At 61.3% G+C, this 270,829-nt stretch overlaps 9 protein-coding genes across 15 annotated transcripts; 4 read left to right on the top strand and 5 right to left on the bottom strand.

Moving 5' to 3' along the window:
• Nucleotides 1–22,637: 22,637 nt before the first annotated feature.
• ONECUT3 (one cut homeobox 3) lies at nucleotides 22,638–48,286 on the top strand. 2 transcript variants are annotated; one of them, XM_064174894.1, is made up of 3 exons: nucleotides 22,638–22,657; nucleotides 22,842–23,755; nucleotides 47,957–48,286. In XM_064174894.1, exons 2-3 carry the CDS (start codon nucleotides 22,855–22,857, stop codon nucleotides 48,247–48,249), a joined length of 1,194 nt encoding a protein of 397 aa, XP_064030964.1. In that variant the 5' UTR covers nucleotides 22,638–22,657; nucleotides 22,842–22,854; the 3' UTR covers nucleotides 48,250–48,286. The 2 variants fall into 2 exon arrangements, with proteins under 2 accessions (XP_064030964.1, XP_064030962.1); XM_064174892.1 differs by lacking the exon at nucleotides 22,638–22,657 and having other exon boundaries at nucleotides 22,726–23,755.
• Nucleotides 48,287–60,212: 11,926 nt separating this feature from the next.
• Nucleotides 60,213–81,100, bottom strand: ATP8B3 (ATPase phospholipid transporting 8B3). The gene is made up of 27 exons (XM_064175293.1): nucleotides 81,037–81,100; nucleotides 80,418–80,509; nucleotides 79,876–79,989; nucleotides 79,219–79,317; nucleotides 78,742–78,803; nucleotides 78,050–78,122; nucleotides 77,899–77,969; nucleotides 77,000–77,082; nucleotides 76,162–76,320; nucleotides 75,442–75,530; nucleotides 73,926–74,119; nucleotides 73,111–73,361; nucleotides 72,029–72,063; nucleotides 71,286–71,442; nucleotides 70,437–70,625; nucleotides 69,867–69,979; nucleotides 69,361–69,519; nucleotides 68,803–68,914; nucleotides 68,427–68,502; nucleotides 67,329–67,470; nucleotides 66,614–66,878; nucleotides 65,274–65,497; nucleotides 64,398–64,481; nucleotides 63,912–64,151; nucleotides 63,087–63,225; nucleotides 62,685–62,815; nucleotides 60,213–61,354 (listed from the first exon to the last, which is right to left on the bottom strand). Exons 1-27 carry the CDS (start codon nucleotides 81,089–81,091, stop codon nucleotides 60,815–60,817), a joined length of 3,948 nt encoding a protein of 1,315 aa, XP_064031363.1. The 5' UTR covers nucleotides 81,092–81,100; the 3' UTR covers nucleotides 60,213–60,814.
• A 4,951-nt stretch (nucleotides 81,101–86,051) lies between these two features.
• Nucleotides 86,052–124,532, bottom strand: REXO1 (RNA exonuclease 1 homolog). Its single transcript, XM_064175390.1, has 16 exons — nucleotides 124,321–124,532; nucleotides 114,068–115,857; nucleotides 113,312–113,413; nucleotides 109,579–109,780; nucleotides 108,276–108,436; nucleotides 107,276–107,413; nucleotides 104,765–104,888; nucleotides 101,936–102,049; nucleotides 99,455–99,592; nucleotides 97,180–97,293; nucleotides 95,886–95,959; nucleotides 94,142–94,252; nucleotides 93,379–93,494; nucleotides 92,271–92,409; nucleotides 89,757–89,877; nucleotides 86,052–88,499 (listed from the first exon to the last, which is right to left on the bottom strand). The coding sequence occupies exons 1-16, from the start codon at nucleotides 124,496–124,498 to the stop codon at nucleotides 88,411–88,413; spliced, it is 3,711 nt and encodes a 1,236-aa protein (XP_064031460.1). The 5' UTR covers nucleotides 124,499–124,532; the 3' UTR covers nucleotides 86,052–88,410.
• A 7,099-nt stretch (nucleotides 124,533–131,631) lies between these two features.
• On the bottom strand, nucleotides 131,632–138,240 carry ABHD17A (abhydrolase domain containing 17A, depalmitoylase). Its single transcript, XM_064174954.1, has 5 exons — nucleotides 138,126–138,240; nucleotides 135,525–135,993; nucleotides 134,600–134,794; nucleotides 133,739–133,918; nucleotides 131,632–132,540 (listed from the first exon to the last, which is right to left on the bottom strand). The coding sequence occupies exons 2-5, from the start codon at nucleotides 135,827–135,829 to the stop codon at nucleotides 132,315–132,317; spliced, it is 906 nt and encodes a 301-aa protein (XP_064031024.1). The 5' UTR covers nucleotides 135,830–135,993; nucleotides 138,126–138,240; the 3' UTR covers nucleotides 131,632–132,314.
• A 1,394-nt stretch (nucleotides 138,241–139,634) lies between these two features.
• On the bottom strand, nucleotides 139,635–153,318 carry LOC135192067 (AN1-type zinc finger protein 5-like). Its single transcript, XM_064174899.1, has 7 exons — nucleotides 153,227–153,318; nucleotides 152,350–152,648; nucleotides 150,662–150,831; nucleotides 147,955–148,048; nucleotides 147,201–147,319; nucleotides 143,971–144,081; nucleotides 139,635–141,915 (listed from the first exon to the last, which is right to left on the bottom strand). Exons 3-7 carry the CDS (start codon nucleotides 150,810–150,812, stop codon nucleotides 141,767–141,769), a joined length of 624 nt encoding a protein of 207 aa, XP_064030969.1. The 5' UTR covers nucleotides 150,813–150,831; nucleotides 152,350–152,648; nucleotides 153,227–153,318; the 3' UTR covers nucleotides 139,635–141,766.
• Nucleotides 153,319–168,918: 15,600 nt separating this feature from the next.
• Nucleotides 168,919–188,651, top strand: LOC135192069 (nuclear receptor ROR-beta-like). Its single transcript, XM_064174904.1, has 10 exons — nucleotides 168,919–169,076; nucleotides 177,712–177,797; nucleotides 177,902–178,043; nucleotides 179,444–179,857; nucleotides 180,422–180,543; nucleotides 180,855–180,987; nucleotides 182,287–182,394; nucleotides 183,333–183,443; nucleotides 184,093–184,205; nucleotides 184,962–188,651. Exons 1-10 carry the CDS (start codon nucleotides 169,070–169,072, stop codon nucleotides 185,121–185,123), a joined length of 1,398 nt encoding a protein of 465 aa, XP_064030974.1. The 5' UTR covers nucleotides 168,919–169,069; the 3' UTR covers nucleotides 185,124–188,651.
• A 1,406-nt stretch (nucleotides 188,652–190,057) lies between these two features.
• SCAMP4 (secretory carrier membrane protein 4) lies at nucleotides 190,058–203,334 on the top strand. Of its 5 annotated transcripts, XM_064174971.1 has the most exons (7): nucleotides 190,058–190,152; nucleotides 193,645–193,700; nucleotides 195,092–195,220; nucleotides 198,206–198,362; nucleotides 199,979–200,080; nucleotides 200,848–200,965; nucleotides 201,703–201,962. In XM_064174971.1, the coding sequence occupies exons 2-7, from the start codon at nucleotides 193,694–193,696 to the stop codon at nucleotides 201,877–201,879; spliced, it is 690 nt and encodes a 229-aa protein (XP_064031041.1). In that variant the 5' UTR covers nucleotides 190,058–190,152; nucleotides 193,645–193,693; the 3' UTR covers nucleotides 201,880–201,962. The 5 variants fall into 5 exon arrangements, with proteins under 5 accessions (XP_064031041.1, XP_064031037.1, XP_064031040.1 ...); XM_064174967.1 differs by lacking the exon at nucleotides 200,848–200,965 and having other exon boundaries at nucleotides 201,703–203,334; XM_064174968.1 differs by lacking the exons at nucleotides 190,058–190,152; nucleotides 200,848–200,965 and adding an exon at nucleotides 190,296–190,363 and having other exon boundaries at nucleotides 201,703–203,334.
• A 3,702-nt stretch (nucleotides 203,335–207,036) lies between these two features.
• On the top strand, nucleotides 207,037–243,325 carry CSNK1G2 (casein kinase 1 gamma 2). 2 transcript variants are annotated; one of them, XM_064175261.1, is made up of 13 exons: nucleotides 207,037–207,271; nucleotides 226,499–226,995; nucleotides 234,350–234,390; nucleotides 234,731–234,800; nucleotides 235,192–235,340; nucleotides 236,435–236,669; nucleotides 237,300–237,385; nucleotides 237,724–237,808; nucleotides 237,886–238,034; nucleotides 238,705–238,788; nucleotides 240,284–240,388; nucleotides 241,977–242,083; nucleotides 242,707–243,325. In XM_064175261.1, the coding sequence occupies exons 2-13, from the start codon at nucleotides 226,809–226,811 to the stop codon at nucleotides 242,759–242,761; spliced, it is 1,353 nt and encodes a 450-aa protein (XP_064031331.1). In that variant the 5' UTR covers nucleotides 207,037–207,271; nucleotides 226,499–226,808; the 3' UTR covers nucleotides 242,762–243,325. The 2 variants fall into 2 exon arrangements, with proteins under 2 accessions (XP_064031331.1, XP_064031332.1); XM_064175262.1 differs by lacking the exon at nucleotides 240,284–240,388 and having other exon boundaries at nucleotides 207,041–207,271.
• Nucleotides 243,326–246,155: 2,830 nt separating this feature from the next.
• Nucleotides 246,156–267,245, bottom strand: BTBD2 (BTB domain containing 2). Its single transcript, XM_064175259.1, is given in 10 exon segments — nucleotides 246,156–248,655; nucleotides 249,555–249,701; nucleotides 250,810–250,897; nucleotides 253,240–253,432; nucleotides 253,874–254,071; nucleotides 254,694–254,799; nucleotides 256,669–256,825; nucleotides 261,138–261,257; nucleotides 266,655–266,848; nucleotides 266,850–267,245. Coding segments are annotated over 10 exon segments (1,761 nt in total). The 3' UTR covers nucleotides 246,156–248,493.
• Nucleotides 267,246–270,829: the final 3,584 nt, after the last annotated feature.

The following is a 270,829-nucleotide window of genomic DNA, read 5'->3' as shown; positions in this document are numbered from 1 at the left end:
CTCCCTGCAGCCACCCGCGGCTGAGAGGATGTAGCCACCAGGGAGCTGCTCGGGAGCTGGAAGTGCAGACGAGATCCCAAGAGCAGATCCTGGGGTTGGGATCCCACCGAGCCGCGGACTGCTGAAGCCTCTTTGTGATAGGCTCTGCTCCCCCTCCCTGAGCCTCCCCGCTGCTGATTCCCATTGACATGCTATCGGGATCGATGCTGGCCTTACCAAACCCGCTTCGGCGGGGAGGAGGGACGGCTCTGCCCCACCTAAGAAGTAGTTTTCCCTCCTTAGGCTCCTGAAGGAGGTGCCTCCAGGCGGAGCACGCTTGGTACATCCAGCAGCGCTTTCCAGCCCGCCTTGATTAGTCAGGGCAGGAGAACAAAGCCGCTGCTGGTGCCCCGACGGAGTCCGCGCTGCGGATGCCGGGATGTGGGACCCCGCCGCTGGCTTCGCGGGGCTGTGGTCCAGCATCCTCCTCCTCACTGCGTCTTTAGGGACATCGTGCCAGTTCGGCATCTCATCCACCACCCAACGTAATGGTTCATCAGCTCCAAGCTGCTGCAGAATGGCGCTTAGCAGGGTGGCAGCCTGCTCCTGGGTGAAGCATGGACGTGGTGGAGAGGGAAACTCACCAGCAAATCTTTGCTGAGGTCCCCTCCTCAGCTCAATCCCCCAACCCTCACCATGGTCCTGGGCGTCTGGTGCCAGTTCCCTTGTCCCTTCCAGCAAATCACTGCCGAGTGATGCCCAGGGAGCTGCCAGCTGAGCCGAGCTGCTCGCCTGTGGGGGCAGCCAGACCACATGAGCAGTGAGGAAATAAATGGGTTTGATATAAACTGGGATTAATTGGATATTGATAAACGGACCAGGGCAGTGCTGAGGGGAAACGAGTCAGGGAAAAGCTTCCTGGGGAATCTCCAGGGGAAGTTTTTGCAAAGGCTAAAAAAAAAAAAAAGAAAGAAAGAAAGAAAAGAGAAAGGGAAAAAAAATAAAAGAAAAACAAATTAAAAGGGGGAAAAGGGAAGGGAGAAATGGAAAAATCAGAAAGGAAAAAAATAGTTAAAAAATAAAAGGGAAAAGTGGGGAAAAGAGGGAAAGAAAAACAAAAAAGGGAAAGGGAGAAAGGAAAAAAATAAGAAAATTGAAAAGGGGTAAAAGTAATTTAAAAATAAAACAAGAAAACAGGAGGGGAATAAAAATGGGGCAAAGGGTAAAAAAAAAAAGAGAGAATAGGGGAAAGGGGAGAAAGAAAAAAAAAGGACAAAATAAAGAAAAAGAGAAAAAAAGAAAAATAAAAAAGGCTCAAAACAATTAAAAAAGAAAAGGAAAAACAAAAGGAGTAAATTTTTTAAAAGGGAAAAAGACAGGAAAGGAGGAAAGGAAGAAATTAAAATGGGGGAAATTAAAGAATAGAAAAAAAAGAAAAATAAATAGGGGGAAACAAAAAAATAGAAAGGAAGTTTTGTTTAAATGAAAGGGGGGAAAGAAAGTTAAATAAAATAAAAAGAAAGAGACAAAGGAGAAAATAAACTACACAGGGTAAAAGGCTGCAGGAAAAGCAGGAAAAAAGAAAGAAAGTTTAAAAAAAAAAACGAAGGGGAGGGGGCCGGGGGGCAGGGAGGAAAGGCAAAAAAACGGAAGGCAACTTCCCCAGGAGGCTGAACAGTTCACGTCTTTTGCTGCTGGTTTCCCGAGCTGCCATTTCTGGCCGCGGCCGCTGGGGCTGCGCTGGGGGCTATCGACGTGCAGAGGGAGGGGGTCGATGGCAGGACACCCCCACCATGTCCCCCCCTTATCCCCCTGCCCCTCTGCAGCAGGCTGGGAGTGGAGGGGCTGTGATTTATTCGGTATCCATGCGGGCTGACTGCAGCCGGAGTAATGGGCACTTAGCCGCGTCACTGAGAAATCGCTATTGTGATGCAATTTGCTCCAATTAATTAAGCCCTTTTTTGTTACCATTATTCCTTGTTTTACATTTTGTTTTAAATTTCGAACGATTGGGAGCACTGCGGTGGGAAGCTGAGAGCCGCCGGTCAGAGCCGCTGCCGTGAAGGGCTGTAACATCCCCGGCCCCGCCTGCCCTGCTGTGGAGCCCTTGGGCTTGGGGAAGACCTTTCGGCTGGTCCAGTCCAGCCCCTCTCTAGCTCTGCCAACCTGGGGCTAAACCCTGGCCACCAGCACCACAGCTTTGTAGCTTTGGAACACCTCCAGGGATGGGGATTCAACCTCTGACAGTGTCTGAGAACCCTTCAGTGAAGAAGTTTCCTCTGGTGTTCAACCTAAACCTCCTCTGGGGCAGCTTGAGGCCATTTCCCCTTGTCCTGTCATTTGCTCCTTGGGAGCAGAGACCAACCCCAGCCTGGCTGCAGCCTCCTCTCAGGGAGCTGCAAAGAGCACTGAGGTCACCCTCAGCCTATTCTTCTCCACACTAGTTAGCCCAGGCTCCCTCAGCTACTCCTCCTCAGCCCTGTTCTCCAGACCCTTCCCCAGCTTCTTTGTCCTTCTCTGGACCTGCTCCAGCCCCTCAATGTCCTTCTTGTAATGGGAGCCCCAAAACTGAACCCAGTCCTCAGGGTGTCCCAGGCCTGCACAGCCCCTGGCCCTCCCCAGGTCTCAGCAGATGCCACTTGGTTCCATGCCACAGCTCCCCTGCCTGTGCCAGGTTTCATGCCTCGATGCATTCACCATTATGGTGGAGCAGCCCTTGAGGCTTCTCTAAACTTGGTTTGTGAAAGCAAAGCTGGGCTTTGACCAATAGGACAAGAGGAAGTAGTCTCAAGTTGCCCCAGGGGAGGTTTAGGTTGGGCATGAGGAACAATTTCTTCCTCAAAAGGGTTGCCATGCTCTGACCCAGGCTGCCCAGGGCAGTGCTGGAGTCCCCATCCCTGGAGGGGTTTCAGAGCTGTGGAGATGTGGTGCTGAGGGCCCTGGTTTAGTGGTGCCCTGGCAGTGCTGCAGTAAGGGTTGGACTGGATCATCTCAAAGGTCACATGAAACTTGATCAGGATCTCCCAAGATCCTAGTACCACACTGCCCTCAGCCTGGACCTGTGTTCAGGGTAGGACCCTCCTGCACTTAATGCCCCACAGAAAGAACTGAAGCTCAGCCATGCGGCACACACCTGAGGTGAACCTCAGCATTGTGGGGGCTGCAGGCATTCCAGTTCCCTCTCATCTCTGTCTCAGCAGCCCTGGGACTGTCCCAGTGCCAATTCCATGCATCATTCTTGGCCCCTCTCCACACATCCTCAACTACCATCAACACATAGAGCCAAAGGGTGCAGGAAGCCACCAGTAAACCATGGAATCACAGAATGGTTTGGGTTGGAAGAGACCTTAAAGAGGACTCCACCTGCCTACCAGTTCAGTTAGTGTTCTCTTCTCATGCTCTTGAGTCTGCATCTCAAAGTGCTCAGAGGTGCTCACAACTTCACCCTGATGGCTTCAGGGAAGCTTCTGTCAACATTTCATTCAATCAGAATTATTTGAGTTGGAAGGGACCTTAAAGCTCATCCAATTCCAAACCCCTGCCATGGGCAGGGACACCTCTCACCAGCACAGCTTGCTCAAGGCCTCATTCCACCTGGCCTTGAACACCTCCAGGCAGGAGGCAGCCACAGCCTCCCTGGGCAACCTGTGCCAGTCTCTCCCCACTCTCACTCTCAACAATTTCTTCCTTCCAAGCCGTTGTCCCTCAGCCTGGCACACCCAGCCCTTGTCGCTCCCCAGCTCTCCTGTAGCTCACTTCAGGTACTTGAAGAACACAAGAAGTCATTTGCTCTTGTCAGGAGTTTTCCTTCCAGCCCTCTGGGTATGCCATTTTATACCTGTGCTATCATCCCCACTGCCAACACAGAACTGGGCATGTGAGGGGCCTCTGCATCAGGCTGCTGCTATGTCTTTAAAGGAGAGGGGAGAAAAAATATTGGTGCCTTGGACCCCCTTGGGAATCAATTCATACTGCCAGATCGATCCAGGGTTTTTCTCCTTTCGCCTGATTCCGACAGCCTCCTGGGTAATGAAGATTAAGCTTCAAGCCCTTCTGATATTACTTTGAAATGCAGAAACCCTCCACAGAGGAGGCTGTGTCTTCTCCTGGAAAACAGCAAAATATCTTCGGGGGTGGGCCTGTGCTTGTGCCTAGATTCATAGATTCATAGAATGGGTTGGGTTGGAAGGGATCTTAAAGGTCATCCAGCTCCAATCCCCTGCCATGGGCAGGGACACCTCTCACCAGCCCAGGGTGCTCAAGACCTCATCCAACCTGCCCTTGAGCACCTCCAGGAGAGGGCATCCACAGCCTTCCTGGGCAGCTCGTGCCAGTGTCTCCCCACCTGTCTCATCTCCAAAGTGGTGGAGACAGAGCTGCCACTCTACTGAACACACCCACTCACTTGCAGAGGGGGTGTCCAGCTCCCTCCTGCTCGTTCTCCCCATGGATCAGGTTAGGGATTCAGGGAGTCACTTGATGTAAGTGGTGTTAAAGCACAGCAGGGAGCAGGGGGGGCGTGGGAGGCAACTGCCTTGATATCAGATCAATTAATTATCAGCCCTGCTATGACAAAGGCTGATGAAAGGTGGGCTGGGAGAACTCGCAGCACATGCAGAGTGCTCCCGCTCGCCCGGCTCTGACTGGCTGTGGGCAGACCCATGCTGGAGATCTCGTGCTCTGGAGCAGGTCCAGTTGGGGACCAGCAACTGGTGTCCTCTGGGAATCCGCAGCACCCAGCCTCTGGTTTCATAGTCATGGAATGGGTTGGGTTGGAAGGGACCTTCAAGATCAATCCAGTTCCAACTCCCTGCCGTGGGCAGGGGCACCTCTCACCAGCACAGCTTGCTCAAGGCTTCATCCAGCCTGGCCTTGAACATCTCCAGGGAGGTTGTGGATCGCAGAAGCACAACCTGTGCCAGTGTCTCCCCACCCTCGCCCTCAACAGTTTCTTCCTTCTCTCCACTCTCACTGTCCCCTCTCCTAGCTCAAATCCATTGTCCCTCATCTTATCATTCCCAGCCCTTGTCCTAAGGCCCTCCCCAGCTCTCCTGTGGCCTCTTCAGGCACTGGAAGGCTGCTCTGAGGTCTCCCTGAAGCCTTCTCCAAGTGCACAGCCCCAAGTCTCCCAGCCTGTCCCCATAGCAGAGGTTCTCCAGCCCTCTGATCTTTTTTATGTCCATCCTCTGGACCTGCTCCAGCAGCTCCAGGTTCTTCTTGTGCCGGTGGCCTCAGAACTGGGGGCAGTGCTGCAGATGGGTGTCACATCACACAGGAGCAGAGCAGAGAGGCAGAATCCCCTCTTTGTCGTGGTCACACCTCTGGTGCAGCCCATGGTGGGATCCTTGTGCTTCTCCTGGCCACTGCATGGCACCAACCACAGCACTTACCGGATTGGGTGATGGTGACAGTTGGAGACTTCACCATGCATGGAGCTGGAGGTAGACATTTAGGAAACTGAAGGGATAAAAACTAAAGCTGAGACACAAGGATCTAGGCCCAGAGAGTCCTGAGCCTGGGGATTCCTCACTGCAAGGAGGTGAAGGCTGGGGAAGGAAGAGGGGAAGGAGATGCTGGTGGAGGAGATGTGAGGGTGAACTCATGCCATTAATGGTTGGACTCAGTGATCTTAAAGATCTCTTCTTACCAAAAGGATTCTATGACCAGAGAAGAGTGAAGGAGCCACATGCAAGGGCTGGAGGGGGAACAGAAACAGGGAGAGGGGCAGGGACAGTGCAGCAGGCTTGGATATGGCCATGAGGTGTTTGTTTTCCAGGTTCTTGGCCTGCAATGTGGTGGTCACTGCAACTTCTGAGCAGAGGGCAGCTGGAAAACTCCAGGCACTGGAAGGTTTTGCACAAGCCTGTTTCCAGCTGAGTGTTTGGGACCCACCAAGTCAAATCTTCATCAGTTGAGCTTATTTGGGTTTTCCCTTGGTCTCAGCCGTGCTCTTCCCACAAAAGAAGGTCCTTCATACTTGGTTATGCCCCCCAATAATGCCACCCTGTGTCCTTTCCTTTGACATTATAGTTCTGAATCAGTCCAGACTCCTTACCTGACTCTGCTACCCCTACCTGCTCCTTGCCTGACTCTGTTCTCAGCCTTGGCATCTCCCTGCAGCAAGCAAAGTCCCTCTCACAGCCAGGACCATGTCTGCTCCCTTCCTCTTTGTGAGCATCCTGCAGCTCTGGATGTGTCCTTCAGGGCCTGCAGCATCAGACCCAGCTTTACTCCCTTCCCTGGTGTCTACAAAGGGAGCATTTTGCTGCTCCCAGCCTCTTCCTGAAGGCTGGGCTTCACTCCCCTGTGAGGAGGTTTGATCTCCCCTTTCCTCCTCTGGAGATCTAGTAGAGACTCATCACTAGAGTCTGAACTCCTGGATCTGCTCACCTCCACATCTGCCTTAAATGGGTATCTCTGGACACATTGACTCCCTCGGGAGCCTGCCCCTGCAAAAGCTGTCTCTGAAGGAGCTTGTCCCTGAGTCTTGGACATGCCCAGAGAAGCCCAGGGAAGCTGGAAGCCATCCTTGCTGTGCGTGACCAGGGATCATCGCTCTGCAAAGCCAACCTGGATTTCAGAGGCAGAGACTTACCCTCCCAGACCCTCCCAGGCTGCATATGTGTTATTCTGACTCTTTATTTTTCTATCAATAAACTTCATTGTCCTTTTCTTGCAAACCTTTCAGCAATTAAGAAAAAAAAGAAAGACAGAAAAGAAAAAGGAAAAAAGAAGATGAGGAAGAAGAAGAGGAAGAAGAAGACAAAGGGAGTTGATGTTTGACTGCTGGGCTATCACTTAAGTCCTTGTTCCTGTTTACTCAGGACTTATTAGAGCTCATTCAATGCCTATAGCATGGCTGGATCAATACCTGCTGGGAGCAAGAGAGATTCCGCTTGGCCACTGTAGCCCATGTTGCAGAATTGATCTGCTTGGCTGCTGCAATCTGAAAATCCATCTTTTTGCTCTCTCTGCCTCTCTCTCTGCCGCGGGTTGCTAAGCAACAGGGGCTCCTTTGGGCGCCCATTGGTCAGCGCTGCGGCCGGGCCCCGTGGTCCTCCCTGGTCACTTGGCCACTTTGGGCTGCAATTCCTCCTCCAAGGCTGGCTCCGGGCTGCGGGGAGGTGGGGAAAGGGCATGGAGGAGGGGAGGAGGGGGATGAGGACTGGGGGGGGGGGGGGGGGGGGTGGGTGGTGAGAGGAGGGCCGGGAGGAGAGGGAGATCAATACCACCTCACATTTAACCTTTCTTCAAAAAAACCCTTGCCAGCACTCTATTGACCCACTGCTTATCGCTGCTGCCCCGCCTCTGCCGCCCGGCTCCTCCCTGCCCTCTCGCTCTCCCCCTTCCTCTCTCCTCGGCCGGACGCACAAAGTTAGGGTGGGCTTTAGCTCAAGGTGTGCTTTTTTAGCCTGATTTCATTAAACTGGGGCAAAACCTTTGTGCGGATGCAGCGAGGTCGATGGAAACCCCATCTGCATCGATCTCGCTTCGCTTTGGCGGAGGAATCGAATTAGACAAACCAATACCAACCTGCTTTAAAATGATTTAAGAGTGTCTACACGAGACCAATTCGGGCTTGCAATTTGGTGTGTAGACAAGGTCCATCCCTCCTGTCCAAAGGGTCGGTCATTACGTGAGTCTCCTCTGCCACAAACCTCCCAGCTCTTGCTCCCCCATCACCATCCCCAATAGCAGCATCTTGGCAGCTTCCAACAGCTCATCCTAAAAAGTGGTAGCCAGGGTTTTGCTCCTCCCCCGTCAGATGAAGATCAGGGGTGGGGTGGTTACTCCCCAGGTGCTGTAGAGTATTTACTGTGCAGATATTGATCCCCATCCCACTGTAGATCCATGCATCTCCTGTGTGTCCTCTAATGATGTCTTTTACTCAGCTCCCTAGATGGAGTTGTACCTAGATCCCGAAGTCTTTGTTCAAGAGCCTTACAACCCTTGATTAGTGATTATCTTCATGTGGCCAAGGGACAGAGGGGTTAATACTTGACCACAAGTGCTCACAAGTGGACGCTCTCTCCCTTGTGAGATGCTGTGTGAAGTGGCCTCATTTCCACAAGTGCAGATCGACTCCCTCCAGAGCCAGGCGAAGCCACGTTTCTCCAGGGTCATTGAAGCCAACCACTTGTATTAGCTGCCACAAGAAGTAATTCACATGCAGAGATGATTCCCAGACAGCAAACCTGAGACCAAGGCTCGCCCAGTGAGGCTGGACCTCTGATCCCACCCCTCAGCCCTTGGCACAGCCTCGTTGACTCCAGTTAATCTCAGTGTCCCCCACACCAGTACAGCCATACTATTGCTGGCTCAGGTGTTCTCTGGGTTACCTCTTTGCTTCATTTTTGGGTTCAACACCTGACTCTGGGGCTCTCCATCAGAACAGCTCAGGGTCAGCCTGCAGTGGAGAAGCTCACTAATCTATTTCTGATGGCAAGGCAAGTCAATGAGCACCTGCATTGCGTCTGGGAAGGCTGCAGCTCACCAGCAGGGATCAGACAGCAGGCCAGATGGGTCTCAGATCTAGCCCTCTAGGTACTGTGTGTGATTTGATGGGCCCTCATTTGGCCTTGCACCCTTCAGCCAAGGGAAGAAGCATCAGTGGACATGTGCATCATCATCCTATTTTAAAGATATATAAAGATACATTAGTAACTTCCTGTAAGTTAAAAATCCCAGAGCTTTTGTCTCAGTGAGAAGAGCTGAGCACAACTCAACTCAGGGCAGATGCACCTCAGAGCTCACACTTGGTCTTCACACACAGCAGCCAGGTAGGGCTGATCTGCAGCTCTGAGCCCCATTCTGCCACGGACAGGTGGAGGAAGCCAAGTTCTTTGCCGTGAGGAGTTGTCCTGCCTCTGCTGCTAAATCTTTCTTCTCTGCAGTTCTCTTTCAAATTTTTCTTGTCCTGCATTGATTTTTAACATGCAGGAATCACAGAACCACAGCAGGGCACCCACAGCAGCTTGCCCAGCAGCACAGTGCCCAGGGGGGGTTGGAAGCTCTGCACAGAAGGAGACTCCACAGCCTCTCTGGGCAGCCTGCTCCAGGCCTCAGCACCCTCACACCACACAACTTTCTCCTCCTCAAGTGGAACCTCCTGGGTGCCAGTTTGTGCCCATTGCCCCTTGTGCTGGCACTGGGCACCACTGAGCAGAGTCTGGCCCCATTCTCTTGCCCCTCACAGCTCCTTTAGCTCTTGCTGAGCATTGCTCAGCTCCACTCTGGGGCTGCTCTTGTGCAGGCTCAGCCCCAGGGCTCTAAGCCTTTGGCCCCCAGCAGCTCTGTAGCCTCCACTGGACTTCCTCCAGCAGTTCCCTGTCCCTATGGAACTGTGGAGCCCAGAACTGCACAAAGAAGACAGGACACAAACCTTGGAGGAGAGGGGAAGCAGCTTAAGGGTCAGTAGCAGCAGTGTGGGGCTCCATGCCTGGGAGCATCCCAACCCCTTCCCCATTGAGCAGAGCTTGGGGTGCTCCAAAAGTTCTGAAACTCAGACAGATGTCACATATCAAAGCAAATCCTTTTCCAGAGGGTGCAGCTGATGCTTTAAGTCTCCTTTTCTCCCTTTTCAAACATCCCATCAGCCACATGGCGTGAGTGGGACTCAGCAGATTGTCCCACTTCAGCCCTTTCCAGAAGGACCATTTTCCCCTCCCAACCCCATGTGATTTTAGTTTCCAAATCATGATTAATTTACACTAAAAGGAAATTTGAAAAACAGCCCAAGCTCAAATCCTGCTGCAACTTCAAAGCTTGTCAAAGCCTCTGCTTTGATTGACACTGTCACTAATGGCTCTGATGGAATAGGAGGGAATGGCCTCAAGCTGCACCAGGGGAGGTTCAGCCTGGACATTACAAACATTTTTTTTCACTGAAAGGGTTGTCAAGGCCTGGCCCAGGCTGCTCAGGGCAGTGGTGGAGTCACCATCCCTGGAGGGGTTTAGATCTCACATGTGTGATGCTGAGGGCTGTCAGTGGTGGACTTGGCAGTGTTGGGTTAGTGGTTGGGCTCAAGTGATCTTAAAGGTCTCTTCCAACCAAAATGATTCTGTCATTTATTTTTTTCATTTTCTTCCTTTTTTTAATCTCCTACTGGAAGAAATGAAAACTCACACAAATTCTCCCAGGAGAAACTCATCTCCTCTCAGGCCCCCAGACTCTTCTCCTGGCTCCCAGGTGGCGCAGAGTGGATCCTTGCAGGCTCTAATGAATAGATTCACAGGTTCATAAAATGGGTTGTGTTGGAAGTGACCTTCAACACCATCCAGTGCCAACCCCTGCCATGGGCAGGGACACCTCCCACCAGCACAGCTTGCTCAAGCCTGGCCTTGGACACAGAAGCACAGAATGTGATCTGTGATACTATTCTGTGCTTCTGTGCTCCACACCTCCCTGGGCAACCTGTGCCAGGCGCTCCCCATCCTCACTCTCAGCAATTGCTTTTGTGGCGTTCTCTGGACCTCCTCAGCACTTCCTTGAGTCTGGGCAGTGCTGTCCCTCTTCCCACCAGGATTTTTTAGCCTTTTGGCTTGTGGCCACATTGGCAACAAGCAGAAGGTGGCTTCTGGATGATCACATTGCTCAGCAGCACATCAGCCCCCCACCAGTTGCCTGCCTTGGGTTCCACCAGGACTCCCTGCACCAAGAGGGCAGTTCAAGAAGACCATTAACTGATTTCTGCTTTCAGTTAGAGCCTGCAGCATTGATGTCCCTGCTCAATATTTGACAAGCTCTGCATTGGCCTTGCCACCACAGAAGCCTTCAGATTTGATCCTGGGCTGCAGCACCCTGGCATGAGAGGTGTTCTCCTGCTCTCCCAACTGTCCGAGTTCAGCAGCCTCCAAGGGTTCAAGAACTGCTGGATGTTGGGGAGATGGGCAGAGGGTCTGATCCCCAGATCATCACTCTGTGATCTTCCCAAGGACTGCAGCCACCCCTGTCCCAGTCTCCTTCAGTTTTCCAGGCACCACACTGGCATAGAGTTGGCATTTCACAACCAGCTGAAACTGTCTGGGAATTCTCACTGTGACCTGCCCTGGGTGCTTCTGCTGTGGCAGGGCGGTTGGACTGGATGACCTCCAGAGGTGCCTTCCAACCCCTAACATTCTGTGATACTGTGACCTGCAAAAAAACAAACCAAAACCAAAACAAACCAAAAACCCAGCAAATGAACACAACAAAACCAAAACCAAAACCAAACCAAACAAAAACCCAGCAAATGAACACAACAAAACCAAAACCAAACAAACCAAAACCCCAGCAAATGAGCACAACAAAACAAACAAACAAAATCCACAGAACAAAGCAAAACAAACAAACAAAAAAAACCCAAACCAACCAAACCAAAGCAACAACAACAAAAAAAAAAAAAAAAAAAAAAAAAAAAAGAAAGAAAAGTAGATTGGAGGTTGGGCTGGATATGGGCTTTAAATGTCCCTTACAATCCAACCCATCCTGCGATTCTGTGACCTGGCTGCCTGGCTTTGAGATGGAGACTGAAGGCAGCTGCAGCACTACCAGCGTCCATCTAGCTGAGTCTCTCCACAGTACAGGAGCTGAGTCCCTAAGGCCTTTTGGTCACTACTCCACCTCTCCCCACAACATCCCTCAGGCTGCCCCAAGGTTGCACACAGACAGCAACCTCCCAAGGAATTCACAGATTCCATCAAGTTAGAAGGGACCCTCAGAAATCATCCTGTCCAACCCCCAACAGGCAGCAGGCACAGCTCCAGCCAGAGCAGCTGCACAGGGACACAGCCAGGCTGAGCTTGGATGTCCCCAGGGATGGGAACTCAGCCACAGCCCAGGGCAGCCTGTGCCAGCCTCTGCCCACCCTCCCTGTGCAGAGCTTCCTCCTGCTGCCCAACCTAACTCTGCCCTGCTCCAGCTCCAAACCACTTCCCTCAGCCTGTCCCCACAGCCCCTCCTGAGCAGTCCCTCCCCAGCAGATATTGAGCTGCAGCTCAGAGCTCTCCCTGGAGCCTTCTCTTCTCCACAGCCCTAACTCTGCCAGCCTGTGCCCACGGCAGAGCTTCTCCAGCCCTCTGAGCATCTTTGTGGCCTCTCCAGCAGCTCCAGGTCCTTGCTGTGCTGAGGGCCCCACATCTAGCTCCAGCCCTGCAGGTGAGGTCTCTCCAGAGCAAAAGGTCAGGATCCCCTCTCTCCATCTCTGCCCATGCTGCTTTAGATGCAGCCCAGGCTGCCTTTGGCCTCCTGTGCTGCCAGTGCCCATCGCTGGCTCCTGTCCAGCTTCCCATCCCCTGACACCCCCACTGGGCACTGGAGGGGCTGAGCTGAACTGGAGCCAAGAGGATTTCCCTTCTCCACAGAGATCTCTTGGCTGGGAGATGAGCCCTGAGAGGCTGTTAAAAAGCTCAAGTCTGGAATTGCTGAGGATTAACTGCCTTTTTTTGCCTTTTTTTTTATTCTCTGCTTCTTTTCCATTGAACATCTGCAGCCAAGGAGAGGGAGGAAGAGGAGGGGAGGGGAGTGGGAGGAGGGGAGGTGGGAGGGGAGAGCCCATTGACAAAGTGAGGTTATTAATTTTTCAGAGAAGAAAATGTATTCTGCATTTTGAGGAGAAATATTGACACCTGCTCTAATGCTCCTTTATTTCTTGCACTCCCTTCTCCCTCACTGTGCTTTCTGTTCTGCAAGGCTGTGTTTCTGCAAGCCTCTGTCCCCTTGCAAGCCCCCAATCCCCTAAAAGCCTCTTCAAATCCACTTGGAAGCTGCAGTTACTTAAGAGAACATACAGCAGATCCACCCCCCACACACACCCCTCAAACCTCCCCACAACACTAAAACTGGTTGGATAATGAATATGAAACAAATGTTGAGAGCAAACCCCACAGCAAAAGACCTCTCCACACCCCAGAGACCTTAGAGCCAGCCTGGGCAAGTGAGGGATGCAAGGGAATGATAGTGTAAGGTGTCCTTGCCTGTGGCAGGGAGAGTGGACCTGGATGATCCTTGAGGTCCCTTCCAGGCCTGGCAATTCTACCTGTCTATGATTTGCTCCCTGGGTCGTGGCCAAGCCACTCGTGCAGGGCCCAGTGGAACACTGAGCTTCAGCCAGCGCCTGCTCAGGCAAACCTTTGGGTCCACATCTCCAGGCTATGCTGTGCTGGCTGCACTGCAGGGGCTGCAGGTAGACATGAGGAGATGCTTGAATCCCCATCCCTGGAGGGGTTTTAAAGCCTCAGAGATGTGGTGCTGAAGGACATGGTTTAGCAGCAGACTTGGTGGAAGTAGAAGAGGGTTGGAGTGGATGATCTTGAGGGTTTTTTCCCAACCCAAATGCTTCTAGGGCACATCAGGGCATGGTTTAACAGCTATGGTGGTGGTAGGTTGGTGCTTGGACCAGATGATTTTAGAGGTCTTTTCCAACCTAAATAATCCTACGATTCCACCAGCAGGTCTCTAGGCTGGTTGGAGCTGACACCTTGCTGTCCCTGCTCAGGTCCTCACAGATGTTGTAGCTGTTTTGTCTCTCTGATGCTTTTACAGCCTCTCTTTGCTCTCTCCTGTATCCTTTTGTGCGGCCTTCTTCATCTGCTTCTCTCCTCTCCCTCTTTCACTTCCAATCCCTGAGAGATTTTCACCTACCACCACCCTAAGCCTCCTTGAAATGCCACCTCAAGGACTCCAGTGCCCAGGGGAGCAGGAGCAACTATGAGATACCCTCCACAGCCAAGTGGCACTGGCTGTGTTTGTGCATGGGCTGGGGAGACTCAGTGGCCACAGCTCACATGTGTGCACTCAGCCCTTTGTGTGCTACGTAAATGAAGGGCAGGGAACAAAATCTTCATCCATTAACATCCTGACAGGTATTTCCCTGTTTTTAGGCCAGGCCTAGTCCAACGAAACACTTAAGCAGATGATTAATTTGAAGTCTAAGAGACTTAAGCACATGCTTAAGTGTTCTGCAGCTGCAGACCTAACAACAGAGGTTTCTAGAGAGCAATCCAGGCTGAGGACACGTTATGGTGGTGCTCAGATGTATGGATTAAGGGTGCCATAAACAGCTGAGATATTCTGTTTAAACAATCATTTGTTGACAAGACTATTCTAAGCCCATCGAATCCCTAAGTGATAGATGTATGTTGTCTCTCTGAGTCTCAGGCTGTATCAGCCATTGATTTTTTTCAGCCTGGATGCTAAGGTAACCTTTACCTGAGAGCTTAAGCACAAAGCAGTGGGTGCGCGCTCACCGGAGCCGCTGCCGCTTGTGCTGCCAGAGCCCGGCACAAAGCCACGGCTCGGCTCTGCAGCCACCCACACAGCACAAGGCTGCCCTGGACCACTCCAAGGAGGAGGTCTGGCACAGGCTGGGTGTGGGGGACAGCAGCAGAGGGATGCTTCCCCCTGTCTCAGGTGCATGAGTCTTTGTCAGGGTCGTGCTCTCACCCAAACCATGTCTCTGGGTGGCTTCTCATCCCCAGTCCTCCACACACCACCCAGGGAGCTGCAGTGTGGTCCTGCCGTCCACCCACACTCAGCACCTGCTTCAGGAGACCCACAGGTGCCCTGCGTGGGCTCCCCAGTGACCCCATCCCTCTTTGGCTTCCCCAATGTCCTCATCTCTGTGTGGATGTCTTGATGGGCTCACCCCCAAATGAATACCCTGACAGCCTTGTCCCTGTGGGGGACTCTCATCCCTTTGGTGGGCACCTTGATGGCCCTGTGCCTGTGTGGGAGACACAATGGACCCATGCCTGTGTGGGTGCCCCAGTGACCCCATCTCTGTGTGGGTGTCTTGATGTCTCTGGCCTGGTGTGGGTGCCCTGGTGGCCCCATCCCTCTGTGGATTCCCCAGTGACCTCATGTCTGTGTGGGGGTCTCTTAGGGGGTGCCTTGATGGTCCTGTCCCTGTGTGAGTGACATGATGTCCCTATCGCTGTGTGGGTACCATGATGGCTCCATCTCTGTGAGGGTTCCCCCACAGTCCCATCCTTTTTGACAATGTCTTGATGTCCCTGCCCCTGTGTCACTTCCTTGATGAGCCTGTTCCAGGTGTTGGTGCTCTGGGGGCCCTATCCCTGGGTGGGTGCAGTGTGGTGACACCCTGCTTTGAGATCTCTTTTAATCACATTTATACAGTGTAACCAGGGGAAGGAATCTATTGACAGTCTGTCTTCACATTTCTGTCAATTCTTCTGGAGACATCATTAAATCCGAGAGTGGATCTTAATTTAATGTGTTAGCTAACGGCTTATTTAATTAGTTTTCAATATTCCCCCCCCCCCCAAAAAAAAAAAATAGAGGGTGTTGGGGAAACAAGCTAAGTATTAAAGGGGGGGGTGGGGAGAGTGGGGGGAAGGAATAGAGCCCAGCAGGCTGCAAGATGCTGAACACATCCAGGTTTCCCGGATCTGCAGAGAAATCATCTCCTCGGTCCCCTCTCCTCTTCTCTCTCAGAAGAAAGAGCCCTGTTGCTTTTCCCCTTCTCCCCACTGTGTTCAATAATAAATGAAAATGGTAAAAAGCAATTCATACACAGGCTGAGCGTCTGGATTTATTATCAGCACAATTACACCGAGGAGAATTCCCGGAAAATTACTCTTCCAAGTCCTCCTCTGCCACCCCCTCCTAGTTTGGATAAATACAGCAGCAATTACTGCAGTGGAAGAGAGGAGGGCACAGGGAAAGGGGTGCAGCTACCTCGCACCCCAGCTGGGCTGCGTCTCGGGGCGGCATCTGCTGTGGGGGTGGCTTTGTGCCCGTTACAGAGGTGGAGTTTGGTAGGAGGGGGGTTTGGGGGTGGCAGGTGCCGGTGTTGCCCTCAGACAGGGCTGTGTGATGGGTATCGGCGGGCCCGGATGGGTCCTGAGGGGAGCACGCAACCTGCCCCTGCTGAGCCTGGGGCGGGTCTGGCCGGGCACCCGCGGGGCCCTGCCTCGTCCACATTTTCTCCCCGGTTACTGCCCTCGTTTGTTCCTGTTTTACCTCCTCCCTATCCCAACCTGTTTCCATCCTCATCTCCTCCCTGTCCCTTCCTTGTCCCCTTCCCTGACTTTTCCTCTGCCTTAGAAAGTATTTTCCCTCACCCTCATCTCTGCTTCTTCCCATCCCTGTCTCTCCCTGTCCCTGCTTTGTCCCTATCTGCCAAATTTCCCATTTTCCCTCACCCCACCCCTGCCTCGACCCCATCCCTGCCTATCTCTATGCCTGCTTCATCCCTATCCCTGCTTCATCCTCATCTCTGCTTCATTCCCATCCCTGCTTCATCCTCATCTCTGCTTCCTGTTCACGCCTGCTTTATCCCCATCTCTGCTTCATCCCGCGTCCCTGTCTCATCCTCATCCCTTCCTGTCACCTTCCTTGTCTTGTCTCAGTCTCTGCCTTATTTCCCATTTCCCTTCATCCCCATCCCTGCTTCGTGGCTCTAGTCCTACCCTAACCCCATCCCTACCTGTCCCCTGCGTGTCCCCATCCCTGTCGGTCCCTGCCCTTTTCCCCCCTGCCTCCCCGGGCTCCCGCCGCAGGTCGCGCCGGTTTCCCGCAGCCTCCGGGACCAGAAGGACCTGTTGCAAAGGCTGAACCGCAGAGACTAGGGGAGAGCTCTGGGCCCGGCAGCCCACACACCCACCCCGGGACCCTCTTCAGGTCCCTCCGCGGAACAGGCTCGTGCAAGGCGGGAGTAGGAGGAGGATGGTAACGTCCAGCTGCCTTCGGCGTTGAGGAGAAAAGTCTCCAAAAATGGGGGTTTTGTGGTCAAAGAAGAAACGCTTCCCGAAGGGGTGGAGGAAAATACCTGAGGGTAATGGAGAGAAACAGAGGAAAGAAAATAATCATAATTTATGTCGCTTCTGTATGAAATAAGCAGCGGTTCGTTCTCTACAATTCCGAACGTATGTCATGTATAAAATAATCCCGTTAAGTTCGGGGGCTGACGGTGCACGGGGGTGATGCAGAACCGGCTGCAGCCAGCGGAATCCCCTCGCTTCTCGTTTCCTCGATGCTTCAGAGAACCTCTGGCCGGCATCCCCGCCGGGAGTGTTTGGGTGCTCAGAGCCTGGAACTGAAGAGTCTCGAAATGTGGAAAAAGGGAAAAGTGGGAGAGAGGAGAAGCGGGAAGCGGGATGAAGGGTATTTCGAGGGTCTGGGGAACACCTTCCCAGCCGAGCCCCACAGAGCACGGACAAACTCGTTGCAGGTTTCACGGTTAAATCCACCATCAGCCCGGGGCCCGAGATGGAAAAGGCAGAGGCAGGATGGGAGAGAGAGAGGAAAATGGGGGTAAATGGATAGGGAGCTGCAGGGGTGGGAAAAGGAGGGCGGGGGTGTGGGGAGTGAATTACGAAACTCACAGCTCCGATCTGGGTGAATTTCTGCGTTTTTCGCCACTTTTGCCATGAAAGCCTCGGCGGGGCTGAGCCCTCCCCGAGTCGGTGCCAGGGTGTAAAGTTCAGGGCTGCTCCGCCGAGAACTTTTGAAAACAAATCGAGAATTAAAGAGGCTCCCAGTGGCCTCGTTTGGTTCCCCTGGAGCTGGGGACAGTGAGGGGGGGCGGGCGAGGCACCCGGTCACGAGTGGGTGCGGAGCCCTGGCGACACGCAGCCACGGCCCGGTCTGCACAGGAGCTCGGCGGGCACGCTTTGTTCGGTGAAAACCTGAAGAGGTTACATCGAAAAGAACAAAACCCCCTCCTCTAACTGCCCACCCAGGGTGAATTTGGATGAAAACCCCACTCCGGGCTCTCTCCGCCCCGCAGCTGCGGCCCGGCTGTTGCCGGGCGCTGAGTTTCGGGGTCGCTCAAAGTTTTGGGGTAAACGAGAAAAGTCTCCGTAAAGGCTGTGGAGGGGCCGATTCTCCCCCTACCGCCGCTCCGCACCCCCCTCACTTCATTTCGCCCTGTTGCTGCCGCTTTTACCCGCTCCCAGTCCGGCCCTGGCCCGACCCATCGAGCCCGGAGGAAGGCAGCAGAGCCGGCCCGGGGTGAGGGGCAGATTCTGGCCACGCTCCCGGTCTGTCCCTCTCCCTAAACCTCTGCCGGAGCCGGTTCTGCAGAGAGGTGGTAAATTTTAACGCGTGGGCGGACGGGATAAATAAAAAATATAAAAATATATGTATTATATCCCGGAAAAGAACAAGAAAAAGGAGCCGACAGGGGAGAGGAAGGGGGCTGACCGTGCAGCTGAAATTGTCTGGAAAAAAATAAACAGCCGCCGAGGACGGGGATCGAGGGGGGGTGCATGGGGGGGCAGGGGGGCGCGAGATTTGAAATAAAGGAAAAGCTAAGTGAGGAAAGAGACGGAGTTTGTTCCAGACTGGAATCCATCCCGAAGCGCTGAGGCGCTCTGGGAGCCGAGAGAAGACCGAGAAAAGGGGAAATCGTCCCTGAAAACAGGGGCTGCAAAATCCGCGGGGATGCGCGGAGCAGCGCGGAACCCCGGGGCCGGGGGCAGGCAAGGGGACTGGCGGGTCCCGGAGCTGAACCTTCTGCCTCCCGAAGCGTCTTTTCCCAAAATCTCGCTTTAACAACCCCCAAAACCGAGCGGGAACTTTTTTCCAGCCCCGGTGGGGCTGTTTGATTTGGTTTGGGTTTTTTTCTGCCTTGTTTTGTTTCGGAAGCGAAGCCGTTTGAACCCCCTTCCAGAACCGGTATCAAAGTCTCTTTTTTTAACAGCTATCGATTGCCAAAGTCTTATTTAAACCAACACATTTGAGTTTCTCACATTTTAAACCATCATCTGGGGCCCATTGTATGGAAAATCGATTGGCAGAAATTGCCACGCTCTTTGCCTCCCGCTTGATTGTTGGAAAATCGAGAGACATCCAGAGGCACAGGCTGGACTGAGGAAGATTTGGAAACCGGAATGAAAGGGGCTGAGAGGGATCTATAGGCACTAAATAATTCACCTGGCAGGCGATGGAGCTGCTGTTTGGAAGCCTTGAAGAACTTTAAAGGAACTTGGGAAGGGCAGGAGCCATGGCGGGATGAGCCACGTTGCCAGCTCCTTCCCTTCCCCTTCCCTGCCTGGCAAACAAAATGGTTTGTCCCCTGCCCTGTACCTGATCTCCGGCTGCAAGAAATAACTCGCCCCGCTCCTCCAGGTGTATTTCTGGTCGTGTGATGGTTTGGGATTTCGAGCTGGTCCTGAGCGGGGGAAAAAAAATCATTAAAAAAAAGAAAATACATTTGAGCGCAAACCAGCCGCGGTACGGCCCCGGAAGGCGGAGAGAGGACAGGGTGCAGGCAGAGAGCGGGGAAAGCGCAGGCAGAGTGCGGGCAGGGTGCAGGCAGGGAGCCGGCAAGGAGCAGGGAGGGGGCAGACAGGGGGTAGGGACCGGGCAGCAGCATATCCTGCTTCCCCCACACCTTCCCCCAGCCCCGGGGCTCCCAGATCGGACCCTACTCCTCCTCGTTCCCTGCCCCACCACCTCTTCCTTCCCGAGAGCGGGCCCACCACTCCGCTGTGGACAGCCCCGGGACCTCCGCTCCCCCAGGGTGGGAACTGGGGGAGTGATCGGGGCTGTGAGCGGGCAAAGGGTTTATTTTAGGGAGGGGTAGTCGATCTGCCCGGCCGCGAGTCTTTGCCTCCTGGTCCCGTGTGAGCGGAGCCTCCGGAGAGGCTACGGGAAGGGGGGGGGGCTGCACTTACCGCTGTCCCCCCCCGGGGTGCCGGCACTGCCTGGCTCCTCCCGGAGCGCTGCGGAGGAGCAAAGAGATGGGAATTAAAGAGGAAGAGGGAGCGAGGGAAGAAAAGAGGAAGCGAGGAAAGGGATCAATAGGATCCAGCTGGCGAATGGAGACTGGGTCTCTCCCCCGCGCTGCCCCCGGCCCAGCGCCAGCGCCTCTGGGCTCTCCAGGAGGCTTCCCCCAGTGTGGGGACGTCGCAGAGGCATAAAAAACAACCGCGGCAATGGCGCGGACCCGGGGCAGGGATCTGGGATCCGGGACCAGGCCCGTGGAGTTCCCACCGCCCCCTCCCCGCTCCCCCAGCCCCGCATCTCTCTCTGCCTTTCGCCTAATGATATGGCATCGATCGGGGAAGAGCTGGGGAGGGGTGGGGGGTCTACCACATTACTCAATTACGTGGCACTAATTACTAAAAAGTCTCTCTCTTTTTTGTTGTTGTTTGCTCGATGCAAAGCTCGTCGGAGGCCAGAGTCCAGCTCCTGCCCCGGGGGTTGGAGGGGCGCCCGGTGCTGCGGGTCCAGCGGTGCAGGGATGGTGAGGAGGGATCTTGAGCCCGGCCCGGGGATGCTGTACGGGCCGATGGGTGCACTGGGCAGCTGCAGGGACAGATCTATCGATGAGCGATCGATCGGCCGGTCGATGCTATCGCCATTATTACACTCAATGAAACCCTTCCAGACGCGGCTGTTTCATCCCTGGCTTGTTCCCCACCTCCTCCTCACTGCGCACCTCCACACACCACGCTTGGCATCCTCTGCTGCTGCCCGCATCCGTGCCCCACCCTGTCCACTCCTGTCTGGCTCCGGACCACCCCTGCCCGCTCACCCCTGCCCGACTCCAGTCCCTCCCCTGCCCATCTCTTTGGACCCCCTCTGCTCATTTCTGCCAGGCTTTGGACCCCTTCTGTCCATCCCTGCCCAAGTCTCGACACCCCCCTCTTCCTCCGGCCATCCCTGCCCAGTTCCGCGGCCATTCCCTTCCTGGAAGCCCCCCTAGCCCACCTGCCGATTGGGTACTGAAGGACTTCCCCACAAGGGAACGCATCGGAACTGAGCACTGGGGCCGGAGCACGACATTCCTCCCCCATGCCGGCTCCAGCGCGTGGGACTGCGTGATAAGGTCATACGGGCAGAGGAGTTGCGGTGGGTGCCCCACTTCGTTCATCCTCTGCTCCACGGCTGACCACGGCCCGGGAATTCTCAGGGCTTGAGTGAAATGAAAGCTGCACTTCATTGAGATGGGATGGGAGGAATAGGATAGAATGGTCGGAATGGGATGGAGCGGATAAGATAAATGGGATGGAGTGATGGATTGGACGGGATGATATAGACGAAATAGGATATAGATGGAATGGAATGGATGGGATGGGATAGATGAGATGGATAGGTGGATTGGGGTAGGTAAGATGGGATGGTTGGGACAGATGAGGTGAAATGGGATGGATGAGATAGAATGACATGGAGTAGAGGAGATGGGGTGGGATAGATGGGTAGGACGAAATGGGTTGAGCTTGGACAGGATGTTGGGTTTTGCTGATTTATTCCCTGACGAGCCCGGTGAGCCTGGCCCGTGGCTCCCGACCCTGCCGAGCAGGGACCTGCTGCCGCTGTCCCACTGCCCCCTGGGCGGCCGCGGAAGCTGTCGGAACACAGCGATGACCGGGACCGGAGCAGCCCGGAGGGTTGTGTTTGAGCGGTGCTTCTTCTGTGTTTGCTTCAGTGTGCCCGGTACAACTGAGGAAGGAGGCTCGCTTCGGCCCGGGGGCTGGGAACGGCCGGGAATGCTGGAGTCTCTCTGGCCTCCCCGCGATGGGGAAACGGAGACCGGAGGCGACTCGAAGCACTCCTGGGAACGGCGCCTAGTCCCTGCGCAGCCGATGGCCTAAACTCACATCGTGTCAGCAATTTCTCCCTTCTTCCTGTCCTTCTTTTCCCTTTCCCTTCCCCCTTCCTTTACCTTCTTTCCCTTTTTTCCTTTCCACTTTTGCATTTATATTTTCCGGTTTCTATTTACATTTCCCCTTTTCCATTTCTATATTCCTTTTCTCTTTCTCTTTTTCCTTGCAATCGTCCCTTCTTCCGCACCGTTGCCCAAGGCCCTGCAGCACAGCCACGCAAGTATCCTTGTCACCCCTGTCACCCCGCTCTGTGACAAGACACACACATACCCATCCGCCCCAGTGCTTTCCACTGCCCGAGCACGGGACAGAGTGCCTCTCACGGGGGCGGGTTTGTTTGAGTCCCTTCGCGAAGAACAGAGAGGGGAAATTCGAGGAGGGCAGGGCAACATGGGCGTGTTGAGGGGCACCGGAGACAGGCCCATCTAGGGGTGCGGTCAGCAGCCAGGTGTGTGTACGGCTGGGTTGGGGTCACCCAGATGCGCCTGGTGCAGGTGGGCAGGGTCGTGCATCAGCGGCAGATGCACACTGGGTGCTAGGTGCGAGAGCGACACGCTCAGTATCGGGAGAGTCGCCCGAGGGCGAGGGTCACCCTGGTGAGGGAGGGGTCACTCCAGTGCCGGGGGCAGGGTGTGCGGGGGTCACCTCGGCGTCAGTGTGTGGGGCAACCACGGCGGGTGCTGGGGATGTGGTCACAGCGCTCCCCCCGCACTGGGAGATCTTGGGGCGGGGGGGACACGGGACACGGCATGGCTCGGTTCGGGGGTGGGGGGAGAGGGGGCGGGGCGGTGCTGACGTCACGCCGCTGCCCAGAGCGAGGCTGCCGGGAGCCGGCGGCCGAACGCGCCGCACCGAGCCCCGAGCACACGAACCGCACCGAGCCCCACACCGAGCCCCACACCAAGCCCCGCACCGAACCCACTCAGCGCCCGGCCGCAGCACACCGAGGCGAGCTGGGGCTGGGGCAGGAGCGGCGAATGATGCTGGTGTGAGCTCCGGGAGCGGGAGATCGATCACCCGAACGCGGAGTCTGAATTAATCCGAAGCGGGGAAGGGGCAGGGGGAAAGGAGGGGGTTGGGGGGTGGGGGGAGAGAGGCGGCGGTGGAGGAGGAGGAGGCGGCGGCGGGGGGGGGGTGGGGGAGGAAGGCAGCCAGCGAACGGGCGAGACAGCGGCAGAGCCCGGCGGCCACCATGGAGCTGGCGATGGAGAACCTGGGCAGCCTTCACGGAGTCCCGCACTCGCAGCCCGCCGAGCTGCTGAGCCCAGCTCACAGCCGCCAAAGCTCCCACCGCAACCTGGTGCCGCACGGGCGGCCCGCCATGGTGTCGGGCATGGCCTCCATCCTGGAGGGGGGGGATTACCGCGCCGAGCACAGCCTGGCCGCCCCGCTGCACCCCGCCATGAGCATGTCCTGCGAGTCCCCCTCCGGCATGAGCCTCAGCAGTACCTACACTACGCTGACCCCCCTCCAGCACCTGCCGCCCATCTCCACCGTCTCGGAGAAGTTCCACCACCCGCACCACCACCACCACCACCACCACCCGCACCAGCGCTTGGCCGGCAACGTGAGCGGCAGCTTCACCCTCATGCGCGACGAGAGGAGCCTGGCCTCCATGGGCAACCTCTACAGCCACTACCCGAAGGACATGCCAGCGATGGGGCAGCCCCTCTCTCCTCTGCCCAACGGGCTGGGCACTCTGCACAACGCCCAGCAGCCGCTGGCTCCCTATGGTCCCGGCGGCCACTTGCCCAACGAGAAGATGCTGTCGCCCAACGGCTTCGACTCACACGCCGCGATGCTGTCCCGGGGCGAGGAGCACCTGGCACGGGGGTTGGCAGCACCCAGCTCGGCCATGATGACCCCGCTCAATGGGATGCACCCGCACGGCCACCCCCACGCCCAGCCCGGCGGGTCCCTCCTGGGCGAACGGGAGCGTCAGGCCTCGGCCACCGGTTCCCAGCCCGGTGGCTCCGGGCAGGTGGAGGAGATCAACACTAAGGAGGTGGCTCAGAGGATCACGGCCGAGCTGAAGCGCTACAGCATCCCCCAGGCCATCTTCGCCCAGAGGATCTTGTGCCGCTCCCAAGGGACCCTGTCGGACCTGCTGCGGAACCCCAAGCCCTGGAGTAAGCTCAAGTCCGGACGGGAGACTTTCCGCAGGATGTGGAAGTGGTTGCAGGAGCCGGAATTTCAGAGGATGTCTGCTCTCAGGCTGGCAGGTAGGACACGGCCCGGGCTGCCGCGGCCACCAGCCCCACACCTCCGGGTGGCTGGGGGAGTGGGGGGTGCCGAGACTCGTGGGTAGCTCTCACTGGGATGCCGTGACTGAGCCGGGTGTCACCGAGGCGGTTTGGAGCTCAAAGCTTCCTTCCTCCAACGAGAAAGGGAAGGAAATTTTACGAAGCCAGATTGTCTTTAAGATGAATTACATGTCAGGAGAATCCTTTTTAAGGCGAATTATTGTTAAGGCGATTTAAGGCTATTTAGACTTAAGGTGAATTATATTTAAGGTGAATTATACTTAAAGCGAATTATGTTTAAGGCGAATCATATTGAAAACGATTTATATTTAAGGTGAATTATAGCGAATTGGTTTTAAGTTGAATTGTATTGAAGGTGAATGATATTTAAGGCGAACCCCTCTCTCTGGGCCTGCTTCTGCTACCGGGTAATGCAGGATGCGAGGTACCGGTAGCCTCTCGTCTGACCGCCTCTCATCCCGGTCCCTCTCTCCAAACCGTCTCCATCTCCCTCCGGCAGTCCCCGCTCACGCTCCGTGGGTGCGGGCTGAGCCGCGGCCCGCTCATGGAGCTCCTTGGTAGTGAGTTTGGCCCCGCCGCCTTGTACCAGAGCCGCGCTCCCGGGGAATCCCCGGAACCGTCCTTCTCCGGGAGCCTTGCTGTGGAGGCGGGGGTCGGGTAGGCAGCTCTGGGGCTGCCCTTCCCTTCCTCCTAGGCACCGGCTGCCCTCGGGGGAAAAAAAGCGGCATCCCCATTTCCGCCGTGCTCCAGATTCCCGGTCCGGGTTGGGACTGACTGGTGCCCCGGGGGGTCTCATTCGGCCTCAGACCGGCACTTTGCAGAAGGTTTGCTGGAGAAATGAGGGACCAAGGGCTGGTAGAGGGGTCAGCCTGGCATTCCCCCTAGCACCCCCGTGACATCCGGAGCCGCTCCCGTCTCTCCTTCCCCTGGCTCCTTCGTGCCGGGGTTACGCGGGCCCAATCTGTAGGAGAAAAAAAATCACACTCGTGTATCATTAATACTATTATTAATTATTATTTTTAAAATAGAAATAGGAGCTGGCGGTGCGGCCAGGCAGAGGCCGAGGAGCGCGGCCGGGAGTCTGCTGTTATTTATGGAGGGGAGCCGCGTTCATATGTATTTAGTGTAATTCAGTTGCTCTTTAATTAGGGCAGGGTAGTGGCATCTTTTAGTTCCAGTCGATGCCCTATTGAAAAGCAGTTAATAGGATGCAAATTGTTCCCGGCTTTACAAGGTTCTGGTAAATAAAGATTTAAACACTGCCGCGACCGCCCGGTTAATACCCCCGTTGATGGAGCAGCGGGTGCCTGCTTCCCGACTCTCCAAAACCTGACGTCGGAATCGGGACGGGGATGATAAAAAACCCACGACTTAGGTTTTGGGAGGGAATTTCCGAGGGTTCCTACCCTAGATGGGGGCCTCTGCCCGCCGGTCCTGCCCGGTTCAGTGCCCGCTGCTACCGCTCTGCTCCTCCCCCCACCTCGGGGACATTTATTATCTCTTAAAATGAGGTTTGTTTTATTTTTCTTTAGTTTAAAAAATATTTATTTTTCATCATTTCCCTTAATTTTTATTTGTTGTAAACGCCTTTATTTTTCCTTTTATTTATTTTCATTTTCGTTCTGCAGCACCGCCTTTCCCTCGGCCCCGGGGGCTCCTCGGAGGCATTATTTACGGAAATTCACCCCCACTCCCAAATTTCCTGGGGACAAGGCTGAATTCTTTGCCCTTCGCAAAGATAGGGGGAAAAAACCAAACATCACAAATACACCAAATCAACCCACCCGCCGTGAATCCGCCCTCGCTGAGCCCCAGCTTCCCACGCATGACTGTAGCGGAGGTGGACAAGGCAACTTTCCCCATCCCGTCCTCTTTGTTCCGGGCTCTCGGCCCCGCTGCCGCCCGGCTGGCACACGCAGTTCGTTTCGTTTCTCCCGCCACGTCCTCCTCGCGGGCCTGGGCGTGGGGCAGGTTGAACCCCCCCCCCCCACCACCTCCCCGGTGAAGCCCCCGCTGCCCTGAGAAGTGGAGTTCTAATTGGGGGGGGGGGGGGGTGTGGGGGTGTGTGAATGTCCTGCCTGGCCTCCCCTATCGATGCAGCAGAATCCCCTTAGCCCCAATCCAGATCAGATCGAGCCTGTTCGTCCTTCCTGGCCGCCCCGGGCTGGGGGGAACTGGAGGGACCTGGAGGGCTGCGACCCATCTCCTGGGAAGCAGGGAAGGGATTCGTCTCCCGCCTGGGAGGTGAGCGGCCCTTTTCCTTCCCAGGGTGAGGGAAAACACGAGTGTTAGATGCGGGGCACGGCCGGGACGAGGGCTGGTCCTGACCCTAGTTCCGATCCGCATCCTGGTCCTGACTGATTTTCCTTCGAGTCCTGGTCCCGGTGCCGGCTGCAGGATCCCATCGGATGGATCAGCCCAAGTCAGTAAATCGTGGATCGATAAACACGCTGGGCCCCTATAAATGGCAATTGCCGCTTTTCTCCTCTTTCCACTCCAGTTCCCCCCCGTCCGCAGATGAACCATTAATTAATTATTCAACCGAGACCCCAGCAGGGCCGAGCCCTCGAGGGGGAGAAGGCTGCAGCCCCCTCCAGCCCGGGGCTCCCTCCGGCTCCGCAAAAATAAGGGAGTCCCGCGAGGGAACATCTGGGCAGCAGCTGGCTGGATCCGTCCCCTCGGGCCGCTCATCTCTGCGACTGCTGTCACGGCCGCAGCCCCCCTGGCTCCAAATGCGGCTCTACAAACTTCGTGACCCGCCTCGAGGCCTGACAAGGCTCATGGGTGTCGGGGAGCAGCCACAGTGGCATGTCTGGGGCGTCTTTTCACGGTGGAACGGGAATCCAAGCACCTCTCCGGCCACCCCTCTCCCTCGGTGTCCCTGGGGGTAGATCGGCTGCGTTCTCGTAACATCGTGTGGGAAGTGGGTGCTGACACCTCGCGTGTCCGCGGAGGGCAGTGGGTATTTGCCCAGCCTTGCCCATCCCTGGGTGCTCTTCCTCCATGAATGTTCCTGTGGGTGCTTTCCCACCCTATCAGAGCGGCCCCGACAGTGAGTCCTGCTCCCCATCGCGACGTTATCCCGACACTCAGGACTAGGAAATTCGCTCGTGATGATTTCTTAGCAGGACGACAGCATCTCTGTGTCCCCCTGGTGACACGACAGCTACTTGTGGTCCCTCACTCCACTCTGGGCTCGGCTGACTCATTTTCCCGTGTTTTGGTTTCCCCCCTCCCTAGACTCCTGCCCATGCTGAAACCTTCCCGCAGGTGTGGCGCGCTGGGGACAAGGCCGACCCAGGAAAGCCCCAGGAGCAGCTGAGGCCCGAGTGGGGTCCGCGGAAACCAGGCCGGGAAGGACCCGCGACTACGGCTGAGACCGCACTCCCCGATGCCTCCACTTTCTTCTTCTGCTTTTGCACTTTTTCTTCCCTTTCCTTCTCTCATATTTCGTGTTCTTTCTCCTTCAGCCTTCTCATCTCGTTTTTTCCTTGTCCTTTAAAAAAAATTGTGTGTTTATTTTCGTTTTACTTTTTCTGTTTAATTTATTTTCGGTTTTTTTTCCTTTCCTTTCCTTTCCTTTCCTTTCCTTTCCTTTCCTTTCCTTTCCTTTCCTTTCCTTTCCTTTCCTTTCCTTTCCTTTCCTTTCCTTTCCTTTCCTTTCCCTTTCCCTTTCCCTTTCCCTTTCCCTTTCCCTTTCCCTTTCCCTTTCCCTTTCCCTTTCCCTTTCCCTTTCCTTTTTCTTTCCCTTTTCTTTCCTCTTTTACCTTTTCTCCCAAGACGTTCTTCCCCGAGCAAATCACCACCTCACCTTCAACCGTTTAAAACTCCTCAAAACTCAATCCCAAACCCCCAAACCTCAAAACTGCCAACGCTGGGCCGAGGCAACCAAGGGAGGTTTTTGCGGCTGTAATAATTAACGTCGCTAATTAACAGCGAGACTAACGCGCATAAATCGCCACAACCAGGGACAAAACTGCTCTGCTTTAAAAATCAGGACAGATTTCCCCCCCCCCCCCCCCCCCCATGAATTCTGTTTCGATTTCAGCCTCTTTCAAACGACTTTGGCCCAGTGACGGCTCTTACCTGCCCGAACCGCGGGTACTGGAAGAATCCCGGTCCCGTGCACCGGCCGCGGCTTTTGCCTTGGGAAAGTGGCGGAAAGGCGCGGAAGGTTTTGCCGCTCTCGATCTGCGGCCGCGGGGCAGGTTGGTAGCATCGGGACAGAATTATTCGAATTCACTGCCACAAAAAGGGGCAAAAGCAGATTTCGGGGATATGGAAACCCAGAGCTGCCTGGACTCGGGAGAGACGCCCGAGGGGAAAAATCCACGGAGGGGGAAAGGAGGGACACTCGTCTTCATCGTGGAGAGAAATAGAGCGAAGGAAAGAAAAATGGCTTGAGTTTTTTTGGTGGTGGTGGGTTTCGTTTGTTTGGGTTTTCTTCCCCCTTGATTTCTTGGGATTTGGTTTGATTCGGTTTGCTTTTCCTTAGATTATTTTTTCACTTTATTATTTTTTCTTCCCCCTCCCCCCTTTTTTTTAATTTTTCATTTTTCTTTTATTTTTCTTTATTTTTCTTTTTTAAAAATTATTTTTCTTTTTCCTTCTTTTTCCTTTTCCTTTTCTTTTTCCCTCTTAATTTCAATATTTTTAATTTAATAATTTAATTTTTTCTTTTCTTCTTTATTTTCCTTCTTATTTTTTCTTTGTCTCCTTTTTTTCTTGCATAATTATTAATTCATTTCGTAGATATTTGTTTCCCCACAACTTTCCCCGCCTTCCGCCTGGAGCAGACGCCGCCTGTCTCTCTCCGCAACCCGCGGACCGCCCCGCGCCCTTATCGGCCCTGCTCCGCCCGCGGCTGTTGTTCTGTTTGCTCCTAATCTGTGCCTCGAAGGGGCCAATAAACCTCTCGCCGGTTAAATATTAAATCAAGGGTTTTCTGCCCTCCCCAGCAGGAAGCAAACGCCCCTCTCTGAGTCTCCGGGTACGACCCACCCGTGTCCGCGCGTCCTGCTCCCATCCTATCTTTGGGCTTGTTCTCCCCCGCCATGTGCAGGTCCTTTTCCCCCCATGTCCATAGGATTCTGCTCTCTCCGTGTCTGCAGGATCCTAATCCACGTCTACGGATCCTGCTCGCACCTTGCCCATGGGTCTTTCTCGTTCACTGTCCATGCATTCTGTGCCCCCGTGTCCATGGGTCCTGCTGCTTCACCTCTTGCTACTTCACGTCCTGCTCCTGCTCTTTCTGCAGGTCCTGCTCCCCCCGTGTCCACGAGTCCTGCTCCTCCTGCGTCCGTGGGACCTGTTTGCCCCTTGTCTATGGATTCTTCTCCTATAGTGTCCTCAGGGTTTACACCCACCACGTCCATGGAGTTCTGCTCCTCCACATCCCCCTTTGGAGCTCATCTTCTCCCTGACAGGCATAACCCAACCTAGCCCCAAAGCAGGGCCAAGGCCTGGGACCTTTCTTGTAATTTTTAGGTGCAGTTTTGGATGTCTTTCCTTCTTTTTATCTTTCTTTTTCTTTTCCTTTTTATTTTTCTTTTTCTCTTTTCTTTTTCTTTTTCCTTTTTCTTTTTCTTTTTCTTTTTCTTTTTCTTTTTCTTTTTCTTTTTCTTTTTCTTTTTCTTTTTCTTTTTCTTTTTCTTTTTCTTTTTCTTTTTCTTTTTCTTTTTCTTTTTCTTTTTCTTTTTCTTTTTCTTTTTCTTTTTCTTTTTCTTTTTCTTTTTCCTTTCCTTTTCCTTTTCCTTTTTCATTTAATTTTTCCTTTTAATTTTTCTTTTTCCTTTTTCTTGGCATTTATTTTTCCTTTTTTACCATTTTTCCTTTTCAAGCCCTTTTTCCTTTTTATTGATTTTTTTTTTGGGGGGGGGATGGGGTTACAATGTGGAGGTAATATTTTGTTCTTTCCCTCCATCGTGTCAATGGCCACTGAAACCAGGAGGGAGAGATAACAGAGAAGAGAAAACTCTCAGAGTGACCTTTGAATCAATTTGAAAAACCTCATTTAACTGATAAGTCTTGAAAGGCCCAGAACTAATTTGAAAATACATCTATTAAAATCTCATTGCTGCTGCCCAGGAGCTGCCGGGAAGGGTGTGCGTGGCAGCTTCCCAGGGTCGGGAGAGCTGGGAGAGCAGGTTTAAGCTCTGCTCAACAAAGAGAATGTGGAGCTGATGTGACTTAAACCAGAACGTTGAAAGCGAAGGGCTTCTGCTCCTGCGGCGGGTGGGGAAAGAGGAGATTTACAGCAGCTTTCCGGCCGTAACCGGGTGCAGAGTCTGGGAGTGCAGACAGAATATTGGATTTTTTCTTTCCTCCAGAAAACAAATCCAATATTTTCTCCTTCTGCTCGGATGTGGTTGCAGGGCTGGGGAGCCTGCGCCCCTGGGAGAGAGGGTGGCTGTGGGGGAGGCTCTGACTCTGCTCCCAATGCAGGGTTTTGTGCTCCTCCATGACTTCCTCAGGGATGAAAGACAGAATCAGGGACAAACCTGGTGTCTGCCACGGTGGAGGGCTGGTGACAGGAGGAGAAGGCAGAGGCAGGACCCAGGAACCTGCTTTCCTGCCCTCCATGGAATATCCCACCTCACTTGCTCCAGCTTCCCTGCAGCATCTCCCGCCTGTGGAGGAACCAAAAATGCCCCATGGAAGCCTCCCAGGTGCATGGCTCTCCTCACCTGAAGCCTTTGCATGGCTGGGTGGTGATGACTACACCACTAGAAAAAAAAGGACAAATGAAAATCACTGCACCAGTGCCTGGCTGGGCAAAGCTTGAGCTTGGCAGCTCCGTGGGGACCTGGAGACCTCCTGCTCCAGCCCTTGGGGTGCAGTGTGGGGCTTAGGTGCCCTAGGATGTGCTGTGTTCTGTGGGAATTGTCACCTCCCCAGCTGTGGACCTGCCAGCTCCCAGCACCTTCTTGGCTGCAGGGGAAGAGCTTCCCTTCCTTTGCAGCCTGATTCCTTCAGGACACTTGGCAAGGCTTGGACAGAGGGAACTCAGAAGCCAGGATATGGATGTTGGCATCAGGTAGCTTTGATTAGCCTTCACCACACATCTATGCACCCAGGCTCTGCCTCAGCTCTCTTCTCAGAGCTGGGATGCACAAATCCTGATGTTCAGCATTGAGCTGAGGCTTTAGTCAACTTAGAATTTGTCCCATCAACCTAGGATATGTTGGATCAGTGTGAGATCAATGTGTCCCAACTTGGGAGATGCCTCTCAGCCTGGAATGGATGAATTCTATCAACCTCAGATGCATCCCACCAGCCTAGGATATGTCCCATCAACCTGGGATGTGTCTACCCAATCCAGAATGTGTCACATCAATCTGGACTATGTGAGATCACCTTGGAGTTTAGCTTACCAACCTGGTGTATGTCCCACCAACCTGGGATCTGTCCCACCAACCTGGGATGGATGCATCCAACCCAGGACATGCACTTGGCCATTGCCCTCCTCCTGCACGGCACCAATAGCGGCACAGAGGGGCTGAGGTCAGCCCTGGGCTTTAAAATTTGCCCCAAAAGGGAAGTGGGAGGCAAAAATTGTCTCCTCCAGGCCCATCTGTGCTCAGCCAGAAGTGATGCTGGGCAGGTGGAACGGGAGCAAGGCAGGAGCGCGCCGGGGCTGGCAAGCAGCCGGCAGCAGCTTTTGGCAGCCTTCATCCCATTTATTGCTGGCTCCGCGCAGGTCAGCAGCCCTCGAGCTTGCTGATTAAGGGGAAACTCCAAATCTCCTCCGTGATTGATATGATGGCTTGGAATGAGGCTGGGACAACAGAGAGTGTCTCCAGAAAGGCTCAAAGCAAGGTGGGGTTGGACAAGCCAAACAGATGATGGATTGTGAAAACATTGGGGCTGGGTAAACCACCAGGAAGCAGCTCCCCCCCACCGCTGGAGGCTCTGGCTCTGGGAGGAGGGAGCAGGTCTGGGAGTTAAATTGATATTACAATGGAGAGCCATTTGCATGGATAAAAGAGAATCTCAGAGACTGACCTGAATGTCCTCCACTGAACATCTTTATGTTCCATTAGGGATCTGTGGGGATGCTCTGGGTGCTGGAAGGGTGGGGGGAGGAATAGGGGGTGGGGGTGTCTGCAGTGTGAGTGAAGTGATCCAGAAAGTATCTAAAGGGAGTTTGAAGGAGTTGAAGTCGTCCAGCAGCTGGTGAGGTTACAACATGGACAGGGCAATGCTTTGAAAGAAGAAAAGTGGGCTGGGAGGTGCCACGTGGTAAGAGGAGGTTAATCCACCTACACCCATGTGCAGCCACCTACACCCACGTGTGTACCTACCTACAGCCTATCTGCACTTATGAACATCCACCTACACCCACGTGTACCCCCCTGTACTCACATACATCCACCTACACTCATGTACACCCACCTACACTCATATACAGCCACCTACACCCTTGTGCACCCTACCTACAGTCATCTACACCTTCTTACACCCATCTACACCCACCTACACCTTCCCACACCCACCTACAACCATATGCACTCACCCACACAGGTGTACATCCACCTAAGCCCTCCTAAACACACCTGCATCCGCATACACCCACGCACACCTACTTACACCCACAGACACACCTTCACTCCCACCTACCTCCACGCACAGCCCTGTACATGAGCCTTCCTCACTTTCATCCACCTGCACCCACAATAGGTGGGGAGTGGGCTGAGGTGGTGGGCTGAGATGGGTAGGGCTGCAGTGGGAATGCTCCTGTTGTGTGTCCCCCTCCCATCCTGCTGTGGGTACTGATGTTTTGTCCCCTCCTTTGGGGTCACACTGATCCTTTCCTTCACCTTCTCATTCCTGGGGTTTTACCTCCCGGTTCTGCACCACAGGACCTGGTTGCACCAACCAAACTGTGCCCTGGAGGACTTGGTACCACCATTAGCTGGGTTTGGGGAGTTGCGGGGGTGTAATTTGCTGCCTGGCTTCCAAATCGGGGAGTGGCAGATGCCACCAGCACCGCCCTGCGTCGGACAATGTCCCCATTGGGAGAACTGGACCCGCCGCCCTGCCCCAGTGCTGTGCGTCTGTGCTCCTCCTTCTTCCTCTTTCTGTTCCCAAACCCAAGGTACAGGAATCACCCAGCAGGACTGACCCCTTCGGGGTGTGGGAAACCTCACTGCTCCTGGCAGGAGCCACCACGCAGCCAAAGGGACAAGAGCTGTGACTCAGCAGTGGGCTGACAGGTTCAGCATCCACAAATCCTCCCCGTGCCTCAGTTTCCCCGCAGATAAGAGTGTGTGTGTGGGGATGACAGTGCTTGTGCCACTCATCTGAAGGCACCAGCGCTGGGTTATTAAAGCTGAGGGGCTCGGTGACGCCACGTCAAGGGCCAAACCTTTGAGCTGGATGATGAGCTCCTGAGAGCGATGGCCTCTTGCAGAGTCAGGCAACCCTGGGCTGATAAAGAGCAGGTAATGAGCAAACTCTCTCCATTAGGGATAAAATTGCAAATGCATCAGGAGCTGCTGACGGGCGATAGCATCAGGGACTGACAGAGACATCAGCGGCTCGGCTCGGCGCAGCCGCTGGCAGAGGCAGCTCCCAGCACGGAGCACCGATACCGGGGAGTGCGGCGGCACACGGCGGCGACATCAGGGCCTGCCAGTAGCATCCCAGCCCTTCCCGTTTCACCGGGATCTGTCCCTAGTCTTTCTTCCCCTCCCCCCCCCCCCCCCCCCCCCCCCCGCCTTTCGAGGGTCCTTTGTTTGCCCCAGAGCCAGCCCCTATCTGGATGGTTTGCACCCCGGGACGAGAATGGCTCTATGCTGGCTTTGCTCAGTGGCTGAACTAACATCCAGCCCAGTCTGGCTCAAATGTGATGCTCAAAAATCTGATGAGGTTGATGCTGGAGTGGCTTCGGTTTCCATAGGCCCCACGACATTGAGGGGGGTCCTTTTCCCATGGCATCTGCCTCCCAACTCACCAGGAATGAGGAGGAGGAGGGTGGTATGATGGCACTGCACTGCCATGCTTCGGAGCCACCCAGGGGGACCCACCTCAGTGGGACCCACAGCTTTAACAAGTGGCCTCTGGAAACGGATTGATGGATCACAGCTGCCTTTGGTTCTCTTGGGGGACTGAATTTCAGGATTTTGATGACATTTCTCATGCAGAAGGCAGTGAGATTTGATACTACCTTGATATTCCCAATGGAGCTCCTCTATCTGGGGGACTCCTTTTGGATCCCCAAAACCCCTCACCCACCTGCCCCCTCACAGAGGAGCAGGACCAGGCTGGATTTAGGACACTGGATTTGCTTGGTGCTCGGACCTGTGGCTGTGCTGTGGCTGCTTTCAACTCGGGGACCAGGGGGTCAGAAATGGGGTGAATAGAGAGGAGGCAAAGTTGGAGTGAAGGGTGAGGGTGTCATCAGGGACTCTGTGTGCCAAGGGAAAAAAGGGATTGAAACACAAGTCATCCAGATCAGGGCATTTATTCAAAGTAAGGCTGATTTCAAACCAGATGGCTTGTCCTGGAGAGACCTGAAAGCATCTCCCCAAAACTGAAACAGCATTTTCCACCTCAGGTTGATGATTCCTAGCCCCAGACTGATGATTCCCAGCCCTAAATAGCAATTTCCAGCTCCAGATTAATGATTCTCTGCCTCAAATTTATCATTCCCAGCCCCAGTCTGGTGATTCTCAGACACTCTTGTCTTCAACACCTCCAGGATACACACACCACCACCCCCCAGCCCCGAATTATTTGCTCTGGATTTTGGCTGGGGTGGGGTGCAGTTGCCATATGGTGGATGCCAAGCTGGAGGAGGATGAGCCCCGCTTTCCACAGCAGAAGATGCAGGCAGAGCCTGGGGAGTGTGAGAGGCATTACAGCATTTTAGCTTCTCCTAGACAAGTGACGTGGGGGAGACATTTGGTGACTTCTGGGGCTCAGACGCCCCCTCAGGCTCATTTTCCTGGTGTGGATGGAGGGTTTATGCTGCCTTGGGATGATGGCTCCATCCCAGACAGCTCTTCTCACCCATCGCTTTGAAGGTGCTGGGGAGTGCTGGCGGTGGGAAGCGGTGAAGCCCACCCCGGGCAGTGTCACCATCACCCAGCAGAGAGCCCTCGGCTGCGTCCTGCCTGGCAGAACCGGGAGAAAGCAGGCAGGAAGGGAAAGCGGAAAACAAAGGAGCTGTGGCTACTGGGCTGGAGTGAGCTGAGATCGACTGGATCCCTGCGCTCCTTCCCTTTTCTTTCTTCTCCTTTTCTTGTTCTCTTTCTTTTCTTCTTTCCTTCCTTCTCCTTCTTGTTCCTTTCTATTTGTTTTCTTCTCCGCCTTTTAAATTTTTATTTATCTTTTCCTTCTTATTTACTCCCTTTTTTCTTTTCATCTTGCTCTTCTCCCTTTCCACTTCCATTTCCTCCTCTTCACCTTTTTCTTCTCTTTTCCCTTTTCCTATTTGTTCTCTTTTTTCTCTCTCTTTCACTTTTTTTCTCTTTCTTCTGTCTCTGTTTCCTTCCCTTCCACATTTTCTTCTTCTTTCACTTTTTTCTCCTTCTTTCCTTTTTTTCTTTCTTTCAGTCTTTCTGTCTTTTAAATTTTCCCCCTTTGTCTTCCCTTTTATCTTTTCAGTTTTCTTCTATTTCCCCCGTTTTCTTTCCTTTTTTCCCTTCCTTCCTTCCTTCCTTCCTTCCTTCCTTCCTTCCTTCCTTCCTTCCTTCCTTCCATTTCCCTTTCTTTATAATTTTCCTTTTCCTCTTCCTTTTTCTCTTTTATTGTTTGCCTTTTCTTCTCATTTCCCTATTTTCTTTCTCCTTTCCTTATTTTCTTTCCATTTTTCTTTTTCATTTTCTTTTTCCTCTTCATTTTCCCCTTTTCTCTACTCTTTACCTTCTCAGCCCGTTTCCACCCTTCCCCTTCGGCCCCTTTCCCACCCAGCAACAAAACCTTGCCGAGGGAACCCATTCCCTTTAACCATCCCCCGAAAACACCCCTCACCCCCTTCCGGCTCCAGGCATAATTACGTTCCCACCTTCTAGGAGAAGCTCCCAGGAACGGGAAGCTCCCACCCACTGAACCGCCCAGGGAACAACCCAGCTCTGTCGGGATTAATCCAGGCTCCTGCAGCCCCTTCCCCTTCGCTACTCCCCCCTCAGCTCCCCGCCGGTCACGTACCCACCAGAGTGATGTGCTAGCAATATCCAACACGCAGTTAAAGCCACTCGTGGGAGTTTCAATAGCATCGACCCGCCTGGATCAATGGGCTGCACCAGCCCCACAGTGGGGGAGGCGGGGGGGGAGGAGTAGTGGCAGGAAAAATACCCAGGGCTGTGAAATGGGGGTGGTGGGAGCAGGGAGCTGATTGCAAATCCATCCCATGCTTGCTGTGATTAATTGCTGCTTTACCAAGAGGAACAGCTCTGCGTGGGGGTCATCCTTAAAGGTAACGCTGGGGCGGGGCAGGGGAAGTTTCTCTGTTGTGGTCAAAAGGGGTGAGGCAAAAGCAGTACCACCAGCCCCCTCGCCCCCACTCCTACCCCCCTCCCCCCCACCCCCCCAGCAGGATGGGGCTGGAGAGAGGCAGGGAGCAGGACCTGGGGGCCTGCGATGGTGAGCACAGCCCAGACTGGTCATTCCCCTCCCAAATGTTATTCGGGACTTGGGAAGGTTCCTTCCCCAAATCTTATATGGGAGCTGTGAAGGACCCCTCCAGACACCGTTTGGGAGCTGGGAAGGATTCATTCAGTTGTTATTTGAGAGTTGGAACGGACCCTTGTAGATATTGTCTGGGAGCTGTGAAGGACCCTTCCAGACATCATTTGGGAGCTGGGAAGAATCCTTCCAGACGTCATTTAGGAACTGGGAAGGACTCTCCCAGATGTTATCTGGGAGCTGGGAAAGACCATCCCCAGTTGTTCTGGAGCATCCTTGTCTGCTTTGCAGTCATGAAGGATGAAGCATCCTAGCAAGCTGGGATCACTGGTGTCCCAGCAGTGGGATCTCATTATGGACTATCTCCTGGCCCAGCTGCCAGCCTGGGGATGGCCTGAAGCTCAGTCACCCAGCAGTGTCTATGTTTTCGATTGCTACTCACCTTAAAACCTCTCCTGTGCCCAGGCAACCCCTCCATCCCATGAGAGCATCCAACTCGATTTGTGTGTTCACTCCTGGTTCTCGGGGGTCTCTGTCCCTGTCCTGCCCCCCCTGGAGGTGCCCTGTTTGAATTAAAACATCATCCATCGTGGCAGCGGCAGCGCGTAATCCCTGGCAGATCAGCGCAATTACTGCGGGAAGCACCCTGGGAGCTGCGCTAATAAGGGCCGCGTCGGGGGAGCTGCCACTGCCTTAGTGCGGCCGCACGCAGCTGGGGGGCAGCGGGGCCCTGGGAAGGGGCTGCGGAGGTTGGGTGGGGTGGAAACGGGCAGGGGGTGATGGCCTGGGGGGTTGTTTGTGGGGCAGCAATGGGTCTGTGTATGGAGTAGTAAAGGGGCAGTGGTGGGATTTGGGGGGGCTGTGTGTGGGGCAATGGGGCCATGACGGGACTGTGTGTGGGATGGCAATGGGGCAGTGGTGAGGCAGTGACGGGACAGTGACGGGATCATGCCACTGTGTGGGGTGTGTGGTGGGGCTGCATGTCAGGTAGTGGTGAGGCAGTGTGTGGGGACGTGGTGAGGCAGCATGGGGCAACGTGGGGCAGCAGTGGGTCACTGATGGGGCCATGATGGGGCAGCGATGGGGTTGACGATAGAGTAGCAACGCGACAGCAGTGGGACAGCCTGTGTGGTAGTGGTTGGACGTTCTAAGAGGCAGATGTGAGGCAGTGGTGAAGTAGCGATGAGGCAGCGCGTGGGGCAGCGATGGGGCAGCATGTGGGGTAGCCGCGGGGCAGTGATGGGGCAGGCGAAGGGTTCCTCCTCCGCAGCCGGGCCGGGCGTGACTTTGCAGCTGCTCCCGGAGCTGCCTGGCCGCGTCCCCCGTTTCGGCACACCTTGGTCCGCTCCACTCGCGCAGTGAGGGGGGCTGGAAGAGGCTATGGCGCCGAGACAGGGGGGGCAGCGGCCGCAAAGCGCCGTTGGGTAGCAATAGCGGCGGGGCGAGCAGTAACATTGCCACCGTCCCGGGGGGAATGCGCCCGTGCGTCCGCAGGGGGGCGCCAGCGAGGTGGGGAGAGACCATGGTGTACGCGGGGCTGGGGGGAACAAAGCGGTCCCCAGTGGTGGCAGGGGGCGGCTCGGAACGGGTCAGCGGTGGCAGCTCCTGACCAGCGACATCAGCCACAGCAGCCTGGCCGGGATCACAGTGTCCAAGGAGGGTTGGAAGCTCTTCAGAGAAGGAAACTCCACAACCTCTCCGAGCAGCCTGCTCCAGCACACTCATACCAAACAAGCTTCTCCTGGCTTCCAGTTCATGCCCACTGCCCCTTGTGCTGTCACTGGGCATCACTGCTTGGCTCATCCTCTTGCCCTCTACCCTTTAGCTCTTGCTGAGCACTGAGCAGACCCCCTCTGCTTGTCTCCAAGCTCAACAGCCTCAGGCCTCTCAGCCTTTACTCCTTGGATCACCTTCCCACACCCCTGAGCAGCCTCCAGCTTGCTCAGGGCAGCAGAATGGGTACCAAACCCCCGAGCTGCTGTAGAGTCACAAAACTGTTTTGATCAGAAGAGACCTCTGAGATTATCCAGCCCAACCACTAACCCAGCACCCCTAGGTCACCACAAAACCACACTGCTCAGCACCACAGCCCCATGGCTTTGAAACCTCTGCAGGGGTGGTGGCTCCATCCTGGGCAACCTGGACCAGGGCTTAACAGCCCTTTGGGGAAAGAAATTGTCTCTCGTGTCCAGCCTAAACCTCTCCTGATGCATCTGTTTCATCCTGTTTCATCTTGCCCTGTAGTTTGTTTTGTTTCTTGGGAGAAGAGACAGACTCCTCCTAGCTCCAGCCTCCTTTCAGGAAGTTGTTATCCCTAGACCCTTCCTCAGTGAGCAGCCACCATCCTGGGCACATGCCACCAGTGTCCTGCCAGGTGTGAACCGACATGAACTGGGCTATGCTTGGAGCTAGCCTGTGGCACCCAGGCTGAATGCTGCCTTGGAGCACTGGGGCCTTGTCGTGGGGTCTGCCAAGGGGAGATAGATCCTTCTGCTCCTTTCCTAAGGAGCGAGGACATAGCTCCACAGCTGTGTGGGTCACAGCAATGTCATTTGCCTCAGATCCCTGAGGCAGATTCATTGATTCTCCCAGACCCTGTGCCATGATCTGAACCCCAGACTCTGTTTTCCCCCCAGTTCTGCAGCTGGGGCTCTTGTGCCTAAGCTGAGTGTGGACAAGTGTTGCTGACTCCAAGAAAACTTGTTCTGGGAGTCAGAGGGTTTCCAGCCATCCTCCCCGCCCCCGTCCCCATGCCATCCTCTCTCCCAGAAGGTGACAACCATCCCCTGCTGCTGCCATCCCTCGAGGCGCTGCTGGCTCCTGCCTGCCGTTGCCTGACTCCACCACTTCATTAGCACCAATTTGGTCTCATCACACTAAGTGGCCATGACTAGGGAGAAGAGTGAGGAGAATGGAGCAGCTGGGAGGACTCTGAGAACACCACTGCCCAGCCCTGCCTCACCCCAGGCAGGTGGGCAGGTCCTGGGCTGTGCTGGCAGTGTGGGCACTGAGCAGCTCCTCAGTGATCTCCACTGGGACAAGGAGCAGCAGCTAAACACGGCCCTAAAAATACCCCAAACTTAGAAAATGAGGAAATGGGAAAAACAGGGGAAACTTTGCCAGCAGGTGAGATGACAGAGCTGGGGGGTTAGAACTGGGCACCAGGTCTGCTTTTATGAAAAGCTCCGATGAGAAATCAAACCTCTGCAGAAAGGAAAAGCTTTGGACCACAGAGACACCTTTTAAAGTCGTTTGAAACTGTTTCTGTGTCCAGGAGGAGTCTGATGCAGCTGGCTCAGCCCAGGGCTGGCTCTGGTGGGGTTGACAGAAGCTGACCTGAAAAGAACCTGAATAAACCCAGAATAAGTGTGGAGGGATGAGCCAAGCTCACCTGCAGCCACCACAGCTGCTTTGTGTCCCTTCATGCACCACGGAAAAGCAGGCAGAGCTTGAGAAGAGGCAAAATGAGGTCGCACAGGGCTGCTGTTGTTTGGGTGGCTCTGAGAGTCTCCTCCAGCCTTTTTCAGCTGAACCCCCTTTCAGGAGGCACCATCACAGCCCCAGCAGAACTCTGAGGGCTTCTGATTTCACAGACTGCAACAGCTTGGAAGGTGCTCTCAAAATTCATCTTCTCCACCCCCCTGCAAGCAGTAGGAACAGCTCCAACCGCAGCAGGCTGCACAGGGATACAAGTCTGACTTTGAACGTCCCCAGGGGTGGGGACTCAACCACACCTGTGTCAGTCTCTGCCCAACCTCCCTGTGCACAACTCCCTCCTGATGCCCAGTCTAATTCTGCCCTGCTCCAGCTCCAAACCATTGCCCTCGACCTGTCCCTTCAGGCCCTTCTGAGCAGTCCTTCCCCAGGCCCTTGCAGATACTGAGCTGCAGCTCTGAGCTCTCCCTGGAGCCTTCTCTTCTCCAGGCTGCACAGCCCCAACTCTGCCAGCCTGTGCCCACAGCAGAGCTTCTCCAGCCCTCTGAGCATCTTCATCATCTTCATTTCATTCCAGTCTTTTCCTTCCACCTGCCAACACACTCCACAAGCTCCCGGGCCCAGGGAGGGAAGGGGTTGGGGTGGTCGGTGCGGGCGGCTGGTGACACCTCCCAGCCCTGCCTCGGGTCGATCCGGGGCCGCTCGCCGGAGCCGCTCCCCGAAGCCCTGCGTCGGGGAGGGGAGCGGCAGGGGGGGTGAGAGCTTTGTCTCGGCTCATCTCCTCATTTGCAGCCTTCAGAGGAGATTTAATTTGCTGGGCTCGGGGAAGCTGCTCACCCAGCGGCGTGCTGCCTGCATACCAATGGTCAGGGGCTCTCCCAGGGCCTGGGGACTCATCCTCTGGCAGCTCCCAGGGACACCGCAGGGATGCCTGTGCCTCCAAGTGGCCTTAGGACACAGGAGCTCTGGCTGGACCGCGGGTCTCTGACCCAGCAAGACCATGAGGCTGCTGATGGCTCACAGCTTCTCTTCACATCTCTCAGGCTTTGGGATGTGATTTTCCCAGCCTGTGGGTCTCCAGAGTGGGGCTGGTCTTATTGTAACAGAGAATCATAGAATCATGGAATGAGTTGGTTTGGAAGGGGCCTTAAAGGTCATCCAGTTCCAACCCCCTGACATGGGCAGGAGCACCTCCCACCAGCCCACTTGCTCAAGGCCTCATCCAGCCTGGCTTTGAACACCTCCAGGCAGGAGGCAGCCACAACCTTCCTGGGCAACCTGTGCTAGTGTCTCCCCACCCTTCCTGGCAAGAATTTCTTCCTCATCTGTAGTCTCAGTGTGCCCTCCTCAAGCTTCAGCCCATTCCCTCTCATCCTATCACTACGAGCCTTTGTAAATCATGGAATTGTTTGAGCTGCAAAAGCCCTCCATGACCATCCAGTCCAACCGGCAACTCAACCCCACCACGGCCACTAAACCGTGTCCACAGGTGCCATGGCCACACCCTTCTGGGTCACCTCCAGGGACAGTCTCTCTCTGGCCATCTATATCATGGTTCAAAGATGTTGGGTGCTGCAGGACCACGGTGGTCAAAGTCGCCCCAGGCGTGGGAGCCCAGAAGGTTGCTTCTGCCTGTGTGCTGCTAGGGGCTCCCAGGGCTGCAGGGCAGCTCTTGCAGGGATGCACAGCACAGAGCCATTGTGCTGCATCCCCTTTGCCTCTGTTCCTTCATTTTCAGAATCAAATGGGGGTTCTAGTCCCCTACCCCCAAAAAGAAGGAGGGAAAAAAGGAAGTTGAGGGTTGCTTTTTGAGCTCTCTTCCTTCCTGTGTTGCACACTGCTGCCTCTCCTGTCAGCACTGAGTCCTTCCCAGCTGGAGAAGACTCAAATTTCCACTGGGGAATCTTATTTTTGATTTATTATATCCTATGTTTCCTACATTCTGATCTGTTTGCAATGTGAAAAGTCAAACAAACCTCCCACAGGTGCCCCAGCCCTGAGCACCCTGCCTGGCCCTGCTGTGGTGGAGCGAAGTATTTCTGGTTTGCAGAGGAAGCCTCCTGATCCCTGGTCCAGACTCTGGCTCAGCTCTGGGGGAGCAGATGCCATGAGAGCTCTGAGACTCTGCTCTGCTGTGGGAGGTGCTGTGCTCTTCCCAGTCTGCTCAGAGCTATTGGCTAGAGGATGGAGGCAGAGTCTGGCCCAGTAACAGCCACAGCACTTCCTACACTCAGCTCTCCCTTCTCTGTGAAAGAGGTTGAGATCTGTCCGCCCCTTCAAGGAGAAACTGAGGGGCTAGACATGGAGAGCTTTGCTCAGGGCTTGTGTTAGAGTGAGAGGGAACAGGTTGAAGCTTGGGGAGAGATTGAGAGTGGAGATGAGGAAGAAATTCTTGCCATTGAGGGCGGGGAGAGACTGGAATAGGCTGCCCAGGGAGGCTATGGCTGCCCCCTGCCTGGAATTGTTCAAGGCCGGGTTGGGTAAGGCCTTGAGCAAAGTGGGCTAGTGGAGGTGTTGGGTTGGAACGGGACTACCTTTAAGCACTCTTCCAACCCAAACCGTTCTATGAGTGCCCACTCCTACACCAAGAAAACTCTGTCCTTGGCCAACTGCATCCAGATCCCCCCTCTGCATCCCTTCCTCCCACCTCCCTTACAGCCCCTAAATGCTCCTCGATCCCTCCACACCGCTGTGAGCCGCATTGACAGAGAGAAAAAGGAGCCAAGTGGGTGGTTTGGGGTTGTTTTTATCGCACTCACCTTCCCGAGGCCGGCTCCGAAAGCCGCCGGCTGCCTTTTGTGATTTCAACAAATCACCAGCACTTAAGCAAAGTGGGCAGAAAATTGCAGGTTGTGTTGCAAGCGACTGGAGAGGGAGAGGAGGCTGAGGCTGAGCAAAGAGAGGTCTGCGGCTCTGGCAGAGGGAGCTGGGGCTGGCGGGCAGCGGGAGCCTGCCAGAGCCATCGGGTATTAGTTAAACGCTTGGCGGAGTTCAAGCTGCGCGGAGTAATCGCAGCCCCAGAGCAGCAGCCGCTTGATTGTCTCGCTGATGGCCCCTTTAGAAGTGATTTGGGAGGTGTTTTGCTTTCAGCTGGTCAAGGTTGAGTCAAGGAAAATGCACTTCCTCGCTGGCACCCGGCTCTCGGGGGTAGAAGCCCTCCGCAGAAGTCCTCGGTGGAGTGGGTGAGGTGTCTCTGCTGGCAGAGGTCTTTCCTCCTGCTTTTCCTCTCCTCCAGAGACCTTCTCATCTAGTTCCTGCATTTTCCCCACAGCCAGGTCAGCTGCCTGAGGGATGGAGTGCACCAAGAAGAGTGAAGCCAGCAGGTCAAGGGAGGTTTTCTTCCCTCCTCTACTCTGTGCTGGCGAGACCACATCTGGAGTAACCGGTCCAGTTCTGGGCTCCCCAGTTCAAGAGAGACAGGGAACTACTGGAGAGAGTCCAGTGGAGGCTATGAGGACAATGAAGGAACCTCTGTGTGATGAGGAAAGGCTGAGACACCCGGGACTGGTTAGCCTGGAGTGGAGATCTTATTAGAAGGGGCCAGTCTCATTTCAGTGGTGCCCAGGGACAGGACAAGGGGCACTGAACACAAACTGGAACCCAGGAGGCTCCACCTCAACATGAGGAGAAACTCCTCTGGAGTGAGGGTGCTGGAACCCTTGAGCAGGCTGCCCAGAGAGGCTGTGGAGTTTCCTTCTCTAAGAGCTCCCAAACCCATCTGGATGTGTTCCTGGGTGACTTAGAATCATAGAATCAACCAGGTTGGAAGAGACCTCCAAGATCATCCAGTCCAACCTATCACCCAGCCCTAGCCAGTCAACTAGACCATGGCACTAAGTGCCTCATCCAGTCTTTTCTTGAAGACCTCCAGGGACGGTGCCTCCACCACTTCCCTGGGCAGCCCATTCCAATGGGAAATCAGTCTCTCTGTGAAGAACTTCCTCCTAACATCCAGCCTAGACCCAACCTGGCACAACTTGAGACTGTGTCCCCTTGTTCTATTGCTGGTTGCCTGGGAGAGGAGGCCACCCCCCACCTGGCTACAATGTCCCTTCAGGTAGTTGTAGACAGTAATAAGATCACCCCTGAGCCTCCTCTTCTCCAGGGAATGCCCTGGATGATCCTGTTCTGTCAAGGGGGTTGGACTTGATCATCTTTGGCAGTCCCTTCCTACCACTCTATGATTTCCTCCTTGTCACTACACACTGGCTGCTTTCATCCAAGCCTGGCTGAGCTGTGGAGGCTTTAGCCGCTGTGAAATGAGCTGAGGAGAGTGGAGAGAGATCTCCATTACGTGTGAGCTCAACCCCTTACTGGCCATCAGTGCATTGGTACTGCTCGGAGGGGACCTCAATCCTTCACTGTTGGTTCTGGTACTGCCAGGGTCTCCTGTGCACCAGGAGGAGCAAGGAGCAGGGCAGGGCAGAGAGTAAATCCTGTGCTGTGGGCGTTTTCTGGGGACATAATGTGGAGGCAAGGTGGAAGCCACATTCCCTACCCCACAGACTGCAGCTGGATCCAGAGACCCTGGAGGATGTGCCTGAAGGACAAGGATGTTCTCAGTGGTCTGCTCAGTGGCCCCCAGTGACAGCACACAAGGTAATGGCCTAAACCTGAACACAGAGGTCCCATCTAAACATGAGGAGCAACTTCTGTACTGTGATGGTAGCAGGGCCATGGAACAGACTACTCAGAGAGGTTGTGGAGTCTCCTTCTCTGGAGACTTTCAAGGGCAACCTGGATGTGTTCCTGTGTGAGCTACCCTGGGTGATCCTGCTGTGGCAGGGGGGTTGGACTGGATGATCTCCAGAGGTCCCTTTAGCCCCCAGCATTTAGTGATTCTGTGGTGAGTCCCTTTGGAGTTTGAGGTTTGTACAAGGATGTTGAAGCACAGAGAATCTCCCCATCCTGGGTGGGTTTGGAGTTGTGCCCCTAGCTGATCCCTGTCCCTGGTTCCTACCACTTGCAAGAACATGGGGATGTGGGGATGGCCACCTCCAGCCTGCTTGGGAAAGCAGGGCCTGGGGGATGTGGGCTAGGGAAGAGCTCCTGTGCTGGGGTTTGATGGCCACCACAAACAGAGCTGAGCAGCGTCACGATCGATCCCTGCGCCGAGGAGCTGTAATTAGATTGGGCTGGGCAGGGGGGGAGGGGGGGGGGAGGGGGAGGAGGGAAGGGGGGCTTGGGCTGTGTCAGCAGAAAAATAAATTAATAAATAAACAAATGAGCACAGGAAATGGGGAGGCCAAAAATAACAGGGGTGTGGAGCTGGTGTCACCTCTGCTTCAGCAGCCCTTGGCACTGGGTTAAGTACTGGGTCTAGTTCTGGTGCCCCTAGCACAAGGAGGACCTGGAACTGCTGGAGAGGGTCCAGAGGATGCCACAAAGATGATCAGAGGCTGGAGAAGCTCTGCTGTGGGCACAGGCTGGCAGAGTTGGGGCTGTGCAGCCTGCAGAAGAGAAGGCTCCAGGGAGAGCTCAGAGAAGCCTTCCAGTAGCTGAAGAGGCTCCAGGAGAGCTGGAGAGGGACTTTGGACAAGGGCTGGGAGTGGCCGAATGAGGGACAATGGCTGTGAGCTGGGAGAAGGGAGAGTGAAAGTGGAGAGGAGGAGGAAATTGTTGAGAGTGGGGAGGGGAAGAGACTGGCACAGGTTGCTCAGGGAGGCTGTGGCTGCCTCCTGACTGGAGGTGTCCAAGTCCAGGCTGGATGAGGCCTTGAGCAGCCTGTGCTGGTGGGAGGTGTCCCTGCCCGTGGCAGAGGCTGGCACTGGATGATTCTGAAGGTCCATTCTGACCCAACCCATTCTGTGATTCTAAAGGCTGCATCCCAGCTTGGCCAGCAAGACCCTGATGGTCAGAGTTGGTCTGGGAGCCTTGGGCTGAGCAGTTTGTAGTAATTACTCCTAAGAATGTCTGGGGAGGTGGGAACAAGAGGTTGGAATGCTGAGGGTGGCTGTTGAGTGCTGCTGGTGGGAATGGGGACCGGCAGGCAGAAGAGCAAGAGGCCAGCTGGGGTCCCAGTGGATGGCTGGGCTGGCAGCAGGGTCAGCATGGCACCGGCGTGCCCCACAGGGCGTGGATGGGGTGACACAGCCCTGCACGTGTGAGCACCTACACAGCCCTGCACACACCTGTGTGTACCTACACAGCCCTGCACGTGTGAGCACCTACACAGCCCTGCACACACCTGTGTGTACCTACACAGCCCTGCACGTATGAGCACCTACACAGCCCTGCACACACCTGTGTGTACCTACACAGCCCTTCACATGTGAGTGCCTGCACAGCCCTGCACACACCTGTGTGTCCCTACACAGCCCTGCACACACCTGTGTGTGTCTGTTGTGTGTCAGGTGGACAGAAGCAGGATCAGTTCCCCCTTGCAGAGCCAAAGTCGTGCTCATGGTGTGTGTGTGAGGTGCCCACCAGTGCCATCAGCATGCAGCTGGAGCCAAGCATGCTGGGGGGACACTGGAAGGGGACACAGCAGGCAGGGGGGGGTCTGGCAGAGCTGCTCCAAGTGTGTGCACAGGGTGTGGGAGTGACCTGTTGTGGTGGTTGGTTTCGGGGGGACGCTGGGGACTGGGTGGGGGCTGCTGGTTTGGGTTTTCTGTAGATTCATGTCTGGAACAGAAGTCAACTTCTCCATAAAGGCTTTGTCTGTTCTTTTTGCAAGCATCTGATGCTCCTAGGGTAGGTTTCCACTAAACCATTCTCTGCTGGCTCTTTGAGTAAGGTACCCAACCCCCGCCCCGGGACAGGGTCCCTCACGGCTCAGACTGTCCCTAAGGATGGTGGCTTTGCAGCCAAACCTGCCTAGGGTGGGAGAAGGGGAGGAGGGGAAGGATCTCCACACCCCCAGGGCTGCCTGATTTTGCCTGAGTGTGGTGGATCATGGCAAGCTTGAGGCCTCCTGCCCCCTGCTCCAGCAGGGTTAGGGTTATTTATCCAGTACCTTCAGCCTTGCCTCTCTGGTCACTGGGCTTCGTCATCCCTGCTTTGAGGTGGATGTGGAGCAGCAACCGCCACCAACTTCAGTTGCTCCCTAATGTTTCAGAGGAATATCACAGCAAAGGGCTCCTTTGCTCAGCCCTTCCACCAGCAGGGAGCTGCAGCTAAAATCCAGCTGTTTGTCAAAGGTTCCTGCTCACCTCCCTCCCTCTCTCTGTGTTTGCAGCCAAATCTGGAGGGGAGGATTTTGATCTGGTGCTGGCTCAGCCTGCCGCACCTGCCCAAGGATCCAGTAGCAAAGGCATGCAGGAGAGGTGGAATTTTCTGGAGCTTCAGGTAGCTCAGGGTGTTCTCCAGCCTCCAGAGGCAAGAAAATCCTTTCCCAGAGCAGGTGGAACCATGAATGGTCCTTCCAGGCTGTCTGCTGTGAGATGTGGAGTCACCGGCCCTGGGGCACTTCAAGGCAAGGTTGGACGTGGCACTTGGTGCCATGGTCTAGCCTTGAGCTCTGTGGTAAAGGGTTGGACTTGATGATCTGTGAGGTCTCTTCCAACCCTGATGATACTATGAAACCCATTCCCTTGTCCTGTCATACTATGTGGTGGCTGCAGTCTGACCTTTCTACAGCATCCCTGTCCCGGACTCCTCCCTGAGTTTTGAGGGATTCAGTGGCCAAGAGACACAGGTTCCTTGAGTCCTCCAGGGAGATCCACAGAGGGGACGAGGAGGTGAGGGCAACCAGACCAGAGCCAGTGAGAGAGGGAGGCTGATGGATGACCCCCAAAAGTAAAGGGTGGAGCAAGTCCCATGGTCAGTGGTCAGGCTGTGGGAGCAGAGCCAGCCCAGGAGTTTCCTCAGTCTCTAGTCCCAAGGTCAAGTGGAGATGCTGAGACTTGGATTTCTCCTGGGCACCTGAGGAGGTGATGAGCTTCCCATATTCCTGTTCTGAGAACCTGTTTTGCCCTCAGCTCAGGAAGCAGAAGGAGGAAGAGGAGGGAGGCAGCTTAGGCAGTGATGGGCTACAAGCCAGCAGCTTTGCTGGAGGGAAGGGCCTGGCTTTTGGGAGGCAGCCTGGCAACCTGCGAGCGGGGCCAGGGCAGTGAGCAGCGGCTGATGTCCCTCCCCTCTCTTCTGACCACGCAGCTTGCAAGCGCAAGGAACAGGAGCAGCAGAAGGACAGGAGCCTGCAGCCCAAGAAGCAGCGTCTGGTCTTCACGGACCTGCAGCGCCGCACCCTGATCGCCATCTTCAAGGAGAACAAGCGTCCCTCCAAGGAGATGCAGATGACCATCTCGCAGCAGCTGGGCCTGGAGCTCAACACCGTCAGCAACTTCTTCATGAACGCCCGCCGGCGGTGCATGAACCGCTGGCAGGAGGAGCCAGGCGCCAACCCCGGGGTCCCCTCCTCTTCTACGAGCACTTTCTCCAAAGCATGATGCCCTCCCCCCTACCCCGTCCCCCCCTGCCCCTTCCCAGACCTCCTCCTCCTGACAAAGCCAGCCCTGGACTCACACTTATGTCCCAGGATGGGTGCTTTTGGATGCTGTGGGTCCACCCTCAGCCAGGTGTTACATCTGGATGTGGACCTCGTGCCACATCCTTCTGCTGCGTCCTCCTGGCGCATGGAGCAGGGGAAGGATTTGCCACCAAGTCAGCTCTGGCCCTGGGAGGAAAGCCCTGCAGAGCAAGGCATGATTCTGGGTGGAGTGAAAGGGTGAGGTGCTGTCTGGAAGCATGCTTGGGCTTTGGGGACCATAGAACCTTGTCTTCACATGCCCACCAGGGTCTCTGGGGAAAGGGGCACCCCCTGACCCACCACCGACCTCGATCTCTGCCACAGTCACCCTTACAGCTCCCACGTTGGAGGGGTAAAGGTGAGTGAGACACAAGAGGTGGAGTCATGGGCTGGGCTGTGGCACAACCCCATGGAAGCAGGGCCAAATCTTCTAGGCTTCCAAAGGCAGGTGAGGAGGGAAAACACTCCCCTGGAGGGTGGCCAAGGCCCCTGCCAGGTCTCTGCCTGCTGAAATGTTTTGCCCGCAGCAAGGTGCAGTGAGGTTCCCGGGGCAGCCAGACCTCTGCCCTGACACTGGGGCACTCCTCTGCCCTGATGGCTTTGGAAGCCTGGTTGAGATCATTCCCTTAGCCCCATTCACCTCCATGGGTCCCTTCCTCCAACCCCTTTCACCTCAAACACCCCCAAGAGCACCGCCCCATGCAGTCCCCCAGCTCCACACACACACTCACCCCAACCCACAAGAGCACCTGTCCCTGGATCCCTCCCGGAGGAACTCCATGGCACAGGAACCTCCTCACTGTGGCCTCCACGCACCCGAGCATCCCCCAGCGCCGTGGCCAGACCAGGGACCACGGCTGCAGCGCGTTGCCTGGCGCCCAAACAGGTCAAAGAAGCACATTTTAGCTACAGAATTCGGGTATTAAAAACACAGGAATTGTTTTGGAGAAGGAGATGGGAGGAGAGACTTGGAGCGAAGGATCTGAGCCTTCCTAGCGACCGCCTCCAGCGCGGGAGCTCTGCTTCATGTCGCAGTTGAGGACCAGATGCAGGCAAAGCAGATTTGTTGGCTTTGTGTCTTGCCCCATCCAGCCCTCGGCACGCACTATTGCCCCCTGCCCCCTTCCCATATTCCCCCACATCTTTTTTTCACTTCTGTTACCAAAGAGATGACAAAACCAAAAAGAAAAACCAAACTCAGCAGGGGAAGGATTCCCTCTGGGACCCGAGGTCGGCGTACGGAGGGCAAGGCAGCATCCAAGGGGTCTGGCGGTGAAATCCAGCCCTGGGTGTAAGAAAGCAGGGGGAGGAAAAACCCAAGCCCCTCCCTGACGACATGGAAAGAGACAGAAAACCAACCCAAACACCACGGAACACCAACAGAAAAACCACAGCAACCCAAGGTCCACCCCCGGAGACGCCAGAATTTTGTTGGCTTTTTGTGTTTCGTTTGGTTTTTTTGTGCCAATTAACAACCTGCCTTAAATCGCGACTCTTGGAGCACTGGTACTAGCTTCAACTTGATTGTTTCCTCCCAGCTCTCCATGGTGACTTGTGCCATATAAAAAAACCAAAAGCAATCACCAGGCCAAACCCTTTCACAGCCAACCCTTGGCCCAGCCATCCCGTGAGGGTCGCTCCCACCCCGGGGCTGTCCTCAGGAGGAGCCGCTGAGGATTGGGAAGGGCTGGCAGAAGCTTGGGGATGGATGGGGAAGCAAATCTCCCCTCCCCCCCTCCCCTCCCCCCCTTTCCACACCCTCCCCTGCCATTTGGGGAAAGGAAAAGAAAAATCCTCCAAAATTCAACCATCAACCAAAAATAAGCAACCCAGAAGAGGGACACTGAATTTATGCGGGTAAAATAGTACCACCTGTGTTCTGGCGCTGCGGTCTCGTCGATTCACTTTACTGTGAGAGCAAGCTGCTGTGCAACAGGAAGGCACCTTGTTAAAAGAAGGAAAACATGCGATGTATGTGTTCACCAAGGGAAAAACAAACCAAAACAAAAAAGCACGTTAAAAAAAAAAAAAAAAAAAAAAAAAAAAAAAAAAAAGGAAAGGACAAAAGAAAACAGAAAAAGGAAAGGACAAAAGGAAAAAAAAAAAAAGGAAAGAGGAAAGGACAAAAGGGGGGGAAAAAAAAGGAAAGAGGAAAGGACAAAAAGAATGAAAGAGAAAGAAAAAACCCACCCAAGCCCAACCCCTGCACACACTCGGAGCCCTCCCTGCCCGGCTGGGGTTAGCGGACATCTGTAAGCAAAGAGCTGCTGGGGTAGGTGGGCGGGGAGGGGGCTGGGGGAGGTATCAGCCCGGACACGTTCGCACCGAACGACACCGATTTCCTTCAGGAGAGAGAGGGGGGCAGGAGCGGGAAGGGACCGGAGCTGCCTCTGATGCGTTTTGCCAACCACCGCCACCCACAAGCTAAGGGCAAAGCCAATCGTCCCCTGCGCTACCTCCTCCAACCCCTCTCTCCAGGACCCCTCCCCCGCAGCCCCCCAGCTTCCCGCAGCTGAGTTTTTAACCCTAACGTTGTTTCTTCTTGTCTTGTCGTGATGTGGTGACGATGGTGGTGGTGGTGGATTTTCTGAACCCCACCGAGTAGTATTCAAGGGCTGCAAAGCCAGGAAGGGGGCCTTGGTTTGGGAAGTGAAAACAAAAAAAAAAAACAAACCAAAACAACTAAAACACACAGGAAAAAAAAAATTAAAAAGAGGAAAAAAAGAAAAAAAAAAGACAAAGGGGGAAAAAAGAAAGAAAAAAAAAAGAAAATAAAAGGGAAAAATGAAAAAAAAAAAAGGAAAAAAGGAAAAAAAAGAAACAATAAAAGAAGGGGGGGGAAGAAAATAAAATAAAGGAACTAAACGAAGGAAAAAAGAGAAGAGCAAATGCCACAGGCCCTCAAGGATGCAAAGACATTTCTAGTGAGAACCCGAGACTCCAGGCTACCTCACTTGAGCTTTCAATGCTTGTGATTGGAAAATCACGTCTGATACCAAAGATTTTGTTGCCTTGTCTGGTCTGTGCTGGAATGCCACTTTCCCTGCTCCCGCCGTGGTTGGGCTGGCTGAGAGCTCCTCTCCACCCCAGCCTCTTGCCACGCCAAAACCTCCCCCCCCCGCCCCGTCCCCAGCCCCGTCGGGCCCCCAGAGAGTGAGGGAGAGGGCGAGGAGGTGCCCCCGGGATGGCAGCGTGGTAGATGAGTGCCTTTTTCTTGTACCAAAGGTGTGTGGCCATTTCTTTTGCTCCTCTGCTTTGACCCTGAAGACTCTCTCTATTACCTCAGCTCTCCAAAGGGATGGCTTCTGGCACCTCTTGCAGTCTTTGGGTGTTGGGATGGAGGAGAGGAACCCAACCCTTGTTGTAACTGAAGAGAAAGCATCCCTCCCGCCACCCGCAGTGGGAAAGGTGCTGGTCCCCCGGCGTGTTCCCCCTCTTACTTGCCCCTGCGTCCCCCCCAAGCCTGGCGTGGTCCCCAGGGTCCTTCATCCAGCCTCCCTTGCCCAGGAGCACTGACCTAGTGTGCAGGTCTCTTCTTCAAGGGTAAGGCTTTGCTCTATGTCCTTCTCCAGCCCAGTTCAGCACTGGCACCCTGCAGAAGTCCACAAGATTCAGGGTCACAGAATGAGTTGGGTTGGAAGGGACCTTCAAGATGATCCAGCCCCAATCTCCTGCCATGAGCAGGGACACCTCCTGCCAGCACAGCTTGCTTGAGGCCTCATCCAGCCTGGCCTTGGACACCTCCAGGGAGAGGGCATCCACAACCTCCCTGGGCAGCCTGTGCCAGTGCCTCACGGGAAGTGAGGAGACCTGGTCTGCACCATGGGCTCTTTGTCCTCCCCTGGCCCAGACTTGAGCTTTGGCTCCCCTGCTGTGGTAGCACAGAGAGGGCTCTTGTTTTTTCTGTTTGGAAAGGCAAAGACAGGAGCAGTAGAAAGCCTCACCCTGAGCTTTCTCCAAACTTCTCCTTTTGGGCTGGGTCGGAGCTGTGACACCTTTCAGCAGGAACCATGTCCAAGTCCCTAAAGGAGCATTTTCAGCTTGGTTTGCTCCACCACCCAGCTTTAGCAAAAGGCAGTGGGGGGGTGACCTGCTGGAGGAGAGGCTCTTGCGTAGCAGTCTTGGCCAGGGTGCAATGGTACCTGCTTGGTTCAGATTCCAGGTGAGGCAACTCCTTTTGAGTTGGACCAGATTTGCCCAGGGCCAGTGCGGGTGGCAGCAAGGCCAGACAAGACCTCTGCAGGGTCCATCCCACTGGACAACCTGATAGAGCAGGTCAGAACCTCCTTTGGGCAACCTGATAGAGCAGGTCAGAACCTCCCTTGGGCAATCTGATAGAGCAGGTCAGAACCTCCTTTGGGCAACCTGATAGAGCAGGTCAGAACCTCCCTTGGGCAATCTGATAGAGCAGGTCAGAACCTCCCTTGGGCAACCTGATAGAGCAGGCCAGAATCTCCCTTCCCTCATCACCTCCCCATCCTCAGCAGTCCCTCCACACTGATTGCCTTGGCCAGCTCTTGCCTGGACACCTTGACCACGCCAACCCATCCCTGACTCCAACCCCCAGCCCCTCAAACCTCCTGAGCTTGCGATACCAAAGATGTTCTCTATGCAGGAGAAAGCCCTTCCTGACCCACCCAGCACAGACCTTACAAGCCTTTGACAATGTTCTCTGAAATACCTCAGAAAAAATTAATGTATAGTTTATGTGATATAAAAAAAAGGAAAAAAAGATAAAAAGCATAGAAAAAAAAAAACACAAAAACCAACCAAAAAAAGTTCCTTAGCTAGTTTTTGGGATTTGTGACTTGAAGCTTTCTACTGTTAAATTATACTTTTGCAGGAGCAGGCATGTTCTTGTTTCTTTGGTGAGTCGTTCAAGTGGGAGACGTATTGAATGTGGAGGAGGTGCAAGTGGAGAGCTTCACCAGTTAGAAACACAACCACCCCCCGAGCCCCCTGAGAGCTAAGTCAGAGACAGAGGGAGAGGAAGGTTCCTCATGGTGATAATGAGCGGTGAAAATAATGCTGAAAGGGAGCCTTGGAGTTTGCAGACTGCACAGTTAGAAGCCCTTTTGGAAAGAGGAAAGAGGAGGAAATGGGAAACAGTGATGGCGAACAGGGAGGGAAATGGAGGGGGAAAGGGGGGAAGGAGAAAAGAAGGGAAGGAAGGAGAAAAAAGGAGGGGGAGAGGAGAAAAAAGGGGGGAAAGAGAGAAAAGGGGGGGGGATGGAGGAAAAAGGAGGGGAAATAGAAAAAAAAAAGAGGGAAAATAGAGGGGAAAGGGGTAAAATTGAAGACAAAAGGGGAAAATGGAGGGGAAAAGAAAAAATAATTAAAAGGGGGAAAATAGGAAAAAATGTGGGAATTGAAGACAAAAAGGGGAAAAGTGAAGACAAAAGGAGAAAAGTGAAGACAAAAGGGGAAAAATAAGAACAAGTGGGAAATGGAGAAAAAAAGGAGGAATGAAGAAAAAAGGGGAAAAGTGAAAACAGGGGGAAGGGGAAAACTGAAGAGAAAGGGAAAATGGAGACAAAAGGGAAAATGAAAAAGGGACAAAATGAAGAAAAGGGGAAAAGTGAGGGAAAAGGGGAAGCAGAGAAAAGGAGGAATGAAGAAGAAAAAAGAGGGAAATGAAGAAAAAGGGGAAATTAATGAAAAAAAAAAGGGAAATTAATGAAAAAAGGCCAAAAATGGAGGAAAAGGGGAAATGGAAAACAGGGGAAATGAAGAAAAAAAGGGAAAAATTAAGGAAGAAAAGGGAGGGAATGGAAGTGGAAAATGAAGAGAGGGGGGGAAATGAAGGAAAAAAAAGGGAAACGAAGAAAAAGGGGGAAAAGAAGGAAAAAAAGGGGGGAAAGAAGGAAAAAAAAGGGGGCAATGAAGAAAAAGGGGAGAAGAAGGAGAAAAGCCTCTTCTGCCCCCTGGCTTCCCTGCGTTCGGCTGTGTTGCTTTCTCTGAGTCATGTGGTGCAAAGTATTTATGATCTGTGTTCTGTGTTCAGATGTAATTTAAAGAAGAGAGAAGACAAAAACAAAAAAAATCAGAAAAAAAAAAGGAAAAAAGAGACAAAAAAAAAAGAAGAAAAAAAATTGATTTATGCATGAAAGGAACCCAAGGAGGAGGAGGAGAAGCGAATTATACTCTGTCTGGAAGTGATCTCACCCTTACTGAGGGGTTTGGTTCTTTGGCTTTTTCGTTTTTTTTCCGGGGGGGGGGGGGAGGGTTAAAAGGGGGAGTTGGGTGGGAGAGGGAGGGACAAACTGTTGCTTTCTTGGACCACCACTTTGGTTTTGGTTGATGAGGACTTCTCTGCATGGATTCATCTTCTTTTCCGCCTCGGGCAACCCCAGGAGAGTCGGAGTCCGTCCCTCACCCCCCACCCTGGGCTCTTCCTTTGCCTCTTTTCTTCCGTTTCCTTCCCCCCTCCAAAGCAGGCAGCAGCGACGCAGAGTCAGCAGGGCTGCTCTGAGCACTCCCAGAGGGTCTTTGTAGGACCCCCAGGAGGACAGGGGCTGCTCTGAAAATCCCTTGAAGGGTCTCTGGAGGACCCCAGACTGGCAAAGGGCGTCTCTGAAGGCCCCCAGGAGGTTAGGGATTGCTTGGAAAACCCTGAGACAGTCCTTGGAGGGCTCAAGGGCTGCTCTGAAGACTCCTGGAAGGGTCTTTGGAGGACCCCAGAGAGGTCAAGGGCTCCTCTGAGGAACCCCAGGAGGTTAGAGATTGCTTGGAAGACCCCAGAGTAGATCCTTGGGGGACCTCAGAAAGGCCCAGGGCTGCTCAGGGGACCCCTGGAATGCCAGGAGCTGCTGAGAGGACCCCAGGGTGCCAAGGCACACAGCACAGCTCTGTGCCTGGCAAACAGGGTAAGGAGCCCTGGAGTGCACCCACCCAACCCAGCTGCTGCTGCAGGGGCAGCTCCTGGCTGCACTTTGGGTCTGGGGCTTGGGGTTTCTGTTTCTTTATCCAGCTCTGTGGGTCAAATCCCAAGTGTAGGTGAGAGGAGACAATCAGCTGCCACCACCTGAGCCGTGGGGCTCCTCCTGTGCTCTGAGACAAGGGAAACAGCCCCCAGGCACCCCAAACCTCCCCCCTGCAGCTGAGACCTCTGCAGGTGATGCCTCCAGGTCTCTGTTCCCTTGGGGTGACCTCACAGATCTGCCTCTGTGCGAAGAGCTGCTGGAGATGCTGCCTCGACCCCTAGCTGGAGCCCAGGATGGACGGAAGTGACTCCTTTGGGAGGTTTTGCTCCCCAGGGATGTGGTTTGGGTCAGAGGCACCTCCCAGCACCCAGTGTCTGCCTCTACCAGGCTTTGCTGTGCCACCCAGCCTGGCTCTCACCCTGCATGGAGGCATCTGCTCTGGCTGAAGGGCTTCAAGAAGAGGAAGAGCCCAGGCCATAGAAGACAGCCTGGAGGACCTCAGCTCACCAACAGGTCTCAGGGGACTCTGGAAGATCTCTCTGCCTGTCCTGGACAGCCAGGAGCTGCCTGCAGATGTCCAAAGAGCTCCCCCTGTAAAGGGCTGCACTCCCTGCTCCTTCCTCCCGCTTCTCCTCCTCTTCTTGCACAAAGACAGGAGGAGAGCAGCAGTGAGGAGGCATCTCTGGAGGTCAGGAAGGGGATGGTAGCTTGGAGGAGGCAGTGGCAGCTGCAGCTGTTTCTTTCTGCTGCCTCACCATTACCAGAGGTCCTACCTGAGAATGCTGATTCCTCAGCCCTCTCCAGCTTCTTCACCACTCTGCCTTTTGCCTCCATCACAAGAGGTACCCCAAAGCTCAGCCCACTCCAGGAATGGCATCTCAGCTTCTTCAGGCCCCACCAAAGTGGTCCCCAAAAGCAAAGCAGGGAGTCGTAACCTGCATCTCCTGTCCCTGCAGCCTTTGCCCTCCACATGCCCGGCACTGAGCTGCTCAGTCCCAGGTGGTGGCAGACATGGGAGCCACTGGCCAAGGACTTGGGTTTTAGGGAGGAAGGATGCAGCAACACCATTCGCCTGCTAACCACCCCTCCTGTCCTCCAGGGAGTTCTGCTTTCCACCCAGGCCCCATTTCCCCCTGCAAGACCTTTTCCAGCATGAGAAACTTTGGTCCTTGGAGGCCAATTCCTCCTTTCCAACCACAAGAAGATCTCTCCAGGCTTTTGTATGCAATCAACAGACACAAGTCCTTGGACCTTGCAGAGTCCTGATGGGTTCAATGAACTGAGCAGCTTGGGAAAGCCTGGAGAAGCCAAAAGTCAGCTGCTGTCTCTGTCCTGTAGCCCAGCAGCAATCCCAGATCAGCCTCAAACAGGCTGAGCCCTGCCCCAGATTGGGTCTGGTCTCTTCTGCTGCCCACATCAACCAAAATGCCCTGAGGAGCAACTCTCCATGATACCAAAGATTTTTCTTCCTGCAGGTAAAGACAATCCAAGCTCTGTCCTCAAGACAATTCTCTCTACCAGGGTTGCCCCCAGAGGGCATTTTCTTGCAGTGGGAAGCAGGAGCAAAATCAGGGCCCCAGGGGCATCTGCAGGGGTAATGGAGAGGAGAGGTCCTGGGATCTCCCACAGAGCCCTGCTGGTTCAGCCTGGCCACTGTGTCCTACCTCAGCTGTGGAGGTTCTCAGGGGTCTGAGTCTCTCCATTACCCAGGCACTCCCCAGATGCTTTGGTTCTGCTTTGGGTGGAAGTTTTCCCCTGCTGGCTTTTGTGCTTTGGAAGCAGATTTCCAGATTGAATTGGGTTGGAAGGGACCCTCCAGGGTCATCTTGTCCAACCCATGACCAGCAGCAGGGCAGCACTGCCCCTGTCCCACCAGGTGAGCTGAGGATGCCCAGCTGAGCTGTAGCCATTGCCACCCCACTCTGGCACAGCCAGAGGTAAGCTTTTGGTGGGACAGTGGCACAGAGCTGGCCAAGAGCTGAAGTTTCTCCATGCTGGGAAATGGCTTTGCAAGGACATCACCACTGGGTCCCTTTTCTTGAGCATCCACGAGCTGCCTGCTGAAGATGATCTCCTCCTTACCTACCCCCACCCTGCTTTGTGCTGGGTGAAGATCTGTGAGGAGCAAAAGCTGAGAGCCTGCACAAGAGCAGCCCCAGAGGGCATCTGAGCAATGCTAAAGGGTAGGGGACAAGAGGTTGGGGCCAGACCCTGCTGAGTGGTGCCCAGGGGCTGGACAGGGGCAGGGGGCACAAACTGGCACCCAGGAGGCTCTACCTGAGCAGGAGAAGAAAGTTGTTTGTTGTGAGGGTGCTGAGGCCTGAAGAAGGCTGCCCAGAGAGGCCGTGGAGTCTCCTGGTGTGCAGAGCTGCCAGCCCCCCTGGGCACTGTGCTGTGGGCAAGCTGCTGTGGGTGCCCTGCTGGGACAGGGGGATGGGGTTAGGTTGACTGAGCTCCCGAGGTCCTTTCCAACCCCACTGTGGTGGGATTTGGGCTGCCACTGGGCTGGTTTAGCTGCTGCCACCACAACAGGCGACCACCCTCCCCCCCACTCTGTCCCCCCCCAGGCAGTGTCTCCATTTCCCTTGTCTCAGAGGACAGCTCAGCACCGAGGCTGAGCCTGTGATGGCCACTGCCAGGAACCCAATCCCTTGCGTCTCTTCCCTTGGGGGTTGGTTTTATTCACTGAAAGAAAGGAAATTAAACAGGGAGAGGACACAATCCTGAGAGCTGGAGGCTGCTTGCCGTCCTTGCTCTGCTCTGGATGGGTTTTAACTCTTCTGTTTCAAAAGGGAACTGAATCAGGATGGCTCTGACCAGGGAAACCTTCAGGGGGTTGTTGTGTGGTTTGGGTTTTCTTGTTGTTACTTTGGCTGTTTTGGGTTTTTTGTCCTACGTTTGGGGGTTTTCCTTTCGAAAGGAAACCAAATCAGGATGAGTCCCGACCAGGGAAGAACTCACAGCCCCACGCTGGCCGCCGCCGGCCGCCGCCACTCATTGTCCTGTATAGCAATAGGCGACCTCGCCCTGCAGCTCTGACTTTCCAAACGGCTTCTTCTTCTCTTCTGTTGCTTCTTTTGCCTCCTTCTAATCCAACTGAATGCTAATATTTTTTTTTTGTTTGTTTGTTTTGGTCCTCTTTAGTTGTTTGGGGTTTGTGGGTTTGGTTTTTTGTTGTTATTGTTGGGGTTGTTGGGGTTGTTTTTTTCTTTGCTGCTCATCAACTCCTCTCACGGGACAGGTTTTGGTCTGTTTGTTTGTTTGGTTTGGTTTTTACTCTCCAAATGCAATTGTTGAATCCTCTGTGTCTTGTTTAAACTATTTATAAAGGTTAAAAAAAAAAAAAGAGGAAAAAAAAGGAAAAAATGGAAAAATATATAAAAATAATAATAATAATAATAAAAGAGTCTTATGTGTCAGGCACTTTACCCAAACCGTGCTGTGTGCTCTGGAGCTTGGTTCCTTTGGATCTTTGCAATGACTCAAGCAGGGGAAGTTAAGCAGGAAAACCAACTCCAGCCTGTCAACAGGTTTTAAAATAAAGAGGGGAAAAAATCACTTATTCTCTATTTGTTCATCCTCTTCTGGTCATAACTGTGTTGTATTTCTGCAGCTTTCTGTTTCTTCAATAAATTATTTTCTAGTCATTCACCCCTGGGCTGTGTCTGTGTCCCACCCTGCTGCTCCTCGGAGCTTCCCTCCACTTGGCTGCTCAGGAGGAGGCTGCTTTGCAGGAGCAGCCTCGTTGGAACCATCCCAAGCAGGGACACAACCATAAGGGTTGGAAGGGGCCTCTGGAGAGCATCTGGGCCAAAGAGCTGAAGTGCTGTGCATGAGAGCATCAGGGAGCAGAGCTGGGAGCTTGCCCAGGCAGATGGGAAAGGCTGACCCCCCAGTTCCATCCCAGACTGGTTTGGGTGGGAAGGGACCTTTGGAGCTCCTCCAGAGCCCTGCAGCCAGCAGGGACAGTCCCAGCCAGAGCAGCTGCTCAGAGCCACCAACAGCCTGACCTGCAGTGCTGCCAGCCACGGGGCAGCTCCCCCCTCTATGGGCAGCCTGGCACAGGCTCTGCCCACCCTCAGGGGCAAACATTTCTCCCTTCCCTCCACTCAATCTCCCTCTTGCAGCCCAAACCATCCCCCCTTGGCCTGGCCCAGCAGGCCCTGCTCAAAAGTCTGTGCCCAGCTTTCAGCTCAGCCCTTCCAGCACTGCAAGGCCACAGAAGGGCTCCCTGCAGCCTTCTCTGCAGGCTGCCCAAGCCCAGCTCTCAGCCTGGGCTCACAGCAGTCCTGCCAGCACTGCTGTGCCCTGCTCTGGCCCTGCTGCAGCAGGTCCCTGTCTGTGCTAAGGGCTCCAGAGCTGCCCCAGCACTGCAGGGGTGTCTGAGCAGAGCACATCAGAGGGGCAGAATCCCCTCCCTGCTCCTGCTGCCCACACTGCTGGGGATCAGCCCAGGCAGGGCTGGCGGCACTTGGTGCCAGCTCACCTCCAGCTCTGCACCCCCAGCTCCCCCAGGTCCTTCACCCCAGGGCTGCTCTCAGGTTCCACCTGCTGGCTCTCAGGTGTGAGCTTTCCCAGAAGGAGCCTCAGATCCTTCTATTTCTTGGCACCCTCCAGCAGCCTCTTGGCCAGAGCCCAGAGGAAACGTTTGAGTTCTCACAGCCTCGGTGCAGATGAGGCCAAGGCACTTGTTAAACAAACCCATCAATTCCTGCTGCTGCAGGCAGCTCCAAGCCCCCAGGCTCGATTTAATTATTAATCTTCTACCTGAATTTCATGTCCTGCCTTGCATTCCACCATGGCACAAGAGCTGACAGGTGGCAGAGGAGTGGTGGCACCTACTGAGGGACCACAGGACCTGCCTGGGCAGGTTTCTGCCTTGCTTCTGCTGCAGAGGGTTACAGGAGAGGAGAGAAAAGCTGAAACTCCTTTTAATTAGAAAAAATAACAATGTCATAGGTGGGCTGGGGGGCAGGCAGCTGGCCCACAGCTCTGCAGGACACATGCTGCTCCCCACATTGTGCAGACCTGATCCATGTCACCCAAAGCTTCACCCAAAGCACTTCCCAGGGATTTGCAGGACACAAATCATGGCCACAAAGTTGTGCCCAAGGTGAGGACATCAGCCCCGGGGGAGGGGGACATGGCTGCTGTGGAGACAGGACATGGCACATGGTAGACACTACCTCCATGGCACCTCCCAAGTGCAGGTAGAGAGGAGCGAGGCGGAGAGGCTGCAGGGAGCCAGGAGCTGTTCTGGGACTGCACCTCTGGAGCCCAATCTGATGCCCCTCTGCATGGGGCTGGGTCTGCCCTGTGCTCCTTGCAGCTGTGGCAGAACAAGATGAGGGTTTTCATGCAGCCCCTGCACATGAGGGCTGGGGGCCTGCCCCCACCCCCCAGCCCCACCCTGCACCTCCGAGGTGGAACCAGGAGCCCAAGGCAGCAGAGCTGCTGTCTGTGGGTCCAGCCTGGAGCAGGATCAGCCCCGGGCAGGTGGAACTTCAGCTCCGAGAGGCTCAGCAGAGGGCAGGGCCGTGGTGAGGGGGAGGTCGGTGGTCTTCATGGCTTTGTAGGCTCCTGCAAAGGCTGTGTGGGTGGATGGAGCTGCCAGTGGGACACATCCCAGGGCTCAGCACCCGGAGCAGCAACCCCCAGGCTGGACCAGCCCCTCTGCAGCCCCCGAGCTGCACAGGCTCCTGAGGCACCCCACAGGGATTCAGAAGTGGCCACGGAAGGAGGAACCTGGTCCTGGTCGGGTCTGCACCATGGGGGCAGGTCCAGGGAGTCCCTGGGGAGCAGGTCCTCGACTGCAGCTGAACGCAGACCCCTGCCCCTCGCCCTCCGCGCCGGGAGGCTGATGCCAGCTGGGGCAGCTACACCGAGGGTGCGGGGAGGGGGGGGGACAGGCGGGGCAGTGCCCGGGGGCAGGAGCTGCGGGGCGGCCCCAGAGCGCAGGCTGTGCCCGCGGGTGATGAGCCCTGCGTAGCCCTCCTGGTGCGAGAAGGCATAGCTGGAGCGGCGCTGCGAGGAGCTGCGGGGACCGTGGGCACGCAGCTCCACCGAGGGCTCCGGTGCCCGCTTGGCCTTCAAGCAGATCTTCTGCGAAGAAGAGAGGACAACCGCGACTGTGGCCACCTCCTCGGCAAGACCTCGGCCCCAGGGGAAAGAGCAATCAACCCCCTGGATGCTGGAAAGTTGTCTGGTGGAAAAGGACCTGGGGGCGTTGGTTGACAACAGCCGAAGATGAGCCAGGGAGTGCCCAGGTGGGCAAGAAGGGCACCGGCAGCCTGGCTTGGATGAGCAATGGTGTGACAGGAGCAGGGCAGGGATTGTGGCCCCACACTGCTGAGGCCACAGCTTGAATCCTGGGCTAGGTTTTGGACCCCTCACTCCAAGGACATTGAGAGGCTGGAGCTGGCCCAGAGAAGGGCACCAGAGCTGGGGCAGGGTCTCAGAGCAGGGCTGGAGAGGGGCAGTGAGGGAGCTGGGGGGGAGCAGTGTGGGGCAGAGGAGGCTGAAGGAGACCTCATTGCTCTCTGCAGCTGCCTGAGGGGAGGCTGCAGCCGGGGCGGGGAGGGGGTTGGGCTCTGCTGCCTGGCATCAGGAGATAGCAGGAGAGGAAATGTCCTGAAATTGTGCCAGGGCAGGGCTAGGTTGGAGCTGAGGAACAGTTTCTTTGCTGCCACAGTGGTCAGGGCTTGGCAGAGGCTGCCCAGGGAGGTGGTGCAGTGCCCATGCCTGGAGGTGTTCCAGAGCACTTTGCCCATGGCACCTGGGGCTGTGGTTTGGTGCCTGTGGTGGGGTTGGGCTGCTGCTGGGGCTGGATGACCTTGGAGGACTTCTCCAGTCCTACCAGGTCTGTGATTCTCTGATTCTGTAGGTGGGGAGCAGAGGGACACTTCTCTGGGACACAGCTTGGCTCCTGAGCTGCCATGATGAGCTGCGTAATGTGGGACCCTGCTCCCAGAGCTCTGTGGCACAATCTCAACCCCTGCTCTTGGCTGGGACCTCTTTGTACCACCAGGATGCACAGTCCAGATGGGGATGAACTCTCCCAAGGCTGGGGGTACCCAGACCTGCACCAGACCTGAGGATGCCCTAAGAGGCAGGTCCAGGGAGTGCTGGAGGCCAGATCCTTACTGCAGCCTGAAGCAGACCCTCCCCACGAGCTGGAGTAGCTCTGTCACCCCAAAGCCTCCTCTTGAGTCGTGAACCAATTTAAGGAGAGGGCCCTGGAGCCAGCCCTGGGTGCCAGCATCGTGAGAGACCACCACCAGGTGGGTGATGCCCCCAAGAGAGGTGCCATGTCCCACCACTGCAGTCCAGGCAGTGGCTTCCCTGGGGAACCTTCCCATCACCAGCAGTACCCTGGGCAGCTCCAGACTCTGGTACCAGCAGGATGAAGCCCCCTCCCCACGCCAGCCCCCACCTGCTGGATGGTAGCTCTGCCTGCCGCGGAGCGGTAGTGCTGGATGGTGAGCGAGGGGATGGTGTTGACCACGAGGGACAGCAGCACCACCAGCAGCACGTAGGGGTCGGTCAGGGCGTTCCAGCTGGCATCTGGCAGTGCAAGACAGCAGGGGGGGGTGGTCACATAGGGGAGGTGGAGGAGACAGGGAGCAGCTGTTGAGGGACAGGCCCTGGCCTGTGATGGTGCTCAGGGGACTAAAGAGGAGGTGGAACCCTACTTGGAGCTCAAACTCAGGACAGTAGGGCCGAGAGTGGTGATGAAGAGATTCCCAAGGTGGGAAAGAGGTCATAGCACCAAGCCCAGGCTGGACTCCTCTGGCTGGGGAAGGGAAGGGCCATGGGGATCCCTGGGATGTCTCACCTGGGAAGGGGAAGACAGTAGGAGCAATCCTGAAGGCATCAACACTTTGAGTCAGGAAGGAGAAGAGGCAGAAGAAGAGCAGGCTGGCTGTGACCGCCAGGAAGGACAGCACAGTCCAGAACTTGGTGTCCAGGATGATCTGCAGGGGCAGGAGCAGAGCACACAGCGTCTCATGGAGGCTGCAGGGACCTTCCTTCCTTTCAGCCAAGGGGCTGCAAACTCCTCTCCTGCCCCAGGGAGCTGCTGGGATGGTGTCAGAGAACCCAGGGCTGCAGTCCCTAAACATCTGCCATGAGTCCAAGCTAGAATTAGAGAGTCAGAACCGCTGAGGTTGGAAGAGGCCTTTGAGATCATCAAGTCCAACCACTCACCTGGAGCTCACAGTCCCACTACTGCCACTGGACCGTGGCCCTCAGCACCACATCCATGTGGCTTTAAAACCCCTCCAGGCATGGGGACTCCACCACTGCCCTGGGCAGCCTGGGCCAGACCTTGGCAACCCTTCTGGGGAAGAAATTGTTCCTCGTGTCCAACCTGAACCTCTCCTGGCAAAACCTGGGGCCATTTCCTCTTGCCCTGTCACTTCTTCATGGGGAGCAGAGCCCAACCCCACCTCACTGCAGCCTCCTCTCAGGGAGCTGCAGAGAGCAGTGAGGTCTCCCTCAGCCTCCTCTGCTCCACACTGCTCACCCCCAGCTCCCTCAGCTGCTGCTCCCCAGTCCTGCTCTCCAGACCCTGCCCGACATTTGTTGCTCTTCTCTGGACCTGCTCCAGCTCCTTCACCTCCTTATAGTGAGGGCTGGAGGAGAGCAGATCCATGCTCACCTCCAGCAGGACGGACAGCAGCGCCGACGTGGCCACGGTGACCGCGAAGGACTCGTAGTCACCCACGGCTTTGCTGCCCACGTGGTCCTGGAAGGCCCAGAGGGCGATGTAGAAGCTGGCGAGGGAGGTGCTGGCCCCGTGCAGGAAGGTGGCACCAAACACACGGTAGTTGAAGAGCTCATCCTGCTGCCCGATCACGTAGAGCTCGGGGAACTCCAGACTCTGCTTGGCACTCACATCCTGCCGGGAGGGCACCGAGCGTCACTCTGCCCCCCCCGCCTGGCTGCAGGATTGGGCCACCCCCACCCGACACACCCTTCGGTCCCTCCACCTGCTTGTGATGAGCAACAGAAGAACCCCAGGAGAGGTGGTGAGCTCCAGATGCCCATTGAGATGCTTGGTACCGAGGTGCAGCCACTGCTGGGCTGGCTGGCACCTGCTGAGGACACAGCACAGGGGCTGGGTGCACCCTGGTGAAGCCTTTACCTGCTCCAGGAGCCCCATGGACAGCACCGGGCAGGCAGTGTAGAAGATGTTGTAGAGTGCCAGGAACCATCCCTCGTACAGAGGCTAGAGGGGAGGAGAAAGCAGCTGTGAGCTCAGTGGTGCTTTGGAATGACTCCTGCCAGAGTGCCATGGGGTTGGCAGAGGCTGCCCAGGGAGATGCTGGAGTGTCCATCCCTGGAGGTGCTCCAGAGCGGTGTGGCCGTGGCACCTGGGGCCATGGTTTGGTGCCCGTGGTGGGGCTGGGCTGCTGCTTGGGCTGGATGACCTTAGAGAGCTCCTCCAACCCAAACCCTTCTGTGAGTCATGACTCAGAGAAGTTGCTCAGGCACCAGGGGAGAGTCCCAGAGACTCCCATCCAAACTCTGGGGAAAGCCCTTTGGAACTGCCCCAGGCTCTGCATCAGCTCCACTTTATCTGCAGCAGGCAGTGGGCTGGGGGGACCTCACAGTGGTGGTCACATCACACTGGTGGCCCTTGGGGTGGAAGCTCTCATGCTGGAGGCAACTACTGCACATAGGATCAGAGCTCTCCCTTTCATCCACCCAAGCTGAGGCTCACAAGGGCATCCCACACGTGCTCAGGCTGTGGGGCACACGAGGACATCTCACATCTCACCATGGTGCTTATCCCAGTCCAGCCAGGTACAGAGCAGGAAACCAGTGGCTGCTCAGCCAGGCAGCCACAGAGATTGGACAACCCAGTGCCAAGGGAAAGGGGAAAGGAGATGAAGGTGGTGACGTGGGCAAGTATCCATCAAGCAGCACAGGACCTTCATGTGGCCCTGCACCAGGGGGTTGCAGCGTGGGTGTGCAGCCCTGCGTGGTGAGGCTGTGAGCTCCTCTCCCCACCCCTCACCTGAGCTGTGAATCCACTGTGGAAGGCAAACCAGACCTGCGCCATGAGCCCGGCGAAGGTCTTGTAGAAGAAGTGCCGCAGGAACTTGCAGACGCGGAGGTAGCTCCAGCGGCCGTGCACCAGCAGGAGGCGCTGCAGGAAGCAGAACTGCGCCAGGGCATAGTCGCTGCACTGTACGGCCTGGATGCCCTCCTGCCCGCTGATGCCCACCCCGATGTCAGCGGCTGCAGGGGACAAGGAGGGCATGGGGAGGCTTTGAGGGAGCTGGGGGCTTGATCATTGACAGCAGCTGAGATGAGCCAGGGAGTGCCCAGGTGGGCAAGAAGGGCACCATCAGCCTGGGTAGGGGTAGCAATGGTGTGGGCAGCAGGAGCAGGGCAGGGACTGTGCGCCTGGTCTGGGCACTGGAGAGACCACAGCTTGAATCCTGGGCTCGGTTTTGGACCCCTCACTCCAAGAAGGACATTGAGAGGCTGGAGCAGGTCCAGAGAAGGGCACCAGAGCTGGGGCAGGGTCTGGAGAACAGGGCTGGGGAGGAGCAGTGAGGGAGCTGGGGGGGGAGCAGTGTGGGGCAGAGGAGGCTGAAGGAGACCTCACTGCTCTCTGCTGCTGCCTGAGGGGAGGCTGCAGCCGGGGGGGTTGGGCTCTGCTCTTAAGGCACAAGTGATAGGATGAGAGGAGATGCCCTCAAGTTGGCCCAGGAGAGGTTTAGGTTGGGCATCAGAAGAAAATTCTCCCCTGAAGGGGTTCTCAAACACAGGACCAGGGAGGTGCTTGCATCCCTGGAGGTATTCAAGGCTGCAGAGCTGTAGTGCTGAGGGCCATGATTCAGCCCCAGCCTTGGCAGAGGTAGAGAATGGTTGGAGTGGAGGAGCTGAAAGATCATCTCCAGCCAAGACCATTCTGATTTCCTTCTGGATTGATCCCAGGCTGGTGGGCAGAGAGGTGAGTCCAGCAGCGATGGGCAAGAGGGAGAAGTCTCCTCTCTCATGAGCCATAGCTGTGGGAGTGGTGTGGCAGGCACGGCTGAGGGTGTGAAGAGCAGAGCCCCACGTCAGGGCTGCTGCAGAGGGGCAGGGATGTCTCTGCCAGCTGCCCACGCTAAGGCTTACAGTGCCAGCAGGGGTCACTGGGGTCGCTTCTGCTCTTGTCCGAGGCTGGTCCTGTGCCTCCTGCTCCCCTCCCAGAACAGCAACATGGGGAACTGCTTTGGGGGCTCCCCTCCCAGCCTCCTCACCTCAAAGGAGAGTGTGAGGTGGTGGAGATGGCAGATGGGGCACTACCACTGCCCACCACGGGGTGCACCAGCTGAAACCCACCCACCCTGCCCCGCGCCTCACTTTTGATCATGTTGACATCGTTGGCACCGTCCCCGATGGCCAGCGTGGTGGCATTCTTGTGCCTCTTCACCAGCTGCACCATGAGGGCTTTCTGCTTCGGGGTCACCCTGCAGCAGATCACTGCCTGGCAGCTGGTGGCCAAGTCCACAAAGGCCTTCTCCAGCAGAGTGCCCTGCTCCGGGGAGCCTGTGGCCCTGCGGGCACTCAGCCATCGCCGCAGCCTCCCCTGCTGCTTCAGCACCTCGCCCGTCTGCAGGATCTTGTCCTCAGGGGAGAGCAGAAGTGGTTGGGACCTCACCCACAGCCTCCACAGCAGGAGGTCCCCCATGGCCCTCTGCAACGATGCCCTCGTAGGTGCCACCAACAAGTGGCCCCAGCCCAGTTTTCTCCAAGATATCACACAGGCACTGTGGCCATGAGACCAGCTGGTGCCAACAGGACCAGAAGAGCAGCTGAGTGCCCCCCAGTCTGCATCACCCCAGCAGTGAGTGCCCCCCAGCAGGCTGGTTCAGCACATGTGGCTGAAGCCCCCCTGAGCCCAGGTGATCAGCACGAGGTTGTCTCTCTCTTCATCCTTCATTCCCACCCATTGTGGTCTTTTCCTACCCAACCCCTCCTGCTCTGTGTGCTGCTGCTCCCCAGGGCCTTGCTGCACCAGAGCAGAAACAACAACATGTGGGGCCCCAGAGCAGAGAACATGCAAAAGGCACCTTACCAGCAGGTCCCCACTGATGATGAGAGCTCTCTTCTTGTGGTGCGAAGCCCTGGGGCACTGACGGGAGAGGTGGGCACTGCACAGAGCTTCTCCACTGCTGCTGAGGTTGTTGTTGCTCACCCAGCAAGCCTGCAGGATCTCACTGTGCACAGAATCCCATCATGGAGGGGTTGGAAGTGACCTCTGGAGCTCAGCCAAGTCCAACCCCCCCTGCCCTAGCAGGGCACCCACAGCAGCTTGCCCAGCAGCACAGTGCCCAGGGGGTTGGGAGCTCTGCACAGGAGACTCCACAGCCTCTCTGTTCCAGGCCTCAGCACCCTCACACCACACAACCTTCTCCTCCTCCTCAGGTGGAACCTCCTGGGTGCCAGTTTGTGCCCAGTGCCCCTTGTCCTGGCACTGGGCACCTCTGAGCAGAGTCTGGCCCCAGCCTCTTGCCCCCCACAGCTCCTTTAGCACTGCTCAGCTCCCCCCTGGGGCTGCTCTTGTGCAGGCTCAGCCCCAGGGCTCAGCCTTTGCTATCCCAGAGCTGCTCCAGGCCCCTCAGCAGCTCTGCAGCCTCCTCTGGGCTCTCCCCAGCAGTTCTGTCTCTGGAACTGAGGAGCCCAGAACAGACCCAGGACTTCAGATGTGACCTCAGTAGGGTAGAGTAGAGAGGGGGGAGAAGGTCCCTCCATCTGGGAAGGGGTGGTTGGAGTTGGGGACTTTGGGCATGCTGCCTGACTTTGGCTGAGACTTAGAAGAGACTTTTTGCCATCTCAAAGCCAGGTCATGGCATGGGCCAGGGCAAAACATGGAGATGGCACCTAGTGGTGGGAACAGGCAGGGCAGAGGTGGGGCCCCAGGGGCTCACTGGTGTCAGAAATCAGCCTCTGCCCCTCTGGTTTCAGGGCTGGAGACACAGCTGCAGTGCTCCTGATGAAAGGCTGCTGAAGGGGCAGAGTGCAATGGGGAGGCCTGGGAAAGTGCCAGGGAAGAAGCATCTCTGGCAAAGCTGAGCTCTGCCCACCCTGAGCAGGGTCCTGTGTCATGAAGTGTCTTGGGAGAGGGACAGCAAATGTGCAGGCCCAGAGGGTGCTGGTGCTGAGGGCTCCTTACCTGACCTCCTTCTCCTGCAGCAGCTCCATGTCGTCGGTGAGCAGCCTGCAGGCGTAGCCAATGTTCACAGCAGTCTCTGCAACACGCAGGTGTGGGCAGCTGATGGCCACATGGTGCTGGCACCCCCATGCTGGGGCAGCTCCCAGCCCAGGGGCCTGGCAGCCTGCTCTGCTCCTCCTCTGTGCCAGCCTGCAGATGGCTTTCCTTTGCCTCAGCTGCCCCTGGGTGCTGTGGCCTGTGGGACCTGCCCTTACTTTACATTAAAGGGGACAGCAGAACCTGGCTGTTGCCTGCTCCCAGGGTCTCATCCCCCTTCTCTGGTTCTGGTTAGGAAAGCAGAAATGTGTTGGTGGGGTCTGGGGTTGCCTCCACTGACCTTGTTTGTCTCCTGTCAGTACCCACACTTTAATGTTGCCCAGTTTCAGCAGCTGGATGGTCTCAGGGACTCCATTCTGCAACTTGTCCTCAATGGCCGTGGCCCCAAGCAGCTGGAAGGAGGGTAAGTGGTGGCATGACAAGAGGCAGAGGTGGGAACTGCCCCTGAGGGCAAAGGAACTGCCCCTGAATTCAAGCCCAGGCCCTTGCCCATGTGTGGACAGAACCTGTCAGACCTCTAACCCAGTGTCTACTGATGTGACACCCCTGGAGGTGACCTCCATCTGCTCTTCTGCCCAGTGCACAGGGTTGGAAGAGAGCTCCAAGCTCATCCAGCCCAATCTGTCACCCAGTCCTGTCCAATCAACCAGACCCTGGCACTAAGTGCCCAGCCAGGCTTGGCTTCAACACCTCCAGGGATGATAACTCCACCACCCCCCCGGGCAGCCCATTCCAATGGCAAAAATTATTTCACCTACTCATCCCAGAGAGCTGAACCCCACACTTCTGCCCCCGTGGGACCAGCAGAGCCAGTTCTGCTGAGCTGCAGCCACCTCACCTGCAGGCTCTGCTCCATCTCCTCGTAGAGCCTGTCCAGCGCGCGGTCTTGCAGCCCGACCATGGCCTGGTGGTGCCTCCTGCGCCAGGAGCGGTACTCAGCCTCGCTCACCTCCCTGCTGGCCAGGCACAGGGTCCTCAGCGCCTCCCGGGCAAAGAGCTGCAGAGATGAGGCACCAGGCCAGCGAGTCAGGCCAGCCGGGCAGTGTCCCCACGGGCAGAGACAGAGACCTCCCGAGGGTGAGCGCCTGACTCCCTCCCCCATCCTACAGCAGCCCCAGGAGCAGCCTTGCAGTGCAGCTGGTCCACGCAGAACACCAGAGGTGATTTGGTGCCCTCTTAGCCCCTGTTCCATAAGCAGGGGAGGTTCCTAGAGCAGCAAGAAGAAAGCCCCAAAGTCCTCAAGCCAGCAGAAGAAGCACAGCAGGAGACTGCAGGAGCCTGAGGCCAAAGGCAGCAGCAGGGAGATGACCCTTTCCACCCGCCCCAGGCTGGCACCAGACTCACGTCCAGAGCCCTCTCGGTGAAGGCCTCAGTGGGACCCCTCCCCTGCAGCCTCTCCAGGATGACTGTGTCAGCACCCTTGGTGTAGAGCCGGATCGTGCCCTGGGGGTCTCGCACTGGGGGGGGAGGGGAGGGACAGCTTAGGAGCCCGGAGAGGTGCCCCCCCCTGCTCCTCCCTCTCACCATGCAGTGCCCTGCTGCAGGAGGCAGCGCGGGGCACACTGCAGCCTCTCTGCTGGCTGGCACAGGAGGCAGCTCACAGAGTCACAGAGCGTTAGGGGTCGGAAGGGACCTCGGAGATTATCTGGGCCAGGCCCCTGCCAGGGCAGGCTCAGCAGCAGGCAGCAGCACCCCTCAGGGGCTGGCAGCTCCTCGCTCCCCTGCTGACTCTCTTGGCTGCCCAAACCCTCCACCGAGCTACTGTTGGCGAGCAGGACTGCAGGACGACCAGGACAAGCCTTAGGTGTCCCTTAGGTGCCAGGTGTGGTCAGCTGCAGCCATGCTGGTGCCTTCCCTTGCAGGGCTGGGTCTGGCAGGGCCCCTGCGTGCTCCTGGAGCCACCACCTAGCTCACCCAGCACAGACATCCTCCTGCGGTCGCAGCTGAAGTCCAGCATGGCCAGGACCTCGTAGGTCCTCTTCACTCCCAGCTCACTGATGGTGATGGAGTCCTGTGTCCGTCCCAGGAACACATAGCCCAGGTCCTTGGCTGCCAGCACCAGGGCTTCTTCGTCTGGGGAAGCTGCCTGGTAAACCAGCTGGTCTGTGGGGGGGGCAGGAGGAGTTGGACAGCGACCCCCCAGGCAAGCACCACTTGGTCACCTGAAACCTCTCTTTCCTCCCCAGCACCACCACCCTGACCCGTGAGACCCTGAACTGCAAGCCTCCAGCCCAGGGAAGTTCACTCTTGCTGGTCTCATCCCTTCTGCTCGCTGCCCCAGGCAGGACAAGTGCCCAGCCAGGGGTGGATTTAGCCTCTGTGCTCTGAACCAAACCCAAACTCCCATAGGACACTGCCCCTGAGCACCTCTGGGGCTGGGGGATGCAAAAAGCCATCGTGGCCTCAGTGCCCTTGAGAGGCAGAGAAGCAGCCCCAGAGGGCATCTGAGCAATGCTCAGCAATACCCAAAGGGCCTCTGGGGGGGCAAGAGGCTGGGGCCAGACCCTGCTGAGTGGTGCCCAGGGACAGGCCAAGGGGCAATGGGCACAGACTGGCCCCCAGGAGGCTGTGGAGTCTCCTTCTGTGCAGAGCTCCCAACCCACCATGGCACTGTGCTGCTGGCAAGCTGCTGTGGGTGCCCTGCTGGGGCACGGGGGTTGGACCTCCAGAGGTCCCTTCCAACCCCACCGTGGTGGGATCTGGGGACTCTGTAACAGCAACTCAACCCCACTCCAAGCACATCAATCTCCGTGGCCAACTCACCTCCCTTCTCCTCCACCATGACAGTGTGGCACAGTGCCAGCACCCTCAGGAACTCTCTCAGCACAGGGTCGCTGTCCTGCCGGGCAGCTTCCAGCAGTGGCACATTGCAGGAGTGCAACTTCTTCTCCCCAAGCTGCCTCCAGGTCAACCCCAACCCCTGCAAGAGGCATGGGCAGGCTGCAGGAGCCCGAGTGCAGGGCTCTGCTGGGCTGCAGCTTGTGGTGGCACAGCTCTGGCTCTGCCTTTGCTACACCAAGGGCAGCACAGACTGGTTTGGCTTGGGGGGGGCCCTCCCAGGTCACCCAGTGCCCATGGCAGGGACACCTCCACCAGCACAGCTTGCTCAAGGTCCCAGCCAGCCTGGCCTTGAACACCTCCAGGCAGGAGGCAGCCACAACCTCCCTGTGCCAGTCACTCCCCACCCTCCCTCTCAACAATTTCCTCCTCCTCTCAACTCTCCACTCTCTCTCTCCCAGCTCACAGCCATTGTCCCTCGGCCTGGCTCTCCCAGCCCTTGTCCAGAGTCCCTCCCCAGCTCTCCTGGAGGCCCCAGAAGGAGATTCCTTTATAAACCCAGTGCCCCTCGTCGGGAACTGGCAAACTTGGCAGCCTCTCTGTGCCAGCCTGGGCCCCTGCTGCGCCCCAGGAGCTGGGCTCTGCTGCTGGAGCAGCCAACACAAGGCACAGCTTTGGCCCTGCTGAGCAGCAGTGCCCAGCCCAGGCTGCGGGGGGGAGTCACGCACCGGTGCCTGCTTGTCCTCCTGGGCTGTGCCAGCGCCTGCCAGGGGAGAAACAACCAACAGTGAGCTGGCAGAGGGCATCGGGGGGGAGGGCTGGCTGCAGAGGGACCTCGTGAAGTTCAACGAGGACAAGTGCAGAGTCCTGCTCCTGGGGAGCAGCAACCTCCTGCAGCAGGACAGGCGAGGGAGGACCTGCTGGGGAGCAGCGAGAGCCTCAGGGGCCAGCAGTGTGCCCCATGGGCAAGAGGGCCAAGGGGCTCCCGGGGGTGTGGAGCAGAGTGTGGCCAGCAGGCCACAGGAGGTTCCCCTGCTCCTCTGTCCTGCCTGCATCTGGAGTGCTGTGTCCAGAGTTCTGGAACCTCAGCATGGTGGGCATGGACCTCTGGAAGTCATCCTGCCCCAGCAGGGCACCCACAGCAGCTTGCCCAGCAGCACAGTGCCCAGGGGGGGTTGGGAGCTCTGCACAAAAGGAGACTCCACAGCCTCTCTGGGCAGCCTGCTCCAGGCCTCAGCACCCTCACATCACACAACCTTCTCCTCCTGCTCAGGTGGAGCCTCCTGGGTGTCAGTCTGTGCCCATTGTCCCTTGGCCTCTCCCTGGGCACCACTGAGCAGAGGAGAGGAAGGACTTGGAGATTCTTGAGTTCATAGGGGGAAAACAGAGGACATAAAAAAAGCAAAGATCAAATCACTGGAACAGAACAGCCTAAGGGAGCCCTTCTGTGGCCTCCAGTCCTTAAAGGGACAGAGCAGTAAGCTGGGCACAGACTTTTGAGCAGGACCTGCTGGGCCAGGCCAAGGGGGGATGGTTTGGGACTAAAAGAGGGAGATTGAGAGTGGAGAGAAGGGATAAATGTTTGCCCCTGAGGATGGGCAGAGCCTGGTCCAGGCTGCCCAGAGAGGTGGGAGCAGGTCAGGTTGTTTGGGGCCCTGAGCAGGCTGCTCTGGTTGCAGATGTCCCTGCTGATTGCAGAGGGGTTGGACAAGACGACCTTGATAGGTCCTTTCCAACCCAAATCAGGCTGCGAGTCTGAGTTCTCACCAGCCAGGAGGAGTGGCCAAGGTGGCCTAGAGTCAAAGTCTACCTCCCTCACAAGTCTCCACCAGCCTGTGCCCACCAGGAGCTCCGTAGATGGTGCCATTGATGCAGCATCTCCTGAAGGTCATCACGTTCTGGGTCAAGGTGCCAGTTTTGTCGGAGAAGATGTACTCCACCTGGCCCAGCTGGTCGCCCAGGCTGGCACTCCTGGCCTGTGCTGGGGCATCCTTCTCAGGGCAGTACATCTCCAGGTCCCAGCTGATGAAGAAGCTGTTCACCAGGGAGACAAACTCGAACCTGTGGCAGCAGGGAGGGGAGAGGATGGGGAAGAGGTCTGGGGGGGGCTTGGGAATCCGACAGAGAGGAAAGGGCAGAGGGAGCTGCCCACGGACACTGCTGCCTGGGAGCAGCCAGAGAGCTTTCCTCTCCAGGAGGCTCATACAAGCAGCTGCCCTGGGGCACCTGGCACCTTGGGCACCTGGCCCTTGTTGGCCAGTTCCTGGGTCTGGAGACTCACTGAAGGGCCAAGGACTCTGGAAACTTCTCCTGCCACCACTGTGAGGGTTGCCTGCTCACAAGGGCTCTGTTCTCCCTTTCCCCTCCCTGCTGCTGCTGCTCAGTGGGGAGAAAACCACCTCCAGCTGCTCCTCCTCAGCTCCTCCACCACCAGTGTGGGCTCTTTGCATCTTTCTCCTCAGAGAACATCTCTGACGTTGCTAAGCCACCCCCAGCACCCATCCTCACCCTCTCCCAGCTAAGGGCACACACAGGACTGGCCTGCCCGGGGTGCCTTTGGCTGCACACCAAGGTGCCAGCTGCTGGCCAGGGCATGCTGAGCGTGGATCCCTTCCGGGCCCTTACGTGATGTACATGGACATGGGTATGATGATGCTCAGGAGGATGGTGAAGCCCCAGAAGCTGAAGAAGGCCTGCTGGGCAGCAGTGGTGTGCCTGTAGAGAGCAGCCAGGTAGCTGTGCTTCTCCTGGAACGTCTTGGCCCAGAATCCAGCGGCGATGCCGAGGCACAGCGACGTGAGCAGCAGCACCAGGAACATCTGAGAGGGGAAGTCAGGGTGGGAATGTCCATCACACAGAGTCCCCAGGCACACAGAGTCCCCAGGCTCTTCCCCAGGGCCAGCCACTGCCCCTCCCAGGCTGCAAACCCATGCAAAGGTGTCCCTCAGCCCGAGGCTGGTTCTCAGAGCTCAGCCTGGGCGACGCTCGGGCACAGGTTGCAGCTTGACCCATCCATGGAGAGAGGTTGTGGAGTCTCCTTCTCTGGAGACCTTCAAGGCCTGTCTGGATGTGCTCCTCTGTGACCTGGATTGTGTGGTCCTGCTCTGACAGGGGAGCTGGGCTCAATGATGTCTCTGGGTCCCTTCCAGCTCCTGACAACCTCTAATCCTGTGATCCACAGCACACACACACAGCCTGCTCTACAGGGAGGTGTCCCTGCCCGCTTCAAGGTCCCTTCCAACCCAAACCACTCCATAATTCTATGAAACCCCAACCTTCCCACCCTGCTAACCACCACCTCCCTGGGCAAGGGAGGGCTGCAGCCTCCTGCTGAAGTTCCAGCAAACAGGAATCACAGAGCTGCAGAATCACAGTCACAGAGCCACAGAAACAGAATCACAGTCACAGAGTCATAGAACCAGAGTCACAGAGCCACGGTCACAGAGCCACAGAGCCACAGTCACAGAGTCACGGTCACAGAGCCACAGAGCCACAATCACAGAGTCACAGAGCCACAGAGCCACAGTCACAGAGCCATGGTCACAGAATGCCAGGGTTGGAAGAGACCTCCAAAGCTGATCCAGCCCACCACTGCCAGAGCAGGATCACCCAGAGCAGATCACACAGGAGCACATCTGGGCAGGGTTTGAATGTCTCCAGAGAGACTCCACAGCCCCCCTGGGCTAATGGCCAGTCTGAGAAGTGCTGACAGCCCCCAGCAGCAGCCAGACCCTCCCAGCTCCCCACTCTGCCCACGCTGCTTTGCCTCCCTGGGAGGAAAGACTTCTCCTTCACCCATCCTCCATCTACTCCATGCTGAGCCACAGCCTGCAGGCCCTTCAGCACAGGCCAGCGCCTGGGACCTGGCTATGGAGGAGCAAAGTGTGCCAGAAGGGCTTGGGGACCCTGCAGGCTGCGGCTCCCTGGTCCAAGAGGCTTTCTAGTTGAGGCCTGAGAGCTGCCAGCAGCCAGGGGTTGGGCAGGACAAGCACCAGACCCAGCTTCCTGAGGCCATCCCTTGCTCTGCCCATGGCTGCACCCAGGCTCTCTGAGCAGAAGAGTGCAAGCTGTAGTAAATCAGCACCACCCAAGCCAGAAGCCCTCTGTGAGGGCCCCGAGGGCAGCCCCAGCGGGCACTCACCAGGGCCACCAGCCGGTCCATCAGGCTGTCCAGCTTCGTGCGCTTCCGATGGATCTTTCCACAGTTCTGCATAATTTTGGAATCAAGACCTGGGTGAGAAACGTTTTAGAAGTGAGAAGTCAAGGCCACAGCCCCCAAAAGGATGTCTTGGAGCTGAGGTTGGTTTGCTCCCTAACAACACCTCCCCACACAGGAATTCTTCAGAGCACCACATCAGCTTGCTCGAGACGTTGTGGATGTCCCTGGAACCCTCCCAGCTTTGAGCAGCCTGACCTGGCTGCAGCTGTCCTTGCCTGCTGTGGAGAGGTTGGACTGGATGGTCTCCAAGGTCCCTTCCAACCCAACCCACGCCGTGGCCCCTTGCTCAGTGGCTAACCAAGCCACGGCTGAGCACTCAGCTGGACTGCCAGCGCCAGAGCTTAGCCCTCCCCTCTGCCCACGGCAAGCACTCAGCTGCACTAGGCCACTGAGTGGAGTGGACCCAGGACATGAGGCAAGTGCCATGCAAGCTGATTTGGTTTGGCAGAGGTTTGCTGGAGGTTTGGCACCACCACATCACTGCCCTGCCAGCGAGCCCAACACCAGCAAAGCTCAGGACATGCTCCTGGGGGGCTTGGTTAGACCTGCAGCTCCTCCCGCGTGGCATCGGCTGAGCGTGGCCCCTGCAGAGGCTCAGTGCTTGGGCAGCGCCAGGGCTGCAGCAGCGTGCCCAGGGCTCACCTGCGTAGATGACCAGGCCGTGGCAGAGGTCGGTGCGGCGCAGCCTGCAGCCCCGCGGCAGCAGCCTGCCGCTGTCCAGGGGGAAGCTCTCCCCGCGCCACTGCAGCCTGCCCGCGAAGCTCTGCATGCGGCTGTTGGGCTCCTCGCAGGACACCCTCCCTGCAGCAGAGGCCATGCATCACCTGCTGGCCCGTGGTGAGAGAGGAGACCTTCCTGCCCCCTCACCCCCATCTCCAGAGCGGCCTGGGGAGGCCCAGTGTTTGCCAGGGCACCTGCAGGGGCAGGTGGGGTAGGGATGGTCACCCCCTGGAGCTGGGAGGGTGCTCGGCCCAGGAGCATCACTGGGCTGTGAACTGGAGGAGCCTCCATCACCCTCAGAGCCTCCAAGAGCAGAATCTGCATCCAGTGGAGGACCAAAGGGGAAAGCATCCAGGGTCTAAGCTCAGGTTTGGGAGCCAGGCTCCACAGGGAGGTGGTGGAAGCCCCATCCCTGGAGGCCTTTATGGCCAGGCTGGATGTGGCTCTGATCTAGTGTGAGGTGTCCCTGCCCATGGCAGGAGGCTGGAACTGGTCCCTTCCAGCCCTGACAATTCAATTCTATGAGTCCTTTGGGAAAGCCAAGCCCCAGGGCAAGGGGCAGGTGCCCAGCTCTGATCCCCTGCCCATCACTGGGCCACTCTGCTGGGGAAGGGGCTCCTCATGAGGTCTTTGGCTCTGTGCAGACAGAAGGGAGTGCAGCCTCCTGTTGGGAGGATGGCACTTGGTGCCTGAGGGGGCAGAGACTGAAGCCATGCCAGCCTGAGGGGTGGGCACAGCCTTTCCTGCCCAGGAGACTCACCGTCAAAGGCAGCCATGCTCTCCTCACTCACCAGCTCCTGGTGGGTGACCAGAAGAGCTTGTCTGAACTTCAGGTTTGTTTCCCTGTGGGCAAGAACCAGGATGAGAAGGATCAAACCAGGCTGTGAGGTGCAGAGGTGCTTCTTCTGCCATCAGACCCAGGGGACAGAGACAAGCATCAGTTATCAGCTGATGAGGTGAGTGGTGGCAATCAACAGGCAGATAAGGACAGCAGCTGCCCAGCACCCAGCAGGGACAGAGCCTGGCCTGGAGCCCCTGCCACGAATCATGCTGCAGGTGGAGATGGGAGGGAGAGGCAGTGGCTGACCTCTGCCTGGCTGGGAGGGAGGCAGGAGATGGAGAGAGGCCCCAGGTCATGAGCTGCTCAGAGGAAGCCCCAGGAGTGGGTTTAGGCTTCCCATGTCAGAAGCTGGAGCTCCAGTCCCATTTCTGGGGGGGTCTGGAGCATTTTCTTCCAGAGGCTCCCCCACATCCCATGGTTTCTGCTGGCCTCTCAGCCTGAGCCTCTGCTGTGAGGCTTGCCCAGGACTGGAGGCTCCAGCTGCAGGCTGGGATATCTCTGCCCCTTTCCCCCTGCCCTCCCCCGCGTGGTGCCAGGGGAGGAGCAGGTTGGATATTAGGCAAAACGTCTCCAGGAGAGGCGCTGGAGCTGGCAGCCCAGGGAGGGGCAGCCACTGCCCCTGGAGGGGTTTAAAGGCCAAGCTGGAGTCGCCCCCGGAGGGTGTGAAAGGCGCAAGGCTGAGGTGCTGGGGGCCGTGGTCCAGTGGCAGTGGCTTGCAGCAGGGGTGGGAATGTGAGCTCCAGGCTCGGGCTTGGGCTCCACGACTGCGAGGCCCCCCCAGCCCCAGCAGCTGCTCGGCGGCTCCAGACCCTCCTCACCCATCGATCTCTGCTGTCTCCAGGTAACACAGGCTGCCGGGCTCCGAGCTGCTCAGCAGCAGCATGTCGGCCTTGGGGGGCAACGGGGAGAGGCACCTGGTGAGTCCCTGCTCCTGCCCCCGAACCAGCCCCCCACAGCGGCCCCACTCACGGGGATGAAGCTGTCCCTGCGCAGGCGAACGACGTCCCCCACGCAGAGGTCTCTCCACTGCTGCCAGCGGAAGCTGCAGGACAGCGACGGGGGCAGGGTTAGGGCAGTGGGCACGGCGGTGGCCTCCGTCCCGCGGGCAGGACTGTGTCTGTCACAGCTTCTCCACGAGTGGGCTCTCGAGGCTGTCGGCTCCTCTGCCCCCGTGGCGGCCTCCCCCCCGCCTGGGCGAAGGTGGCTGAGCAGCAAGGGGGCACGAGGCTCGTCCCTGGCACCTCTGTGCCCTGTGCCATGTCCGGTGGGACGTGCTGGTCCTTCTCTGGACCGGTGCTCAGCAGTGGCAGGACTGCATGGCTTGGACATGGGGGCCTGGAGGAGCATCTGTGGCCAGGCTGCCACAGCAAAGCAGGGCAGTGTGCACCTGCTGCGTGCCACCGGGACAGGACCAGCCCTGCGGGCGGACCTGCAGCAGCTCTGGGGAGGTGATGGGAGCCTGAGAGGTCAGAGCTAGTCCCACCAAAACGCCCCCAGTCCCACCAGAACCCCGCCAGTCCCACTAAAACACCCCCAGTCCCAACAAACCCCCCCCCCAGTCCCACCAAAGCCTTCTCTGTGCTCAAGGTGCTCAGCCCCTCAGACACCCAAGGTTCCAGGCAGCCTCGGCAAGCACAGGGGCAGCTGCCAGAGCTCCTCACCTCCTCCCGGAGAGGATTTCGCAGGGTCTGCTGTTGATGTTTCTGTCACTCCGGTGCCGACCCTGCCCAGGGGAGAGAACAAAAGCAGCTCAAGGACAGGGTTGTGCCACATCAGACCTCCTCCTTCCATGAAACCAGACACAGTTTGCTTCCCCAGCCCTTTCTGGAGCCCCCAGGAGCTGCCTGCTGATGAATCAAGAGGTTGAAGCCCACCAGGGGACCAAGCTGGGGGTGCTGGGGAAGGTACAAGTGACAGAGTTGAGGCCCAGACCCCAAGGGAAGCAACCATCCAGCCACATCCTTCCCGAGGGAAAGTACACGGGGCACGGTGGGGCTGGTGGTAGCTCAGGGGTGAGGAGTGCACAGCTCCCAAGCTCTCACTTCACCCTGCAGCAGAGGGGTCCCCTGCCCCCTCCCTTCCCCCCCTCCCCCCCCCCCGCCCAGCCCTCCCAGCCTCTGCCTCCGAGCCCTACTCACGATGTCGTCGATCAGGTCTCGCAGCCCCCGGATGAAGAGGAGGCAGCCGAGAGGCAGGAGCAGAGTGTACCAGGGCAGGGTGGAGAGCTCAGGGAAGGTCTGCAGGAGAAGTTTACACCTTGGACACAACTCTCACCCCAGCTGGGGCACTTGGGGTGAGTGAGTAACCTGAGGGGACCCTTTGATCCCACTTTCCCTTCCCGGTCAGCACCTGAGGAGGGCAAGAACACATCTGAGCAGCAGCTCTGAGCTGTAGGTGGGCGCTGAGTGTGGAGGGTCCTGCTGAGCTGGGGTCTGCCTGAGCTTGGCTAACAGCCAGACCCAGCTGGGCTGAAGCAGCCAAACGTAATGGAGGTTAAACCCCTCAGAGGCCACAGAGTCACAGCCTAGTTTGGGCTGGAAGGGACCTTAAAGCTCATCCAGTCCAACCCCCTGCAGCCAGCAGGGACAGCCCCAGCCAGAGCAGGCTGCTCAGAGCCCCAGACAGCCTGACCAGGGAGAGGACCTCCAGGACATTTCCCTCATTCACTGATGTGGCCACTCAAAAGCTCAAGACAGGCACTGAACACAGCAGCATCCTGGACACCACTGCACACCAGAGCCTCCTGCTGCAGAGAGCCTCTCCTGTGCCCACTCCTGCCCTGGTGCCCCTCTCACCTGAAGCAGGATGACAAAGACAAAGTAGACATTGGCCATGCGGTGGAACTGCTCATAGAGGTTGAGGGGCAGGAAGGTGAAGATGTTGTACTTGGCTGTCTTGATGGCATTGCCCTGCAGGAGAAAGGAGGTCACCAGCACAGCAGGTGGCATCAAGGATGAGTTTGCCAAGAGCCAGAAACCTCTTGGTGGTTTCAGGGTCTTCTCAACTCAAACTGCCTCTGGCTGCCCAAGCCTGAAGTGAAACAGGAGAGCTGTTAGAGCAAAGGGCCAAGAGCAGCCAACCCACTTGCTCCTGCTGGCACAGGGCATGGGGCACCCAGGTGGGCACTGTTTAGCTGGAGGAAAAGCCAAGCTGGCTCTGTTCAGCCAAAGCTTTCCCCAAAACCTTTCTTTTGGTTTGGTCACCCAACCAAGAGCTGTCCCCCCTGGGGCACCCAGCGGGGAGCAGCCCCTCAGATGGGCTTCTTCACCCTGCTGGGTCTCTGCCATGGCATCCCCAGCCACCAGCAGCTCAGGAAGCAGGGCCCAGGGGGACTCACTGAGTATTTCCTCTTGGACAGGCAGAAGGCAAATCTCTTCCTGAACTGCTTGTGGTAGCTGCGGTCATTGGCCCTCACCTCCCAGGAGAAGGCTGCAAAAGCAAGGGCGTGGCTACCAGCTGGCACCAGCCAAGCCCTGGCATCAGCTTCTGACCTCCAAGGACACAAGGACTATTGGTGGTGGCACTGAGCTCGTGGTGACCTGGTGAGGAGGCTTGTCCATAGTGTACCTGCACCTTGAGAGCTGCTGGAGGCACAGCTGGGACAGAGCTGGGTGCAGCAGGAGGTCAGAGGCCTCCAGGGAGGCAGGACTGCTGTGTGCCCTCCGGGGTCAGGTGCTGGTGCGCAGCCAGCCCAGCTGGAGCCTGAGTCCTCCAGGCAGCCTTTGCTGGTCTGCAGCCTGCTCCTTCCTCTCCTGACGGCATTTTGGCAGCTCCAGAGCAGTGCTGCCCAGCAAGGGGCACCCCAGCTGTGTTCCCCAGCTCATGGCTGATCCTCCCACACCATTTCACCCCAGATCTCCTTCTCCCCCATCCCCCAGCACAGTCCCAATCTCAGTTCTTTCATGAACTGCCTTTGAAAAGAGCAAACCCCCAAAACCCTCTCACTGCAAACTGACCTGGCAGCTGCTGCTTCCCACGCAGGCAGCCCGAGCCTGCCTCCTGCTCAGCCATGATGGGACCAGTGCCTGGACCTAGAAACCAGGACAGCCACAGAGACTTCAGTGCTGAGCAGTCACAGGACCCCAGAACCAGTATGGAGGGGCTGGAAGGGAGCTCTGGAGCTCAGCCAGCCCAGCCCCTGCCCCAGCAGGGCACCCCCAGCAGCTTGTCCAGCAGCACAGTGCCCAGAGAGGGTTGGGAGCTCTGCTCAGGAGACTCCACAGCCTCTCTGGGCAGCCTGCTCCAGGCCTCAGCACCCTCACACCACACAACCTTCTCCTGCTCAGGTGGCACCTCCTGGGTGCCAGTTTGTGCCCTCTGCCCCTTGTGCTGTCCCTGGGCACCTCTGAGCAGAGTCTGGCCTCAGCCTCTTGTCCCCCACAGCTCCTTTAGCTCTTGCTGAGCACTGCTCAGCTCCCCCCTGGGGCTTCTCTTGTGCAGGCTCAGCCCCAGGGCTCAGCCTTTGCTCCTGAGAACTGCTCCAGGCCCCTCAGCATCTTCCCAGCCTCCCCTGGACTCTCTCCAGCAGTTCTGTCTCTGGAACTGCTAGCCCAGAGCTGGACCCAGGACTCCCTGCCCCTGCTGCCCCAGGACAGGGCTGACTCTGGACTGGCAGTGCCCAGTGCCAGCTCATCTCCAGCTTTTCACTCCCCAGCACGCCCAAATCTTTCTCCCATGTCCTGCCCTCAATATCCACAATGTCCCAGCTGCAGCTGGCACCTTCCAGTCCATTGTACCCTCAGGCACTGCTGTTACCCGCCCTGTGTGCCACCCTTTGGCTCCAAACAGCCTGTTCCTGGGCCATGCCAAGCACAGCCATCAGCTATCTGCAGCTGGCAAACGTGAGACCCTCCGTGGAGCTGAGCACCAGGTGCAGGCAGCTGGGAAATGATCTGCCAGAGCCCAGGAACAGGGTGAAAGGGCAAAGAAGAGTGATCCAGAGCATGATTAGAGACCAAACCTCACCCTGGGCTGGCGGGAAGGGGATGGCCACAGGTGCCAGGGCTCCCTGCCAAGCACCAGCCATGCCAGCAGCCAGCCAAACCCTGTCCTGGCCCCAGCCCGGGGCTTCCCACGGCCACAAGGAGCCAGGAGGGCCAAAGGCAGAAGAGGTCCTCGCCCTGCGCAGCCCGCCCGGGCCAGCAGTGCTCTGTAACCCAGGCTGTGCCTGCAGCTCGGTGCCCAGGAGGAGCCAGCTGGGCTGGCAGGGCACAGCTGCTGCTCCCCGAGGGCTCCAGCTGTGGGGCAGACAGAGGTTATGCTGAGACCCAACCCGGGGCTTTCTCTCCGCCCCCCCCACCCCCCCCTCCGGCCCCCCCCAGTATTTCGAGGATAGTGGAGGTCTGTGTGGCTTTAAGCAGCAGCAGGCACCGTGCCAGGGGGTTTCAGGTTGTTGAAGCACAGAGACTGGTGCCAGCGCTGGTGGGGCCAGTGGGGGTGGTGTGGAAGGGTCGTTTCTGAGCCCTCTGGAGGATGCCAAGCCGTGGCCCGGGGCAGGAATCAGTGTGAGAGGGTTCCCTGGGAGCCCCCAGCGGGCACAGCCAGAGGGCTCTGGGCAGATTTCTGCTCCCTGCCAGACAAAGTTACAGGGGGTGGCACCAGGTGGGCTGTGTGCCCCCCATGCCCTTACCCCATCCAGCCTTGCCAACGCTGCTCTTCACCTGATCACAGCACCCCAGCGGGACCCCAGCCCGTGCCCCACCACCCTGGGGACCCCTCACCAGCCCCAGCCCCAGCTGCCATGGCTCTGGTATCACCCCCAGCTCAGCCGCACGGTGGCAGACACCAGGCAGGGTGGGTGCTGAGTGGCTTGGGTGGCTCACGCCTCCTCCTGCCCTCGTCACGCCGGAAACACCCCCGCGGCCGCGCGGGTGGATCCCAGCTCGTTAATCTCTCCCGGGGTTCCATCCCCAGCTCCGAGGGCATGCCCAAGCCCTGAGCTCCTCTCTGCTTGTCCTGTTTTTCCACCTGCTTTGCTGTGGCTCCCGGTGGGAGGTGGTTCCCCCACCCCAGAACACCTCCGCCCCGCACCCAGCATCCCCCGCCCCCGGCATCAGGGGGGCTGCTCCAGGATCCTCCCTTCTCCCCGGGGGCCACACGGAGAGGAGCAACTCCCAAAAGAGTCTCAAAGGGGCTCAAAGGGACAATAGACCGCCCCCTGCCCCCCATGCTGCCCGTTCAGATCCCAGCTGGCACTCATGGGTGTCTCAAAGTGAGGAGGATGAGGATGGTGCCTCAAAGCAAAGAGGAGGAGGAAGCTGGAGCCCCAAAGTGAGGAAGGGGAGGAGGAGGATGGGACCAGCAGCCCTTGGCTGGGGGACGCCACTGTGCCACCCCCCAGGGTTCCCTTACCTGTACCAGCCCTGCCCCGTGGCCACCGAGCTCCTGCCACCGCAGCACCGAGCACCTCTGCCACCCGTCCTGCCCCACCAGGGACCGTGGGGACAGCCCACACCACACCTCCACCCTTGACCTCCCCAGAGGGCCCTGCCCACCTCCAGCGCTGCCTGCCCGCCCGTCCCTGCCGTCTGCCGGGGCACACTAGCTGGGCACACCCCGGGGGCTCCCCCTCCGCGCTGGCAGCTCCGAACCTGCCCTGATTTACCGTCCCACACCACCCGGCGCTGCCTCTGCAGGAGCTGCTCCCGCGGGATCTGCTCACGCTGCCACGGCCAGGGCACCCCTACCCCCGTCCCGGCGGAGAAGCGGGGGGCCCCAGCCCGGATCTGAGGGCAATGGGTGGGCACCAGCACCTCCAGGGCAGCACTGGGGCTGAACTGGTGTCACTAGGGAGCATTTCGTCTGCTCCAGAGTCCCTGGGGTCTGGCAGCAGCTCGGTGGGGCTCAGGCAGTGCTTCGAAGGCCAAGGAAGGTGAGAACAGGGAGTGGGTGAAGAGGAGGAGGCTGAAGGCACGAAAGAACCATTCTGCCTCCTAGCAGCGCCAGGGTGACAGCTCCGGGACCGCAGATCCCACTGGGGACAGAGGCTACCTCGTTAGCGACAGCAGCTAATGAGATGCTGCCTCCCTGCCTCCCATCCCACCCAGCACTCATCCCGGTCTCCCCCTACCGTCCCATCTCACCGGCCCGCAGAGAGGCCCCACCACAGTGGTCCTTCATTAGCAGTCATTAGATTAATTGCTCCCTGCAATTAAGCACGGGAAGCCGGAGGCAATTAGCCAAGCGCCGGCCCAAGAGCCCAGGAAGCATTTCCTGCAGCAGCAGTGACAATTTCGAGGTCCACGCACGATGTGGCTGCACCGTGTCCCTGTGTCCCCACGGGGCCAGCACCCAATCCGTGGCGGTGGGTTTGGGAGCATCCCCACCCTGCGGCTGTCCTCTCCCGGGAGGGGAGAAGCTCCTCCAGCCCTTCCCGAGCGGCAGTGCCAAGGGAAGGAGCTGTGCGTGGTGATGCGGAGGTGGTGAGTGGCGGCACCTGGGAATCAGCCACGGACCGGCTACGGGGGGAGGAGACCTTCAGAGCTCATCCGCCCCAGCCCCAAACCTTCACGGCCCAGCCCCAGCCCTCTCCCGCCCCAGCTCAGCCCCCGCAGCCCCTCACCGCCTCCGGCAGCATTGGCTTGGATCCGGAGCAAGGAAAGGACTTTCCCCGTCCCACCCCAGTGTCCCCCTGCAGGGACATGCGGGGGGTGGCTGTGGGCACCTGGAAACCACGAGCATGGCACAGCAGGGCCGAGGTCACCCTGGCAACAGCCGCCAGCCGGGTGACATCTTCACCAATCAATTCCCCTCTGCAATTAGCTGAACCCCCCCGGTGCCATGGAACCAGCGCCAGAGGCCACCGCGGCCCAGTGCCAGGGCACAGGACGCTCCCGGGCACCGCAGCGACTGTCCCCATGCGTCCCCTGCTCCAGAGCAGAAGTCCCTGGTGGGAGCTGCCACCGGGCAGGGGTGCCCAGACGCCACGCCCGGGCTGCGGCGGCTGCAGGGAAGGGTTAAAGCTTCAGCCTGGCTCTCACCTTTGCTCCGCTGCCAGGTTCCACGCGGCCGAGCAGCACAAAGCTCCACTTGTTCAGATTTGGAGCTGTCCCGGGCACAAGAGGGGCTCCCAGCCCGGGAACTGCCCAGCTGCTGCACTCGCCCTCAGGCTGCCACCTCCCCAGGCTCCCATTATGTGCTCACCTTTGGCCCAGGCTTGGCACACCAGGAGGAGCGACGGCAGAGGATGGATGGGCACTGCTGCTTCCTGACGTGGCTCCTGCCCCCTCGTGCCCCCAGAGCTAGGTGATGCCCTCAGCACCCACCTCCAACACCCAAACCCTCAACCACCCAATCAGCTTCTGCTCTTGCTCCTCCTTGGCACCCTCCTTGACAGTGAGGGTGGGGAGACACTGGCACAGGCTGCCCAGGGAGGTTGTGGATGCCCCCTCCCTGGAGGTGTTCCAGAGCAGTGTGCCCATGGCACCTGGGGCCAAGGTTTGGTGCCCATGGGTGGGGTTGGGCTGCTGCTTGGACTGGAAGACCTTAGAGAGCTTCTCTGACCTTAATGAGTCTCTGGCCCTATGCCATGAGCACAGCTCCCCTCTGGGGCTGCTCTTGTGCAGGCTCAGCCCCAGGGCTCAGCCTCTGCTCTCCCAGAGCTGCTCCAGGCCCCTCAGCAGCTCTGCAGCCTCCTCTCCAGCAGTTCTGTCTCTGGAACTGAGGAGCCCAGAACTGGACTCAGGACTCCAGATGTGGACTTACCAGGACAGAGCAGAAGGACAGAACCTCCCTTGCCCTGCTGCCACACTTCGTGTCACAGCCAGAGTGGCACCGACCTGAGAACTAAGGCAGGGACAAGCTCTGGGGGCAGGCTGGGCTCTTGCAGAGCCACTGTGTGAGGACAGGGAGGAGGTCACAGCAGCTGCAGGCTGCGGGGATGCTGCAGGGACACCTGGGCCGGCTGTGCCCACCTGGGGAGATGCCCAGCCCCCCGGCCCTGGGCAGGGCAGTGCCAGCTGGGCAGCTCCCGTCTCATCAACACTCTTTTATTAAAAACAGTTACAAAAGTGACAGGTTACAACAGTTCTGTACAGCCCCAGCCCCCAGCCCCAGCCTCTGCTCTCCCTCTGTTCCCACACCCAGGGGGCACAGGAGATGGCAGCCCCCGGGTCCCGTGGTGTGGGTGGACGTGGTTGGCTTCCTCACCAACATCCCTCCAGCTGGGCAACCTCCTCCCCACAGCCCACTCCAAAAGCCTCATTTTAGGGGGTCTCAGCCCCAGGGAGAGGGAGGGGAGGTGAGCAAGGCCCCTGCCAGCAGGCCTCGTGCCCCAGCCTGGGTGATGGGATCGAGCCAAGCAAGCAGCTCCCTGAGCTGGACACCTGCCCCATGCTAGGAAGGTGCCAGCCTCGCAGGGCAGCTGCCCAGAGCGCCAGGAGCTGGGGAGGTGCATCCCGTGCTGGGGAGCCCTGGGGCAGGAGTGGCCTGGAAAGCTAAGGAGATCCATGAGCTGCTCCGGGTGTCCTCCATCACCGCAGCCAGGGGGGAGACAAACAGGGCAGGAGCAAGGGGAAGAGGCAGCGGCAGAGCAAAGCTCCCTCCGTGGCCGCAAGCACTCAACTCTCCCCCACCTGCCCCACAGCCTGGGCAGGGCCAGCACCGATGCCTGCAGGCAGTGGCAGAGGGCACAGGACACCAAGTTCTGAGGCTGCGTGGCCTGGGAGCCCCAGGGCAGGCCAGGAGGTGGCTGCAGAGCCTGGCAGAAGGCAGCCGGACCTGGTGTGCCCTGGGGAGTGCTGGGGCAGCAGACTGGGAGCCTGTGTCACTGCAGGCAGGGGAAGCACAGGAGGGCTCAGGCACTGTTACAGCCCCTGCTTCGCCTGGTGGCTTTGGGAGAGCCTGGCACAGGCCAGGCACTGGAAGCCACATCCTCACCTCCGGGGACAGCAACGGCACAGGGGAGTCTCCCAGAGCTTGCCCCAGCAGCCCCAGCCCAGGCAGAAGGGCCCAGGCAGGACACCCTGCCTGTGGCACAGGTACCCTGCTGGGTATGGTGGGGACATACCCAGGGGACATGCAGCACTTCCCCAGAGCAAGCTCAGCACTGCCAGCAGGGTACAAAGGAACGAGCTGGACCCAGCTCCCCTGCCAGCCCATGCCAGGGACATGGGGCCAGCAGCATGCCAGTGCTGCCAGTCCCAGCTGGGAGCAGCGAGGGCATCACTGCCCTGATGGTGCCACCTGGCTGTCAGCTAGCAGGGCCCATTTCAACCTGCTCTGTTGTTCCCCCAGCACCCACAGAGCCTGGGCACCTGGGCAGAGAGCCCAGCAGTGCTGCCCAGTCTGCCTGGGCTGCTGCCCCACTACCACCAGTGCCAGAGACAGCTTGTGGGCAGCTGCTTCAGCCCAGGGGACAGATGGGCAGGGAGAGGTCTGCTGCTCCCCAAGAGAGTCACTTGCACCTCCTTCTCCTGCCTGCAGCAAGTCCCTGCTCTGGGGCACAGCCTGCTGGGGAGTGCTGCAGACTGCTCAGGGCATCCTTGGGTGCAGCCTTAGTGGCACTCAGGTCCCTCCAAAGACCTTGATCCCGGGGCCCAGCTCCCTGGGGCTGTGCTGGCAGATGGGGGCAGGGCAGGGGCACTCAGTTCCCAGCATTGTCCTCCCCAGCAGGATCCTTGCCAGGGAGGCTGCCAGGTGCTGCATGGCCCTGGGACCCCAGCCTGGCCTCCCAGGGGCTGGGACAAGTCTGCAGCCCCCAGAGCAATGTGAGGCTGCAGCAAGTCACAGTCCCTGTCCCACCCTCACTCCTCTCCAGCTGCTCACAGCCTCCCTGCAGCCTCCCTCTCCTGCAGCCTCCTCACCGTGGGACCTCACTGGGATCCTCCTGCTGCTCTGATCCTCAGCCCTCACCGCCCCTTGCTTGCTCTGCACACAACAGCAGGGCTCAGCTGCCCAGTTCCTGCCCAGCCTTCCTCCAGCCCCCAACCTCCAGGCCTGGGGCTGCCCCAGTGCTGAAGCAGAGGCAGCAGCAGCTACATCGGGAAGCAAACAGGACAAAGACCAGCCTGGACCAGCAGCAGATCCCTCTGCAGGCATCCACCTCGGCCAACAGCTCCTCCGAGGGACCAAGAATTCCTTTCCGGTTGTACCACTCCAGGCCGCGGTGCCCTGCCCCCGGGGGGCTGCTGTACCTCAGAGGCCCCCGGGCGCAGCCAGCAGGGGCTGAGAGCCACCGCCCGGCCCGGGGGCTGCGGCAGCGAGCGGGAGCTGCTGGCGGAGCAGCTGCAGCCTCCTGCAGCGCCGCGGAGGGCTGGGGGAGCCTGCGGCTGCCTCGGAGCTTTATTGCACTGCTTCGAGAGGTGGAGAGGAACGGAGGGAGCAGGCCCAGGTCATCGTTTCACCTTCGAGTCCTCTTTGATCTTCCAGACCATCAGCTCCATGCAGGCTCTGGCGTCCTCGCTCGAGTCGTGGCCTCCGACTGGGGACAGGGAGCAGGATGTGACCACCTGGGCCCACAGCACAGAGCACCTGGGGCTGAGGGCTGCAGGCTGGAAGGCAGCCTGGAGAGCAGGACTTGGGGGGGCTGGAGGGGGCAGAGGGCCAAAGCTTCAAGGAACAAGGAAGTCCCTGGCCACAGAAGCTGTTGGCGATGCCCAGCTCCAGCTGAGGCTCTCAAATGCAGCTCCAGGAGGGATCCTGAGGCCTGCCTGCAGCCCCAGTGTCTGTCTGTGTGTCCAGCAGCACAGCCGAGGCTGGGTGAGAGGTGCTCAGCTGGCACCAGAGCTCTCCAGACCCTAAACCCTGCCTGCCTCCCAGCAGGGACACTGCAAGAGGGCACCCAGGAGGCTTCTGCCAGTGCCAGGTGCACCCAAAGCAAGAGAGCAGCCCTGGGAAGAGGGAGCTGGGGGTGAGCTGGCACCGAGCGCTGCCAGCCCTGCCCTGGGCTGACTCCCAGCAGCAGGGGCAGGGAGGGGATTCTGCCCCACTGCTGTGCTCTGCTCAGACCCTCCTGCAGTGCTGGGGCAGATCTGGAGCTAAGGGTGGGCAGAGCCTGTGCCAGGCTGCCCACAGAAGTGGGAGCTGCCCCGTGGCTGGCACCACTGCAGGTCAGGTTGCTTAGGGCTCTGAGCAGCTGCTCTGGCTGGGGCTGTCCCTGCTGGCTGCAGAGGCTTGGACTGGAGGAGCTCTAAGGTCCCTTCCCACTCAGCCAGGCTGTGACTCAGTGACCTTCCCAAGCCGAGCTCCTGCCCCACGCTGCTGGCCCAGCTGCTCCCTGTCCTCTGAGACATCAGTGAGCTCCAGGAGCCCCAGGGCTGGGCTGAAAGCTTTCTGCAGGCCTCCAGCCTGGCTCTGCTCCCTGGCTGAGAGCCAGGGCTGAGGCTCCAGCAGCTGCAGCCCCTCAGACTGGGCAGAGACCTCCCCAGGCCAGCAGCACCTTGGGGTATGTTCGAGGGAAGGGAGAGGAAGAAGTCAAGCCCCAGGCAGGAAGAGCAATCCGAGTGGCCAGACAGAGGCATGGCACAGCCTCAGCAGAGCTACCCCTGGCTGCTCCGGTGCCCACCCAGCCCAGCAGCCAGCGCTGCTGCCCCACAGGCTTCGCACCCGCGGCACAGCCCTCGCCTGCTGGCCCCTTCTCGACCACTGCCACGGGCTCAGGAGCAGGGGCGCGAGGGAGAAGCAGCCCAGGGCCAGGTGGCTGGGCGCTGGCAGGCCCTGGCAGTGCCCTGGCACTCACCGCTGTCCTGGATGATGCGCTTGAGGTAGTCAGCCATGAGCGTGCGCAGGGCCCGCTTGTAGGGCAGCCCCAGGCGGTGCGGGAAGACAATGGCAGTGTCCACCACGGTGCCATGGATCAGCTGCAGGAAGGGAGCAGGGCACAGCTGTCACTGCCCACCTCCCACAGCGGGGGTGCTCCCGAGGGTGCACCACGCCGAGGAGACCTCAGCTCAGGCTCTGGGGAATGCTGTGGCTGAGCTCCAGCCCAGCCAGGCCTGCAGGAGGCTCTGAGCTGGGGCTGACCTCCTCTGGCACAGCAGCATGCCACAGCCCTGCCCTCCAAGCTCAGCTGCCCAAGCAGCAGCTGTCCTCTGAGGGCAGGCTGGCAGAGGTGGGGCTGTCCAGCCTGAAGAGAAGGCTCCAGAGAGACCTCCGAGCTGCCTTCCAGGACCTGAAGGAGGCTACAGGAGAGCTGGGGAGGCTGGGAGGGGGTTCAGAAGGGGCTGTGGGGACAGGCTGAGGGCAGTGGCTTGGAGCTGGAGCAGGGCAGAGTTAGGTTAGGCACCAGGAGGAAGCTCTGCACAAGGAGGGTGGGCAGAGGCTGGCACAGGCTGCCCTGGGCTGTGGCTGAGTTCCCATCCCTGGCGACATCCAAGCTCAGCCTGGCTGTGTCCCTGTGCAGCTGCTCTGGCTGGAGCTGTGCCTGCTGCCTGCAGGGGCTTGGACAGGATGCCCTTGGAGGGTCCCTTCCAGCCCAGTGCCAGCTGTGAGACCCCTCACAAAGGACAAGCTGAGGACCCAGCTGAGCCCACACAGCTTGCAGCAACCTTCCAGCTGCTTCTCAAGACGTGGACAGAAGTGGGCAGGATGTGCCCAGCCCACGGCAAACTTTGGCTGCTCCTATAGAAAGGCCTCACCAGCAAGGTGCAAACCAACCTGAAACCTCCATCCTGGCAGCAGTGAGGCACCAGGAAGTCTGCAAGCAGCAAGGAGGAAACAGGACAGAGGCACCTTCTGCACCTGGCAGGGGAACGATGCAGCCCTGCCTGGCCCCAGGCCTGGGCACACAGGAGAGGCTTTGCTGCCCCTCTCAAAGAGTCACCATGCTGGAGACAAGGAAGACACTGTTGAGAGTGAGGGTGGGCAGAGGCTGGCACAGGCTGCCCAGGGAAGCTGTGGAGCACAGCAGCACAGAATGGGATTGAGCACTCCCTGGAAGTGTCCAGGGCCAGGCTGGACAAGGCCTTGGGCAGCCTGTGCTGGGGGAGATGTCTGTGCCCATGGCAGGAGGTTGGCACTGGATGGTCTTGAAAGTCCCTTCCAATCCAGCCCACTCTGTGAATCTATGAGTGGGGAGCTGAGCTCTCTGAGGTCATCCAGCCCAAGCAGCAGCCCAATCCCTCCATGGCCACCAAACCATGCCCCCAGCTGCCCCTGGAGGTGTTCAAGACAAGCCGGGATAGGGCACCTGGTGCAATGGTCTGGTTGACTGGACAGGGCTGGGTGAGCTTGGAGGTCTCTGCCAACCTGGCTGATTCTATGACTCTTGCAGTGAGGGGCCCAACAATGACCCCAGCACACCAAGTGTGGCTTTCCCAGTGCCCACCCTGGGTGCCAGCCTGTGCCTCCACCCTTAACACCTCAGAGCTCGGCTCTGAAGTGCCCCAGAACAGTGCTGCTCAACAGAGACAAGCTGGGAGCTGTGCCCAGCAGCCAGCTCCAGCGCCAGGTAACCTCTGCTGGAGAGCAGCCAGCTCTGGCCCCCTGCCAGGCACAGGCAGAGGCAGCTGTGGAGAGGCAGAAGATGCAGAGCAGCTACTCTGGCTTGAAATGCAGATGGCAGAGCTGTCACCACCTGGAGCTGGCCACGGCCATTAGCAAGACATCAACTTCCCTGCCAAGGCCACCAGGCAGGCTGCAGCCCTGTGCCAGGGCCTGTCACATTCTGCTGTGAGCGCCTGGGCTCCTTCTCCTGGCACTGCCTGCCTCCACAGCTCCTGGCAGCCATCTCCTGCTGACAGAGGGGGAAGTAATCTTTTGGTGATGATGATGAAGTCCACAGGAGGTGGGGGCCTGGATGCCACGAGAGGTAAGCTGATCTGCAGGCATCCAAAGCTGCCAGCATCACCCTGAGCTGGCAGCCACAGCCAGAGAGGCTGCAGGAGGCTCTGCCAGCTGAGCACTGACTGAGGACTCAGCTCCTGCCTGCCCTCCTGGGCAAGCCCCACCGAGATCTACCTGCTCAGTGGGCAAGGGGAGGGCAGCAGCTGGCCGAGAGGTGCAGGCAGGAAAGGAGACACTGAAAAGGTCAGACTGGGATGAGAGCAGCACCACAGAGCCCGGGGCAGAGGCAGCAGGCATGGACACTGCTGGGGGCACCAAACTGGCAGGGGTGGCTGAGAACCCACCAGGCTCTGCTGTCATTAAGAGAGCCCTGGACAGGCTGGAGAGAATCTCAGGAAGTTCAGACACAAATGAACTGTGGGGTGGGGAAGTACCAGGGAGGGGTGGGAAGAGCAGAGATGGAGCTTACCTTTAGTGCAAATAAGTCACTTTCCAAGCTGTGCCCTATCAAGATGGTGTCTGCACTGAACATGTTGAGGAGCACAGCCTGGACATCCCTCAGGGTGATGCTTGTGTTCTCCAGGTCCTCTTCTGTCACCCCTGAGAACCTGCACAGCAAGAGCAGACAGAAGGCTTCCTTCACTGCACAGCTCACAGGGGCACAGAAGGCACTGGGCTGGAAGGGACCCTCCCAGCTCACCTCGACCTGCAGGCAGCAGGCACAGCTCCAGCCAGAGCAACTGTCCAGGGACACAGCCAGGCTGAGCTTGGATGTCCCCAGGGATGGGAACTCAGCCACAGCCCAGGGCAGCTTATGCCAGCCTCTGCCCACCCTCCCTGTGCAGAGCTTTCTCCTGGTGCCCAACCTAACTCTGCCCTGCTCCAGCTCCAAACCACTGCCCTCAGCCTGTCCCCACAGCCCCTCCTGGGCAGTCCCTCCCCAGCAGATATTGACCTGCAGCTCTGAGCTCTCCCTGGAGCCTTCTCCTCCCCGGAGCCTTCTCTTCCCCAGACTGCACAGCCCCAATTCTGCCAGCCTGTGCCCACGGCAGAGCTTCCTGAGGCCTCTGAGCACCTCTGTGGCCTCCTCTGGATCTGGCCCCAGCCCTGCAGCTGAGCTCTCCCCGGGGCAGAGCAGAGGGGCAGGATCCTCTCTCTCCATCCCTGCCCACACTGCTTTGGCTCCAGCCCAGGCTGCCCTTGGCCTCCTGTGCTGCCAGTGCCCATGGCTGGCTCCTGCCCAGCTTCTCCCCCACCAGCACCCCCAGGTCCTTCTCTGCAGGGCTGCTCTCCATCTCCTCCCCCCCAGCCTGGCTTGGCACCAAGGGCTGCCCTGACCCAGCTGCAGGACCTTGCCCTGTGCCTTGCTGCCCCTCAGGAGTTCTCCTCAGCCACCTCAGCAGCTTGCCCAGGTCCCTCTGGCTGCTCCCCTCCTGTCCTTCAGTCTTATCAACCACACCACTCAGCCTGGTGTCCATTGCTGGAGGCACAACTCACCCCAGCCAGGGGCAAGGGGGGAGAGTGGAGCCCACACAAGTGCTGCAGCAGGTGCCCCAGAGGCCCAGGCAGGTCCTCACCTGGTGTTGTAGTCCACCACCTTGGTGTCTGGCTTGACAAAGGTGTCGTAGACCACCTTCAGCTCAGAGTTGATCACAGTCACTCTGGTCAGCTCCAGGCCTTGTTTGGTGTAGCACTGCAGGGAACAGAGCAGCCGTGGGGACAGGAGCAGAGCAACCCCCAGCCTTGCATCACCTCAGCTGCAGCTCCCCTAGCACAGAGAGCAGCAAACACTGCCCAGAGAGCTGCAGCTCTGCAGGGCTGCACACAGGCCCCAGGGGATGAATCACAGAATGGGTTGGTTGGAGATCATCACACCCAGTCCTTACCCTCTTTACCCCAGCAGGGCCAAGGGCACCACCAACACAGGGCCCTCAGCACCACAGCTACAGGGACCTGGACCCCTGCCAGGGATGTGGACTCCACCACTGCCCTGGGCAGCCTGGGCCAGGGTCTGACTCTCAAGAAGAAGGAATTGTTCCTTATATCCAATCTAAAACTCTCCTGGGCAACCTGAAGCCCTGTCCCAGGCAGCAGAGCCCAACCCCCTCTGGCTGCAGCCTCCCCTCAGGCAGCTACAGGGAGCCCTCAGCTCTGCCCTGAGCCTGCTCTGCTCCAGGAAAGGCTGCTGAGATCTAACTGCAATGCCCAGGCCCAGTGTGACTCAGAGTCCCCCGCAGAGGGGACAGAAGATGGCAAGGAAACAAGAGCTGCATCACCACCCTTGGCCTTCCCCAGACAGCCTGACCCAGGCTGTGCCTAGCTCCTGTGGTTGGCACTCACCATCTCACAGTCCAAGGCATAGATGCCAGGGTAGCCCTCAGTGGTGGGCAGCTTCTCAAAGGTCCTCACAAAGCCATCCAGGCTCTCCTTGCGCCCATCATGGACATGTTGCTGGAGGGGACAGGGGAGACTGCTGGTGAGAGGAGCCCAGGGAGCCCCACTGCAGCAGCACTGCTGTCTGAATGCCAGCATGGGGCTGGAAGGGAGCTCGGGGGCTCACTGCTGTCTGAATGCCAGCATGGGGCTGGAAGGGAGCTCGGGGGCTCACTGCTGTCTGAATGCCAGCATGGGGCTGGAAGGGAGCTCTGGGGCTCACTGCTGTCTGAATGGCAGCATGGAGGGCTGGAAGGGAGCTCTGGAGCTCAGCCAGCCCAGCCCCTGCCCAGCAGGGCACCCACAGCAGCTTGTCCAGCAGCACAGTGCCCAGGGGAAGTTGGGAGCTCTGCACAGGAGACTCCACAGCCTCTCTGGGCAGCCTGCTCCAGGCCTCAGCACCCTCACAGCAAACAAGTTTCTCCTCCTGCTCAGGTGGCACCTCCTGGGTGCCAGTTTGTGCCCTCTGCCCCTTGTGCTGTCCCTGGGCACCACTGAGCCCAGTCTGGCCCCAGCCTCTTGCTCCCACAGCTCCTTTAGCACTGCTCAGCTCCCCTCTGGGGCTGCTCTTGTGCAGGCTCAGCCCCAGGGCTCAGCCTCTGCTCTCCCAGAGCTGCTCCAGGGCCCTCAGCAGCTCTGCAGCCTCCTCTGGGCTCTCCTCTGCTGTTCTGTCTCTGGAACTGGGGAGCCCAGAACTGGACCCAGGACTCCACATTTGGCTTCACTCAGGTACAGCAGGAGGGCAGGAGAACCTCCCTTGCCCTGTTGGCCATACTCTTCCTCATGGCCCCCAGGAGGCCACTGACCACCCTGGCCACAAGGGCACTCTGCTGCCTCAAGGTAAATTTGGTGTCCATCAGCATTCCCAGATCCTTCTCCTTGGAGCTGCTCTCCAGCAGGTCAGGCCCCCACTGGTACCCCCAGACCTGCAACCCCATCTGAAGCCCTGCAGGAGCTGGCAGTAGAGCTCAGGAAGTGACTTCTGAGTGGTTCAAGCCAACCCCAGCCCAGGCTGCTGCTGCAAGAGGCACTGCCACTGCTCTCCACAGCTGCAGATCCCACCTGGAAGCAGCCAGCCTGGGAGCTCTCTGGAGGAGGAATTCCAGCTGGATGCTGGCACTGGGCTGCTTTCCAGTGGGGATGCAGCAACATCTAATTGAGGGCAAGGCTGCCACAGCCCCTTCTGCCCACTGCCATGGCTTTAGGTCAAAGGCAATGGCTACACCACACCCAGAGGTGACTCAAGACAGAGCTTTAAGGAGGTGACTCCTGCACTGCCACCAAGGGGCTGAGGCAGGCCCAGAGAAGGGCACCAGAGCTGGGGCAGGGTCTCAGAGCAGGGCTGGGGAGGACCAGGGAGGGAGCTGGGGGGGAGAATTGTGGGACAGAGGAGGCTGAGGGAGACCTCACTGCTGTCTGCAGCTGCCTGAGGGGAGGCTGCAGCCAGGGTGGGGTTGGGCACTTGACCCAAGGCACAAGACAAGAGGAAATGACCTCAAGCTGCAGCAGGGGAGGTTTAGGTTGGACATGAGAAGAAACTTCTTTGCTGGAAGGACGAGGCCCAGGCAGGTTCCAAATGTCTGCAGAGGAGACTGCAGCACCCCTGGGGTACTGCCAGTAGGGCAATGGCAGGTGCTGCTCAGCCACTTACTTTAGCCACCTGGCAGCCTGGGGAGCCCACAGCTCCTGAGCAGCAGCTGTAGTGAGTTTCCCATCCTCCTGGCACTGCAAGGCAAGAGAGCAGAGTCCTGGTATGTGGGGCTAAGGCTGCTCTCCCAGGCAGCAGTCCCTGGGTGAGCACAGCAGCAGCAATGTGTCAAAGCAGGGGCAGAAAGCAGATCTGCAGGAGGCAGCTAAGGGGTTTAAGTCTCTTATCCTCTGCCAGACAAACTCCAGAGCCACTTGGATGCTGATGGCAAAGCACAGCAGAGCCCAAACGAGGTCAGTGTCTCACTGCCAATGAACCCAACTGAGGCAGCAAACCTGCCCTGGGCAGTGACAGCCTCAGAGTCAGAGGGCTTGGGCTGGAAGGGACCTCAGAGACCATCCAGTGCCAACCCCTGCTGTGGGCACAGACACCTCCACCAGCACAGGCTGCTCAAGGCCTCCTCCAGCCTGGCCCTGGACACCTCCACAGAAGTTGTGGATCACAGGAGCACAGGATGGGATCACAGAACACACAGATCACATTCTGTGACCCACAACCTCGCTGGGCAGCCTGTGCCAGTCTCTCCCTACCCTACCTCTCAAAAACTTCCTCCTCCTCTCCACCCTCCCCCTCCCAGCTCACAGACATTGTCCCTCATCCTGCCACTCCCAGCCCTTGTCCAGAGTCCCTCCCCAGCTCTCCTGCAGCCCCTTCAGGCACTGCAAGGCTGCTCTGGGGTCTGCCTGGAGCCAGTGCCCACTGCAACTGGCTCGGTCTCCTAAAACTCCTTCCCAGAGGCACCAAAGCTTTGTTTTCCCTTTGTCATTTTAGAACGAAGAGATGAACAACCTCTGCTGCTGCCCCAGCGGCAGCACCGCTCCCGCAGCTCCCTGCTCAGCTCAGCAGCAGCACCAGGGCCACCCAGCGACAGAAGCAGGAACTGGCACAACCTGCCAGGGGCACAGCCCAGGAGCCGCAAACTGTCCTCAGACTGCACCTGGCTGGAAGGGACCCTCCCAGGTCACCTTATCCAAGCCCCTGCAGGCAGCAGGCACAGCTCCAGCCAGAGCAGCTGCACAGGGACACAGCCAGGCTGAGCTTGGATGTCCCCAGGGATGGGAACTCAGCCACAGCCCAGGGCAGCCCGCACCAGCCTCTGCCCACCCTCCCTGTGCAGAACTTCCTCCTGGTGCCCAACCCAGCTCCAAACCATCGCCCTGGGCCTGCCCCCACAGCCCCTCTGAGCAGCCCCCCCAGGCTGCTGCAGCCCCCAGCCCCCCGGGTGTCTCGGGGGTACCTCTCTGCTTGCGCAGCCTGCCCCAGTGGTGGACGCACTCCTCCCTGCGCAGGCAGCTGCCCGAGGCTGTCACCATGTACTCGGTGCCGCAGCGGCAGCAGATCCTGCAGGAGGCTGGAGAGGAGCAGGAGTCAGAGCACAGAAACCACTCCCACCCCGGACCCTGGCGGAGACCACAGAAAGGTTGGGGCCGGAAGGGACCCCAGAGCCCACCCGGTCTAAGGCCTTGCCAGAGCAGGAGCAGCCAGGGCAGGGCACACAGCAACACAGCCAGGGAGGTCCTGGAAGTCTGCAGAGAGGGAGGCTCCACAGCCTCTCTGGGCAGCCTGCTCCAGGCCCCCAGCAGCCTCACACCAAAGAAGTTTCTCCTCATGTGGGCTGCAGCTGGTGCCCATTGCTCCTTGCCCTGGCACAGCACTGAGAAGAGCCTGGTCCAGCCTGGGCCCTTCCTCTTGGCACCTACCCCTCAGACAGACACTGAGCAGGCTCCCTCTCAGCCTCTCTTCCCCAGACTGCCCAGCCCCAGGGCTCAGCCTCTCCTCACACAGCTGCTCCAGTCCCAGCTGCAGCCTCACAGCCTCCCCTGCACTCTCTCCAGTAGTTCCCTGCCCCTCTTGAACTGGGGAGTCCAGAACTGGACACAGTGGCAGTGCAGCCCCCCCAGCAACTGCCCCCCTCAACACTTCTCAGGCACACTCCACACTCCCCATCAGTTGCAGTGAGCAACCTGAGCCTCACCAGAGCTCACAGCAGCATCTGCTGCCTGGCTGCTCCCACCCCCAGCACAGGAGCAGTGCTCTCACAGAGCTGTTCCAAGGGACAGGATAAATCAGTCATGTGCTGGACACCAGAGCTAATGCAGCCTGCTCCCAGGGCATCTGTGCCTTCTCACTTCCCTCTGACAGCAGTTCCTGCCCAGGCACAGCTGTTCCCCAAGGATTCTCCAGCATCTAGAGATGGGAATGTTCACAGCCCAGCCTGAATCAGAGCATCACAGGCTGTCAGGGCTTGGAAGGGACCTCCAGAGACCATCAAGTCCAACCCCTGCCAGAGCAGGTTCACAATACAGTGCAGGCCACAGAGGAACACAACCAGACAGGGTTGGAAAGTCTCCAGAGAAAGGCTCCACAACCTCCCTGGGCAGCCTGTGCCAGGGCTCCAGCCTGGGCCACCAAAAGGGCAGGCACAGACCCTGCCCCTCCTGCCCTCTGTGCTGGGTAGTGCCACAGGGTGCTGCAACTCCAGATCTGAGGAGGGCTCCAGGGAGCAAACAGCTCTACAAGCACAACACTCAGCAGCCTGGGTGCAGCTCTCCTCCAGGTTGCTCCAGCAACCACAGGACAAATGTAGGCACAAGGTGTGAACAGGGCTGAGCACTTCACACCCTCCAGCAAGGCTGCAGATAGATGCTCAGAGGAGTGTGGCAAAGCTGCTCAAACCCGACCCCCTGGGCTGTGCTCTCTGCCCACTGCCTGCACTGCTCGGGCTGCAAGGAGCTGCTGGTGGGTGCAGAACTCAGGCCCCCATCCTCACTCAGCCTCACCCCATGGACCCTGACCTCGTGTCAAAGCCAACACTGCCGTGGGGTGTGCCCAGGAAACTCAGCAGACAGTAGGAGAGAGCTTCACCACCACAGAGCCCAACCCTGAACCCAGCACGGCCAGGGCACTGCCAACCCTGGGCACTGCCAACCCAGGGCCTGCAGCACAGCTCCAGGGCTTTGAACCCCTGCCGGGGATGTGGACTCCACCACTGCCCTGGGCAGCCTGGGCCAGGGTCTGGCAGCCCTCAAGGCGAAGGAATTGTTCCTCGTGTGCAGCCTAAGTCCCTCCCCATGCAACTTGAGGCCATTCCCTCTTGTGCTGCCTCTTGTTCCTCGGCAGCAGAGCCCAACCCACCCCCGGCTGCAGCCTCCCCTCAGGCAGCTGCAGACAGCAGTGAGGTCTCCCTCAGCCTCCTCTGCCCCACACTGCTCCCCCGCAGCTCCCTCCCTGCTCCTCCCAGCCCTTCTCTGAGACCCTGCCCCAGCTCTGGTGCCCTTCTCTGGGCCTGCCTCAGCCCCTCAATGTCCCTCTTGGAGTAAGCAAGCTCAGCAGAGCCCAAGCTCCACCTCACCCTCAGCAACGCCAGCAGAGCTCTGCAGCCTCCCTCCCTCCTCCACAGCCTGGGCTGCAGCACAGGGTCCCAGCCCCGACTCCGCCGCGGCAGCACAGAGGGCTCCAGGCTGGGCCCAGGAGCGTGGGCTGGGAGCAGAGCAGCTGCCTGCAGCACTTACAGTCAGTCGTCTTCTTCTCCTCGGCCGTGAAGAGCAGCGCCCGGCCGGGCCGGTCGGGGTGCGGCAGGGGGTAGCCGTTCTCCTTCAGCTGCTCCTCGCTCAGCAGGTAGCTCCTGAGCCGGCGGTACAGGGCAGCTCCTGCGCGCAGGGCAAGGCTGAGCCGGGCCCGGCCCCAGCACAGCCTCGCTGCTCTCTGCTGCGCTCCAGCAGAAAGGTTTTCCCGTGAGAACAACTAAGCCTTGCCAGGCACCTGCCAAGGGCCCTGCAGTGGGCAGCTCAAAGACTTAGCTGGTGCCAGCTGCTCTGTGACCCGCCCGGGTTGGAGCAGAAGAGCCTTGGGGGTCTCTTCCAACCTGGCATTCAGTGACCAGAAGCAGGAGAGCAGAACGAGGGCAGTGACTCTGCCCCTCTGCTGTTCTCCTGGGACCACAGCTGCAGCACTGCCTCCAGGCCTGGGGCCCCAGCATAAGGAGGACCTAGAACTGCTGGAGAGGGTCCAGAGGAGGCCACAGAGGTGCAGAGAGGGCTGCAGAAGCTCTGCTGTGGGCACAGGATGGCAGAATTGGGTCTGTGCAGCCTGCAGAAGAGAAGGCTGCAGGGAGAGCTCAGAGCAGCCTTCCAGTGCCTGAAGGGGCTGCAGGAGAGCTGGGGAGGGACTTAGGACAAGGGACAATGGCTTTGAGAGGGGAGAAGAGGAGGAAAGTGTTGAGAGTGAGGGTGGAGAGAGGCTGGCACAGGTTGCCCAGGGAGGCTGTGGATGCGCCCTCCCTGGAGCCTTCTCCTCTCCAGGCTGCACAGCCCCAACTCTGCCAGCCTGTGCCCACAGCAGAGCTTCTGCAGCCCTCTGAGCACCTTCATGGTCGCCTCTGGACCCTCTCCAGCAGCTCCAGGCCCTTCCTGTGCTTCAGGCCTCACAGCTGGCTGCAGTGCTGCATTTACTCTCCTGTGTCCCTGCTTTAAACCTTTTAACTGATGATTTGCAAGACAAACCCAAACAATATCCTCAAAGGCCACCCAGATTTCTTCCCGCTGCTGACTTCATGCTGCTGTTCCCCTCCACACCACCATCAGAGCCTCCTGCACTCTGCTCCACATCTCCTCCTGCTGCTGCACTGGGCCCTTCCAGCACTGCTCTGCACCCTTTGATGTTGCCCAGCTCAGCTCTCCAGCCCCTTTTAAGCTTTCCTCATGTCAATTCCTCCTGCTCCGTGGCCTCCCTGTCTCTTCTCTGATCTCCTCAACAATTTGCCTGCATCTCTTGGCAACCCAAATACCCAGAAGTGCTCTGAGGCAGGAGGAGTGCTCGTGGCAGAGGCCTTTGGCTGGGATCTGACCTCACTGTGACATTGGTAAATGGAGGCTGAGCTCTGCAGAGAGGCAGAGATTTGTCAGGCTGCTTCCCAGCCTGGCAGACGGGAAAGGATGCTGCAGGGCAAGAGAGGGACAGGGGAAGCCAGGAACATGGAGAGCCTCAAGGGCAGCAAAACCCCAAACAGGAGAGGCAGCTTGGAGGAGTCACTGATGTGAGATCAAAGCCACGGGAGCTGCACCAGGGAAGCTGCAGCTAAAGGCAAGGGACTGTAAAACCAGGGAGGCACAGAATAGCGAGGGAGGGAGGCAGCAGGGGAGAGAGGGGGGGAGGGAGGCAGCAGGGGAGAGAGGGGGGGAGGGAGGCAGCAGGGGAGAGAGGGGGGGAGGGAGGGAGGCAGCAGGGGAGAGAGGGGGGGAGGGAGGGAGGCAGCAGGGGAGAGAGGGAGGGAGGGAGGGAGGCAGCAGGGGAGAGAGGGAGGGAGGCAGCAGGGGAGAGAGGGAGGGAGGCAGCAGGGGAGAGAGGGAGGGAGGCAGCAGGGGAGAGAGGGAGGGAGGCAGCAGGGGAGAGAGGGAGGGAGGCAGCAGGGGAGAGAGGGAGGGAGGCAGCAGGGGAGAGAGGGAGGGAGGCAGCAGGGGAGAGAGGGAGGGAGGCAGCAGGGGAGAGAGGGAGGGAGGCAGCAGGGGAGAGAGGGAGGGAGGCAGCAGGGGAGAGAGGGAGGGAGGCAGCAGGGGAGAGAGGGAGGGAGGCAGCAGGGGAGAGAGGGAGGGAGGCAGCAGGGGAGAGAGGGAGGGAGGCAGCAGGGGAGAGAGGGAGGGAGGCAGCAGGGGAGAGAGGGAGGGAGGCAGCAGGGGAGAGAGGGAGGGAGGCAGCAGGGGAGAGAGGGAGGGAGGCAGCAGGGGAGAGAGGGAGGGAGGCAGCAGGGGAGAGAGGGAGGGAGGCAGCAGGGGAGAGAGGGAGGGAGGCAGCAGGGGAGAGAGGGAGGGAGGCAGCAGGGGAGAGAGGGAGGGAGGCAGCAGGGGAGAGAGGGAGGGAGGCAGCAGGGGAGAGAGGGATGACAACTCCCAGCTGTAGCCCAGATACAGCCCAGCAGGTTCGGCTGGCTCTGCCCAGGCCCAGCAGTGCCCTGCAGCTGCCAGGCTCGGGTCCAGCCTGGCAGGAGCAGCTCTCACCTGTCAGATCCTCTGCCCTCAAGCTCCCGGAGCGGTTCAGGGTGAAGCTGGTCTTAGCTGCCAGCCTCCCACCCAGCACAGCCTCGTGGGACACCACCTTCTTGTTACTTGTCTCTGCAGGGAGGAGAGGACAGAGATGAGGACCCAGCTGACACAGGACCTCCAGTCCTGCAGGCTGGGCACTGCTCACTGGCACAGGAACTGCCTTCACCCTCCTGAACTCCTGCTCTGCTCCAGCAGGTGGCAGGGAAGGTGGTGCAGGCCTGAGAGCTTCGTGTTGGCACTGCCAGCTCATTCTCATGGATTCATGGAACGGGCTGGGTTGGAAGTGACCTGAAAGCTCATCCAGCTCCAAACCCTGCCATGGGCTCCACCAGCACAGCTTGCTCAAGGCCTCATCCAACCTGGCCCTGAACACCTCCAGGCAGGGGGCGGCCACAGCCTCCCTGGGCAGCCTGTGCCAGTCTCTCCCCACCCTCACTCTCTCATCTCCACTCTCCATCTCCCCTCCTCAAGCACTTTATGGGCAGTGAGGACATCTGACAGTTGCTCTGGGAGCTCTATCTGCTGCCAGCCCTCCTGCTGCCCAGAAGCAAGAGGACTAAACAGTGAAGCAACTCAACCCAGCCAGGAGCTGCAGAGTGGCATCAGCCACCCCCAGCCAGCAGCTTTGTTGTCAGATGCCTGCAGAGCATCTTTAGGGGCTGGAAGGGAGCTCAAAAGATCATCAGTCCAACCCTCCTGGCAGAGCAGGAGCACCCAGGGCAGGGCACAGAGGAACACATCCAGGCAGGTTTTGAATGTCTCCAGAGCAGGAGGCTCCACAACCTCTCTGGGCAGCCTGCTCCAGGCTCCAGCACCCTCACAGGGAAAGTTTTCCCTTCTGTTCCTGTGGGACCTCCTCCAGCTGGCACCCAGTGCCCCTTGGCCTGCTGCAGCCCTGCACATCTTTAGCACAGCACTGAGGGCAGCCTCAGGCTCCTCTGCTCCAAGCCCCGAGCCCCTCAGCCTGGCTCACAGGACATGCTCACTGCCTGCAGCAGCTCTGTGCCTCTGGGCTGGGCTCTCTCAAGCACATCCCTGAGGCCATTCTTGAACTGAGGGGCCCAGAACTGGACACAACATTCCAGACGTGGCCTCAGCAGGGCAGAGCAGAGGGGAGGAAAATTTCTCTCCAAGTCCTTCACCTCCCTTCAGGGCCCCTGGCACATGCTCAGCACATCACTAATGGCAGCCAGGTGCTTTTTACTGATCATTAACTGGCAGCCCTCTCCTAGAGGCCAACCTCCCAAGTTCAGCTGCTCTGACTAATGGCTGTGAAGGTAATGAAGACAGAGGGGAGAAAAAGGGAAGAGACCAGAGGAAGAAAGGGAAAAAACCCACAAAAAGAAGAAGAATTCACCAGAACAGCACAAATTGATTGTTTAATGTACCCTCTGGAGAGCCAATAATGAAATGTCTTAACCCTCTTGGTTTGTCTCTTGAAGCTTAATGTGTGTGAGAGATTGCTGTGGTGATGGATGAGTCTATCACTTTGAAGGCATCATGTGGAAGTTACTCCATTAGCAGAACCTTTTCATTGCAAAGGACCTGGCCTCCAAAAAAAGAAATAATAAATCCATCTGGCATTATCTCCATTTAGGCTCAGAGAGCCAACAAAGCACTGCAAGGATTTGCCTCTTGAAGGCCCATTAAAGCTTGCCAGGCTATAAAAAGCTAACTGGAGTTGTTTGCCTTTCAGCAGAATGCTTCTGAGAGATGGGACTGAGCTGTGCAGACAATCACAGGAGGCTTAAGGGGTGGGAAGGGACCTCCAGAGCCCATCTGGTCCAAGCCCCTGCCAGAGCAGGGGCAGCCAGGGCAGGGTACACAGCAACACAGCCAGCAGGGAAGGAGGCTCCACAGCCTCTCTGGGCAGCCTGCTCCAGGCCCCCAGCAGCCTCACAGTACAGAAGTTTTCCTCGTGTGGAGGTGGAAGTTGCTGTGAGTGAGCTCAGGCCCAGTCGCTGGGTGCCACTGAGCCTGGCTGCATCCTCCTGCAGGTGCTTGCAGACACTGAGCAGGCTCCCTCTCAGCCTCTCTTCCCCAGACTGCCCAGCCCCAGGGCTCAGCCTCTCCTCACACAGCTGCTCCAGTCCCTGCTGCAGCCTCACAGCCTCCCCTGCACTCTCTCCAGTAGTTCCCTGCCCCTCTTGAACTGGGGAGCCCAGAACTGGACACAGGATTCCAGATGTGGCCTAGCTAGGGCTGAGCAGAGGCAGAGCAGAACCTCCCTTGCCCTGCTGGCCACACTCTTAACACACCCCAGGAGCCCTCTGGCCACAAGGCCACGGTGCTGCCCCATGGCTCCCTGACTGGCGCCAGCACTCCCAGCTCCTCCTCCCTGGAGCTGCTGCCCAGCAGGTCTCCCTCACCTGCCCCTGCCCTGCTGGAACCTCACCAGGTCCCCTGCCCCTGCCCAGGTAATGCTGATGGCAGCACAGCCTGAGGGCTCTCAGCCACTCCTCCCAGCCTGCTGCCACCCCCAGGCTGGCTCAGGCTCCTCTCTGGGCCTCGCCCAGGTCACTGATGAAGATGCTGGAGGAGCCTGGCCCCAGTGCTGGCCCCTGGGGACCAGCACAGGCTGCAGGCCTGCAGCTGGACATGGGTAAGTGCCTGCCCCCAGCACTCTGTGGAGCTGCTTCCCAGCCCCCCGCAGCAGTTTGCTCCTCCCCAGGGGCAGGACTCTGCTCCTGCCCCGGCTGAACTTTACCAGATTGCTCTTCTCACCAAGCTGCTCTGGGGGCTCCCGAGCCAAGCTCTGTGGCTCCGAGGCCCCCGGGTACCTACTGGCTGCGCTGGCAGGGGAGCTGGGCGCGAGCCCGCGCAGCTTCTTCAGGGTGTTCACCGCCACGTTCAGGTAGATGCTGCGGCTGGAGCTGCGCTCGTAGGCAGCCTTCTCCTCCGCCAGGGCCTGCAAGCAACAGCCTGTCACTGCTGAGCCTCCTGCTGCTGCACAGCACTGCCGTTTGGCCCCTCCTGCACAGCTCTGACAGCCGGCAAGGAAGCAGAGCTGGGGCAGAGCGTGGCACAGACCTGCTCTGCTGCTGGGGCCCACCCGGCTGAGCCAGCCAAGCAAACTCCCTCCCTGAAGGGAAGGGAAAATCACCTCCAGGGAAAAGCCTCCCTGATGGACCCAAGGATTGCCTCAGAGGGCACTTGTCCAACTGCCCCGGGGACAGCTCCAATCAGATCAGGCTGCAAGGGACACACACAGAGACTATCTTGAATGCCCCAAGGGATGGGACCCCAACCACACCTTCACAGTGAGGGTGGGGAGAGACTGGCACAGGTTGCCAGGGTGGATGAGCCCTTGAGCAGCCTGTATGGCTGGCAGATGTCCTTGCCCACAGCAGGGGTTGGCACTGCAGGATGTCAAAGTTCCCTTCCAACCCATTCTGCCAATCTATGCCAGCCTCTCCCCACCCACACTGTGCAGAACAACCTCCTGATCTCCAACCTCACTCTCCCCTGCTCCAGTTTGAAGGCACTGCCCACCAGCAGGGCAGTTCTGATCTGCCAGGGAGAGGCTTTCTCCCATTTCAGTGGTGGTGCAAATGGTCACTGCTTGGGTGCAAGAGGAGCATCCACCCTGGGAGCTGGGAAGCTGAAATCCCTCCAAAGGAGACCTGCTTTGGTTCCAAACCACACCACAAAGGACCCCTTATGGACCCAACTAACTGCAGCAGCAGCAGATCTGCACCAAACCACTGACTCACAGAACGGGTTGGGTTGGAAGGGGCCTGAAAGCTCATCCAGTGCCAAAACCCAGCCCCTGCCATGGGCACAGACACCTCCCACCAGCACAGGCTGCTCAAGGCCTCGTCCAGCCTGGCCTTGGACATCCCCAGGGAGGTTGTGGATCACAGAAGATCTCTGATCCCATTCTGTGCTCCACAGCCTCCCTGGGCAACCTGTGCCAATCTCTCCTCACTCTCAGCAACTTCCTCCTCCTCTCCACTCTCCCAGCTCAAAGCCATTGTCCCTGGGTCTGGCACTCCCAGCCCTTGCCCAGAGTCCCTCCCCAGCTCTCCTGAGCCCCTTCAGGCACCAGAAGGCTGCTCTGAGCTCTCCCTGCAGCCTTCTCTTCTGCACGCTGCACAGCCCCAACTCTGCCAGCCTGTGCCCACAGCAGAGCTTCTCCAGCCCTCCCAGTGGCCTCTGGACCCTCTCTAGGAATTTCAAGTCCTTCTTACAGGAGTCTCAGCTCTGCCTTCGGAACTCCTTCTCCACCATTCCCTGCTGCTGGAATGCTCCTCACAGCTCAGCAGCAGCAAGTTTGACTCAATCCACCTCTCACACACTGACCTCTGCTGAACAGTGTGGCCCCAGGAGGTGTTTGCTGCTCTACTAGAAGGAAAGGGTTTCTTGGCCAGCTTGAGCAGAGTTCCCCTAAACCCCACACCTGAGCTGTGTCCTGCACACTTCTGAAAGGCAGGGAAAGAGATCTCCCAGGAGAAGGTCTCTCTGGAGGGACCTTGCCTGTTGCCCAGCCTAGAACTCCTTAGTGTCTCCTCTTGAATGCCTCCTCCACAGAGCTGCTCTGCACAGGAGACTTCTCTGCCTTTGCTGCAGCTCCAGGTGCTCTCAGTCAGGGCAGAGGAGGTCAAACACTGCTGCAGTCTCCAGTCACAAGAACCAGAACATCAGAGAATGGTTTGGGCTGGAGAAGCTCTGAGATGCTCCAGCCCAAGCAGCAGCACAAGCCTACCATGGGCACCAAACCACAGCCCCAGGTGCCATGGGCACACTGCTCTGGAGCATCTCCAGACATGGGCACTGCACCACCTCCCTGAGCAGCCTCTGCCAAGCCCTGACCACTCTAGCACCAAATAATTTTTTCCCTAGCTCCAACCTAACCCTGTCCTGGCACAACTTCAGGACATTTCCTCTTGTCCTGTGCCCTGATGCCAGGCAGCTGAGCCCAACCTCCTCCCCCACACCGGCTGCAGCCTTCTCTCAGACAGCTGCAGAGCAATGAGGTCTCCCTCAGCCTCCTCTGCCCCACACTGCTCCCCCCCCCGGCTCCCTCCCTGCTCCTCCCCAGCCCTGCTCTGAGACCCTGCCCCAGCTCTGGTGCCCTTCTCTGGGCCTGCTCCAGCCTCTCAATGTCCTTCTTGAAGGGAGGGCTCCAAAGCTGTTTCCAGGATTCCAGGTTTGGCCCCAACAGTGCCCAGTCCAGAGGGACTATTCCTGCCCTGGTCTTCATGAGCACACCACTGATGATCCAGGCCAAGGCCACCTGGGCACAGGCTGGCTCTGTTCAGCTGGTCTGCAGCAGGAGCAAGCAGCAGCACAAACCTTGTCAAAGGCTTCCTGGGAGGAGGAGCAGAACTTGAGGCACTCATCGATGAAGAGGTTGAGATATCTCTGGCGAATGTTGGTGGGGACTTTAGCACCAAACTCTGTGGGGATAACAGGCCTCTGTAAGGTGGTGCTCTGGGGAGACAGAGAGGAAGAGGCTGTTCAGGCTTGCAGGAGCACACAGCTGGAGGTCTCTCACACTTCCTGCCCTCTTATTCCCACTGCCATGGCTTCAGTTCTGAGCATCTGCCCAGAGCCAAACACAGCAACAAAGCTCTGGGCTCTGAAAGCATCACTTGAAGCTTTTGGGCAACCTTCAGTATTGAAACTGCTTCAAAAACCAACCACAGGTCCTGGCACAGCCCAGCCCACAGCCCAGCAGCATTACTCACAGCACCACAGTGACACACAGAGCAGTGCAGGCCACGGAAGTGACAGCCAGAGTCACAATTAGGAATCACAGAGTCACAGAGTGGGTTGGGAGGGACCTTAAAGATCCTCCAGCTCCAACCCCTGCCAGGGGCACACCTGCACCAGCACAGCCTGCTCCAGGCCTCATCCAGCCTGGCCTTGAACACCTCCAGGCAGGAGGCAGCCACAGCCTCACTGGGCAACCTGTGCCAGTCTCTCCCCATCCTCACTCTCAACAAGTTCTTCCTCCTCTCAACTCTCCCTCTCCCCTCTCCCAGCTCACAGCCATTGTCCCTCGTCCTGGCACTGCCAGCCCTAGTCCCAAGTCTCTCCCCAGCTCTCCTGGAGCTCCGTCAGGCACTGGGCTCAGCAGCCCAGAGCAGCTCTGCTGCCTCCTCCAGCTCCAGCCCCCAAGTGTCTCATCTTCCATCCCACGCTACTGAGTCAAAGCACAGGAAGGAAGGTGCAAAGCAGCCCACGGCAGCTCCTCAGCACTGCCCTGCTCTGCAGAGCACTGAGCCCAGAGCTGCGCCTGCAGGCACTGCCCTGGCCGGGCAGAGCCAGAGAGGTTTCCAAGGTCTCTTACCTGCAGGGAGGGGACATGTGCCACCCTTTTTGGCACGACGGTGCTGGTGGTCTTTGAAGCCATCCCAGCTAAGGTGCAAGCCTTCAGAGGGAGGGAGGGGGACTCAGAGTCGTGGGCAGGCGGCAGGCTCTTGCCAGCAGCTGTCCTGCTGTTCGCGAGGCCTGCGGAGAAGCACAAACCAGCTCTGGGTAGAAGGTCACAAACTGCCCTGGGCTGAGAGGTCCTCCAAAGGTCATCTTGTCCACCCCCCTGCAGCCAGCAGGGACCCCCCAGCGGGATCCCACCCCTGGGCTCCAGCTGCCAGGATGACCTTACCCTGTCCACGCTGCAAGCTGTGATTTTCCTGTTCAAAGGGAAGCCTCCAAAGGGCTCCAAACTGGGTGACTTTGCCCCCTCCCAGGCAAGGGTGAAGGAACCTCCTGCCAGGAAACTGCCTCCTTGCTGGGGTCTGGGTGACTGAGTCAGCAGAGCTTAAAGAGGTAACCCCAGCAGCTACAGCACCCTGCCTGCCCACCACGTCAGCTCCGAGGCCTTCCAACTACAAAGGCTAATTAGTACCAACGGTAATTAGGACTTCCCTCCTGCTCCTGCCACCTCTGAAGGCTTAAATGGAAGAGTGGATGAGAAGTAAACATGCTCCAAGGCAGAAACAGGAAAAGACCAGGCTGGAGTGAACACCTGCCCTCCCTGGAGGCCTTTGAGGCCAGGCTGGAGGAGGCCCTGAGCAGCCTGTGCTGGTGGGAGGTGTTCCCTGCCCATGGATGGTCCTGAAGGTCCCTTGCAGCCCAAATCACTCTTCTATGGTCTGTGGGGGAGGCTGGGCTGGGTTTTGTCTGCTGCTGGTGAGAACAGAAGGGAACTTCTCAGGGCAAAGACCTTCCACTGTCACTGGCAGCAGACTCTGGACAGTGCTGTACAGCCTCACAGACTGCGGTGGCTTGGAAGGGACCCTCCAAGGTCCTCTTGTCCAGCAGCCTGCAGCCAAACTGCCCAGGGCAGCACCAGGCCTGACCCTGGATGTCCCCAGAGACAGAGCCTCAACCACATCCCTGGGCCACATCTCCCGATGGCTTCAAATCTGCTCTGCTCAGGGGAACTTCAAGCAGGAGGAGGACAGGACTCGGGAGGAGGACTCGGAGGAGGAGGACGAGGAGGAGGAGGAGGACGAGGAGGAGGAGGAGGACGAGGAGGAGGAGGAGGACGAGGAGGAGGAGGAGGACGAGGAGGAGGAGGAGGACGAGGAGGAGGAGGAGGACTCGGAGGAGGAGGAGGAGGAGAGGATCCCAGGCCCCCAGTGCCTCACTTTGCCTGGCTGCTGCAGAGAAGGCTGCATTTGGCACGTGGGCAATCCTCTTCTTTTCTCCTGGCAAGGAGAGGGAGGCCTTCTGCACGGCCTGTGCCAGCTGTGCCGCCTGCTGCTGTGCCAGCTGCATCCTCTGGTAGCAAACCTCCTGGGCGCTGGGCGGGCGGTAGGGACGGACCACAGGCTTGCTGGGGGCCTCTGCCTGCAGGGACAAGGAAGGTTCAGAGCCACATGCTCGGTGCCCACCCAAGAACCAGCCCCTCCCCAGCTCTCTTCCCCAAGCCCTGGCTGCTGGCACAGGGAGGCTGGGCAGGTGCTGTCAACCCAACCTCCAGAGCAGGCATTTGGAGTCCCTGCTGGAAAACATGACCCCAATGACTCAGCCCTTGCAGGGCCTCCCAGCACAGGCCTAAATTGGTAGGTGGTGGTAGGGGAACTGCTTCTTTAATGGCTCCAGGTTAGCCAAGGCCCTGCCTAACCCAGGCAGGGCTGTGTCAGTCCCCCAGGTCCTTTCAGCTGCTCCAGCCCAACCCTTCCCTAACTCCACCACGGTTGGGGCTAACCCCTGGCCCCCAGCACCACAGTTCTGAAACCCCTCCAGGGATGGGCATCCAACCCCCTCCCTGGGCAGTCTGTGCCAGGCTTTCAGAACCCTTTCATGAAGAAGCTTCTCCTGAGGCCCAACCTAAACCTCCCCTGGGGCAGCCTGAGGCCATTTCCTTTGTCTACTTCCCTGGGGGAAGAGCTCAGCCCCACCAGGCTCCAGTCTCCAGTCAGAAGGTCTCCCTCAGCCACCCCAGCCCCATCCTCTGCTCACACTCACAGCTCTGCCCCACAAAGCTGACCCAGCCCTGGGCACTGCAGGCAGCTGCAGTTCCCAGTGGCACAAAGAAGTGACCAACTAGCGCTGGGTGCCAGGCAGGCGCCAGGCTGGGCTGGGCTCGGCTCTCCCAGCGACGTGCTGTGCCAGGACAAGGAGCAGTGGACACCAACTGCAGCCCAGGAGGTTGCACCTCAACAGGAGGAGAAACTCCTTTGGTGTGAGGGTGCTGAGGCCTGGAGCAGGCTGCCCAGAGAGGCTCTGGAGTCTCCTCCTCTGCAGGCTCTCAAGACCCACCTGGATGTGCTCCTGGGTGCCCCTGCCCTGACACAGGGGTTGGACTGGGTGGTCTCTGGGGGTCCCTGCCCAGCCCTCCCATCCTGTGCTGCTGCTCCCACTCCCCTTTGCTGCCCCTCGCTCAGTTCCACAGCTCCTTGAGGAGCCAGCACCACCTCCCCTCACTGCCCGTTGTGCACAGCTCCCTGAGGAGCCAGCACCACCTCCCCTCACTGCCCCTTGTGCACAGCTCCCTGAGGAGCCAGCACCACCTCCCCTCACTGCCCCTTGTGCACAGCTCCCTGAGGAGCCAGCACCACCTCCCCTCACTGCCCCTTGTGCACAGCTCCCTGAGGAGCCAGCACCACCTCCCCTCACTGCCCCTTGTGCACAGCTCCCTGAGGAGCCAGCACCACCTCCCCTCACTGCCCCTTGTGCACAGCTCTCTCCCCAGTGCTCCACAGCCTCCTTCAGCTCTCTCTGGTTCCTGTAGCTACTGAAAGTCTCACCTAGGTCTATCTATGGGATCAGAGGATTCCAGGAGTGTCACAGAGGCTCTGTCCCTGCCTCCTTCAGAGGCACTTTGCTGCTCCAGCACAAACAGGTCACAGATCTCCTTCCTTTGATATCCAAAGTGAGGTTGCTTCTATCAGGCAGCAGCAGAGAAGCTGCAGCACAAACTTTTCCACCCTGCTTAAGAACCTTTGACATCCGAGAACGAGGTCTCCTCTGCCCCAACATCTGCCCAGCCAGGGCACCACTGGCACTGCCCAGCTTCCCAGACTGTGAGCTGGGGGCAGGCTGGCACCTCCTGCATTCCTGACAGCAGCTGCTGGATGGTAAAGTGAGGGCAGGCAGGCAGCTATTAGCTGTAATGACAGGCTGGAGGCAGGACAGGACTGAGCTTCTGCCTCACCTTCAATTCTTCTGCCCCAGAACTTCCCTCAGTAACTAATGTAGACCTCAGCTCCTTCACTCACAGATTCAGAGTGGGGTGGGCTGGAAGGGACTTCCAAGACCATCCTGTGCCAACCTCCTGGCATGGGCACAGACTCCTCCACCAGCACAGGCTGCTCAAGGCCTCCTCCAGCCTGGCCCTGGACACTTCCAGGGAGGCTGTGGAGCACAGAATGGGATCTCCAACCCCATTCTGTGCTTCTGTGATCCACAACCTCCCTGGGCAGCCTGTGCCAGTCTCTCCCTACTCTCGCTCTCAACAATTCCTTCCTCCTCTCCACTCTCCCTCTCCCAGCTCACAGCCACTGTCCCTCGGCCTGCCACTCCCAGCCCTTGTCCAGAGTCCCTCTCCAGCTCTCCTGCAGCCCCTTCAAGCACTGCAAGGCTGCTCTGAGCTCTCCCTGCAGCCTTCTCTTCTCCAGGCTGCACAGCCCCAAGTCTCCTATCCTGTGCACCCAGCAGAGCTTCTGCAGCCCTCTCAGCATCTCTGTGGCCTTCTCTGGACCCTCTCCAGCAGTTCCAGGTCCTCCTTGTGCTGGTGGCACCAGGCCTCGAGGCAGTGCTGCAGCTGTGGTCCCAGCGGGGCAGAGCAGAGGGCAGGCACTGGACACGGAGGGACCCAGCAGAGCAGGAGCCCCAACACTGCATGCAAAAGCAGCAGCTCAGGGCTTGCAGCAGCACCGAGCTGAGATGCTGAGGGAACAGCAGGTCCTGGCACGTGCTCAGGGCAGCTCAGCTCTGTTTGCCCACTCGAGGGGCTGCTGCAGCTTGGGGAAGCATTTGGGGATCAGCTGCCACATTAAGAAAATGCCCTGGAAGATTTGTCCATGTCTAAAAGGCACCTCCTGAGGATAAATATTTGAGCCAATGAATTTCCAGGCCATTTGACTCAGCCTCTTATCTCCTCACCTGGGAAGGAAGGGCTCTTATCACAGCACAGGGACTGGCTGCACAGAGGCAGTTAAATAGAACACAGAGGATTGACCTCAGGGCTCCAACTGCCAAAAGCAAAGAAACCTTTTCAAGGCAGGGAGGACAGGAAGAGCAAGGAACTCACCTGGACCAGCCAGCCTGAGCCAGTGCTGGGCCTGCACTGGGGAAAGCAGGCACTGAAACCCAGGGAGGAACAAAATCATCCCAGAATGGCTCAGGCTGGAAGGGAGCTCAGATCTCATCTCCTGCAGCCCTGCCATGGGCACAGACACCTGCATCAGCACAGGCTGCTCCAGGCCTCACCCAGCCTGGCCTTCAGCATCTCCAGGCAGGAGCAGCCACAGCCTCCCAGGGCAGCCTGTGCCAGGCTCTGCCCACCCCCACTGTGCAGAGCTTCCTCCTGCTGCCCAACCTAACTCTGCCCTGCTCCAGCTACAAACCACTGCCCTCAGCCTGTCCCCACAGCCCCTCCTGAGCAGTCCCTCCCCAGCAGACATTGAGGTGCTGCTCTGTGCTCTCCTTGGAGCCTTCTCCAGGCTGCACATCCCCAACTCTGCCAGCCTGTGCCCACAGCAGAGCTTCTGCAGCCCTCTGATATCTTCATGGCCTTCTCTGGACCCTCTCCAGCAGCTTCAGGCCCTCGTTGTGTTTGCAGCTGCAGCCCTGCAGGTGAAGTCTCCCCAGAGTGCCCAGGACAGAAGCTCCTCAGGTGAAGGTCTCCCTTCTGCTGCCCAAAGCTGCACTCACAGTGCCCTGTTTGACCAGATGAGAGATCCTCCTCTTCTGGCCGGGGAACAGGGTGGTCAGGCTGTCCTCTGCCTTCTCCTCACTGCCCTCCTCTCTCGAGAGCTGCCAAAGCAAAGAGAAAGGATTCAGAAGGGAACAGACTTGAAGACGCCTCAGGGACGAGCCCTGGAGAGGCTCCCCCTGGGCTCGCACCTGGCTGCTGGCGACTGAGCACTGCATGGGGGCAGCTGCTGAGCCCCCAACCAGCCCTGCCCTGAAGCCAGAGCCAGCTGCGAAGCCCAGGAGAGGCAGAGCTCCAGGTGCCACCTGAGCAGGCTCTGGGAGCTGTGCCCAAGGGAGCACAGGCAGAGACCCACTCTCAGGGCAGGGTTAGGCTGGAGCTGAGGAACAGTTTCTTTGCTGCCACAGTGGTCAGGGCTTGGCAGAGCCTGCCCAGGGAGGTGGTGCAGTGCCCACACCTGGAGGTGTCCCAAAGCAGTGTGCCCATGGCACCTGGGGCCATGGTTTGGTGCCCACAGTGGGGTTGGGCTGCTGCATGGGCTGGCTGATCTTGGAGAGCTTTTCCAGCCCAAACCATTCTCTGGTTCTATGACTCTCTGGAATCTTTACATGCCACAGCCCCTTGCAGCCCAGCAGGGACAGCTCAGCTGCAGACTTCGCGCAGGATGAGACCCTTCCACCACACACCAGCACTAGCCTAGCCCCGAAGCCTTGCCCACGAGGAGGCGAGAGAAGCAAGCCCCCAGGGCAGGTTACCTGCTTGCCCAGCCTGCCTTTGTCTTCAGTTTTCACATCTGTAGACTCGTTGAAAATCCTGAGACACTCCTCCATGGGGTCTGACTCCAAGTCCAGGTCCTTCTCCAGGACCGAGTAGTCAATGTCATCGGATGAGGAGGATGAGGGCGACTTGGACAGCTTAGAGCGCTTCACTTTCCTGGCCCCTCCACTGTCACTCTCAGAGTCTGACCCAGAGCCAGCCCCACCCGAGTCTGAGCTGACCTCAGGCAAGGTGGCTGCCACAGGTTGGCCTTTGTCATCCTCATCTCCACTCTCATCTCCAAACAGGTCAGCGTGGCTCAGGCTCCTTTGCTTCCGCCCCTTCTTGGGGTCCCCCTTGTCTGCAGCCTTGCCCTTCTCCCTCCTCTGCTCCCCTGCTGCAGCCTTGGTCCCTTTCTCTTTGCCTCTCTGCCCAGAGCTTTCCTTCCCATTCTTCACATCAGCTGTTCTCAGCTTGGAGTCCTTCTTGCTGCTCCCCAGCTTCTCTGCGCTGGAGCCTCTGCTGCCGCTCTCGCTCTTGCTCTTCCCTGAACTGCTGCCGGAGGTCTTGGACTTGTCTTTGTCCTTCTTAAGCCCTTCCCCTCTCTCTGCCCTCTGCCTGTCAGGCTTTTTGCTGGGCCCCTCGGCCTTCCCTTTGACACCTTTTTCTCTGCAGCTTTTCTCTTCGTTCCTGCCTTTTGTTTTTTCCTCTTTCCTCAGCACTTTGACCTTCTCTGCACTCTTACTTCTCTCCTTCCCCCCAGCCTCGCCGGCGCCAGGAGACTTACTGACATCTGAGGTCTTCTTTTTCGCTTTGTCTTTGGACTCTCTGCTTTTATTTTCACTCTCCTGCTCCTTCTTTCCAGAGGACAACTTCACTGCTTTCGCATTCTTGTCTGCCACACTCTTGGGCAGGCTCTTCTGTGCCCCCGGAAGGTCTGCACTGCCCTGCGCCGCTGCCGCTTCCTTGCCGTCCCCGCTCCTGCAGCTCTGCTCCCTGGTGGCGAAGCCCTCGCTGGACTCGCTCTCAGAGTCACCTTTGGATTGTGAACTGACAGAAGTCGATTTGTAGTCCACATCAGCTTCATCTTCAGAGGAGGAGAACCTGGCACACACCTCATCATCATCGTCGGGGAGCTCACAGAGCCTCTTCCGCGTCGGGGAGTAGGACTCCTCGTAGCTGGCAGCCCTGCCCCTCTTAGCCCCCTTTGGCTCCCTCCCGGTGCCTTTGCTCAAGAGCCTGGCTGAGTAGTTGGAGAGTGGATCATACTCCAGGTCTGTAGAAGGCTTGGAGTCATCGATCACGTACTTGGTGTTGGTGACAGTGCTGCTGTACCTCCTGCTCTGCACCACGGCCTTGGGGATGTACTCCAGGGCGCTGCCCTTGGAGCGGGAAGCCTCCAGGGTGTACTTGCTGGAGCAGCCAGCAGCAGCGAGGGGTGTGGGGTTGTAGTCTGAGCTGTTGGTGAAGCTGTAGCTGCCCAGGTTGTACTCCAAGGAGGGGAAGGAGTCGCCCTGCATGCCAGCTGCTGCCACGGCTGCGCCCGAGATGAGCGCAGAGGCCTGGGAGGCACCCAGCTCCTTCGTGGTTTCCAGCAGCTCCTCATACTTCTTCTGCTCCCTCTCGACCTCGTTTTTGACAGCCTCGATGGCTTTGTTGACCAGCTCCAGCTCCAGAATGCCAGGGGTGACATCAGTGACGTCAGGCAGGGCACTCTCCTCCTCCTCCTCCTCCTCCTCCTCCAGCGAGGGCCTCGGGAGCTCAGGGTTGTAGGGGTCATAGCCTCGCTCTGCCAAAGGGACACAAATAGTCAGTGCCTGCCAGCAGCTGAGCCCAGCCTGCCCTGGGAGCTCCATCAAAAAGGGCTCTGCAAGGCCTGCTCTCAGCCAAAGCCAACACTGAAGATGCTCCCAAAGCCAGGCCCTTGGCACCACAGAGCCAAGCTTCAGTACCAAAGCCACCAGTGATGCTCTCTGGCCGGCAGCAAGATCAGACTGCACCAGCCTGGGGTTGCAAGGACCAGAAGTCTACACCAAACTGCTCTGCCTGCAGAGAGCATGGAACGGGTTGGAAGGGACCTTAAAGGTCATCCAGTTCCAACCCCCTGCAAGGGCAGGGACACTTCCCAGCAGCCCATACTAGTACACACTGCTGAGAAGGGATCCCAAACCTTCCCACCTCCCTTGCCAACTTCTGGTGGAAAGGAAGGAGCTCACCAGGTGAGCAGCAGGGAGAGGCTGCCTGCAGGCAGAGAGCAGGCAGGAAAATGCCTTCACTCAGCTAGGAATGGTGGGGCCAAGTCAACCTCATGGAGCTCAGCAAGAGCAAGGGCAAGGTTCCTGAGCTGGCTCAGGGCAACCTCAAGCACAAATCCAAGCAAGTTAAGGAGTGGCTGAGAGCAGCCCTGAGGAGAAGGCCTTGCGGGTGTCAGTTGGGGACAGAGCCCCCAGGAGCCAGCACTGCTCCCTGGCAGACCAGAGGCAGCTGAGTGCTGAGCTCCAGCCAGAGCAGGAGAGCAGCAGCACAGGGAGGGGATTCTGCTGCTCTGCTCAGCCCTCGCCTGCAGCACTGCCTCCAGCCCCGGGAACCCAGCACAGGGACCTGGAGCTGCTGGGGAGGGTCCAGAGGGCACTGAGATGCTGAGAGAGCTGCAGAGGCTCTGCTGTGGGCACAGGCTGGCAGAGTTGGGGCTGTGCAGCCTGCATAAGGCTCCAGGGAGAGCTCAGAGCAGCCTGAAGGGGCTGCAGGAGAGCTGGGGAGGGACTTTTGGCAAGGGTTGGGAGTGGCAGCAGGAGGGACAATGGCTTTGAGCTGGGAGAGGGGAGAGGAAGGAATTGGTGAGAGGGAGGGTGGGGAGAGACTGGCACAGGCTGCCCAGGGAGGTTGTGGCTGCCTCCTGCCTGAAGGTGTTCAAGGCCAGGCTGGATGAGGCCTTGAGCAGGCTGTGCTGGTGCAGGTGTCCCTGCCCATGTCAGGGGCTGGCACTGGATGATTTTTAAGGACCTTTCCAACCCATTCTGTGATCTATGAATGTACAAAGAAAAGCTGAAATCCTGTTTGAAGAACAAAAGTGCTGCAATAAAGATCACAGTGTCACCAAGGTTGGAAGAGACCTCATAGATCATCAAGTCCAACCCCTGATGATTCTCTTTGCCTACTTTTGGGAAGCCAGAGCAGCAAAACACTTCCACATCTCCTGTCCAAGTGCTGGGGGAAGCCAAGGAGCTGCTCTCACACTTGATGAGCAGAGCAAGGCAGAGGGAAGAAAAAGAAACACCTGAAGCACTTTGGTGTCTTCTCTGCCCACCTCTGCCTCAAAAAGCAGCAACCCAGCTCCTCACCCACCCTGATTTTCCAGCCTTCCTCTGTCCCACTCCAGATAAGTTATCTCCTTCCTCCTTGAACCATCTGGGGTGAAGAATTCCCATTGAAGGCAAAAAAGAAAACCCAAAGAAGTCACCAAGCTAAGCCAGCAGTAGTTCAGCACAGCCACAGGTGGCCACTGAAAAGCACAGCCCAAGCTGAAGCCAAGCACCTTTCAAGCTCTACAGCATCTAAAACCACTCCAAGCTGTGACTTCTGAAAGGGTGGGGAAAAAAAGCCACCAACCCAAACTTAAACTGGTTCCAAAACCTGTCTGGCTTTGCTGAGTGCAAAGCTGGGCTGAATACTTGGCAGCTCCGTCACGGCTCAGGCACCTGCAGCTCCTCAGGCTCTCCCAGCAGCCAGCCAAGCCCCAGCACCTCCTGCCCCTCAGCACGGATCCCTCTCCTTACCGCACAGGCAAACTCAACTCCTGCTGCCACGAAAGCCTCCCGAGCAGAGCTCTGCCTGCTGCACTCGGGCAGCTCAGCCTGCCGTGAAGAGCTGACACGTGGGAGCCTCCTGCAGGAGCCTCTCTGCCGGCTGCACCCCGACCCTGCCCACCCCAGACACTGCAGCTTGCTCCTCAGCAGCCCAAACGCTTCAAAGCTTTACCTGAGCTCCCCGAGCTTAGCAAATGCTGCAGGTACTTGTTCATGCTGCACTGCAGGCTGCTAATGGCTGCTGGCTCCTAGGACAGCTCCGGCAGAGGGCTGGTGGCACAGCAGGGTTGACCAGCTGCTGACTCGGCACTTTCTGGGCTGCAGAGATAATTGGGGCAGGACTCACCCACCCACGGGCCCGCCTTCAGCCTCCTACACTCCCACACCGGCCTGAGTTGTACTCCAGAGCCTCAATCACAGCATGGTGAGGGTTGGAAGGGACCTTGCAGATGGTGGAGTCTGAGTCCCCTGCCAGAGCAGGGTCACCTACGGCAGCCACGCAGGAACACAGCCAGGTGAGCCCCTAGAGCCTCCACCTTCCTCTCCACCACTCTCTCTTCTCCTTCCCCACAGCTACTGACATCATCTTGGGGCACTTCTTGCCCCCTTCCTTTCGCTGCTGCCGACAGCTCAGGCAGATTTTCACCGTGCCGCAGCCGCAGCTGCCAAGGACTCAGAATGGGTTGGGGTGGAAGGGACCTGAAAGCTCAGCCAGTGCCAGCCCCTGCCATGGGCACAGACACCTCCACCAGCACAGCCTGCTCAAGGCCTCATCCAACCTGGCCTCGAACACCTCCAGGCAGGAGGCAGCCACAGCCTCCCTGGGCAGCCTGTGCCAGTCTCTACCCACTCTCACTGCCAAGAACTCTTCCCAAGGCTGATCCCCTCCACTCGCCCACAGCACATTCCCCATCCAGAGCCCAGTGCCGCTCCACTTCTCCAGCTCCAAGGCAAGGAGAGGAACAAGCTGGCAGTGCCTGGCTGTGCCAGAGGCTGCCCACAGCCTCACCACTGCTGCCTGAGCTGATTCTGCTCTGGCATCGCAAATCAGCCTCACCCAGCACAGGGCATGGGGGGATGGCCTGGGAAACCCTGGGCTGGGCAACTGTGCCACTGCGCCCAGCGCTGAGAAAGGGTTTGAGCAGGGGGAAAAACACCACCAGGAGTGCTTGAACCTCAGGTCAGACCTTCTACAGAGAAGAACATCACAGCCACAGCCTGGGCTGGCTGGGAAGGGACCTTAAAGCTCCTCCAGAGCCCTGCAGCCAGCAGGAACAGTCCCAGCCAGAGCAGCTGCTCAGAGCCACCAACAGCCTGACCTGCAGTGCTGCCAGCCACGGGGCAGCTCCCCCCTCTATGGGCAGCCTGGCACAGGCTCTGCCCACCCTCAGGGGCAAACGTTTCTCCCTTTCCTCCACTCAATCTCCCTCTTGCAGCCCAAACCATCCCCCCTTGGCCTGGCCCAGCAGGCCCTGCTCAAAAGTCTGTGCCCAGCTTTCAGCTCAGCCCTTCCAGCACTGCAAGGCCACAGAAGGGCTCCCTGCAGCCTTCTCCTCTGCAGGCTGCCCAAGCCCAGCTCTCAGCCTGGGCTCACAGCAGAGCCCTGCCAGCACTGCTGTGCCCTGCTCTGGCCCACTTCTACCAGGTCTTTGCCTTTCTTGTGTTGGGGGCTCCAGACCCCCTGCACTCAAGGGGTCTCAGCATAGGGGCAGGATCCCCTCCCTGCCCACACTGCTGGGGGTCAGCTCAGGCCACACTGGGATAAATCCTGTAGCAGCAGACAAAGGGCTCCTGTGGCAGGCAGAGGGGAGCCTGGGGAGCTGGCACACCCTGGCAGGTCACTGCCCCTGTAGCCCTCAAAATCCTCCCAGCTTGGCAGAGATTTGCTCCCCCCTCCTGCTTTCCACAGCCTGTAACTGGAGCGAGGAAGAGCTGCAGGCTCAGGGCCCAGGCTGCTCACAGCCTCTCTCCCTTCTCAGCTCTCTGCCACCTGCAGAGAACCCAGAACTGGGAACTCCCCTGGCAGCCCCCAGTGCAGTGCCTGCAGCTGCCCACACAGGAAACCAGCCCCAGCCCACAGCTCAGGCACACGACAGGAGTCCCCCTCACTGCTGGAAATGGCCGTGGCCAGACCCATCCTGACCTCACCCTCGGCTGAGTTTGCTCCTCCTCATTTCAAAACCCAGCTCAAACCCCAGGCACTTTGGCACCTGCTGTCCTAGGCAGGGAGGGGTGGGCAAGGGGCAGCAGTGGCATCCCCACGAGGCAGGGCAGCCAGCACCAGCCCAAGCTCCTCTCCCAGGGAAGAAATTCTGCAGCACTCCTCCACTCCTGCTCCCTTTCTTGCCCTGCACCAAAGGGGCCAGCTCTAGAGCCCCCAGCACAGGAAGGACTGGGAGCTGCTGTAGTGGGCTCCGACAAGGGCCACGCAGAGGCCGAGGGCTGGAGCTCCTCTGCTATGGGACAGGCTGGGGGAGCTCAGTCTGGAGAGGAGAAGGCTCCAGGGAGGCCTCAGAGCAGCCTTCCAGTGCCAGGGGCTAGAGGGGAGCTGGGGGGGATTGGTTCTAAAGACACAGGAGCAGGAGCAGTGGTTTGAAGAGAGCAGAGCAGAGGAGAGTGGCTGTGAGGAGCAAGTTCTGCAGCAGGAGGCTGCTGGGACACTGCCACAGGTGGCCCAGGGAGGTGGCTGAGGCCCACCCCTGGAGATACTCAAGGTGAGGCTGGAGGGCTGTGGGCAGCCTGCTCCAGAAGAGGATGTCCCTGGGCCTGCAGGGCTTGGGCTGGATGGGCTTTGGAGGTCCCTTCCAGCCCACTCCAACCCCAGGCTCAGGCCTCCAAACCTGGATGCAGCTTTCTGCTCGGGGCTGAAACCACATCCAGCTCTCGAGCACCTCCTGGCAGCTCCTCTCAGCCCCCAGGAGCTGCTTCCTTAAGATGGCCATGAAGGAGCTGCCCTGCTCTGCTCTGCTGTCTTTGAGCACACTCAGGGCCCAGACTCTAAAGCCAGACCTCTTCAAGAGCTGCTTTCAGGCCTCTGGCAGCTCTGCCCCTGCTCAGGCACAGCCTTTCAAGGCACTTCACTCACACTCAAAGCCTTTCATCCTGCTCTGCCGCGGGTGGGGCTCAACCACTCCGGGGGTGGGCAAAGCTCTTCAGCCAGGCCAGGAGCTGCAGTCTCCAGGCCCCCAGCCCTGCACGGGCTCAAGTCCAACCCTCAGCCCACCAAGGCTGCTGTGCAAAGACCACCTGGGTGCCTGCCAGCACCCAGCAGCCTCCCAGATGGCATCAGGCTGGAAGGGACCCTCCAGGGGCACCTTCTCAAGCCCCCACAGGCAGCAGGCACAGCTCCAGCCAGAGCAGCTGCACAGGGACACAGCCAGGCTGAGCTTGGATGTCCCCAGGGATGGGAACTCAGCCACAGCCCAGGGCAGCCTGTGCCAGTCTCTGCCCACCCTCCCTGTGCAGAGCTTCCTCCTGCTGCCCAACCTAACTCTGCCCTGCTCCAGCTCCAAACCACTGCCCTCAGCCTGTCCCCACAGCCCCTCCTGAGCAGATCCTGCCAGTTCTGAGGGAGGGCTACAGGACAGATCAGAAGGGGCTCTGAGGGCCGTGCAGTGCTGTGGTGGAGGTGATGGTTTCAAACTGAAAGAGGGAGAATTTGGGCTGACAGAGGAGAGATCTGGGCTGGAAATGAGGAAGAAATTATTTAGAGTGATGGTGCTGAGAACCTGGCCCAGGCTGCCCAGAGGTAGGAGATGCCCACCCCTGGCACCACTGCAGGCCAGGCTGTCTGGGGCCCTGAGCAGCCTGCTCTGGTTGGGGATGTCCCTGCTGGCTGCAGGGGCTTGGACTGGATGAGCTTTCCCTTCACCTCAACCCGTTCCATGACTTCACGCTAGGCTCCCATTCTCTCCCCACACAAGTCTGCACCTCCTGAGCTGCTTTCAGAGGGCAGAGAAAGGAGCAGCTGCCATGGCAGGCAGCAGCAGGCAGGGGCAAAGGGCCCTGCTGCAGAGCCCCTGCAGGCACAGAGGCTTCTCCTCCACTGTCTGCCAGTGCCGGGACCCATGAGGAACAATCACCGCGGGGCTGTTCCTCCTCCCTCGTCCTTCAGCTCCTCCCTGCTTTTGCAGCTCACCTCTGGGTGAGGTGATGGAAGCAGCCAAGCCTGCAGTGCCCCCCGGGAGGCTGCTCCGCACCGGCGCCAGGCAGGCTTCCTGCTGGTGGCTGGGAAGCCGCAGCCAGAGGATGGTTGCTGGGTTGCTGAACGACTGCCCCCATCTAGTGAGAGCCCTAAGGACACCTCCCAGCAGAGAGCAGCCTCGGGCAGCCAGGGGAGCAGGCGGCAGCAGCTCTGCAAGCTGAGCCCCGGGGGTGAAGCAAAGCTCCACTGCTCAAAGGCAGCACTGCAGAAGCCCTGCTGCAGTCGCTGCCAGGTGCCAGGGCAGTGCAGAAGCCGCAGATGCTTTCCAGGTGCAGCAGGAGCTGTTACTGAACCCAACCTCCACTTCCCCACTCCGACACCCAAACCCAGCCCGGGCTTTACTTAGCACAGCAGCAGCTGCCCAGCTGGCAGAGCCAAAGCCGCAAACCCAGCCCGGAAGGGACTCTGCAGGTACTTAAAGACAAAGGGAAAAGCACAGTGAAAGAGAACTCTAACAGCGAGAGGACCACCCCCAGGGAGGTCCAGGCAGCTCCAGTGCCTGGAGGGGCTGCAGGAGAGCTGGGGAGGGACTCTGGACAGGGGCCGGGAATGCCAGGCCGAGGACAATGGCTGTGAGCTGGGAGAGGGAGAGTGGAGAGGAGGAGGAAACTGTTGAGAAGGGAAGGTGGGGAGAGACTGGCACAGGCTGCCCAGGGAACTGTGGAGCACAGAATGGGATCTTTGATGATCTTCTGTGCTCCACAACCTCCCTGGAGGTGTTCAGGACCAGGCTGGAGGAGGCCTTGTGCAGCCTGTGCTGCTGGAGGTGTCTGTGCCCATGGCAGAGGTTGGCACTGGATAAGCTTTCAGGTCCCTTCCAACCCAGTCTGGGATTCTAGGCCCACTCCAAAACAAACCACATCTGTGGTCCCTTGACAAAAGGCTCCTGTGAACGGCCCAGAGTGAAACAAGCACAGGAAGAGGACAGCAAACTCTGCCTTATTCTTGGTGGCTTCTGCCTCAGCGTGGCAGAGACCATGGCAGGGCTGAGCGACAGCATGGGACACACAAGGACACCTCCCGCCTGCACAGGCTGCTCAAGGCCTCCCCAGCCTGGCGGCTGTGGAGCACAGAAGATCACCAAAGATCCTATTCTGTGCTCCACAGCCTCTCTGGGCAGCCTGTGCCAGGCTCTCCCCACAATTTCCTCCTCATCCAGCCTGGCCCTGGACACTTCCAGGGGCAGACCCCACACAACCTCTCCCTGCTCCTCACCACCCTCCTCCCACAGCCCAGCCTAAACCCAGCTGCCTCAGCTCGACGCCAGCAGTGCCCTGCAGCCACCCCACGCCCGCGCCCTGCACAGCCCCGAGGCTCTCAACTGCACCTGAGGGCAGCCGCAGAGCCCTGCCCCAGCAGCAGCCTTCAGAGGCAGGACCAAGAATCTTCTCCCCGACGAGAGAAGATCAGCAAATAACCTCGGCAAAGCGCCGGGAGCGGCTGGAGCAGAGCACAGCTCCGGCGCCGCTGGGGAAGCCTGGCCGCAACGCACACCCTGCCAGTGCCCCGTGGGAGAGCACCCAGCTCACTGCACCCCCCCGCCGCGGACACGCCACGGCACCCCCTGCCCCCAGCCGGGCACCCCCTGCCCCCAGCCGGGCACCCCCTGCCCCCAGCCGGGCACCCCCTGTCGGCTGGCGACTGGCAGAGGGCTGCAGGCTCGCCCTGCCAGCTCCCGGCCACGTGAGGGTGCCCGGGGGGACAAAGAACGGGACCGGAGGGAGCTGCCTCCGCGCCCGCGATGCCAGAGGCTGTCCGCAGGCACTTCGGGAGCCGCTCCCCGCCGCTGCGGGGCCGCACGGAGCGACACATCCTCCCCCACACACGTCGGGGCAGAAAGAGCCCTGCAGAGCCTCGCCGGGAGGCAGCGGGAGGCGACCACAGGGGCCCAGAGCCCAGGCAAGGCTGAGCACAAAGGGACACAGCAGCGAGGAGACCCCCCCGGGCCCGCCCGGACGGCGCCGACAGCCCCCGCGGGGGCCGCACCGGAGGCTCGAGGGGACACAGCGAGCCCTGGGGGCGGCTGCGAGCCAGAGGGGTCCGAGGCAGATTCGGGCCCCGGAGGGCGAGGAGGAGGAGGAGGAGGAGAAGGAGGAGATGGAGATGGAGACGGAAGGGCGCGGGGCTGTCCGTGCCGGGCGGGGGAGCGGAGCGGGGCGGGGGACGGCAGGGCCACAGCCCGGGCAGGGAGGGGCACGGGGAAGGGGGAAGGAGGTACCGCGACCGCCGGGCCGGGCCGTACCTGCGCCATGGCCGAGCGCGGCCCCCGCGCCGGGGCCGCCGGAGGCTCCGCACCGGGCCGCCGCCGCCGGGGGGTGGCGGAAGTGGCAGTAGGGCCGGCGGCAGGGCCCCCCGCCCGGCCCCCCGGCGCTGAGGAAGGGGCAGTCGATGCCGCGGAAGTAGCCGGTGGATCGCAGCATGCTGCGGGGCCGGGCCGGGGGCGCTGCGCGGCCGCCTCACACCGCCGGCCCCGCCGCCATCTTGGAGCGCCGGCACGGCCCCGAGGACCCCACGGACGCCGCTGCCAGCACAGGGCTGCCCGCGGCGCGCCTGAGCCCAGCCCGCGGCCGAGCCCCGAGCGGCGGGGGCGGGGCCGGCCCGGGGCGCTGCGGCCGGAGCGGGGCCCGGGAGCAGGCCCCGAGAGTGCGGCCGGAGCGGGGCCCGGGAGCAGGCCCCGAGAGTGCGGCCGGGCCAAGCACGGTGCGGCTGGAGGGGACCGGGAACCGGCGAACTGCAGCCCTGCCAGCCTGACCTCGGTGCCAGACGAGGGTACGGGACAGAGCATCTCAAGTGCGACCGCGCAGCGCCCGCGGGGTGCCCGAGGGCTCGGGCTGAGCCACTGCCTGCCACTGCCACCGAGTGCCACTGCCTGCCACTGCCACCGAGTGCCACTGCCACCAAGTGCCACTGCCTGCCACCGCCTGCCACTGTCACTGAGTGCCACTGCCGCCGACAGCCGCAGCTGGCAGCTCCTGGCTTGGGCAGATTCCCTCTGAAGTAGGTCAGGAACTGTCTGGAGTGCAGGGCCCAGAGCGTGGCGGTGAATGGAGCCACATCCAGCTGGCAGCTGGCACGGGTGGTGTGCCCCAGGGGTCAGTGCTGGGCACGGTCCTGCTCAGTGTCGTTGCTGATGCTCTGGAGGAGGGGATCAAGTCTGCAGATGGCACCAAGCTGGGGACAGCAGTGGAGCTGCTGCAGGGCAGGAGGGCCCTGGGCAGGGAGAGGCCAAGGGGATGAGACTGAGCAATCCCAGTGCCAGGTCTGCACTTTGGCCACAACAGCCCCAGGCAGTGCCACAGGCTGGGGCCAGAGCAGCTGAGAGCAGGCAGGCAGAGAGGGCCCTGGGGGTGCTGGCGGAGAGGAGCTGCAGAGGAGGCAGCAGTGCCCAGGTGGGCAGCAGAGCCAATGGCATCCTGGGCTGGCTCAGGAGCAGTGTGGGCAGCAGGACAAGGGAGGTTCTTGTGCCCCTGTGCTCAGCGCTGCTCAGGCCACCCCTGCAGTGCTGTGTCCAGTTCTGGGCTCCTCCGTTGCAGAGAGCTGCTGAGGTGCTGGAAGGTGCCCAGAGCAGGGCAGCAAGGCTGGGGAGGGGCCTGGAGCACAGCCCTGTGAGGAGAGGCTGAGGGAGCTGGGGGGGTGCAGCCTGCAGCAGAGCAGGCTCAGGGCCGAGCTGATTGCTGCCTGCAGCTGCCTGCAGGGAGGCTGTAGCCAGGTGGGGTTGGGCTCTGCTGTCCCCCCGGGGACTGAGCAAGGGGACACAGCCTCAAGCCTCCACCGCAGGGAGGTGGTGCAGTGCCTATGGCTGGGGGTGTTGAAGCCAAGCCTGGCTGGGCACTGAGTGCCATGAGCTGGGGATTGGACAGGGCTGGGGGCTTGGTTGGGGTGGAGGAGCTTGGAGCTCTCTGCCACCCTGGTTGATTCTATGACTCTGGAGCTCATCCACGCCCCCCCCCTCCCCGGTCCAGCAGGGTACCCACAGCAGCCCACCTGCCCCTGGGCAGCCCATTCCAGTGCCAATCACTCTGTGCAGAACCTCCCCTAACATCCAGCCTGGCCCTGCCCCGGCCCCTCCAGCAGAGCCATCAGGGAGCTGAGCACATCAGGAGGTGCCCTGCTGGCCACAGGGGGCTCAGGCAAGATGCCCTCTGAGGTCCTTTCCAGCCTGGTACCCTCTGAACCGTCGGCAGAGGAACTCGCTCTCCTCGTGCCCAGCTGGCACCCAGGGAGCAGCAGACCCCTGCCAAGGTGTGGGGGCAGACAGCTGTCAGCCCCAGGGAGCCTCAGGAAGTGGCCAAAAGCTTCTCCAAACGCCAGAGCCCACAGAAATGGGCACGGTCCTGCCACTGCCACTCGAGGTGCCCAGGCAGGGCTTGTGCTCAGCATCCCCACCCACACTCCTGCCCCGCAGAGGAGCCCAAGTGGCAGCAGATTCTGCCCCCGAGAGAACCCAAAGTCTGTTTGGTTGTTTTTATTGGGTTGTTAAGGGAGGATGAAGTGCTTTGGGCTGCAGAAGCTCTCCAAGGTCCTCCAGCCCCACCGTGGCACCAGACCATGGCCCAGGTGCCATGGGCACACTGCCCTGGAACACCTCCGGGGTGGGGAGCAGCCACAGACTGTGCCAGTGTCTCACCACCCTCACCCTGGCACCTCTCTGACCAGTCTGGTACCAAAGGAATTGTTCCTCAGCTCCAACCTGAACCTCCCCTAGCACATTCCCAGGCCCTTTCCTCTCCTGTGCCCTGACCCCAGGCAGCAGAGCTCAGCCCCCCCCCGGCTGCAGCCTCCCCTCAGGCAGCTGCAGACAGCAGTGAGGTCTCCCTCAGCCTCCTCTGCCCCACACTGCTCCCCCCCAGCTCCCTCCCTGCCCCTCCCCAGCCCTGCTCTGAGACCCTGCCCCAGCTCTGGTGCCCCTCTCTGGGCCTGCTCCAGCTCCTCAGTGCCCTCCTTGGAGGGAGGAGACAAAACTATCAAAGATTTGAGCTGCAGCCTGAGCAGTGCCAGTCCAGGGGCACAGTCCCTGCCCTGCTCCTGCTGCCCACACCAGTGCTGCTCCAGGCCAGGCTGCTGCTGCCCTTCTTGCCCACCTGGGCACCCCTGGCTCATCTCCAGCTGCTGTCACCCAGCACCCCCAGGCCCTTTTCTGCTGGGCACTTTCCAGGCACTGTGCCCCCAGCCTGGAGCCTCCCTGGGGTTGTTGTGTCCCCAGGGTAGTGCCCAGCCCCTGGCCTTGTTGAGCCCTCACCCCCAGCCTGTGCCCACAGCCCAGCAGGGGCTCAGTTGGTGCCCATCCCTCTGGGCTTTGCCTTAGCTCCCATATCTGGCACTGCCCCACATGGCCACAGCCCCCGTGGTGGACCCTGCCCAGCCCTGATGCAGTGTCCCACTGGCCCCCCAGCCCCCTCCCCCGTCAGGGGTGCTCCATGACCCCCCAGAACCCCATCCAGATCCTGGGGCAATGCCCAACCTGCTGCATGCCACCATCCAGCCCTGAAGGTGTTCTGGATGCCCAGGGGTGCTCCCAGCCCCCCGGCTGCTCCTGCCCCCCCTAGGGGATACTTTAGCCCCCATGGGTACTCTACTGCCCCCCAGGGGGATGTGCCAGCCCTGCAAGGCTGCCCTGGACCCCCAGGGGTGCTCCTGGCCCCCCAGTAGTGTGCTCCAGCGCTCCAGGGGGGGCTCTGCCCCCTGCCCCCAGGGCTTCCTCCAGCCCCAGAGCATCCTTCTGGTCCCCCAAGTCTGCCCCCAGCCCTCTAAGGATGCTCCCAGCCCCTGGGAGTGCTCCAGACCCCCCAGGAGTCGCGTCCTGGCTGCGTGGTGCTTCAGTGTCCCACGCTGTGGCCTGGCAGACGCTGGCAGACACTGGCAGGGGGTGCCAGGGGGTGGTGGCTGCCCGTGGGCCTCCCTTCAGCGTCCCAGCCTCCGGCCATGGCTCAGGCATAGGATGACAAAGGGAAGCTCACAGGGGGCCCGGGGGGGGGGGCTGCAGCCCCTCGCGTTCCTCCTGACGAGGCTCCTGCGGGGAGAGATCTGCGGTGAGCTGGCGGGGGGGGGGGGCAGGCTGTGAGCCCTGCCCCGGGGCTGGGCTGGGGGCGGCAGGGACCTGTGAGGGGCATGGAGGGGAACAGCCCTGCGGGTGCTGGGGAGGTATGAGTGGATATGTGGGGCTGTGGGTGGCACTGGAAGGGCAGTGTGTGTGGGCACCAGCACAGCTAGGTGGGTGCCAGCACACCTCTGGGTGCCAGCACATACATGTGGGTGCCAGCACACATGTGGCACAGCATGGAGCTGCCTGGGTCCATCCCACAGTTGCCCACACGCAGAGCCCAGGCCCAGACCCCTTTCCCAGGACCCAACCCAGTACCCTGGGGACCGCTGGGCACCCACTGGGCACTGACCACCCCTATGCCCCCCAGCACTGGGCAGTGGGTGCCACCCTGCACCCCACACTCCGTCCTCCCATTGACTCGATGCCACCCTTGCTGCCACTCAGCAGGGAGATGCCAGCTGGTGTCTGGGCACAGCCATGAGCATAGTCATGAGCACAGCCCCAGGGCAGCCTGGGTGCTGCTCAAGGAGTGGGGGCACTTGGCTGCCTCCCACACCCCCAGCCCCAGGTCGCTGCCTGGCACTCACCTGGCAGGGCAGAGCCAGGGGCTGCTGCCAGCGCTGCCTCTGCTGCTCCTCTCCTGGCCCCTTCCCTCCCCTGGCATCCCTGCGGCGGTGCCCTCCCCTGGCAGCCCGAGCGCAGCTGGGAGACTTCCCCTGCCCCTTTTATACCATCCCCGCTCATATGAGGAGCACGAGGACCCCCCCCCGGGCACCGCAAAGCTCCTTACGGCCCTGAGCTGCTGCGTCCCATGACCAGGGGCAGGTCCCATGACCGCGGCACAGCCCTGGCATCAAAGCCTCACTTGTGCCCGGGAGAGGCTGGAGCCCCCCTGGCAGGTCGCCCCTGGAGCACCACGGCCCCGAGCCCGGCCCTGGACCTGGGCACCACTGCCCAGAGCACTTGGCAGTGGGCATCAAGGCCTTTCCCCCGTGGGTTCCCCAGGCCATGGTCTTCATTTCCTCCCACACTAATCTCCTCCATGCAGTGGCTGCAGTGGTGGCAGTGGCAGCAGCAGTGGCTGCAGTGGCAACAGTGGTGGCAGTGGCAGTGGCAGCAGCAGTGGCTGCAGTGGTGGCAGTGGCAGCAGCAGTGGCTGCAGTGCGGCAGTGGTGGCAGTGGCAGCAGCAGCTGCAGCCTCCCCTCCTTGGCTCCTCTGTCCTGCAGAAGCTCCCAGGGGGTTCCTGCCCTGTCCCTGCTCTGCTGCAGCTGCAGGAAGGGCTCTGGGCACCACTGGACACAGCCTGGTGCCAGCCTCGAAGCACTGCTCAGCACTGCTCAGACCCCCTCAGGCTGCTCTCCTCCAGCCTACAGAGCCCAAACTCCCTCAGCCTGGCCCCAGCAGAGCTGTTCAGGCCCCTCAGCATCTCTGCAGCCCTTTGCTGTGCCCTCTGCAGCCTCTCCCTGCCCTTCCTGAGCTGGAGAGCCCAGGGCTGGGTGCAGGACTGCAGCTGTGGCCTCAGCAGGGCAGAGCAGAGAGGCAGCAGAACCTCCCCTGACCTGCAGGCCACACTCTCCTTGGTGCCCAAAGGATGCCATTGGCCTCCTGGCCACGAGGGCACCTTGCTGGGCTCTGGGCAGCCTCTGGTGCACCAGGACAGCTGAGCTGGGTCTGCACTCTGGGGCCAGAACTCTTCAGGCTTTTTGCTGGTTTGTTTGCAAGCTGAGCCCCAGCAAAGCGCAAACTGCAGCCAGCCCCAGCCCTGCAGCCCAGCCCCGGCCCCAGGAGCCCCCAGCAGTGCTGTGGAGATGCTCAGCAGCTCACAGGAAACCAGAAGTAAGAGGATAAGAACACCCTGGGTGGGAACAAACCCTCTCTGTGCTGGGATTAGGGCTCTGGGGCCTGCTCTGGCCACACTCACCCAGGCCAGGGCAGAGGGGAGCTTGGCTGGGCCACTGTGGTGGCTTTGGCTGCCAGCACTGCTGTGAACCTGAAGGCTCTGAAGTCGCCCAGCAGGAGCCTGGCAGCAGGGGGAGGCTCCAGGAGGAGCCACCAGCCCAGCTCCAGACACCAAACCCTCTGGGAAAGCACCACATGTGCCCAGGTGGGCAAGGATGCTCCAACGATCTTCTGGGGGCATGGAGCAGTGTGGCAGCAGGGCACAGGAGCTCCTGCCCTGATGTTCTGCCCTGGTGAGGCCACAGCTGAGTCCTGGGTCCAGTTCTGGGTCCCACAGTCCCATAAAGACAGAGAACTGCTGGGGAGAGCCCAGAGCAGGCTGCAGAGCTGCTGAGGGGCCTGGAGCAGCTCTGGGGAGCAGAGGCTGAGCCCTGGGGCTGAGCCTGCACAAGAGCAGCCCCAGAGGGGAGCTGAGCAGTGCTAAAGGAGCTGTGCGGGGCAAGAGGCTGGGGCCAGACTGGGCTCAGTGGTGCCCAGGGACAGCACAAGGGGCAGAGGGCACAAACTGGCACCCAAGAGGCTCCACCTGAGCAGGAGAAGGTTGTGTGGTGTGAGGGTGCTGAGGCCTGGAGCAGGCTGCCCAGAGAGGCTGTGGAGTCTCCTGAGCAGAGCTCTCAACCCCCCTGGGCACTGTGCTGCTGGGCAAGCTGCTGTGGGTGCCCTGCTGGGCAGGGGCTGGGCTGGCTGAGCTCCAGAGCTCCCTTCCAGCCCCTGCTGGATTCTGTGCAATCCTCTTCCAGCTCCCAGCACCAGGGCAAGGTCCCTCCTCCTCCTCCACTGCAGCACCCGCGGTGTGCCCAGGAGCTGTGTGAGGAGCAGAGGGTCCTGTGCCCCCTTCCTGTGCCCCCCGGCGGCTCCCAGCCCCAGACAATGGCTGCATTTGAGGGCTCCACGCGTGGGGCACCACAAGGTCCCTGAGCCCCTAAGGAGATTACAGCTCCTCACATGAGCCTGAGCCTCCCGCTGGGGAGGGGGCAGTGCTGCCTGGAGCCCCTGAGGGCACAGGAAGGGGCAGGTACTCAAAGCACAACCCCAGAGCTCTGCTGTGGGCACTACACTCCCGCGGCTGCAGGAGGGCACAGGGGGATGCCCCAGGCGCCCACCTCCACGGCCAGCACACTCCAGTGAGGACAGCTCCCGGCGCAGCCGGGGGCACAGGCAGGCATGGGGCAGGCCAAACAGCAGCTCTGCCGCCCCCCAGGGCCACTCTGCCCCTCTGGACACTGGCCCTGGTACCCTGGCAGGCCATGGGGCTGTCCTGTCCCCTGCAGCTCTCCTGACCCCCCCCAGATCCAAGGAGGCTGAGGCCACCTCCCACCTATGTCCCCCCGACCCCATGGGATGCCCTAACAAAGCAGGGCAGGGGCTGGTGGCAGAGGGGTCCCCACGGCCCATCTGGGAGAGACCTTTGCAGCCCTGTCCTCGGGGGGGGGGGGCCCACAGGATCCTTCCCTGCCCCCTGGCACCTTGGGGCTGTCTGGTCCCCAGAGGAGGGGGACAAGTGTTGGGGGGCAGGGTGGCAGAGCAGCCAAGGAAGGGGCACAGGCAGGTGAAACGTTAAACTCTGCTCTTTATTGGGTGCCTGGAGCCTTGCCCTGCCCCCCGAGATGCCAGCGGCTGCAGGAGACTCTCCAGGGAGGCCTGAGCTCGGCAGTGCTCCGAGCAGGGCCAGGCTGGGAGGGACGCAGGGCAGGGGGCACCTCCAGCACATATCCCCGAAGCCCCCTGGGGAAAATGACTCTGCCCCAGCCCCGGGGCAAACCCCAAGCACTCAGCAGCGCCCATCCTGGGAAAGCTCCGATGCGGGAAGGCCCCACGGGGAGCAGGAGCTGCCAAGTCCCTCCCGTGTCCCACCCTGCAGGGGGGCCGAGGAGGGGCCAGGCCCCCAGCCCCTCTCCAGCTCTCTTATTGCTGTAGTCAGAGCAGGGCAGCGGCCAGGAGGAGCCGAGCTGGCTGCTGCAGGAGGGGGCCGAGGACACGTCCGAGCCAAGGGTGTGCCACAGCAGGGTGGGCTCTCTCCGGGCACGGGGCAGGGAGGGAGCTGCCATCTCGTGCCAGCCCGGCCGGTGGTGCCAGCAGCGCCGGTGCTGACACTGGGAGGGAGGAGACTTGCGCCGTGCCCAAGAGGAAGGGCACTGCCCGCTCCAGGGCACGCCGCCCGCCGAGGCACCTCCGGCGTCAGGGATTGGGGAGGGGCCGCTGGGCGCATCTCCCTGCCCGCTGCCCGCCCGGGCTAGGGGCGCTGGCTGGGCAGCTCCTGCGAGATGAACCTGCGCAGGCGCTCGAGGTACTGACTGTAGAGTTCAATGTCATTGTGCCCGGCCCCGTCCACCCAGAGCGGCTCCACCGCCTTGGGGCAGCGCTCGAACAGCGCCAGCCCGTGCGAGAAGTCGATGACCTCGTCCTCGGTGCCGTGGATGATGAGCACGGGGGAGGTGATCTTGGAGATCTTCTCGATACTGCCAAAGAGATGAAGAGGAGTTGAGGAGCGGGACGGAGGGAGATGAAGAGGAGGGTGGGGAGGGATGGAGGCGCTGCCCTTCCCCCCCGGAACCCAACCCCAGGGGAGGGCGATCAGGAACTCTCTCTGCTGCCAGCAGAGCTTCTGCCGAGGACGTGCTGCAGGACCGAGCCCGCCCCCGCCAGCGCTGCCGGGACAGATGGGGACCGGACCGCGGTGCCAGCAGCACGGGCGGGGCCGGGGGCCCGCGGCAGGCTCCCAGCAGGGGAAGCTCTTCCCGGCACGGCTCCAAAGGCCACTCGAGGCCCTGGGGACACAGAGCATGGGGCTGGTGGCTTCCAGCCGCAGCTCCCGGCCTGGGGACTGTCCCCTGCGCCCTGCCGGCTGCGAGGGAGAGGAGAAGCTCAGCACTGCCTTGGCACCAGCCCTGCTGGCCGCACAGAGCGGCAAAAAGCCCACGAAGATACCCGGGGGGAAAGGCTGTCCCAGGGACCCCCCGGCCTTGTGACACCTGACAAGGGGCTGGTGGCACAGCCGCAAAGCACAGCAGACACTGGGGCAGGATGGGCAGGAGGGTTGTGGGGCACACATAAAGCATGGCTTCAGGAGGGGACAGACACCCAGAGGGGACCAAATGCCAGGCAAGAGGGCAGTGAGCCTGAGCCACAGTTCTCAGCACAAGCCCTCTGCACGGCCAGGGCTGGTGACCAGGGCAGAGCTGGTCTGGGCACTGCCACTGCAGAGCTGGGGCCAGTTTTGCATCCCTCACTCCAAGAAGGGCACTGAGGGGCTGGGGCCGGTCCAGAGAAGGGCAACAAAGGTTGGGCAGGGTCTGGAGAGCAGGGCTGGGGAGGGGCAGGGAGGGAGCTGGGGTGAGCAGTGTGGAGCAGAGGAGGCTGCAGCCAGGGGGGGTTGGACTCTGCTCCCTGGCATGAGAGGGAATGTCCTGACATTGTGCCAGGGCAGGGCTAGGCTGGGGATGAGGAAAAAATTCTTTGGCCTAAGAGTGGTCAGGGCTTGGCAGAGGCTGCCCAGGGAGGAGGGGAGTGCCCATCCCTGGAGGTGGTCCAGAGCATTGTGCCTGTGGCACCTGGGGCCGTGGTTTGGTGCCCATGGGGGGGTTGGGCTGATGATCTCAGAGAGCTTTTCCAGCCCAAGGAACTCCCTCGCCCTGTGCCCCCTCCCCGGGCACTCACTTGGGGAAGGCATCAAACCAGTAGGTCTTCTTGGTCTCGGGGAATGCCACCCTCATGCCCGAGGTGAGGGGGGAGTGCAGCACGATGGCAGCGCACTCATAGCGTGAGGCCAGGTCCACTGTGGGCACGGTGCCAATGCTCTGTCCGTACAGGATGATGTTCTCTGGGCTGATCCCGTACCTGGGGGCAAGCAGAGGGCAGCTCAGCACTCGGGCACCCGAGTCAGAGGGCACAGCAGCCTGAGGGATGGGGTGGAGGGAACTGGGGTCTCTGTGCCCTCTGCCTTCCCCAGGCAGCCACCCTGCACCCCCACTTCAGCCAGGGCTGGGCTGCCAGCTGAGCTCTGGGAGGTGCCAAGGCTCACTCTTGCCAGATGCACAGTTATGGGGGGCAATCTGTGGGCCCCAGATGACAGAGCCACATGAAGCAGCCCCAGTCTGTGGGGCACACTGGCAGCCACAGGGCTGAGCACAGCCAAGGCAGAGCCTGGCAACACCATGGTGGGAACCACAGCTTATGCCAGTGTGCCCAGGCTAGGTCATAGAGCCCCACAGCTTGTGCCAGCCCCCAGGCTAGGCCATTCCCCTGCAGGCCATGTGCCACCCCCATGGCAGGCCATGCTCCTACAGATGTGTGCCTACCCCCATGCCAGGCATAACCCTACACGTGTGCCGGTGCCCATGCCAGGCCACTCCCCTGCAGACGTGTGCCAGCCCCCATGCCAGGCATACCCCCACAGATGTGTGCCAGTCCCCGTGCCAGGCCCCAGGTGTCCCCTCCGCTGGCCCTGCAGCTGATTTCCTGCCTGCCCCTCCCCTGCCGTCGCCACCCAGGTGCCCTCGGGGCCGCGCCCAGGCTCACCGCGTCCGCAGGGCCTGCCAGGCGGCGTCGATGTCGCAGTAGAGGTTCTTCTCGGAGGGCTTCCCGGAGCTGACGCCGTACCCGGAGTAGTCGTAGGAGAAGATGTTGCAGTTGATGCGAGTGCCCAGCCCGATGTAGAAGCTGCTCATCTGCCCCAGGTCCACGGCGTTGCCGTGGGAGAAGAGCACCGTGTACCTGCGGGCAAGCACAGGGCACTGCCAGCCCAGCCGGGCCGAGCCTCGCTCTGGCCAGAACAGCCTCACCCATGGCTCCCTGCCCCCAGGGCCCTGCCGTGCAAGCAGGGATGGAGACCCCCATCGGGAAGCCTGAGGCTGCCTCCTGCTGCTCTCCAGGGCCTGCCCTGACTCCCGGCGATGGGTTCAAGGCCCTCGGGAAGCTGAGGGCAGACCCAGGCAGGTTCCAGACACAGCTCCCTGTGGACACCATCCCTGGAGATGCTCCCAGCATGGGGGTGGGCAGGGAGCTCTGGAGCTCGGCCAGCCCAAGCCCCCCGCCCCAGCAGGACACCCACAGCAGCCTGCGGGTCCATGCTTCTGACCTCCAGGCCTGCGCAGGCTGCATGTGGTCACCGCAGGGCTGGGGGCAGAGGGCGAGCAGCTGGCACAGGCCCTCCGGAGCTCAGCAAGAGCCTGGCAGTGACTCTCAATTCGAATCTGGAGCATTACCTCCTGCTGTGACATCAGGAGTGACCTGCGGGACAGCCTGGGGGCTGCCTACACCCCGCAGCCTCTGGCCTTGCCTCTGCTCCGCGTTTGACCTCGTTCCCAGCTGCAGCCACAAGCCAGACCTGTCCTGGCCGCTGGGGCAGGATCGCCCCGGCCTGAAGGGTGCCCGCAGAGCCCCGCGGGGGACCAGCCCCCTTGTGCGGGGCAGGCCAGGCCCGGGGGCGGCAGGAGCGGCTCACCTGGCGCCGGGCGCGCAGCGGACGTACATGCAGCCCACGCGGTTCCCGCGGCTGCTCCTGGTGACGAAGACCTCGATGCTGTCCAGCTCGCGCTGCGAGTACTGGAAGTCTGCTCGGTCCTTGAGCTGCAGCCTCCAGCGCCCCGCGGCGCCGCGCAGGGACCCGCTGCTGCCCGCGGGCTCGGGCTCGGGCAGCACGGCGTAGGTGGGCTCCGGCGGCAGGAAGGCGAGCTTGGCGGCGATGCGGCTGGGGCAGGGCGGGCAGCAGAAGAGGCAGCAGAGCTGGCTGAGCGACAGCCCGTTCATGGCGGCGGGCGGGGGGCGTCCGAGGCGGGCCGGGGGCGCCGAGGGCCTGTCCTCAGCTGGCCCTGGGCACGGCTGTCGCCAGCGGTCCGGCGCGGGCCGCGGTGCTGCTGCTGCTCGGCACGGGGGCGGCTGCCATGCGGCGGTCTGCAGGCAGCGGCGGCGGCCTGCGGGCAGGTCGGGCAGCGGTGACGGACGGAGTCCCCCCGGGCACCCCCCAGCCGAGACAGCAGACACATCTGACCCACCGCCGAGGGCAGACGGGCACCCCCGGGCACCGTGCCCACCTCACGGGCCCCGCACTCAGGCTGAAGCCCCCAACTCAACCTCCTTCGACGCTGCCCAGCCCGCACCGGGCACTGCGCTGGGGGTGAGGACGAGGATCTCGCACACACTCCCCCCACCACAGCGGGCACAGCTGGTGGCACGAAGGGCACAGTGCCTCCAGGAGCTGCCCGAACCCCGGCGCGGGGTGTGGGAGGCTCGGGGCGCAGAGGGAAGAGAACAAACACAAGAAATAAACTATTTTCGGCAAGTTTGGGCAGAGGCTGGGCCGAGGCTGGGCCGAGGATCGCCGGAGCCGCTCACGCCCCCGGGAGGGCTGCGAGAGGGGAGCGGAGGGCAGGGGGAGGGGAAGGCAGGCACATGGCGCCCGAAGCCTCCCGGATCACAGGAGCCAGGGGATGGGTCGGGGCGGAAAAGCTCTCCCGGGATCGAGCCCAGCCTCGGCCCAGCATCGCCACGGCCGCGTGGTTCGGGACCACCTCCAGGGGTGGGCATCCACCGCCCCGTGGGCAGCCTCTGCCAAGCCCTGACCGCTCTGGCAGCACAGCAATTCCTCACCTCCGACCCAAGCCTGCCCTGGCACAACTTCGGGGCCTTTCCTCTCCTCCTGGCGCCAGGCAGAAGAGACCAACCCAACCCCCACCCGTGCCCCGGGGCTGTGCCAGGGCCTGAGGCCGAGCTCGGCTGCCCCTCGGGCTGGTGGCCACCCGCAGCAGCGCCGGGGCCAGCGCCTCAGCCCGCACATGGCAGCCTCGTCCCTCCCTGGGTTGGGCACCCACGAGCCGGTGGCACCAGGCGCACCCACGGCGGACGAGGGTGTCCAGCAGCCGCCCGCCCGGGCACGCCGGGGTGTGGGTGCCCGCGGGCAGGGGCAGGCGGCTGCTGGCCGCGGACGCGCCGGGTGTCACGCTCGTGTCACGGCGAAGCCTGGCACCCCCGTGGGGGCTAGAGCCACACCACCCACTCTGACCCCACAGCCAGCCCGGGGCTGGGGTCCAACACCACACACAGGGACTGAGCCCTGGCCACGGAGTCTCGCCCACAGCCGCAACGAAAGGACCCACACCGCACCCACTCTGACCCGAGCGAGCACTGCAGCGTGGGCGCGGGCCCAGGCGGACCCCCCAGCATGAGCAGTGGGTGCGCCCCCACACCTCCCACGCACTGCTGGCTGCGGGAGAGGCTCACACACACTGACCAGGATGGGCCCCCCCACCCCCGACTGCTCTTGGGCACTTTTCCCCTCCCCCCACGCTGACCAGCCTGGGACCCCTTCCCCCCACGGTAGGCACGGAAGCCCCCACCCGACACACGCCGACCAGTGCGGGCACCCCACTGCCGTGGCTGCTGCCGGGGGGTCCACACGCACTGACTACCCAGGGCCCCCCCGACTGCTCTGGGCCTCCCTCTCCCCACGGGCTGCCGCTGGACATCCCCCGCTAAACGACCAATGGGTGCCCCCCACCGACACTCGGCAGCGCGGCCCCCGCAGCCCACACAGGGATTGCCGTGGGCCTCACACACCCACACTAACCGGCGTGGGGCTCACAGCCCCCCCGAAATGAACACCCCCCTAAGCGCGGTGAGCCCCCCGGACCGACACACTGACTGCTGCGGGACTCCCTCGCCGCTGACCCCTCTGTTCCCTCCTCTCCTCACCGACCAGCCCGCGTGGGCCGCCCACGACCACTGTGGGCTCCCCAAACAGGCACACCGAGCAGCGGCCCCCCCACGGCTGCTGTAGGCCTCCCACGCACACAGACCGCCGTGGGCCCCGCCGAGACCACTGTGGGCCGCGCAGCTCCCTCCTCCGCCGACCGGCGTGGGCCCTCCGCACTGACTCGTGTCCATTCCCCACACGCTGACCCGCGTGCCCCCCCACGGCCGCGGTGGGACCCCTTAGCCCCTACCGCTCTCCGCTGGGGGACCCCTACTGACCCACGACCGTCTGCCGCCTGCACCTCCCTGTGCTCCCGCCCCCCCCGGGCCGAGTCGGTCCCGGAACCCCCCGTACCGGGACATGCTCCGCGGGGCCCGGCCGGGCCCGCCCCGCCGCCGGGGCTGCCGCTGGGACGAGGCTGCCGTTGGGACGAGGCTCCGGTAGGAGGCTGCCGGTGGAGGCCTCCGCGGCGGCGGCGGCGCTGCAGAACGGCCGCGCTGGCCCCGCCCACTGCTGCGCGGAAGTGACGTCACCGCTCCGCCCCTTCTCGTCGCCATGGAAACGCCGCGGCCGGGCCCGGGCCGGGGGGGGAGCGGCGGCGCCGGGGCCATGGAGCCGCTCACCCTGCAGAGCTCTTTGTGGCCATCGAGTCCAGGCCTTCACCCGGCGCCGCCGGGGCCCCTCTGGCCCGTGGCCCTCAGCACCACACCCCCGGGGCCGGGGACTCCAGCGGTGCCCTGTGCAGCCCTTTCGGGAGCTGTGCCTCATGTCCGACCTGGCCCTGCCCTGGGCACCTCGAGGTCGTTTCCTCTTCCCTCACCCCCTAAAGAGAGCAACCCCCCCCGGCTGCAGCCTCCCCTCCCGCAGCTGCAGCGAGCAATGTGGACTCCCTCAGCCTCCTCTGCCCCACACTGCTCCCCCCCAGCTCCCCACCGGCTCTGCCCTCCAGACCCTGCCCCAGCTCTGGTGCCCGTCCCTGGATCTGCTCCAGCCTCACAATGTCCTTGGGGTGAGAGCCCCAAGGCGGAAGGCAGCACTGAGGAGAGCCTCACCAGCTGAGGCCGAGGTGGCAACCTCTGCCCTGCTGCTGGCACCACTCTGACCTGTGCCAGTCTGCTGCTGCTCTTCCTTTCCACTGGGCACGCTGCAGCCACTGCCCCCAGCCTGGAGCCTTCCTGGGCTGGCTGTGACCCAGGTGCAGGACCCAGGCCTTGGCCTTGTTGAGCCTCACTCAGCTGCCTTCGGCCACGGATGCAGCCTGGCCAGGTCCCTCTGCAGAGCCTCCCTGCCCTCCAGCAGACCAACAACCTCCTGGCTCGGTGCTTACCTGCACACTGGGGGAGTCTCGATCCCCCCATCCGCAGGCTTGGTAAGATCAAAGGATCTGCCCCAGCACGGAGCCCTGGCAGCAGCCCTGCTGCCCAGCTGCACCTCACTGCCTGCCCCCGCACCTTGGGCACAGCCTCTGCCTCTTCTGAGCCCAGACAGGGGGAGGTGTCTGGAGCCAGGGCCAAAGCCAGCGTGGGGCTGTGTGGGCCCCAGGGTGACCACGCTGGGGAGCCCCAGCAGTGTGTGCTGGGAGGGAAGTCCCCACACCCAGAGGGGATTTGGTCCTCCAGGGCCTGGGGGTACAGCCCCAGGACACAACCTGAGCACTGGGGTGGTAGAAGAGAAGCTGAGTCCCTGTGCCCCCAGCCATGCACTAGAGAATGGCAGGGGTGGGAAGGGACCTCTGGGGCTGAGTGCGAGCCCCATGCCAAGGCAGGGCCACCCAAAGAAGCTGGGGCAGAGCTGCACAGCTGCCCTGGAGCCCAGTGCTGGCTGCTGTGCCACATCCACGCCCACAACGGAGCAGCCACAGCCTCCAAGCAAACTAGACTGTATTCATATTTACACTTACCAGGAGGGAGGAGAGGAGAGGGAGGAGGTGGTGGAGGAGCAGGCAGCTGCCAGCTGGCTCTGAGTTCTCCCTCTGCACCCCGGGAAGCTGCTCCCTGTATCCCCAGGGCCTCTCACCGTGATCACAAAGCAAGGGCTGCTTGAACCTCCTCCTGGTGGCTCATCCTCGGCCCACGCCTCGCCGTGACACTTGGCCTTGCCACGCTGGTGGCCCAGCACTAGAAGGTGCTCTAGACCTGAGGCTGATGTTCTGCAGCAGCCAAAACCCAAGGGAGAGGCAAACATGAGCTGGCCTGGCCTCTGCTCTGCCCCAGGATGGGGCTGGCATCACTTCTCGGAGGCCAGAATCCTTCAGGCAGTGGCACTTGGCAGGAGCTGCTGCAGGGCCTGCACTGCTCTGGCATCCCATGGGCAGCCCCAAACCCCACAGTCCCTGAACTGCCCCTGGCAGGAGCTGCTGGCATCTCCCTCAGCTGCTCTGCTCTCACTGCCCCCATACGAGCTGATGCCAAGGGAAAGGCTTCCAGAGCATGGGATGGGCAGGAGTGGGGCAGAGGCTGCTGCTCCCCCCCGGGGACTCCTCCAGCTGCCTCTGCTGTTCAGAGCCCCACAGCCACCAGCTGGCTCCTGGTGTCCAGGTTGGAGCTCAGATCCTGAGCCCAGGTGGGTGCAGAGCTGGCTTCTGGTGCACCCCGGAGCTGCTGCCTGCCCTGCCCTGTCCTTGCTGGCAGACCCAGACTCCCCTATGCAGTGTCTGTGGAGTGCTGCTGAACCCTTCCACCCCAGAGCCTTCCAGGTGCCTTTTAGGGACACCTCAGTACTCTGTGCACGTTCACTGGACCCCCAACACTCTGCTTTGCTTTCCCTTGCTCCCTGTACCCCTCCCTGAGCTTTACAGCACTCCCAAGAACTCCATTTCAAGTCTTTCTGTGGCCCCATATGACCCCAGGTGCCTCTCCCTGCTCCCCAGAACCCTCCATGGGCTCCTTTGAGAGCCCTCACCTACACTCCTGGGCACCTCAGTGCCCTCCTCATGACTTTTCCCACACCCTGCAGCCCTTTTCATGCTTTTCACTGCACTCCAGATGCCTCTGTCCAGCTTTGGGAGCATCTCCCAGGGATCAGGCCCTACTTCTTGCCCCGGGGGACATGCAGAGAGGTGGAGAAAGGGGCAAAGTCCTCACCCAGTATCAGTGCAGCCTGTGGGGGAGGAAGGGTCCCCAGCGGGGTGCAGGGGCAGGGGAGGAGGCAGAGGTTTGATGAGCTTTGTGCAGAACTCCGGTGAGAAAGAGGTGAGTAAGGCAGAGGGCATGGAGGAGACAGAGGGGAGGGGAGAGGTGCAGGTGGGCACAGCCTCCCCGGGGCACAGGCCAGAGGTTCTCTGGGGGTGCTGAAGCATGGAGGGGCTGGTGGAAAGGTGTCCCTGGCTAGCCTGAGTCCCACGGGTCATGGTGAGGGGCACGAGGCAGTGAGTGGCACCTGCCCAAAGCCCTGCCCTGCAGCTGCCTGGCACCAAGAACTCCCCTGCACTGGTGCCCTGCTGCGCCACCACCTCGGTGCTTCCACAACAGCGGCGGGGGGGGGGGGGGGGCGGGCATCTGGGGTGCCAAAACTACAGAATCCCCTTCTGAGCATCCTGGGGGTGGGAGGCAGCCTTGCTGCCCAGGGGTGCCCAGCTCCTGGCTCTAGAGCTGCCACAGAGGCAGAGGGAGCGAGGTCTAGCGGCGGCTCAGGGCTCCAGCCGCGAGTCCCCGGCGCTGGCAGGACTGGCAGCTGCTGGCAGGAGGGAGGCTGCCAGGCGAGCCCTGCTGCCCATGCCATGCAAACCACCCGGGGACAACGAGTCCGAAGGGCTCGGCGCCGGGCAGCAGCGGGCGGCAGCGCCTTTGCCCCCGGCCGGCGGGCGGGGGTGGGCTGAGCTGCGGGCGCCGGGCGGGAGGGAAGGGGCAGAGGTGCGCGGAGTCCGCGGGTCCCGGTGCGCTGCGGAGCCTCCGTCACACCACCGGGGAGGAGGAGGCGGGAGGAAGAGGAGGAAGGCTGGGAGGAAGGGGAGGAGCACCAGGCCACCGGGCTGCAGTCCGAGCTGCTCAGCCCCCTCACAACTTCTGGATCTTTTCGGCCACAACGACAGGGTTCTCCTTGCGGATCTTCTCGGCAGCCTCTGCCTTGTAGTCGTAGGGGCAGGAGTGCATGTCGGAGTAGCGGTGGATGGCGCAGAACAGGTGCCCGCAGCGGCAGTCGAAGCCTGAGGGGAGGAAGAGCAGAGGCAGAGCTGCTTCAGCCTTGAGAGAGCAGCAGCAGCATCCCCCCGGCTCCTGCCTGCCGGCCCGGGAGAGCAGCCCCGAGAGCCACGGGGATGCCCTGTCCTGGGGAGGAGAAAGGGAGGCAGTGTAGGGGACAACCACAGCTGGCACAGCCCCTCCTGTGAGGGCACCAGCTCCAAAGAGCTGCTGGAGAGGGTCCAGAGGAGGCTGCAGAGCTGCTGAGGGGCCTGGAGCAGCTTTGGGAGAGCAGAGGCTGAGCCCTGGGGCTGAGCCTGCACAAGAGCTGGATTCTGTGCTCTGGGCAGCTCCAGCTGTCACGGTGGTGGGAATCAGTCCCAGAGCAGCTGCTCCCCAGGCCTCTGGGGCCAAGGCCATGCTGGGATGCACAGTGCCAGATTGCTAATCCCGGGCAGGCTCCCCAGGCAGCCTGAGCTGGCTGCAAGCTCTGCATGCCAGCCTGGCCCCCTGGGCACCTGGCAGCAGCATCTGCAGTGCCCAGCAGCAAGCCAGCATGCAGCAAAGCCTGCACCTCGCTCGGATTTGAGCTATTTAAGCCTTCAAAATTCATCATTCAGCCCCTCCCCGGGCAGGCAGGGCTGGGCAGCAGTGCTGCTGCTATCACAGCACAGTGGCAGAGGTAGGCAGGAGCAGGCAGGGGGTTTGCTGCAGCACAGATCAGCCCTGGCAGTGAATCAGGCTCCTTCCCTTCACCTCACCCCAGCTGCAGGCTGTAACGACCCAAACCACTTTGCCAGGAGGTGCCAGGTTGCTCCTGTTTGAGAATGCTCATCTGATCCTGAATGCCCTCAATTAGCAGCAGCTCTCTGCAGGTTAGCTCCGAGAGGAAGCTTCTTGTGGTAGGGGAGGAAAAACAGGAGGAAGGAAAAAAGGGGAGGAAGGAGGGAGAGAGGAGAGGGAAAGGCTCTGTCAGCTAAAGCGCCCTCCCTGCAGCCATGACAGCACACAGCACCCTGCCCGGGCTCAGCTACCCAAGCCACCTTTGCTCCAGGACAGCTCCTCACACCTCGGGCACAATGGGGTCCACACTGCCAGGCCACCCGGGTCAGACCCTGCCAAAGGCACTGGGGTCAGTGCAAGGAGAGCTGGGTCCAGTCCCTGCTGCTGGACACCTCCTGCACAGCTCTAGAAGTCACTTTTCCCCAGGAGCTACACCCACAGGCAGCCTGAGCAGGGGCAGAGCTGGACCCACAGGCAGCACTGCCTCTGCTTCTACAAGCAGCAGGAGCAACCCAAGAGGCTCCTCTCAGTTCCACAATCCTGCACCCAAGGGACAAGCAGGAGACTCCCCAGGACACCACCTCAGTCACAGACAGCACCGGGCTGGAAGGGACCCTCAAGGGCATTTTCTCAACCCCACAGCAGGGACAGCTCCAGCCAGAGCAGCTGCCCAGGGACACAGCCAGGCTGAGCTTGGATGTCACCAGGGATGGGAACTCAGCCACAGCCCAGGGCAGCCTGTGCCAGTCTCTGCCCACCCTCCCTGTGCAGAGCTTCCTCCTGCTGCCCAACCCAACTCTGCCCTGCTCCAGCTCCAAGCCACTGCCCTCAGCCTGTCCCCACAGCCCCTCCTGAGCAGTCCCTCCCCAGCAGATATTGAGCTGCAGCTCTGAGCTCTCCCTGGAGCCTTCTCCAGGCTGCACAGCCCCAACTCTGCCAGCCTGTGCCCACGGCAGAGCTCCTCCAGCCCCCTGAGCACCTTTGTGGCCTCCTCTGGACCCTCTCCAGCAGCTCCATGTCCTTGCTGTGCTGAGGGCCCCAGAGCTGGCCCCAGCCCTGCAAGTGAGGTCTCCTCAGAGCAGAGCCAAGGGGCAGGGTCTCCTCTCTCCACCTCTGCCCACGCTGCTTTGGATGCAGCCCAGGCTGTGATCTGCCTTCTGACAGATCCATTTCCAGCTCAGAGCTTCCCTTCCTCCTCCCCTGTGTCTTGCAATGTGAAGTATCTTTCCAGAGGGGCATCTCCAAGCACTGAGCCAGGCCAGCAGGGCAGGAGGCTGTGCCCCCGGGCAGGCCCTTACCAGTCAGCCCAATCTTCTTCCTGCAGCTGAAGCAGCGATTCTTCTTCTGCTTGGGCTTCTCTGCCGCTGCCTTCTCCTCAGCAGCGCTCTGGGGCACTTCCAGCAGGGTACCTGGAGCAGAGGGAAGGGATTTGCAACAAACCACCCACCACTTTGTCTGCAGGAGCTGCTCGGTGCCCTGCTGCCTGTGCCAGATGACTCCATCTGCACATTGCCCCGTGGCCAGTGTCCTGATCTGAGCGGGAGCAGAGCTGCTCCTGGTCAGGATTTGGCTTCCCAGCTCAGTCTCTGCCCGGGGAGGCTCCTGCTGAAGCTCAGGACAGGTTTGCACAGCCAGAGGCTGCTCTGGGCAGTGAGGACACGGAAGGAAAGAGCTCCTGACAAGGGCTGGGCTGCAGAAATGCTCTGGCTTGGACTTGGTCCTGGGCAGACCAAGGGCACTGCCACAGCTTGTGCTCACCTTCAGGAGCAGGAAGGCAGAGGTGGGCAGCGCAAGTGACCCTCAACTGCCCAACAACAGACTGCAGCCCATGGATGGCATCTTCAGGAGCAAGCCAAGGGATCCCCGAGGTCAAGCTTCTTCTTCAGTGGTTGGCATCAAGGAAGACTCTGCCCCTTCTGCCTCTGATCCTGGTCCATGTGTTCCTGAACCTAGTTACAGAATCTAGCTCCTGAATCCAGATCCTGCCTGCTGCTGAGCCCAGTCTGGGACTTCCTCAGCGCCTGCCCTCAGAGCCACCACTGCCAGCAGGGCTGGGCTCCATGCTGACCTTCCTGTCTTCTATGTATGCCATGGCCTAGGCCCAGCTGCTTCGGTCTCTGTCCTACCCATCAGTGTCTCTCTCTCCCTTTGTTCCCTTTGGGAAGCACAGGGGTTCAGAGAGCCTCTGGCACTCCTCCAGTGGCCAGCCCAGGCCTGGCCCTTGGCACAGCCCTACTTGAGACTTCAGATTCATGGAATGGGTTGGGTCAGAAGGGACCTTAGAGATCATCCAGTGCCAACCTCTGCCATGGGCACACCTCCCACCAGCACAGGGTGCTCAAGCCTCATCCAGCCTGGCCTCCAACACCTCCAGGGAAGGGCATCCACAGCCTCCCTGGGCAATCTGTGCCAGTCTCTCCACCCTCATTGTTGAGAATTTCTTCCTACTCTCCATCTTCCTCCCTCTGTCTCCATCTCCCTAATCTCAGTCTCCCCTCTTCCAGCTCAAAGCCACTGCCCTCACCCTGTCACCACCAGCCCTTCCCTGCCTTTCCTGAAGGCCTGCCCTTAAGGTCCTTGCCTTGTAGCACAAGATCTGCCTCAGCCAGCCTCAGCTTTTCTGCCTGTTCCAAACTGCTGAAGTCCAAGGCTCAGACTCCAAGGAGTCACTGGGGTTTGGCTATGGCACACAGAGTGTGAGGAAAGGTAACACCAAGCACAGCTGCCAGGTGCTTGCCAGCAGCCAGCCATGGTCTGGAGAGTGCCTGCACACCACTGAGCTCCGCGGCTGAGCCCTGAGTTAATCTGAGCAGGGCGGGGAAAAAACCCAAGAGGTTAACCCCTTGCAAGTCCTACTAATTGTTTGTGCTGCCTCTTATGTAAGTGCTCCTCAGATGTAGGTCTCAGGATGCTCTGCAGATACTCATCACTGCCTCTGAGCTGCCCAGAGGAAAACTGAGCCCTGACAGGCCATGGGTAAAGGTCACAGACGCTGAGCATATTTCCTGCAGCTACCTAAGCAGGTCACAGGAGCCAACAGGAGGGAGGAGCTGCAGCTGCTGGCAGACACTCACCTGCAGAGCTGCCAGCCAGGCTGAGCAGACAGAACTTTGTGCTTCTGACCCTGGACAGCCTTCTGAAAGCCCCACGAGGGGCAGGCTCCCCCACAGCCTCCCCGAGCCTCTCTGCCACCAGACTGGCTCTCATCAGCCTGCTCTAAGTTGCCTTTTGGGCCTGCAGGCCAGGGACTACCACACCACAGTACCACAGAGTGCTTTGGTTGGAGGGCAGCTGGAAGGTGATGATCCTCAGACTCCCCTGCCACGGGCACCTCCCACCAGCACAGGCCCTGAACACGTCCAGGCATCCATGACCTCCCTGGGCAACCTGTGCCAGTCTCTCCCTAGCCTCACTGGCAAGAATTTCTTCCTCTTCTCCAGTTTCTCTCAATCCAAGGTGCTGAGCTGTGTGGTGAGGAAGCCTGGGGGTTAGCAGCCAACATCTCAGAGCTTTTTAGCTGTCAGCTGAGGTCGAGGAAGGTGAGCCCAGGGCACTTGGTTACAGCTCTACTGCAACACCTTGGAACTCAGTAACACCCCAGGGGGTAGGGATGCCCTCAACACTTGGGTACCCTTTATGGGCTACTCACTCCAGGGGCATTGGAATGGGTCCAGAGAAAGGTGACAAAGCTGGGACAGGGTCTGGAGAACAGGGCTGGGGAGGAGCAGCTGAGGGAGCTGGGAGTGAGTAGTGTGGAGGAGGCTGAGGGAGACCTCACTGCTCTCTGCAGCTCCCTGAGAGGAGGCTGCAGCCAGCTGGGGGCTGGGCTCTGCTCCCTAGGAACAAATGACTAGACAAGAGAAAATGGTCTCAAGTTTCCCCAGGGGAGGCTTAGATTGGACATGAAGAACAACTGCTTCACCTCAAGGCTTGCCCAGGCCTGGCCCAGGCTGCCCAGGGCTGCCCAGCCCTGCAGGGGTTTCAGATCTGTGGTGCTGAGGGCCAGGGTTTGGTGGTGCCCCTGGCACTGCTGGACCCAGGGTTGGAGTGGATGATCTGAAAGGTCCCCTCCAACCCAAAAACCTTGATTCTAGGTTTCAAGGCAGCACTCTGCACCCAGGGTGACAGCAGAGGGGCAGATGTGACTCCCCCCACACTGGATGACAACACCCAGGCCAGCAGCCACCCCAGGGCAGCATCTCAGACAGGCCCACCCTGGCTCTGTCTCCCTTCCTCCCTCGAGAGCCAGCAGGGAGCTGCAGGCAGCAGCAGGCTGTGGGATGCTCTGGGCTCCCTGCCACTCCCTGGGAGAGGCGTCACAGGAGCTGGTGCTGCTGCCAGGCAGGGCTGGCAGCTCCTCAGCCCACAGGCCAGCTCCATGGGCCTGCCCTGGGGCTTTTCTCTCCTCCCTGCTGCAGAAGCAGATGAGCTGTTTCTCCTCAGCTGCCTTTGCTGGGGGCGCCCCTCCCGTGCTCGAAGGCAGCCACCAGCACTCAGCCTTCCGCAGAGGCCACGCCCATCAGTCTACCTGATGAGGAAGATGCTGATGAGACTTCCTCTGCCTTGATGAGTTCCTCTGCCTCACTGCTGGCTTCTTCCCGGGATATGCTCATGGCAGTCATCTGATGGGTCACAGGAGTCTGGGCACTGGGGGCACAAACAAACACATCAAGCAGAGGGCAAATGCAAAGGTTGGTGCTGATAAACAGCTGCCTGGGAGAGACCTTCAGCCCAGACTGTTAATTTCATGACACTCAAGAGGCAGTTCAGGAGTACAGTAGGCCAAATCCCCTTGAGAATTGGGATCAAAGTTCTTTGTAGACAGGAATAGAATCAATCTGTGATGATCTCAGCTTCCTTTTCCACCCAGCCCTATCTCGAAGGCAACACAACAGCCCAGGGAACAGTTATGAGTCAGGACTGTGAGTGATGGCAGAGCTCAGTGCAGGACAAGCTTCCTGCCTGTCATATGGCACCAAGGTCCCCGAGCCTGCTGCCAGAGCTTCCAGACTGGGAGGTGCTTTCACTTCAGACCCAGTGGAAACCAAAGTCTAACACAGCCAGGGACAGAGAAGGGGCAGTGGCTCGCGCAGGACCCAGATGCCACTAAGCTTACTACAGCTGTTAGCTGCACATCTCCAGGGACACCTCCATCTCCCAGGCCAGTCAGGGCCACACAGAACAGCTCTGCAGATGCCCTCAGCCTGAGCAGAGACGAGAGCCTCCCCCTGTGCCCCAGGGCTGGCTGCAGATGCAGAGCCCAGCCCAGGCTGTGCCCCTACCTGGCTTTTGCATCCTCAGGCGTGGAGTCCCCCTCCGCACATTGCCCCGCAACGGGGTCTGAAGCCATGGGGCTGCTGCTGGGCCCAGTGGGTGCTGCAAGACAAGGGCACAGGCTGGTGAGCCCCTGTGAATGCCAGCAAGACCCTCAGGTGCCTGGCAGCCAAAGATTAAGCAGGATGAGAACTTCCAGCAGGATTTGGAGTCCTGATGGCTAGCAGGAGGGCCCAATCCTGCTGGGATCACTCTCACAGCTCCCAGTCACACACTCTCCTCTGCTTTTGTCTACAGAGGGCAACACAGCTGAGCTGGATGCACCTCACCAGGACTCAGAGCAACTTATCTCATGTCAGAGCAGGAGTGGGTGCTCGTAGGAGGACCACAGCACTCTGGGAGGAGCTGCAAGCCTCGTTTGTGGAGCCCTGCTCAGCAACTCGGGGTCGGAGAGCTCCCTTTGGAGAGACAAGGACCTACCTGCAGCAGCTGCATGCTGAACCTGGCACCCACACAGCCCCAGGCTCTGCAGCACCTGGGGGTACTGGGGGTGCAGAGCTGGAGGTGAGCTGGCACTGAGGGGGATCCTGCCCCTCTGATGTGCTCTGCTCAGACACCCCTGCAGTGCTGGGGCAGCTCTGGAGCCCTCAGCACAGACAGGGACCTGCTGCAGCAGGGCCAGAGCAGGGCACAGCAGTGCTGGAAGGGCTCTGCTGTGAGCCCAGGCTGAGAGCTGGGCTTGGGCAGCCTGCAGAGGAGAAGGCTGCAGGGAGCCCTTCTGTGGCCTTGCAGTGCTGGAAGGGCTGAGCTGAAAGCTGGGCACAGACTTTTGAGCAGGGCCTGCTGGGCCAGGCCAAGGGGGGATGGTTTGGGCTGCGAGAGGGAGACTGAGTGGAGGGAAGGGAGAAATGTTTGCCCCTGAGGGTGGGCAGAGCCTGTGCCAGGCTGCCCAGGGAGGTGGGAGCTGCCCCGTGGCTGGCACCACTGCAGGTCAGGCTGTTGGTGGCTCTGAGCAGCTGCTCTGGCTGGGGCTGTCCCTGCTGGCTGCAGAGGCTTGGACTGGATGAGCTCCAAAGGTCCCTTCCCACCTCAATCACTCTTTTGAGTCCATGATTCTTGGGTTCCTTCTCTCCCTCAGCACTGCAAAGCAAACTCTGCCCCAGCAGCAACATTCTCCTGTAGCAATGAAGTGCTGCAGCCACCAAAACACCTCCAAAACAACCTCTCCAAAGCAGGAGAAGCAGTGCCCCACCTGGAAAGAGCTTACTTGGCCTCAGCAGAACTGTGCTGGCTTGTGTCAGGGAGGTCTAAGTCAGGGTCCTCATGAAGACCCTCTGCAGGAGGAGCCAAGTTCCCTCCTGACTTCTATTTTTGGGTGGGGAATTCAAGGAAAGGCACTCGGGGGCAGCACTGGGGAAGGTCTCCACAGGGTAGTGCCCACCAGCAAAGTCTGCACAGGAGGCACCTCCACAACCCCTCAGCAGCAGCAAATGCTGTGAGTGATGGAGGAGCTCCCTGAGCAGCCAGCTGTGGTGTGGCAGCTACCCTCAGCTGCAGGAAATAACCTTTCATGTCACTGCTCCTGACTGCAGTGCTGCTGATAGGAAATGAGACCAACCCAGAAGACCAAATGCTTCCTAAATTAGTAACATTCCAGTTCAGGCATCTCTCTCTTGTGGCTCCCAGCAGTCAGCAGCTCACTGAGGGAGCAGGTCATAGGGAAAAATCTGTCAGGGGGCTCCAGGAGCACTGGGGAGGGACTTTGGACAAGGCCTGGGAGAGCCAGGATGAGGGACAATGGCTTTGAGCTGGGAGAGTGGAGAGGAGGAAGCTGTTGAGAGGGTGTGTAGAGACTGGCACAGGCTCACAGGCTGCCCAGGGAGGCTGTGGATGTCCCCTGCCTGGAGCTGTTCAAGGCCTTGAGCAAGCTGTGCCGGTGGGAGGTGTCCTTGCCCATGGCAGGGGTTGGCACTGGATGAGCTTTAAGGTCTCCTCCAAGCCAACCCATTCTCCGACTCTGAACTCTGTCTACTGGAAGCTGCTGGCTGGGACAGGGCTGCAGACAGCTGGGACTGGGAAGAACACAGCTGAGCCCCTCAGAGGGAAATGAAGCACTCAAAGGCTCAGGGCTTTGGTTTTGAGGCTGGGGTCTGCATGGAGCAGGCAGGAGTTTGGTGTCTGCAAGGAATGGGGAAGAGTTTTCTAGGAGAGAGTAAAGCTGTGGGTGGCCAATACCAGCACCCTGGTACCAGCACCCCAGCACTAGGGACTGCCACAGCTGTCTGCTGAGGAAGGGCTGAGAGGCCTGGAGCTTTCCAGGCTGCTGGAGCTGTTCAGGCTGGGGAAGATTTGGAGATGTTATTGATGCTTCCAAATATCTGCAGGGTGGGTGTCAAGAAGGAGCCAGGTTCCTTCCAGGGATGTCCTGTAGTAGGGCAAGGGACATCAGACACAAGCTGGAACCCAGAAGTTCCACCTAGACATGAGGAAAAGCTTCTTCAGTGAGAAGGTGCCGGAGGGCTGGAGCAGGCTTCCCAGAGAGGCTGTGGAGCCTCCTTCTCTGGACGTGTTCCTGAGTGATCTGCCCTGGGGGACCTTGCTCGGGCAGGCTCGATCCTCAGAGATCCCCTCTAACATCCCAGGACTCTCCCAGGTGCTGAGCAGAGCCTGCACGGCGCAGCAGAGGGAGGGAGAGGTGCCAGACGAGTGCCCTACCCGAGGGGCTGATGCGGTCGCTGCTCTGCTGGCGCTGCAGGAACTCCTTGTAGCAGACCGAGCACATGCCGCTGGTGCGGGCGCTGCCGTAGAAGCCGCAGCCTGTGCTGCACAGCAGCGGCGCCTGCGTCGGGTTGGTCTCCTGAGCCATCCTCCCGCCGGGCACCGACCTGCGGGCAGGGAAAAGGAGGCAGCTGTCAGGGCTCGGAGCGAGCTCAGGGGACGCAGCAGCTGAGGAAGGAGCACAAAGGATCCCAAGGGAGTCCTGTTCCTGCCTGTGCACAGGGTCCAGGGGCCACTGAGTGCTCAAAGGGCTGGAGAAGCTCTGCTGTGGGCACAGGCTGGCAGAGTTGGGGCTGTGCAGCCTGCAAAAGAGAAGGCTCCACGAGGGAGACCTCAGAGCAGCCTTCCAGTGCCTGAAGGGCCTGCAGGAGAGCTGGGGAGGGACTCTGGACAAGGGCCGGGAGCGGCAGGCCGAGGGACAATGGCTGTGAGCTGGGAGAGGGGAGAGGGAGAGTGGAGAGGAGGAGGAAATTGTTGAGAGGGAGAGTGAAGAGAGGCTGGCTCAGGGAGGCTGCGGATCACAGAACCTTCTGTGCCTCCCTGGAGGTGTTCAGGACCAGGCTGGAGGAGGCCTTGAGCAGCCTGTGCTGGTGGGAGGTGCCCCGGCCCATGGCAGTGGCTGGCACTGGATGAGACATTCAAGGTCCCTTCCAATCCAACCCATCCTGTGATTCTGTGAATATCCAGGGCTGGAAAGCAGCTGCAGGATCTGCTTCCTGGGGCCTCCAGGCACCCATAGCTCAGCTGCCAGAGACTGCCCAGAGCCAGGCTGCAAACCAAGAGCAACCAGCCCCTGGTGCTCCCTCCTCGCCCCACGAGGCTCCCCAACCTCCCAGGGACAAACAAGCACACAAGACCCAAACAATTCGCTCGGCAGTGGTAACAAGAAGTGCCATTGTGGAGCAGCTAATGACTCCTGCTCAGGCAGAACAAAGAATGCTCTCAAGCAGCAGTGCCCAGCCTTATCAGTCCCGTTCTGCACCGGGTTTGTTCTCCTTTCCAACCCGTTTGACTTTTTTAGTTCTCAGGAAGATGATGTAAGTGGTGCAAAAAGAACCTTCTGAGTCAGTCCTGACACACTCCTGCCTTTCCAGACACACACACACTGCTCGGCACAGCCTGCGAATGAGGCTGGGGCTTCTCTCCAGCAGCAAGATGTGGTCCTGCTTCCCGAGGGCAGCAGCAGCCACCACGGACCCTGCCTTTTCACATGGATCCCAAGATCGCACTTGGCTGCCTCCAACCCCAGGGACTGGTCCCTGCCACCCACGCGTGGGGTAGTATTTCCACAGCTGACCTGCACCGCACCCTTCCAGCCCAACCCCCAGGCACCAACTCGAGCACCAGCAAGCACACAGATGTGTGCCCACAGCGTAGCTCGGCTGGAGGACAGGGGCAGGGGACGCCGGCGGCAGCCTGGCTCCCGCAGTCCCCAGCAGCGATCCCCTGCGTGGGGGGCACAAAGCACAACCTACACCACACAGCCAACCCTGCTGCTTTCTCCCAGGCTTCGGTGGCAGGGCGGCTGGAACGAGATGATCTTAAAGGTCCCTTCCAACCCAAACCACTCTGTGATTCCACGAGCCCCACTAAGGGCACAAAGAACAGCAGCATGAAATAATTACCCTCCCAGGAGCACTCCCGTGGGATGGAAGTGGATCAGCTCTGGTTTGTTTCTCCTTGTCCTCAGCTGGGCGATTCGAATCTCCTCGCCACACTCGTGGCTCCCCTTGCCGAGCTCAGACCAACGTTCCCATCACAGACCGGAGTCCTTCCCAGCACAAGCAGACCTCTCCTTCGGCACCAGCAGCCAGGGAGCCTCCTCCGCACCGGAGCCGGCAGGCTGGAGCCCCGCAGAGGAACCGGCTGGCAGCCACTCCACACGCGGGTGGGTTTCAGGAGTCACTTCGGGTTTTGAGCGTCCCTGGAGAGAGATGATGACGACTGCTGTGACCTCGGGCAAGTCCAGCTCCCCCATGCCAGCAGCCCAACGACGACCTGCCCTGGGCAGCTCATGGCTTCCCAAGCCAGCTGAAATGAAGACCCGCCCGGGACACCGACCCGCCCGGGACACCGACCCGCCCGGGACACCGACCCGCCCGGGACACCGACCGGCCGCGGGCACCGACCGGCCCGGGACACCGACCCGCCCGGGACACCGACCCGCCCGGGACACCGACCCGCCCGGGACACCGACCCCCGCTGCCCCCGAGCCCTGGGCCTGGCCGAGCGGCGCCCCAGGCTGAGCGGCCAGGGAAAGCCCCAGGCCACCACCCGCCCCCGCCGCCCCATCCCGTCCCAGCCGCTGTCCGGGCTAAGGCCGCCGCTGCCCCGGAGTCTTCCCGGACACCCCCCAAGTCCGTCGCAGCCGCGCCCCGCGCCCCGTTCCCGGCCGCGGCAGAAATCGAGGCCGAGGCTGTGCGGCCTGCGCGGCGGAGGCCAGGCCGGGCCAGGCTGCGCCGGGACGGAGCAGGCCGCTGGGCCGCGCCGGGCCCCACTCACCGGCGGCAGAGGCGGGCGGCCGCCGGGCCGGGCCGGGCCGGGCCGGGCCAGGGCGGCCGCCGGGCAGCTCAGGCAGGCGGCAGGCGGAGCAGGCTGCCGGGAAACATGGCGGCGCTGCCGGCGGGACCGCGGCCCCGAGCGCCCTCCCCCGGGGAGGGCCCGGCCCGGGCGGGACCGGGGGGACGGGAGCGGGACCGCGGCCGGGGCCGCACCGGGCTCTCGGGGGGCGCCGGGGGCGCAGCTGTGGACAGGCTACAGCGAAGAGGCTGCGACCTCCGCCCCAGCTCTAGGGGCAGGGTCTGTGGCCCCTGCCAGCTGCGGGGGCCGGGATCGAGGTTTGGCTCATCTGTAGCTGCTGTGCGTGCAAGGGCTGGGACACAGCAGACTGCCCCGAGAGAGGATCCAGGGCACCCTGCTGCGGGCGCTGGAGCCAGTCGAGCCAGGTGCGGGAAGGGGCTGAGCCATGGCTCAGGGTTGCCACGACTCAGCTCGTCGCGGGGCTGAGCCACCTCTGCGTGCCCCTGCCCAGGGTCTAGGTCTGGGCTCTGTGCCCTGGGGCACAGAAGAGGCTCACAGACTGGTTCATGCTGGAAGGGACCTTTACAGCTCATCCAGCCCAGCCCCTGCGCTCAGCAGGGACATCCCCAGGTGGAGCAGATGGCTCAGAGCCCAGGCAGCCTGGCCTGCCGTGGTGCCAGGCGTGGGGCAGCTCCCACCTCTCTGGGCAACCTGGGCCAGGGTCTCACCACCCTCAGGGGCAAGAATGTCTTCCTTCTCTCTGGTCCAGGACTGGGGTCTGTGCCCGGGGTCCTTGCTTCCCACTGCCCTCAGAGGGTACCCAGGGCAAATCACCCAAGGAGAAAGTGCCCCTTGCCCAGCCACGGGCTTGGGGAACGCCGCAGCCCGCGCCAAGCTCTGCTGGGGTGCCAACCATGCTCCTGCTCTTGGTGTCTGCGAAGGACTCTGTGTGTGGCCCCAGGCCCTGGGCAGGTGCTGGCTGCAGGCTTTTCCCCATGTTTCTAAGGCCAGGCTGGATATGGCTCGGGGCAGCCTGCTCCAGTGCGAGGTGCTCCTGCCCGCGGCAGGGAGCTGGAGCTGGGAGAGCCTTGGGCTCCCTCCCAGCCCCGGCAGTGCTGTGATTCTGTGGCACGGACGAGGCCGCGCTCCCGGGGCAGCTCTCAGGGTCACGTCGAGCAGCCGGTGGTGCAGTTGGGTTCCTCTCCGGTGCCCGGTGCGGGAGAAGAGCTCCCCCGGGGGGCTGGGCGGTGGCGTCCGAGCGCCGCCGGCTCCCTTGGGCCAGCACCGACGCGATCCGCACTGGCCGGCTCTGGCCACCAGGTGGCAGCAGGACCCCACACAAAGGTGCCCTGCGCCCAGCAGCCGCTGCCCCTGTCCCGGGCACCCTCCCGGGCACACAGCGCTCGCCGCCAGCCCGGGCTCAGCAGAGCAGGGTGGGTTCCGCTAGGCACTGGAGCCGCCCTGGGCTAACGAGGGTCAGCGAACTAATGAGAGCCACTTAGCTAATGAGGGACCCTTGGCTAGCGCAGGCGTGGGGCTCCGGGGCAGAGACCCAGCCCAGGGTGCGCCTGACCCCCACACAGCTGCTTCCCAGCAGGTCCCCTCTCACCTCTGCTGGCGCAGGAGGTTGTTCCTCCTGTGTTGCAGGGCCCTGCACTTGCCCTGGCTGGACACTGAGCTTCCCTCTGCCCAGCTCTGCATCCTGTCCAGGGCCCTCGTAATGACAGCAGAGCCGGAGGGAGGTGGCAGCCACTCCTCCCCCTTTGGTGCCAGCAGGCTCAGCAGGCTCCGTTCCTGCACCCAGGGCCGTGATGAAGATGCTGACCAGGCCTGACCCCACTCATGACCCTTGGGGAAGGCTGCAAGCTGGAGGCCTCCAACTAGACTGCACCACGGCTCGCCCCCCCGACCACTGTCCTCCAGCGAGCCCTCAGCCGCCGCAGCCCACCCAGCGCCGCTGGGGTCACCCACTGCTGTCACTGCCGGGGCAGCCGAGACAGGAGCTGCCTCCCTCTCTGCCTGCTGCCTCTCAGCCTCCTCCCCAGCGTCTCCTCCACCTGGGTTATCTAACAGCCGTGGCAGAGCCTCTAAATGTCACTCCCTAACGGGAGCAGGGCGCGGGGGGGTCGCTGGGGCAGCACCGGGAGCGAAGCAGCATCGATCGCGAGCCAATTATCAGCGTTACCAAAGCAGTGCAATTAAAGGCTGAGGCCACAGCTCCAGCCTGCTGCCAGACACGGGGCTCGGCCCGGCACAGCCCCCCGGCCCCCTGCACGCATGCCTCGCGTCCATCCTTCCCTCTCTCTCCTCACAACCATCCCTCCTCCTCCCTCCTCACAACCATCCCTCCTCCTCCCTCCTCACGTCCATCCTTCCCTCTCCCTCCTCACATCCATCCTTCCTTCTCTCTCCTCATGTCCATCAACAACATCAAACGACCTGACCTGCAGTGGTGCCAGCCACGGGGCAGCTCCCCCCTCTCTGGGCAGCTTGGCACAGGCTCTGCCCACCCTCAGGGGCAAACATTTCTCCCTTCCCTCCACTCAGTCTCCCTCTTGCAGCCCAAACCATCTCCCCTTGTACTGGCCCAGCAGGCCCTGCTCAAAAGTCTGTGCCCAGCTTTCAGCTCAGCCCTTCCAGCACTGCAAGGCCACAGAAGGGCTCCCTGCAGCCTTCTCTGCAGGCTGCCCAAGCCCAGCTCTCAGCCTGGGCTCACAGCAGAGCCCTTCCAGCACTGCTGTGCCCTGCTCTGGCCCTGCTGCAGCAGGTCCCTGTCTGTGCTGAGAGCTCCAGAGCTGTCTCAGCACTGCAGGGGTGTCTGAGCAGAGGGTCAGAATCCCCTCCCTGCCCCTGCTGCCCACACTGCTGGGGATCAGCCCAGGGCAGGGCTGGCAGTGCTCAGTGCTGGCTCATTTCCAGCTTTTCACCCCCAGTGCCCCCACATCCTTCTCCCCAGGGCTGCCCTCCAGCCTCCATCCCCAGCCTGAACTGATACCAAGGGTTGCCCCAGCCCAGCAACAGGCCCTTGCACTTGGCCTTGCTGTGAACCTGATGAGGTTCTCCTGGTCTCACTTCTCTGTCTTGTCCAGGTTCCTCTGGATGGATCCCATCCCTCAGGTGTGCCAACTGCACCACTCAGCTTGGTGCCATCTGCAAACCTACAAACGCTGCTCCTGACCCCAGCGATGAGGACCTTCAACAGCTGCGGTGCCAGCACCACCCCCTGAGGGACACCACTGCCCACTGATCTCCACCTGGGCACTCAGCCACTGCCCACTGCCCTCTAAGAGTTCCTCGTCCAGTCCTCAACTCCCACTCTCCAATTCAGAGAGAAGGATGCTGAGGGGGGAACCATCTCAGCCCCCCGCCGGGCACCCTCTGCAGCTCTTCCCTGGCCCACCCTTGGCAGGTAACACATTGACCTAGTGCTGCTTCAGCCCCTGGCCACAGCCCCCCACGCCCCTGCCTGCATGACACACATCTGGGCAGGAAGAGAAGTGCCAGCCTGGGGGCATAAAGCCCTTTTAACAGGCTCAGTGGGTTAGAAACCCCCTGGCAATTACCACTTTCTCCTTGCCCGCTGCACACAAAGGCCTCTCCAGGGTGCCAGGCGTGTTCCTGACAACCCCACGGCGCCCGTGGGAGCCGGGAGGAAAGGAGGGACACAGGAGCCCTTTCAGCTGCTGCTATTTGGTTGCAAACTGCTTAATTTCCTGGACAAAATGATATTTTGTTGTTGTTGTTGTTGTGATGGAAGGAAGGCACTTTTTTGGCATGGTACAATCCCAGGGCTATTCATCCGTCGCCACAGCAACCAGCTCCATCAATGGCCACCAAGATTGAGGATGATTAGAGACAACATGTAAAAGGTGGAAGATGCTGAGCACCTCGCAAACCTCATCTGCCCAAATGACTTGAATTATCCTCATTATTTCTCCCCCAGCCAATTCTCTCCCCCGGGGCCGCAGGAGACATCACTGTTATGTAAACAGGGGAGAGCTGAGTCCTGAGAGCAGCAGGAGGAGAAGGGAACAGTCCTTGCTGGTGGGGACTGACCTGCAAAGCTCGTGGCACAGAGGATGAAACCTTCTGAGATGCTCAAAGAGCTCCAAATGTCTTCCTGCGGCAGGGCTGTGGAGGAGTGAGGCCATGCTGCTGCTCATGGGCTGGCAGGATGGGGTGGGCCAGAAGGGACCTTCAAGATCATCCAGTGCCAACGCCTGCCATGGGTACAGACACCTCCACCAGCACAGGCTGCTCAAGGCCTCGTCCAACCTCATCTATAACACCTCCAGGCAGGAGGCATCCACAACCTCCCTGGGTAACCTGTGCCAGTCTCTCCTCACTCTCCCTCCAGACAATTTCTTCCTCCTCTCCACTCTCCCTCTCCCCTCTCCCAGCTCACAGCCATTGTCCCTCAGCCTGGCACTCCCAGCCCTTGTCACAAGTTCTTCCCCAGCTCTCCTGCAGGCCTTTCAGATACTGGAATGCTGCTCCGAGGTCTCCCTGGAGCCTTCTCTTCAGGCTGAGCAGCCCCAACTCTGCCAGCCTGTCCTGCTGGGGCAGCAGGAGGCATGGCTGAGCTCTGGGGTGGGGTGGCCACAACCTCTGCTTGCCCCAGGACCTTGCACCCTCCCTTAGCTCTGCCCTGAGCTGTGCTGCTCTGCCCATGGTTCTCCTGCCCCTTTCCCCTGCCCTGGCTGAGACCCACCCTGAAGTATTGTGTCCAGTTATGGGCTCCCCAGAACTCCCCAGAGGGATGAGGAACCACTGGAGAGCACCTGGTGGAGGCTGCCAGGGTGCTGAAGGGGCTGGAGCAGCTGTGAGATGGGGAGAGGCTGAGAGCCTTGGGACTGGGCAGTCTGGAGGGGAGAAGGCTGAGAGGGACCTGAACAATGTCCACAGGTGCTACAGGGGGGGCAGGAAGAAGGTGCCAGGCTCTGCTCAGAGGTGCCCAGCAACAGGACAAGGGGCACTGGATACAAACCAGAACCCAGGAAGTGCCACCTCAACATGAGGAGAAACTTTGGTGAGAGTGACAGAGCCCTGGAGCAGACTGCCCAGAGAGGTTGTGGAGTCTCCTCTGGAGACCTTCAAGATCCACCTGGATGTGTTCCTGTGAGCCCTGCCCTGGGTGGCTGCTTGGGCAGGGAGGTTGGACCCAGTGGTCTCCAGAGGTCTCTTCCAGCCTCTACCACTCTAAGATTCTATGATCCTTTGGACATTGCAGGCAGCCTCGACCCAGTTTGCCCTTGGACCACTTTAGGAACCAAGCCCCTCACCACCACCACCTGTTTTGGGTGTAAACCTGAGGGGAGCAGGTCACTGGGGCCTGGTGAGGAGGTTCCAGTGGAGGCAGTGTCCGTGGGACTGTGCTGAGGGCTGGCAGCTGTGAAACTTTAATGCCCACCTGCAATATTGATGCTGCTGTGCTCAGCAGGGCAGCAGCTGTGCACCACAGGCTGAATATTTCATGGGTGGCTCCGTGCAGGGATTTCGGGGGTGGGAGGGGTGAGGGTGTCCTCCACTGCTGCTGCATCCCAAGTCTGAGCCATCTGGAGTGCAAGGGGGTGATGACAGCCCCGAGTGCAGCCAGAGCTCCAACAGAACAGTCCAGAGGTGCCCAAGGGGGAGAAGTGGCTGTGTCCTCTGGGCACCTCTGCTCCAGGGCAACTGCAGGCCCTGTGTGCGGGGCTGGAGGGCTCCATCCTGACTCCCCAGACTGCTGACAGTGGATGTCCCCCAGCCCAGGCCCCCCAGCACCGGGACACGAGGGACAGCTCTACTCCAGCATAGGACAGTGGCTGTCCCTGGGGCGGGGGCTGGTCCCAGGGGGTGAACCTCACACTGCGTTCTGACCTCACACCCCTGTGCTGCCGGAGCCAGCAGACAGCGCAGAGCCACCACCACCATCCCCCACCCAGCCTCACATCGCTGCCCTTGTGCAGCCTCCTGCCTGGGTCTCGCCCAGCTGCCATCGGTCCCCACCGCGTCCCGGGTCCTCCTGCTCGGATAGCATCCCCTAGCCACGATGCTCACCCCAAACCCCCACCTGCCCCAAGCTCTCCAGGCTCATTTGGGTCCTGTCTTCTCACCAGCAGCCCCAGCACCCCGTAGTCAAAACAGAGACAGGCCTCTTGCAGGGGGCACGGCTCTGATCAGGCTTGATTGAAGCCGATAATTAGCAGCGGGAGATGAGATCAATGAGGGGACCTGCTGCAGCTGGGGCCGGGCATGGCAGAGCTGGGGCTAGGGATGGCTGAGCCGGGGCCGGGGATGGCAGAGCTGGGGTTAGGGATGGCTGAGCTGGGGTTAGGGATGGCTGAGCTGGGCCCCTCCTAGCCAACCTCCTGCCAACGTCTTGCCCCTCTGGCATCCCCCAGCATGGCAACTCCGGGTCTCTGCTCTCCTCATGCATCCTCAGAGGATGGGAGATGCACACCCAAATGAGTTCCCACAGGGAGCTGGGGGTGACGAGGGAGAATAACTCCCCCACCCCACAGCCTCCCAGGCCATGCTGCTGCTGAAGCTGGGGCTGACTCTCCAGGTCTGGGAGCTGCAGGGTGGGAGAAGGAGTTAATTCCTACACCGAAAAGCTCTTTGCCAGCATCGCGTCTCTAATGGAAGAGTCATGTCGGATTAGCGGGCGGCGGGGCGAGGCGCGCAGAGAGCGCCCAGCCTGCCGGCGCCCGGCCCCGGGGAGAGCCGGAGCAGCCATGCGGAATGGCAGATCTGGGCCACTGTGCCAGCACCGGCTGGGGTGGGCTTCTCCGAGCCGCCCTCTTTACCAAGCGGCTTCCCGCTGCCGCTTTGTGCCCATCCGCACCGCCTCGCTGCGCCTCCGAGCCGGGAGGAAAGGGGGTTCGAGTGGCAGAGGCACCCCGAGGCATCGCTGGCTGGCAGCTGCGGCGAGCGGGCGCTGCAATCCAATCGCCCGAGGGCGACAGCGATGCCCGGGCGCTGGAAAGTGGGTCAGGCACATTGGACACCATGTGTCCGCCTCCCCTTTCACACTCCTTATCGCAGCCCTGACGGTAAATAAACAGTCCCTTGTCGCCCCAGCAACCCAGGGCCGTGCCGGGAGCGGAGTCCAAGGTGAGCCATGGAGCTGCCCATCGGAGCCAGCTCAGCTAGCCAGGAGCCTAGAGGATGAGCCACAACCTCCAGCCCATCGGCAGAGCCTGGGGGAGTTGAGGCTACCCAGCAGTTGGGAAGCATCATCCCAGCTGCCAACCTGGATGCGGTGGAGGAAGTCTACTTCTTGGTGTGGTGGTGCCTCTGCGAAGGGCACTGAGGTCCTCAGAGCTGCTTGGTGCTTCTGGCACAGCCCAAGATGGGATTCTTGACAGTGAGGGTGGGGAGACACTGGCACAGTGCGACAGGAGAGCTGGGGAGGGGCTTTGGACAAGGGCTGGGAGTGCCAGAACAAGGGACAGGATTTGAGCTGGAAGAGGGGAGATGGAGACTGGAGATGAGGAAGAAATTCTAGAGAGTAAGTGTGGGGAGAGACTGGCACAGGTTGCCCAGGGGAGGCTGTGGATGTCCTGTCCTTGGGGGTGTTCAAGGCAAGGCTGGATGTGGCCTCGAGCAACCTGGGCTGGTGGAAGGGGTCGGAACTGGATGATCTCGAAGGTCCCTTCCAACCCAGCCCGTTCTGTGAACCTGTGGAGTGGGAATGTTTGCCCCAGAAGCACACCCAGGTGCTCAGGACACCTCTGCGGTGAGCGTGTCCCTGAGCCAGGCTCCCTTGGGTCCTCAGTAGCAGGACCTATGGCTGAAAGCCTCAGCACATCCCTGACCCAGTGACCCAAAAAACCGAGGCATCCCAAGGGATCCATCACCTGGCCAAGCATCCCCCTGGGCAGGTAACCCCAGCAGCATTCCCTGGAGAGGGCTGGGCTGCCCTGCCCCCCCTCCAGGCCGCTTAAATCGAGCAGAGCTCTTTGTTTTCTGCTTTCATATTATTTAATTCTCCTCTCCTCACTTGCACTGCAGGGGCAGTGGCTAAGCCTGGGGCTTTGCTAAGCTGGGATCGTATTAAAAGACCAGAGAGGAAGAGAGTTTCTGGAGCTAAGCTGCTTGTGGTAACAGAGATGGATTTAAGGAAACTGCTCCCAGAGCGATATTATTGCCCCGAAGCAGCTGGGGTGAGGGGAAAGGACCTGGGCTGGTGCCCTTTGGCACTGGGATCGGAGTGGAAAGGGTGGAGGGGGCTTGACTGAGGCCACCTGGCAAAGGCCCATGGGGTTGCAACCGGGGCTGGGACATGCAACCACAGCTGGGACCTGCAGCTGGGGCTGGAACCCACAGCTGGAGCTGGGACATGGACTTGCAGCCAGGGCTGGGAACCCACAACTGGTGCTGGGGCCACAGCTGGGGCTAAGGACCCACAGCCAGGGCTAGGACCCAGAGCTGGATCTGGGGACCCACAGCCAGGACTAGGACTCAAAGCTGGGGCCGGGACATAGACCTGCAGCTGGAGCTGGGAGCCACAGGCAGGGCTGGGACTCGGAGCAGGGGCTGGCACCGTCCCGCTGGGTGCCGGGCAGGCGGAGCGGGCAGCTCACCTGGCCTTTGGCTGTATTAAAAGCTAAGTCCTCCGGCATGGCTTTTTCCAGAGCAGGAGCCAAAAAGGTGCTTACGGGGCCGCGGCGGGAGCTTGCCAAGCCCTAATTAGAGGCGCTCAGCGGTGAGCGCGTTAATGCGCAACCTTTCGCCTCTGGAGACCGGGATTTAAACCGCGGCGAGATCGCCAGCGCTGGGCTGGGGCTGCTGGGGTGAGAGAGGGGGAAAGCTTCCTTTCCCTCCCCTCTCCGTGGCAGACAGGGAGCTGCCAACGCTCCCCGGCCCGTCGGTGTGCCCTGTCCCCAAGGGGACTGCTCAGTGAGACGCAGGTGCCCTGGGCCGGGGGAGAAGCTGGAGCAGATCCCTGGGCACTTTCCTCTCCCCTGCTCTTTCACCCTCTCTCCGCATTAACGCGTTAACTTCGGCCAGGAGCTTTTCCCACTGACCTACTGATCTTTCCTATTTCAGTCCCTGGAATTAAGGGATTGTTGGGATTAATTCGTGCTAAAGCCTCCAGATCAGCTCTGGAGCCCAGGTATGGGCACCGCGGGCAGCCGGGGCCGCTGGCCACGGGAGGAGGAAGCCAAGCGGTGGCCAAGGGCCCGTGCGGCTGGGTGGGTGCAGCACTTCAGGTGCTCTCAGCTCCTTCTCCCCTCTCTGGGGTTTTGGACTCACCGCGGTCAGGGCTGAGAACCCACGCAGGAAACGGGTGGGTAGGGTGATAAGCATGCCCAGGAGCCCCCCCAGGGACGGATGGGTGCTTTGAGGACCAGCCCCATGCCGCCACGGGGATGTCATCGAGGGTCTGGAACTGGCCGGGGCTGAGAAAGGTACAAATGTGGCTGCAACAGCTCCTAAAGCCTTTCCTCTGGCTGCAGCTGCTTCCCGTGGAGGAACTCCCAGTGAGCAGTCAGGATGGCACCCCCGAGCCAGCACCATCCTCCTGCCACCTTCCTCATGCCATCACTTCTGGGATTCCACAGCTGCCCTCCATCAAGATCCCAGCACCCACATGGCTGCTCTCTGTGTGGCTCAGCCTCTGCAGACTTGCACCCCAGGTCCTGGAGCCCTCACTGCCAACATCCAGGGGGGGATCTGTCCCCACCTCGGCTGAGCCAGGGGCTGCTTTGTTTTCAGCATTTCCACAACATTCCAGTTTGAGGGCAAAAATATCCCCAAATATTCTCAAGTGCCCCCCAAAGATCCCAAATGATCTCCATTTCACCTCAGTTTGGAAAATGCCCTTCCACCTGGAGGGACACCCCTGGGGCATCCCCATGCCATGCCCTGGGGTGCCTGTGCCCCTCCTAACATGCCTCAGGTCCCCCCTCGCTCACTGCCAGGGGCAGGAGAAGCAGAATCAGACCAAACTCAGCACTTTTGTGGATGGGAAGTTCAAAAAGACAGAGGCAAAAAGAAAAAGGGGGTGGGGGGTGTGGGCGGGGGTGCAGGAAGAGCCCAGAACAGCCCAGAACGGCCCAGAACAGCTTTGAAGGTGCCTGGAGATTAACTCAAGGCCACGGTGGAGGCTTGGAGACTTTTACAGTGAAACCTCATTAAGGAGGGAGCTGGGGGGGGGGGGCAGGGAAATCTTCTAAGCAAGAGGAAAAATGTTTGATTCAGCAGAAAGAAGGGGGGGGAGCCCCCTCGCGTCCCCCCACTCCGCTTTTATCTGTCTCGGGGGGATCAGGGTGGAATTCGAAATCTGCCCCAGTCCTCCTTCCTGTTTATCTCTTAATTACGACGCTGGAGAGTCGGCAGCGCCGAGCCGTGCCCGGGCCCGCACTGAGCACAGGCAGGGGTGCCCAAGCTGGGGGGCTAATGCTGGAGGGGAGCCATCCGGGGAGCCCATCTTGAGCCCCCATGCAGCAGGGCTGAACCCCCGGCAGGGCAGCAGGGAGGGAACAGAAGGTAGTGTAGAGGCCAGGACCCTACTTCAGGCGTCATTTCTGCAGCGAGGTGTGCCAGGGCTCTGCAGCCCAGCCCTGGGAGATGCCACCTTTGCCCCCTCCTCGGGGACTCTGGAGGGACTTGGCAGCGCGATGGGCTCAGGGGAGGGTGGGGCGGCTGGGGTGGAGGCTGAGCTCCCCCGGAGAGAACCCCCCGGGGCGGCACTGCGGCTGCCCGCGGTTGCCCAGCACCTCGGCCCACTGACCTACTTTGAGCATCGCTGCGGCACCGGCGGGCGGGGACGGGAGCGGGGATGGGAGCAGGGCTGTGCAGATAGGAATGGGGATGGGGATGGGGATGGGGATGGGGATGGGGATGGGAGCAGGGCTGTGCAGATAGGAATGGGGATGGGGATGGGGATGGGAGCAGGGCTGTGCAGATGGGAATGGGGATGGGGATGGGAGCAGAGCTGTGCAGATGGGGATGGGAGTGGGGATGGGAGCAGAGCTGTGCAGATGGGAATGGGGATGGGGATGGGGATGGGAGCAGAGCTGTGCAGATGGGAATGGGGATGGGGATGGGGATGGGAGCAGAGCTGTGCAAATGGGAATGGGGATGGGAAGAGGGATGGGAACAGAGCTGTGCAGATGGGAATGGGGATGGGGATGGGAATGGGAGCAGAGCTGTGCAAATGGGAATGGGAATGGGGATGGGGATGGGAGCAGAGCTGTACAAATGGGAATGGGGATGGGGATGGGGATGGGAGCAGAGCTGTGCAAATGGGAATGGGGATCGGGATGGGGATGGGAGCAGAGCTGTGCAAATGGGAACAGGGATGGGGATGGGAATGGGTGTGGGAAGGAGGATAAGGACAGGATGGAGATGGGACCAGGGACACAGGTGAGGATGGAACTGGGAAGAAGGATGGGGACAGTCAAGTCGTGCTGCAGCATTGCAGTGAAGCAAGGCTCCATCCTACTGCATGGGGACCAAAACCCACAGGTCCATGCCCCCTCTACACCCCTAACAAAGGCCCAGAGGCCATTAATTGCCACCCCAGGGCACAGGGTGACAGAAATGCCCTGCCTCTGCCCACAGCAGTTCTGCAGCCATAGCTCCAGTCAGCCCTGTTGTGCTGCAGGGTCCTGGGTGCCCCCGGGGCCGGGCAGTGGCTGTGGCACTGAGCGCCCCCGGGGCTGGGCACAGCCATTGCATAAGATCCAGACAGGTCTTCTGTGAGCAGGTCAGGCCAGCGCAGGGCTCCGCTTACACCGGCCCCGCTGCCGCCCCCCCGCCCACCCCCCGGACTCCACCGGGAACAGACACAGCCCTGCACAGGCTGCATGGACCCACGGGCACCCTTCCTGCTCCCTCAGTTTCCCCTTCTCAGTGGTTTGCTTTGCACCTGCCACCCACCTGCATCTCCGCCCCACAGCCTACCACAGCCCCACCACAGCCCCAACGCAGCCACAACAGCCACAACAGCCACAACACAGCCACAACACAGCCCCACAACCCCACCGCGGCCCTGCCACAGCCCCACAGCACAGCGGTGCCAGCCTTTGCACAACGATGCCGTGGGGCAGTGACTCAGGCAGTGCCAGCAGGGCCACGTGCCCAGTGCCATGCCAGATCCAGCCAGCTGCCAGGGGCTGGCGTAGGCACCAAAGCCATGTCTTGTCCCCCGTGTCTGAGGGCACAGTCCCTGTCCAACAGACCCCCCAGGCTGCACCACTGGAGAGCTCCATCAGTGCTGCCATGGAGAGGGCCAAGCAGTGCCCCTGTCCCCGGGTAGGATTCTCCATGGTGTGACCCACAGCCACGGGGGCCACTTTATGGCTCGGTGTCTTCCTGCAGCCCCCCTCTTCCTGCTGCCCACACCCACCCCTCCTGCACTAGGGAGCAGGACCTTCACCCAGCCCTGAGACTAGAGGCTGTCACAGGGCACACCCCCACACTGGCACACAAGGATGAGGTTTGTGGGCACAGATGCCATGGCCCCTGTCAGCAGGCTGCCCCTGTGCCCTGCTCCCTGCTGGGCAGGTCACCCATTCCCGACGAGAATGTGAGTCACTGTGAGGTAAAGCCACCTGGCAGTGCCCATGGCAGAGTCACTGCAGAGCCAATGGCTGCCAGCTGGCTGTGCTGGGGCTCCCTGAGCACAGGCAGGCTGATGGGGCAGGCTGGCACAGCCCTGATGGGGGCTCAATGAGCATGGGCCAGGCTGGCACAGCCCCAAATGGGGCTTAGTGATCTGCATGGCTGGGCGAGGGACAACGCTGGGCTGGCAGAGAGGTTCCAGGCTGGGTGGGGCAGGAGCAAGAGCAAACAGTGATTAAGGTGTGGTGGTGCCATCCCGAATTCCTGCTCACCTCCAGGCAAGCCAGAGACTGACAGGGCCTATTCTGGCAGCAGAGCCCAGCTGGAGTGTGCCCACAGTGTGCCCACAGGCTGGCAGGGCCCCATCCTTTGTCCTGGCCCTGACCACAAAGAGGCCATGCCAGGGAGGAGAGGAAGGAGAAGGATTGAATAGCAGAGGGTGGCAAAGCTTTTGCTGCTTAGCCATTTCCTCATGCCCAGATCTGCTGGTGCCTCCTGTACTGGGCTGGATCCAGGCCTGCTGGACACGTTCCTGGCATCACCCAGGCAGGTGCAGCTCTCAGCAGTGAGCCTGGGTAGCCAGGCACTGGGTGGCAGCTCTGCCCGCCCTGGGGTCAGGGTCTCTGCACTGAGGTGCTAGAGCTGGGGGGGCATCAGGCTCCACATCACAGCATGTGGAGGGGCAGATGGCTTTTGGGATAGGTTTGGTGACCTCCAGTGCTGCCACATCCATAACAGCCCTGGGCAAAGGGAGAGGATGCCCCTCCAAATGCCCCCTTTTTCAAACGTTATGCCAGGGGCTCAGCCATTGCCACCAGCAAGCCAGCAGCACCTGGGACCAGGACCCCAGTTTACACCTCTCAAAGTCTACAGGACGAAGCTCTGGTCACGATGACAGAGTCCTGCTCTGGTGTCACCTCTGCACCTCCGCCTCAGCGACCCCAGAGCCGTGGAGCTGAGTCCCTCAGCACCGTGCCTGGGCTGGGAGGTTGGGTGCCACGCGGAAAGGGTTAAGGCGCTGGTGGCAGGGAGCGGGTGCGTGGGTCCCGCGTTGCTCACGGCAGGCGTGGTGCCACTTATGTAACCTCCGAGTTTTGGGCTGCGCCGCGGCGCTAGGGCAGTATCGTGGCTCTCACCCCGGCACGGTTCGGCCGTGACTGTCCCAACAGCGGGCACCGGGGCCAGGCAGGCGACCGCCTTTTGGGAGGGGCAACTTCCCCGGGGCCGGACCCTGCGTGCCCCGAGGAGTCACCGCGTTGTTCCCGGTCTCAGTTTCCCCACCTGTGAAATGGGGCTAATGAGGGTGACCTCCTTCGGGCAGTGCCCGTCAGTGACCTCCGGGGACGGGCATCGGCCTCACGCCGCCGGCCTGGGGGCTGCACCCAACGGGCTCCGGTGGAAGAGATGTGTCGCAGGGTGGGATTGCAGGGGCTGCTCCCGGGCTGTGCCGTGCAGAAGCCTTCGCTGGAAGTGCAGCCTGCAAAGAGCGAGGCGAGACGTCGGACCGCGTCCCGTCTGCGTGCTCACCCATGCGGAGCGCGGCGCGGAGGAGGGAGGCCAGGAGGAAGGAGCGAATCCGACCGGCGAGAGCAGCGAACCCGATCCCAATCGCCATCAGCAAAATCATGTCAGACAGCAGCACTGGAGCGCGGCGAGGCGCCCCCCGTCCCCCGCCCCTCTTCCCGCGTCCCCCTCCCCGAGCACAGTCGCTCCCGCGGCAGAGCGGAGTGAGGCGGAAACAGCGCACGGGTGGCAGCACAGGAGGTGCCACCGCGGCTCGGCCCCGCCGGCCGTCTGCCGCTGCAGGAGGGGGCAAAGCCCCTTTGCCCCCAGCCCGGCTCAGCCCCAGGCTCCGGGAGGGAAGCAGGTTGGATTCGCCCTCTGCAGCTGTGCTTGAATGCGTTAATGTCAGGGTTTGGTGCCCCTGAGGAGCCCAGGTTTGAGGGGGAAGGGCAGCGAGGAGGCAGCAATGCCATGTGTGTGATGGTGGTGGTGGCTGCATCTGTGCCCGCAGTGGTGCCACCTCCATTCCTGTGGCTGAGTTGGTGTCCATGCCCATACCATGCCCAAGACCAAGACTAATGCCTCACTTATGCCCATCGCGGATGCCACATTCATGCCTGTGGTGGATGCCATGCCCATGTCCTCTGTGGATATCATGCTCACGTCCACGGTCACGCACGCGGTAGATGCCCTCTCTGCATAGAACAGGTCCCCAGGCCAGCGCCATCATCTCCAGGACCCCTGGAAGCACCCCTGGGCACTGCTGAGCACCCTCCACATTCCTCACATCCTAGCCTGGCACAAACCAACCACCTCCACCTGTCATGTGGCACTCTGGTGACCTGCTGCAAGAGTCACACCACAAACTCCAGCTGTGGGCCTTTGCCCAGTGCCAACACCTTTGGCATGGCACCACGAGGGCTTGCAGTGTGGTGCAGAGCCAGGACTCCTCTGTGTTACCCAGGACCCGACTCCGGGCCCCAAAGCCCTCCATGTGCATGGCAGCGTGAAGGACAGTGTGGGAATGGCTCCCTGCCGCCTCCGCCTGCCCACCGCTGCCCACCGCTTCCATCGGGGACTTCCCCGTCCGCAGGTCCCCGGCGAGGATTTCCTCTCGCCCTCTGCACCATAGTGTGGGGACACAGTGGGGCTGCCCGGGGGTCGCCATGCTCGGCACATGTGCCGAGGGTCTGCACGTTCACCAGGACTCCCCATGTCCTGTCCTGCCGAGGGTGCGGGGCCAGGGTCCCTGTGCCACCCCGAGGGAGAGGACAGCAGAGCCGCAGCGAGAGCGGGGAGAAGCAATTCGGGGCGGTGATTCAGCGGGACACGCAGCGGGCCCCGTGCCTGGGCGAGCCGGGACAAGATGGGCATCGGCACAGCCCTCCCCTGGGCGGGCAGCACCGAGGGGTGCAGCACTGGGCACCCCTGGCGGGGGCTGGCTCGACAGCCCCCAGTAGCCGAGGGGCAGCCCCAGCGCGGCAGCGCCGGGCAGCGGCAGGGCGGGAGCGGTGTAGCCTGGCTGGAAGAGGAGGAGGAGGAAGGGCAGGAGGTGGGGCTGGAAGTGAAACCGATTTGGGGGGAGGCGGGGCGGGCTCGTCATGTGAACGGCCGCATGCTCGGGCAGAAGTGGGTCAGCGGCGCCGCGGAGGGGCAGGTGCCAGAGCCGCCCGGTGCCGCCCGGTGCCGCCACTGTCCGCCCCGCTGCAGGGACGCCCGCGCCGCCCCATGCGCCCCACGGCACGCTCCTGACTGCCGCCGGCCACCATGCGGGGTGAGTGCGGGGGACACTGGGGGGAACTGGGGAGGGGAGAGGTGGCCGCGAAAGTTGTCCCCTGCGGGGGGGTAGGGGGGACCCGGCATCGGTTCGACTGGCGGGTCGGAGGGGAAGCCGCAGCTGCCCGGCCGATGACGCGGGCGGACCCGCATCGACCTGGCGGGAGAGGTACCGGAGGGATCCCGGATCGGGCTCGCGGGTGACGCGGGTGGGACCCGAATCGGCCCAGACGGAGTGGGACCGGGAGGGACCCTCATCAGCCTGGCCGGGCACACGGGGCAGGACCCTCCTGGGGGACACCCGCGTCAGCCCCGCTGGTGGCTGGGGTGGGACACCCGCGTCAGCCCCGCTGGTGGCTGGGGTGGGACACCCGCGTCAGCCCCGCCGGGGTCTCTCGGGCTCCTCCAGCTCCCCCTTCAATAAAATTCTTGTTTATTTTGCTTCGCTTTCCGGCGCCGGCTCAGACCTGCGCTTAAGCTTTCCTCGCACTAAACCCCTTAATCTCCTCCTCAATATGTTGCTCCCACCAGGGCTGGATTTATTGTGGGCTTTTTCCCTCCCTTCTCCCCCACCTCAGGGTGGCTTTGGGGCCAGTTTGGGGCCGAGGAGTGGTTCCTGTGGGTAAGGGACCAGCTGTGATTTTGGCTTGCCCAAGGAAGGGGCTGAGTTGTGCCAGCACCCACCTGGGTTTTATCTGTTATTAAAGACAATTCCTGCTCCTCACCCTCTGCTTTACAAGGCCGGTGGTTGAGAGGAGGAGGATGGAAGGACGAAGGCTCTGATGGGACAAGCCACCAGGGTTCAGTGACGCAGCGGTGGCTGGACCCATCTCTCCCTGACGGAGCTACTGGTAGCATGGCTGGGACCCGACACCCTCGGGTGGGCTTTTCCTCCCCCTTTAAGGCAGTTTTCCACCATCGCCTGCCATGCCCAAGCCCTTCGCCCTCACCCGGAGTTGCTTGTGCACGTCTCGAGGTGTGGTTTTGGGGCGTGTGTGTTTGGGTGCGTTCTGGGGGGTGATATTTGGGTGTCTTTGGGTTGTACTTCTGGGGACATTCATCTCCAAGCTCCCCAAATCATTTCTCCTCCCTTGGCACGACTGCGGCTGCTGCGGGTGCTGTGACTCTGCTGCCCGCCACACTCTTGTGTAATGGTGGAGCTGGGGGGCCGAGCCTCCCGCGTCCCCTTCCCGCCCTGTGACATCCCGGGATGTCACCTTTATTAGTGCGGAGGGAAGCATTAACGCCTGCCTAATTAACAGCACCGCCTGGCTCTTGCGCAGCCCCGGCACAGCCAGCGCGCGGCTTAATTAGTGTTGGGTGAACTTTTCCTTTATTTTTAAGTGTGTTTGTCTTTTTTTCTCTCTCTCTCCCCCAATTACTCTACATTGGCCTTAATTAAGGGCCAGCCTCCCCCCGCTTCATACCGCATCACTTTCCCCCCCTCGAGTGTTTTCCCCTGCCCAGCTCAGCATCCCTGTCCCCCCCCAAAGCCCCAGCTGCTGCATGGTGACGCCGAATCGATCCTCTCTCTGTTGTCTTCTCCCGGACTGCCCCCGCTCTGCCCCATTCCCCAGGCCCCGCAGCCGCAGCTCCTGCCCCGCGCCCAGGCCGTGGCCGGCCGAGAGGCTTCGCCCGTACAGTCCTATAGGGTTCCAGCCCTCCCGCTCGCTTGTTTTGCAAGCGGCGTGGCGAGGAGCGTGCGGTGGCTCGGCAGCCTCCCGCCTTGTCCTAGTGACCTAGATCTGTCATTGGGAAAATCAGAGAGGGAGGAGGAGCTTCCCTGCCCGTTTAGGCAGCGTGAGCACGCTGGCGCAGGCGAGGGCAGGCAGCACCCTTTGGCCCTGCCGGGTACCGCCGCGTAGGGATGGGGATGGATGTGCCCTTCGGCTCCTGGAGATAAGGCCGGGGCAGAAAGTTGGCTCTTCGCCTCCTGAAAATAAGGTTGAGGGAGAAAGGTGGCACTGGAGCTCCTGAAAATGAGGTTGGGGGGAAAAAGCTCTTCCCTTCACCTCTCAAAAATAAGGTTGGAGGACAAAGGTGGTCCTTTGCCTTGCAAAGATAAGGCTGGGGAGGAAAGGTGGCTTCTCATCTCCTGAAAACGAAATTAGGGCAGAAAGGTGGTCCCTTGCCTCCTGAAAATGAAATTAGAGGAGAAAAGTTGCCCTGTGCCTCCTGAAAATAAGTTGGGGTGAAAGGTGGCCCTTCAGCTCCTGAAAATAAAGTTGGGGAGAAAAGGCTCTTCCCTTCACCACCCAAAAACAAGGATGGAGGAGAAAGGTGGTCCTTTGCCTCCTGAAAACAAAGCTGGGGGAGAAAGGCGGCTCCTCATTTCCTGCAAATGAAATTAGGGGAGAGAAATGGTCCTTGGCCTCCTGAAAATAAGGATAGGAGACAAAAGGTGCTCCTGGGCCTCCTGAAAATAAGGTTGAGGGAGAAAGGTGGTTCCTTGCCTTGCAAAAATAAGCTTGAGGGAGAAAGGTGTCTCTTCGTTTCCTGAAGATTAAATTAGGGGTGAAAGGTGTCCCTTTGCCTCTAGAGAATAAATCTGGAGGAGAAGGGTGGTCCTCTGGCTCCCAGAAATAAGATTAAAGGAGAAGGGTTGGCTCTGAAAAAATAAGGTCGGGGAGAAAGGTGTCCCCCAGCAGCGTGGAGTGCCGAGGGACGCAGCCGGGATGTGGGATGATGAACCCCGAGGCGTTCAGCACCTGGAGGGGCAGGGGTGGTGATGGGGAGAAGCTGTCCGTGTCCCTGTGGCTGGCAGTGGGTTAACCCCCCGGGCTGGCCAGAGCCGTGCTGGCAGCGCGGTCCTGCCCGTCCTGCCCGCCCCTCCTCCCTGTCACGTTTAACTTTGAACTCGGCAGCAGCTATTTAAAGAGCTGCTAATGGCTAAATCTTGCCGGGTTTATTGGATGTGGCGAGCGGAGCCGCTCTCGATGCCTTTATTTAGCCCCACGGGGATAATTCCCTCCCTCCCCCCGACTCAGCCATGGGGCTGGTGAGGTTCCCCCCCGAAGCCCCTTTTGAGGCTAGCGGCAGGTCCCCCTCCCCAGCGCCGCACCTTTGCCACCCTTCTGCAAAAGCCAAAGTGCAAAGGGCTGTGTCCCGTGTCGCCGTGGCTGGCCTTGGAGCCGTGCCCCGTGGCACGGGAGCTGGTGAACCAGAGCAGCCAGGGCAGAGCTGGGGTGCCCATGCAGAGCTTCACTGCGCACCCAGCGCTGCCTGGGGGTGAATGGTTGTGACTTCCGAGCCGGGCACAGGCACACAGCGGCATAGACAAGGAAAAGAGGGCACCTTGCTGGGGGCTGGGGCGTCGGCAAAGCCAGCGGCCACGGATCAAGGTGTCCAGGGGTCATCTCAGGACAGGAGGAGCACCTGAGCCCTGCTCTGGCCCAAAGGTTCCAGGAAATTTTTGCCAATCAATTAAGAAACCTGTCCCCACCTCCAGCATCAGCGCCTGGCACCGGGCCCGGGTTGCGTAATCGAAGTGTTCCTTATTGCCCGCTCGGCCCCGCTGCTGCTGCTGCCCCTGCGGCCAGGAGCTGCGGCTGCGAGCGCCGCACTGGGGCCGTGCTCCGAACACCCCCTGCAGCCCCTGGGGGGCTTGGCTGGAGGCGAGGACTGCTGGGGTGCCGAGGGACCCCAAGTGCAGCAGCGCAGGAACCTGTGGCAAAGCAAACCGCACGGCAGCTCGTTCCCTTTATTTGTTCATTTATTCCCCCTCCACCACTCCCACTCCTCATCCACCTTCCCAAAATACAGCGGGGGGGGGGTCCTGTGGGAAGTGCAGTGGCTCCAGCGCTGGACCCAGGACTGGAGGTTGCTGCTGCGGGTGATGAGCAGAGCTGGGGGTTGGAGCAGGGATAGCAGTGGGGTGACAATGCAGGTCCCTGCGCGTTCCCGTCGGTCCCTGTGTGTTCCTGCACAGCCTGGACCCATCCTGCTCCCCTTGCTTCTGGGTGCTGAGCTGAAGGGGTGCTGGCCAAGCACCAGAGCATGCCGGTGCCTTGGCTGGGGGCAAGGAGGTGACAGGGGGCTGCAGGGCTGCTGCTCGTTAGTTGCGGGAGGTGCCCATCCTGCGGCATCGATCATGGCAGCAGGATGGGCACAGACCTACTTTCCCAGCAGGTTTGCTGGGTAATGAGCCAGGGCACTGGGGAAGCCTCTTGCCCCTCAGCCGAGGGGTATTTGGGGCAAGGGCAGTCATGGGGCCACGGAGCCACATCCAGAATACCCAAAGCTGGGCTGCTTGTCCCCTCCGTGGGGTGGGTTTGCTTTTATGGCCTCATATTGGGGGATGGAGGGGAGGAGGAGGATGGGGCCGCCCATGGTTCCCGTGCCACACAGGGAGAGTCCACACCCCGGTGGCCAGATCCTGCCTTGTTTTGGGGTGCAGGAGGGCTGCCCGCCCTTGGGGTGGAGGCGATGGAGAGGAGGGTGTGCCAGGGTGGGAGGAAGGTTGAGTCCTGTTCCCGGGAGCTCTGCCGAAACCACCGGAGCTGCCTGCCCGGTTCGGGGCAAGCGGTGCTAGGCTGCAGAAGGGACACGGGGCTGGGGCCAGGGGGTGACAGCAGACCCGGGGACCGTGCAAGAAGGACCCTGTGTCCCCCACGGAGAGCTGCACCTCGGGGTGTTCCCGGCTAGAGGGATCACCCCAAAATGGCCCAGAAGACCCTGGGCGGCAGTGCCAGGTCGGGGTGCAGCCGCGGGCAGGGTTAACGGCCACGGTGTTACACAAGCGCCGGGGCCACGGGCAGAAAGTGTGTCAGTGGGACAGGATGGCACAGGATGGCTTCAGCCACGGGGCCACCACGCGCAGCCACCGACCGGGGGCCAACCACGGCCGAGCCCCGTGGCCGGACGGTGCCACGGTGCCACTTACGTAAGGAGCGACCGGTGGCAGCGGGCGGGAGTTGGGCAAGAGGTGTTTACAGTGGGAGGAGAGCAAATACCTCGGCAGGGACATTTTAATTGCTGGCTGCAGATCAGTATTTATTCTTTTTAACCCTTTAGTATTATTATCCCCCCAACCCCCCCCCCCCCCCGCCCCTTATCGCAGCCTGACTGCCCCCAGCGGCTTGCTCTGCCGCCTGGTTCCCCCACCCTGCCCTCTGGGTCGGGGGGAAGAGTTTGCCTGCCCAGACTCGAGGACTTTAAAAGAGGCAGAGATGTGGTGCTGGGGATCGTGGCTCAGCACCAGGCTTGGCAGAGTCACAGAGTCAGACCGCATCGGGTTGGAAGGGACCCTCGAGGATCGTTTTGTCCAGCCCCCTGCAGTGGGTAGGGATAATGGTTGGGATGAGCATCAGGTGACGGTTGGTCTGGGCGGTCCTAAAAGGCTTTTCCACCCCAATCCATTCCGTGGCTCTGCGGCAGAGCCTCCTCTCTGCTCCCAGGATCGCGGTGGGAGGAGCAGGAGCCGAGCGTTTGGGTGGGGAAACTGAGGCACAAGGGTTTGGCATCTCTGTAATGTTCTCACACACGCACAGAGGACGTGGTGAGGTCTGGGAGCTGTGAGGTGATGCTGCTGCCACCCCACACGGTGCCTCCCACTCCTGCTGGGTTGCCCTTGGATGTCTGAGCACCCTGGAGATTCTAGGGGGGCACAGGAGCATGGCACGAGGGAGCTGGCACGGTGATTCAGCCGGGACTGACAACCAGAGCAGCAATTAGGTGCTGTCCTGGGCTGTAATTGCCACCGTGCCAGGGTCAGGGCCATATCTCCACGTCAGCTATTTGGGGCGAACGTCCTGGCAGTGGGTCAGGTGCTGGCGGTGGGCACGGCCTGGTCATTAGCAGGATGCTAATTAGAGCCCCGGGAGGCTGCAGGGGCAGGGTTGGGACTTCTCCTGCCCAGCATTCAGGGGCGAGAGGACATCACCCACAGCAGAGAGCCAGGGAATGGGTTGGGTCGGAAGGGACCTTCAAGCTCATCCAGTGCCAACCCCTGCCGTGGGCACAGACACTTCCCTCCAGCACAGCTTGCCCAAGGCCTCATCCAGCCTGGCCTTGAAGACCTCCAAGCAGGAGGCAGCCACAACCTCCCTGGGCAGCCTGTGCCAGCCTCTCCTCACCCTTATGTCTTGCCAATCTCCAGCCTCAATCTCCCCTCCTCAAGGTTCAATCCATTCCCTCCCATCCTGCTCAAGCCCTTGTGCAGAGTCCCTGCCCTGCCCACAGGGTCCCAAGGGGCTGCCCTCTGCCAGGGTCTGGGGCTGTGGGTACAGAATTTGGCCATCGCCATCACACGGAGCCACCGCCAGGAGCTGTCAAAGGGCTCTCAGGGTCCCATGGGCACCCTGAGGCTGTGCCGTGCCCGTGCCGTGCCCGTGCCGTGCCCGCGCTGTGCCCGCGCTGTGCCCGCGCTGTGCCCGCTGTCCTGCTGGGCGCGGCGCGGGCGGTTGCAGGGTGCCCAAGTATCGGCCGCGGGCATGAGGGTGCGGCGTGCCAGCTGCGCATCACCCGCCGGCGGCGGCTGCAATTAGCGTTGCATAACGAGCCGACGCTGCTTCCTGCTGGGGGTGGCACCACCTCCCCATGCCCCCCGTCATACCACCGTCTCCATCCCATCGCTGTCAGGGACAGGGTGCCAGGGTAGGGAGAGGTTCCCGTGGTTTGCAGGCTGCACTCCTCTCCGTTGGCATGAGACCTGGGGGGGTCCTGGTTGCTGGTGCCAGCAGACAGGGTGGGGGTGCTGGCATCTCACGCTGCTGGTGCTTCTGTCCCCTGCTGGGGGGGTGACCTCAGGGCTGCGATGCCAGTACGCAGTCAGAGGGGCTGGAACTGGAGGAGGGGATGGGACTGCCCATCCCTGCCCACCTCAAACCCTTGGCTCTGCTGTCCTAGGCCCAAAAGCACAGCAGAGGTGAGGGCAGAGGCTCTGAGGAGGAGCAGAGGGGTGGGATGTGGCCCACTCATGCCAGGGGGACACAACAACAACACCCTGGGGTTGTTCCCTGCCAGGTGAACCTCAACATGGCAGGAGTGGAGCAGTGAGGCAGTGGATGGAGAAGAATCCATCCCTCTGCGTGCACCCGCGGCTGTGCCCTTCCCTCTATGGCTGGGAGCAGCCCTGGGCACTGATGGCATCCCTGGGGACCAGTAGCATCCCTGAGAGGAGGTCTGGTGGCATCTCTGGGGGTCTGCTATCATCCCCAAGGGTCTCATGGCATCCCTGGAGGACCAATAGCAATCCGGGGAGGGGGCTGATGGCATCCTGGAGGACCAATGGTAGCCCCAGGGGACTCCCTGAGCGAGCCCAGTGCTACCTTTGGGGAGCCAAGGGCATCCCCAGGGGACTGGTGTCAGAGCAGGGGGTTCAGGGGCATCCCTGGGGGATCAAAAGCATCTCTGGGGGACCAATGGCAGCCTAGGGGGGACTGCTGGCATCCCCAGGGGACTGATGCCAGCCCATCTGCCCAACTGCCCAGCCAGGCTCATGCTGGCCCAGCCCAGCCTCCCCCAAAGCAGCAGGGGACCCCAGGGCTCTGTGGGGCGTCAGGGTGTAGTTGGTGCTGGCCAAGCACTGGAGCTGTCACCTACTGAGGTGCAGCCTCCGGAGTGCCCCCGAGCAGAGCCGAGCAGGGCAGAGGCAGAAGGGAATTACCCAGGCAGGGATTTGCTCGGCCCGGGTCTGAAATAGCCATAATCTGCCTGGGGGTATTTTGGCCTGGCAGCCGCTGCCCAGCACCCTCGAGAGCCAGCCCGGGGGCTGGGGGGGGCTGGAGCAAGGGATTAGAGGGCGCAGAGATGCCAGGAGGCACGTACGAGTCCCGGGGGTGCCCCCCGCCCCCCCGCGCCGGCGTGAGCAGGGCGGGCAGAGCCAGCCCAGAACTGGGGCAGCTGGAAAATGAGGAGGACGAAGCCTATTAGCAGCTCAGTGCCGGCGGAGAGAAGGGAGGGAAGAGGATTTGTGGGGGGAAGGGGCCAGGACCTTGAGCCAGCCATGGCTATATCGGTCCTGGGCTTCTAGGGGGCTCCTTGGGGGGTGTGTGTGTGAGGGGAGTTGGGGCCCTCCAGAGCCTCTGCTTAAGCCACACTCCAGCACTGGAGCATCTGTGGCCGTGGGGATGGGGCAGTCCCAGTGCCGAGGGTGTCCCTTGCTGCGGATCGGTCTCAGACTGGGTCGGGTTGGAAGGGACCTTCAAGAGCATCCAGTGCCAAGCCCCTGCCGTGGGCACAGGCACCTCCCACCAGCGCCAGGGCGCTCAGGGCCTCATCCCGCCTGGCCCTGAGCACCTCCAGGGAGGTACCTCCCTGGGCAGCCTGTGCCAGCCTCCTGGGTCACACAGCACCTGCCACATCCAGGGAATGCTTTGAGGCCAGGCCCTGGGCCAGGCTGGGGCACGAAGCTGCTGTGGCCTTGTAGCTCTAAGGACTTTTGTACCCATCTCTTGGTCCTGGAGAGGATGGTGGGGGAGTGGATGGGGGCAGCCTGTGCCCTGCATTGGCATTTTTGGGGTACCTCTGAAGACAAACATTCTTGAGGGGTCTGCAGGAAGGGCTGAGCTGCTGGTGGTGGTTGCTGCTCTTGTGCCTCAGTTTCCCCGGCTGGGCTTGCTGCCATCTCCTGGCTCGGTTCGGTGCCCACTGCCACTTAACCAGGAGGCTTCTCCTCCTTCTCCCCCCCCCAGCCCAAATCCAGGTGATCCCCTGCAAGATCTGCGGAGATAAGTCCTCGGGGATCCACTACGGTGTCATCACCTGCGAAGGCTGCAAGGTGAGCCCAGGGGCACGCAGAGATGGGTGCCAGCGGGCAAGCGGGTGGCCTTGGGGCTGTCGTCCCGACGGGGCACTGTGGCAACACCTCCCCATCCCGCGCAGGGCTTTTTCCGGCGGAGCCAGCAGAACAATGCCAGCTACTCCTGCTCGCGGCAGAGGAACTGCCTGATCGACCGCACCAACCGCAACCGCTGCCAGCACTGCCGCCTGCAGAAGTGCCTGGCGCTGGGCATGTCCCGCGATGGTGAGTGCTGCCCAGGGGCCCCTCTGCTCCCCCCTGCACTGTCACGGATGAAGCTGCTTACCCCGGAGAATCGCAGCACTGCCAGGGCTGGGAGGGACCCCAAGGCTCATCCAGCTCCAGCCCCTGCCACGGGCAGGGACACCTTGGAGCAGAGCAGCTGCTCGCAGCCGCAGCCAGCCTGGCCTCAGGGACCTCCAGGCATGGAGCTCCCAGCACCTCCTGGGCAGCCTGTGCCAGTCTCTCCCCACCCTCACGCTGAGGAACTTCTTCCTCACAGCCAGTCTGAATCTCCCCACTTCCAGTTCTGCTCCCTCCCTCCAGGCCTGTCACTACCCAACCCCCTAAAAAGTCCCTCCCAGGCTTTCCTGCAGCCCCTCCAGACCCTGCAAGGCCTCAATAAGGTCTCCTCAGAGCCTTCTCCTCTCCAGCCCCAACTCTCAGCCTGTGCCCATGGCAGCAGAGCCATCTCAGGTGAAGGAGGGGGCTGGGGAGCAAGAAGAGCAACCAGGTGGGTTTAGAGGAGCAGCAAAGCTGCTGAAGGGCCTTGGCCAGGTCTGGTGAGGAGCAGCTGAAGGAGCTGGGGTTGATTAGTGTGGAGGAGAGCAGAGCCTACGAGGCCCTTTCATTCACATGGGGCTGGGCCCCACCCAAAGACACCTTCCTGGTCTCTGTTGTGGGTGCCCTGCAGCACTGCTCTCTCCTGCCCGAGTTCAGGTTTGGGCCTCTCACTCCAAGAAGGACATTGAGAGGCTGGAGCAGGTCCAGGGAAGGGCAACCAAACTGGGGAAGAGTCTGGAGAGCAGGGCTGGGGAGGAGCAGTGAGGGAGCTGGGGGTGAGCAGTGTGGAGTAGAGGAGGCTGAGGGAGACCTCATTGCTCTCTGCAGCTCTCTGAGAGGAGGCTGCAGCCAGCTGGGGTTGGTCTTTCCTCACATGTAGCAAAGCACAGAAGGAAAATGCCTCAGGTTGTGCCAGGGGAGGTTCAGGCTGGATATTAGGAAAAGTTTCTTCCCATCAAGGGTTCTCAGGCTCTGGCAGAGGCTGCCCGGGGGGTGGTGGAGTGCCCATCCCGGAGGGGTCTGAAGGACACGTGGATGTGGTGCTAAGGGCTGTGCTTTAGTGGCAGTGGCTTAGCAGCAGTGGGGGGAACCTGAGGCTCGATGACCTCCAGGGTCTCTCCCACCCTGCCCACATCCATGTTCCGTGCATGAAATCAGTCTGTGCACTCGAGCCACGCTTGGGCTGGGGGCTGCACCTGGTGGGGCTCCTGCCGCACTCGCTGCTTGGACTCCCCCATGCTGCGAGCCGCCCAGGAGCCAGGGAGGGCGGGCAGGGGGCAGCTGCCGCTCTGCTGGGCACAGCCGCCCTGACGCGGGCGCTCCGCTGTGTCCGCCCCGCGCAGCGGTGAAGTTCGGGCGCATGTCCAAGAAGCAGCGGGACAGCCTCTACGCCGAGGTGCAGAAGCATCAGCAGAGCCAGGAGCAGGGCGGCGGCACCAAGGACGAGCCCGAGCCCCTCAGCCGCGTCTACACCACCAGCGTCAGCAGCGGGCTCTCGGACCTGGACGACATCTCCACGCTGTCGGATGGGCTCCTCTTCGACTTCCCCCTCACTCCTGATGGCAGCAGCGCCTACTACAACCTCGACCTGCTCGCCTCGGCACAGCCCTCGCCCGACCAGTCCAGCCTGGACGTAGCCGATGCCAGCCTCATCAAGCAGGAGTCTGTCTACGAGCTGATGCTGGAGCCGGGGCTGTTCGCGCACGGCGGGCTGGAGGGCGCCCAGCTCGCTGCGGACATCTCTGTCCTGGAGATCGGTGAGCATCACTGCGCTCCTGCCACCGTGCCAGGGTGTGCAGCCCTGGGCATGCTGCTCGGTGCAGCCTTGCAGGGCACCTGATGCCCACACCGCACCGGGACCGACCCAGGCTCGGCTCTTGGAGCAGTCCCAAGGCTGTTCCCTCCTCCAGGATGAGCGCTAATGGAGCTTGGTGCACCTCAGGTCATGCAGAGCACCCCTCTCTGCCCTGGGGACAACCTGGCACCCCATCTGCCCTCGGCTCCCTCTGACGCTGCCTGTGAGCCCCTCGGGTTGTGCGGAAAGTTCCCTCCTCTGCCTCAGGGGCAGCTCCTGGTGCCAGTCTGTCCTTACATGCCTGTGGCACTGCCTGTGAGCCCCCCAGTCATGCAGAGCCACCCCTCCTCCTGCCTCGGGGACAGCCCCTGGCGCCATCAGGTCCCTGCAGCAGCACACATGAGCCCCTCTGCTCTTCCAGCCCCAGCAGCCTCCAGGACACACGGGAGGGGACAGTGCCAGGGTATGGGGGGGGGGGGGGGGTGTGCTGCCGAGCTCCCTGGGGCTCACTGCCTTCTCCTCGCAGATCGGGTGGCCCAGAATGTGGTGAAGTCACACCTGGAGACGTGCCAGTACACGACAGAGGAGCTCAAGCGCCTGGCATGGAGCCTCTACTCCCCCGAGGAGGTCCGTGCCTTGCAGAGCAAGGTGAGTGCCACTGCCCTGGTCCCACCCGCTCCCTGCCACTGCAGCCTTCAGCAAATGCCACTGCCACCCCTGGTGCTGTGCCTGGGTCCTTTGGTGCTTTGGCACCTGCAAAAGCCCAGCATGGGGAGGGAGATTGGTGGCAGAGGTGTCCTAGCGCCACTAACCGCTGCGGGTGGCACAGCACCTGGATCCCTTCCCTGCCCTCTGCACTGTGGTGGGAGGAGACAATGGAGCCAGGGTGGCAGGGTGGCAGCAAACCTCAGCGATGGGGAGGCAGCGAGCCCTGAGGGACGTCCCCTCTGTGCTGGCAGAGCTGCGAGGCCATGTGGCAGCAGTGCTCGCTGCAGATCTCCAATGCCATCCAGTACGTGGTGGAGTTTGCCAAGCGCATCGACGGCTTCATGGAGCTGTGCCAGAACGATCAGATCATCCTCCTGAAAGCTGGTGAGAGCATGGGCACCCCTGCCCCCTCCCTGCCCCCGCTGCACCCCTGCATCCCTGCCCGTCCCTGCTGCACCCTTTCCACGCTCGTTGCATCCCTGACATCTCCATCACAACCCTGCTGCCCCCATTGCATCCCTGCCACCCTCATTGCATTCTCACCTTCAACTGTCCTATCCCTGCTGTCTCTAACCCATCCCTGCCCTCCCTGTCCTATCCCTGCCATCTCTAACCCATCCCTGCCCTCCCTGTCCTATCCCTGCCATCTCTAACCCATCCCTGCCCTCCCTGTCTCATTCCTGCAGTCCCTATCCCATCCCTGCCCACGTCACATCCTCGCTGTCCCCTTCGTGTCCCCAGGCCCTCTCTGAGCAGCAGCCCTGGTGCCAAAGCTGTATCTCAGCCTTCCTCTTGGCTGTGCTTTCCTTCTGGGTGCTCCCCTCCCTGCCCGCCCTGGCTGCCCCCGGGCACGGTGGGCACTGGGCTGGAAGGAGCTGAAGGTGACGTTGTGTGGTGATGGCACAGAGAGGGACATGGGGAAGTGGCCACCATGGGCAGAGGCTTTTCTCCATGGCCACTCTTAACCAAATGTCACCCAGAAACGGGGATGGAAATGAGCACAGCAGGAGGTACCCCTGGAAAGGGGTGCCAAGGCCAAAGGGGAGCAGGAGGGGAGAAGAGGAAAGGATTGGTCTCTTCTCCCAGCAAGAGACTGGGAGGAGGAGGACAATGGCAGTGCACACCTATGTCCCCCACCTGCCCACCACGCTGTGCCAGGTGAGGGAGCCCCAGACCGCCAAAAACTCGTGGGAAAAGCCTTCTGGTCTCCGAACTTCCAGGGCTGGGGAGCTGAGCCTGAGCCAGCGCTGGGGACCTGTGGCAGTGCCCCGGCAGGGTGCCGTGCCCCAGCAGGGTGCCGTGCCCCGCAGCCAGAGCTGGCCGTGCCCACCACGCCGGAGTTTAACTCATTCTTTCCTTTCTTCCTTCCACTCTCTTCTCGCTCCTTTGTGTCCCTCCTCTCCTCTCCTCCCCTGGTGCTCCACCGTGACCTCCATCCCTCCCTGCCTGGATGATATTTCCCACTGGTGAAATATTTGTGGGCACAATTGGAACCCTTCCCCCAAAACAACCTAACCCAACCTGGGCGTATTGGCATCGCCATTCTGCTCTGGGAATGACCAATCTGGACTTCAAACTTGCCCCGGGGGCTTTCCTCTCTCTCATGTTTGGTCCCGGGATGATGGAACAACCTCCCCCCCCGCCCTGCCCTGCCCTCGTCTGCGCTCTCTCTGCCTACGTCAGGTTGCCTGGAGGTGCTGCTGCTCCGCATGATCCGAGCCTTCAACCCCCTGAACAACACCATCCTCTTCGAGGGCAAGTTTGGTGGCATGCAGATGTTCAAGTCGCTGGGTAAGAGCTCTGCTGGGGCTCTCCTGGGGCTCTGTTCTGCTTCTGACGCCAGTAGGGCTGGGGTCTGCAGCACCTGAGTGGTAGGACTGGTGTGGCCACAGGGATCAGGGATTGTGCCCCTGGACTGGGCACTGCTGAGGTCACAGCTTGAGTACTGGCATCGTTTTTGGCCCCTTCTCTCCAAGAAGGATATTGAGAGGCTGGAGAAGGTCCAGAGAAGGGCACCAGAGCTGGGACAGGGTCTGGAGAACAGGGCTGGGGAAGAGCAGTGAGGGAGCTGTGGGGGAGCAGTGTGGGGCAGAAGAGGCTGAGGGACATCTCATTGCTGTCTGCAGCTGCCTGAGAGGAGGCTGCAGCCGGCTGGGGTCTGGGCTCTGCTCCCTAGAGACAAATAGCAGGACAAGAGGCAATGGCCTCAGGCTGCCCCAGGGGAGGCTCAGGTTGGCCATGAGGAACAATTTCTGCCTTGAGGCTTGCCCAGGCCTGGCCCAGGCTGACCAGGGCAGTGGTGCAGTGCCCATGCCTGGAGGGGTTTCAGAGCCCTGGAACTGTGGTGCTGAGGACCATGGCTTGGTGGTGCCCCCTGGCACTGCTGGGCTCAGGGCTGGAATGGATGATCTGAAAGGTCTCTTCCATCCCCAGTGATTGCACAGGTCAATATTTCTGCCCCAGCAGCTGGGGTAAATCCCCAGTAGACAGGAGAGAGTGAGTCCCTCTGTGTCTGCTGCTGCTCCCCAGGTGCATCGTGCTCGGGATCTGCTTTTCAACCCAGCCCAAAGCCCACTGACGCCAGACATCCTCTGCTGGGGTCTCCCTCTTCACCTGCCTCATTTCCCAGAAGCTTTCCAAGCTCTGGGTGCCATGGGGTCACCCAGTGGGTGGAGTTGTGGGGGTGCCAGTGGGCAGAGTGAAGCTTTGACGTCTCCTGCCCTCTCCAGGCTGTGATGACCTCATCGGTGCCGTCTTCGAGCTGGGGAGGACCCTGTGCCGCCTGCAGCTGTCGGACGAGGAGCTCGCCCTCTTCACTGCTGCCGTGCTGCTCTCCCCGGGTATGGGCGCTCAGAGGCGGCACTGCAGCGGGCATCAGCTGGGGAGGTGGGGGAGGATCTCCTGCCAAAGCTGAGGAGAGCTCTGAGCGAGCAGTGGTGTGGCCAGCAGGGCCAGGGAAGCACTGGGGAGGCTGCACCTCAATTTCTGGGTTCAGTTTTGAACTTCAAGAAGGGCACTGAGGAGCTGGAGCAGGTCCAGAGAGGGGCACCAGAGCTGGGGCAGGGTCTCAGAGCAGAGCTGGGGAGGAGCAGGGAGGGGCAGAGGAGGCTGAGGGAGACCTCATAGCTCTCTGCAGCTGCCTGAGAGGAGGCTGCAGCCGGAGGGGGGTGGGCTCTGCTCCTAGGATCAGGGGATAGGAGAGGAAACGCCCTAAAATTGTGCCAGGGCAGGGCAAGGTTGGAGCTGAGGAACAATTCCTTTGCTGCTAGAGTGGTCAGGACTTGGCAGAGGCTGCCCAGGGAGGTCGTGGAGTGCTCATGCCTGGAGGTGTTGGAGAAAGGTGTGCCCATGGCACCTGGGGCCGTGGTTTGGTGCCCATGGTGGGGTTGGGCTGCTGCTTGGGTGGAAGGTCTCAGAGGGCTTCTCCAGCCCAAACAGTGCCATGCTTTGGTGTGCCCAAGCCGGCACTGACGCAGCCATCCCCCGCAGACCGCCCGTGGCTGACAGAGGCCAGGAAGGTGCAGAAGCTGCAGGACAAGGTCTACGTGGCCCTGCAGCACGAGATCCGCAAGAAGCACTCCGCCGAGGACAGGCTCTCGAAGGTAGCAGAGCTGCCCCTGTGCCCCGCGGGCGGCGAGCCGGGCGCGGCCGTGCCAGGGCTCCTGAGCCACCACTGCGGGTGTCGTGGGGCAAGCCCTGGGATGCCTCGCAGGAGGGGCAGAGCTTCTCTTTCCAGGGGCACAGTGTCCCTGTCGTAGTTCAAGAGGCAGCTCTGTGCTGCTGAGCCTGGCACTGCTTTGGGCAGTGGCTGCCTGGGGCAAAAGGAGGCATTTCAGGGACACTTTGGCCAGGACGTTGCTGGGCCCTGGGAGGCTCCTTGTGCCCTGCCAGGTGCTCGGTGTCCTGCAGGCAGAGGTGGGTTTGAGGCAAGATCACATTGCTGCCAGGCTGCCCAAAGGTGGGGGATGCCCACTGGTAACCCTGACGCTGAGCAGAGTAAGCGGTCCCCAGAGCTACTCACTTGTGCCCAGGGCATGGTGGCATGATCAGAAAGGTGGGACCAGACTCATGTCAGTGGCCCCCAGCGACAGGACAGTGGGCGCCAGAGTGGCACAGGAATCTCCATCTAAACTTGAGGAGCAGCCTCTGTGCTGAGGGTGCCAGAGCCCTGGAGCTGCGCAGGGAGGCTGCAGAGTCTCCTCCTCCGCAGGCTCTCCTGGACGTGCTCCTGTGAGACCTGCCCTGGCTGGGGGTGGGGCTGGATGATCTCCAGAGGTGCCCTCCAGCCCCTCGCAGTCTGCGGCTCTGTGGGGGACACTCCTGGAGCCAGAGCTCAGCAGCTCCTCCTCTCCCCGCAGATGGTTTCCAAGCTGCCCCTGATGAAGACCATTTGCAACCTGCACCTGGACAAGCTGGAGTTTTTCCGCCTGCTGCACCCAGAGACGGCCATGAACTTCCCCCCCCTCTACAAGGAGGTCTTCAACTCAGAGCTGCAGTACAGCGACCCCCGGGAGAGCTAAGGCTGGGAGCCTCTGGCCCCCTTCCAGTCCCCCCAACCTTTGGAGCAGAACTAAACTTCAGAGGTTTGGGGCAGCTTCCTGAAATCAAATAATCAAACTCAAGAGAACCTGGAGGGGCTCTGGGGGAAGCTCCCAGCCCCAGACGTCCTCGCTGCGGACTGCAATAGCTCTTGAATGTAAAGCACCTTGAAGGAAGGAAAAAGCAAAGAGACTTTTGCCACACCAGTGAAATGAATGTGAAATCTCCACCCGGGAGAGGAGAAGCTCCTGGCAGGGCTCCGGGACCGACTCCTCCTGGCAGGGCACGGAGCTGGGCAGCGCACAGGGCCCTCCCCACCCTCCTGCCTGCACTCGCCAGATCTGACTGTTAATTGGGTTTAATTGTTATTCTTTTCTGTTGGTTTGTTGGGGGGTTGTGTTTTAAACCCAAGCACAAGGCATGGGATGAAGAAGGGGAGAGGCAGACGGCTGGACAGGGGTGACCCAGGCGGCTGGGGGCTCCTGTCTGGAGCTGAGGAGAGGGTGAAGGCAGAGCCTTTGCTCTATTCCCTCTCCCACAGCTGCAGCAAGCCCACGGGGCACAGAGTGACCTCAGGAGCTTGGCTGAGAAAGACTCAGCTGTAGCCAGGCTGGGAGGCAGGGCAGGATTTTCCCAGGGAGGAGGCTGACTTGAGGGGAAGGATCCAGCATGGCAGGGGAAAAGCTCTGCAGGGTCTCTGTGCTGCTTCTTCGGCCAACTGCAGCTGGGCAGCTGCTGCCTTTGGGAGCCCTTTCAGCAGCTCCACCCTCCCCTGCCACCTCTCTGCATCCTGAGCTCTCTCCCAAGAGGGTCTTTGTCTTTGCAACTGTGGCCAAATCGCAGCTCCTGGCTTCTCCACCTTCCACCTCCACGCAGCCACACCGGTCCCATACCCTTCCTGCACTGGGACCACTGGGAGCAGGATGAGTTGGACCCAAGCTTTTACCTCCTAGAGGCTCTTGATACCTGTTCCTCTGGAGGTTGTTCTCCAGTTAGCAGCATCTGAGAACTTTCTAGGGAGAGAAGCTGCCCACTGAGGTCCAGGGGAACCAAATGTCCCCATCCTGCAGTTATGGTCTGAGCAGGTTGGGCAGGGATGGGTCCGTGTGGGATGCTGCAGTGCCTGCAGCCAGCAGGGCTGCTCAGGGGACTCTCCAGCCAGGCTCTGCGGATGTCTTTTCCGTCCCCGTTCCTGCTCCTCCTGCAGCGAATGCCAAAAGCTCCAAGGGAAGAACCTGCTCCGGGGCAGCCTCACTTTCTGCTGACAAAGGGCTAAAATCCCAAGCCCCTTCCTGCTTCGTTGGTGGTTTCCTGCGTGTCCAGCCCCATCCTCGAGCTTCAGCTTGAAGTCCTTCAAGTCCACGACTGCATCCCCTCAGCTAACCAAGCAGCTCCATAGCAGTGGTTGGGGATATTCATGCTTTAGGTTAAAAGACCTGAGAGGGAAGACCACGGAGCAGCCTCAGCCGGGGGAGACTCACCAGGAAGCCAACAGGATTCCTGCTTCAGCATCAAACAGGGAAGAACTTGGGCCTGGGCTGCTCTCTGCCGTGGTTTTGCTGACAGCCACCCGAGCTGCTGCTTGGAGCATGCTGGAGCTCATCAGTTGGTTTCTCTACACCATGATGTCAGAGCCCAGGTGTGTGCTGAAGGCTGCCACGAGTGCCGACGCGGCACGCACCGGGGCGGGGATGTGCCATGCTCGTGCCCTGCCCTCGGGTCCTAAAGCAGGCGAGAAGTGAGCTGTCAGCGCTGCCTTTTCCATCCGGAGGGTTGTGCCTTTGTTTGGAGAACCATTTCTGCCAGCCCCGCTCGTTCCTGGCTCTTCTCAGCAGGGAGAAGCACCGGAGAGGACGAAGCTGCTTCGGGAGGGGCTCTCGGCCTCTGTCTCTGCCGGACAGCAGCACCTCCTGTCCCGGCCGTGGGAGGTTTGATGTGCTGGGGGGAGGGAAAAAAAAGCACAAACCCTTCTCGATGCCCTCAGCAGTCACCGGCCAACGCCGGACAAGAGCACCCTTCTCATTTCAGCTGGCCAAGCAAGCAAGCAAGCACCTTAGATGGGGGCCGGAGCGAGCCCTCGCCGCCAGCTGCTCCTCCAGCCCGCGGGATAGGCTTGGGGCTCGCAGCAATAAAAGCCCCCGTGGGGAGGTGGGGAAGGCTGGAAGCGTGGAACAGCTGTGGCCCAGCTGCCGAACCGCGGGGACCTGCACTTTTCAGTTCTCTAGAGAGGAGTCCTCGGGCTGAGGGAGGCAGCGGCTGCCGGCCCGGGCAGTGCACAGTGGAAGAGAGCGAGGCCAGGGGGCCCTGCAGCAGCGATGCTGCCTGCAGCCTTGCCGGCCTGCTCACCCCAAGACTTAGCCAGTGGCACCCATGCCAAGGTCCCTCCTGCCCCCTCAGTGCCACCAAGCGATGGCAGCTCAGCAGAGCCAGGCACCGAGCTCGCAGGGCAAGGGCGCTTGGGAAAGCCGAGGTAGAAACGCCTGGAAAAGGGAAATTTGGGCTCTCGCCGGTGCCGCTGCCACGGGCGGCTGGAGGGACGGGGCAGGGGAGCCCCAAGCACCCCCACCTCGCCTTGATGCTGGGGCCTCGGCACCTTGGCACCAGCCGTGAGCCATCGAGCCGCTCGCGTTGCCCAGCGAGGCAGGCGGCGGCTCCAGTGCATGGGGCAAGGGCAGCCCCAGGGCGGGCTTGCTCTTCTCCAGGGGAAGGTTGATGTTGTGTCTGTCTGTCTGTCTGTCTGTCTGTCTGTCTGCTGCGTGTACATTGCCCCCTCCAGAGCCCTCACGCTGCGAATGCAAACGGCTAAGCCAGAGCTCTAATAGATACTCTCGTGAATGTCGGTGCGGAGGAGACCAAACACGGAGAGCTCAGCCGGGCTGATGTTGTTTTTTATCTCTCTGAAGGAAAGGAAGAAACGGAAAATGTTTGGGGTTTGGTTTCTTCTCCCCTCCGTTTCCAATCCCCTCCCTCTCCCTCCACTCCTCCTCTTCCTCCTCCCCACGCACACCTCCCCAGCTCCCCCCCCCCCCCCCCCCCCCCCCGGCCTGTAGATGCGGACAGGCTCTCTGGAGATGTTTTCCTTCGTAGAGGTAGGAAGCTGCTGTCCGTCCTCATGGAATGTTCTGTCTCGTGAAGATTGTAATTTCTATTTTTTTAAAGAAAAGGACTAAATAAAATTTCCTCTCTGGGAGCAGTCGGTGGGGAGGGAGGGCTGGGGAGGGAGAAAGGTTTTATTTAAGGAGACACAGACACAAAGAGAATAAACCCAAAAAAGGCACTGTCTGACTCTCATGCCATGGAATAAAAAGTGATAGAATGTCTGGGCGAGGAAGGCTGCAGCCAGTTTGTCCTGCAGGGCCACACAATTTACAGAGCTGCTTCCAGTTCTGGGCGTGGAACTGCTGCAGAGGGCCCAGAGGGGGCCACAAAGGTGGTCAGAGGCCATGGGCAGAGTTTGGGCTGCGCAGCCTGCAGAAGCGAAGGCTCCAGGCAGAGCTTAGAACATCCTTCTGGTACCTGAAAGGGCTGCAGGGGAGCTGGGGAGGGACTTGTGACAACGGCTGGGAATGCCAGGCCGAGGGACAATGGCTTTGAGCTGGGACAGGGCAGAGGGCGAGTGGAGAGGAGGAAGGAAGTGTTGAGAGGGAGGGCGGGGAGAGGCTGGCACAGGCTGCCCAGGGCGGTGCGGAGCACAGCAGCACAGGATGGGAGCCTTGATCCTTGCTCTGCGCTGGCCCAGAGCGCCCCCTGCGGGCCGCGGCGCGAACAGTCCCCGCGCACGGCCGCGGCCGGCTCCAGGCCCTCGCTCCCCGAACCCTTCTCTGCTTCCTTGCCCTTCCCCAGAGCCGCTGCGGCCTCAGTGTCCTCCGTGGAGCGGCCCCACAGCAGCACAGCGAAGGGCAGTCTGCGGGCACCACGATCTCCACCGTGGTCACCTCTGAGGGGACATCCTCGGGAGGCAGCATCAGCCCAAGCAGGGCTGCGTCTGCCAGCCCCTCGGGCGTCCCCGCAGCGAGGCCACGGGCACCAGCGTGAGGAGCTGGAGCGAAAGAAGGCAGGGTGGGGACGTGCCCTGGTGGGCTGGAGCCCTGCTTCCCAGGAGGGACCCAGGGTCGGCTGCTGATGGAGGCAGAGAACATCTTGGTTTGCTTTGGCTTTGCATCTTTTAAACTGCTTCTGCCTCTATTAACAGCACTTCTGTCCTGTCTCCCCTCTGCCCTGTCCACCTAACAAGGACAGTGGTAGAAGGCTTTGGTGGGCATCGGGCACACTGCCAGGGCCAGGCATAAAGGAGAAGGAGAACGAGCCTGGAGGGAGGCTGAGGGGAGAGCTTCTTGCTCTCTGAAATGAGGTTGGCGCCAGGTGGAGGGCAGAGAATGGTGGAGGTTCAAAGGGACCTCTGGAGCTCAGCCAGTCCGAACCTGCAGGGTGCCCACCTGCAGGGTGCCCACCTGCGAGCCAAGCACTTCCTAGGCACAGCAGCCCCTCGGCTGCCCTGGCTGCGGGCGCACACTGCTGGCTGGCAGCTGCCCCTTGAGTCCGCTCCGTGGGTGCCTGCGGTTCAGGTTGGACACGAGGAACAATTTCTCCGCCTTGAGGGCTGCCAAGGCCTAGCCCAGGCTGCCCGGGGTGGTGGAGTCCCCCTGCCTGCAGCGGTTTCGGAGCCCCGGCGCTGAGGGTGTCGGCTCGGCGCGGCCCCGGCGCGGCGGTGCTGAGCGCCACTGGCTGGGCTCGGTCCCCTGGAAGCTCTTTCCCCGCCCGAAGTCTTCCTCCCCCGCGGCTCCCGCCCCCAGACCCTTCTGACCCTCCCGGCCGCCGTAGCCGCTCCCCCCCCGGCCCCGCCCCGGGCGCTCACGTGCCCGGCGCGGGCGGGGCCGCGGTGCATGCCGGGAGTTGTGGTCCCTGGCGGCAGTGGCGCCGCGGACGCCGCTCCCGCGCGGACTGCGCTTCCCGTCGTGCACCGCGGCCGGCCGGGAGCGGGACCGGCTGCAGCGCTCCGCGGTGCGCACGGTGAGTGCGGGGCCACCGGGCCGGGGGCAGCCCCGGCGGAGGGATGAGCGGCAGCAGGAGGCGCGGGGGGGACTCGGGGCCTGGCTGTCCCGGGTGGGAGGGTGCGGGTCGGGCGGACACGGCGTGCCCGGGGCTGGCGGTGTGGCGGCGGGAGTACCGGGACGGCACGGGAGGCGTAACGGGGATAGCTCCGGGGGCAACGGCGAGCGAGGTAATGGGGCGGCGGGGAAGGGCCTCGGGAAGCGGCTGTCTGGGGGGCGGGGACAGCGCCGGGAGGTGTCCTGCGTGCGGAGAATCGCGGCCAGCCCCGCGGGGAGCAGCTATTGGGGGCACCGTGTGCGGGCGGGGGGGCGTGTGCGCCGCCGGGGGGCTCCGTGGCGACTGCGTGGGGCCGTTCCCGGCTCTCGCCCGCTCCCCGGGGGCCGCTTGCTGGCGCAGCGCTGGGGCCGGGGGCTGGGGCAGGGCTCTTGCTGGGGCAGTGCTGTCCGTGGGGCTCCGGAGCCAGGGTGAAGCCTTTCGATGTGCGTACTTTGGCTGCCAGCACTTCCACCCGTGGCGGGCACAGCCCGTGGGCACCGTTAGCGTTTCCGTGAGCGGTGCCTGTCTCGGGAGACTCTTCCCTGGACCTGCAGGAGGGGAGCAGGGAGCCGCGATGGAGGGCAGCAGAGCTGGGGCAGGGCCTGGAGAACAGAGCCGGGGGGGAGCAGCGAGGGGCAGAGGAGGCTGAGGGAGACCTCACTGCTGCCTGCTGCAGCCGCGGGGGGTTGGGCTCTGCTCCCTGGGGCCCGGGGATAGGAGAGGAAATGTCCTGGAGCTGTGCCAGGAGGTGCTCCGGAGCACTGTGCCCATGGCACCTGGGGCCGGGGTTTGGTGCCATGGGGGGGCTGTGCTGCTGCTTGGGCTGGGTGACCTCAGAGCCTCTCCAGCCCAAACCATTCTGTTTCGGTGATCTGCTTTGAGGTGATGCTGCCACTGCCTGCAGCTCAGGCTCTGTGAGGCCAGCCTGAGCAGGTGCCAAGCAGTGGGCCAGGCTTGTGCCCTACCATGTGTGTCCCTCTGCTCGCTGCCTTCCTCTTGAGCCTTCTGTGGCTCTGCCCCGGAGCAGCCAAACCTCCCTTCTGGAAGCAGCCTTTCCAAAGCCCATATTTGCCTGCTGCAGGTTCTGCAGTGCCTGAGTGAAGGCTTCTGCCCATCTGCCGAGGCAGTGCCTGTGGCTTTGTGCCAGCCTGGGAGACCTCTGCCCAGCTGCAGGAGGGGCAGGGGGGGCACCAACTGCTCTGTGCAGCCAGGAGTCTGCAGGAGGCTGTGGGAGCTGTGTGCTGGGCAGACGTGGGAGGAGGCCAGGCTGTGCCAGTGCTGCCACAGACAGCTCCTCTGTTCTCCCTGGCACTGCTGGGTGGCTGCTGGGGGGATGTTGTCACTGCCCGAGCTCGTTTGAGCCCTGCAGGCGTTGTGCTGGGGAGGGGCAGTGCCCTGCTGCAGGAGGGCTGGCAGCAGGGAGAGGAAATGCCACCAAATACTGCATGTGTCAGCTAGACAAAGTCGAGGCTCATGAAGCTGAGCCAAGCGTTTTGGTGCCTGGCTGAGTGCCCTCTGCTGCCCTGGGCTCTGGGAAGGCCCTGAGAAGAGTCTGGGGTCCGAAGGAGGCTCAGACACAGCTTTCTCCCCTCTTAAACCCAGCTCCTGGCACACAGCCTCGGGAGCCTTGCCCAGCCTGCTGCTTTCACAGCCACATCTCCAAGCCCCTGCAGGGAGCCCTTCTAGAGCCATTTGCTCCTCCACCATGTCTGGAGTTTGCTGCTGGCAGCATGAAGTGGCTCCCAGAGCCTGGTCCTTGGTGTCAGCCCTCACCAGTTTGAGCATGTCCTGGCTCAATGTGGCTCTGGGCAGCCTGATCCAGTGTGAGGTGTCCCTGCCCTTGGCAGGGAGCTGGCACTGGGTGGTCTCGAAGGTCTCTTCCAGCCCTCATAGTTCTGTGGCTCTATAATCCTGAGACCTCAGAGCTGCTGCCAGTGCCTGGAGGGAGTTTGCAGAGAAGCTGCATGGAGGGGCCTGAGCCAGGCCAAGGGCAATGGTCTGGGGCTGAGGCAGAGCAGGCTGAGACTGGAGCTGAGGCAGAAGCTGTGCAGGGTGAGGGTGGTGAGAGCCTGGCACAGGCTGCCCAGGGAGGCTGTGGCTGCCTCCTGCCCGGGGATGCTGAAGGCCAGGCTGGGTGAGGCCAGGAGCAGCCTGTGCTGGTGCAGGTGTCTGTGCCCATGGCAGGGGCTGGCACTCTTCTGTTCTTCTGTGAGAAGGGCACTGCTTGGAGCTGTGGGGCTGAAGTGATGCAGATGAGGAGGCTGTGCCCACTCCTGATCACTGAGTCGCTGCCTCAGGTGGGGGCCTGGCAAATTCCTCTGCCCTCGCCCTTGCTGGGTGCAGGTCCTGCCCCTCAGCAGTGCTGCAGATGGAGCCCCTGGGGACAGGTCTGCGTCGGAGCTCTTTGCCTCTCCACAGTCCTGCTGGAATGAAAGTATCAAAGCAGCACAGGAAGGGAAGCTCCAGGAGCTGCTCAGGCTGTGAGCTCTGCTGGCACCATCTGTACATGGCTCAGGTGGAGCTGCTGTCCTGGCAGCCTGGGCAGGAGTCGTTGAATCAGGGAACTGTTTGGGCTGGAGAAGCTCCCAGAGCAGTGCCCACAGTGAGTGGTGGCAGCAGAAGGGAGGTTCAGGGAGGGCTGTGTGGAGCTGGGAAGGCACTGCAGGGCTTGGGGCTGTGTCCCAGCGGTTCCTTTCCCAGCTGACAGCCACTGCTGGTGCTTCACAGAGCCCCAGGAGCCAGCGAAGCCTCTCAGCTCCCCAGGGAAGCATTCAGCCTGCTGAGCCCAGGCTGATTTTCCTCACCATGGTTGTGCTTTGCAGGGTCCCACCCAGAGCTGCCTCTGTCTGCAGAGCCGAGGGGCAGCAGCTCCCTGCAGCCTCTGCCAGCTGCCCCAAGAGCAGTTCTGTTTGCCGCTGAGTGCCCCCACAGGCGGTGGTGGTTGGGTTGTGCTGAAGGAGATGCCTCAGGGTGGAGCTCGCTGTGAGCAAGGAGAAGTCCTGTCCCTGTCTGGGAGGTGCCAGCGAGCCCTGGGCAGCTGGAGAGGAGCAGTGTGCAGGGGAGCCCCAGGCCTGCACCGTGCCAGACCCTGCCCTGCAGGAGCTCTGCCTGGGAGGTTCTTTGGGCGCTGGTTAGTGGCACAGAACCGCAGCGTCACAGCCTGGCTTGAGTTGGAAGTGACCTTTAAAGCTCCTCCAGTCCAACCTGCAGCCAGCAGGGACAGCCCCAGCCAGAGCAGGCTGCTCAGCCCAGACAGCCTGACCTGCAGTGCTGCCAGCCATGGGGCAGCTGCCCCCTCCCTGGGCAGCCTGGCACAGGCTCTGCCCACCCTCGGGGCAAGCATTTCTCCCTTCCCTCCACTCAGTCTCCTTTTAGTTTCAAACTTGTCCTGTGCTCATTTCCTTTCTCCAACAGGTCTGCTGCTGTCTTGCTGAGCCTTCTCCAGGGAGCCCTGACAAGAGAAATGGCAGGTAAGGGCACCTGCAGAGCTGGCAGAGCAGGGAGAGTGCTTTCAGATGCTGTTTGCCACTGCTGTGGTGGCTGCCAGGTGTGCAGCTTGTGTCCCGAGGGCCCCTGACCCCTGCACTCTTCAGCTACTTCTTTTTCCTTGCCCAAGTCCCATTGCCCCTTACCTGTGCCCACTGCAGATCAGATCTCTCAGCTGAGGCTGCTGCTGCAGTGATCAAGGCTCAGGTGAGAGTGGCCTGAAGGTTCTATGGGGATGGAAGTAGACAAACAGGTGCAGCAGAGGCTAAAAAGGCTCCCACAGAGGTTCTGCTGTCCTGGTTACATTAATGCATCTCCATCTTCATGGTCTCTCAGAATGCTTTGGGTTGAAGGGACCTCTGGGCAGCCTGGCACAGGCTCTGCCCACCCTCAGGGGCAAACATTTCTCCCTTTCCTCCACTCAATCTCCCTCTTGCAGCCCAAACCATCCCCCCTTGGCCTGGCCCAGCAGGCCCTGCTCAAAAGTCTGTGCCCAGCTTTCAGCTCAGCCCTTCCAGCACTGCAAGGCCACAGAAGGGCTCCCTGCAGCCTTCTCCTCTGCAGGCTGCCCAAGCCCAGCTCTCAGCCTGGGCTCACAGCAGAGCCCTGCCAGCACTGCTGTGCCCTGCTCTAGCCCTGCTGCAGCAGGTCCCTGTCTGTGCTGAGGGCTCCAGAGCTGTCCCAGCACTGCAGGGGTGTCTGAGCAGAGGGTCAGAATCCCCTCCCAGCCCCTGCTGCCCACACTGCTGAGGATCAGCCCAGGGCAGGGCTGGCAGCGCTTGGTGGCCTTGGGCAGCCTTTGCTGCTCTGCTGTGGCTGAGCACAAAGTGCTGAGCTTGGGTTTGTAGTCCTGGGGTTTAACCTGAAGGAGTTGTTTGATCTGGAGCAGAGCAGGCTGAGGGAGACCTCACTGCTCTCTGCAGCTCCCTGAGAGGAGGCTGCAGCCATGGGGTTTGGGCTGTGCTCCCTGGGACAGGACAAGAGGCAGTGGCCTCAGGTTGCACCAGGGGAGGATTAGGATCAAAAAATGTCAGGGGCTGGAAGGGACCCAAAGAACTCCTCGAGTCCAGTCCAGCTCAGGGCACACAGGAACACATCCAGGCAGGCCTGGAAAGGCTCCAGAGGAGACTCCACAGCCTCCCTGGGCAGCCTGTGCCAGCCTCTCCCCACCCTCCCTCTCAACAATTCCTTCCTCCTCTCCACTCTCCCTCTCCCAGCTCACAGCCATTGTCCCTGGGCCTGGCACCCCAGCCCTTGTCCAGAGTCCCTCCCCAGCTCTCCTGCAGCCCCTTCAGGTACCAGAAGGCTGCTCTGAGGTCTGCCTGGAGCCTTCTGCAGGCTGCACTCAGCTGATCCTCTGTGTTCTGTGTTGTAGAAAAGGTGAACAACTTCCCCCCCCTGCCCAAGTTCATCCCTCTGAAGCCCTGCTTCTACCAGAACTTTGCTGATGAGATCCCCGTGGACCACCAGGCCCTGGTGAAGAGAATCTACCACGTCTGGATCTGTGAGTGCAGGCAGGACCTTCTCCTGCACAATGGGGGGGGCACTTGGGGAGATCTCTCTGCCTTTACCCTTGTGGAGTCTCCTCCTCTGGAGGGCTTCCAGCCCCCCCTGGCCACTGTGATCCTGGGCAGACTGCTGTGGGTGCCCCTTTTCAGCAGGGGGGTTGGATGGATGAGCTCCAGAGGTCCCTTCCAGCCCCCACCCAGGCTGGGTTTCTGTGCCTGCAATTAGTTGATGAGAGACAAATATTCTTAGAATGCTGTAAACCAACTTTGGGAGCCAGTTTGAAGCTGTCCTGCCTCAAATCATCACCACAGAGCTGCTGGTGGGGACAGGAGACAGAAGCAGTGGTGGAAGAAGCCATCAGTAGTTGTGAGGAGGAGAAAGGCAAAGCACATCTGTCAGCTTTGCAGTGTCAGGGGAGGTTGGACTCCAGCCCACCTCAACCACCCTGGAGAGGACCTTGGGCAGGAAGAGAGGTTCATGGAATGGGTTGGGTTGGAAGGGATCTTAAAGAGCATCCAGCTCCAGCCCCCTGCCCTGGGCAGGGACACCTCCCACCAGCACAGGCTGCTCAGGGCCTCATCCAGCCTGGCCTGCAGCACCTCCAGGGAGGCTGTGGAGCACAGAAGCAGGATCACTGATCCCATTCTGTGCTCCTGTGATCCACAGCCTCCCTGGGCAGCCTGTGCCAGGCTCTCACCACCCTCACCCTGCACAGCTTCTGCCTCAGCTCCACTCTCAGCCTGCTCTGCCTCAGCTCCAAACCATTGCCCTTGGCCTGGCTCAGGCTCCCTCAGCACAAGTCCCTCTGCAGCCTTCCTGCAGCTCCCTCCAGGCCCTGGCAGCAGCTCTCAGGTGCCCCTGGAGCCTTCCTCCCTGCAGGCTGCACCCCCCCAGCTCCCTCAGCCTGTGCCCACAGCAGAGCTGCTCCAGCCCTGCCATCACCTTGGTGGCCTCCTCTGGCCTCCCTCCAGCTGCTCTGTGTCCTCCTGCTGCTGGGGACAGCAGAGCTGTTCTGTGGGAGCAGAGCTCTGGCTCTGGACTGCTGTGCTCTGCCTTAGCCCCTCAGAGGCAGCCATGGCAGTTGCCCATTGGGCTGCAGGCTGCAGGGCAGGTAATGCCCTGGAAGGTGCCAAACCTTTGGGGTTTGCCTTGCTTATCTTCTCCCCCAACATGTTCCTCATCCCTTTTCTGCCCTCTCCCCAGTGAGGGCAAGCTGCTGCCAGCCCTGGCATGGATGTGTGTGCAGAGCATGGCCTGGTCTGTGGCTTCATTGTCCCCCCCTGATTGAGAGCTGCTGAAATGAGCTCTGTGATTTTCTTGCCTGAAGAAACTGCCTGGCAGCTGCTTCAGTGCTGGGGGCTCTGAAGCCACCTTTGTCTCTGCCTCTTGCCCAGAACAAAGCCTCCCTCAATGCCAGTTAATGGCTGGCTGGGAAGGTGCCAACCACTTGGCCCACTGGTGCCAGAGCATGGAATCATGGAATTGTCAGGGCTGGAAAGGACCTTAAGGCTCAGCCACTTCCAACTCCCCTGCTGTGGGCAGGGACACCTCACACTGGATCAGGTTGCTCAGAGCCGCATCCAGCCTGGCAGGGGGCAGGGAGCTGCATGCTCAGCATTGCCAAGCTCCTGCTGGCCTGCAGGGCTGTGAGGAGGAGGAGGAGCTGGGCCCCAGAGGTGAAGCAGGCCATGAGATTAAAGGAGCTGTCTGAGCTGGAGAGGAAGGCAGGCACTGGGGAAGACCTCAGGCTGCTCCTCACCCATGTTTGACCCCACCAGAGATTCTCAGGATGGGCTGGGTTGGAAGAGACCTTAAAGGTCATCCAGTACCAACCCCTGCCACGGGCAGGGACACCTCACATCAGAGCAGGTTGCCCAGAGCCACATCCAGCCTGGCCTCAGACCTCCAGGGATGGAGCTTCCAGCACCCCCCTGGGCAACCTGTGCCAGTCTCTCCCCAGCCTCCTGCTGAAGGACTGTGTGCTGCCCAGACCCTGTCTTTGCCCAGAGCAGTTTCACTGCAGCACTTTGCTCTTGCTGTGAGATCAGCAGGATCCTGCCCAGGCTGGGCTCTCCCAGTCCTGTTGTGCCACCACATCCTCCTGCACCACCACAGGCTTTAGCTGCTCAGCAGCCATCGAGTGTGGCAAGGCAGACCTGGCTGTGCCAAGAGCAGGAGAGGCCAGGCCAGGCTGGTGTGGGGCATCAGAGGGGCACAGCAGGGCTGTGCAGTGGTGCTGCAGGGAGTGCCTGGGTTATGGAGGGAGGTGAGGAGCCCCTGGTATGGGGACTGAGCTCAGACTGCAGAGCTGGGAGCTGTGCAGCTCTGCCCGGTGGTGGCAAAGGAAGGAGCAGCAGCACTTCCCTTGCCTCTCCTTAGCACAGCTCTGCTGTGCCCCAAGGGCTGTTGTCAGCTGCTCCTTTTCATCCAAGTGGCAGGAGCAGGGATCTGAAGAGGCCTTCGAGCTGTCCCTGTGGCCCTGTGTGCTCAGCCTGATTGGGGTTTGCTCATCCCCTCCTCACGGTAGCACTTACAAGCCCTGGAGCTCACTTCCAGCTTCCTCGGAGGCCCAGGGAAGCAGAGGCAGAGCTGCGAAGCCTGTGCTGATCTGGGGGGTGCTGAGGCAGCTCCTGAGCACAGAGCCCAGAGTGCTGCTGAGGCTGCTGCGGGGCAGGCTCCAGCCCTTCCCCTCGGGGGCTGCTGCACCTTGCTGCTGGCCCGGAGCAGTGCTGGCCTGAGGCTCCTGCTGGGCACACCCTGGCTGCCCAGCCCCGTGCCTCGGCACTCCCAGCAGTTTCCTCACCCCTCTGTCCCTGCACTCCCGCTGGAGATGGAGGCACCAGCTCGGGGGCTGGCAGGAGGCTGCCCCTGCCCGGGAGCAGCTCCATGCTTGGCACTTCCCACTGCAGTGGGAGCTGCCCCCAGCCCACCCCGCGTGGGTGCTGCAGGACCTCACAGGCTCTCCTCTGCCCTCTTGCAGTCTACTGCATCACGCTGGTGGTGAACATCCTTGCCTGCCTGGCCTGGTGGATCGGAGGGGGCTCTGGAGCCAACTTCGGCTTGGCCATCCTCTGGCTCGTCCTCTTCTGCCCCTGCAGCTACCTCTGCTGGTTCCGCCCCGCGTACAAAGCCTTCCGGTGAGCAGCAGCCAGGGGGCCGCTGGGGGGGCGGCTTGGGACTGCCCCTCTGGGGCACATGCAGAGCCCTGGGGGTCTGCTTTGCTGCCGAGGTGAAGCAGGATGTGGCTGCTTCTGAGCACAGGGCTGAGGGTCCTCGGAGCACCCCAGAATGGGCTGGGTTGGGAGGGGCTTGCAGGAGCATCCAGTGCCAACCTCTGCCACGAGCAGGGACAGCTGCATCAGCTCAGGCTGCTCAAGGCCTCATCCAGCCTGGTCCTGGACACCTCCAGGAAGGTGGTGGATCATAGATCACAGATCCCATTCTGTGCCTCTGTGCTCCACAGCCTCTCTGGGCAGCCTGTGCCAGCCTCTTCCCACCCTCCCTCTCAGCAATTTCCTCCTCTCCCAGCTCACAGCCATTGTCCCTCGGCCTGGCACTCCCAGCCCTTGTCCAAAGTCCCTCCCCAGCTCCCTTGGAACCCCTTCAGGTACCAGAAGGCTGCTCTGAGCTCTCCCTGGAGCCTCCTCAGCTGCTCGGTGCCGGAGGTGAGCAGCAGTGAGTTGTTTGCCCTTTCCCCTTCTCCTTAACTCTCTCAGGCTGGCAGCAGCCTCCCAGCAGTGTGGCACTCAGAGGCTGCTTTGCTGCAGCCTCACTGAGGCTGATTTCAATGAGGACCATTAAGTTGTTAGTTTTTGAGAGCTCTCCTCTCTGCCTCTGGGTGCTCCAGAGCTCAGCTGCTTTGCTGTAGAGATAAAAGCAGCTCCCTGCAGCCACTGCTTTGAAGCTCCACAAATATTTAAAGGCATCCTTGGTTCTCCCTTGAGTTAATAATCTCCTGCACTGGCTGCTGCTGACTCTGAGCACCAGGCTGGGTGCAGGCAGTGGTGCACGAAGCTTGTCAGAGCTGTGAGGGTCCTCAGCAGCTTGCAGCTGGAGGCAGGGCCCAGCACCACGCTGCAGGACACCAGCAGACCCCACACAGCACTCGGGGTCAGGATGTTGAAGTTGAAGCTTTTCCTGCTTCCCCATTGCCAAAATTCTCTGGAGTTTGATAATCAGAATTACTTTGGTTGGGAAAGATCTCTGAGATCCTGAGGGGGACATGGAGCTGCTTGAGGAGGCCACAGAGGTGGTCAGAGGCCATGGGGACAGGCAGGGAGAGTTGGGGCTGTGCAGCCTGGAGAAGGCTGCAGGGAGAGCTCAAAGCTGCCTTCCAGTGCCTGAAGGGGCTGCAGGAGCTGGGGAGGGACTCTGGACAAGGGCTGGGAGTGCCAGGCCCAGGGACAATGGCTGTGAGCTGGGAGAGGGAGAGTAGAGAGGAGGAGGAATTTATTGAGCGTGAGGGTGGGGAGAGGCTGGCACAGTCTGCCCAGGGAGGCTGTGCAGCACACAAGCATCATAGATCCCATTCTGTGCTTCTGTGCTCCACAACCTCCCTGGAGGTGTTCAGGAGCAGGCTGGATGAGGCCTTGGGCAGCCTGTGCTTGTGGGAGGTGTGCCCATGGCAGGGCTTGGCACTGGGTGACCTTTAAGGTCTCTTCCAACCCATCCTGTGCATCCGTGGTGGGGTCAAGCGTGGGTGTGGAGCAGCCTGGGGTGTTGGTCTCCCCCTAATGCCTCTCTCCCTCTCCAGCTCAGACAGCTCCTTCAATTTCATGGCCTTCTTCTTCATCTTTGGAGCCCAGTTCCTGCTCACAGCCCTGCAGGCCATAGGCTTCTCCAACTGGGGAGCTTGGTAAGCAGGATGCCAGCAGCCTGCCAGCTGAGCATGCAGCTCCCTGCCCCGTGCCAGGCTGCCTCTGGGAGCTGATGGGAGCCTGTGCTGGGTGGAGTGGAGGCAGCTTTGTGTTGGTGTAATTACAGAGGGCACTGTTTGGTTGTTGCCAGAGCTCCTCTGCTGGCAGAGGTCTCTGCTGCTCCTCTTTAGCACCTTCCCACCAGCTCCGTTGCTTTTGGCCATTTCCCAACCACTCCCAAGGTCAATGGAATTGTTTGGGCTGGAGAAGCTCTCCGAGGTCAGCCAGCCCAAGAGCAACCCATCCCCACCATGGGCACCAACCCATGGCCCCAGGTGCCATGGCTGCATGGTTCTGAACACCTCCAGGGATGGGCACTGCACCACCTCCCTGGGCAGCCTCTGCCAAGCCCTGGCCACTCTGGCAGCAAAGGAATTGTTCCTCAGCTCCAACCTCATGCAACTTGAGGCCATTTCCTCCTGTCCTGTCCCAGGGAGCAGAGCCCAAACCCCCCCCCCCAAGCTGCAACCTCCTCTTGGGGAGCTGCAGAGAGCAATGAGGGCTCCCTCACTGCTCCCCCCCAGCTCCCTCACTGCTCCCCCCCAGCTCCCTCACTGCTCCCCCCCAGCTCCCTCACTGCTCCCCCCCAGCTCTGTTCCCCAGCCCCTGCCCCAGCTCTGGTGCCCCTCTCTAGCCCTGCTGCAGCCCCCCAGTGCTCTCCACTCTCCTCTAAGGAGAGTTGTGCTGATCTCATCCCTCCCTGCAGTGGGTGGTTGGCAGCCATCGCTTTCTTCAGCTCCAGCGTGGCAGCTGCTGTGTTCATGCTGTTCCCTGCCATCATGTTCACCCTGGCAGCCGTGGCCATGCTGCTCTGCATCCTAAGGGTAGGTTGCTTCAGTTGTCTTCTCTGCCTGGGCTGTGCCTGCACTCCATGCACTGTGTGGCAGGCAGCTCAGCACCCCTCTGAGCCCCCACTGCTTTTAAAGGTGTCACCAGCTGCAGGGTCTTAGGAGTGTCCAGAGGGCAGCCCCAGGTAACACAGGAGCTGGACCTTGTCACCATGTGGTGATGTTCCTTGACACAGAGCCATAGAAACATGGAATGGGTTGGCTTGGAAGGGACCTTCAAGGTCATCCAGTGCTAACCCCTGCCATGCCCAGGGACACCTCCCACCAGCACAGGCTGCTCAAGGCCTCAGCCAGCCTGGTCCAGAGCACCTCCAAGGAGGTTGTGGAGCACAGATTGGGATTGAAGATTCTGTGCCTCTGTGCTCCACTGCCTCTCTGGGCAGCCTGTGCCAGCCTTTCCCCACCCTCACACTGCAGATCTCCTTCCTCAGCTCCACTCTCAGCCTGCTCTGCCTCAGCTCCAAACCATTCCCTCTTGGCCTGGCTCAGACCCCCTCAGCAGACGACTTTCTGCAGCCTTCCTGTGGCTCCATCCAGCTATTGGGAGGCAGCTCCGAGGTCGCCCTGCTCTCTCGCTGCGGCTCCCTCTGCTGCAGTACTGTCAGAGCTGCTGCCGCCCCTCGAAGTGCAGCTCCTTAGAGAGGAACCAGCACAGCCCCCAGGGCCTGCAGCTGGTGCCCGGCACCGACTTTCCTTTCTCTCCCATCCCTTAGGTACACAAAATCTACCGAGGGGCTGGTGGAAGCTTTCAGAAAGCTCAGGACGAGTGGAACAGTGGCACGTGGAGGAACCCCCCCAGCAGGGAGGCTCAGTACAGCAATTTTTCCGGGAACAGCCTGCCAGAGTACCCCACAGTGCCCAATTACCCCCCGGGAAGCCAATGGCCTTAAGCAGCAGCGGCTGCGAACTGCCTGGATCCTCCTCTCTCCCCTATCATCGCTCCTCCAGAAGATCATTCGCATTCCCCCACCCAGTCCCAGCTCCCTGCCCTGGGGCTGTGCTCTGCCTTGTGTCTCCTCCCCGCAGAAGTGCTGCCCCCAAGGGCTGTGCTCTGCTGGCCCCGGAGCTCCGCACGGCTGCCCCCAGGGGCTTTGCTCTGCTTTGTGCTACCAGCGTTTGCCTCGCTGCAGCCTGAGGAACCAACCCTTCCCTGCCCCCTTCCTCCAGGGCATCGCACCTGAAGAAGGCTTTCTCATCCCCGTGGAGGTGCCCAGCGCCAGGACTTCTCCTGCCTGCCTGCTGGGCTTTGGGCTGCTGCCCAGCCAGCCTTGGGAGCCCCTGGGCACTGCTGTGCTGGGTGAAGGATCTGGCCCCGGTGCCTCGGAGGGAAATGCAGCACTGCACTTACCTGGTACTAGCAAAGGGATCTGTGAACTCTGCGGCCTCAGCCTCCCCTGCCCTCTGCTGGAGAACCCCTGGGTGCTTGCTGTGGGTGAGTGGCATTCAGCTGTCAAGTCCTCAGTGTCCTCCCGTGCCTGGCCAGGACTCTGCCTCTTGCTTCCCCTTGCTGCCAAAAGTCGTGGCTGGATCTGTGTGCTTCAGAGGTGCAGATTCATCTCATCTGGGCCATGGCTGCTCGCTAAAAGCCTGCTGCAGAGCCCACTGGAACCTGCTGGCTGGCACTGGGCTTGGGGCCTGGCTGGTGCCCATCCCAGCACAGGTAGGCAGCACAAGGGCTCTGCCACCTACACTCCACTGGTGTGCACCCAGGTTTTGTGCTGAGCCAAGAAGAGCCCCGGGGGACACACCCTGCCCTCTGGGGACACTTTCCTGGGCTATCAGGTCAAGGCTGAGCTCTCAGAGTGCTTTGGGGACATTTCCCTCCCAGTGACGGTTTCAGTTCTGCCTTCTCCCGGTGCTGGCATCCCAAGGTGGAGGGGCCTGGTGGACCAAGGAGCTCTTGTTGGTGCTGTGCAGACCTGGGCCCAGCACGTCTGAGCAGGCAGAGGCAGCCCTGCCTTGCTCCAGGAGGCAGCTCAGGAGGTTTGTTTTCCCCAGGAGCTGGCATCCAGCTTCCCTCCCTCTGTCCCGCAGCCACGCAGGCAGCACAGGTTCTGCTGCTGCCCCGGGAGCCTGCTGGGGAGCTCTGCAAGTCTGACAGAGCTGTGGAGAGTGCCAGAGGGTTCTGGGGACAGTGCTCAAAGCCTTCAGCTCTGAGAGCTTAGGTCTCTGTGCTCCACTGCAGCGCCCTGGGGGGTGTTGGGCACCGGCGCCTGGGTGGGGTCCCAGAGGGGTCCGGTGGAGGTGGAGTCACTCCAGATGCAGACTGAGAAACTGGAAAACAAAGGTAGCTCCTGGAAGAGCCCGGGGGGGTTGTCCTGGCCGGGTGGGACTGATTTCAATGATCTTCTGTGTCTGCCTGTGCCTTACCTGAGCAAACCCTGGCTGGGACGGAGAACCCTCTGCCCCCAGCCCCTGCAGAACATTCCCTTGCTCTGACTCCTGCTGTGCCAGACTGGAAGACACCACCCGAAGGTCAGCTGTGGGGGGGCTCAGAGGGCAGAGCCTCCCTGGCCTCAGCTCACAGAGAGGCTGCAGCAGGGCCCTGGCTGGCTCCAGGGGCTTGAGCTGCTCCTGGCAGCAGAGGTTTAGCAGCCACTGTGCAGTGTGCTTGGAGCCCCCAGCTTTTAGGTGCCTTTGTGCTGTGTGAGTGTCACTTGGAGTCCCCTGCGTCGCTGGCCAGCAGTGACAGGAGCTGCCTGGGACCAGGGCTGCGCCGTGGGGGCTGTCTGGGGAAGCTGCAGGGCTCCCCCCAGCCCTGCCCCTCCCCAGCCTCAGCCTCCTGCCAGAACCTTCCCAAAGCAGCTGGCTTGGTGCTTTTTTGGTGTGTCAGGCTGGAGGCGTCCGGGGAACCAAGAGGAGAAGCACTGATGGGGACTCAGTGTCCTGCTTCGCCCTGGGTGCTTTTCCCCCTGGGTGCTTTTCCCCCTGGATAATCCTGAGGCTGCTTTGGAGCCTTCACCTCCAGTCCTGTTGGAGATGCTTGAAGCAAGGCAGTGCTTAGGAGCTTGCCCAGCCGAAGGCCTGGGGGCAGGCACCAGAGTGATGCCTGTGAGCATCCCTGCAGAGCTCCCTGACCCCTCCAGGTGAGCGCAGCCAGGACTGTCCTGCGGCTCGCGTCTGGGGCTCCTCTCCGTGGGGTTTCAATGTTTACATTTCAGCCTCTGTTTAACAGCATTAACCCAGGCCTGGCCCCTGCCTTGCTTGGCCCTCCCTGGCCTGGAGCTCTGCCGCCTTTTGGTGTCGCTCCGAGGTTGTTTTTCCCCTGTGCTTTGTTTGGGGGTTGGTTTTTCTTCTGATCACAAGACAATAAAAAGTTCATCCCGTGCTGGATGAGGACTGCCCTCTGCAGAGCAGTCTCTGTGCCATGGTAACCACAGCTCCGGTTCCCCCCCCCAGGCTCCACCACGCTTGTTTTGTGTTAAGAACAGCAGGGTGAGGGCTGCTGAAGGTCCCCACCCATGCTGGGAGCGCTGCTGTGCTTTGGCAGAGCTGCAGGAGCAGAAAGGTGCTGCCATTATCAGAGTCATGGGGGGGGTGTGGAAGGGAGCTCTGGAGAGCATCTAGTGCCAACGTCTGCCAGGGCAGGGGCACCCAGACAAGGGCACCCAGGAACAGCTCCAGGTGGGCTTGGAATGATCCAGAGCTGGAGGCTCCAGCACCTCTCTGGGCAGCCTGCTCCAGGGCTCCAGCACCCTTCAGTTACAGAACTTCCTCCTCATGTGGATGGAGCTGCTGATGGGCAAGTTTGTGCCCACTGCCCCTTGTCCTGGCACTGGGCACCACTGAACACAGCCTGGTGCCCGCCTGCTGGCACCCACCCTTGAAGCGCTGCTCAGACCCCCCTCAGGCTGCTCTTCTCCGGGGTTGGCTCTTGAAGTGCTTTTGTTGCTCCTTGGTTTCCCAGGCCCTGCCCGTGAAGGTGAAGGTTTCATCCTCCCGCCCCGAGCAGCTCCTGCTGTTGTCACTGAGAGTGGTTCGCTTGTGCTGTCTGCTGCTAATGACCCCTAATTAACTCCTGCCCGCGGGAGGGGGGCAGGGTTCACAGCCAGCTCCTTTCCAGCAGACGTTCCCTGGCTGTCCCCAGCGCTGAGCTGGCTCTGGAGCTCTGCAGCCCAGCCCTGGCAGCAGCTCCTCAGTTGCCCTCTGGCGGGGTCCCAGCGGTGTGCTCTGCCCTCTGCAGCTCCAGAGGCTCTGTGCAGTTCTTGGGCTAAGCACCTCAACACCCTGAGAGTCCTCCAGGTGCTTGGCATTGCCTCTTGCAGTGGTGTGGAGTGCTGGGATGGTGGGAGGGGAGGGTGGCTGTGCCAGTGGGTGCTGCAGGGGCGATTTCACCCTCTGCAGCAGCAGGATGAGGCTCACAGCCCCTTGCTGCCCTCCTGAGCAGGAGCAGCACCAGCAGCGTGTCACAGCTTGGGGCTTCAGCATGGAATTGGCTGGGCTGGAAAAGCCCTCCCAAGATCATCAAGCAGCAGCCCAACCCCCCATGGGCACCAAACCACAGCCCCAGGTGCCATGGGCACACTGCTCTGGAACACCTCCAGGCATGGGCACTGCACCACCTCCCTGGGCAGCTCCTCTTGGCCCACACTGCTGCTCCAGGCCAGGCTGCTGCTGCCCTTCTTGGCCACCTGGGCACGAGTGAAGCTCATTCTCAGCCCCCAGCAAACACCTACAGGGAGGGAAGGACTCCAGACAAATGCTGGGGTAGGATTTCTCTGGAGCTGGGAGAGAAACGATTCCAGCAGCTGGGAATGCTCCAGGGGCAGCTGGAGTGGTGCTGGTGGCTGAAGATCTCCCCCAAGCCCACACAAATGCATTTGCCTGTTGCCTGGAAGCAACTCGGGTGGGATCTGCCCAGGCTGTGGAGGAGCAGTGGATCCCGCAGGGCTGCCCCGGCCCTCAGAGGGCAAACGGCGACAGGAGGGCCAGGATACCTCCTCCCCTCTGTGTGCTCCTTCACGGGGAGGGACTTTGTGGCTTCCTGACCGGAGCCGCCTGGCTCCCGTCCCGGCAGGGGCAGCCGCCCGGTGAGCCGAGCATGGCAGCAGCTCTGGCAGCTCCTCCTGCCCAGTGCCAGCGACTGCGCCCGGGGCTGCTGCCCCCGAAAGGCTTCAGCCCTGCACACGCTCAGCTTTCCTCTGCTCCCCCGGGACGGGACGGGGTGCGGCGGGGGCGGCTGCGAGGCTCTTCTCGCCAGCGCCGGGGCCGTGCCCCCCCCGGCCCGGCTGCCCTCAGCGCTGTCCGCGGCCTGCGGCGGGGCCGTGCGCCCGGCGGGGCTCAGCGGCGCACCGGGGCCTGTCCCTGTGACCGAGCTCCGTGACACGCTGGGGCCTGAGCTGTCCGTTCAGCAGGGTCTGGCCTCGCACCGGAGCCTGCTCCCCGCGGCAAGGCGGAGCACGAGGCGCTCTACCGGCCCCGGTTGCTACGGCGGTGCCGTACTCCTCCCCGGGATCCGGCCGCTACGGAGGTGCCGTGCCCTACACCGGAGCCTGTCCCACACACGGAGGTGTCCGCGCAGCGGAGCTGGGCCCTATCCCGAGCCCCTCCCTCCCGCCGGCAGCGGCGAGCGGAACGGAGACCCCTCCGGCCGCCGCCAAGCGCGGCGCTGCCGTAAAGCGCGGTACTGCCGCACAAAGCGCCGTCCTGTCGCGATGCTCACGCCGCCTTACGCCAGCGCCTCCTGCACCGCCCCCTGCCGGCCGCGCCTGCACCGCCCCCTGCCGGCCGCGCCTGCGCCGCCCCCTGCCGGCCGCGCCTGCGCCGCCCCCTGCCGGCCGCGCCTGCACCGCCCCCTGCCGGCCGCGCCTGCACCGCCCCCTGCCGGCCGCGCCTGCACCGCCCCCTGCCGGCCGCGCCTGCGCCGCCCCCTGCCGGCCGCGCCTGCATCGCCCCCTGCCGGCCGCGCCTGCACCGCCCCCTGCCGGCCGCGCCTGCGCCGCCCCCTGCCGGCCGCGCCTGCGCCGCTCCTGCACCGCCCCCTGCCGGCCGCGCCTGCGCCGCTCCTGCACCGCCCCCTGCCGGCCGCGCCTGCGCCGCTCCGCCGGGCCCCGCTCCGCAGCCGGGATTCAGGAGCGCGGCTGCGCCGGCGGCGTGGCGGGGGCGCATGGGTGCGTGCGGAGCTTACGCCGGTGGCGTAGCGCTGGGGCTGGCTGGCCGCGGCCCGCGGAGTGCTGAGGGGAGGCGAGAGGCGGCGTGAGGAGAAGCCGGGCCGGGGGCGCCGCCATGGGGAGGAGGCCGCGGGGCAGCGGCAGCGCGGCCCAGCGCTGAGGGCCCGTGGAGGTAACAGGGGCCGTAGAGCCTGCGGCTCGCCCCAGCCGGGACCGGGCAGTGGCGGGGCCGGGGAGGCCGGGGCCGGGCGGCGCCTCGGGCGGGGGCGGCGGGAGCCAGGGCCGGGGGGGGGCTGCGTGGGCCGAGCAGGGCCCGCGGGGAAGAAGGGGCCGTGGAGGCCACGGGGCGAGGTAGGTGCTAGTGAGAGGCCTGGGCTCGGCCTGGTGGTTTGAAGAGGACCGAGGGGTGGTGAGGCCGAGGGCAGGGGCTCGGACTGGGCCGGGGGGGGCTCGGACTGGATGTGGGGGTCCGTGGGGCTGTTGCGGCCTGGTCGTGCCGGGAGACCGAGGGCCCAGGGCCGCTGTGCTTCGTTTCCTCCCGGCGATGCCTCCTTTGTGGCTCCGGGAGGAAAAGGTCCGGGTCCAGCCGAGATCGCGGCCCCCTGCCCCCCCAGCCCCCTCTGAGGTCGGGTCGGGGGCAGGGATGGGCTCGGTCCTCTCCCGGCAGTGTCCCCCTGGCCTGCCCCAGCCTCGGCCTGCCCGCGGGGCCGGAGCCTCGCAGGATGTGGCTCCTTTGTTGGGTTTCCTCCCTCCGGAGCGTTTGGGAAGTGTTTATTCGGGGAAAGGGTCCGGATGACCTGGCATTAAAGCAGCTTTTCGTCTTGCTTCAGCGAAGTGGGTGAGGATGAATGTGAGGAGCAGGAAAATGCCTTCCCCCCCTGCCCGCAGCAGCCAGGAGCTGACTCCCGAGGCAGCCAGGAGCAGCTTGCAGGGGGGAGGCAGCAGCTCGTTGGAGCTCTGCCGCCAAGGGCCTGTGGCTCCTGGGTGGTGCCTGGCAGGGGGGACCGAGCGGGGCTCTGGCAGCCCTGGGGGGGCTGTGGGAGTGATCGGGAAGGTCACTTCATCCCAGGGCTGGGCAGAGCAGGGCCCTGCTGTGTATCTAAGTTAAAAACGAAGTTTGGTAAAGCTCCTGCAAGTTGCCCTGAGCGCAGTGGGCTCTGACTGAGCTGGAGGTGGGCAGGAGCCGGCTCCGGCCGTGGGCAGGATGACTGCAGGGATGCAGGCGGTTCGCACCAGCGCGTTTGGGAGCTGCCTCGATAACGAAAGCATTTGCTTCCTCTGTGCACAACAAGTGGTTGGCTCTCTGGAGATGGCTCCTGAGCAGGCTGGGAGCTTACCTGCCAGCCCAGTGCCCCCCAGCCTGCCCCACCTGCCCACAGCCAGCGTGGGGGCTCCGAACCTGGCCCTTATGTAACCGAGTGGAGCCAGCGTTTGGCGTTTGCCAGTGCGGCTGAGGAGGAATGGCTGTAAAGTAGGGCAGGAGGCCTCCGTGGGGATGCTGTGGAGAGGCTTTGCCTGTGGCAGGGCAGGCCTGGCTGCTGCCAGGAGCTCACCAGAGCTGCACGGGGCTGGGTCTGGTTCAGTGGTGTTTGGTGAGGAGCTCAGCGCCGCTGGGGGCGGGGGGCAGGCGCTGTGGTGCGGACGGGGATGGTCCAGCCCCACCCTGCTGCCTCTGCTGCCTCAGGTCTGGGTCTACTGCTCTGGCTTGGGGTTGGAGCTAAATGATTCATGGGTTCACAGAATGGTTTGGGTTGGAAGGGACCTAAATGATCATCCAGTTCCACCACCCCTGCCATGGGCAGGGACACCTTCTGCTAGCCCAGGCTGCTCAGGGCTCCATCCCACCTGTCCTTGGAACACCCCCAGGAAGGGGGCATCCACAGCCTCCCTGAGCAACCCACTCCAGCGTCTCCCCCCTCCCCCCGTATATCTTTAAGGCCTTTTCCAACCCATTCGATGGTTCTATCCACGCTTAGGGAACCCCCAGCTACCCCCAGAGGGGATTGTCTCCTGAGTGCAGACAACTGCAATCCTGTGTCAGTCTACCTTGGGATTTGATCTCCCCCTCCTTAGCTTACAAATCTGGAAGGCCTCCTCAAGCAGTTGTGCAGTTTCCTTGCAGGAGCAGCTGCTGTGCTTGGTGCCTGCTGCGGAGCGGCCGCGGTGCGGGCAGCGGTGGTGGTTTGCAGGGCAGCCTGTGCCTGCCCAGCAGCGTCCCTGGGCTCGCTGAATGGAGCTCTGTGTTCCTGCCCTCGCAGCGTGGTCTGTGTTTGGTTTGCTTGTTGCAGCACTCCTCAGAAGAGCGAGTGGAGAGCAGGAAGCTGGCACTTGCCGTCCAGCAGGTTTCTGGACGCTGCCCTGCGAGCGCTGCTCCCTGCCGCTGCCGGGAGCGGCTCTGCCTGGCCTCTTGCTTTGTATTCTGCTTCCAAGCTCCTGTGCAGCCTGAGCCTTGTCAGAACTGTTCATGGGGAGTGACTCAGCGGATCAATGAGGCTGACAGGAGGGTTGTGCTCATGGACAATTGGGATTTTCCCCTTCCAGCCCCACTGGGCTGTAAGAGACAATGTCTGAGATCAACTGCCAGTAAACATCTTCACTGGGCTCGGGCCTGGCTCTGCTCTGGAGCCTTTTCACACACACCCTGCCCTCCCCTGTGCTTTTCCCAGCTCAGAGGAGCTCTGATGAGCTGTGCTGGAACAGCAGCACCTTGCTTTGGCTGCTCCATCCAGGTGTGTGCCTGGCTGCTGGGCTGGGGTTGGTACAGAAGGAGCCAGGCTGGGCAGGGAGCTGTTTATCTCTGCTCCTCAGAGAAAGGAATTGCAGCACCACAGGAACTGAAGGCTTGTCTGAGGTGCTGAGAAAGCCTCGGGTGAGAAGCAGCCCCTGCAGTGCTCTGAGTCCTTTTGGGGGTGTGCAGGAGCAGAACAGACCAGGGCTGTGGAGATGCTCTCTTCTGTCTCAGCAGTCAAAAGAGAGTTTGGCACTACCGTGCAGGGGCTTGCGTTGGTTTATGCTGCTGCTGTGGTTTCCATCTGCCCCAGCAGTCAAACCCTCTGCCCTTGTAGTGCTGCTGGGAGGGGAGAGGCTCAGATGCCCACTCATGAGCTTCCTTCATCTGCTTACGTTGCTTGGCTCGAGGCTCGTGGGGACAGCTCTGCCCACAGCCCTGCCATTGGGCTGTGACTGGGCAGACTCAGCTGGTCCTGGGCACAGCGAGGAGCTGCAGAACAGCTTCCATCCTCCGGCCCGGCTGTGGTGTGCTTGGGAGACCTCTCTGGTGAGCTGGGAGGGGATGGAGGGCAAGCAGGTGTCAGCAGCTCCGTGGTGCTGCTGGGACCAGGTGATCATCCCTTTAGCAAAGTTGGGAGCTTGCAAAGAGGTTTGGATTTGCATTGCAGTGGATGTTTATGCTGGCTGCTGCTGTCTCTGGTAGCTCCGTGGCTGTGGAGAAGAGCAGAGGTCCGTTATGAGGGGAGTGCAAAGGTGACTCTGCTGGAGCAGCTGAGCACAGTGTTTCAGGGCTCTCCACTGGCTCCCAGTTTCATGCCCCTGCCCTCCACCTCTTGGAGAGTTGTCCCAAATCCCTGCACAGGCTGTTGGATAAGCTCCCCTTTGCATGTTCTATCCATGCACTATTCCTAGTAACTGGCTTTAAAAAGCTTCCTGCCCAGCTGAGGTGTTCCAGGGGACCTCCTGCCCTGTCCTTACCATGCTGTCAGCTGCTGGTGCCTGTCTGGCAGCTGAGGTGCAGGACAGGTCTGCTCTCTGAAGGCTTGTCTGAACCAGGGGTGCTCAGAGCTGGGATCTCCACTGCTCTGGGCACCCCCAGAGATAGTGCAGCCTGCCCTGGGTGCTGTGCAGCAAGTGTGAAACCACAGAGTCAGTCAGTCTGTCTGCCTGCCTTCCGCTGGCTGCCATGGGAAGGCTGCAGCAGCTTTGCCGTGCTGGATAAGTGCTGAGTTGATCCTGCACTGGGCTGTCTAGGAGAGGATTCCTCAGGTAAGCTGGAACCTGTGGGTGAAACTTTGCAGGGTGTTTGAAGTGCTGCATGGAGCAGGAGGTCCATGGGTTGTTACAGGGCTCGCAGGAGAGTTTGCTCCTGGAGTAGAGGAATTCACTTAGCTCTGGAAAGGCTTTCAGTTGGCTTCTTTGGCTCCAAAAGATGAGGGGCAGAAGTTTGCTGTGTGTACAGGAATGTGTCCCAGTGCCCATGAAGTCTGTTCTGCTGGAAGCCTGATGACAGTTGCATGTCCAAGCAGTGCCCTGCTGACATCTGCCCACTGCAGTCATACCCACATCACTTCACATGATGCAGCTGAACGTTCTCACTTGTAGGAAGCAAAGATCTGGATGGCTTGAGGCTACATGGCAGTGGAACCAGATGTGGGCTCACTGCTGCAGACAGAGTCCTGCCCTGTGAGGAGCAGAGGAGGTGGGTTGCAGGCCTGGGAAGGTTTCCCCACACTAGAGGCTGAGGCATTGAGCTGCTGGAGTGGGTAGAGAGGAGGCTGTGAAGATGATCAGAGGCTGAAGGAGAATCTCCCCTGTGGGGACAGGATGGAAGAGTTGGGGCTGTTCAGCCTGGAGAAGAGAAGGCTCCAGGGAGACCTCAGAGGCTGCAGGAGAGCTGGAGAGGGACTTTTGACAAGGGCTGCAGGGAATGAATTGACAGAACAAGAGGGAAAGGATTGAACCTTGAGGGGAGATTGAGACTGGAGACGAGGAAGAAATTGTTGGGAGGGAGGCGGGGGAAAGGCTGGCACAGGTTGCCCAGGGAGGTGTGGAGCACAGGAGCACAGAATCTTTGATCCCATTCCTGCTTCTGTGCTCCACAACCTCCCTGGAGGCCAGGCTGGATGAGGCCCTGAGCAGCCTGTGCTGGTGGGAGGTGTCCTGCCCATGGCAGGAGGTTGGCACTGGATGATCTTGAAGGTCTCTTCCACCCCAACCCGTTCTGTGGCTCTCAGCTTCCTCTCCAGTGTCAGGCAGCAGAATTCAGCCCCACTGCTGCCTGGTGGGGCCCTGGGGAGGAGAGCTGGGAAGTGCTGCTTTGTCTGGGGCAGAGGTAGAGTGAACATGGGAGCAGGTGTGAGCCATTGGCACCGCTGCTGCCAGCTCACAGTAAGGCCTTCCTGGGGCTCCCAGGGTGTGTTTGAGCCACTGAGTGTGGAGGAAAGGAGCAGTCCTTTTGGTGCCCTTCATTTTTCCATGTCCAGGCAGTGTCCTGTGGCCCTTTGTTGTCTCCCCTTACGTAAGGGCTGCTAATGAGGGAGCCTGGCTTCTGCTTCCCACACGGTGAGCTGGACAGTTGGCAGGTGGAGCACCAGCTCTGCCAGCCGAGAGGGACCTGCCTGAGTTGGGAAACAGGGGCTGGGCTTGGATTTGGTGAGCCTTGCCTCTGGGGGAGCTTTGCAGCCCCAGGGGTCTGCAGTGGAGCAGAGCTGCGTTGGAGTACTCCAGGGCCACAACTGCATCCCTGGGATTCAATCCCCAGTCTGGAAAGTTTGGCACAGGGGTGTGAAGACAGGCTCTGGAAGGTCAGTGTCTGATGTAAACCAGAGTGGAGGTGCAGTGGGTTTGTTCTGGGCAGCTCCTCACAGGCTCCTGTCACTGCTTGGTGTTTTCAGGTACAACCTCTGGGTGCTTTTTGCCTTCTAGAGAGCACTGAGGGACAAAGGACAAAGCCAGAACCCCTTTTGCTTCCCTTTCTCTAGCACGAGCTGTTGGCAGTGATGAGGTTTATGGTCTGCCTGATTCCCCCAGTGAGGTGCAGGGAGAGGATGGTGCTTTCCAGCACCTTCTGTGCCTTGTGTGTGGGCGAGGGCAGGCCAAGGCCCTCCTGGAATCCCCCCAGCCCTGCCGATTCCTCTGATCCTAGGGATGCAGGATTCAGCTGGAGCCTGGCTTTTGTGTTCCCAGGCACTGGGAATGCTAAGGACACGGCTCAGAGTGTGCTGAAGTGGAGGTATGGTCCGTGTGGTGGAAGGCAGTGCTGGTGGCTGGGAGGTCAGCCTGCTGCGGGCCGAGGCACTGGAGGTGCTGCTGCTCACAGGTACAGACCCATCTCTGCCTCAAGCCTCGGCAGTGCCTGCACAAACCTGCTGGAGCTTGCTGCTGTGAGCCTGGGAAGGAGCAGGAAGTGCTGGCAGGGTTGAAGCTTTCCCATTTCCTCCAGGGTAACTTGCAGCTGTTCTGTGAAACCCAGGCTGGTTTCAGTGGATCCCCAGCAGGGGATCCCTGGGAGGAACTGTCTGTCCCCAGGAGAAGAGCAGCCTGAGGGGGGTCTGAGCAGTGCTTCAGGGGTGGGTGCCAGCAGGTGGGCACCAGGCTGTGTTCAGTGTGAGCACATTGAGCCAGTGAGCACAAACTTGCAACCCAGTGAGCACAAACTTGCCCATCAGCAGCTCCATCTGAGCATGAGGAGGAAGTTCTGTAACTGAAGGGTGCTGGAGCCCTGGAGCAGGCTGCCCAGAGAGGTGCTGGAGCCTCCAGCTCTGGATCATTCGAAGCCCACTTGGAGCTGTTCCTGGGTGCTCTCCACCTGTGTGTGCTGCAGTAACCCTTCTCTGGGTAAATCTGTTGTGGCATTTTGCCACGGAGAGCTGCTGGGCAGAGTCCCCGTGGAGCAGACTCTGGCTTTGGTTGGTGGTGGAGCAGTCCCAGGCCTGCCTCGGGCTGGAGAGGTGAGAGCTGCACAGGGATGCAGCAGCCTCAGCTGCTGGGGGGCTGGGCTGAGCTGCCCTGAGATGAAGTCAGGTTGGCTCTGCTGGGGCTCTCCTGCTCAGGGCTGGCCGCAGGGGCACAAGAGGAGCTCTGCACAGCCTTGCTTCAGCTCTGCCGACCTCAGGTGGTTCATTTGTGTCCTCCTCACCCATTTGCTGTGCTGACATCACTCTGACTTCTTGGGCTCCTGCACGCCGAGAGCTGGCATGTCCCTTGGGAAGCTGAGCTGCCTGCAGAGCAGCAGCAGCCTGCAGCATCTTCTGCATGGGCAGCTGGGTGTGCCAGCAGGGCTGGCTGGAGAGGTGGGCACCTGGAGAACGAGGCTGCTGCAGCCAGAGTGAGGAGGACAATGATGCAGACGTCCTCGCTGCAGTTCGGGCAGCACCACTGCTTCCCCGGAGGCCTTCTTCACTGTCTTTGAGTGTGGACGAAAGCCCAGACCTGGAAATGAGGCTGAGAACGTCCCTGTGCCCGGCACGGAGCATGCTCTGCAGTGGGCTTGGCTCGGGTGTGATAGAGCAGGGGCTGGCTCCCGCTGCGGCCTGTGGTCCTGGCAGGGGATGTGCAGAGCCTGAGGTCTGTCTTCTCCTGGGAGGGGAGTGTAACACTCTGTGCTTTGCTCCCATTCGCGTTTGGAGCCAGGAATCAAAGTCCAGAGCAGAGCTCCTCCAGCCAGAGTCATTTAAAGGCACTTGCTGCTGTCCCAGGGCCAATGTTTAACCCGTGCCTGCCGTGAGCAGGGTCTGTGGTGGACTGCAGCGTGGGCCTGAAGGAGTCGGGGAGGAGCGCCCAGCGCTGGGGGATGCCATGCTCAGGGGGCTGCAGAACCTCCCCGGCGGGGACAGGCTGAGAGCTGGAGCTGTGCAGCCTGCAGGAGGCCCGGGGAGACCTCAGAGCAGCCTCCCAGAAACTGTTGCCAGTGAAGGCTGGGGAGAGCCTGGCACAGGCTGCCCAGGGAGGTTGTGCAGCACAGCATCTTCGATCCCATTCTGTGCTTCTGTGCTCCGCAGCCTCCCTGGAGGTGTTCGAGGCCGGGTTGGATGAGGCCTTGAGCAGCCTGTGCTGGTGGGAGCTGGCCCTGCCCATGGCAGGGGGTTGGAATTGGACGATCTTGAAGGTCCCTTCCCCCCAGCCTCCCGGAGGTTTGGCTGCGGAGCTGTGTCCGCGCCGGCAGCCCAGCGGGAGCCTGCCCGCGGTGGTGCTGGCGGGGCCGGAGGCTGCTGGGGCTGAGCCGCAGCGCAGGAGCAGGAGCTGCTGGAGGAAATGCTGGCGTGCCGGGGCCGAGCAGGGTGTGTCTGCTCGCACAGCCCGCTCCTGCTCCCGCTGCCAGCACGGATTTAAAGACGCAGGTTCGGAGCAGCTTTCCAGCGGGGGCTGGTGCGGGCAGCAGCCTGCGTAAACTTCCCTCCAAAGCAGCTTACGGGAAGAGGAATGCTGCTGCCGCTGCTTGCCCCGCGGGCTGTGGTGGCCAGAGTGCATTAGCCGCGAAATCCTCTGCAGTGCATCCTGCTAATGGCAGGATTTCCCCTCCCCTGGACCTGCTCCATGAGGTGCTTGTGGTTTCTCCTGTCCTCCCCCTCCTTGCTGTGTGGCCCTGCTCGCAGCGGGGCACAGACCTCCTCGCACAGCCTCTGGTAAGCCCACAAAGGGGTCTGCTGCTGCCCAGCTTCCCGGGCAGAGAGCGGAGTGTGGAGCCGGTGCTGGAGGTGTGCCTTGCAATCTGGGTCGAGTTGTGCTGGCGTCTCCCCAGGCCGCACGGGCTGGAGGTGGTGCGGGAGGTGCTGGTGGAGCCTGTGCAGGGTTCCCTGCTGCAGCCTGTGCAGGGTTCCCTGCTGCAGCCTGTGCAGGGTTCCCTGCTGCAGCCTGTGCAGGGTTCCCTGCTGCAGCCTGTGCAGGGTTCCCTGCTGCAGCCTGTGCAGGGTTCCCTGCTGCAGCCTGTGCAGGGTTCCCTGCTGCAGCCTGTGCAGGGTTCCCTGCTGCAGCCTGTGCAGGGTTCCCTGCTGCAGCCTGTGCAGGGTTCCCTGCTGCAGCCTGTGCAGGGTTCCCTGCTGCAGCCTGTGCAGGGTTCCCTGCTGCAGCCTGTGCAGGGTTCCCTGCTGCTTGGGCCGGGCAGGCAGCCTCTCTGCAGACAGGACATGGAGGTTGTTCTGGGGCTGGGTGTGAGTTCTGAGCTTCCTGCTAACCTTCTGCCCTGGCTTCTTGAGCTCTTGGTTGGATGCTTTTGGCCATGCTCATACAGAAAGATGTTTTCTCCTGAAGCACAATCAAAGGCTCACAGCTCCACCAGCCCACGAGAAGGGCTCTGCCTGGGCTCCTGTGTGCAGAGTTCAGGCCAGCTCTGAAAGGCTGAGAACTTCCTGCTTGCAGTGTGGCAAAGGCCTTGCAGCCACCCTCAAACCTAGCCTGGAGCCAAGGCCAACCTGAGCATGCTCTGGCTTTGAGGGACGGGTGCTGGGGAACCGAGGGCTTGTGTGGGAGCCCCATCCAGCAGGGTGCTGTGGTGCTGGAGCTTGGAGGAAGGGGTCCAGGGCTGTGTAGTAAGATGGCAGAGTGAGGAACCTCATGAAGTTCATCAAGGGCAAATGTAAAATCAGCTGGGGAGGAACAACCAACAGCAGTACAGGTGAGAGGTGACCTGCTGGAAGCAGCTCTGCAGACAAGTTGTGCCTGAGCCATCAAGGTGTCCCTGTGGGCAAGAAGGCCAAAGGGCTCCTTGGGGGGCACACAGAAAAGTGTGGCCAGCAGGGCAAGGGAGGTTCTCCTGCCCTACTGAGGCCACATGTGGAGTCCTGGGGCCAGTTCTGGGTTCCCCAGTTTGAGAGACAAGGAACTACTGGAGAGAGTCCAGAGGAGGCTGCAGAGCTGCTGGGGGGCCTGGAGCAGCTCTGGGAGAGCAGAGGCTGAGCCCTGGGGCTGAGCCTGTACAAGAGCAGCCCCAAAGGGGACCTGAGCAGTGCCCAGCAACAGCTAAAGGAGCTGTGGGGTCAAGAGGCTGGGGCCAGACTCTGCTCAGTGCCAGCACAAGGGGCACTGGGCACAAACAGGCATCTGAGCAGGAGAAGGTTGTGTGGTGTGAGGGTGCTGAGGCCTGGAGCAGGCTGCCCAGGGAGGCTGTGGAGTCTCCTGAGCAGAACTCCCAACCCCCCTGGGCACTGTGCTGCTGGGCAAGCTGCTGTGGGTGCCCTGCTGGGGCAGGGGCTGGGCTGGCTGAGCTCCAGAGCTCCCTTCCAGCCCCCCCATGCTGTGGGGGTTGTGAACTTCTGTGACTTAGTTCCCATTTGGATGTTCTGCAGCACCTGGCACCATTTGTGGTGGTGGTAACCGAGCTGTGTCCATTCAACCCCAGGCCTCTGGCAGTGTCTCCTGTGCAGCCCAGAGCCCCTCTGTGCTCGTGTCCCCAGTGTGAAAGGCCCTAGAGGAGTCTTGTTTCAGAGCAGCCCCTGTGAGCCCCCCGTGGGGCTGGCCGTGGGCGTGCAGCTGCGGGAAGCCCTGGTCGGGTTCGCTAAGGGGCATTGATGGGGCCAGGCCCAGAGGTTGTCTGCACAGCGAATGAGGCAGCCCTGGGGGCTGGGTCCTGTCTGCAGGGCCCGGGGAGCTGCTGGCAACCAGAGAGAGGCAACACCGAGTCAGAAGAGAGGAACTGTGTGGGGCTGGATGGGCTGGGTGCTGGGCAGGGCTGAGTGGGTGCTGGGCAGGGTTGAACTGGGGGTGCTGGGCAGGGCTGAGTGGATGCTGGGCAGGGTTGAACTGGGGGTGCTGGGCAGGGTTGAACTGGGGGTGCTGGGCAGGGCTGAGTGGGTGCTGGGCAGGGTTGAACTGGGGGTGCTGGGCAGGGCTGAGTGGATGCTGGGCAGGGTTGAACTGGGGGTGCTGGGCAGGGCTGAGTGGGTGCTGGGCAGGGTTGAACTGGGGGTGCTGGGCAGGGCTGAGTGGGTGCTGGGCAGGGTTGAACTGGGGGTGCTGGGCAGGGCTGAGTGGATGCTGGGCAGGGTTTCCCTGTGAACCCCCCAGCAGCTTTTCCTCCCCTCCCTTCCCAGTTCTCCAGGTCTGGCAGTCACTGGAGTGTGGGGCGTGGAGCAGCCTGGGGAGGCAGCAGAGCAGGAGATGCTGTTTGCCTGAGCGTGGGACAGCTTAGCTTGGCTTGGCAGAGCTGCAGCTCTGCAGCCCAGAGGTGCAAACAGCTCTTGGCACCCGTGGGAGTGCCACCCTGACCCCCGCCGGGGTGAAGGGCCCGCTCCAGAGCAGGGCTGGCACTGCCCCTGCTCCATGCCGTCCCAGGGGAGCTGGGGAGGCTGCAATTAGCTGTGGTTTGGTAATTGAGAGGGAGCTGGATCCAGGCACACCTCCTGCCTTGCCTTGCAACAGGCAGCCCTGGATCTGGCACTGCAGCTGCTGCCTAACCTGGATCTGTCAGGAGGATGTGGGTTAAGGGGGGGGAAGCAACTTCACTATAAAAAGTGCTTCTGCACCCAGATCCTGCCGGCAGGGAGGGCCTGGGAGGGATGCAGCTCCTGACAGGAGGCCCAGCAGGTCTCTGCAGTGTGGCAGTCCCCAGATGGGCTGAGGCGTGGGGGGTCCCTGCTGGCACCTGCAGCCCCCAGGCCTGGGCAGCCAGGCTTGGTGTGTGCCCAGGAGCTGCCAGTCGGAGGCTCTGGGGGCTGCTCCCCCTCTCACCCTGCTGGCCCCCGAGTGGCTCCGTGGCCATCCTTGCAGCTGCGGGCCCCGGAGTGCTCAGCCTGCTCCCACGGCGTGAGGAGGGCTCCCGAAGGCTGGAGCTGGAGCTGCAGCAGGCTCTGGCTTCTGCCCCTCCAGTGCTGGCTGCTTTCCACCTGCTGCTGCCCCCTCAGCCCTGCTCCCTGGGGCTGGGGCAAGGGGCAAGGTTGAGGGCTGGGGCAAGTCAGCAGCTGCCCATGAGAAGCGTTGGTGAGGCTGGCAGGGGGAGCACTGCTTTGGCCAAGCCACCCAGCTGGGCTTTGGTCTCTCCTGGCTGCTTGCCTTGTAGCACTGAGTCCTGGGGGCTGCCCCAGGCTGTCTGGGGGGCAGAATCTCCTGACCTCTCCAGCTGCAGAGTGCTGAGCTGTCACATGCCCGGGGTGCTCCCAGCACCTCCTTGCCCCTCACCGAGATTTCAGGGGGTACAGCACAGCTCACTCCACTTCCTCAGCATCTGGGACTGGGAGCTCCTCCCTGCCCCCACCACTGCCCGGTGAGAGCTCTGGCGTGCAGGGCAGGGGAGGAGTCCCAGGTCCCAGCAGCTCACCCGCAGCCTGGCGGTGTGGGAGGGCAGCTCTGTGCTCCACCAGGGTTTGTCTCCACCAGCTGTCCACGGAGCAGAACTCGTGGGGACAGAACCTGGCCAAGAGCTGCTCTTGACCTCCCCATCCGTGGGACTTGATCAGCCACAGAATCCCAGCACGGAGAGGGGTTGGGAGGGACCACTCCAAGTGCCTGCTAAAGCAGGACACCCACAGCAGCTTGCCCAGGATCCCAAAGGCCAGGGGGGGTGGGAAGCTCTCCAGAGGAGCCTCCACAGCCTCTCTGGGCAGCCTGCTCCGGTGCAGGGACCAGGAGATGGACACCCACCAGTGCCCATCTGTATCCCCTGGCAGTAGGTCAATGGCTTTTTGGAGGTGGTAGCTGCTCAGGGTGGCAGTGGTGGGGAGGAGGAGGGAGGTGCTGGCTGCAGGCATCTGCTCCACCCACCTGGAAACGTGAACCAGGAGACAAATCCGAAGCCAATCTGGCGGCAGAGCTGCGCGGGCGGCGCTGCCCGGGCCGGGTTACTGCCCTGGCCTGGAGGAGGTCCCCGTGGTCAGGGCCACTTTCTGCGCAGGTGACCCCGGAGGGCACAGCAGCTGCTGGGAGCTGTGCTCTGCTCCCTCCTCTGCTTTCTGCACTGCAGAGAGCAGCTCTGTGCCTCGGCTCCTGCCAGGATTCTTCTCTGGTGAGGAGCTGTTGGAACGGGGCAGAGATGATCAGAACCTCCCCTGTGGGCACAGGCTGGGAGAGCTGGGACTGGAGCCTGGAGGAGAGAAGGCTCCAGGGAGAGCTCACAGCAGCCTTCTGGTACCTGAAGGCTCCAGGAAAGCTGGGGAGGGACTTTGGACAAGGGCTGGGAGTGGCAGGCCGAGGGACAATGACTTGGAGAGGCGAGTGGAAACTGTTGAGAATGAGGAGGTGGAGAGGCTGGCACAGGCTGCCCAGGGAGGCTGTGGCTGCCTCCTGCCTGCAGTGTTCAAAGCCAGCCTGGATGAGGCCTTGGGCAACCTGTGCTGGTGGAGCTGTCCCTGCCCCTGGCAGGAGGTTGGCACTGGATGATCATTAAAGTTCCTTTGAACCCAAACTGTTCTATGGATCAGTGAACTCAGGCTTGGGCTCCTTGGCTCTTTGTCTCAAGGAGCCTGCTCCCTGTGCAGATGAGGTGCAGGCAGTGCTGCTGCTCCTTCTGTGCCTGCTCAGGGCTGCAGGGAGGGAACATGCCAGGGCTGAGAGCTGAGCTAAGCTTGGAGCAGGAGCTCACTGGGAGTGAGTGGGAATGTGCTGGGATGCTGAGCCAGCTCTGACCAGGTTCAAGCCGTTTGTGTTGTGGGGAGAGCCAAGGGCAGCACTCAACACCTTCTGCTCCTGAGGTTACCTGGGAGCCCATCCAAAGGCTGAGGAGGGGCAGAAGTGCTGAGTGTCACTCGTGTCCCAGTGCCTGGGCAGCCCTTGCTGGGAGGGAATCTCCTCCAGGTGATGAAGGGCTCTGAGTCTGTCACCCAGCTTGGGCGAGGAAGGGATCCAGGTGCATTCAGGAACTTGATCTTGGTACAGGAAAAGGGTTGGGGAGGGTTCTCTGCCCTTAGGAGAGCAGATGTGGAGCTCCCCAGGCAGGCTGCAGCTGACCAGAAGGAAGCACATGTGGGGCGCAAGGCTGTGGGACCTCTGAGGACCTCCTCCACAGGGCTGCATTCTGCTGCTGCTCCTGAGGGGCTCCCTCCAGTTGACAGCTCTCCCTCTTGAGCCACTGCTCAGCTGCTTGCATCTTCCCATGTCCTCTGCTCCCCTGCTGCTGCCTGGCCCCGGGGACACAGCTGTGGCTCGTTCTGTTAGCAGCGTCTGGAGGAGCTCTCCCGTGTGCGTGGGAGGCCTGGTGGGACCCTCTGACTCAGGCACCCCACACTTCTGCTCTGGGTTTCTCTGGAGCCTCGTCCTGCTGTGATGAGCAATGGATCATCCTGTGGGCAGCAGCCCCCTTGAGTGATGCTTCTGACACCAGTGTGGTGACAGAAGAGGGTGGGTGAGGGGCAGGGGCTGGCAGCAGCTCACCCAGTGTGGGCAGGCAGCTCTGCTTTACCAGGGATTGTCTCCCCCAGCTGTCCACAGAGCAGCCCAGAGCCCCCTGCTCCAGAGCCTGGCCTAGAGCTGCTCCCCATCCATGGGAACTGATGAGCCACAGAACCTCGGAGTTCAGCACTGGGGGTTGGAAGGGGCATCTGGAGGTCACCCAGTCCAACCCCCTGCCTTTGTGAGCAGCAAGTGGTGCCCAGCAGCCATGGTGCCCAGCTGGGAAACCAACCCATCACTGCAGTGGGACAGGGACAGTTGCTTGCTCAGACATCAGCTCTCCTGCCCTGCTGAGGTGTTCCCAGCACCCACAGGTGCTGCAGGCAGATGGGCTGAGGGTCAGCTCTTGCTGGGCATGGTGTGGCCCCGTGGCTGCTGCAGCCTCTGCCCTCTGCTTTGGCCCTTGCCAGGCACCTCTGACGCTGCTGCTGGCTCTGGTAGCTGCTGTTCCTCCACGTTCTCTGCCAAAGTCCTCTTGCAGCAGCCTGTCCCTAAACCTCTGGCTGGCTTCTGCAGCCTCTGCCCCCTGGCCTGGCAGGAGGCAGGGGCAGCTCTCACCGCTGTGGCTGCTGCTGCAGAGCAGAGCCTTGCTCTGCCCTGCCCGCCTGTGAGGCCAGCTCCTGGCAGCTCTTTCACATCCATTGCTCTGCCTGCTGCTGGGTGCATGCTGAGCTCCCTCCTGCAGAGGAGGGTGAGCAGCACTTTCTCTTGGGTTGATGATTTTGCTTTTGAGGGCTTTGGGAGTATGTGGGGACAGGGCTGGGGAGGCAGAGATGGTCTTAGCCTTGCTGCAGGCTGCAGCAGCGCGGGAGGAGGTGGTGTAGCCTCAGAGGGAAGCAGTCCTTCCAAGCTGCCAAGTGAAAATGATCTGTTTACCCAGGAGCCTTTTTTACTCTCTGCCTGGTGACTGGGAGGGAGGCTGTGAGCTCTGTGGACAGAGGGAAGGAGGTGGAAGGGGACCTCTCCTGGCATCTGAATGTGTTGTCCTGCGTGGCTCTTGGAGCGTGGCCCAGCAGTGCCATCAGCATGCCCAGGCTGCTGGTCTGGGTTGCAGTGTCAGCAGGTTCCTGTGCTGGTGGCCAGGTGCAGGCTCATCCCTGGCACAAAGGCTTTGCAGGTGCCTTGGCTTCACCACTGCCACCTGCACCTTGCTGAAGTTGAGCCTCCGCTCAGAGCCTCTCTGGTGCTGGGGGAAGGCTGGCAGGGGCCTGGTGGTGCAGCTCCCATTCCATCTGCAGGCATTGCCCAGCTCTGGGCTGGGGTGGAGCTGCAGGTCCAGCATTGGTGGAGCATGTCTGGATCTGTCCCTGCTTGGCCTCCCTCAGCATATGGTGTGCCAGGGCAGTGCAAGGCTGGCAGGGCTGGCAGGATGTGTTTTACCCAAGGCTGAAGGAGAATGGGTTGGAGGATCTGTGCACAGTGGTGGTGGAAAGATGGAGCAGGCTGTCCAGGGTGAGTCCAGAGTCCCAGCCTGGTGGCTTTGGAAGGGGCCTCTGGAGCTCAGCCAGCCCAAGCCCCCAGCAGGGCACCCACAGCAGCTTGCCCAGCAGCACAGTGCCCAGGGGGGTTGGGAGCATTCCACAGCAGGAGACTCCACAGCTCCCATTTTAGCCTCTCCATCTTCACTGTTATTATTTTGCCTGGAGAAGTATTTTTAGCTTTCTCCTTGGTCCCTGTGCTGCTGCTGGAGGTTCCAGCCTGGCATTCCCGGGCCCTCTGCAGCACAGGGCACATCTTCCAGCCAGGTGTAGCTGCTCTGTGCAGAGAAAATGTTTGGAGCTGAGCTGTTGGAGAGCAGCTCTGGGGAAAAGGATCTGGGAGTGCTGTGTCTGAGAGGCTGCCCAGAGCCCAGCAAGGTGCCCTCGTGGCCAGGAGGCCAATGGCATCCTTTGGGCACCAAGGAGAGTGTGGCCTGCAGGTCAGGGGAGGTTCTGCTGCCTCTCTGCTCTGCCCTGCTGAGGCCACAGCTGCAGTCCTGCACCCAGCCCTGGGCTCTCCAGCTCAGGAAGGGCAGGGAGAGGCTGCAGAGGGCACAGCAAAGGGCTGCAGAGATGCTGAGGGGCCTGAACAGCTCTGCTGGGGCCAGGCTGAGGGAGTTTGGGCTCTGTAGGCTGGAGGAGAGCAGCCTGAGGGGGTCTGAGCAGTGCTGAGCAGTGCTTCGAGGGTGGCACTCCCAGCCCTTGCCCAGAGTCCCTCCCCAGCTCTCCTGAGCCCCTTCAGGCACCAGAAGGCTGCTCTGAGCTCTCCCTGCAGCCTTCTCTTCTGCAGGCTGCACAGCCCCAACTCTGCCAGCCTGTGCCCACAGCAGAGCTTCCCCAGCCTTCTTTTATCACCTCTGTGGCCTCCTCTGGGCCCTCTCCAGCAGTTCCATGCCCTTCCTGTGCTGGGGGCACGCAGTTCAGCAGTGGTCTCTGGGCAGGGGCAGTCGCAGTGTGGCAGCTGTGGGGCACAGAGCCCTGGCCGCTGCCGTGGCCTCTGCTGGTCGCCCGCGGTCAGGCTGCAGCCAGATTGCCCCTCCCGGGGCCGGGGCTTGCTCTGCTGAGCTCCGCTGCTGCCTGCTCGGCTCTGCAGGCTGCGGCTGCTCGCAGGGAGCAGTTTGTTTGTCCCCTCTGGCAGGCTCAGGCTCAGGCTCCTCCATTGTCTGAATTCCCTCGCAGAGGAGCAAAACGCAGGTCCCAGGGCCGGGGCTGGGAGTCCTGGGCTCTGCCTGCTGCCTGCACACAGCCTGGGCCTGGCAGCCCTCTGGGGGGCACAGAAAGGGCTGAGCAGAGCAGGCTGCAGAGCCACACATCGCTGCCTGCTGCCCTGGCCCTGCCTGCAGCAGGAGTGCCCAGGGAGAGCCATGCCAGGCTGTGCCATGCCAGGGGCAACAAGGCTGGGGCAGGGTCTGGGGAACAGCTGAGGTGAGGAGCACCTGAGGGACCTGCGGTGGTTTAGTCTGGAGCAGAGGAGGCTGAGGGAGACCTCATTGCTCTGCGGCTCCCTGAGAGGAGGCTGCAGCCGGGGGGGGGGTTGGGCTCTGCTCCCTGGGGCCAGGGGACAGGAGGGGAGGAAACGTCCTGAAACTGTGCCCGGGCAGGGTTAGGTTGGAGCCGAGGAACAGTTTCTTTGCTGCAGGAGTGGTCAGGGCTTGGCAGAGGCTGCCCAGGGCGGTGGTGCAGTGCCCATGCCCGGAGGTGCTCCGGAGCAGTGTGCCCATGGCACCTGGGGCCGTGGTTTGGTGCCAGGGGGGGAGTTGTGCTGCTGCTTGGGCTGGAGCATCTCAGAGCTTCTCCAGCCCGAACCACTCTGCTGTGCCCTAACAGCCACGCTGGGACGTGGCGGGGGAAGGGCGAGACAGTGCCCGAGGGCATGGCCGGAGCGCGCAGGGCAGTGGAGAGTGAGCAGGAGGCCAGGTCAGATGTCGCGACAGGATGTCACGACAGGATGTCACTGTGGGCCCTGTGCTCGGGGCTGGGGCAGAACAAAGCCGAGGGAAGCCCTGCGCAGCTCCCGCCCTGTTCCTGCTGGCACCCTGCGGGCCGCGGGCTGGGCAGGGGCCGGGGGGCTCCAGGGCCTCAGTTTCCCGGCGGGGGTGGGCAGGCTGCCTGAGGATGCTCCCCAGGCCCGGGGCTGCTGCGGTGCCCGTCGGAGCCTCAGGCCGTTGTGTGGAGGTGCTGGGCTGAAAGCTGGAGCCTGCTGGGGGAGGGGAGGGCTCCCACCCCACGCCGGGGGTGTCCCAGCTCACAGCAGGGGCTCGGGCAGGAGACCCTCAAAGGTCGTTTTGCAGCCCGATGCAGTCTGAGCCTGTGGAAGCCTTCCCTGGCACTTGAGCAGTGGATGAGCCTGGTGTGCACAGGGTCCCTCCCGCAGAGCGTGGCACCGTGCCAGGACTGTGTGGTGGCCCTTGGCAGCTGATCCCTGGGATGGGGCAACCCCAGGGGACAGCTTCCCTGCCCAGGGACCCTTCCACAGCTTCTCCTCACCCCGCGCCCTGGCTCTGCCCGCAGCTGGGGACAGTGGCTCCTGAAATGTCATGGGAGGGCCGAGCCATGCTGTGCCGTGCCATGGGCACCAGAGCTGGGGAGGAGCAGCTGAAGGACCTGGAGGTGTTTAGTCTGGAGAAGGAGCCCCAGGGGAGAGCTCTCAGCCTGTGCTGCTCAGACCCCCCCGCAGCAGCAGGAGCAGGGGAGGTGGAGGTTGGGCATCAGGAGGGAGCTCTGCACAGTGAGGTGGCCAAATGCTGGCGCAGGCTGCCCTGGGAGGTGGCTGAGGCCCCATCCCCGGAGGCATTCAAGGTCAGCCTTGATGTGTCCCTGGGCAGCCTGCTCTGGCTGGAGCTGTCCCTGCTGCCTGCAGGCGGGTTGGACAAGGTGACCTTGGAGGGTCCCTTGCATCTCTGAATCTGGTTTAAACTCAGTTCCAGGAAGGACCTCTCTCATTTGAGGGGCTGAGTCGAGTCCCCCCAGCTTGCAGGGACTGAAGGGACCCCCAGGAGCAGCACAGGACTTGCCAGCAGCCTGAGAAGCTGCACACTCGAAGGTGCTGAGCAAGCAGCATCCATGGCCTGTGCTGCTCTCATTGCTGTCCTGGTGGATTTGCCCTGGCTGCAGCCAGCAGCCCTCTGAGCCCCCAGCTTGCGGTTAAACCCCAGAGGAAGAGGTGGAACCAGGCAGGAGCTGCTCATGGAGCCCTTCAGGTACTGGAAGGCTGCTCTAGGGTCTGCCTGGAGCCCCAACTCTGCCAGCCTGTGCCCACAGCAGAGCTTCTGCAGCCCTCTCAGCATCTCTGTGCCCTCCTCTGGACCCTCTCCAGCAGCTCCAGGTCCCTGTGCTGGGTTCCCGGGGCTGGAGGCAGTGCTGCAGGTGAGGGCTGAGCAGAGCAGAGCAGCAGAATCCCCTCCCTGTGCTGCTGCTCTCCTGCTCTGGCTGCAGCCCCAGGCCGAGTTGTTCATCACTGTGGGACTCAGGGACAGGAGCTGGAGGTACTCAGCAGCTCTCTGGGGGGCAGCTGCTGCTGCTCTCTTCTCACAGGTGATGGAACGAGAGGGAATGGCCTTGACCTGCCCCTGGGCAGGCTTAGGCTGGACGTTAGGGACAGTTTTTTCAGGGAGGGTGGTTGGGCACTGGGATGTGCTGCCCAGGCTGGGGATGGAGTGCCCACCCCTGGATGTGTTCCAGAGTCGTTTGGATGTGGTGCTCGGGGCTGTGGTTCAGGCTCCTGCTGGGCCTGATCCCGAGGGGGTTTTCCAGCCAGGATGTCTGTGATTTTGTGACCCCGCAGAGCTGGGAGCAGGAACCTCTTAGCCCTCAGGCCCTTGTGCACTGCTGTCTTCCTCTCCTGCTAACCTCCTCTCTCCTCCTGCCCGCAGCTGGCAGAGCGAGGAGCGGCGCTGGGGGCAGCCTCCCCGCGGGATGTGCTGCGCACCGAGGGCCTGCCAGTGACGGACGATGACAATCCCGGCGGGACCTTGGCGAGCACTGACACTTCACTAGCCCAGCGCCCGCCCGCGGCTGGCCACTGCTCCCTCCCTGCTCCGGACGCCTCCTCCTCCCGGTGATGAGCTGTTGACCAAGGAGGATCCTGCTCCTTTCTGCTCCTCGACCCCCTCGACTTTCCGGCGGCTCCTGGGGTTGTATGGCAGCGGCGTAACCGTGGAGAGGCCAGGGTACCACAAACTGATGGATTTTGATAAGAGAGGAGGGAAAGGGGAGCTGGAGGAAGGCAAAAGGATGTCCAAGACGGGTGGAGGAAGGAGCAGCCATGGAAGTCGAAGCGCTGGAACCAACTCGGGGGTGCTGATGGTTGGTCCTAACTTCCGCGTGGGCAAGAAGATTGGGTGTGGCAACTTCGGGGAGCTGCGGCTGGGTGAGTGAGAGCTCCCTCCCGCCCCACCTGCTCTGGAGGCCTTGTCCTGGCGCCAGCCCCTGCCTGGGTGGCTGTGTGTGCCCTGGCACCCCCTGCGTGGGGCACTGCGTGTGCCCCCTGCGTGGAGTGGCTGCGTGTGCCCTGGCACCCCCTGCGTGGGGCGCTGCGTGTGCCCCCTGCGTGGGACAGCTGCGTGTGCCCTGGCACCCCCTGCGTGGGGCGCTGCGTGTGCCCCCTGCGTGGAGTGGCTGCGTGTGCCCTGGCACCCCCTGCGTGGGACAGCTGTGTGTGCCCTGGCACCCCCTGCGTGGAGTGGCTGCGTGTGCCCTGGCACCCCCTGCGTGGGACAGCTGCGTGTGCCCCCTGCGTGGAGTGGCTGCGTGTGCCCTGGCACCCCCTGCGTGGGACAGCTGTGTGTGCCCTGGCACCCCCTGCGTGGAGTGGCTGCGTGTGCCCGTGCCAGCCGAGCTGGTGCGTGCCCGTGAGCAGCAGCGCAGAGGCCGTGGAGCAGCCATGCCTTGCCCATTGCACGGAGCTGCTCCACGCCTTTGGTTTGCTCCTCAGCTCTGCTTGGTCTTAGAGAGAGCAGCACCAGCCAAGAGCATGGTGCCACAGGTGCCTCCCACCTCCTCGGTCCTGCCACTTGGTTGCTGTGGTGGCCATGCAGGCCTGGCTGTTCCCCACCATGCCAGGCAGTGATGTCTGTTTGCTGGGGTGCAGGTGTCTGGGTGCTGCCTCAGGGCAGTGCAGTCTCCACCTCTGGAGGTATTTCCAAACCTCCCTGGCTGTGTTCCTGTGGGATCTCTTTGAGGTGGTCTTGCTCTAGCAGTGGGGACTGGACTGGATGTCTTCAGAGGTCACTTCCAACCCCACCATGCTGGGCCTCGTGGGGTCCTGGGATGGAGATCTGGGGAAGAGTGAGGATTTTGTAAGAGAATCCCAGGATGGGTCGGAAGGGATCTTCAGAATCATCCAGTGCCAGCCCCTGCCACAGGCAGGGACAGCTCCACCAGCACAGGCTGCCCAAGGCCTCATCCAGCCTGGCCTTGGACACCTCCAGCCAGGGGACAGCCACATCCTCCCTGGGCAACCTGTGCCAGTCTCTCCCTACCCTCACTCACAACAATTTCCTTCTCCTCTCCCAGCTCACAGCCATTGTCCCTCGGCCTGCCACTCCCAGCCCTGGCCCAGAGTCCCTCCCCAGCTCTCCTGGAGCCCCTTCAGGCACCAGAATGCTGCTGTGAGCTCTCCCTGCAGCCTTCTCCTCTCCAAGCTGAACAGTCCCAACTCTCAGCCTGTGCCCACAGCAGAGCTTCTGCAGCCTCTGAGATCACCACAGGAGGAGAGCCTGAGGGAGCTGAGGCTCTTTTGCTTGGAGAGGAGGACCCTGAGAGGTGACCTCATTCGTGGTGATAAAGATGTGGAGGGAGAGTGCCAGGAGGCTGGGGCCAGGCTCTGCGGGTGGTACCCAGTGGCAGCACAGGGGCAGTGGTGGAAGCTGAGGCAGAGGAAGTGCCATGGAAACAGGAGGAGGAATTTTTCCCCTGTGAGGGTGGCAGAGCCCTGGCACAGGCTGCCCAGGGGGGCTGTGGAGTCTCCCTCTCCCTGCCTGCCTGTGTTCCTGTGTGAGCTGCTCTAGGTTGGGCTGGGGGAGCTTTGCAGGTCCCTTCCAGCCCCTGACATTCTGTGACTGTGATCTTCGTGGCCTCTTCTGGACCCTCTCCAGCAGCTCCAGGCCCTTCTCGTGCTGGGCACAGCAGCCTTGGAGGCAGTGCTGCAGGTGGGGTCAGAGCAGGGGACCAGAATCCCCCCAGGTGAATTTCCTGTGGCTGAACCTGGTTAGTTCAGCTCCTAAAAGGTTGTGCTCAGGAAAGGAAGCCTGAATGAAGCCCAACACCTTCTGTGCTCACTTCCAGCTCTGGACCAAGTTTGTCAAGAAGCAAATTCTGCTCCCAGGGTGGCTGAGCTGAGCTGCTCCTCTCACCAGGCCTCTTCATGCCCTGGGAGCCTTTCAGCAGCTGTTAACCCTTTGGCTGGGAGCAGCCTGGCAGTACCAGGCACTATGGTGCCAGCAGCTCAGTCTGGAGGGCTCCAGGAATGTTGGCCTTGGCAGGCAGTGCTTTGGGGAAGGGCCTGTGCCCTCGGGAAGAGCCAGGCCAGGGCAGCCTGGGGGCTGTGGCAGCCTTGCTGCTCCCTGGTATTTTTGGCAGCAGCACTTCAGAGCAGGCTCTGAGCTCAGCCTGCAGTGGGCAGGCTCTGGGCAGGAGGAGCAGGAGGTGGGAGGCTGTCAGCAGGGTGGGGTCACTTTGCTCACCTCTCACAGCCACTCCTGACTGTGGGGAGCTGGTGTTGGCTCTGCCCAGCGTGGCAGACTGGCTGGTGCCAGGCTGAACCACCCTGTGCCTGCCCTCCCTGATGGGATCAGAGCTCGGGCAGATGCTCCCCACCTTCAGCTGAGAGGTGCCCACGTGGAGCAGTGCAGGGCTTGGCCCCCCTGATGTGGTGAGCAGCTCTGCTGCTCGCTGCAGGCTGCTGTGGGGCAGGAGAGGGATTTGAGGTTGTGCCACACCAGCTGCTCCTTGCACTGCCCTTGGAGATGCTGACCCCTGCTGCCCCCCCTGCAGGGCTGGCTGGGAGGCCTCTGAGCTAGGCAAGGCCTACCTGTATCCTTCCACCTCCTCCTCCCTGCTCACCAGTGGGCATCCCACAGTGGGTACCTGTTTCTGGGTGAGCTCTGTTCCATCAGCTTGCTCCAGACAGGGGTTTGAAGCAGGCTGTGGCTGTTGCTTTGTGCAGTGTGCTCCATCCTGACCCCTGCCTTGGCCTGCCCCTGGCTCTCTGGGGGACAGCACAAGGTGGCACGAGTCTGGTGTGGGTCTGAGGAGCATCTGTGACAGTGTCAGCCTGGGCTGCTCCCAGCAGAGCTGCTGCAGGGCCCTGGGAGCAGTTGGGGTCAGTTTGCTGGTGGCTGGAGGGACAAGCAGCAGAGCTCTGCCTCTGGGGCTCTGCAGTGGTCGATTCTCCTGCCAGAGTTTGTCCTTGCCACCAGCAAGGGAAGCTTCTAGTCCCTTCACGTGGTTTTGCTGTCCTGCCTGTCACACCCTGCGGTGCCTGGCAGTGACCTGCTGAAGGCCTGAGCTGAAGATCCCAGGCACAGCTCTGTGGCTTTCCTCCAGACTGGCATCTCCCTTCCTGAGGTGTGCCTGGGAGCTGCGTCAGGGCTCAGGAATGCTGCCCGGGCTCGGCGGCGAGCAGGGATTCCTCCAGCTGCAGAGGGACCAGAGGGGTCAGCAGTGGCTGGAGCTGTGCCTGGGCACTCACCTGTCCCCTGGCAGTGCAGCACTGAGTGCCCAGGGGAGGGTGCTGGCAGAGGCCAAGGTGCAGCTCGGTGGCTGAAGGCTTCCAAACCTCCTTCTGCCTTTTTTCTTCCACAAAGCCAGGCAGGAGCATGCCAGGAGGTGACTCCTCCAGCTGCCAGCTGTGGGGGTGAAGATGAAGTTGTCTTCCTGGCACAGGTAGCCCAATTCCACCGCCCCCTAAGCGGGGTGCCCGGGCGAGCCGAGCAGCCCTCTGCCAGGGCTGGAGGTGTCCAAGCGCCAGAGAGGTCTGGCCCAAAATACAGGGCACGAAAATCTGGCCTAGGACATGTGTGGGAGTGACCTGGGCAGGAGCTCCTGGCTGCCAGAGCAGGGCTGGGGCCCCTGCCCTCCGTGTGCCCCTGCCCATGGCAGGCTGGGCAGCACAGATGTGGTGCCAGTCTGCAGCACCACTGCCCAGTTCCTCGCTGGGTGAGCTGGGCTGGAGCATTGGAGCTGCCACCTCAGCCCCTGGCACACAGGGGCTGGGGGGAGCTGTGTTGAGGTTGGGGCTTCTGTCACCTCCTCTCTCACAGTGGTACCCGTGGTCAGGGGATGCTGTGCCCTGCACTGTGCCACGAGCAGGGGCAGTGCAGGGGGAGCCTGGCCCCGGGGACACCACTTGGATGGGGACAGGGCGAGGAGTCCTGGCAGAGCCCAGTGCCGCCGTGGGCTGCTGCCGTGTGCAGGAGCAGCTGCAGGGCCCCACTGCAGCCAGCTCCAGCGTGGGGAGGGCACGGTCAGGGAGCTGGCAGAAGGTGAAGGGAAGGCCCTGTCCAGCCTACGGGCACCATACAGCCCCGGGTGCCCCTGGCTCAGTGCTGCTGGGACATGTCTTACCTTGCAGGTGCTGCAGCTGGCTCCGGAGGCTCTGCCAGCCCCGAGCAGGGCAAAGGCCTCTGCAAACACAAACCTTTGCTTTCTGACGCCCATTTTGCTGCTCTGCTTCTCTCTTTCTCTGCTTTCAGCAGCACCACTTCTCCTCTGACCCATGCAGCACTGCCTAGGGCACACCCAACACATTTTAGCTGTGCCATGAGCTGGAGTGGAGGTGGCTGCAGGAGCTGCTCCTGGCGTGGGGAGTTCCCAGCGTGGGGACAGGACCCTGCAGCCCTTCCTCCCTCTTTCACTTTTTGTTCCTCTCATTCTGGGCCACTTCTGCTCTTTGCACCTTTTTGTCCACGTGGAGGAGCTCAGTGGTGGTGGTGATGGTGGTGGTTGCACAGCCCCAGTGGTCCCTTCTCTGCTCTTCTCTGTCAGCCTTGCCCAGGCCCTCTGAGCGCTGCAGGGGGTGAGCCATGGGCTGGTTCCGCAGGCTGCCAGCTCCCAGGGCATATCTGTGGGTAGTGTTCAGTGCCAGTGAGCTACAGGGGGGACCTGGTGTGGTGGAGACAGGGCAGATGCCACCTCACAAGAACAGGACCTCTCCCAAGCACAGGCCTGCTGGGATGCTCCTACCTATTTCCCCTCTGCTTCCTCTCTCCCTCCTACCACCAAACCATGGCCTCAGCTCCAGGGCTTTGAAACCCCTGCAGGGATGGGCACTGCACCACTGCCCTGGGCAGCCTGGGCCAGGCCTGGGCAAGCCTCAAGAGGCAGAAGCTGTTCCTCATGTCCAACCTGGCACAGCTTGAAGCAGGTTCCTCATGTCCTGCCACTCGTTCCTTGGAGCAGACAACAGCCCCCACCCGGCTGCAGCCTCCTCTCAGAAGGATTTTTCTCCCCCCTGGGTTACTGAGCTGTGGCTGCTCACGGCAGGGGGAGGGAGCTGCAGCGAGGTCCATCAGGATTTCAGTTCTGCCCTGTCCTGGTCAAGTTCCCAAAGAACTGAGGGCTTCCTGGAGCTCTCTGGAGCCATGCACAGGCGTGGAGGATGTCCCAGCTCCTCCCCAGGAAATGCCAGTCCGGGATGGGCCAAACCCTCCCCCGGGCTCTGGCATTTGCCTGTCCCTCCCCGATCCCCTGCTGCCTAATCCCGGAGAAGGGATTTGGTTTTGCAGAGAGGAGGCAGAGCGGCCTGGGGGGGTGCCCTGGGCTGCGAGGCAGCAGGGCTGAGCCCCTGGGGGGCTGCAGCGCCCAGCCCGGGCGGAGCTGCTCCCTTGGCGTCTCCCATTCGTTCCCCTCCCGCAGCTCTGCCGCCGGCGCTCAGCAGCTGGCGCTGAGGTCACCCGGGCAGGAGTTGTTGCTGCTTCAGGTGGAGAGCAGCAGCGGCAGCAGACAAAACCTCACGCCCTGAGCCAAGGGCTTGCAGCAGCTCCGAGGAGGCAGCTCCGTGGGGTCGGTGTCTGCAGGCTCTGCCTGCCGGGAAAGGGAGTCTGCTGCCCTTAGCTCTGCTCCCGGAGGCCTCTCAGGCGCTGCTGCAGACCTCCTCGGTGCTGGAGCCCTGGAGCAGGCTGCCCAGAGAGGCTGTGGAGTCTCCTCTGGAGAGCTTCCAGCCCCCCTCTGGCCGTGGTGAGCCTGGGCAAGCTGCCGTGGGTGCCCTGCTGTGGCAGGCTGGTCCCCAGCGTCCCCCCTGCCTTCTGGGACTCATCTCTGGCTTTGTGGGCCTGGGGCAGAGTTTGTGCTGCCTCCTCCCGGGGTGAGAGCTTCCTGACGGCCTGCAGGCTGCCTGGGCTGAGCAGGCTGAGGTGCAGGCACTGCTGGCACAGCCCTTCTGGCCGTGGGAGCCGTCAGGAAGGTGCTGAGCCATCTGGGCAGTCATTCCCAGGGTTCTGGGATGGCCTTTCCAGCCGTGCTGGGCACTGGGGCCAGGCCCCTTGGCCTCCCTGCAGGGCTCCTGGGCTGTGCTGTGGCTCTGCTCCTGCCTTCCTCACTGCAAGGACATTGATGAGGAGTGTGGTCAGCAGGTGGAGGGAGGCTCTGCTCTGCTCTGCCCTGATGAGCCCTCGCCTGGAATGTTGTCTCAGTTCTGGGCTCCCCAGTTCAGAAGGGACAGAGATCTGCTGGAGAGAGCCCAAGGGAGGGCTGTGAAGGTGCTGAAGGGGCTGGAGGCTCCCTGGGAGGAGAGGCTGAGGCACCTGGGGGCTGCTTGGTCTGGTGAAGAGAAGACTTCGAGGGGATCTGATCATGGTTACAGATATCCGAGGGCTGGGGTCAAGAGGGAGGGCACAAACTCTGCTCAGCTGTGCCCTGGGACAGGACAAGGAGCAGTGGCTGTGACCTGCAGCACAGCAGTTCCACCGCGGCCTGGAGGAGCCCTCAGGGGTCCCAGCGCCCTGCAGCAGGCTCAGAGAGGCTGCAGAGCCTTTCCAGGCTGTGCTGTGTGACCTACTCTGGACCCTCTGCTGCTGCTCTGGCAGGGGTTGGGCTCTGGAGGTCCCTTCCATCCCTTCCCGTGGAGGAGGGAGGCCTCCAGCAGAGGTCTGGGTGTGCACTTGGCACTGTGGTTGGGCTCTTGTGGGGTTTGCCTGTGGGCTGAGCTTGATGATCTCAGAGGTCTTCTCCAGCCTCCGTGGCTCTGTGGTTCCCCTGCAGCCTCAGGAGGCTGGGAGCATCCCGGAGGAGGAGGCTGAGCTGCACACAGCCTCTGCTGCCCCAGGACTGATCCCAGCCCCCTGCCTGCTGTGGCTCCAATCCACTGCCAGCTTTCCCAGTGCTGCTGGGGGCCCTTCCTCCCTGCCAGCCTCTGCACAATCCCACAGTGCCCCCCAGCTCTGGAGAGCACCCCCAGAGCCAGGCAGCTCTTCTCCACGTGGGGCTGGGAGAAGCAGCAGGTCCCAGCCTTGCTCCTGCCGTGGCCATCCCTGCAGGCCTCAGCTGGGACCTTGCCCCTGCCAGCAGACGGCTCCAGCCCCCCAGCAGCCTGCCTGTCCCAGAGGGATCCACGCGTTCCACCGGGAGCAGTTGGCAGCCATGCTGCAGCTCCCCGCAGGGGGCTCCTGCTCCTGCCTGCAGACTCCTCCAGGGGCTGCCGAACCTGCTCTGGACGCTGCGGTGCTGGGGTGGGTGCAGGGCTCGGCAGGGCTGCCTCGTTCCAATGCCTTCTGTCTCTCCCGCAGGGAAGAACCTCTACACCAACGAGTACGTAGCTATCAAACTGGTGAGTCCCCTGCCCGGGGGGTGCCTGCTCGGGCTGCCTGGGCAGCAGCTGGGGTGGGAGCTGGGGGAGGATGGGCAAAGCATCCCGGTGCAGGTGGGCTGGGCACAGGGGCTGGGCCGCCTGTGCCACACTCAGCTGGTGGCAGCAGCCGGGGGTGGGTGGTCCCCATTGATAGCTGCTCCTGTTCACGTCTGCCCCCAGGCTCCCTGAGGCTTCGTCTCCGTTTTATGCACCCCCCAAATGCTCTCAGTCCTGCTGCTGCCAGCATCTGAAGGTGTCTGACACCTCCTGAGTGTCCACTCTGCAGCAGCCTTAACTGTTCCTCCTTCTCTCCCCCAAGGAGCCCATCAAGTCCCGAGCCCCCCAGCTGCACCTCGAGTACCGCTTCTACAAGCAGCTTGGCAATGCAGGTAGGGGGGGCTGGGCTGGGGGAGGGAAGCTTCCAGTCAATGCGACTCTGCAACTCCCCCAGCCTGAGCAGCTCCTGCCCATCTGCTGGCTGGGAGAGGCTGATTTTGCACAGAGCCACGTCTGAGCTTTGATCCCTTCTGATTTAGTCCTTTCCCCCCACACCTCCCCCGCAGCAGAGCTCGCATGCAGATGGAGCTGCCTCCTGCACCCTCCTGCCGAGAGCAGAGCCAGGCTGGCTGCAGCACGGGGGAGGGCAGAGCAGGGACATCCCTCCACGCCCATCTGCAGCCCCTCTCCCTGCTCCGTGGCCATGAGAGCTCAGCCGTGTACTGCTCCGCCCTGCAGGAGCCCTGCCAGGAGCTTTGCCAACCTCTGCTCTGTCTCTTGCAGAAGGAATTCCTCAGGTTTACTACTTTGGCCCCTGTGGGAAGTACAATGCCATGGTGCTGGAGCTGCTGGGCCCCAGCCTGGAGGATCTCTTTGATCTGTGTGACCGAACCTTCACGCTCAAGACCGTCCTGATGATCGCGATCCAGCTGGTGAGGGCACAGCTGCACCTCAGCCTGGGCACCAGAGTGGCATCTGGGCATGGCAGTCAGGGCCTGGGGACAGGAGGGCACAGAGGGGTGAGCAGGGCCCAGCCAGCTGCAGGAGACACTGGCACATCCCAGCCCACTTCCCACCACAGCTCAGCTGCCCCTGGTGCAGGAGGGGCTCCCTCACCCCCACACAGACCCCCCCGAGCTGCCAGCAGAGGGGCCTGGACAGGCTGGAGAACCTCAGGAGGTTCAGCAAAGTCAAGCACAAAGTCCTGCACCTGGGTTGGGACAGGTCCTGGTACTGACACAGGCTGGGGGTGAGGGCTGGAGAGCAGCCCTGGGGAGAGGGACCTGGGGGTGTAGAGCTGGAGGTGAGCTGGCACTGATTGCTGCCAGCCCTGCCCTGGGCTGATCCCCAGCAGTGTGGGCAGCAGGACAGGGAGGGGATCCTGCCCCTCTAATGTGCTCTGCTCAGACACCCCTGCAGTGCTGGGGCAGCTCTGGAGCCCTCAGCACAGACAGGGACCTGCTGCAGCAGGGCCAGAGCAGGGCACAGCAGTGCTGGAAGGGCTCTGCTGTGAGCCCAGGCTGAGAGCTGGGCTTGGGCAGCCTGCAGAGGAGAAGGCTGCAGGGAGCCCTTCTGTGGCCTTGCAGTGCTGGAAGGGCTGAGCTGAAAGCTGGGCACAGTCTTTTGAGCAGGGCCTGCTGGGCCAGGCCAAGGGGGGATGGTTTGGGCTGCAAGAGGGAGACTGAGAGGAGGGAAGGGAGAAATGTTTGCCCCTGAGGGTGGGCAGAGCCTGTGCCAGGCTGCCCAGGGAGGTGGGAGCTGCCCCGTGGCTGGCAGCACTGCAGGTCAGGCTGTTGGTGACTCTGAGCAGCTGCTCTGGCTGGGGCTGTCCCTGCTGTCTGGGACCAGGCCGAGGTCACCTCCTGGAGCTGGAGAACCTCTCTGCTTGTCCCTTCCACTCAGCATAAGGTGCAGGTGGTGGGAGCAGAGTCAGGCCCTGGGGCGGGGAGGGTGCAGGGGAGGTGCAGGGGAGGTGCAGGGGAGGTGTGGAGGGTGCAGGCTGGCGCTGAGCTCTGCTCCCCCCCAGATCACCCGGATGGAGTATGTGCACACCAAGAGCCTCATCTACAGGGACGTCAAGCCGGAGAACTTCCTGGTGGGGCGGCCTGGCAGCAAGCGGCAGCACAGCATCCACATCATCGACTTCGGCCTGGCCAAGGAGTACATCGACCCCGAGACCAAAAAACACATCCCCTACCGAGAGCACAAGAGCCTGACGGGCACAGCTCGCTACATGAGCATCAACACCCACCTGGGCAAAGGTGCCTGCTGCCAGCCCTGCCCCCGGCGCGCCCAGGGGGCTGGTGCCAAGCTGCCTCTGCGGCCCCTCCGCCTGGGCGGGCTCGGGGTGGGGCAGGGGCTGGAGAGAGGATCCTGCCCCTCTGCTCTGCTCTGGGGACCCCTCACGTGGAGCACTCTGCATTTGTGGGGTCCTCAGCACAAAAGGGGCATGGAACTCTTGGAGAGGGCTGGAGAAGCTCTGCCGTGGGCACAGGCTGGCAGAGTTGGGGCTGTGCAGCCTGGAGAAGAGAAGGCTCCAGGGAGAGCTCAGAGCTGCAGCTCAGTATCTACTGGGGAGGGACTGCTCAGGAGGGGCTGTGGGGACAGGCCCAGGGCAGTGGTATGGAGCTGGAGCAGGGCAGAGTTAGGTTGGGCATCAGGAGGGAGTTGTGCACAGGGAGGGTGGGCAGAGGCTGGCACAGGCTGCCCTGCAAGGTGCTTGAGGCCCTATCCCTGGGGACATCCAAGCTCAGCCTGGCTGTGTCCCTGTGCAGCTGCTCTGGCTGGAGCTGTGCCTGCTGCCTGCAGGGGCTTGGATAAGGTGACCTGGGAGGGTCCCTTCCAGCCCGGTGCCATCGGTGCCATCTGTGACTCTCTTTGTCTCCGTGCAGAACAAAGCCGCAGGGATGACCTGGAGGCCCTTGGGCACATGTTTATGTACTTCCTCCGTGGGAGCCTCCCTTGGCAAGGCCTCAAGGTAAGTGCCAGCTGCCTCCTGGGCATGGCTGCCCTTTGGGTCTGGCTCTGTCAGGGCGTGGGCAGCACCAGGGCCAGATGAAGCCGTGGCCCGTGGGGTGTCGGAGGGCTGGCACCGTGCCCGATGCAGGGGCTGCTGCGCTGAGCTGCGTGGCTGCAGGCATCTCCCTCTGCTCCCCTGGTTTTGGGTGTCACAGAGGCTGTCCCGCAGCCTTTCTCCCTGGTGGTCATCCTCCTGGGTGGGAGGTTCCCTGGGGATGATCTCTGCCAGTGGCTGGGAAAAGGGGAGCCAGGGGTGCCCTGCTGGCAGCCAGCCGCCGACCCCCTGCTCGCCCCCAGGCCGACACGCTGAAGGAGAGGTACCAGAAGATCGGCGACACCAAACGAGCCACGCCGGTGGAGGTGCTCTGTGAGAACTTCCCAGGTGAGCGCTCCCTGCGGCCCTGCCCGCGCCCCCGCCCCCCCCGGCCCCTGCCCGCCCAACGCGCTGTGTCCCCGCAGAGGAGCTGGCCACGTACCTGCGCTACGTGCGGCGCCTCGACTTCTTCGAGAAGCCTGACTACGACTACCTGCGCAAGCTCTTCACCGACCTCTTCGAGCGCAGCGGCTACGTCTTCGACTACGAATACGACTGGGCGGGGAAGCCCCTGGTGAGCGCCCGGCGCCGCTGGGCAGGGCTGCCGGGTCCCGGCGAGGCGGCAGGGCACGGGAGGGACCTCTGGAGATCGCCCTCAGTCCGACCCCCCCCGCCAAGGCAGGGCCCCCTGGAGAGGGGCACACAGGAGCACATCCAGCTGGGTTCTGGAAGTCTCTAGAGATGGAGGCTCTGGCACCTCCCTGGGCAGTATGCTCCAGGGCTCTGCCACCCTCACAGCGCAGCAGCTCCTCCCTACGTGTAGGTGTTGCTTCCTGTGCTCCAGTCTGTGCCCACTGCCTCTTGCCCTGACGCTGGGCACCACTGTGCAGGGTCTGTCCCCATCCTCTTGCCCACCAGACCCCTTTAGCTCTTGCTGAGCACTGCTCAGATCCAGCCCCCTTGGGTGTTTGGAAGTATCCATGCCCAAGCTGCCCCAGGCTCACCAGGTGCCAGCAGCCAGCTCCATGCTGAGGAGTCAAGGCTGTGGCACACAAGTTCAAGGCTCCTGCAGCTGAGGGGAGCCCAGCAGTGCAGCTGGCACCTCACCTGCCGTGGGCACCCCTGAGGGCTCGCTGCAAGCCACCCACCAAGCGTGGAGCTGCTGGGGCAGGGCTCTGGGGGGGAGTGCAGGGGGCGGGAGCTGTGCTGTGCCATGGCTGATGTTGTCCTTGTGGTGTCCCCAGCCCACCCCCATCGGCACGATGCACAGCGAGGTGCAGGTGCAGCCCCCGAACAGAGACAAAGCACAGCCACACGCCAAACACCAGGTGAGAATGGGGCAGCCCTGGCCTGGGCGTGGGCATGGGCACAGGGCACACTTGGGCTTCTGTTCCACAGAGCCCAGCAGGGCCTCTGGACGGCAGCAGGGACTGGGGCATCATTTTTGCCCCAGTGCTGTGTGTGGGAGGGCATCTCCCAGGAGGTCTGGGCTCATGAGAGGCCCAGGGCAGTGTCTCCTGTGCCAGATGGCCTGGCAGAAGCAGGAGGAAGCTGCTGTGGGAGGCTATAGCATGGCAGGGAAGCACCAGGCCTGGGCTTCAGCTGGCAGGCTGCAAGGTCATTGCTGGGTAGTGGCTGTGGGCATGGCACAGTCTGAGCCTCTGTGATGTCCCCGGTGCTGTGCCACCACGGGGGCAAGGCTGCTCTGTTGGTGGTGCCACTGCCACAGGCCAAGGGAAGGATCTGTGGCACAGCTTGGCAGCACATGGCCCTGTGCTGGAGAGAGGAGCTGGCCCTGCCCCGGGCACCAGCTGGGCACATTGGGCCGGCAGGGCAGGAGATGGGCAGAGCTATGCCAGCAGCTCCCTGCCCGTGCCACCGTGGCAAGGGCCAGGCTGGTCAGGCCCTGCTCTGGTGCTGTGGCTTTGGGGCTGCTGTCATCGAGAGCCAACCTCAGGTGTTGCCCAGCAGCCCTGGGCAGACCTCATCCTCTTGCCTGGAAGCTCCCCAGGGAGCAGAGCACCTGCAGAGGGGCAACACCCACACAGCAGCCCGGCAGTGCCCCTTGCTGCTCCTGCCAGAGCACAGGGAGCCTGGCACCGCCCTGGCAGCACTTCCTTAGGGAGAGGGCAACGTCTTCAGAGTACCTCTGGCTTCTTCCTGGGATCTTGCTCCCAGCAGGGTCTGCTGCCCACCACCAGTACGTGAGATCCCTGTTCAGCTTCCCTTCTTGGCAGCAGAGCTCTGCCAGCCTGGCAGCAGGCTCCATCCTGGGGCTGCAGGGCCCCCAACAGCCATGGGCCTGTGCTGTGCTCACCATGGCAAGCCTGTGCCCTCCAGGAGCAGCGTGCCAGGGTCTGTGGCAGCCTCAGGAGGTCTCACTCGATGGAGGGCATCCAGCAGCGCTGTCTCGGCCCAGCTGTATCTCCCCAGCCTGCTCCCGGCAGGGCTGCGTGGGGCTGCCCTGAGGGCCGAGCTTGCCCCCACTGCCAGGGGGCTGTGCGTGGCAGGGAGGGCACAGCCCCACGGTATCACGGCAGGGACCGCTCCGGGGAGCCGCCAGGGTGGTGCTGCGCCGGTGCCCTCCCCCCGCGGCCGCCAGCTGCTCCGGTCATGGTTTTGCTTTTGCATGTCTTATTTTCTCGACCCCCTCTGCCACCCTCCTCCCTGCCCTCGCCCTCATCCTCCCTCTCCTCCCTCCCCTCCTCCTCCTCCTCCCTCTCCTCCTCCTCCTCCCTCTCCGCCTCCCTTCTCTTCCCCATTCTTCCTCTTTTCTTTTCTTTTGTTTCTTTCCGTCCTGTTCCTCCTGCCTGGCACCAGCAGCCGCCCGAGGGGACGGAGCTGTGGGATCCTCAGGCCGGGGGGCAGCCTGCCGAGGAGCCTGTGGGAGCTCACCTGGCAGCCGGCAGGCTCGGGGGGTCCGTCCAGGTACACACAACCACGCGCCGAGGGCAGGGGCGGGCGCGGGAGGGAGCAGAGCCAGCCTGTGCCACGCGGGCCCACAGCTGCGGTGGGCAGTGCTGGGCACCACCCCCCAGCCTGGGGTGGCATCAGGGCCACACTTGGCCTGGGCTGCCACACGGGCTGCCCTGTCCCCGTGGTGTGTGGGTGCTCAGGGCACGCAGGCAAGGCTGGCACTGCTGCCTAGGTACCCTCGTTGCTGCCGTGGCACTCGGAGGGTCTTTAGAGCTGGCTGAGGCACTGGGCCTGTGCCACACTGCGGCACGAGCAGCCGAGTGGGCATCGGGCTGTGCCCCCAGCATACTTGTGCCAGCAGTGCTGGGCAGTGAGGCCTTCTCCCAGTGGGGACTCCCTGTGCCTCCTGGGCTGGAGCGGCTTCGGGTCCTGCTTCTCCTCCCTCCCCTGGGCTCTCCTCGGCCTCCTCTCCCCGCCTGGGTCCTGCACTTGCGCCGTTGGCCTCCTGCTCGCCGCCCTCTGCCCTCTGCCACTTGGGCCCTCTTGGCCTGGTGGGCTCCAGCCTGTGGTGGCACATCCGTGGTGGATGCCCCCTGGCAGGGGCTGTGCTTCTTCCTCCGTCTGCTTCCTGCCGGCCGCTGCTGCTCCTTGCTGCTGCTCCCTGGTGGATCTCTGCTGGTGCTTGGGCCCAGAGCTTGGGCAGAGAGGATCTGGGGCTGGGGCAGACCCTGGGGCCACTTCGTGCTCTGCCCAGCTCCTCCTGTGCCATGTCCCTTCCCCACCGTGGTGGCTGCTCCCTGCTCTTGCAAACCCTAAACGCTGCCCTCTGCCTGTGCCCAGCCCTGCAGGGGCTCAGGGGTCTCAGCTCATTGTGGGTGGCTGTGGCTTGACGTGGCCCTGCCAGCTGGGCACTGTGGCTGTCAGATGGCAGCTCCTCCGTGAGGCTGGGTGAGGCTGAGCCTCTCAGCTTGGTGATCCTTTGGGCTGCGCATCCCCAGGGAGCTCCTGCCTTTGTGGGCACAGGACAGGCAAGTCCCAGCTGCCTGTGCCAACCCCAACTCGCTTTGGTGACTTGGATCTCCTGCCAGCCTTGGCACCATGCACAGCCCTGCTGCCCTGGTTGAGCAGGAGGGAGCTCAGGGGCACCTCAAGGCTGGCAGGAGCCCACAGGGCTGTGTCCTGCAGGGCCCAGCAGTGTCAGGGCTTGGGGCCCGGTTGTGCCCAGCTGCTCAGCCAGGGCGAGGTCTCCGGGGCCCGGTTGTGCCCAGCTGCTCAGCCAGGGCGAGGTCTCCGTGGAGCTGACAGCTTCGTGGGGCTGTGCCTCTGCGTTCGTTGGAGCTGGCAGCCAGGGAGGTGTGCAGGGGGTCTGGAATCCTCCTTGAGACTCAAGAGGATCCAGCCCTCGGTGTGCTCCGTGCCGAGGCCGAGCCCTCGGCAGCGCTGGCTGGGGGCTGGCACTGCCCGCGCAGGGCTCTCGGCGCTCACGCAGCGCTGCGGCAGCCTCCAGGGGCTGCACCTCTCTGGGATGCAGCTCACCGGGCTGGGGGCTGAGGCTCAGGACCCCGGGGGCTGCCCGGCACTGACCCTGCTCTCTCCGCAGGTGATGAGCTCCACCAACGGAGAGCTGAACACGGACGACCCCACGGCAGGACACTCGAACGCCCCCATCACAGCCCCCACCGAGGTGGAGGTGACAGACGATACAAAGTGAGCACGGCACAGCTGCTGCTCTCCCACCGCCCGCGGCAGGGCTGTGCCAGTGCCCGCAGCTCCTTCCCCCTCGCCCTGCTCGGCCCTGAGGGTCTCGCACCCCTCCCAGAGCTGGCACAGGGCTGGGGACGTTTCTCCTCCGGGAGCCCCAGCTCTGGCCGCTGGTGCTTGCTGTGCCAGCAGGGCACATTCCATGGCCACTGCCACTCGCTGTGGCCACCACAGTGTGCTGCTAAGCATGGGAAGGGACCTCTGGGGACCATCCAGTCCACCCCCCTGCCCCAGCAGGGCACCCACAGCAGCTTGCCCAGCAGCACAATGCCCGGGGCGGGGGGTGGGGTGGAAGCTCTGCACAGAAGGAGATTCCACAGTCCCCCTGGGCAGCCTGCTCCAGGCTCAGCACCCTCACACCAAACAGCTTTCTCCTGGCTTCCAGTTCATGCCCTCTGCCCCTTGTGCTGGCCCTGGGCGCCCCTCTTGCTGTCTGCCCTTTAGCGTTGTCAGTCCAGCGCCTGCCCTGTGCCGTGCTCGGGCACTGCCCACAGCAGCTGCTAGAAGCTGGGGGCGTTCCCCCCCCGGCTCTGCCCCGCTGAGCCCCTCCGTGTGCCCTCTGCCCGCAGGTGCTGCTGCTTCTTCAAGAGAAGGAAGAGGAAAACCACAAAGCGTCGCAAGTGAGCCGCGGGCCCGGGCGGAGGCGTGCGACGGCTGCGCTCCCTCCGGCCGCGGATGGATCTTCACCTGCGGAGCCGGCGGCGGCCCCGGGCTTGGTGCGGGGCCGCGGGGAGGGGGCGCCGAGCCGGACGGGCTCCCCCCGCGCCCCAGGCGGGGAGCAGGGACTCCCCAAAACTGCTTTGTCCTTTCCTCTGCCACTCGCCCGTGGCTGTTGACTCGAACCAAGCCCAACCTCGCTGAGTTCCTGCGTCCGACACCAAGAGAAACAAACAAACAAAAACCAACGACAAAAACAAACAAAAATTAAAGGAATGGAAAAAAAAAAGACAAAAGAGGCAAGAAGCTGCCCCGGGCCCGCGGCCTGGCTCTGCTTCCCGGCTCCGACTGCCCCGGGGCACAGCTGCAGGCGCTGGCAACGGCGGCGGCGGCGGCGGCGGCGGCGGCGGAGGAGGAGGAGGAGGAGGAGGAGGAGGAGTTGAGGAATTTACTTTTTTTTAATCTTTTTTTCCCTTTTCTTTCTGTTGCTTCTTTTGTCTCTTAAGTTAATTTAAAGTGAGTCTCGGTGCAGTGCTGAGTCGTCAGTCCTTGGCCGTCTCCTTCAGGGCTGCTCCATTCCGCTCTTCCTTCAGGCCCAGCCTCTGCCCCACCTCCCCCTCGCTGCCTTCCCTCCCCCCCTGCCGGCGGTGCCAGCGTCGAGGTCTCGGTCGGGGGCTGGGGCAGCCTCGCGTTGCCAGCTCCTTGGCCAGGCGCTCCTGGTAGCAGCACAGGCACTGGTTGGGCCTTGCCAGGAACGGGTCGGTGACTGCTGGGGCAGGCAGGGACAGGGGACAGTCGGGCACTGCCCTGCCCCAGCTGCTGCCAGGGAACCTGAGGGGAGGTGGCAGGGCAGAGAGGGAAAGCAAAGCAGCCTGGGCTGTGGTGCTGCCATGGCTGGAGCTGATCCCAGCACAGCGTTGGGTGTGTGTGGGCAGTGCCAGGCTGCTTGGCATCTTTTTGGGGGCCTTTTTGTTTTGGCTTTTCAAACTGTGTCTGAGACCCTCAGGGGCCTGGGGCTGCTCCCTGGGGCAGCAGTGGGCACGGGGTGGGTCTTGGGGAGCAGGCAGCACCATGAGCACACAGTGAGGGTGGCAAAGGGCAGCGGCTGGTCGGGCACTGCTGGTGCTGCCAGTGTGGCCTCCCCAGCACTGGGAGGGCCTGACCCTGGGGCAGGGGCAAGTGGAGGTGCTGCAGCTTACCCACGGACACAGACACCCCCCCCCTACTGCCCCTGCTCCCCTGGGCACTGCAGATTCCCCCTGACTGCCCCTGTGTGCCCCTGTGACTGGCATGTTTGGGGGGGCAGGGGGCAACACTTCTCTGTACCAACTCTGTTGATCTGCCCCCAAAGAGGCTTTGGGGAGGAGGGGGCAATAGGACCCTCTGGGGGCCCCGAATTGCAGGAGGGGCTGCTCCAGCCTGAGGGGGCATAGCGGGGGATGGGGAGGGGCACCCTGCCCTGCCCGAGCACCATGTGGGTCCCTGGGGAGGGCCTGCACCGTGGCTCCTCTTCCTCCTCCATTCGGGGTTGCCCTCCTGGCTGCAGTGGGGCAGGAGGGCACCGAGGCAGCCGCCGCTGCATACCCGGGCAGGGTGGGGGCTGCTGTGCCCCCTTTGGCCTTGGTCCCCAACCCGAGCGAGGCAAACAGCAAAGGAAAATGTTCCGAAATCGCCTTAAATTTTCACTGGAAGTGGAGCCCGAGGACGGCGTCGGCAGAGCCCAGCAGGGGCCGAAGAGCGGGGGGGGGAGGGCTCTGCCTGTGCCCTCTGCTGGGGGGTGGGGCGGAGGCGAGGATGGCAGCACCACCGCGGGGGTTTGGCATCCCTCCGGCGAAGGAGGCCAGAGCTGGGGCTGTACCTGCGGGCGTAGTCCAGTGCCAGCTGAGTTTCCGCTCTGCGACTTCTCTGCTGCTCCTGGAGGCCACAGGACTGGAGACCTTTCCCCCCCCCCCCCCCCCCCTTTTTTTTTTTTTTAAATAAAACCAAAAACAAAGAACAATAAAAAAAATCTCTAAAAGCCTCCAGCAGCTTCCTGCGTTTGACTGCAGAGCGCAGAGCGGGGCCGTGCCCAGCTCCTTCCGTTCGGCTGAGCCCAGCGGCAGCTTGCCCAGCCCGGCTGGGGCTGCCTCGGCCCCGCTCTGGGTCTCCGGTTGGGTTTTCCAGCCGCCCGCAGCGCCGAGCTCCAGCTGCAGCCGTGGGCAGCGGCAAGGGCCGGGGGAGGTCAGAGTGAGGCTGATGGCTGCAGGCAGCTCCCCGCTCCGCAGGGCTCCAGCGGCTCTTCCGCACAGAGGCAGCGGCCGCAGGGCCGTGCCCAGCTGGACCTCAGCCCTCCCGTACCGGCTGGGCTCTGTCTGGGGGCTCCGGCCTGAGGGGCACAGATGGGGTGAGGGAACCGGGAGAGTCCTCGGGATCGTAGGACTCTCCCGGTCCTACGGAGACCCACAGCGGGGCCGAGGAGGAGGATGGGATCAGCATCGTGCTTGAGCCAGGTGAGAGCCAGCCACAGCCTCGGGTCCCTGTGCCTCTTCCGCACGTACCGGGGGGCAGAGCAGTGGTCCCTGCTGCTCCCGGCTCTTAAGCGCTTCCAGCCGGCTGGAATCTCCCCAGTCGGGCCCAGGGATCAGGTTCACCAGGAGGCTCCTACACAGCCCTGCTGCTCCTTGGGCATCACCTAAGCAAGGTGCTCAGGAGCCGCCGAAAGAGGCTTTCCCGGGAGCCGCTGCCGATTGCAGGGCAGGGCAGAGCTCGGCCCTGCCTCAGCGCCGCTGCCGCTTCCAGCGCTGCCTGAGCAGGGAGCAGCCTCCGCCCCTCGCTGCTGCTGTTTTCACCCGAGTGAGTCAGCGAGGCCCAGAGCAGCTTTCAGCAGCTGTGGTTCATTGTTCAAACCTTTCAATCGAGGTCATTCAAAGCCAGGCTGAGCCTCCCCACGGGCAGACAGCAGAGCTCCCACTCAGCCCCTGCTGCCCGAGCTGAGGCTCCAACAGAACCTCACTGCCCAGCAGGTTTGGGCTTCCCAAGCAGCATCTGCCTCTGTCTGGGGACTCCTGAGGGTCCTCCACGCCCCAGGGGAGAGCCAAAGACCTCACAGACAGAATGGGTTGGGCTGGAAAGGACCTTCAAAATCATCCAGCGCCAGCCCCTGCCATGGGCACAGGGACACCTCCCACCAGCACAGGCTGCTCAAGGCCTCACCCAGCCTGGCCTTGAATACCTCCAGGCAGGAGGCAGCCACAACCTCCCTGGGCAGCCTGTGCCAGCCTCTCACCTTGTACCCCTGGCGGGGGGAACCCAGCTGGGCACGGAACCCTCCTCCCTCTGAGCCTCCTTCGGCTGCCTGCAAAGCAGAGAGCGAGAGAGAAGCTAAAGACAACCTGGGTGGTGCCTTTATTGATTCCTATTTACAGATCACGAAGCTGGCCGCAAGCAGAGCACGGGACGAGAGCAGCAGGATACATTCAGCGGCAGAGCGCCGCGGGCCGGGCGCCCCGGCCCCGCTCGCAGGGAGAGGTGGAACAGCAGGGCGGTGGCTGCCAGCTCCGCCGGGGGACAGGCAGGTCCGAGGAGGAATTACATTCACCTATCTACAAAAGCCAGAACTGCATCAAAGCCGTCAGGAACAGAAGCTGCTCAGCGGTAGCTGCTGGGAGTCCTCTCCCGCCCGAGCGGCCCCGCGGGGCGGAGGGGGCGGCGGGCAGCGAGGAGGACCCGGGCAGAGAATCAGCAGAACCAGAGAGAAGTTAGAATCTTCCACGAAGAGCCAGCAGGGAGCCTGCGCAGGGGCTGCTGCCTCCTGCCAGCCTCTTCCCAGCTCCAACCCTTTCCTCTATCGCCACAGGGAGGCCCCGGGGGGCTGCACCCCCCGCAGACAGTGCCGCCGAGGGGGCAGAGGCAGGGGCGAGCGCAGGGCCCGCACACTTCGCCTCGCCCAGAGTCAGGTCCCGCAGCCGAGGCCCGGACTCAGCTTTCGCTTTTTTGCCTTTTTCCTTTTCTTTGTTCGCTTTTTGCTCTTTTTGTTGTCGCTTTCAGTCCCTTGCTGTGTACTGGCCTCGTTCCCAAGGGCCTGCCTCGAAGCAGGCTGACAACAGACACATCTGACAACGTCTTCCTAGAGGAGGGGACAGACTTAGGGACACTGCTAACAGCTACTGGTGAGGAGGTGCAGGCTGCCCCTGGCACTGCAGTGCTGCACGGCCGAGGAGGAGCCAGCAGCCACCCACGGCGGGCACAGCCCTGCTGAGGAGCAGACATCAACACTCCAGCGAGTGAGCAGGCACCGAGGACGACCTGGTTGCAGTTTTGAGCAGCTCAGTGCAGTGGCAGCTGCTGCCTGGCAAGTACCAAGAGCTCTGCATGCCTGGAGTGGAGGCTGTGCCAGGGCTGTGCCCGGGCCCTGCCTCAGCGCTGAGCAGCACCAACCCTGCAGCGAGTCTTGAGGGCTGCAGGGCACTGACCACGCTGCCCTGCAGAGCTGATTACAGCCTCCTCGGTGGAGGAGCAGAAGGAAGCAGCAGGCAGCAACCCTGGGGCTGGGGGGGCAGCCACGAGGAGCCACCCACATCCTCCTGCTCCGCTGGAGCTGCTGGCAGGGAGCAGGTGCCAGGTGAGAGCGGTCCTCAAGGTGCCGAGGGCAGGTGGTGTCTGCAAATTCTCCTCCTGCAGGCCCACAGCGAGCAGAAGCCTTCCTGAGCTGTGGCACGAAGCCTCCTGCGCCAGCTGCTGCCAGGCAGCTGCAGCTCAGCCTCTCCCTGCGCCGCGGCAGGCTGGGGCTGGGCAGCACCGCGAGAGAGAAATGCATTGGAACGGCGAGAGAAGAGCAGCAGGGAGGGGCCGGGCCGGGCCCCTGCTTGCTCCAGCTGGGGCGCACCCTGGGCACTGATGGGCACAGGAACCATCAGTGCAGGTACCTGCTCCTGGGCACTGCATGGGTACCTGCTGCTGGGCACTGCACGGAGCCTTTCCAACACCTTCCAGCGCCTGGAACATGCCAGAGGCTGAGGCAGCAGCACCAGAGGCCCCAGCACGGGGGGCAGGGCAGAGCCTGCCCAGCCAGGCGCCGCCGGGGAGGTCACTGCAGCGTCCCCAACCGCCCGAGGTGCAGGATTGTCACAGACTGGTGAGGAGGGCACAAGGAGGCTGCAGTCTCTCCAGCGGTGCTCCAGGTGTGAGCTGTCCCTCAGGCCCGGCAGGACTGGCACGGTGCAGCCCTGGGGCCAAGGCCATTTGCCACCAGTGTTTGAAGGCAGCCACGGGAGCCGTGGCTGGCAGCAGGGAAGGGGCTGGGCACGGTGCCCACTGGCACTGCCTCGGCTGGACCACAGCGCCCTGGGCTCGAGTCCCTTTGCAGGATCATCTCCCCCCAGCAGGCAGAACCACAGCCGGAGCCACTCGGCCCCTCCCCGCTGCTGCCTGCTGAGAAAGCTTCCACGTTCACTGCAGTCCAGGGAGCGCGGCTGGGGGGGACGAGGCGGGGGCGAAAGACCACAGCCACAGACAACCTACGAATGGCACTGGGGTACCAGGTGCCCTGGCACCACCTTGCTCTGGCAGGGAACAGCAGCAGGATCACCAGCACGAGGCAAGATGAGCTTGGAAATGGTTTGAAGTGAGGACCCTTCGGCTCCGCTCGCTGCGGCCAGCCTCGGCCAGGAGGTTCGTTCGGGAGTGAGGGGGAGGAGAGCCCAGGGGCAGCTGCAGCTGCACTATGTGTAGAAGATAACCTCTGGGATCTGTCCATCCTCCACCGAGGTGCCGTTGTTGTTGCCAGCAGCGTAGCAGAAGGTGAAGCAGGTCTTGGCCCCCGTGGTCGGCGACTCGTGGATGACCTTGCGCAGCCCTTTGGTTCCGTAGTGCGAATCTGGGCCCTGCACAAGACACAGCAGCTCAGGAGAGGCTCAGCCAGGGGCCTGCTGCGAGCTGTGGCCTCAGCCTGCTCGGCAGGGAAGAGCTCTGGAGGTGCTGACACAATGAACCCCTGAGTCCCAGCATGGAGGGGCTGGAAGGGAGCTCTGGAGCTCAGCCAGCCCAGCCTGCCCCAGCAGGGCACCCTCAGCAGCTTGCCCAGCAGCACAGTGCCCAGGGAGGGTTGGGAGCTCTGCTCAGGAGACTCCACAGCCTCTCTGGGCAGCCTGCTCCAGGCCTCCAGCACCCTCACACCACGCAACCTTCTCCTCCTGCTCAGGTGGAGCCTCCTGGGTGCCAGTCTGTGCCCTCTGCCCCTTGTGCTGGCACTGGGCACCACTCAGCAGGGTCTCATCCCAGCCCCTTGCCCCCTCAGCTCCTTTAGCTGTTGCTGAGCACTGCTCAGCTCCCCTCTGGGGCTGCTCTTGTGCAGGCTCTCAACCTTTGCTCCTCACAGAGCTGCTCCAGGCCCCTCAGCAGTTAGATGCCAACTGCTTCAGCCCTGGCAGGCAGGCTCTGGGGACACCCCCTCAGGACTGCAGCTCTTCTGCACAGCCCAGCACTAAGCTGCCTTCCATAGAATGGGTTGGGCTGGAAGGGACCTTAAAAACCATCCAGTCCCAGCCCACTGCCATGGGCACGGACACCTCCCACTAGCCCAGGCTGCTCAGGGCCCACCCTGCCCCTTGCTGTGCCCTTGCCAGACCTGTGGGTGGTGGTGGTGGTGCAGCTGCTTGGCTGCGCCAGGGGAAGGACCACAGAGGAGACCTTCAAGATTACAGCACAAAGCCGCAAGAGGCAGAGCATGAACCAGGCTGCACTGCCGGGCTGAGGGGAGCTGAGGGGCAGGCCAGGCTGGTACCTTCAGGGTGGCACAGGCTGTGTAGTTGACGTTGGGGAGGATCTCCACAGGCTCCTTGAACATGACGCGGAAGGTGCTGGCAGAGCCGTCGCAGCTGAAGCCGGTATCGTTCTGCCCCAGCACCGTGTTGCTGTCCGTGTGGATGATCTGCAAGGACAGGCACAGCCTCAGCCAGGGCCCTGGGGGAGCTGCTCCTGCACCTCTGCAGGGGGTCACAGGTTCACAGCTGGCACTGGGCTGGAAGGGACCCTCCCAGGTCACCTTATCCAAGCCCCCGCAGGCAGCAGGCACAGCTCCAGCCAGAGCAGGCTGCACAGGGACACAGCCAGGCTGAGCTTGGATGTCCCCAGGGATGGGAACTCAGCCACAGCCCAGGGCAGCCTGTGCCAGTCTCTGCCCACCCTCCCTGTGCAGAGCTTCCCCCTGCTGCCCAACCTAACTCTGCCCTGCTCCAGCTCCAAAACACTGCCCTCAGCCTGTCCCCACAGCCCCTCCTGAGCAGTCCCTCCCCAGCAGCTACTGAGCTGCAGCTCTGAGCTCTGCCTGGAGCCTTCTCCAGGCTGCACAGCCCCAGCTCCTCCTCCCCAGCCCTGTTCTCCAGCCTTGATGCTCCTCTCTGGACCCACTCCAGCCCCTCCATGTCCTTCCCAGAGCAAGGGCCCCCAAACAATCCAGGGTTCAAGGTGCAGCCAGTGCGGGGTATAGAGGGACAGTCCCTTTCTGCTGGCCACTCTGTTGCTGACCCTGGGATGCTGGTGGCCTTGACCAGCTGGGCCCATTCCAGTCCTTAAGCACCACTCCAGCCTTGAAACAAGATCCTGGTGGACTTCAGACGAGGTCAGAGCTCCTCATGGTCACTGGTGGTGTGAGGCCACACAGCAGCCCTGCACTGGCCCAGCAGCTGCTTTTTCTCCTCTCCCCTTGTGGCTGCTCTGCTGCCCTCAGAGCTGGGAGTCAAAGAAGGTCCAAGCAGAGCTGCAGCACCCCCAGGGCAGAGCTGCTGGCATGGGAAGCACCTCCGGCTTGATCCCAAACTGTGCTAGCAGCTCCAGGAGGTGCTGGGGAGATCCTGCGGTGACGCAGGCAAGGGGACAGCAATAATCCCTCTGATCCCCAGTGCCCATCTGGCCCTGGCTGCAGCTGCCAGCAGCCTGCCCAGGGGGCACAGCCAGCCCCTCCTCACTGCAGATGTTGCTGCCTACTGACCCGGGAGGTGTGGGGCAGCCCTCAGCAGCCAGCCCCTGGGCAGCACTACCTGGATGTTCACTTGGTAATCCGTGGGGCCGTGGATGGATCCATACAGCCCAAAGCCAACCACGAAGATCCTCTTGTTGACAGAGAACCTGCAGGGACAGGGCAGCAGAGTCAGAGCAGCCTGGCACTGCATGGGCACAAGGGTGGCACATCAAGGTACACAGAATCACAGACTGGGTTGGGTTGGAAGGGACCTGAAAGCTCATCCAGTGCCAACCCCTGCCATGAGCACTGACACCTCCACCAGCACAGCTGCTCAAGGCCTCCTCCAGCCTGGCCCTGGACACCTCCAGGCAGGAGGCAGCCACAGCCTCCCTGGGCAACCTGTGCCAGCCTCTTCCCACCCTCTCAACAATTTCTTCCTCCTCTCCACTCTCCACTCTCCCAGCTCACAGCCGTTGTCCCTCATCCTGTGGCTCCCAGCCCTTGTCCAGAGTCCCTCCCCATCTCTCCTGCAGCCCCTCCAGGCACTGCAAGGTTGCTCTGAACTCTCCCTGAGCCTTCTCTTCTCCAGGCTGCACAGTCCCAGCTCTCAGCCTGCCCCATAGGGGAGGTTCTCCACCCCTCTGAGCACCTCTGTGGCCCCCTCTGGACCCAGTCCAGCAGTGCCAGTATGCTGGGTGTACCAGTTCCAGTGCCCAACATGCTGTGGACACCAGAACTGGACACAGGACTGCAGTTGGAGACCTTCCCTCCCCTTAATCTCACACCCATGACCTAACTGAGCCCTCCTTAGCTTAAGTGAGACCCTTTACAGAAGCCATCAGCCCTAGGCCCAAGCCCTTGGCTCCCCTCTTGGGCTGCCAACTGTTCTGTTTGCTGATGTAGAACAGAAGCTGCACAATCCCTGCACAAGTGCAGGCTCAGAGGGCACCTGGAGGCTGTGGCTCCAGGTCAGCAGCCAAATCTGCCAGCCCAGTAAAGGCAGGGCAGGCTGTGGGGCCTGCAGCAGTGCCCACCAGCATGGCAGCTAAGGCCACTTCGGGGGTCCTTGGCTGTCTCCTGCTGAGTGCTGCAGCAGAACTGTTAATGTGCTCCTGAGTGCCTGCTGGGTCTGGCTGGGCTCAAGATTGACCCAAGAGAAGAAATTGAGATCCAAGAGCTGCTGAACACAGCAATCACTGCTGCCTGGGGCAGCAAGGGGAAGGAGAGTCACCCTGCTACAGCTCCATCTGCTCAGGGAGCAGAAGGCCTCAGTGCCTGCCAGCATCTTTTCTTCAGCCATCCACCAGCTCCTGCAGCCTGCATGCCCCAGCAAGAAAGCTCTGCAGCAGGCTGGAGCCACTGCTCTGGCAGCAGCACGAAGCAGGCACAGGACCACAGCTGGCACTGGGCTGGAAGGGACCCCCCAAGGGCATCCTGTCCAAGCCCCTGCAGGCAGCAGGCACAGCTCCAGCCAGAGCAGGCTGCACAGGGACACAGTCAGGCTGAGCTTGGATGTCCCCAGGGATGGGAACTCAGCCACAGCCCAGGGCAGCCTGTGCCAGTCTCTGCCCACCCTCCCTGTGCAGAGCTTCCCCCTGCTGCCCAACCTAACTCTGCCCGGCTCCAGCTCCAAACCACTGCCCTCAGCCTGTCCCCACAGCCCCTCCTGAGCAGTCCCTCCCCAGCCTGCAGTCCCCTGCAGATATTGAGCTGCAGCTCTGAGCTCTCCCCAGGGCACAGCAGAGCAGAGGGGCAGGATCCTCTCTGTCCATCTCTGTCCACAGTGCTCTAGATGCAAGCCCAGGCTGCTCTTGGCCTCCTGTGCTGCCAGACAGTGCCCACTGCTGCTGATGCTGCCCACGAGTGACCCTGATGCTGCTTTTGGTCCAATTTCAAGTCCAGTACAAGCTCCAAAAGCTTTCTGAAGGGAGATCTGAGAGAGCAGCAAATGTCTGGAGCCAGCAACCCTCCCAGTTCCCATCTCCTCTAAGGGGATGAATGGAAGAGGAGACCCAACCCACAGCTCCAGCAGCATGCAGGAGGAGCATGGAGAAGGAAACCTACAAGGTCTGAGAGCTCCACTGCTGTGTGGCTCCTTCCTGCCAAGACAAAGACAGCTCAAGGAACCACCACAGCCTCCTGCTTTCCTCCTCTCTTGCTCCAAAAGCTCCATCACAGCCCCAGGAACAGGCCACACCTCCGCATCTGTGCCACCCTGAGTGGGCTTTGCTCCTTCCCTGCCAGCTGAGGGCTAAACAAACCAGGATCCAGCAGCAGAGCAGCCACAGGCAGCAGTTCAGCCCAATCCCTCCTCAAAGGGGCAAGCTGAGGCCCAAATGTGGCCTCTTGAAGCCCCTCAGCAAAGCAGCTGCCTGCAGCTGTGCACTTTCAGCCCCTCTGGGCTCACACCAGGGTGGAGGTCAGGGTCTAGCAGGGAGCCGAGGGGCAGGGGAGGCAGAGAGCTCAGCACACGACCACGAGCAGCAGAAGGAGCAGAGGAGCTGACCTGATCCTGTCACTTGTGCCACTGTACCCCCAGCGGCTCTCCACCTGCTGGAAGCGGCTGATGCTGCACTCCTTGCCCCGCAGGCAGCACCGCGGTCGGTCGATGAACTCCACCCGCGGCTTGGGGTTGACAGTGAAGTGCAGGAACAGGCTGACCACCTCCCGGTCCGTCAGGATGCCCGACTGCGCCGGCCCTGCAGAGCAGCGCCCCGGGAACAGGGGCAGAGGCTGTCAGCCCCCCCGGGGAACAGGGGCAGAGGCTGTCAGCCCCCCCGGGGAACAGGGGCAGAGGCTGTCAGCCCCCCCGGGGAACAGGGGCAGAGGCTGTCAGCCCCCCCGGGGAACAGGGGCAGAGGCTGTCAGCCCCCCCGGGGAACAGGGGCACATCCAAAGGGAGGGGCCTGGAGGGAGCTGCAGCAGCTCTGAGGTCCTCCCCAAGAATTCCTGAATCCCAGAATGCTGCCCCCCCAGCACCCCCAGGTCCTTCTCTGCAGGTAGCCACTGGGGACAATGCCAGGGTTAGGTAGCTACAGGATGCAGAGGAAGCAGCAGTGCAAATCCAGGCTCACAGCCTCGGTGCTCGGCAGCAGAGGGCAAGCCCCAGGCAGGCCTGCAGGAGGCCTCTGTTGAGTTACCTGCTGCAAACTCCTCAATCGTCATCAGGGGGAAGCGGATAAGGGACAAGGCCTTGCCCAGGACCTTCCTCTTGTTCTCTGGCACCACCTGGAGCTGCTGCCGCTGACACTCAGCCTCCGACCAGCGAACCACAGCATTGAACAGGCGAACCTCCCGGATCCCCAGCGTGTCCCTCTCCAGCACTGCCACCAGGGTGTCTGCAGGGCAGCACAGGCACAGCCTCAGGCTCCACCCGGCCCGAGGAGCCCGCGGAGAGCCGAGGGAAGGGAGCCAAGAGAGCAGCAAGTGGGGAAAAAACGAGCCCAGCATCTCCTCCAGTGCTGCCTGCAGCCCCCCGGGGGGGAAATGATCTGCAGCCCCCCAGGGCCGGGGGGATGTGATCTGCAGCTTAGCTCCGGCAGCAGCAAGCAGCAGGGGAGCCGAAGGCTGCCGGTGCCTTCCCCAGACAGCCCCAGCTCAGAGGTGCTCAGAAGCCTGAGCCCAGCAAGCCTGCACACTGCACAGGATCCCTCAGCCAAGTCCAAACCACAACACCTTTGCCACTCCCAGACCTGGCCAAGCCTCAGGGGGAAGGAGGCCAACTCCAGAGAGAAGGCAGCTCACACCCAGCCCAACAGCTGCCAGCACCGACAGAGGCCTGCAGCATGCCAGAGCCCTCCAGCTGGCCCTGCCAGCAGGCTCCAGGGCTGCTGCAAGCAAGCCTGCCCCTCTGCTGGTGCCCCCCTCCAGCCACTGCCCTCGCCACAGCAGTGCCCAGTGCTACCCCGGAGGCTGCTCGGGAAAGCACGTGGAGGGGGAGGGAAGGGGACAAGAGCTCACCCAGATCGATGTCTGTGAAGCCCTCAGCGTTGATGGCATCTGAGGTGTTCTTGTCGATGTTCTCCAGGCAGAGGCTGGCCAGCTGGGGCTCGTCGAAGAGCCTCGCCTGGGGAGAAGCAGCAGAGCTGAACACAGAGGGACCCTGGAAGCCTGCACTGAGGGAGGATCCTTCCCTCCCCTCCCAGAGCCCAGCTGCAGCTCCCTCTCCACTCAGCACTCCTGAGGATGCACCCTGAAGACCAGGTTCAGGTTTGGGTCACTCACCTCAAGGAGGACACTGAGAGGCTGGAGCAGGTCCAGAGAAGGGCAACAAAGCTGGGGCAGGGTCTGGAGAACAGGGCTGGGGAGGAGCAGCTGAGGGAGCTGGGCATGAGCAGTGTGGAGAAGAGGAGGCTGAGGCAGACCTCAGAGCTGCCTCTGAGTACCTGAAGGGGCTCCAGGAGAGCTGGGGAGGCACAGGCTGCCCAGGGAGGTGTTCAAGGCCAGGCTGGATGAGGCCTTGAGCACCCTGTGCTGGTGGGAGGTGCCCCCTGCCCATGGCAGGGACTGGCACTGGATGATCTTGAAGGTCCCTTCCAACCCAACCCATTCTGTGAGTCTCTGAACAGGGCTGGGGAGGAGCAGCTCAGGGAATTGAGGTTGTTCAGCCTGGAGGAAAAGGAGGCTGAGGAGAGACCTTCTCACTCTCTACAACTCCCTCAAAGGAGGCTGGAGCCAGGTGGGTTTGGTCTCTTCTCCTAAGTGGTAGGACAGGAGGAAACAACCTCAGGTTGCCTCAAGGAAGATTCAGGCTGGACAGGAGGAACAATTTCAGCTCCAGAAGGGCTGACAAGGCCTGGCCCAGGCTGCCCAGGGCAGTGCTTGAGTGCCCATGCTTGGAGGGACTGAAAGGCCATGGAGATGTGGTGCTGAGGGAGGAGGCTGAGCCCTGGCAGTGCTGGGCTCACAGCTGGCCTCACAGCTCTGCACAGCCTCCAAGCCCAGAGGCTCCAGGAGCCCAGCACTCAGCAGCAGCTCCCTGCCTGGCAGCCTCTCGCCAGCCTCAGCGCCAGAAGGCAGCAGGAGCTGGCACCAGCCCTGCCGGGGCTCTGCACGCCTGCAGGCACGTCCCTGTGTGCCCAGCACAGCACTGAATGTGGCCCCACTGCTGCCCAGTGCCATGCTGCCCCTGCCAGCTCGGCAGGAGCCATGTTCACTGCCTGGCTGTGCACTGGCAGCTCTGCAGTGACCGCAGGGCTGCTGGCTCCTGGCACGCATGGAACAGGACCCCAGTGCTAACCTCCCACTGGACACCAGGGACACCTCCACCTGCACAGGCTGCCCAAGGCCTCCTCCAGCCTGGCCTGAGCACCTCCAGGGAGGTTATGGTGCTCCACAGCCTCCCTGGGCAACCTGTGCCAGCCTCTCCCCACCCTCCCTCCCAGCAATTCCTTCCTCCTCTCCCCTCTCCAGGCCATTGTCCCTCCTGCTGCCACTCCCAGCCCCTGTCCCGGGTCCCTCCCCAGCTCTCCTGCAGCCCCTTCAGGCTGCTCTGAGCTCTCCCTGGAGCCTTCTGCAGGCTGCACAGCCCCAACTCTGCCAGCCTGTGCCCACAGCAGAGCCTCTGCAGCCCTCTCAGCATCTCAGTGTCCTCCTCTGGACCCTCCCCAGCAGCTCCAGCTCCCTGTGCTGGGTTCCCGGGGCTGGAGGCAGTGCTGCAGGCGAGGGCTGAGCAGAGCAGAGCAGCAGAATCCCCTCCCTGTGCTGCTGCTCTCCTGCTCTGGCTGCAGCTCAGCACTCAGCTGCCTCTGGGCTGCCAGGGAGCAGTGCTGGCCCCTGGGGGCTCTGTCCCCAGCTGGCACCTCCCATTCTGCCATGCTGGTGTGGGCTGCAGGTTGGACTGGGTCACCTGGGAGGTCTGATCCCAAGCAGAACAACGCTCAGAGGCCTCCTGTGCCCCTGCCCTGCTGCAGCTCCCCCGGGGCTGAGCTCTCACCTGAGTCAGCAGCATGAAGGCATTGTCTGCCCGGAGGTTCTTCTTGAGGAACTCCACGCAGTGAGCCTCCAGGGCAGGCACTGCATACTTCTTGGCCGTGTACAGAGTGGTCATGACAGTCTCGGGGCCGATCTGGACCTCGTCCGAGTAGAGGAACCTGCGGGGACAGACACTGCCCTGCTGGGGGAGCAGCCTGGGAGCTCTCCCAGCTCCCAGAGGGGCTGCACTGAGCCACAACAGCTCAGGCTGGAAGGAGCTCAGAGCTCATCTCCAACCCCCTGCGCCGGGCAGGGACAGCTCTCAGCTGGACTCAGCTGCTCAGGGCCTGATCCAGCCTGGCCTGCAGCAGCTCCAGGGAGGCTGAGGAGCACAGAAGGTGTTGATCATGCATCAAAGATCCCATTCTGTGCCCCTGTGATCCACAGCCTCCCTGGGCAGCCTGTGCCAGGCTCTCACCACCCTCACCCTGCACAGCTTCTGCCTCAGCTCCACTCTCAGCCTGCTCTGCCTCAGCTCCAAACCATTGCCCTTGGCCTGGCTCAGGTCCCCTCAGCACAAGTCCCTCTGCAGCCTTCCTGCAGCTCCCTCCAGGCCCTGGCAGCAGCTCTCAGGTGCCCCTGGAGCCTTCTCCCCTGCAGGCTGCATCCCCCCAGCTCCCTCAGCCTGAGCCCACAGCAGAGCTGCTCCAGCCCTGCCATCACCTTGGTGGCCTTCTCTGGCCTCCCTCCAGCTGCTCTGTGTCCTCCTGCTGCTGGGGACAGCAAAGCTGGAGGCAGGACTGGAGGTGAGGTCTGAGCAGAGCCCAGGGGCACAGTGCCCTCTCCTGCCCTCTGCCCACACTGCTCTGGCTGCAGCCAGCACACAGCTGCCTGCTGGGCTGCAGGAGGGCACTGCTGGCCCCTGGGAGCTGCTCAGCACCAACACCCCCAGGCCTCTTTCTGCAGGGCTGCTCTCAACCCACTCTGCCCCCAGCCTGGACTTGTGCCTGGCACTGGCACAACCCAGCTGCAGGACCTTGCTCTGTGCCTTGCTGCACCTCATGCAGTTGGCACTGGCTCACTTCAAGCCTCTCAAGACCTCTCTGGATGCCCTCAGGTGAGTGCAGGGCACTCACCAAACCTGCTGAGGCTGCACTCACACTGAAGAACTGGAGATGTTTTCACCTCCTCTCCAGTGGCTCTCACCTCCCCAGGAGAGGCTCTGAGGCTCTCTTCCAGGCCAAGGCAATCTGTGAACCCTGCAGGTCCCTTCCAACCCAACCCCCTCCAGGAAGCAAGGCCACAGCAGAACTCCAGCACCAAGCAAGAGTTAAGTGCAGTGAGCCACCAGGGCTGCCCTGCTGCCAGCCCAGCTGAGCCAATCTGCCAGGGCAAAACAAGGAAGCACATTCACCACCCTCATGGCAAAACAATCTGCAGCAGCCTGCCCAAGCCTCTGAGCTGCTGGCCAGAGAGGGCAGGAGCTGCCAGGCTGAGCTCACCCTGGGCACCAGCCCTGAGCCCAGGCAGAGGCTCTGCCTGCTGCTTTGCCTTTGGGCAGTCAGGCATCCACCACCCCACGTGCTGAGGGCACTGAGGTGTGTGTGGCACCACGTGTGCCCACTGTGCTTGGCACTCCTGTGCCAGGCAATGCTTTGGAAACTCCAGCCACTGCTTCTGCCTTTCTCTACACCTGGAGGCAAAGTGCAGCAGGGCCCTGCTAGGGGCACAGCAGGCAGTGCCCCTGGCTGGAGGGAGCTCGACAGAGAGGGGCAGGATGCAGAGCAGGAACACAGCCTGGGCTGCAGGAGGAGGAGTGTGGCCAGGGGAGGCTCTGTGCTGGTGAGGCCACAGCTGAGTGCTGTGTCCAGTCCTGGGCTCCCCAGCTCAGGAAGGACAAATACCACTGGGGAGAGTCCAGCAGAAGGCCACTGAGGTGCTGGGGGACGGGAACTGGCGTGGGACAGGCTGAGAGAGCTGGGGGGGATCTGAGCAGTGCTTACAAAGATCTAGGGGTGGTGGCAGGATGGGGCCAGACTCTTCTCAGTGGTGTCCAGAGCCAGGACAAGAGGCAGTGGGTGTGAAGTCAGGCACAGGAGGCTCATGAGCAGGAGCTGTGAGGGTGGCAGAGCCTGGAGCAGGCTGCCCAGAGAGGTGGTGGAGTTCCCATCTCTGGAGGTGCTCCAGACCCTGCTGGATGTGTTCCTGAGTGGCTCTGTCTAGGTAGCACTGCCTCGGCAGGGGTTGGACTGGAGCTCCAGAGGTGCCTCCCAAGCCCTGCCCCTCTGCGGAGCACAGGGAGGGACTGCAGGGAAGGGAACATCTCCACTGCTGCTGAGTGCAGGCTTTGTGCTCTCCACAGCAGCTCCCAGCAGCAGGCCCAGGGAGCTGCTCTGCACACAACCAGACCTCGAAGCAACTCCTCCCACTGCAAGATGCAAAGATCCACTGGGACCTGGAAGACCACCCAGCTGCAGCCCCCCTGCCATGGACAGGGACACCCTGCACCAGAGCAGGCTCCTCAGGGGCCTGCTCCTGGAGCTGCTCTACAAACAACCACTCCTAATTACTGCACTAATTATGTCAGGATTTGCCTCCAGGAGAGACCAAACTGTGCTGAGCTGGCTAAGGAGAGGCTCACACTGCGAGGGGAGGCTGAGCTCACAGCCCTGGGGTTACCATGGCACCAGTAGGGCCAAGGAGGGTCCCTCAGGACCACTTAGCAGATCAGGTAAAAGCTGCCCAGAAGGGATCTGCTGCTGAACGTTCAGGGTGGGCACATCTACAGATGGCACTGGGCTGGAAGGGACCCCCCAAGGGCATCCTGTCCAAGCCCCTGCAGGCAGCAGGGACAGCTCCAGCCAGAGCAGGCTGCACAGGGACACAGCCAGGCTGAGCTTGGATGTCCCTAGGGATGGGAACTCAGCCACAGCCCAGGGCAGCCTGTGCCAGTCTCTGCCCACCCTCCCTGTGCAAAGCTTCCCCCTGCTGCCCAACCTAACTCTGCCCTGCTCCAGCTCCAAGCCACTGCCCTCAGCCTGTCCCCACAGCCCCTCCTGAGCAGTCCCTCCCCAGCCTGCAGTCCCCTGCAGATACTGAGCTGCAGCTCTGAGCTCTCCCTGGAGCCTTCTCTTCTTTGTCCCTTGACAAGCTTCTGACCCTACACTGTTAGGTCACAGCTTGGAGCAGACCCAGAGGCCCAAGTGCCACTTCAGAGCAGCACTTTGGGGGCTCCAGCTTGACTCTACCATGCACTTGGCCAGATTCCCACAGGTGCAGAGCATCCCAAACCTTCCCCTGGCACAGTGAAGCTCTGACAGAAGGGGCAGTTTGGTTCTGTCAGGATGAAATTCTGCAGAGGGAGGGTGGGCAGAGGCTGGCACAGGCTGCCCAGGGAGGTTGTGTGATCTGTGATCACATTCTGTGCTTCTGTGATCCACAACCTCCCTGAAGGGGATGGATGAGGCCCTGAGCCCCCTGTGCCAGTGGGAGGTGTCCCTGCCCACGCCAGGGGGGTGGCACTGGATGACTCTGAAGCTCCCTTCCAATCCAACCCCTTCTGTGAAATCTCCACGTAGGGATCCACCACTGGAGCCTGCGCAGAGCTTCTGCAGCACAGCTGCAGGCACTGGAGCCCTGTGCTAACTCCACACACTTCTGCCCAAGACACCACCACTGCTGCTGAAATCCACCTGAGCTCCTCTTTTGTCTTCCCAGGGCCTGGCTCTCAGCCAAGATCAGGCTCAGCACTGGCAGGGTGACAACAAGACTCAAATTCACTCTGCTGCAGCCTCAACAGGTCACACAGACAACAACCTCTGCCCTCCAGAGAGCTCCACCTGAGCTCAGACAGCCAAGCACCAATTAAAGCATTCCCCACAGGCTGGAGTCTGGTTTCAAGTGAGCTGAAGGGGAGGGGGCTTGGGGGTCCCCTCTTATTTCTGGCCTTTCATTGCAGCAGAGATGCATTTTGAAGTCCTCTGAGAGAGCAGAGTCTGAGCAAAGGCCAAAAGTGTGCCAGAGCCACACAGAGTCATCACTCCCAGCAGGAAGCTCCAGGGAGAGCTCAGAGCTGCAGCTCAGTATCTGCTGGGCAGGGACTGCTCAGGAGAGGCTGTGGGGACAGGCTGAGGGCAGTGGCTTGGAGCTGGAGCAGGGCAGAGTCAGGTTGGGCAGCAGGAGGAAGCTCTGCACAGGGAGGGTGGGCAGAGACTGGCACAGGCTGCCCTGGGCTGTGGCTGAGTTCCCATCCCTGAGGACATCCAAGCTCAGCCTGGCTGTGTCCCTGTGCAGCTGCTCTGGCTGGAGCTGTGCCTGCTGCCTGCAGGGGCTTGAGAAGGTGCCCCTGGAGGGTCCCTTCCAGCCCAGTGCCAGCTGTGAGTCTGATTTAAGAACTGAATGGCCTCCTCCAGCAAACGCTTTGCTGCCCTCACTGAGCACATCCTCCTGTCAGCAACCCTGCTCCCCCAGGCACTGCCCCCCAGAGCTTACTTGAGCAGGGCGAGGAAGGCAGCAGGCTCCACGTCAGGCAGCTCAATCTCCGTGGAGGTTGTGGCCATGCCCCCATTGAACATCGCATCGAAGACTGCGCTGCCCACGGCCAGCACGAACCTGGGGGATAGCAAACCTCCTGTTAGAGTCAGTCACCAAACCCAGGCCACCCAGCCCTGCCCCAGGCTGCTGCTGCTGCTCCCCAGGGCCACCCCAGCGACAGCAAATCCCTGCCAGTGCCAGAGCAGAAGAGCTCTGCAGCAGAGGGCAGTGCCAGGCCTGCTGCTGCTCCACACCACAGCTCCTCTGGGCCCTGTCCCAGCACACCCAGAGGTGGTTTCCCCAGAGACAAGAGTTAGAATCACAGAATCAGGCAGGCTGGAAGAAAGCTCCAAGCTCCTCCAGCCCAATCTCTCCCCCAGCCCTATCCAATCAACCAGACCATGGCACCAAGTGCCCCAGCCAGGCTTGGCTCGAACACCTCCAGGGATGGGCACTCCACCACCTCCCTGGGCAGCCCATTCCAATGCCAATCACTCTCTCTGGCAAGAACTTCCTCCTGACATCCAGCCTAGACCTGCCCTGGCACAGCTTGAGGCTGTGTGCCCTTGTTCTGTCCCTGGGTGCCTGGCAGCAGAGCCCTGGAGGTGTTCGAGGCCAGGCTGGAGGAGGCCTTGAGCAGCCTGTGCTGGTGGAGCTGTCCCTGCCCATGACTGCTGAGGCCCTTCCACCTGAGCCATCCCAGGACTGAGTTGTGGTGCTGAGGCCATGGCTCAGTGGAGTCCTGTGGCAGTGCTGGACTGGACTTAGCCTCAAAAGTCTCTTCCAGCCTTAGCAACGCTGTGATCCCAGGAGGCAGCAGCTGACTGCCCTCACTCTGCATGCCCTGCAGCAAGGGGAAGTGACTTCGCTTCCATGTCTTAATTGCTTTGTCTCCACAAGAGCCAAAGTTGACTCTAAAGGCTCCTGGAGCCCTGCAAGAAAGCTCCTCCACAACTCTGCCCCGGGCACCTCCACTCCTCACCCGGCTCAGCTGCGCTGCAGCAGTGCTGCTCCCCACTCAGCTGCTGCAGCCATGCCAGGGAGATGCCACTGGCGGCCCAGGAGTGCCCCGGGGGGGGGCACCACCTCCCTGCTCCACCAGCTCTGCTGCCAGGAGGGCTTAAAATATCTCCTGCAGAGGAGCTGGCAGGGGAGAGAACAGCACATGATGGGCTGCAGCCAGGAGAGGCCAGAGGCGGCCAGAGGCTAAGGAGCGATGAGCATCTGCTGGCTGCAGGGGACTGGAGCAGCGCAGAGAGCAGCTGCGGGCAGAGGGAAGCCTGCAGGGCACAGCCGAGCCCAGCACCGGGCAGAGCTCCGCAGGGGCACTGCAGGCGCTGCGAGGGGAAGGAACCAGGAATGGCAGCGGCCAGAAGGGACCTCTGGAGCTCGCCCAGTCCAACCCCACTGCCAGAGCAGGGCACACAGAACACATCCAGGTGGGGCTTGAAAGGCTCCAGAGCAGCTCCACAGCCTCTCTGGGCAGCCTGTGGCAGGCCCCCAGCACCTTCACACCAAGCAGCTCTCTCCTCACATTGAGGTGGAGCCTCCTGGGTTCCAGCCTGTCCTGGCAGTGGGCACCACCAGAGCCTGGCACCTTCACCTTGCCTCCCAGCCCTCAGGTACTTACAGGAGCCTTCTCCTCCCCAGCCTGCTCAGCCACAGGGCTCTCAGCCCTCCTGTGAGGCAGAGATCAACTCACAAGCAAGAGCAGAAAGGATGAGCTCAGCAGAGGAACATCTGGAAACAGCAGCCAGAAACCTCCATGGACTGTCCTAGGCTGAGGGCAGCCCAGGGCAGGGCACAGCCAGGGGTCCATGGCCACATGCTGGTCCTGCTCCCCCCCTGGGCCACCCTTCCTGGCCAATTAACAAGCTTAATTATCACACCCAGGCAGCTCCCGGCTGGTGAGGTTTGGATGTTCCTCACCTCGTTGATGTTTGGCTCCAGCGAGCAGGTGCAGAAAAGGCCACAACAAATCCCTGCCCTCCTGCCGTGGGCTCTGCCCCAGGCCTCGACCTCTGCTGCCTCCAGCCTGCGGCTCCCCAGCTGCAGGGGGACAGCAACTGCTGGAGAGACACCAAGGGAGGGCTCCGAGGATGATGAGGGGACTGGAGCCTGCCTGGCGAGGAGAGGCTGGGTCTGGAGAGGAGAAGGCTGAGAGGGGACTGGATCAGTGCTTACCAATAGCTGAGAGCTGGGGGTCAGTGGGGGGGACAGGCTGTGGGGGTCAGCAGGGGTGGGGGGGACAGGCTCTGCTCACTGCTCCTGGGACAGGACAAGGAGCAATGGGTGGAAGCTGCAGCACAGGAGGTCCCAGCTCGGCACGAGGGGGAACTTCTTGCCTGGAAGGGTCCCGGAGCCCTGGCAGCAGCAGCCTGGCCTGGAGCAGCCAAGTGTGGCCAGCAGGAGTGGGGAAGTGACTGTGCCCCTGGAGTGGGCACTGGTGAGGCCTGGAGTCACTTCTGGGCCTCTCACTCCAGGAAGGACATCGAGAGGCTGGAGCAGGTCCAGAGAAAGATAACAAAGCTGGGGCAGGGTCCGGAGAGCTGAGGGGGAGCAGTGTGGGGCAGAGGAGGCTGAGGAAGACCTCACTGCTCTCTGCAGCTCCCCAGGAGGAGGCTGCAGCTGGGGGGGGTTTGGGCTCTGCTCCGTGGGACAGGACAAGAGGAAATGGCCTCCAGTTGCATGAGGGCAGAGTTAGGTTGGAGCTGAGGAACAATTCCTTTGCTGCCAGAGTGGTCAGGGCTTGGCAGAGCCTGCCCAGGGAGGTGGTGCAGTGCCCATCCCTGGAGGTGTTCCAGATCAGTGTGCCCATGACACCTGGGGCCATGGCATGGTGCCCATGGTGGGGTTGGGCTGCTGCTTGGACTGGATGACCTCAGGAGAGCTTCTCCAGCCCAAATCTTTCCATCACCCCAAGATGTCAAGCAAGACACTGCAGACGGCTGCTCAAGGCTGTCACCCAAGAGCCCTGTGTGGGATACTGTCCTGCTGCATCCCTGCCTCAGCCCTGCCCTGCAGACTGACCCAACAGAGCAGTGCACAAAGAGCTGCTGCTGCTGCTAACAGCCCTCTGCTGCTGCTGCTGCTAACAGCCCTCTGCTGCTGCTGCTGCTGCTAACAGCCCTCTGCTGCTGCTGCTGCTGCTAACGGCCCTCTGCTGCTGCTGCTGCTGCTAACAGCCCTCTGCTGCTGCTGCTGCTAACAGCCCTCTGCTGCTGCTGCTGCTGCTAACAGCCCTCTGCTGCTGCTGCTGCTGCTGCTAACAGCCCTCTGCTGCTGCTGCTGCTAACAGCCCTCTGCTGCTGCTGCTAACAGCCCTCTGCTGCTGCTGCTGCTAACAGCCCTCTGCTGCTGCTGCTGCTAACGGCCCTCTGCTGCTGCTGCTGCTGCTAACGGCCCTCTGCTGCTGCTGCTGCTGCTAACGGCCCTCTGCTGCTGCTGCTGCTGCTAACGGCCCTCTGCTGCTGCTGCTGCTGCTAACGGCCCTCTGCTGCTGCTAACGGCCCTCTGCTGCTGCTGCTGCTGCTAACGGCCCTCTGCTGCTGCTGCTAACAGCCCTCTGCTGCTGCTGCTGCTGCTAACAGCCCTCTGCTGCTGCTGCTGCTGCTAACAGCCCTCTGCTGCTGCTGCTGCTGCTAACGGCCCTCTGCTGCTGCTGCTGCTGCTGCTAACGGCCCTCTGCTGCTGCTGCTGCTGCTGCTGCTAACGGCCCTCTGCTGCTGCTGCTGCTGCTGCAGCCACCAGCACAGCAACCCCTGCCCTGGCACCTCCCCAGCTCTTCTGTGACTCCACTCCAGCAGGACTTCCCTCTGCTGTGGCAGAAGTGAGTGCAGAAAGGGTCTGGGTGGGTTTCTTTCATGGTCTCTGTCTCTGAAATAACCTCAGCACCTCCTGCATCATCAGGAGATGCCAACTCCAGCACTGCCCAGGGAGGGACCCCAAGGCTCACCCAGCTCCAGCCCTTGCCACGGGCAGGGACACCTCAGAGCAGAGCAGCTGCTCGCAGCTGCAGCCAGCCTGGCCTCAGAGACCTCCAGGCATGGAGCTCCCAGCACCTCCTGGGCAGCCTGTGCCAGTCTCTCCCCACCCTCCCTCTCAGCAATTCCTTCCTCCTCTCCACTCTCCCTCTCCCAGCTCCAAGCCATTGTCCCTCGGCCTGGCATTCCCAGCCCTTGTCCAGAGTCCCTTCCCAGCTCTCCTGCAGCCCCTTCAGGCACTGCAAGGCTGCTCTGAGCTCTCCCTGGAGCCTTCTCTTCTGCAGACTGCACAGCCCCACCTCGGCCAGCCTGTGCCCACAGCAGAGCTTCCCCAGTCTCTGAGCATCCTCATGGCCTCTTCTGGATCCGCTCCAGCAGTTCCATGTCCCTCTTACGCTGGGGGCACCCGAACGGGACACAGGAGCCCAGGCGAGGCCTCGGCAGCGCAGAGAGGGAGCACCTCAGAGCAGAAGGCTCCTGTTGAGCGCCGGCAGAGCTGAGCAGCCCAGAGGCATTCCCCGGGGCGCTGGGGGGCGAGTGGCACACAGCAGCCCCCCGGAGCTGCCCCAGGACGCAGCTGCGGGCCAGAGGAGCTGCCCGACGAAGCAGCTGAACGTCCATCGGCCGCCTGAGGGCTGCATGACCCCGGTGGGAGCCATGCCCAGCGCTCGGCACCCGGGAGCCCGGAGCCACCGACCCTCGGAGCGGCCGCTCGGCCCCCAGGCGCCTCCGCACAGCTCCTCCAGAGCGCCGGGCGGGGTCGCACGGCAGGGGACAGCCCAGAGCCGGGGCTCGGTCAGGGCTCCGCTCAGGCAGAGCTGCGGGGGCAGAAGTCTGCCTGCCCGCACCGCCGCCGGTGCCGCCCGGCCGCAGCCGCTACCTGTCAGCGGAGAACTCGCGGGGCCCATTCCTGCTGCCCTCCGGCAGCCGCCGCCAGGCGCGGGGCTCGGGGGCTGCCCCCCAGCCTTCAGGGCGAATCCTGCCGAGGCACAGCGGAGCCCAGCGCAGGCTCACCCCTGCCGGCCCCGCAAGGGACGCGAACCTCACCGGACCATGCCGAGGGGCAGAATCGCCTCTCGACGTGCTAAAGGCCAGCCCGGGGGGTCCCGCAGGGCGCTGCCCGGCGCTGCCCGGCGCCCTCCGCCGCAGCCGGGGGTGCGATGCCCGAGCGAGGCCGGGCCCGGCGCATCCCTGCCATGGCGGATCGGTGCGGGGTGAAGTTACCGGCGCTGCTCCGGAGCACAGAAACCCAAACCCCTGCACCTGCCTCGCCGGAGCATCCTCCCTGCGGCCGCCTCCAGACGACTCCGCAGCCAGCGCCGGGCCTGGCCCCTGGGCCGCGACCCCCAGCCGGGCCCGCGGGCCGCCCCCTCCCCGGCCTGCCCAGGCCGCCCCAGGCCCGGGCCCGCTCTGCCCGGGGCTCGGCCCCCACGGCCCGCGGCCCGCCCCGGCCGCTCGGCCCCCCGGCGGGGCTGCCGCCGCCGCTGCCCACCTGTGCGCCGGGATGCGCTGCGAGCCGCGGCCCTTCCCCACCAGGAAGTGGACGTCGCTGAGCACTTCGTTGTTGAAGAGGAAGGCGAAGCGCTCCTGCACCGTCGGCTTCGTCGCCTGCCAGTTGTACACCGGCTCCCGCTGCAGCGCCCCGCCGGGGCCGCCCGCCCCCCCGGCCGCCGCCGCCCCCCGCAGCAGCCGCCGCCGCCGCCGGGCCCCCCGCGCCGCCGCCGCTCGCCGCCGGGTTGGCAGCGCCGCACTGGTTGTAGGTGAGGCCGGGAGGCGACGGGGGAGCGCCGTTAGTGCAGGCGGTGGCGGCGGCCGCGCCGTTGCCCGGCGGAGGCGGCGGCGGCTGCGGGCAGGAGGAGGAGAGGCCCCCGGGGCCGCCGCCGCTCCCACCGGCCGCCATCTTGTGCGGCGGAGGCGCGGGGGCGGGCGGCGCGGGGCGGCGCTGCAGCAGCAGCAGCACCAGCAGCGGCGGGCGGGACACGGCGGCGGGCGGCGGGCGGGCGGCGGCGGCGGCCGCGGCGGGGCGAGCGCTGCCGAGGCGGCTGCCGGGGCTGCTGCAGAGAGCCGGGCAGCAGCGGCGCATGGGGCACGGCGCCGCCGCCGGCCGGGCCAGAGCGGAGCGGCAGCGGCGGCAGCGGCGGGGCGGGGCGGGGGCGGGGCCGGGCGGGGCGGGGCGGGGCCGGGCGGGGCTGGGCTGGGCCCGCTCGGGGTGCGGGCAGCGAGGGGAGCGGGGAGAGCCCCCGCGGAGAGGGAGGCTGGGTCGGAGGGCAGGGAGGGATGGTCCCGGGGGGCGGAGTGGGGGGGAGGAGGGGATCCCGGGGGGGCGGAGTGGGGGGGAGGAGATGATCCCGGGGGGGCGGTGTGGGGGTGAGGAGGGGATCCCGGGGGGGCGGTGTGGGGGGGAGGAGGTGATCCCGGGGGGGCGGTTTGGGGGTGAGGAGGGGATCCCGGGGGGGGCGGTTTGGGGGTGAGGAGGGGATCCCGGGGGGGCAGTTTGGGGTATCCTATGAGGGGGAGTTGCTGAGGAGGATGAGGGAAGGGATGAGCCCGCCCAGAGAACAGACTGTGGAGGGATGTGGGTTGGGGGTGCCATTTATGGGGGGAGGTTGGGAATGATGGAGCTGAAGGGGGCCCCGGGGGGAGGTGAGGAGCGAGAGAGGTTTGGGCCATGGAGGAAGAGCAGTGGGGAGGGGATGAAAGGAGGCAGCCCTGGAGGGGGGCAGGGGAGAGGGAGGTGTGGAAGCAGCAAAGGTTCTTCTCCCTCCTGCCACAAACCAGCACTGCCCCTAAAGCACAGCCCCAGGCCAGCCCCCGGCCAGCCTGCTCGGTGCCCAGCAGCTGCTGTGGGTGCCTGGTGCCCAGCAGCTGCTCAGGACTGGCACAGGCTGCTGTGCTGGGCCAGAGAACCACAGCCCTGGCAGTGCCATGGGGATTGTCCTGCTGGCACTGGGAGTCTGCAGCTGTTCTCAGAGGTGCCAAGCACTGGTACAGGCTGGGCAGTGCCTGGCTCAAGAGCAGCCCTGAGGAGAGGGCTTGAGGGTGCTGCTGGTGGAGCTCAACCTGAGCCAGCAGTGGGCACCTGCAGCCCAGATGCCAACCAGAGCCTGGCCTGCGTCAGGAGCAGTGTGGGCAGCAGGGCCAGGGAGGGGACTCTGTCCCTCTGCACCCTCTGCTAGGACCTCACCTGGAGCCCTGTGCCCAGCTCTGGAGCCCCTGGAGCAGGAAAGGTCTGGAGGGGCTGGAAGGTGTCCAGAGAAGGGCCTCCAGGAGGAGCAGAGCTGGAGCTGCTCTGCCGTGGGCACAGGCTGAGAGCTGGGGCTGGGCAGCAGCAGGCTCCAGGGAGACCTTACTGAGGCCTTGCAGGGTCTGGAGGGGCTGCAGGAAAGCCTGGGAGGGACTTTTTAGGGGGTTGGGTAGTGACAGGCCTGGGGGGAAGGAGCAGAACTGGAAGTGGGGAGATTCAGACTGGCTGTGAGGAAGAAGTTCCTCAGCGTGAGGGTGGGGAGAGACTGGCACAGGCTGCCCAGGAGGTGCTGGGAGCTCCATGCCTGGAGGTCCCTGAGGCCAGGCTGGCTGCGGCTGCGAGCAGCTGCTCTGCTCCGAGGTGTCCCTGCCCGCGGCTGAGCCCTGGGGTCCCTCCCAGCCCTGACACGGAGATGCTGTCCCTGCCCCTTGGCGTTGCACACAGACCTCTGCTGTTGATATGGGGTCAAAGCTCCTCAGACAGCTCTGGGATCTGGTTACCTGCCAGGGCTGGGGTGGCACAGTGCTGCTGTTCCACCATCAGCTGGCACCAGGAGCTTGCTGCCTGCTGCTCTGCCCTGTCACCAAAAACCTTCTGCTGCCCTGCCTGCCACCAGGGCTCCTGCAGCACTCCTTCAAGCTGCCCTAATGCTTCACCTGGCTGAGCCTGGCAAACCCCTGTGGGCAGAGCAGTGCTGGGTTCAGAGATGCCCCATCCTAACCATCCCTGCTGGCATCTGCTCTGAGCTGGAGGAAGGAGGAGAATCATGGAATTGCCTGGCTGGAAAAGAGCCTTTAGAGGAGCAGCTCTTCTCTTCCCCGAGCTCCCTTCTGCTACGGAATGGGGGTTGGAAGGCAGCTGAAAGGTCATCCAGTGCCAGCCCCTTGGCATGGGCAGGGACACCTCCCACTGGCACAGGTTGTTCAAGGCCGCTTCCAGCCTGGAGCTGAGCACCTCCAGGGAGATTGCGGAGCACAGAAGCACTGGATGGGATCAGCCCCATCCTGCTGTGCCCTCCTGCCTGGCACAGCGTTCGCTGGGCACGGCGCAGCCTCGCTCCGCTCGCCTGGCCCGGCCCTGCCTCTGGCTGCTGCTCTCGGGCCACAAACGTTAGAGGGAGCCACAGACTGCTGCGAGTGCCCTGCCGGAGCTGCCCTGCTGCGAGTGCCCTGCTGCGAGTGCCCTGCCGGAGCTGCCCTGCTGCGAGTGCCCTGCTGCGAGTGCCCTGCCGGAGCTGCCCTGCTGCGAGTGCCCTGCTGCGAGTGCCCTGCCGGAGCTGCCCTGCTGCGAGTGCCCTGCTGCGAGTGCCCTGTCGGAGCTGCCCTGCTGTGAGTGCCCTGCTGTGAGTGCCCTGCTGCGAGTGCCCTGCTGCGAGTGCCCTGCCAGAGCTGCCCTGCTGCGAGTGCCCTGCTGCGAGTGCCCTGCTGCGAGTGCCCTGCTGCGAGTGCCCTGCCGGAGCTGCCCTGCTGCGAGTGCCCTGCTGCGAGTGCCCTGCCGGAGCTGCCCTGCTGCGAGTGCCCTGCTGCGAGTGCCCTGTCGGAGCTGCCCTGCTGTGAGTGCCCTGCTGTGAGTGCCCTGCTGCGAGTGCCCTGCTGCGAGTGCCCTGCCAGAGCTGCCCTGCTGCGAGTGCCCTGCTGCGAGTGCCCTGCTGTGAGTGCCCTGCTGTGAGTGCCCTGCCGGAGCTGCCCTGCTGCGAGTGCCCTGCTGCGAGTGCCCTGCTGTGAGTGCCCTGCCGGAGCTGCCGGAGCTGCAAGTGCCCTGCCGGAGCTGCCCTGCTGGAGACCCCAAATCCTGAAGCCAGTCCACTTGGTGCCCTGTGCCCAAGCCAGGCACAATGCCACTGGCCAGGGGGCACCACAGCCACTGGCACCTGGTGGTGACTTGGCTCAACTGCATCAAACTGAACTGAACCAAACCAAGATCAAGAAATGAAATAAACCAACTTCAGGTGAGAGGAAAGCTGTGGGCACGGCCCCTGGGGGCATGCTTCACTCCCACCCTGGGGGCAGGACCTTGCCCCTCCCCTGGCATCCTCCGCAGGGCTCAGACCCGCGGCGAGGCTGCAGCTCCTGTTTGCCCCGGGCGGGGCAAGGATCCCCGTGGCACCTGGGCACATGGTTTGGTGCTCTGACGTCGCTGGTTGGGCTCCATGACCTCAGAGGCCTTTTCCAGCCCAAGCAGGTCTGAGTCTCTGACTGCAGCCCCAAGCCCCTGCAGCAGCCAGGCCACCTCAGCAGCGTGGCTCTGGGGGTGGCACCGGAGCAGCACAGGTGGCATCGGCCCCGCTGCCGCTGTGGGGCCAATGCCAGCACGAGCCCTGGCAGAGGTATTTATAGCAGCCAGGGCCCAGCAGGGAGCCTGTTTGGGGCTGGTGCTGAAGCAGCAGAGCAGCCCCAGGTTATTTTAACCCTGGGCTGGGCTAT

This window comes from Pogoniulus pusillus, chromosome 41 (assembly GCF_015220805.1).
Source record: "Pogoniulus pusillus isolate bPogPus1 chromosome 41, bPogPus1.pri, whole genome shotgun sequence".
Taxonomy (NCBI): Eukaryota; Metazoa; Chordata; class Aves; order Piciformes; family Lybiidae; genus Pogoniulus; species Pogoniulus pusillus.
This window is presented reverse-complemented; position numbering and strand designations above follow the sequence as displayed.

Excerpts from the sequence above, each read along its gene's own strand:
- ONECUT3 (XM_064174892.1), top strand. The coding sequence starts at position 22,726 with ATGGAGCTGGCGATGGAGAACCTGGGCAGCCTTCACGGAGTCCCGCAC. Across the intron at positions 23,756-47,956 it reads GTCTGCTCTCAGGCTGGCAG|CTTGCAAGCGCAAGGAACAG; the intron begins GTAGGACACGGC and ends CTGACCACGCAG.
- ATP8B3 (XM_064175293.1), bottom strand. The coding sequence starts at position 81,091 with ATGGCTGAGCAGGAGGCAGGCTCGGGCTGCCTGCGTGGGAAGCAGCAG. Across the intron at positions 80,510-81,036 it reads TGGGAAGCAGCAGCTGCCAG|CCTTCTCCTGGGAGGTGAGG; the intron begins GTCAGTTTGCAG and ends TTGCTTTTGCAG. Across the intron at positions 79,990-80,417 it reads TGTCCAAGAGGAAATACTCA|GGCAATGCCATCAAGACAGC; the intron begins GTGAGTCCCCCT and ends TTTCTCCTGCAG.
- REXO1 (XM_064175390.1), bottom strand. The coding sequence starts at position 124,498 with ATGCTGCGATCCACCGGCTACTTCCGCGGCATCGACTGCCCCTTCCTC. Across the intron at positions 93,495-94,141 it reads ATGCCTTGGACTGTGAGATG|TGCTACACCAAACAAGGCCT; the intron begins GTGAGTGCCAAC and ends TGTTCCCTGCAG. Across the intron at positions 92,410-93,378 it reads GTGGTGGACTACAACACCAG|GTTCTCAGGGGTGACAGAAG; the intron begins GTGAGGACCTGC and ends CTTGCTGTGCAG.
- ABHD17A (XM_064174954.1), bottom strand. The coding sequence starts at position 135,829 with ATGAACGGGCTGTCGCTCAGCCAGCTCTGCTGCCTCTTCTGCTGCCCG. Across the intron at positions 134,795-135,524 it reads CGCTGCGCGCCCGGCGCCAG|GTACACGGTGCTCTTCTCCC; the intron begins GTGAGCCGCTCC and ends GCTTGCCCGCAG. Across the intron at positions 133,919-134,599 it reads TGGCAGGCCCTGCGGACGCG|GTACGGGATCAGCCCAGAGA; the intron begins GTGAGCCTGGGC and ends GCTTGCCCCCAG.
- LOC135192067 (XM_064174899.1), bottom strand. The coding sequence starts at position 150,812 with ATGGCTCAGGAGACCAACCCGACGCAGGCGCCGCTGCTGTGCAGCACA. Across the intron at positions 147,320-147,954 it reads CCTGAGGATGCAAAAGCCAG|TGCCCAGACTCCTGTGACCC; the intron begins GTAGGGGCACAG and ends TTGTGCCCCCAG. Across the intron at positions 144,082-147,200 it reads ATCAGCATCTTCCTCATCAG|GTACCCTGCTGGAAGTGCCC; the intron begins GTAGACTGATGG and ends CCTCTGCTCCAG.
- LOC135192069 (XM_064174904.1), top strand. Across the intron at positions 178,044-179,443 it reads GCTGGGCATGTCCCGCGATG|CGGTGAAGTTCGGGCGCATG; the intron begins GTGAGTGCTGCC and ends CGCCCCGCGCAG. Across the intron at positions 183,444-184,092 it reads TGCCGTGCTGCTCTCCCCGG|ACCGCCCGTGGCTGACAGAG; the intron begins GTATGGGCGCTC and ends CATCCCCCGCAG.
- SCAMP4 (XM_064174967.1), top strand. Across the intron at positions 195,221-198,205 it reads AATCTACCACGTCTGGATCT|TCTACTGCATCACGCTGGTG; the intron begins GTGAGTGCAGGC and ends GCCCTCTTGCAG. Across the intron at positions 200,081-201,702 it reads TTCTCCAACTGGGGAGCTTG|GTACACAAAATCTACCGAGG; the intron begins GTAAGCAGGATG and ends CCCATCCCTTAG.
- CSNK1G2 (XM_064175261.1), top strand. The coding sequence starts at position 226,809 with ATGGATTTTGATAAGAGAGGAGGGAAAGGGGAGCTGGAGGAAGGCAAA. Across the intron at positions 235,341-236,434 it reads TGATGATCGCGATCCAGCTG|ATCACCCGGATGGAGTATGT; the intron begins GTGAGGGCACAG and ends GCTCCCCCCCAG. Across the intron at positions 236,670-237,299 it reads CAACACCCACCTGGGCAAAG|AACAAAGCCGCAGGGATGAC; the intron begins GTGCCTGCTGCC and ends GTCTCCGTGCAG.